At 44.8% G+C, this 278,911-nt stretch overlaps 6 protein-coding genes and 1 long non-coding RNA gene across 30 annotated transcripts in view; 5 read left to right on the top strand and 2 right to left on the bottom strand.

Annotated features, from left to right (window-relative positions):
- Window positions 1-10,500: 10,500 nt before the first annotated feature.
- On the bottom strand, window positions 10,501-75,252 carry RALGAPB (Ral GTPase activating protein non-catalytic subunit beta). Of its 5 annotated transcripts, none has more exons than XM_036395910.1 (31): window positions 75,146-75,252; window positions 68,393-68,605; window positions 67,526-67,728; window positions 63,358-63,521; window positions 62,545-62,731; window positions 58,048-58,179; window positions 56,711-56,889; window positions 54,264-54,412; window positions 53,939-54,155; window positions 49,007-49,042; window positions 47,056-47,257; window positions 45,499-45,666; window positions 44,629-44,743; window positions 44,248-44,395; window positions 41,673-41,737; window positions 41,378-41,510; window positions 39,281-39,414; window positions 37,203-37,385; window positions 35,038-35,189; window positions 31,879-32,066; window positions 29,611-29,717; window positions 27,871-28,023; window positions 27,054-27,263; window positions 25,925-26,083; window positions 23,807-23,972; window positions 20,903-21,025; window positions 20,062-20,198; window positions 19,169-19,277; window positions 16,689-16,767; window positions 16,131-16,279; window positions 10,501-14,516 (listed from the first exon to the last, which is right to left on the bottom strand). In XM_036395910.1, the coding sequence occupies exons 2-31, from the start codon at window positions 68,573-68,575 to the stop codon at window positions 14,323-14,325; spliced, it is 4,524 nt and encodes a 1,507-aa protein (XP_036251803.1). In that variant the 5' UTR covers window positions 68,576-68,605; window positions 75,146-75,252; the 3' UTR covers window positions 10,501-14,322. The 5 variants fall into 5 exon arrangements, with proteins under 5 accessions (XP_036251803.1, XP_036251804.1, XP_036251805.1 ...); XM_036395911.1 differs by having other exon boundaries at window positions 39,281-39,402; XM_036395912.1 differs by lacking the exon at window positions 49,007-49,042.
- A 2,430-nt stretch (window positions 75,253-77,682) lies between these two features.
- LOC118694747 (uncharacterized) lies at window positions 77,683-80,840 on the top strand. Its single transcript, XR_004981463.2, has 2 exons — window positions 77,683-77,789; window positions 80,027-80,840. It is a non-coding gene; the product is annotated as an uncharacterized LOC118694747 (long non-coding RNA).
- Window positions 80,841-98,453: 17,613 nt separating this feature from the next.
- On the top strand, window positions 98,454-157,124 carry NDRG3 (NDRG family member 3). Of its 4 annotated transcripts, none has more exons than XM_036395963.2 (16): window positions 98,454-98,541; window positions 124,910-125,014; window positions 130,513-130,548; window positions 144,695-144,800; window positions 145,487-145,607; window positions 146,094-146,156; window positions 146,481-146,541; window positions 148,119-148,205; window positions 148,738-148,794; window positions 149,984-150,087; window positions 150,478-150,543; window positions 151,018-151,069; window positions 152,379-152,426; window positions 153,071-153,248; window positions 155,045-155,083; window positions 155,584-157,124. In XM_036395963.2, the coding sequence occupies exons 2-16, from the start codon at window positions 124,958-124,960 to the stop codon at window positions 155,760-155,762; spliced, it is 1,254 nt and encodes a 417-aa protein (XP_036251856.1). In that variant the 5' UTR covers window positions 98,454-98,541; window positions 124,910-124,957; the 3' UTR covers window positions 155,763-157,124. The 4 variants fall into 4 exon arrangements, with proteins under 4 accessions (XP_036251856.1, XP_036251858.1, XP_036251857.1 ...); XM_036395965.2 differs by lacking the exon at window positions 98,454-98,541 and having other exon boundaries at window positions 149,987-150,087; window positions 153,071-153,106; window positions 153,197-153,248; XM_036395964.2 differs by lacking the exon at window positions 98,454-98,541 and having other exon boundaries at window positions 153,071-153,106; window positions 153,197-153,248.
- A 566-nt stretch (window positions 157,125-157,690) lies between these two features.
- SLA2 (Src like adaptor 2) lies at window positions 157,691-158,873 on the top strand. Its single transcript, XM_054516682.1, is given in 5 exon segments — window positions 157,691-157,702; window positions 157,788-157,989; window positions 158,160-158,286; window positions 158,381-158,414; window positions 158,417-158,873. Coding segments are annotated over 5 exon segments (492 nt in total). The 3' UTR covers window positions 158,534-158,873.
- A 5,002-nt stretch (window positions 158,874-163,875) lies between these two features.
- PHF20 (PHD finger protein 20) lies at window positions 163,876-235,522 on the bottom strand. Of its 17 annotated transcripts, none has more exons than XM_036395917.1 (23): window positions 235,420-235,522; window positions 231,900-231,961; window positions 226,593-226,641; window positions 225,912-226,116; window positions 224,903-225,031; window positions 220,534-220,648; window positions 214,783-214,954; window positions 214,491-214,575; window positions 213,708-213,787; window positions 209,920-210,304; window positions 209,424-209,531; window positions 208,194-208,370; window positions 207,220-207,399; window positions 200,069-200,347; window positions 191,544-191,723; window positions 187,834-187,932; window positions 185,889-186,050; window positions 183,420-183,616; window positions 177,482-177,581; window positions 172,912-173,107; window positions 170,099-170,498; window positions 168,073-168,256; window positions 163,876-166,529 (listed from the first exon to the last, which is right to left on the bottom strand). In XM_036395917.1, exons 6-23 carry the CDS (start codon window positions 220,614-220,616, stop codon window positions 166,387-166,389), a joined length of 3,210 nt encoding a protein of 1,069 aa, XP_036251810.1. In that variant the 5' UTR covers window positions 220,617-220,648; window positions 224,903-225,031; window positions 225,912-226,116; window positions 226,593-226,641; window positions 231,900-231,961; window positions 235,420-235,522; the 3' UTR covers window positions 163,876-166,386. The 17 variants fall into 17 exon arrangements, with proteins under 17 accessions (XP_036251810.1, XP_036251811.1, XP_036251815.1 ...); XM_036395918.1 differs by having other exon boundaries at window positions 231,913-231,961; XM_036395922.2 differs by lacking the exon at window positions 235,420-235,522 and adding an exon at window positions 234,851-234,930 and having other exon boundaries at window positions 231,913-231,961.
- A 3,143-nt stretch (window positions 235,523-238,665) lies between these two features.
- On the top strand, window positions 238,666-242,752 carry FSIP2 (fibrous sheath interacting protein 2). The gene is made up of 4 exons (XM_036395855.1): window positions 238,666-238,810; window positions 239,574-239,735; window positions 240,518-240,853; window positions 242,654-242,752. The coding sequence occupies exons 1-4, from the start codon at window positions 238,715-238,717 to the stop codon at window positions 242,750-242,752; spliced, it is 693 nt and encodes a 230-aa protein (XP_036251748.1). The 5' UTR covers window positions 238,666-238,714.
- A 29,976-nt stretch (window positions 242,753-272,728) lies between these two features.
- Window positions 272,729-278,911, top strand: part of LOC118694670 (centrosome-associated protein CEP250-like) — a 12,773-nt gene continuing 6,590 nt past the window's right edge. Inside the window, exons 1-5 of the mRNA XM_036395854.1 lie at window positions 272,729-272,743; window positions 273,873-274,105; window positions 274,567-274,720; window positions 275,256-275,446; window positions 276,773-276,965. Of these exons, the coding sequence (XP_036251747.1) occupies window positions 272,729-272,743; window positions 273,873-274,105; window positions 274,567-274,720; window positions 275,256-275,446; window positions 276,773-276,965 (786 nt within the window). The remainder of the gene's footprint in view (window positions 272,744-273,872; window positions 274,106-274,566; window positions 274,721-275,255; window positions 275,447-276,772; window positions 276,966-278,911) is intronic.

The following is a 278,911-nucleotide window of genomic DNA, read 5'->3' as shown; positions in this document are numbered from 1 at the left end:
AAGAAAAATTTCAGGCACATATTTTTAGGGCAAAAATGTGGGTTTCCCACAGGACCGGTCAGGCAGGTGGGAAGGAATAGGGGCATGAGGAGCAGCCATTTCCAGCAAGTTTCAGCAAGAACAAACTTCAGTGGAATAGGAGGGAGGGTCTTGAAGTGTGAATGTGCTTTGGGAAGTCTCCGGTACCCTTTCAGGCTGAGAGACCATGAAGGATGACCCCAGCCTCAGCCCAGGGTTGTAGCACATGCAGGAGAACACCATGCAGCACTGTGAGGGAGGTGACTCTTGGCATTGTCCCCAGCTGTCACCCTGCCCCACCACTTGCCAAAGGTGCCCCCATCTTCCCTGTCCCCCTAATCCCAGGTGACCCTGGCTCCTGTGGCTGTGCAGGAGGGAGTGGCATGCTCTGAATCGATATTAGCTTGTCAGTTGCTGCTCCCCCACCCCCAAACACTGGTGGCTTTTACAGCCACTGCCTGGCTGGGGCTCTCGTGGCCCTGGAAGTCGGTGCGCTGGGGCACCTCAGCAAGCAAAGAGCAGCCCCTTGGGACATCCACTGTGCCCAGGGCAGCCTGGCATCAGCCACCCCCCAACAGCCCCGCTGTCCCCTCCCCATCCCCACCCTGCTGGCTCTGCTCTTGCTCCCCTTTCATGGCAGTCAGTCATCAACCATAAATGTTGCTTTGTATCCCAATGGCCAACAACTGCTTAGGGGGGGAATTAATACTTAATTAGACAAAATTATAAAGAAATTTATTTTCAGAGTGATAGCACATCTGTCCTGATGTGAATTCCTCCTCACTGGGGTATTATTCTCCCAGGAAAAGGGAGCTGCTTCAGTGCTGGGTTTATGCTGGCACCAAGACACAGCTCAGCAGAGTTTTGTTGCAACAAATTTCTGCAGAATGAAGACTGGTCTGTGGGTTGCAAACAGCCATTCTGGGTGGTCCCATATCCCCAGTGTCCCCAGCCTTGCAAGAAACCTGCATAAGATGGATGTGCATGATGGCTCTGGACCAAATAATTAAACTCATCCCCAGGGTAACCCAGCCTGGAATTATTTTAGAATTATCAGGAACAGCAGCACCAGTCACACTAGTGGTGGATGTGAGATTTAAGGCAGAAGAACTCTGGTATTTTTAAGGGAAAACAGCTCCTGGCAGAATATGCTGACCTCCCAGAAAACCAACCGTGTCCTGGGCTTCTTTCCCAGCAGCATAGGCAGCAGGTTGGGGCTGGGGGCGGGGATTCTCCCTCTCTGTCCCACTCAGGGGAGACCCCACCTGCAGAGCTGCCTCCAGCTTTGGAGCCCCCAACACAGGGAGCACACGGAGCTGCTGGAGTGAGTCCTGTTGGAAGTTAGGATTTTTCCTTTCTCTCAGGGAATTTTCTCCCATATGTTGCCTAAGAGATGATAATAACCAGCTACTAAAGAGAGACTAAAGAAGTGGCCAAGATGGGGGAAGGGGTGAAGCTGGCTGCAGCCACTTCACCGGGGGCTTTTCACTTGGGAAGGGCAGAGATACTGCGACATTTTTGGCTGGTTAGGGGCTGGGCTTAGCTCCTCACTCGCTCTCTCTCGTTCTTGGGATCCAAAGGGAACAGTTGGGTAGCTGCTACCACAGGGAGAATTTGCTGCCACCACAGAGTCCAGCCCGGCACTGCTTCTTCCGTACCGTGGATGAACATCTGCTTGTAAGAGCAGCCGGTGAACTGGGACCTTATTAACTCCCAATCTGACTGGAAAGGACTCTCACAATCTACTCGAGTGCCTCAGGGGAAAAACCTGGGCTCCAAACCCTTCCCCCTTCCTGGAAGGAGCGTCTCCCCGGCTGTGTGTGGCAGCTGCCTGCAGAAGCTCAGCTGCCACTGCCCAGCCCCGCTGCTTTTTGCCGCTGCCTCCTGAAGCTGCCTCGGGCTTTTTCACCACAGTCTAACCCCATGTCTGCCCGAACTCCGCGGCTCCTGCTAAGGCTGCAGAATTTTCTCTTACATTTTATTTGTCACCCTGGGTGTGCCCACCTCTGCCGTTCCAGCTGCTTCCAAGGTTCCTGCTGCAGTCCATTTCACCAGCCAGAGGTGCAGCAGGACCGGCCGTCCCTGAGGGTTCCAAAGGCAGCCCCTTCTGCATCCCTTCCACCCTCGCCCACCATTGCCGTGCACAGAGAGGCGGCCGAGCTCGCGCCACAGCGCCCCCTGCAGCCCCGGGGGAGTCATTGCCCTGCCCTGCCCGGCCGGGAGCCAGCAGCGCCCCTGCTGGCTGTGCCCGGAACTGCACCGCAGGGGAAGGTGCCTGCAGCCGGGACAAGGCCGGCCCTGGGGCTCTGCGTCTGCTCGTCGGTGCTGCCGGGCTTGGTGTTGGCTTGCCTTGTTATACACACACACGCTAGTAAGGAACTGCTATTCCTTTTCTGGTATCTTTGCCTGAAAGTTCCGTCGTTTCAAAGTTATAATAATTCAGAGGGAAGGGGGTCATATTCTGCATTCCAAGAGAGGTTCCCGCCTTCTTTGGCAGACACCTGTCCTTCAAACCAGGACCGTCCAGATAAGAACACAAAGATGCTCCAAGGGCTGGAGTCCCTCTATTCTGGAGCCAGACTGGGAGAGCTGGGGATGTCCATCTGCAGATGAGGAGGCTCTGGGGAGACCTTATAGCCCCTTCCAGTGCCTAGAGGGTCTCCAAAAGAGCTGGAGAGGAACTTGGGACAAGGGCCTGGAATGCCAGGACAAGGAGGAATGGCTTCCCACTGCCAGAGCCTGGGTTAGATGGGATACTGAGAAGAACTTCCTTGTGGGGGTGGGCAGGCCCTGGCACAGGTTGCCCAGAGAAGCTGTGGCTGCTATCCCTGGATCTCTGGAAGTGTCCAAGACCAGGCTGGATGGGACTTGGAGCAGCCTGGGACAGTGGAAGGTGTCCCTGCCCAGGGGACGGGGCCTGTACTAAATAACCTTGACATGTCCCTTCCTACCAAAATCAGTCTGTGATTCTGTGTTTCCATGTTTATGTGCATGGGTAGGGCTGAATAGGGCTGTGCAGGGCTGGGCTGTGTCCTCCCTGTCCCTTCTGATGCATGAAGCCAAAAAGACTGAAAGCCATCTTGTGCTGTCTGGGACCTGCAGCCCTGTGTTCCTGAAAGCCACTTTCAAACTGTGATTTGAAGAGAAAACTGCTCCACATCCTTGATTTCCCCCTCCCAGCTTTCCCCTGTGTTTTTTTGCGTTTTTGTTTGTTTGTTTGTTTTCGTTGGGTTGGTTTTTTGGGGTTTTTTTTGGTGTTTTTTTTGTTTGGTTGGTTTTTTGGGTTTTTGTTTTGTTTTGTTTTGTTTTTTAACTTCCCTTGTCATTTTTCCTGCTTATTCTTTTTTCTTTTTGAGCCAGGGAGGTTCCCCTTGCAGGGGACCAGGCAGGGTCCATTTCCATAAAGGCAATGCAGTCATTAGGGGGTCCTGGTTAAGCTGGAGGTGTGTGAGGGGCTGTAGGACTGGGCTGACCCTGTTTGGACACGCTCAGCCCCAGTGAGGGAACTCTGGGTCTAGGACAGGCCAGGAGCTTGTTATGACCCATCTCTAAGGCAGGGTAAATTCTTGTAATAAATCCCTTGGAGTGAATTGGAGTGAAATAACACTGAATGACCAGTCTATATAAGAGGCAGATTTGTTTTTAAAAAATTAATTGTAGCAGAAAGGCAGTAGATGGCTGGTTTTGGTTTTCCTATAAAAGTATAAAAATAACACGAAGAAAATATATGAGCAAAAGAAAGAAAAGGAAAAGACAAGAGTAGATAGATGGTGGAGAGGACACATACCACCGCCTGTGGATCCAGTGAGGAGACTTGATCACTGCAATTCCAATGTCTATGGTCAGAGTAATGGTCACTGAACCATTGGGAGTGGAGGCTGTGAAACAAAAAGTCAGGTTATATTCATCCAAGCTGGCATGGGAATGCCTATATCCTTCTCCAGGGAGGGGATCCTTTATGCCTGATGTAACAGGATGGGGCACAGGCAGCTTTCTGCGGGAGAGTTCCTGAAAAGAGTCCGGGGCTACCTGGGGATCCTTGGTGGTATCGCTCCCCCTCTGTTCATCTTGGCCACTCCTTGACTGCACTTCTGCACTTGTGCTATGTTGTGTGGTCACCATGGACCTGAACAGGAAAATTGGCTCCAAGCTTCTTCCCAGCCTCTGTAGGCCCCTCTTTCCAGGCATGTCCTGTTCCAACTTGCTGGTCATCAGTGGTTTGAGGCATAACAATGCATGGACTCCACTGTCCAAGCTTCTACAAAGCTGGAGAAGTGCCCAATGCTCATCCCAGCCACCATCCTACTCCATTCCCAGCTGCTGCCACCAAAAAATGAGGAGCTTTCCTTGGTATGGAATTGTCGGGGCTTTCTTAAACGTGTCCACGGTGAACAGGCTCCAGAGATACTATTTTGGCTGCCCCAGGCAGTGCCACAGGATGCAGACAGGCAGCATGGGTCTCTGCCAGCTGCAGGAGGCAAAGGGTGGAACTCTGGGAACTCTTCCCAGAAAGAGGTTCCCAAAGCCCATGGGAGGTTCCAACAGGACAGTTTTCAGGCTGTGCATGGAAACAAAGGGAGTGGTGGGTGAGAACCAAGGCTGGAGCTGTGGTGGGGGCAGTAGGGGCTGCTGTGCCTTGTGCCCACTGGGCTTGGCACTTGCTGGATACACTGTGGGGCTTCTCAGGACACAGCTGGTGCTGGGTCTGCCAACATCTCCCTCTTCCTTGGTCACATCTGTCCCCAGAAATGCTGCACAAGGGACTGAGTAGCTGCCAGGGGCAATGTCGTCACCAGCGGCTTCTCCCGCTGTCAAACTATCACAGACCAGCACTGTCTTCAACAGCTGCTGGGCCTCCAGGGCAGGTGCCAGGCTTCAGTGGAACTTCAGGGGGCCTCAGAGACTCAGGATTATGGGGTGATGAGGTCCTTTGAGGCTCAGGAGGTGCTTAATTCCAGTTCTTGCCCAAAGCAAGGTCACCAATGCAGTTTGGAGTGGGCTGCACATCTCCCAGGATGGAGCCTGTGCAACTGCAGGAGTGCCCTCAAGGAGATAAATCTTGGGCCTCGAGGTTTTGGAGTAGCTCTGCTGCGAGGAGGGGGCTCCGTGGGCTCCGTGGTTCCTGTGCTCCGGGCAGGCAGCTGTGTCGGGGCTGGGCTGCTCCCTCTGCCCCGCCACGCGCCGCTGCTCCATCCCCGGGGGGCTCCAGGCTGTGCCCGCGCTGCCGGGAGCTCCAGCCCGGAACGTGGCAGCCGTGCCCGGTGAGCGGATCCCGCTGCATCCCAGCCCTGCTCCGTCCCGCTGCCCCCAGGGCTCCAAATGTCCTGAGCCCTGCTGCGCCGTGGTGTCCCGCGGTGCGGGCTCCGTGCTCGCCGTCCCTCCGGTGCCCGCGGGCAGGGCCGGGGCCGGGCCGGGACTCCGGGGCTGCTCAGCCGGGGAGGAGCGGGCAGCGCCGGCACGGCCGGGCCGGGCCCTCTGCTGGGGCCCCTCTGCCCAGTGACCACCGTGGCACCTGCAGTGCTGCTACACGGAGACAGGGATGACACAGACTCGGAGATCCACGTGACAACAGCGTTTGCTGATCCATGTAAAAACAGTGTTTAACGCTCAGACCCTCTTTATATAGAGAATTTGGATTTCCCTGGCTAAGACAAGTGACGGGTTGGAATCTTGTCTCCACCCAGCTCCTTTGATAGCTCCCCATTCTGGATTGAATATGATCGGCTGAGGTCCCTGCTTGGGTTTGAATCCAACCTGTCCCTGCCTCAACTGAGGACTTGTTTTACTTCTAGGCTGGTTGAGTTTGGAGGTCTGATATGACCAAATTTCTTTGGCAGCTACAGGCTAGCTGCAACTGTGACACAGTGCCGCCTTCACTCCATCTCCAGCAGGAATCTCATCCACACCAGTGTGCCAGAAGAGTCTCTATGGCCAGTCCTCCTCCCTGTTTGTACCTCTGGGGTATTACAGGGCCATGAAAAGCCAGCTGCCTGGAGAGTGGTCCCTCCTTACACCCCAAATTCCCCACTGGAATAAATACAGGTGGTATTTATGAGCAAAAGGCTGGAGGGAGCAAAATCATCCTCTGCCCATTGTGCCAGTACCAGGGAAGTGACCTGGGTGCCAGAGCCAAGCTCTGAACATACCAAACCCCCAACATCCACTGTCCAGGAGCCAGTGGGAAGTTGGGAAGAAGCTCCAGGAGCTCTTGACAGGCATGTGAATGTGGCCTGGGCTCCCCAAATGCAGCAGCTCCTGCCTGTGGCCAACACATAGATCAGCACAACTTGCAGCCCTCAGGGAGCGATGGGGGGCTCTCAGCATCCTCCCTGCCTACCTGGCTCTCAGAGCAGGACATCTCTGATGGAAGAAGTGGGAGGTTCCAGGGCTCCCTCTGCACCAGTGCTGCTGTCCCAGAGCCCCTGTGGCCCCATGGCCAGTGTCTGACAGGAAGAGTTTCTGCACAGCACCACAAATGGTGCCCACCCAACCGCTCCTGGACTCTCACAAGGTGCCAGGAGCAGCTCCACATGCTCTGGATGGCTGGAGCAGAGCTTGGGATCACAGGACACATCCTGAACAAGAAGACCCCCAGGGAAGAGGAGTCTGGGGAGCAGCACCCCTACATCACACTATCCCCTACCTGAGCCCCACAGCCTTCAGCAGGAGTCCTTGGTGCTGGCTCTCCCACCATCCCTGACCCCCTCCCACTTGCCTCTGATGGCTGCTATTAAAATAAATTGACAAAATAAACCTAATTTGCACTGTAACTCTGTTTTCCCAACCTGAAAGGCAGCGAGCGTCCTGTAGTCGATCAGCAGCAAGTCCCTACAGGCTCCTGCTGCTGGGTAAGACAGAGCCGTCACTGCACTAATGAGTGAATTAGCTAATGAAAACAGTATTTAAAATAATCACAATATTTCTTTATTTGCATGTAAAGATGACATAATAAAAGATAATTAGCAGCATGTGAAACAGTTCTACTACTCAATTTTCTCAGTTTAGCTAATTAATTATCTTAGTAAAATGCATCATTATGGCTAATTTTAGAAAATCCAGCAGCTGCAAGGTCAGAGTGGGAACAATTTCAATTTGTAATTGGAAGAAACATTAAAGTGAGTCAGATAATCTTTTATTAGATAATAATAATAATAATAATGAATCACACAGGCACGTATATTAAGTACTTTAAGAGACAGAAAATGCACTGAATCATTTAATAATGTCATCAAATGGGCTTTGTTAGGGGCTGCTGTGGGAGCATGAGGGAACTGGGCCCTCAGCCCTGCCTGGAGGAACACATATTGCCCAGTGCTGGCTTGGGGATGCCTCTGTCAGGATGGGGCTGGAGCACCATGGAGGGTCTGTCCTGGGCCCCCCTGGCTCTCTCTGCTCTCAGCTTGTGCCAGCAGCACCCCAGGGCCTGGGCAGGGGGGTCCCAGCCAGGGGAATCCCAGCAGACCACCCTCCCTCTGGACTGGATGGGAGGGCTGGGCAGGGACCCCCAGGGCTCACCAGAGTCTGCAGGATGGTTGGGGGAGGCTGTGGGACCCTGGGATGGCAGAAGGGCACATTCTGGCAGGGGGCACATTCAGGCACAAGGGCACATTCCCACCGGCTCCTGGTGGGAATTCCCCAGGGATGTGGGCTGTGGGTACATGGCAAGGGTGGCCTGTGGTGGGGAATTCAAACACCAGCTGGGGACAGGGCTGAGGCACAATGCAAGGGAGCCCAGGACCACTGTGGCACTGACCACCAGCCCCACATGCTGGCCCCACACCTCCAACCCTCCTGGGACATCCCTGCTCTGCCTGGGCTCTGCCAGAGAAGAGTCTTTTCCACCCAAAAGCAGCCTGTTCCCCCCCCTTCCCCTTTCCCCAGGGTGGCAAAGGTGAGGATGTCAATGGCCATGGATCTTCCTGTCCCACCAGGACCAGCTCTGGAGACAGTCAGCAATGGGTAGACTGGCCCATCTCTGCCTTTCCAGTAACACCTTTGTAAGGATCCCTGGTGTGAGCCCAGAGCTGCAGTGTCACCCCATCCTGTCACACTCTGCTGGGGTGCCAGGCCCAGCTGGGCCCTATGTGTAGGGTGGGTGCTTTTGGTAGAGCAGAAATATAATAAATCTATTGTTCATTAACGTTAATTATAATCTACAAAAATACATATAATAAAGAAGAAAATCGCATGGCTCTTGGAGGAAGGAGAAAACAGGTTTAAACCTCACTGCACCCAGGTGAACCTCCACCCAACTCCCATGGCTGCTGTGCCCTGGATGCTGCCCACAGCTTCCAGAGGGCATAAGGGGGATCCCCAAAGCAGCATGAAAAGGCTTAAGCCAGGGCTGAGGCCCCTGGGATGCTCCTGGTTGCCACAGCAACATGCTGCCTTCCTCCATGATGCTGGGATGTTGTCATGGAGATGACCTGACCCACACCCGGCTGCCCTGGGGTACACAGTCAGTGTGGGCATCAGGCAGCCCAGTGTCACCAGGGACATCCCAGCAGCACAGATGTGGGCCAGGGACACTGGGGGCACTGGCATGATCCAGGGACATCAGCACCTGCCTGGCCTGGACACACCCTGCACTCATCACTGCAGCAAGTGTGCTGGGGATGCCAGCAGCCATAGCTCATCCCAGTTCCACCTTCAGCCACTTACCTGACACGTCGTGACAGACATTTGTTCACTGCAAGCAGCCAAATGTTTTCTCAGTTTAAAGCAGTAACTAAATTACATTTCACCCTGGAAAATTATCTGTACTGCAATTTGGCTTCATTTATGGTGAAAACCAGCTGTGCTACAGCGAGGACAGGCATCTTGGGTGTTGGTGTGCCATGCTTCTGCTTCCTCCGGAAGTTTATAGGAACAGCTGATGAAAATAGAGGACACTGCGGAGGAGTCATCTCCTCTACACTCCCATGGCAAACCTGCCACCAGCTTCTCTGCTTGACATGGGGTGCTGCCAGCTGATGTGTGCCCCACAGAGCAGCTCCCCTTCATTAACAAATTAGAAGTTAAATCTCATTTCTGGCTAGGGCAGAGGGTACAGCCAGGGCTGCTTCACACTGCAGCCACTCCTGCCTCATCGCAGGATTTATTATTCCTGTTCTTGCAGCAATCACTTGGTGGTGCCAGGTCACTCCACTCACATGGAATGGAGCACCTGAGGGGCATGAGGAACCTTTCACAGAAACCAAGGAGCTGCTTCTGGCTGGGCCCTCCTGCCCTGAGGACCTGGAGGCCACTGGAGTTGCCTTTGAGTTCCTGGGCTCAGAGAGGAAGGTTGTTCCCTACTGTGCACCTACACAGGCCCCATCTGCCTAACACCACCTGCTCCAAAACCTAGCTGATGGGAGACCCACTTCCAATCCAAACCCTTCGGTGAGATTTCTAACCTCCCAAAACAGTTAGGAGTATCAATCCCTCCCCAGTAGGAAAGAAAGCATTAGGCTCCAAACCAGCCCCAGAATGCCCTTCCTGTGCCTGGCCCTGCAATTTGGGACTGCAGAGGAAGATACTCAACTGTTTATCACTCACGTTTGTGATTCTTCAGAGATCACTGTGGGACCTGCCTTAACCTTCTATCCTGGTTTAGGGCAAATTTGGGAGAGTACCTCCAAAGGGTTCTCTCTGAACCCATCACACCTTCCCTGAAGTATTGTGGTGAGGAGCTTGGGTGGACGGCACCAGCTGAAGTTACTGAAGATGAAGCCAACAGGAAAACAAATGTTCATATATCCCAGCTTGAGGTTTATGGACAGTCACTTCAGTGTTTTTGTTCTAGTCCTCAGGTTGGGCAGCTTGGGCAAAGCACCAGAGCTGCTGCAAAGGTGAAATCCCAGGGAGGATTTCCCAGCACAGGGCCCCTGCCAGAGAAACAGCCCCTGCACTGCAGCAGCAAAGACCAACACACTTAAGTCCTGCAGCCCTGACCCACACTGGGAACTCATCCCCTCCTTAAGGAGCTCAGAGATGGTCCATGGGGATCTGGCTGGATGGCACCAGCAAACCCTCTCTCTAATCCACCCAGTTCCCCAGGGCTCGCTGGGTGCATCACCCTCGTGGGACACAGGCCCCAGCGCTGCACAGCTCCTCTCCAAATCCAAAGCTGAGGAGTTCTCTCCTTTCTCCCCTCTCTGCCCAGACAGCAGAACCCTCACCCTCACAGGACTCTGCACCTGAAGCACACGGCTCCTCCCTGTCCAGGTGGGTGTCCACACTAAGATGGGAAGCAGCACATGGAGTGACTGGAGAACACTGGCAGGAGCATCAGGCTCCCTTCAAAAGCCACTTTAATGTGTTCACTCCCCAGACTATTGAAATGCAACATGATTTTCTTACCAATGAGCCTCACTGTTCCCAGAGCTACTGAGGTGTGTAGAACTGCACACGCTCTATCTCCTGTTGTCCTGGGAAACATCTCCATTGGAGAATTTCAACCAAGGTTTTGGAAAATACTAAAAATTGACCAGTGCAAAGTTACTAGATAAGAATCTTTAAAATTTATTGGACTAATTGTGTTACATTCAATATTTGATGTGTTTCTTCTGGACAAAGAATTGGCATAAATACAAACAAGCCTTTGTGTGCCTTCCCTAAACAAATAAGAGATAAGGTACTAGAGACAACGGAACATAGTTCACATCTTCATATTTACATTTTACCTTTACTTTACAACTTAGCGCCAGGAATATTTACAGAAAAATACAGTAAGAACAGAACGTTCATGTCTTGGCAACATATAGGAATTCATACAAATTGTCTATGATTGAAGCACATGATATCTGGCATTCTCACTTCTAATTGCTCCTGCTAAATCCATGGGGAAAAGGGCTGTGTTTGCCTTCAAAGGTATCACTCAATTACACAATCAGGAAAATGTATCAAATTTGTCTGTGAGGCTGAAATTTAGTTTTCTCCTCTTCCTGGGCATGCAGAACCTTGTGAAAAGAAACACTGTGACCTACGGAGCATCCAGCAGGTATGGCCTGGGGCAGCCAGGGCTGCTCCTCCCTCCAGCCTTGCACACTGCTACCCAGAGATGCACCAATTTCCACAGGCACTGTCCTCCCCCTCTCCTGCTTGCTGTAAGGTTCTAATGCCTTCCTAGAAGTACCTTTAAAAGAATGGCTTTTCTTTAAAAGTCTCTATTAAGGTACTAAAATGTAAATTCAACACTGTCTTTAACAATGTGACAGTGGTCACTTCCTGCTCTGTTTAAACAGAATTATGGACTCAAACTGAAAGGCTGGATGAAAAGCACCCCCAGGTTAATTACTGTGGAACACTTGCAGGTCGAGGGGTGGGGGGTGGTGTCAGCCCTCATCCCCTCTGATGGACAGGGATGCTGACCCAAGCCACTCAAGCATCAAGTCAGGAATTCTACGCAGCAGTTTGTGATATAAAAAAAAAAAAAAATCTCAATTCTTGGATAACTCTTGCAAGTCATCATGGAAATAAACCTCATTTGCTCTGACCCTTCACAGGAAAAGCTCTCAAGACAGTACCCTGGACCAGCTAAAGCCATTGGAATTTGGTCAGACTTTTGAGAGGGGATGGATATAATTCCCAGACTGGTGGGGTGCATTTTGTCTCAGTTATGAAGCCTGAGACCTCCACACATCCTGGGGAAGGAGTAACAGTCCCTGCAGGCACCCCTGCACTGGCACAGTCTGCCCAGGGTGCCCACTGCTGTGACCAGCACCCAAACCATGAGGGCTGGCAGCACAGTTTTGCATCACATTTTTATACTGAACTGTGATTTTCCTGAAGGCTCAACTTTCCAGAGAGCCAATCCCACCACGTACAGCCATGTCACACCACCTGTAACCCGCTCACCAGCTGGCTCTACAACTCAACTGATACATGAGACATCCATCCCCTGGCACTGGGAGTGGCCACAATGTGCCCAAGTTCCCTTCTTTCCAGACTCCTGCCAAGTCATATGGCTCTCACAGCTGTTACTGCTCCCATGGGTGTCTTTAGGTGAACATGGAAATAGACCCAAGACAACCCTTCAGCCAAGCACAGGTCTTTTTAAAGAAAGTAAATCTTCAGGCAGTCTACTTGACTATCCCTATCAGAAACCACTCAGGGTTTGCCCCAAGGCCCATCTGCATTTGTGACTGCTCCCGACTACCTGGCAGCTGCGCTGCATCTGCCAGGGCTGTAACACTCAGCCATGGTAGGTGGGGTTGCTTTTACACTATCAGTGTGCAGACACAGGGGTTGCTCAGGATGTTTATTGGTTACACATGCACTGCTCATGCCTTTTAAACCAGTGGGCTCAAGTGTGTTTGGCCATTAATTAGCTCTCATAGATACATACACAGTGTGGGTAAATTTAGCGTCCGTGCATTCAATTGCTCCTGGCAAGAGTTTGGCAGAGGAATGAGGCTGTCCAAGTTCCCTGCACAGCTTGGCCAACACGCCCAAACACTGACCTGGAGCTCCTTCTGCCACGTGCCACCTGGGCAGCACACAGGTATGGGCCAGCTAGCACACATCCTGATACAGGGGTTTTCTTTGGGTGGTTTCATTTTTTCACTTTTTTTCATCTGGATCAAATTCCAGAGCTCCTGAATTGAGAAGACAGTGCACTTGTTCCTTGCAACAAGCACACATCACCTTGGCTGACCACCTCAAAGTCCTTTCACATGTATTTTTAGGGGCCTGTTTCCATGAACTCTTTGTGAAAAACCACAAGGAAAGCCAGGAGTGAGGTCTGTCCTTGGCAGATAAGCTGTAATGAAACAATTAAGACTGCTTCAGGTCAGAACTGTTGCAAAAAGTAGATCTGAAATACCAAAATTTAATGCCTGACAAGTATTACTGCAATGCATAGCACTGTTATTAAAACCACTTTGAAAATAATGTGAAGAGCTCCCCAAATTCCTGCTCACTCATCCTCTTCCATTACCTGGTGCTGGAAGCATCAGGATCCTGCTGCTGTCATGCTGCACTTCCCCAGGAGTGTCAGCCACAATGCACTGCAGCAACACCAGCTGGGATGTGCCAGGATCCAGAGGTGCTCCCAGGGCTGCCTGCACCCACCACACCCCTGAGATCCCAACCATCGCTGTAAACATCTTTTCCCAGCACATCCTTTGAGTCCTGAACACATCAATGCCACAGGCTGAAAACTCCTGACCTAGGTGGAAGGGAAGCAACGCTGCCGAACATGAGAACATACTGGAGATTCAAAACAATGTGAATTTTAACTCCAAAGGGGCTTTCATGGCATTGGAATTAATAGGGAAAAGATGAATTCGTGAATTTTCTTTTTGAGTTGTTTAGTCTGTTTAACAGGAGCTTCTCAAAAGTGTTGTAGAAGCTGCAAAAACTGCTCATGCTATAAATAACAGGGAGGAGGCAGCCCCAAAATCTCAGATTTCAACCGAATGGAAGGAAGGCAAGTGATGTTTATGCTTTTTATGGAAATAGTGAGGAGGTGATACAGATACTTGAAAATAAATTAAGTAGTTGCATTAAAAAGGAATTGAAAAATAAAAATCAAGCTACTGAAATTAAATGTGACATTTTGCAACAGACCTGAAAGTCATAACCTCGCTTTTATAGAATCAAAAGCTCTATCGAATAATAACTCTTTTTGGAAAGTCAGTTAATTTCAGGTGATGGTGGTTGTCTCGTATGCAGATGGACTCACTTGGAGCCCTGGTGGGAGTGGCCACATACAGCATCTGGGCTTTGGCTTTCAGGGCCTGCTTCTTCCAAGCCATCTTCCTCCTCTGGCTTCTGGTACACAGATGGGTTACACTCAGTGAAGGATCTTCTGTGGAGCACTGAAGGGGGACTCAAAATGTCTTTGAAGTTCTTACAGGGGAAGTTAATGCTCTGGAACAGACTCCTCCTCCAAGGAAAGATCCTGCTCTCTTGCCCTTGGACACGTGGGTGTAGCAAGGCATCTAATGGCAGGTTGGTTTGTATTCTTATGTCCATCCTCATATGCAGAGATGGCTTTACTTTGATTGTTTTCCCCTCAGAGCAAGACACCTACAGTTCCTAATTAGTTGGGAAAGGATGACTGGGTGAAGAGATTATTTTGCTAGCATCCAGGAAGACTAGAATTCAGTAATCTTCTGAGGGTAGGTGAATCAATTCAATATCCCAACTGCAATGTTTCGGATTCATTTCTCATTCCTCCCACGTGGTATCTGCTGACTTGTGCTAGAACATGATTTCCTGAATTCCGGAGGGCTGAGAAAATTTGTGTTGCTATTTAACTGTTTTCATTCGTGTAGCCACCAACCTCTTATCTAATTGTCCTGGAAGGATAATGACCTAGGGGTTGCAGTTCTTGAGCCCAACCTCCTGGAAAAGTGAGGTATAAAACTCTGGCTCCAGCTGCCTGTTCCGGTATTTATTGACAATATCTGCTATTTTCTGTTTTCGGCGGACGTGGGGGGGGTTGTATGAGTCACTTTCCAGCCTCTTTCTCCGACAAATATTTATTACTGTCTGTCTCACTAGAAAACCTGAAAAAGAAACAACATTTGAATCAAGTTTAAATTCAGTCCTGCATGCCTCTTCTGGCCTCCCAGGCAAAGACAATTTTGGGTTCTGTCCCATCTAAAGCCAGGGAAGATGTTCAGCACCACCAAGTCAAGAACTTAACTCCATGAACAAATGATAACAGACAGCCATGGTCCCCAGGCTTCTAATGACCTTCACAGTAAAGAAGGAAGAAAGGGACTCACTCAGTGGTACCCTTAACTAACCAGAGGAGAAGGAGCAGTATCCTCAGCTTTGCCAAGAGCCAAGCAGCTGCCTGGAAGAAGCACCCTCGGGACAAGAGCACAAACCCAGGGCAGCCAATACAAGAGTCACAGTACCACAGCCCCAGCTACGCTGCACATCTGGACCTTAGGTGGGCCCTGAGGTCATACCAGGTAATTCCAGGGGAGCCCTGAGAATGAAAAAAGTACCTGTCAGTACCTTTTTCCAGTAGGAATTGCAGAGCCTTCCCCTTGGAAAGGAGATGAGGAAAGACCTGATGGGTTGTGGCTGCAAACAAGTTTCTCTTCCCCCCACTGCCTTGTCACTTTTGTCACCCCTCTGTAACTCACACTGCTGGATGCAGATGGAGGAGGAGGCAGGGAATCAAAGTAGTAGCACTCAAAAGCTGGCAGCTAGCTTTATCTTATTTTATTCTGAAAGGAAATTTCTATGCTTCTAAGGAAGCAAGTATCCCTTATCCCCCTTGCTGTTTCACAAGCTCCTTCTTAAAGACAGAAACATGTAGAGGACCTCACTGCACTCAAACTACACCTGCTGAACTTAGAGATGAGAAAAATTTCATTATATTAACAGTCCTGATGCAGCAGAAAAACAAGCCCAACTCTAGGAAAACATACCTGATAGTTTTTCAGTAAAAGCCACTGTCTTCAGCTGAATTCATAAATGCTATTTAAGGGGCCAGGTCTGGCTTCAATTTGCCAATCACTGAATTAAGCATACCAGCCCCAGAATCTGAAAGTCACCTCCAACAGCAGGTATGTACAGGTATCCTAATGTTCATTACTTCATTTTACTCTGTCCTGTGTACTGCTCTCGCTGGGTGGAACTTCCAGTTACTGAAGCTAAATAGCACCAATACCAGGACAGGTCCATGAATCTATCCAGGAACAGAGGAAAAGGCAGAGGGCACACATGGAACCTGTTAACACACACCTGCATGGCATTTTTACTGAACACAAGAAAATCCTCAATTCTGTGGTTTTAATCCCTGTCTGGCTTCTAAACCAGAAGGAACACACAGCATGCCAGCAAAGTAACAAATTCCATAGCACCCTCTAGTGCACCTTGGTTCTCTGTGCTAAATAGCAGGGTCACATTTTGGATGTCTCCTATTTAAACAGGTCTGTTCCTACTTCCAACACTCTTTCCTGCTATTCTGGCAGCCAAGTGCTGCCCACCTGCTCCCTCTGCTGTTGCTGCTCCCACTGCCGCTGCAAAAAGCATGGCTTTCATTTGTTCAGCAATGCCTAACACTTTTTCCAAAGAAAGATTCCAGACCACGTACTTTGCAGATATATCATTATTATTAAAAAAGCCAAAAACATGAACATTCCTAAAACCCTTTAGCTTACCAAGAGCTCTCCTACTGACTATCATTCCATCCACCAGCGGGATAACCATGTTGAATTTCCCAGTTGCTCCTTGTAGTTTTATCCTGAATAAGCCAGTATTTAGAGGATGGATGAAGATCACAGGAACTTCCTTCTCAGGAATGGTAGATCTTAAGGGAAAAACACAATTGTTGAATCAGTTTTAAAGCACTGTTTCAATTAATGACTCCTTTAAGTGTTAAAAGAAAGTTTTAAAATGCCTCATGGCTAAGGCAGCAGGATCCTGGGGCATGTTCTGAACCCTCAGAAGGGCTCTGTCAGCTCTGCCATGCCTATGATCTCTGTCCCCACAGGACTGGAGAGCCCTGCAGTCAGGGTACAGTGTGTATGCAGCATTAACCACTTCACAAGGGAGCTAGTCAGCAGGGAGGCTCATCACAGACTCAGATAATACTGCACATTTTCTATTCTTTAATTTATATTTTATCTGCAGTGATATGAAGAAGTCTTTCACTTTTTCAACCAAAAACCAGTCCACTGAGAAACCAGTAAAAATAATGAAAATAAGAATGGCCTTACCTCAGGGAAGTGCTACTATTGGCTGTGGTTTCCACACCAGTGCTAGTCTCAGATACCAGATCAGGGAGGGGGAAGTTTTCTGTAAGAACAGGATGCACCAAATAAAGTTTATCTAATACAGTTTTGGATGATTTTTTTTTTTTTTTTTTTGTGTACAAGGAAAAATTATTTATCATCAGTCAAAACCATGCAGTCCTCAAGCATTTATACCACTAGTGTTCTTTGCACAGCTAGCATCTTTGGCTTCCAGTTCCAGCATTCATGGAGGGGACACACACCTCAGCCATCTGCACTCAAGAGATGAGGTCCCGAACCTCAAATTCTCTCAACCCAAAGGTAAAAATCTCTAGAGGAACCATGAAAGCAGGAAGGAGATGAGCTACTTCAACCACAAAAAGATCTTTCCAATTATTGTTCTCTGCATCTTCACCCATTCACAAGTGATCAGCCTCCAGAATACCGCAAGGAGCATTGAACAATGCCAACCACTCACACCTACGGTTCCCTTGAGCCCTGATCCCACAAACATGATAGACTTCCTCAAATCCAAGCTCTGTGGATCTCTACCATAATCTACAACTCTGCTGCCATGCAATTGGTAACAAAGACTGGATGATGAACATGAATGAGAAAAAAGTAAGAACTTGAGTCCCTTAAGGGGATTTGGCACTTCCCAACACCTTGTTCAGGGCTTAAGAGATGTTGAGAGTTACTCACAAAAGTACAGTTCAGGCAGCAGGAGAGTGCTTCCAGCAGAAGGAGCCTAAGGCCCAAATCCAGATGAGGCCACAAAGTGTTGTGTGCACTTAGCTGGGATGCTAAGTGCACACAACAGCTGGAGCAAGCAGAGGGAGATCATGGCAAGCCATGGACACACTCTGAGATGGAGCAAGAGGGAGGGCGGGCAGTGGGACCCAGGGTGATAACCTTGACTACAAAGTGACAGCTTTTCAGTGTCCAGACTCCAAGATGTACCAGAAGCATAAGGCGAAAGCCAAGAGCATAAGGAGCATATGGCAGAGCCTCTGGGCTAGGAGTCATTTCCAAGAGCTGCCCTCCCCTCCATCCAACTGCCAGGCTTACTGAGGCTCACAAACTCATTTCTTCAGCTTCAGGCCCAGAACTCTGGGAGATTCCTATGGCTGCTGAAAGAAACAGTCAAGCAGTTGCGCCTGTGTAGCACAGCTGGTGCCCCAGCAGTGAAGGGGGTCAACTGCCACCCAAGAAGGAAGTGGGTCAGGGACACCAGCTTGGAACACACTCTGGGCCAATGTCTGGACAAAGAAATGATGATGCAGAACTAGCTGTTTGCTTCCTGATCTCAGTAAGGCTCTGAGGGACATGCTACGGACAAGGTGGTCTTCCTGAGAATTTCCATCTACACTTAACAGGAAGCTTCCTATTGATTGCTGCTCCCATACCCTTAGTCTGGAAGGAGCTAAGGCCTTAATTAAGGTCCACCCTTACTGCCAGACTGGGAACCAGGATTAGAAATCAAAGACAGAATAAAACAGCAGTTCCTGGCCAGTCTTGCAGACACTGGTGGGCTAGGCCAGTGCACAGAGACTCTCACATAACACTGAGGCCAGGCCATGGCTTAGAACAAGTACACAAGAAACTCCTGGGGACAAAGAATTCCTCAACGCTGCTCACCATGGCCATGCCATGGCTGTAACAGGATAAGCAAAGCTGGGTCTCTCCCAGAGCAGCAGTAACGTAAGGCAGAGAGGAAACATCAAACTAAGAAAATTGCAAAAGGAGCCAGAGCTTGCCTGAGCAACACAGCAGAAAGGGAGCATGGAGCAGGCACCCTGAGTGCAGAACAAACAAGTCCTCCCCTGACGAGAATATGGAGTTCCAAAGGTGCAATCACACCAAGGAGGATGATGATCCCTCCAGCACAGAAGCAGCAGGTGTCAGAAGCCATTTTTTAAAGGAAGAAAACGAGATCCACCCATAGGAGACAACAGCCAAGGAGGACTCAAAAGCAGAGGAACACACCTGCCTTGGGTGCTGAGCTTAAGAAGGTTCATTCCAGCATTTAACAAGTACTGCAGTGCTAAAGGAAACTTCAGACCTCCACATGCCACTGACTCAGATACACCCTTATGGATCACAATTCAAATACTAAAGAACTGATTCAGAATCTTAGTGTTGTTATAGACATTAATAAGGACTTATTTTGATTGTGAGGGTGGTGAGGGCCTGGCATAGGTTGCCCAGAGAAGCTGTGGCTGCCCCATCCCTGGAAGGGTTCAGGATGGATGGAGCTTGGAGCAACCTGGTTTAGTGGAAGGTGTCCCTGCACATGGAAGGGGGTTGGGACTAGATGAGCTTTAAGGTCCCCTCCAATTCAAACCAGTCTGTGGTTCCATGATCTAGCATTTTATTTAATTAAAAAAAAAAAAAAGGTTTTTCCTCTTTTTCCTCTGGTTCCTGCCCTGTTGTTACTTTAGTGAACAGTCAGAAGCTGTACATACCTATATCATCATAACGTTCCACCCAGACCACATACACTTTGGTTTCAGGTCCCATTGGTGGAATGGTTCGGCCCTGAGGCATCCTCTTGGATCTAGAAGTTGGACTGAGCTGTTTCGAACATAAGGGAAGAGTAGCATTTGCAAACATCATGAATCCAATAATGCAGCTAACAAGTATTTCCCAGCTGCTCCTCAGTCATTCATATCTCAGCCAGGTACAACCTCTGCCAGCTATTGAGCAGGGGCAGCTCTGCTGGAACTACTCACTGCAATCTGGGTCACCAAGCTACTAGTATTCAGTATAAACTAATATATATATATAATCAACCTTGAATCAGTTAGACGTTTTTCTTAATGTTCTTGAAGACCTTAAATGAATAACTAAATACACATTTGGAAGTGAATTCTAAACAAGTAATCAGCAGTAATAAGTCTTTCACTTACAGATACAACAGATCATGGTTTTCTGCTTGTTAGTGTAGAAAAGCAACTTCTAGTACTTCAGACACAACTGACACTGTAACTGGGTAGGTAAGAAAAGTATTCATATCTATCCATCCCCAATTTCCAAGCACGGATGCAAGGATGAATTACTCTGTAAATACTGCATATGCTCTTCCCTGCATTTCAAGATTTCAAGATTTCAGGATGCACAGTATTACCACTTAGCATGTCTAAGTGTTATATTTAAGTAATGTAATCTTGCTATCTGCTACTGTAGAGGCAGGACCAAAGCAGATATCAAAGATTAATGACAAGAAACAAGTAGCTCTACACACCAGGAAACCAAATCGTAGACGATCAAAAATTCTGAGCATTGCCAAGCATGCTTCTTGAAAGAAAAAAAAAAAAAAAGAAAAGAGCACCATTTTTTAATGCAAGTTTTGCCTTACCCGCTGGGAGGGATTAAGATTGTCTGTATGATTGGGGAAGAGTTCAAGTGTCAGAGGCTGCTGCTTCAATATTCCTGGCAGCAGATCCATGTTGGAGTCACTTTCTTGGTCAGAAACACTGCTTTCCAGTGAATCAGCTGTAAGTCAGAAGAAAAAAAAAGATGGGTTTTGTCTATTCTTCCACCAAAAAAATTAAGCTGCCATCATATATAAGGTTTTGATACTAAAAAATGTAAGGCTTTTGCAACTAGACATGCATAAATGTATGTTCAAGTCAATATAGTCCTCATAAGCAGGAAGATAAGTTAGGAGATAACTGTCTGTTATTCCAGAAACAGACTGCCAATAAAGCACTCCCTATGGGCTTACACACATCCCAGCAATTTCCTATAGAATAGTCTCCTATGGCTACACCATATTTTATTCCAGGCAACTTTTAGCATGCCAAGAATGCCATGAAAGCTGCTGCTTTTCTACTTAGCAGTGGTACAAACACTCCTGTATGTGCTGCAGGAGCACATCACTGACAGGAAAGGAAAAAAAAAATAGGCATCAGCAGTTAATGGCGAACCACATGTCCAACCTAAAGCACCCAGGCAACAACAAAACTGCTGTGCATGCCTGGACATCTACTAAGGTTCAGAGAAAGGTACAGAGCAGATGCCACATCTGGAAGGAGTTTAAGGATTAGAATGCTGTAATTTAAACGTCCACACCTTTCTGACAAGGATCTTGCTAAACATGCTACTTAATTGATTTAGGTTTTGCTTCTGAAAGAGTTTTCAAACAAAAAAACCTGTTGGTTTCATTTTTGTATAGAGCATGTACAGACAGATCTTACTCAGGGATTCCACTGGTGATGGGACAACAAAGGCGATTTCTGTCAGGGCATCTGCATAATACAGCACCTTCTTCTGCCCATTGAAGATACTTGCCCCAACATCTTCTGAGATAATTAGATCATCTGAAATGGACAGAAAAGGAAAGTTCAGCCAGAAGGAAACTCTACTTCTTAACACTCTGCATCAGAAATGACCTTGAAATACAAGGTGCAATCAATGAGAAGAAATCATGCAAATCTCATTTTAAAATGAAAGGAGTCAAATCTCATGGCTAACAACCTTTCTCAGATAAATATTTTTACTATCTTGAAGGAAAAGGCATTTTGGGTTGGGAATGGCTTCATTTTGAACACATTTCCAAGGTACTGGATTCTTTATTTCCTAGTACTCTAGTAAGCACATCTGCCACAAGAATACATCTACTACCTATTTCTGAGTGTTCCGTCCAGCAACATCATGCACTTAGTCATTCAATTTCCAAAGGATTCTTAACATTTATCACTTCAGTCTGATACTATTCTAGAATTCCAAGCCAGTTTCTACAGGCTCTCCTCAGTCTTTTCTCTGTCAAGCAGAGTTAGAAAATGATCTGTTACCAATCAATGCAAGAAAGGTCCTCATTTTCAGTCCCCATTGATTCCCTCACCACAACTGTCCAATACAGGCCGTCAGAGCAGAGAAATAACTTCCCTCTCCCCTTTTCCTTCCCCATGTCCCCTCCAGAAAGACTAGCAAGGACTTTAAAATGAATTGTTTCTCTGATCCAGTTTACAGAAGGGTTCCTGGGATAGCTGTCTCAGCAAAGCCACTGGAGCAGTGAAATTCAGCATACTGACAGAGAAGTGGCCAGAGACTCCAAGCCATTCTTCAGCATGAGGAAAAGATTCCCACATCTCCAGTGCACAGGCTCCCAAGGAGCAGCACCACAACTTGAACCATCTCTTTAGGAATTTCTTTGGTTTTGGGGGTGTTGCAGGGAAACATTCCCATGAAATTATTTTAACCACATCTCACCAGAAGCTATTTTAGACTCACAGGATCATTGAGGTTGGAGATCATTGAGTCCAACTGCTAGCTCAGCACTGCCCAACTCACCACTAACCCATGTCCCCAAGTCCCACATCTGCACAGCTTTTAAATCCCTCCAGGGATGGTGACTCCACCACTATCCTGGGCAGCCTGTGCTAATGCCTGACTACCCCTTCCATAAAGAAATTGTCCCTAACAGCCAATTTAAACCTGCACTGAGGCTATTTCCTCTCATTGTGTCATTCATTACCTGGGATACTGACCCTGACCTGGCTACAGTGCTTTTCACAGAGGTGTAGAAAGCAAGAAGGTCTCTCCTGAGCTTCCTTTTCTCCAGGCTGAGCCCTCCCAGCTCCCTCAGCTGCTTCTCATTGGACCCGTGCTGCAGCCCATCTGCCAGCAGAACCAGATTAGAAGTAACCTGCCCTTCCTCCCTTCCATTTCTGAATGCATTTTCTGTTTCCTTCTTCCCTGAGCTGGTTGAATTAATTCAGTTATTTAGTGGTCTGTGTTTTCATTCAAATGGCTGAAAAAATTCGAGCTGAAAAGTCCACATCAAACCAGGTCTCTTGCTAATTCAGGGACCTGCCTTCTGCAGTTGTTCTGACACAGGGAGGTCATAGGGCTCTGCCTCTGAGAAAGTACAGCCTGACCCTGTCCTTAAAGCAAAATTAAATCCAGACCTGGCCATTCTATAATCCATCCTGACTTGCTCAGAAAAAGCAATGCCTCTGTACTCTAAGCTCTCCTGAACACTTCCAGCCTTCTGTGGTTTGTACTTTTATTCCATAACTTAAGGGAGAAGCCTCCAGCTGGCTGCAGATACAGGTGAAGGGCACTCCTAAGACACAGTGAATGGACAGCAGAGCAAGTGCTACTTAAGCACTTGCAGCTGTAATTGTGTCACACCTGATGCCAATATCAGGTCAAGGATGGTGAACAAGCTGCACCAGCCTTGCCACTGGCTTTGGGTGGCCAACCTGAGGCTGTGGCTCTGGAGATCAACCAGAACAGGTCTGGGCCTTGGAGCAGTGACACTGAAACCAGCACAGATACTACCAATTCCCAGAGGATCTGACCAAGTTGTCCAAGGGAGAAGCTTCCCCAACCCCCAATTTCCCATCCTGGGATAGCAGCTCACATTCCTAAGGATCATTTTGGGTGACAGAATGGGGAGAGGGTGGTGTATGTCAAGCTCAGGGTAGGAGCTGCTCTAGTGGAAAAAAGCAGAGCAAATGAAGCAAAACAGAGAGCCATGAGGGGGTTCCAACACCTCCAGGACCTATAAACAGCAGCTTGAGTCAATATTTCATTTTAATCTACTTAGAGAACACTAAAAAAAAAAAAAATTAAAAAAAAAAATCACACTGTATTTCAAGCCTATTTGCCAATACACAGAACAATCTGCAACAGATTTCACCTGAATACTGGTTTGGAATAATAGATTAAAGACTCTTCAAATCTTAAAAAATATAGCCCAGAGGTATTTTTTTTGCTGAGGCTACTTCCTCCCATACTTCCTCCCAACAACATACAGACATTAGTTTTGCTGACTCTGACTTGAAGCTTCATTTAATATTTACATGTTTCTTTCTAGCAAACATCATTAATCAAAAAAACCAACCAAACAAAAACCTCCAAAACAAAAACCTCAAAATCAAAGAAAAACAAAAAACAAAACAAAAAACAACAACAACAACAACAAAAACCAACAAAAAAACAAACAAAAAACCAAAAAAACCCCACCAAAAAGACACCAACCACCAAAAAAAAAAAGTGCCAGTGTTCAGATAGGTACACAGGAGCAAAAAAATTGTCTTATAAAGGAGCCTAAACATTTTAATTTACTACAAAGGACATTTACTGTGTCTTACCTTGTTCATGTCCCTCTTCATCACTGCAGCTGTTGATTGACCAGCTTGTTGAGACATGACCAGTCCACCCAGGGTGCTTCCCAACATCAACAGACCAGCCAAGAGACAGCAAGAACTCCAGGAAGTGAGGCTGAACAATTCTGGAAGACTCCATGTTCTTCAGGATCTGAAACCACCAGCAGCACCATGTTAGGACAGAAGCAGGAAACAAGTCTCTTCCTCCCCAGCTTTTTAATTAATTTTTTGTCACCAACTTGGTTTGGCCCAAATATAGCTACAGAACAAGCCTGGAACCCCAGACTTTCTACATGGACATTATTCCCTGCTCCTCAGCATCCCCTTTCCCTGCTTGGCCTTGTCCTATTCAATCAACTTGGCTTTCTGCCAGCATTTTCAAAGCCTGTAAACCAGTGAATGAAATGGCTGGAAATGGTAATTTTGAGACTCAAGCACCCATCAGAAAAAACACTGAGTACTCAGTGCAGAACCTGCATTTGCACCAAAGGTAACACAAGAGTTTTCTAGACAGTTTTCACTATTAGATCAAGTTAAAATTTGAGGAGGTATTTTCCTCACTACTCACCTGTACATGACACAGAGTGCTTTAAAGGGCAGGTATCACAGCACATTGAAGTATGAAACAGATTTTCCAAAACAATTTTCAGTAGCATTGAGTGTGCACTTTAATCAAACATCACAGTGTACTTTAATCCAAAGATCACACTTAAACTTTAATTCTACTTCTGACAGAGATCTGGGATGTTTCCACATGTTAAGGCAATTTTTATCTCATTATGACCAAGTGAGAGTTGAGCTCTTCACCAAACAGCACACAAGGACACATGTGATTTGGATACCAGAACCACTGGGGTTGGTGGAACAAACAATCTATTAATTCTTTCCAGGCCATGCAGGAATTTGTTTTGTGGCAGAGGCATCAATTATTTTGGCTTGTGCAGGGGCAGAACACTGGGACACAGGCTCCAACAAAGCAGAAATTGCAGGGATGGCTGCTGAAAGGAAAGCTTTCAGGCTGGAGGCTTTGTGTAGCCATATAGTCCTGACACTCCATCTTCATGCCTCATACAGTGTTCAGCAGTGACTAGACACACTGCATTGAGCTATTATTAATCCTCATTACTGAGCACATTGAAACCATAGCCATGCTTCAGAAAGAGTCAGGGTAAGTGTGGGCTGGAAGACATAAGAGCTCCATAAGAGCATATAAACATTATGCTAGTTGAGCAAGTGCATGTCTCAACTCAAAGGCACACCTAGCATATCTTGTTTCATAGCTCACTTTGCAGATGAAAAGATTCTGCACTGGCTACTCTGAATGACAATTTGAACACTCACAGACAGACGATCCTGGTTTCAAAAATTGTCCCCCACATCAAAGTAGAAGGTGCTGCAGTGCTCTGCCAACTGTGCATTCACAGTGACACAAGGAGTTGGCACAATGATTTATTACGGAAGCCACGCTTCTACTCTTTACTACAAGAGTTATGAATGGAATGAGAAGGTACTAGAGAAACATCCTTTCCTAATGAGCCCATTAACCCTCTTAGCATGTTTCTAGGTCACAAAGAAATCCTAATTTAGAATTGCACACATTAACCTTATTAACCTAATCGCCTTTGAATCTAAATATTATAGCATAAAGACTTACAATACAATAATATTTCCTTACTTGCAGAAAGTTTTTCATTCCTTTAATATGTGTTTAGCATTAGAATGAAACCAAACTACCTTGACATTGCTCATTGCTGGAACAAACTGCAACCCTCCCTGCAAGCTGAGCCAACAAAGCTGAAATGCCTTTCTGATCTGAATCTTTGAACTCTACAAATAAGGACAATAAGGACAGAACAGATAATAAAAATACTATTAATATTATAATATATCTCTTATCTATATTTTAAAATACAGTAATTTGTTACAATAATCCTAAGTGTGAGCAACATACTTCAATCTACAGATTAAGGGAGTATGCAGGGACTTGTAGCTCGCACTGGTTCTGACACTCCACTCTAATCACCAGCACTGATGCTTTACTCACTTGGAAACTACTAGAAACAAGACAATATAGGCTAGTTGGCACTCTACACTTTCACTTACCTCCTGGCTAGTTTTCTGGCCTGCCTTCATGTAGAAAATGAAAACAGTATCAAAAGGACGACAAGGTAACAAATCCAAGTAGCCAAGGTCATCAAAAAACCCAGGAAGAGCAGAGTCAAGTGCAATCAGGTGAGGAGGTAGACGACTGTTAGTGGGTTCCTGCCCAACAGACAGAGTTCAACAACTTAAAAACCCATCTACTAATTGAAAGGTCTTTATGGCTTCAATGGCAATCCATTAAAATACAAAAAGACAGCTTCCCTTCTCTAAGAGCAAAATTATACAGGGACTTCTGATGCAATATAATCTTATCACTGTAAATGAGTAACGGCAAGCGTAACAGGTTGACAATTCGTTGCATTCCACTCTCATTAAATAAAAGTGGCACTTTGCCAGTGAGAGACATAATATTTTGCTCAAGAAGAGCACACAACAAAAACAGCAGATGCTTTCAGAATATCACAGCTATGCACACAGTTGCATGTGCAGTTTCAGATTAACATGTGCAGTTTCAGATTAACCAGTGATATGTAATATACTGAGCACTTTCAGACATCATTTTTGCAAACGCTCTTTAGTCTCCTCCTCCTGACAGCTTTCTGGAAGGAAAAGCAACAAATACAAGGGAGACTCCATAGGTAAGAGGCAGAATTTCAAATTAAGAATATGGATCACCTCTAAAAATAATTATTTTAATTTTAAAAATAAACCTCTACATCTACTATGTTCCAAGTGTTTATGTATGATTAAACCACCTCAGCACAACCACCTCTGAAGCAAAACTTCTATGGCAGTTATATTTCAGAGAGCCTTCAAGGACCATCCCAAAACCTAACTCAAGTTGTGGAATGATTTTAAGTGTGAACATCTGAGTGTGATGGCTTATGCACCCACTAAAAACAAAGATACAGACACCTATTCAGAGCATTATCAGCTTGAGGCCCAGCCTTTCACAACCTTGCTCTGAATCCTGGAATACTGGATTCTACCACTTGATTTGATTACATTGCAGCTGAACAGTAGTTGGAAGTACATAGATCTTCCACTAACAAAACTTATTTCTCCTTTTGTCAAGCCAGACCACATGGAAAATGGAGGAACTGCACAACACCAAGAGGTATCAGATCACCTTCAATGCCTCTAACGAGAGGAACCCGAAGTGAGAGAGGAACAGACGTGCTGTCTGGAACTCCTGTGCTGGCGGCGGGGGCTTACACTCCGTGATAGGATCAGGAAAGCTCTTCTTCCGCCACTCCTCTTCACTTCTCTGATCTATGGAAGTCTCAAAGACAATCTGCTGAGCCATGCCATTCCTCAGCTTCTCATGGCGCTCTTCAAGCTGGAAAACATTGCACGAACTGCTGTTGTCACCAAAATTACAAATATCCACTAAGAAAACAATTCCATCACTTAGGAAAGTTCTACAGCAGCAGTCCACCATCAGAATGGTTACTAAAACACTTTCAAAAAGACCTTGCAACATTGCAAAGTGAGCACCTTAACACCTGTTGGCACAGGAGAGCTCTGTGAATATCCAGTATCAGCTATGGCTTCTCCTATTCAAGAGGACAGAAACTAAAACAAATTAGATCCTGTGAAACTTTAAAACATGAGACATGCACTCTTTTCTTCCCTCAGAAAGGTCTCAAAAAAGACCCTTCAATTTCCCCAGAAGAAGCAACAAATGCAAGTCATTGTTTCCTACAATACCAGATATTAGGATCAGTAATAAAACATGTTGAGCAATGTCTCCCAAATAACACAACCAAAGCACTGGCATCTTCTTGAGAAGTGCATAGATTTAACTAATTTTCAAAGGTTATTATTCCATTAATAAGAAATTGGATAAGCCAAAGAGTAAAACTATTTACACTAAGACGTAAGTGCACAACTCATGAACAGACCAAAACCCCAAGAACAAAATCAAGTCAGAGATAGTTACTTACTTCCTGATTCACAATTTCATGTAAATCTGGAATGCTCAAGTCAGCTTTCACAAATGGAATCTTGTCCACTTCTTCAGGAAAAGGGCGTTGTTTCACACTATGTTTCAACCCAACATCATTTTTAGGAGCTGGTCTAGGTTCTGGTACAAATGTCTGACAAAAAAAGGTTGTTTTTACATTCAAGGTATTGCATCAATAGACAATATCGTAACAGATGAAAAACATTTTCCCTGCCCACCAAAACTACAATAATCTATTAGTGAGCAGCATTATTAAAAAATATTAAATACTTTAAACTAATAGACTTGTATTGAAAATGTGACTGTAAATTTTAAAAAGACACAACTGTCCATTTTGAAATCTATGAACCCTGCTAAGCATCTAGCCTGTAAAGAGTTGCAAACCCCCCCCCCCCCAAAAAAAGTAAGTTTACATAGCAACATCTTTTTTTCAGCCCATTCTAACTGTATTCAGAGAAAGCTGGCCAGTATTTGAGAAGCTCCATTTGAACCCTCCTGACTGTGATGATCACAACAAGCCAAGGCCTCACAGCAATGCCGTGGGTCAGGAGATGCACTGCCAGAATAGCAAAGGACTTGCATCATGGATCATGATGCAATTTTGACATTGCTACTACATCACGTTCTATACTGTCATTATGTAATTCCAAACTTCAAGTTACCAAAGAATGCAACAAATTATCTAGGTGCAGGTTTAGAGGTGCATCAGCTCCAAGCAAGCAAGACTTTATGGCATCTTCAGTGCTGTTTTCTAAGTTCACTACTGATTACATTTCAAAAGGCCAAAAACATTAACAATTATGTTATAGAATGTCTTCAAGATGGAAAAGTTCCCTTAAAACTGGTGAGGAGGTCAGCAGTCAGATCATGGCTTGCCCTTTAGTGAAGCAGGTAGCACACCGGGACTGAGATTATTTAGCCAAGGGTCTCAGCTCCAGAGACAGCAGAGCTCCAAACACATCCTGGATGGTCTTCCCAAAGGCTGCTTTACAGAGACCACATTCATCTAAATGTGAACATGCCAGCTGAGACTGACAAGTCTTCATTTCAGCTACATTAGTGACTTTCTTTTACGGAGGGTCATGAGAAGACTTGAAAGATTTGGAGAAGTTCACAGACAGAAATTCTCATGACAAGAGTACATGCTCCATTAGACAACTGCAGTAAGAAATTTTACTGTAAAATAAGACTGAGGTATTTTTCCTCCACCATTCCTCTCCAGAGCTGTTCCAGAGTTCCTCTAGATAATTTTTTTCACAGCAGGTTCACAGCCATCTTTGCGACATCTGGCCTTGTAGCTTGAAGACCTGTTCTCTCTGCAGCACCGCATTCTACACCTCCCAAACTTCACTCTCTCTGCTGCATGGGCTTTCTTTGTCTGACACCTGAAAACTAGCCCAGCCTACACACTAAAAACACTGTACCTTATCCCATCACTTCAGAAGATGCTTTCAGGAAAAAAAAAAGAAAAAAAAAGAGAACTCTCCCTCCCTTTAAGCAAGTCTGCAAGTCGAGAAAGCAACAGCACTTTCACAGTCTGTAGTTAATATTAATCACAAGTGGTAAAGAGTCACCAGAGATGTGGCACATTACCTACAGCTAAAGGCCCCGTGGCTCAGCCTTAATGCATAATCACCAGCTCTGGGGGGCTGTCTCACATTAGTGGAATTTCTGTTGAACATCTCTAATTAAAGATTTCTTTATGGGCTTTGATAGAGACCTTTTGATTTGCTTTAGCTCCTCTTGGTAAAAGACAGAGTTGCTGGGCCCACGCAAATCTTCCAGATGTCCCACGGATCAAAACCGTGACAGAGGGGAAAGAGTCATCTGCAAAGCACATGGGTAAAGAGAATAAGACATCATCATATACTGCAAACAGTTCACTGTGTAATCATTCAAGAAGACGAAAACGCAGGCATGACAGTAGAGGTTTTTCTTTCATAGTTAACTCCCTCCCTGACCCTGAAGAAAACTCCTGGTGAGAATCAGGCAAATCTTTCTGCAGCAGCTAGTGCCACTCTACTATGTCAGTTCAATACTTGCCAGCTCAGTTTCATCATTAAAAGCAACTTTCATCCAAATTCATGCAGATCACAATTTCTCCAAATATCTCCAAAAAAACCAAAGAAGATTGTCTAGTCACTGCCTGTTTAGGTGAGACAATGACCATATGGAGGCACCATTTCCATGATGCTTCCATGACCTTCTGCAAAAGTTCCTCACAAATAGCAGCAGTAAGGAGAGTGGAAGGACAAAAGATAATGGTCAAACAAAGACTCGGAAGATTCTGACTCCACATCACGGAGAATTTTTCCCCACAAGGAATAGGGACACAGAGAAGCTGTCCTCTCAGGTTTGCAAGACCCACTTGGGCAACACCAGATTGTGTTATCCTGGTCCAAATCCAGTCTTGGCCTTGACTACAGCAGGAGGTCAGAGACTACAGAGTCCTGAGGTGCCTTTCTACTGGCACAATGGTGGTTTTAACATTGCAGGGATTTCAGTCTTCCTTCAAGATTTAAAAGTCTACCAATATTAGTCACCTTGGATGAGATCATCATACTTCATATCATAAGCTTTTCTTCTTAAAGGTATTTGCACTTATCTTTTGTGCACATAAACGACACACTGGCACTATCAGGTAATTAGCAGAATTCTATTCCTTCCCCAGTATTCCCTGGGAAGTTGAGGGTGCAGCACAGCCTATGCACACCCTGTACATAAGCACACAAACACAGAGAGAACCCAAACCAGCTCCTCAGTCACTCACTTCTGTGATCTGCCTCAGAACTGGCCTGATGTACTTGTGCATTATTGCAATTAATCTTGCAATTCAAAGGGGATTTGTAAGCAAGTTATACACAGCAAGAAAAGATAATCTAACTTTTGATTCCAACAGCTTTGCAGGATTCCACAGTAACACATTTAGCAAAGACAGCGTGAGGATGAGAATTGCTTAGCAAGCTCTAATCCACTCCAGTCAGAAACACACTTGCTCCAACACAGACTGGGGGTGGACATGTGGCAACGGCTCCCAGCATTGACACTTCCTGCAAGATCTATTCAGTGATTCTCAACATGGTCAGAGCACTCTGGACAGCAACTCAACTTCTCAGCACTAGTTCATGCAGTTCTGTGCAATATCTGCTTTCAAGATTAGTTTTTAGGCTCCATCCCATCTACAGATGAGGAAAATGTATTGGGGACAGTACATCAGCTCTAACGTAAGTTAGTCTTTAACTGAGGTAACATGTTAAAGAATTTTCATCTGTTCTATTAGGCAACACCATGACACGTGAAGACTTACAGGGGATTAGTTATTCTGCTCAAAGCATCATTTAATACCAGATTTTTGTAATAGAAGTTCTTGATGGTCAAAGTCTATGAGGCTGAAATGAGTTAGGCTCAGCTGTGAAAGGCAACACCCTGTGACAAATCTCCTTTACAAGAGGTGTCATTGACAGAACAGGATCAGACACAGGAGTTTTAACAGCTCCTAAGCAACTTAAACCACCTGAGCTGAAAGCATCCACAAAAATATGCAGTAATAGGAGGTCTAAAGCAAGCAGCAAGGAGACATGGTGCAAGCATAAAGGAGACATACGAACCATATGTTAAGCACTTTTCTCTATCAAGTTTCCTATACTCCTTAGATTTTTATTCTTGTACGAACAAGGGTGTTTCAAAGCATAATGCTATTACTTCACCCATTATTTCAAGGGTAGTCAGCAGCAAGAATGTGATCTAACTCGTTGAAAGACTTGGACAACTGCATAAACAATTTGGGTAGGATTGTGCACGTTTGATTGTCACTGGCAATAAAGTTATTCCCAGCACTTCATCCCAGAGCAACACTCTGCTCTGTGTGCCCACCCACAGACAGGAAAGCCCCTGAAATGTGAGAGAGACACTTAAAGTACCTTTGTTTTGCAGCTCTGTACAGAAAGTTTTAGCCTGAGAAAGAAGGAAATGGGAAATCTGAACTTACTCTGTTCATTTCCTAGAGGCTGCTCCAACATGGCCAGGATGACACTGTTGTCCAAAACAAAGTAACGGAAGCTGTGCTTGTTTATGGTAGGGAGACGGGAATATTTAATTAACGTGGTTTCATTCACCAAGCTGCAAGGAGAAGCAGGACCACTGGGAGAAGGAAATGCTCCAAGTAACTGCATAATGCTGCAAGTGAGAAAAAAGTTGAGAGTTATGTTAGATTAAGTGAACTGTTCCACCCAAGCACAAACTTTCACTCAGATTCTTCATCTGTATCTTGACCTAGCAGTTACATTATCAGGGCACATTTGCCCTCAGCCATCAGGTAGTTTTAAGATAACCAGCACCTTCAGAAAAACATGCATGAAAACCTACAAAGAAGGGTACTCTGCCTACAGAATGAGCTTCTTTATAACCTGGTTATAAAGCTATTAAGACATTCTTTAAAGGATGAAAATCTGTACCCTTCCATAGCTTTATGTTCATTTTTAAAACATTATTTCTCCAACCATCCATACTTTAGCCCTTTCATATCAACAAGTAGGACAGACACTGCAGTGCACTAGTTAAAATTGCCTTTGCTTTCTTCAAGTCCAGATTACAGTACCTTAAAACCCTTTAAGAGGTTGGCACCCTAAAAGGTCCAGGATCACACAAGCTCAACTATCACAGATTGTAATCTTCCCTAGAAGAAAGCCTCCAGGTGGGGTCCAACAGTGCCCACCTCCTTGGAGCCACAGCCTTAGGAGGCCCCTAGAAGCATCATTTTAAATCATTTGAAGTTGTACAGGGTCTCACTAACACTATTAGAAATTGAAAATTTCTATGGCAGGAACCAGTAATGAGAGTTGTCCAGTGTCGGACTGAAGTTCACACAATCTAAGTCAGGACTTTACCACCCTTAACACCAACACCCAGAGCAAAAGTAACTCTATTGATTGCCCTCCCCACGCACTTTTCCACTTTACTGTGTGTCATGGTTTGACACTGGCACAATGCCTGTGCCCCCATGAAAATACATTCTCCCTGGTGTCTGCTGTGAGATGTGACCAGGAATAAGCAAAGCAGGCCCCCACTTAGAAATAAAGAAAAGAAAAACTTTATTAACTAAACTACAACTCTAAGTAACAAGAAACACACAGGGAAAATGAAAACTTTCCAAAAACATTTCCTCTTCCCCCCACCAAATTTCCAATACATCCATCCCCCAAAATCACCAACTCTCAGTCCATCACCACCCTTTAGGCAATCAATTCTCAGTGCACCAGAGGAGAGGAGTCCTTGTGCCATAGGCTTCCCCTGGAAACACCATTGAAACTTCATGTATTTCCTGTCACTCGTGGCACCGCCCGGAGAACATCTGCCATCATGACCTCTTCCTTCCATGTCCAGTGATCTCACCACTGCACATGGACCAGAGCTGCTTCTAGGGTCATCCTTTTAAGGATGCTTTGTCCCGTTCCAAAAAGAGCACAATCTCACCTTTGGGACACCTGTCCCCCCAAGATTTCACCCCCTGGGGCCGAGGGGCATCAACACTGAACCCTCTCGGCTCTGAGCCATTGCCTCCCCCTGGATGCAGTCTCTGTGTCACAAGGAACATGGTTCTGTCCATGGCTATAATAAGAAGAGTCCAGCTAAGGCCACTCCATCATCTCTTCCCACCTAAGATTCTTCTCTACCCTCCCGACATCTTTCACTTGCCCAGACCTTCACACTTGCACATCTCCTTCTTCAATTTCATCTCTATCTCTCTTCTAGGAAAGGTTAGCGTTCTGTAAAGTTTTCATTGTCCAAAAAAAGGGTCAAAAGCTTGGGCTCTACCTGCCAAGAGCTCCCACAGTGGCCCTTCTACGCTGGCCGGGCTGTGCTGCCAGCACATGCTATCAAATTTCAAGGTGGCACAGGCTCTCTCTCTCTGTCTCCTGGGGGAGGGGAGGTGGGGGGTGCTGCCCGATGCCTCTTGGTGCTCTCTCACTCTCTTCCACTCTTCCATCCTGGGGGCCAGGCCTACCTCCTACCTCACCCGGCCAGCCAGCAAGCAGCTGGGATGGGGGAGGCCTGACCTGCTTCCCTCCAAGTAACTCGAGAGATCTTACCCCAGGAGTGCTCTGCTTTTTAACACCTGTGTTCTCAAGGCATATCCATGTCCCCAGTGGCCACTCCAGGTGCCAATATTAAAATCTGAACACCTATTGGCCTGACCACTTCATATCCCAGAAAACTTACGTCCTCTCAAACCACAACACTGTGAAAACAGTTTCATCTCTCTAAATTAAAATAAATACTTTCAAGCAACAATATGGATTTTATGGATAGTAAATGGACAATATGGATAGTAAAATACATCACGGTATTTAATGAGCAGTTACTTTTTCTTGGAAATTACACAGTTGTTTTTACTAACAGTAATGTTTATAACAGTTGGATTCTTAAGCAGAGCAAAAAAGAAACCAGCTATTGCCTTTTGCAAAACATATTTATCCTCCCCATTATCAATCTGTCCTGTCTGCCACTGTGCTGTTCAGCTCATAACACAGTGCTTTCCAACTTCCCTGGAGCAAATCCCAATTTTCCTCTCTGTGCTTCCCTTCCCCAACCCACACATTATCTGTTACTGCATTTCCAGAAGAACCTCTCAAATTTATTAATCAAGCCCAATGCTGTGGGCAAGAAGCCATCCGATCCTGCTCCAGCATCCGTGTGCTGCATGTGCCATTCCCTGCTGTCACAGTGTCTACCAGTTTCCTCACCAGAGTGGGGACAGCATATGCTGTCAGGCTGAGAAGAAGAGGAAATGGGAAGACAGGATCACTGGGGTAAGTGAAAGAGAGAAGGAATTGCTGTCTGCAGAGAGGCCTGGCCAGGAACAGAACACCACGGCTGGAGGAGGTTCTGGGTTTTGCTGTACAAGGAAGAGAGGAGGCAGGAGGGGAAAACAGTGATCAGAGGGATCTGTTTTCTGTAAACACCTGCAAAGGGAGGGGGAGAGAGCTAAGGCAGAGCACAGCCCTGCCCAAAGGGCAAAGATAGGGAACTTCTGCCTAATTTCTTAAACACTTTTGTTACATCAGGGACCACCAGCTGCAAACTCCCTGTTAAACACTCTCCGACAAGGCAATACTGAACATTAAAGGTGCTCTGACAAATTACATACCATGTCAGTGTAGCTTCAGCAGCATCCTTCACTCGCATGGATGCAGGGTTTGGCTCCTTATCTCCTTTGTACTTGACTTCCTGTTCACTGTTTTTGGATTTACTCCCTGAAATGCCCAGCTCCACAATCTCCAGTACCTCTTTTAAACAATCCTAAAACACAAGAACCACACTGAAGCAGAAGCACTTGGATAAATCTATCCAAAACCTCAGGGAAACAGTGCTATATCATTACATAAAAAAACACTGCTTGTAATATGAGTTCTTTATTTAAAGGCAGAGGATTACTCCTACACTGTTAAAATAAGATCACGTTTGCTATAGAACTGGTATTTTTTCCTCTTTATAGATGTGTACTTATATTATCTATTTATATTCTAATGGCAAAAAATTCTCTGAATGGATAAATACACACAATGTATTTCATTGCATGAGGACTATTACGAATGCAACAGAAAAATGTAAACACACTTTAAGAGATAATACATATATTTCTAAGACACTCTGCAGAAGTTTTAAGTACTAAGCACATTAAGAATGAACTCATCTGGAAAGCTGCAAGATATCCTTTTCCAAATTTTTCAATTGCCAACATCATTAGTAAAAATACATTAGTATTTCATTAGTAAAATACATCACGGTATTTAATTCACCAAGAGAAAAATAAGAACATTCTAAAAGCACATTCTAAAAGCTTCAACAAATCTATTAGAGGAGAAGCCAACACTCAGCAGACCTACAGATATGACACACCAGTGCTGTGCAGAACAAAATCACCCGCTGAAAATATTCAGATTGCTACAACAAAGGTTTGGGTATCATGGCTTGAGCTACAGAATAATAAATAAGTGATTAAAACTGAACACAATTGGTCAGGTTGTACCACCAGAAACCAGACAGGTTTCTGTGTCTTGGGCTTTGTCCTTCCTTATATTCGTTGTTGATACAGAATAAAAGGTGAAGAGAAAAATCAAAGTTCTCTAACAGAGTAAAATTAACCAGCATTGAGCTGAAAAGACTGGCCACAAAGAATTGCAGCAGGAGTTTACAGACTAGCAACATAGCATGTGAAATTTAAAGCAACTGTCACAGCAGGCACCTGGGAAGCTGCACTTTTAATACTTGCAAATGTAGGGAAAGGTTATCATCTGACTATCATGACTCAGGAATGAGCTACTCAGTGTTCAGTATATAATGCACACAGTATGTAACACTATCTCCTTATAGTGGTAATTGAAATAAAAAAAGACCATAATGAAATGGAATAAAGCATTATGCAACTGACTAAACACAACCTATACCCCATACAGGGAACCTATCCTATCACAGTCACCTGCTGCCATGCCAGTACTCCAAAGCACATGCAGAAAGCATCTTTCAATGAAGTATTGCTTGTGTGTTTTCAATCTTCTTTTTTAAAAATATATATATATTTTTATATGTTACAGAATAAACAAAATATAAAGATATGTAATGCTCTATCTAAAAAGATAACAAAATATTACATAATACATATATATCTACTATCCATAAAAACACAGAAAGACCTCTAAGTTGGCTCTGAAAGAGACTAACAACGAAAATGTGCATTCAATTTTTTTTCATTTTTTATTAAGCAGCAGGGCAGAAGGCAATTGAAAACACGTCTCTCATTTCCTGCTCTTCTCAAGCTTCCCAAGTAAATTCCACCTTATATTGAGATATGCTTTGCTCAGTTTCCAGAAAATTGGTGAAACAAACTCTGATTATCAAAATATTAGCATCCAAGGAATTCCGTTAAGCCTAGAAAATGCTTTAGTCAGGTAAGAGCTGAGATATGAGGAGAGTCATGGCTACCTGCAGCAGGTAGCTATGGGATACCCCATTCATTTCTATATTTCTCTTTTGGTTTTCTCCAGGTTTCTTTTCTCTCTTTTTCCAGTTTCACAAAGCAAGAAGAAAGACTGAGACATTCCTATAACTATAAAGGTAATTTTAAAGCCAAAAACTGTATCAGCAAATAAAGATCAGGAATTAAAGTTCGGAAGTATTTTGCACAGAAACTATTTTTGAAATTCTTAAGAAAGCTAAGCAAACCACACTATTTTAAAGTATTGAGAACAGACAGGTTGGGCACAAAAGGCATTTCAGATGCAGCACTCAAATCTGTCCATGGGAGACTCTGACCTTCTCATCCAGCATGTCGGGGTGCTCCGTGAGCCAGACGCAGAGGCACTGGAAAGCCGCCACGATCATGGAGTGCAGGTCGCGCGAGTGCAGCGGGGCCGGGCGGCTGCACTGGTACACGATGTAGCTGCACACGGAGCTGATGGCGCGCTTGCGATCCGTGGGATCCACCGCCACCTTCACCTGCGGCGGCAAGGGCAGGAGCGTGAGAGTTCCTCCACAAATATCTCAGAGACAAAAACAGTTCTTGAAAACATTTCTAAATGCAGTTTCAAGAAACAGCAATAAACTGAGCTTTTTTTTTTTGATTACAGCTTAAAATTGCAGGGAAAATTATTTAACAGTGATGGATATTGAAACTAAAAGTAAGGAAATGCTGCACTGAGGTGTGACCACATTGCATAGCTTGGTTTCAAAGAGCAGGAGTGGTACCTGCTCTTGGTTTGGTAAGAAACCAAATGTGTGCTGAATTTGCTTGGTAAGAAACAAAATGTAAGCTGAATTTGCAGTATTGAATTTTTTTTTCCCCACAAATGCCTCTTCTTCAGCTCTAGCAACCCATTCCGTATCTCCAAGAAGCCACTCACTGCTAACTCTCCCTTCCACAGGGCTTCATTCTGCTAAAGTAACTTTCCCCTAGATATATTCCCAGGACTTTCAGTACATATTCCCAGGAACTTTCACCATTCGTAACAGGAACAAAAAAGCCATCCCTGGACAAGCAGACTGATAAAAACCTCATAACCTCTTCCCCAAAACTCACTGCAAACACCTCTCTCTGCTTCTTTCCCAGCTCAGGGCTGCAGAGAGCAAGGCTCCAGATGAGAAGGTCAGGAAACAGCACAATGAGCCATGAGGACCTGAACTGTAAGGCTAAAGAACTTTCTCTCTTATTCATGGCTTGTGACTCAGCACAGGAACAGATGGATTTTTCTACTCTGTAGCATCTGACCATGCTTATCCAAGCAAGAAGGTGGATGGACTTGCTAGTGCCAGCACTGAAGCCTGGCAGCTGTATACCACAAATGGGAGTGACAATTCAGTGCCCCAGGATTTAGCTAGGACATCCTTCAGAAGCTCATGATCTACAGCAGAGTCCCCTCGAGGTAAGCTTATGAAAGGCAGGTTTGTGAACCAACACTCCTGCAGGAAACATTTTGATTTTTGACTTTTCTAAGCCCCACTAATAGCTGCTGAACAGACACAAGACAGGGGAACAGCCCCTACCTGAGAAAGGCTTTGAGACCTGTCACCTCCAAAGACACATGCAGAACAAGTCCCCACAGTAGTTCAGTAGGAGGAAGTGATCTATTTTTTCCCACTTTGTTGTAAAGGGGAAATGTATTCCAGGGCAAGAATTACTTCAGTTGCATGAGAATTATACATAGACTACAGTATTTAACATTAACCTGGGAATACATTTGAAAAGATAATATATTTCCACATTCCCATAATCCTGGAAGAAAAAAAACCAAGACGACCCTGGCTTAACCACACAAGCTGCAGAAAGCCCTGGTTCTGTATGGTGCTCTATAAGATCCAATAATACACATTAATTCATTTCAGAACACTTTCAAATACATTCTTCAGCTCATGCTACTGCAGCAGTGAATAAACACCCAGTCCAATATGGCTCAGTGCTGACTTAATGCTCTAAAAACTGCCTGAGACACACATTAAAAGAGATCTGTTGAGTTCCTGAGGGATTATGACAGGAAATGCTGAATTGTCACACCAGGTTATAATGGCTGCTCTAAGTACACTTCCTATTAGCAATAGACTACATTTTATCCAGCTCTAAAAACTATTTCCAAGATGAGAGGGAAGAGGAAAAATGGAACAACACAAGTTTCAGCTAAAAAGCATTCCCAGGCCACATGTCCTTTGAACCACAGTGTGTTTATACTGGGAGAAAATTACCTGCAACGGCAGTACTGTTTCCTTTTAATTTCCAAACAGAAGAGTTGCTAACAAACTCAGCCACAGAATCTGTTTTGTGCCATGACTTTCACCCAAGGCAGCAGGACCACAACCACCCTATGAGAAGGGGCCAGAGCACACCAAGCTGCATGTCTCACCTTTGCCAGTCCAGAGAGCAGCTCCAGGGCAGCCAGAGAGATACTCATGTCCTGCCTCCACTGGGAGTTGAGCCTTTGGGTTACCAGGTGAATGCTGCGGATCAGCAATCCAGCAGCTGTATCTGTATGAAGAGCTAGGATATAACCCCAAAACCACACACCACAGGGAGGGAAAATAACTAAGCATTAGTGACAAAAAGCAAAGCACAGGCACAAGGCAAAGCAGACACAATACAGACATAAAATAAACCCTAACCATCTTGAAACTGGTTGATGCCTTTTGCACAGGCTAACTTCCTCACATATTCTCCAGGCATTATACAAAGCCATTCAGACCAGCTAGCTAAATTTAAATTTTTTAAAGACATTTTGAATAATCCCAGAGCTCTGCTGCTTTTCAGCAGCAGAACAGCCAGCTTCAGGCTTTGCTATTGTACTTAAATTGTCTGTCATGTTATGTCTTTTAGTCTCTGGAAAATACATGCTTTGGTAATGTATATTAAACATCAGTAGTTGTACTGAGGAAGTAAGGAGAACATGTATTTCAGATATCTGTGTCAGAAGTTAACCATTCTATCCACACCTAATGTTTATCAAAAGCTGCACTAGTTCAATAGACACAGATAATGAAAGAATTAGTGCTAGAGAAACAATTCTTTTTAACCTTCTGTTTTCTTGAACTTTTAACTGAAAATTAAAAATGGAAAACGTTTTAAGTATCAGTTGCTCTCATTTCAAAATGCTATGAAACATTAATACTATCCGTATTTGTTAAAACTGAAGTATGGAAATTAATGTCAGAAATAAAAAAATGGTCAATGACTAGTTATAAAGAGACATGAGATCTATGACAGATAATGCATATGCTTCCCAAAATTTAAATTATCTTATTTAACACTCAAGAACTATGTCCAACGTCATAGCAGGAGCAGATTCAAGAGTTTACTATGGCTAAACAGTAACAACAGACCATCATGTTTTCAGTTTTCTCTTGTTTGAAGCATCTAGTGGAAACACTAATTTTTTTCATAAGCTCATAACAACCTTCGGGGCACAGGAAATTTTAAAAATCCAATAAAATGAATACACTACAAAAATATATTTCAAGTTATGTCATGGTATGAGACTGTAATTCCAATATTTAGAAGATTTTTAAAATCTTACAAATGGGTATTTTTACAAGCACTCATCAATGAAAACCCACATAAAATAAACAAACAATTCAAATGGTGTGCAGAAAACTAGCACTTTGATAATTTCAAACAAGCAAATCCTTGGGAAAAGGGAAAGCACCAACATGTTTACATCAATCCCTACAATATCCTGAAGCCTTTCCTGATAATCTCCTTCCTCTGGCTATTTACCGAACTAGATAAAAAAACCACCACCAAACATTTTTGGTTGGTGATGATAGAACTGTCACTTTAGGCTACATATTATAATAAAGGTGATTTGTTCTCACATTTAATTGGCCAACATTAAACTCAAGACTAAAGGAGCAAATGAAATTTCAGGATCTTGACAGTCAGCCAGCTTACCACACACAGATTTAGAACATGGATTTTACTACAAAGAGTCAAAAATGGACAGTACAAGACATAGCAAACTAAAGTTAATTACTAAATTCTATTGTTACAGTGTATGACATATCACAAGCCTCCTGCTTACTTGGTCTATAAAGGTCAGAGTTCCTGGAATATTCTTAAAATGTGGTTTAAGAAAAGGTGCTGCAGAGGTCAGGTGAGTATTTGGAATGCTACGAAAACTAATGAAGTGATTAATTCAAACTTGATGTACATATATCTTATTCTTGTTGACAGAATTTAGGTATCCTGAAAACCTAAGTTAAAGTTTGCAAACACCTTTTTCATAAGTTTTTACATTCTGATTTTGAAAATGTTTATAGAGTCCTTCAGTAGGATTAAAACAACCACTGGAAGGGCACATGTGAATGCAGACTTGCAGCACACAGCTGGGCTATCCCCCTGGCTCCAAACACCTGGGCACATTAATCCTTTAGCCAGAGCTGCTACAGAAAAACCCAGAAAACACCAAGCTGGTATACCGTGCCAGGATTTTCCAAAGAGCTCTCCTTACCATAATCCCTCAGGAGGGCCTGTGCTGGCCGCTCACTGTCAGGTGTTGTGGGCTCTGTGCTGCCACCGCTTGCAGTGCTAATGCCACTGTTCGTGCGACTGTGGCTTTTGAAGAGGTTGTTTTCACCACCATTCTGCAGAATGAAAGGCAGTTTAGAGAGATGAGAAAATTCCTGAGTTCCCCATGTTCTCACATGCAAAAGACCAAACCTCAAGATGCTACCTGAGCCCCTTCCAGTAACAAGTGAGGAATGCATTCTTTCTGAAGAACTAACTTCATAAACAAAAATACTCACTGTTTCCATCTGACAGCCAATGGCTTCTAGCAGTGCTGAATCCTGAACAATATTTAACATTGCACCTGCAGAATCAGATAGAAGAAGGTAACTATGGACTACAGAAGAATGCATTACTAAAAGTCACCAAGCAGCACAGAAGGTCTAACGTAGAGGTTTGCAGTCCTGTCTTATAAAATCTCTTATTAAAACACAGGACTTGCTTTGAGCTCAGCCATTTGAAGCAGATGAAATTTGAGACAGAGAGTAGTTTCAGCTATGTTAAAAATGCCTTGAACAGAATCTAAAAAAGACTGAGAGGGGATCTCGTCATTACACATCAATATCTCAAGGTGGGTGTCCAGAGGATAGTGCCAGACTCTGTTTAGTGGTACCCAGCAACAGGACAAGGAGTAATGCACAAACTAAAATACAAGAAGTTCTATCTCGACATGAGGAAAATGTTCCATCCATGGAGGGTGGCAAAGCACTGGAAGAGGCTGCCCAGGGAGGTCATGGAGTCTCCCTCTCTGAGGACATTCAAAACCCACCCAGACAGGTTCTTGTGTCACCCACTCCTGCTGACTCTGCCTTGGCAGAAAGTTAGACTGAATGATATCCAGAGCTCTCCTCCAGCCCCAACTGTTCTGTGATAGGTCCGTCAAATTCCTCAGTTTGGAAGGATTTTGGCTTCACAGAAGGGCTGGAGTGGTTCCTTGTCTCACATCAGACTGTGCTCATTTAAAAACTCAGGTTACCTGCTTGGAAGCATCACCTCCAGATAATGAGGGAAGCAATAAGGACATGGACCTGAAACTGGCTGACACTGGCACATTTGGTGGCTTCAGTTTAAATTTTCTGCCTCCTTCCCTTGTCTCATCCATCAATGAACATTTAGGAAAACACAACTTACTCTATGAAGGGAAATGACAGGACAAGGGGGAATGTTTTCACATAGAGAGGGCAAGGTGAAGTGGGATGGTGGCAAGAAATTCTTTCCTGTGTGGGTGGGAAGGCCCTGACACAGGCTGCCCAGAGAAGCTGTGGCTGCCCCATCCCTGGAATGGTCCAAGGCCAGGCTGAACAGGGCTTGGAGCAACCTGGGCTAGTGGAAGGTGTCCCTTCCCAGGGAATGGGCATGGAATGCATGGTGGAACGACATGAGCTTTAAGGATTTTTTCCCAACCCAAATCACTCTGTGATTCTATGAAATGCACCACTTGCTGCCAAACATTTATTGGCAGATGGAAACAAACCCTGCTTTTTTGAGAAGCTGGTGGCACATGTGAGAATTTCTGGCTAAAGTGGAGATTCATGAATCCCCTCCAGCTAAATCCAGCAGGAAATAACTTCACATATGGAAAAAGGAGCTTAAGAGGAGGATTACAGGGCAGGTGAACTGGCAGGGACTAGCATGGGAATAATAATTCCCAGGAGAAAAGCCATTCCACGTAGAGCAGCTATCCAGCCGGCTGCAGACCAACTCAGTGTGGAGGGGCATAGGACCACAGGGGTGGGATTTAACAAAGCATCACCCTGAGGTGTCAGACATAGTAGTGGAGGTGGGACAACCTCAGGGGCACCAATGCTCTGAGAGTCTCACTTGGCAACCACAGATATTCTCACCCCTTCACAAGCACTGGGTGCAAATTATTCTTTCAAATTATTCTCCTCTAGTCTTCTGCAAGAAAAGAAACTGCTTAAACTATTGCAAGATAACCTTCCAAAAGTCTTTGCAGACTTGGATTTGTTTCCTTTCCTTTAGCTATGCATCATTTTCTTGCTCTCCCCTGTTAAGCAGGTAAACTATCCGCCTCCCAGAACAAGGCAGACACTCCTCTCACACCACAAGACTGTTGCCTTTTCAAACAGACAAAAGGAAAGTTGTAAGGACAAGAACACCATCATGTTGAAAAAACCACTTCTAAAAAGAGAAGAATAAGGGGGGACAAGTAAGAATAATAGGCATGTACATTTGTACTTATCTGAAAACATACTTAACTTGACAGATTATGCACTATCCAAGTTTTCATCTTCTGCTTCCTTTCTGAGTATTCAGCATAACGTTAATCCACTCACTACTTTGAAGAACAGTGTGCTAAACTGTGCATAGTGCAGCTCCACACTCTATTCCAAAACTTTTGGATTTTGTCTGAGGATTTACACATCACTAAAAAAATGTCATCTGTATTTTGCCAATGCTGGATGACCAGTCACCAATACGTCAATATGTTTCTTAGGCTTAACCATGCCAAAACCAAAGATTTTCTCTGAAATCCATTAATCAGGAATCCTTCCTAAAATTATGACTTTTTACCTACTTGCATTTCCAGTTATGACTGACTTTCTGCACTAGAATGTGATTCACTCTTGCTTCTACTTTTCAAGTACTACTCCACATAAAAAGGGAAAGATTAACAAAAATGAGAGGCTTTTTAAGATGTTTTCATAGTATGAGGGAGATTACACATATGACAACCTGCCAGGAATTTAAACCTTCTTCTTGCAAAGCATCACTAATAACCCATATTATCCCAGGACAGATTAAGACAGACATTTCTATAATACAGTTAATAAATTAAAAAGCTGAAATAACCTAGTATCATTTGAGTGTTGTTGGGATCAGTTTCCGTTTGCAAAGCTCCTATAAGGATATTCACAAGCCTCAGCTTCAAGGACAGGAATGTTACTGGTTTATCATATGCTGAGCTTTCATCATTGCTGAATTTCCCTTCCAGGACAACCTGAAGAAAAAATATACTTATTTCAGTATCAATTAAAGATCATGTCAGCAGGGTTTCAAAAGCCAATGTTCACAGCACACATTGCTACTGACAAAATGTAATATGGTCTTACCGTTTCACGTTCAGTGGAAGACTTCCAGTGCTAAAGAAAACACTCAATACAACCCACAACCCATTCAAATCCCACTCCCAGGGAAAGAAAATGGAACACAAAACAGTGATAAATGTCCTACCTCAGACTTTATTGTTCCAAAATGATGAGGGAGAGGCAACAGAGACAGCAAGATGTTAATAGAAGCTCTTCTTAGCTCTGTGGGGTTTACATAGATTTTAAACTTTGAGAGTTCCCTGCAAATCAAAGCATCAGACAGTTAACCAACTTTTCACAAGAATCTGGAGCCGAATGCAACTAAGTTAATATCAAATATACACCCACCCAATGGTCTTAAGTAATTTGCAGTATGCAATGTAGCTGTTTCTTTCTAAGACCTATCCAAAAGATGCCGCAGGTCAGATTTAAGCCCAGGAGATAAAGAATGCTTTTTGTCTAAATGCCTAACATCAAAATGAAACATGGTACCAAGACATAACACATACATTGAAGAAGACATGCAGAGACTACTATTAAGTGCCTAACTTAGCAAAACATTCAGAAATCTATAAAGCTCTGATAAGAACCTACTCCAACTTCAGCAGTCTAAATTATCAACTTTTCCATTTAATGATGCATAAGATTACTTACTTATTGAGTACATTGCAACAACAGCCACTAATGAATATCTTGTGAAAGTTTACTTTAAAATCAATAGGCTTTCAATATATTTTTGACATATTTCAATATATTTTCCTATTCTTAAAGGCACTGCTTTGCATCAAAGAATATGCAGCTAACAACTCATATATTTAATTTAAAATAAGTACTGTTATTGCATTAAAGAAAACTGAACATTTGAGCTCACACAGTGCTACTATTATTACCATTGAATACACACACACTGTGGGCCCTACATCGCAGAATTCCTTTGGTGAAATTATGCAGGAATGACAAAAGACAAATACCTCTCAACATCTCTGATAATGTTTATATGGAAATGGCAATTTACCTGTCAGGTAAAATAGTCTCCAGAGCCGAAATGAAGTAGGGAACCACAACATCAATGCCTTTCAGGTCACAGCAGAACAGAGGAGGGGAGTTTAGAATAACACTGGCAAGAACCGGGTGGCAAACGAAATCTGCTATCTGCAAACCCTGAATTAAAAGCATGTAAAATCTGACAAAGAAAGATAAGATTTAATTATTTGCACATAAAATCATCAGAATCCCACATGATTCTGCAGCCACTATTTGATCTTGTCTATATAAAACAGAGTAAGTTTCAAAAACAGACCTAGGAAACGCTCATATAAATCTTCCCTATGTTACTTAAGCACAGGCAAGCACCCCTGACCAGCTTAATAAACCCTCACAAATGACAGGTACTTCATATGAAAAGCTAATGCAGCACAGTTTTACTGAAATCTTTGACTTGTTGCAACACCCAGACTGGGAGCTGTGTAAGCACAACCAGCTGGTTACTAAGAGTGGATCACCTGCTCTCCACTACTCCCTTCCCATGTAATGGTGGGAGCAAGACCTTGATTTTAGCTCCCCAATACAAGAAAAATACTGTGAAACCTTGGGGGAGGCAGTGGACAGAACAATGGACAGAATGTCAGGACAAGACACACTGATCAGCAATTTGGAAAACAAGACTAATCTTAACCATCACAACCACTTCAAATGAAAAAGCAAGGACAGAAACCCAGCTACCCAGTTAGCTTCTTTTGCGGGTTCTTGTTAGAGAACATGTATGCCCTCTTAATTGTTTCAAAGGTCTTGCAGACATAGAGGAATCCCACTGACTGGCCAAGAGAAATATGAACTATCTATACAAAAAATACTACAACATCCAAGAAATAAAATTGTTCAGTCTTCTGGGAAGTTTTAATGCCATCTGGGCCAAATGTACTTGAAGAGTTTGAGAGAATCATTATTTAAAACTGATTCTCTGCCTCTAGCATTTGCTATTTTACATAACAAAAAATTGTGAAAAAGCTATACTATTACAGGCAATACTGCTTCATTTTCTCAGAAATAAAACTGAACACAGAGGTAGTTCAAACACAACTGTTTCAAATAATGGGATATCACTGTATTTCAATACTCAGAGGGTGAAAAAAAAAGCAACTACAAAAAACCAAACCCAGTGATGTGGTATTTGACAACACAAGAACCTTTACGGTCTAATAAAGTGTACAAAGTCTTATGCCCGCACACTTATTTTTTCCATCTGAACAATAATCAGTGACAAACTCAACAAAAATAAAAATACAGGAGTCAAGAAAGTGCCAAAGAAAATGTTCCTTCCAGCTTGAAACACTTTAAGGTACTGTCCTTCAACTGAAACTTGAAGAAAACCCAGTGAAAAGCAGCATCATGAAAATGTGAGAAGAAAACAGTGCTGGGCTTAGCCAGGAATCCCACCTCCAGCCTCTGTAAGCCAGCTAGATGTTTTTAAACTGGCAACACAAGATTCAGACAGCAAGTGAATGCTATTCACTGGGAATTAGTCTGCATCATAAAGTTACACCAATAAAGGAACTGGAAGATAGGTTAGTACCGGGATAGGTAAGCTGGTAATATTTCCTCCCCAGTCTTCTTGCTACAAAATATCCTACACAGTGTCCCGCATGCCTCTGCCCTTCCTGCTTCATAGTTGTCTGGGAATTCACTTGCATCAAACATGGGGTTGGAAGCCATAGTGTCAGTGGACATTTGGGATCCTTTCCGGCGGAACTCCACACTAGCCTGCGTTGCTATAGCTGGGAAGAGAAAAAACAGCGTTTCACTGTGCATGATAATGTACAGAATAGGCTCATGGGATCCTGGACACAAAGATCAAGTCCAATTTAGTAGTTAATATGAAGCTATTAGTTCACTGCATTTGAGCCAGTGCCTCTGTTTAGGAAATATTTGTGGGTGTACCTAGCTTGTTTACTTCATAAGGATGACAACAACTGACCTTCATATCCTAGAGACTGTCTCAACTTTTTGCTGGGAGGAGAGCACTTATATCCAATACTAGTTTCCTATCCTCTCTCAAAGGGCAAGGATCTGCCTCACGTGGTTCTGGTCCCCACAAAAATGAAATGCCACCTTCCCTTGCTCTCTTAAAAAACAAAAAAAAAATTTCAGTGGTGCCATTACTATTAACCTCCAAGGAAGTGCCTCACTTCCAGCCGGCCAACTCATCGCATGCTGCCCTGAATACCTAGCAGCTTTCATCCAGTTTTGTGGTACAAACATACTTATTAAAAAATAATCAAAAAATTTTAACGCACCGTATGACAAAGAGAAGGTTGTGAAATCCCATTCTCCTAATTTGGTCCCTCTTCTCACATGATCACTAAAACTGTCAAATAAATAAGAGAGCCTCCACAGAGCAGCTACCATGGGCTGGGCCATCTCCTGCTCCCTTATCCTACAAGAAGCTCTATGACCCTCTCAGAGGGTCCTGACCTGGTTCTGCCCAGCTCTGTGCTCCCTCCCTGCAGGCCAGTTCTGCCAGTCCACATCACTCCAATCCATGTCTTTCTGGAGAGATTTCTGGTCTGCCTTTCACACATCAGCATTGTGTGGATACAAGACTACTTGCTCTGTTGCCTACATCCTGTCTTCCAGGATAGCTACCAAAACAAAATATATACTACACTCAATGTGATTTTTTTTTTCAATTGTTTTTCCTCTTCCTTGGACAGTTTTGCTCTAGGATTACTAACATACATCTTAAAGAGTGTGTTCTTGTTTTTAGCTAAGACTAGATGGTTTTCCAAAACTTTTATAAACTACAAAAGCAAACAGCAGACAACGTGTATTCCTGACATAATTACACCTATGTGTTTCTACCAGCAAAAGAGAACTTCTCCTGTCTCAGCTCTGGGACACTGGGGAACAGCAGGTTCACAGTCAGCTTTGCAAACAAAGGCATGTTAACACTTTAGCGGTTGGAATACCGATAATTTACAGATAGGGTGCTTTTTTGTTTTGTTTTAAAGGAAATGTCTTAATGACAAGTGCCTACTCCTAATTTTTTGTTCTCAAATTTATCATTTAACCTACGTTTACCTCATAAATTTTCATTGGCGTTAAGTAGAAAATAAGTACAAATCTTTATGCATCTTCCCATGAGCCGTTTTTTGTCCTAAATAAGCTATCCAGCAATATACTGTAGTTGGAAAAAAACACTACATGCACGATGCATACAAATCAAACACTAGGTCTGTAAAATAAGCTTGAAGTAAAAAAAACATGGTTAGTGCAAAGTCCTGAAATTCATGACATGATCACAGACTAAAGTACAGAAAAGATGGGTCTGATTCAGGCAGATTAATTTGCTTTTGCCAACAATCCTCCCCATTCAAAAACACACACAAAAAAAATTACTTGTCTTTTTCAAGTAAAAGTGCAAAAGCTACAAGAGACAATGAGAATGAATTTACAAATAAAATATGGGATTATGGAAAAAGAAAAGCATGACCGCAATTAAGGAAAAGCTACTGGTTCCTACTTACAAGATTTATAAGAAAGAAGAATTTGGATAAAAGATGCTGCAAGATAATAGAAATAAAATGGAAACAAATCAAAGGACAGCAGTAGTTATAAAATACTTTTAAGATGGTGAAATTGTAATATAAGTTAAGAAGCTTTTAGCTTTCTAAAAAATAGATTAAAAGCTTTATGATACAGCAAGCTTGTTAAACACATAGGAAATTGGCATACAGGTCCAAAATTATGGTTTTGAAAGTATCATGCAAAACAATGAACAAAAAGTTACAAAATACTACTAAAATTTAGAGCCGTTCATATCAACATACACCAGTTCTTTAACAGAAGGTATTAACCCTTCTCAGCTCACAGACTTGTCCCCATGCTGCAGTGCACTCCGAGCATACACCAGGCTATCCTAAGGCTCCTCTGAAATAGAGTATGTCTCTCAGAGGGAAAATTACTTACCTGCAATCTCCTCACAGCAGCACTCCTCCTTCCAAACCAGGAGCTCTCAACACTAGTACAACTCCTATTTCCCTAAGCCAAGTTGCTAACAACCTGAATACCTGAGCATGCCTCCCCTGACCACCAGCTTCATTAACAATCTTCCAAAGCAGAAACAAAAGGTAAACACTCCCAGAAACATTAACATCTCAAACAACGCCCAGAGAGAGTAAGAACTCCAGCAGCCAGGTACTACCCACCATCTGGGGAGAGCTACTTATTTGAACAGGTAGGGTCAGACCTATAACCAAGCCCCTCAGCAGCACTATGATCCCAGACAGGTCTGCTTAGAATTTTCTTCTAGAGCCCCAGAAACATTCTGTGGGACATTAATGACAGTAGGGCCAGAAGAGGTGAGGGTAATGATGCACCCCAAGGCTCTACAACTGCAAACAGCCCCAGGGCAACACCAGCAAGCCCTGAGGTGTGTCCTTCAGCTGCTCTAAAGTGCAGAGCTGACATCCTTTAGGTACAAGGATTGAGAATGAGCCCATCAGATGGGAAGATTCAGTTGCTGAAATGCTGGCACAAAGCGCTGGTGAGCCTCTCCCCACTCTCAGAGACTGAGGACAGTAGGTAGCAGTAGCATGCACCGTACAGTCAAGCTTGTCTGAAACACATCCTGCCACTGAACCTGCCCTGGCACAGATACGCACACCAAGCTGTCATTCTTGGGTTAAACTCATAGAGGCCCTGTAGCCAATTTCTTATGAAGGTGTTATTTATCATAGGGATCTATTTATCCCACACTATCAGCTACATAAATGCCACGCACCCATCTAATTTTAACAACTACACCAGCAGGACCCAGCTGCTTTCAAACCACCTAGGCATCTTTCAACCAGCCATTTTTACTCTCTCACCACAACACAGTGATGTTTATCAGCTGCCCACCAAAAAGCTTCACCATTAAAGTCTGTGTGCAGAAACTAAAACCTGATAAGGACACTCAAGACCCAAAAGCATCATGCCAATCATGGCAACACCATTGCTCTGCTTCAGAATCCAAACAATGACACAGGACTACCTTGAAGGACAGGGCTCAAAGAGCAAAGAGGACAACTGCTTTCCAGGTGATAAGCTCCACCAGCAGCAAACTGTATACAGATGACTTCCAGCTAATCTTGAGAGAGAACAATTCTCTCTTCCCAAAGACAGATAAAATCAGAACAATCACAAATGTGGAATACCTACAGTTTTCCAATCAAGAGTTGGTACAAGGCGTTCACCCATGAGATGACAAAAAACTGAAAATCCATGGAGCAGCAGTTAACCTGACAGAATCAGGAGAGGTGAGGCTGAAGGGGCCTCTGGAGATAGTCAGCTCTCCCCCACAAAGCAGGGCCAAGTACAGGAAGTTCAGTTACCCTTCTACACATCTAGACAGTTTTTTATCTCAAGACTTACAAAAAGCTTGACATTTTTTCCACCCATCATTTTTCATTATTTCCTTTCTGGAGGTTAAAGAGTTCCAGTGGGAAAATGTGAGATCCTGGGACAAGGGAAAAAGGAAGGGTAGAGGGGTAGTCATTCGCATCAGTCTTGATCAAGTACGCTTTATTTCCAAGAGCTCATCAAAAAGGTGTGCAGTAAGATGGGACAAGAACAATGTGTGTCAGTACGATTTGTTTAAAAGAACCAAACTAAATTCTGAACTAGAGCTTGAGACCACAGCTCATCCACAGGGCCCCTGGAAGGCACTGCACTGAGCTCATTAATCTCTCTGGTAATCACATCACAGGGATTCTCACTGAGACTGTGCCACACGACGGAAGAGGAGAGAGAAACACACACTAAAAAATGCAGTGTTCCAGAAGTGCCCCAAGGCACAGAGGTCTCTAAAGGACCAAGGAGCAAGTTGTATACTTTTGCAAAACAGTTCTCAGTCCTCCAGCCAGTAATGTAACAAAGAAGCCATATCAGTCAGCCAAAAGAGAAAGAATTCTTAACTGCATGGCATTGAAACAAAGTAAATATTAGAAGGGTTTAAAGCTGCTGAGTTCTTACATAGCTGCAGTTCCAGACTTAAAGAAAAATAGTGTGTGTGGGCCAGTGGAAGACAATACTACATGGCAAAGCTGATTTTAAGTGCAGACAATTCCCAATCAAAACATTTGAAGCGCCCATAAAAATAACAGTGCTTCTTGAAGCTAATGCTAAGAATATCAACAGCAGTGTCAGACATGGTAAAAATATTCCAGGTAGTAGTGGAATAGCCAAACTGTAGCTGTAAAGCATCAGATTTATTCTGGACATCTTTCCTAAGAATGGGGACTGTGGCAGATAACTGTCCCTTCTCTACTGGCCCTCCTCCTCCAAGCTGCATCTACATTGGGCAGCAGGAGGATGGGCACAATGTGCAGATCTGATTGTTACTGATGAGTCCCACTTCTGCGATGGGGGGGGCCTTAATACAGACCTCTCCTGGCCCACCTCATCAGCCAGCATAGCACCTCTTGCCTCATGCTCTTCAGGGAGGAAAAGATTTCACTTGGAGGCATCAGGCATCACAGGTCAGATTCCCAGAATAAAAAGTTTATGATGCGGATTTAAATCTTTTTCAAAAGACACTGATGCTTCAAGCAGAGACTCCAGGGGCCTGGCCCTTTACACATCTTACTCATTCTCCCACCTTAAGCAGAGGCTGAGCAAAATAATAAATCAGGCAATCAGAGTTTGGGGCCTCTCTACAGAGTTTCAGAAATAGGGGTCCACACTCAGTTCTCTCTCCTTCAGCCAGCTCATCTTGACACCACCGTGACCAGTGATCTTACCAGGCGGTAACAACACCCTGCAAGGGACGCAGACACTTCACTAAATTCCTGTAAGTTAATTCTGTCTTCCAAATTGCTAAAAAAGCGGAACATGACACAGCTAGGTTCCTAGGAGTCCACCAACATCATTGTGTCAGAACCACTGCTGCTAATACACAGCAGATCATGTGATGTGCAAAGACTGGTCTCACTACAGACAGCTTGGAAGAGCACAGAGGATGAACAGAATTAACTCCATTCCAAACAGCTGTCTCCAGTTTTCAGAAAGCCAGTAAATATCCCTGTAAGACTAATAACACAACAACTTTCTGATTGCTTTTAGGTGATTTAAGACATTGCATATATGAACAGAAGGCCTTGTAACCCCTTCAAGGAAATTAAGCCTTTGGATTACGGACAACTGTGTACTTCTGCCAGCATAACAACATTTCTGTTTAAAGCTGACACTTTTGCATAAGCACCATCTAAGCCGACATCCTTCCTTTACAGGTTAAGCATTTCATTAAAATCGCTCAAAAAACAGGTTATGTCAAATTTTAAATGATCTAATCAATCTGAAAAGCACTAAATGCAGTAATACATTAAATGCATCTGTAACTGAACACACCCTCAAAGGATGCCTTGCTCCCTCCTAAGCTCAGCTGTTTCCCCAGTCATGAATCATAGGCCTTTTACAGAGAGATTCTGAACTCCTATCACAGACACCCACAAAGAACACTTTCAAAAAATTATGTGCTACATACCTAAAAACACCTTTAGAAGATCCCAAATCCTAAGCGTTCACACAGGAATTTGACACAATAAACAAGGAAGATCACCAGTTTAACTGCTGCTGTCAAGTCACACTATACATCCAACTTGCTATAACAAATGGTTTTCTCCTCTTTTGTTTAGACCAGTGAGTTCCTGACAGATTAATTAACAGATCTCTCAGAAAAGTTAGCAGACATTCAAAATACACAAGGAACAGGAAAACTGCAGGGAGTGAGAAAGATTATTCTTTTCTGAATATTATCACCAAAAGTAAGATAAGAGCTAAAAAGCCTCTCTGAGCAGAGGACTAATTCTGATATGATATCTCAAAACATCTAACCTCTGCAGCTGAGCAAAGCACAGGAGACAAAATAAGTTTGGCAGTTAAGGGTTGAAGACAACGAAGATATGAAGTCATTAAGGGAAGCACACAGCAATCATAACTGATAGGCAGCAAGTTCACTAGCTATTTTAAGGACTTCTGTTTCCATAACACTCTACAAAACCAAGAAGTACCACTTTGTGCACTATGTGGAGCCATGTCGGACAATTTTTCAAATATTAAAGAGTTGATATAAAGAATTTTTATTAATCATAGATAATCAAGCAGATTTAAAACTAAGAAGTGGACTCCTACCATATTATTTCCTTTGCTCAACAGCATTTTCCCCAATATCATAATTGGAAGTGCCATGCTTGTTAGAGCAAAGGAGTATTTCATAGTAAAAAGTGGACTTTTTTTAAACTTTGAAATCTCCAAACAGCTGCTTAGCTAATAGCAGATGCTGGCTCAGCTCAAGGGATTAATTACAACAGAGCACTTCAGATTTTACTTTTTTTGGATTATGCATGTGTTAATCTTGAAGGTAGGAAATATCAAGAAAACAAGGAAAAAAGTGTACATATATTTTTTGTAATATTTACCAGTCATGCTGCTGTCTCTGTTTATTCCATTATGAAGTTTACAGTGAACAAATGCTGCATCAAACAACCATGATCCAAAGAGGTTCAAGATGCTGTTAACCTTTGGCCTGCGAGGAGCTGGCAGTGGCCGAGGCTCAGAGCTTGTCTGGTTTGGGCTAGAGAGTGGAGAAGTAGAAGAGGGTTGGTGCTGCACTTTTGAAGCATGTGCAGTAGTTACCTGTTTGAACAGAAGAACAGATTAGCTCCTAGAATCAAGGAAATTAGTTCTGCTAACTGAAGAAATAATCCAAAGGGTCAGCTACTCCAACAGAGTATGAAATCTTACAGTGCTGGTTTTCATGGTCACTTTGTTCACAGTCACTGCCCGATGCCGCCGGTTGTGGGGTGGAGTGGTGTTGGTAGCAGTGCTCTGGGGCATGCTCAGCCTGTTCACTGGCGTGGGTGGTGCGCTGTCTGACCGGGGTCGGGAAATGCCTGCAAGGCCAGGAATAAAGCAGGCTTTCAGCAAGAATTCCATGGGCTCACAGAGAGCAGGCCTTTAGTAGGCATAGGAGCCTTTGGTCAATAGCCATGTCTCCCATGTTCCCCAAAACGGCAGTAGCAACAAAAACACCTCTCCCTATTTTACTAATAGCAGAAATAAATGCATAAGCAAATGGAAACAGTAATTACATCAGATAAGCAATTGATTAAAAAACACCAATGGACTCCACACCTTAAGGTTGTGGGAAATGGCAGATGGGAAGAATCAGACTAGAAGCAGGCAGAGGGAAAGGAGCAAGGTTCATTTGCCAAAGACAATTTCACAGCTCACTTCTGCCAAAATTCAGGTGCCTCTCACCTTTGCCTTTCTTTCCCAATCATAACTCCCACACCCTTCTAAGACGTCTGGCCCTTAAAGCCACCTTCGCTCACTAAATTAAGATGAAACCCATCCACCACACTGCTTTCTGCTCGGTGTGAGCTGGATTGGCTGCTGAACAGTGAAATACAAAGGCAGTACACAAGACAGAGTAAGAAAGCACAGCAAACTATAATTTTTCTGGCAGCAGCAGGACATGAGACCAGTTTTTAATCCAGCTTCAGGGAAATTCATGGTGTACAGAGCTCTTCCCCATCATAATCAGAAGCAACTCAACATCTGCAAAACTTGAAGTGACAAACACCATTTTTGCCCATTTTAATGAATTCCAACAACCTTGTGCCCCGTTTGAAAAATGAAGTGGGGAACCACAGTGTGCTTGGGAATTTGACACAGCTATTTTTCGACCCTGTTAATTAAAGCACCCAAGTACTTTTCATAACACGTTACAGAACAATTTGCTCCTGCAAAATCATCAGTGTTACAGCCCAGGCAGAGTATGCACTATGAAACCTATTGTTTTGGTACATTTGGCTGGAAAAGAGGACGTACTATTTTGCCAAACACATCATGTAGGTACCAGGGAGAGCAAGATAAAACCCAATGTTTTAGCACTTGTGACAGAATGTAATGAGCTCTCCCATCAGCCTTCACTGAAGATCTTTCTGCAGCTCTCAAGTCTGCCTGAGCACACTCTCCCAATCCATACCTACAGCCTGAATTAAATTTTTTTAAAGAAATCTCCTGTGCTCCAATGCATTGTAGTCTCCATCTCTGCACTCCAGATAGGCTATTATCACTCTGGGTGCTTCATCTTGCTACAAGATCTTCAGAAGTCTTAAGTGTCTGATTCATAAAACCACAGAATAGTTTGGGTACAAAGACCCTCCATTCCATCCCCAGGCACAGGCAGGGACACCTCCACTAGACCACGTTCTTCTGAGTCCAGTCCAGCCTGACCTTGGACACTTCCAGGAATCCAGGGGCAGCCACAGCTCCTCTGGGCAACCTGTGCAAGGGCCTTATGAACCCTCATAGGGAAGAATTTCTTCCCAACATCCAGTCTAAACCTGCGCTCTGTGCCCCTAGAGCCTGCTCTTCTCCAAGCTGACGGTCTCGTTCCACCAGCAGGTTTTTTATTATACCGTTTATATATCTGCTCTAGTCTCCTGCAATCTCTCATCAGCTCAAACTTATGGCAGATGACATTTGTTTGCACACATTTAAGCAGAAAAGCAGGGGGAAAAAGCAGCTCTTCCAAGTTTACAATAGCATGTATTCCCTGAAGAACTTTCAGTAAGTCTGAAGCATACTAAGTATAATGCTTTAAATTTCAGGTACTCCATACTGTTACTTAAAACTGACCAGCTAGAGCTACTCAGTTACCAGCAGACACAAAGAAATACATCTTTTCTACTCAGCAGTAGTAGTAAGCCACTAACCGTAAACTAAGGGGAACTTTTAAAGATCTGAAGATGACAGTCCCAATTCAACACCTTATAAAACAGGCACACAGCAGTTGCCACAAAGATTAGAAACTGCCTATCAGTGGTGAGTGCTCAAGCAAGTGTAAGTGCTAGAGCATAGCACTTGCACTGCTGATTAGATGGAAAGAGAAAAGAAGCCTTGTTTGGGAAAGAGATCCCTGGTTTTGTTTTATTTTATATTTCTGATTTATTTGTTTTGCATTTGAAACTAAGGCTATCTACAACTTCATGCATTCAAATGTTACTGTTGTGCATAGAGATTTTTTTAGAGGTGATCTCAAGTCTCCTCCTCATCAATTCCAGGATATACTTGCAAAAGATTAATTGTTATTCATGTATTTACAGAGAAAACAGATTTAAAGATAGTAAACTAATTATTAAATTAATATTTCTAGATATCCATGGGCAAGACAAAAGCATTACCTAGGAATGCATCCACTAAACAGCTGATTCCACGCATGGCACGAAAGAATATTTGAGGCAGATGTTTAAGGCAGGGGTACTGATTCAGTTCTTGAGTCATCCCACTCACATTCAGAAACTGCTCCTGAAATCTGGGGGTAGAGCTAATAATGGCTGGGTTACTCAAATCCACAGGATTACTGGACAGAAAAAGAGCAAAATATATGTTAGTCGGTTTAAGAACAGCTGTTAAGATTTAAAAACACTTGAAGATGCAGTAGTATAAGGCATTCGAGTAACACCACAAACCAGCATCCAATATCAATACATTTTAGCCTCTCATCACAGGAAGGCAATTTTCTCTTCCTGGGTTGGCAGTATATAGCTGTCTTAATGTCAAACATTATCCAAACATATTGAACAATTATAGTAAAATAAAACAAACCAGACCACACACTTGCTAGACTAATTATTGCAGAAATAATAATTACTTATGATGTCTTTTGAGCCCAGTGAAGAGTTGCTTATATTGTTAAAGTTATTCTAGAAAGGTAAGCAATTAAATACTGTCAAACATACTGACAAGATACTGACAAGAAGGGAAGTAAATTGTAAAAGTTTGAGCAATTTTTCCTGACTGACTCAAAATCCTGAAACAGCAAATTTGTAAATGCCAAATTTGAAGAGTACAGTACTTGTGACATTTGTACTACAAATGAAGAAAGAGAATTTTTTAGTTAGTTAAGAAGTAAATTTCAAACAGCCTAATGTTTATCTAGCTTTAACTATTAAAAGTATTTAGTATCAATTTTTTAATATTCTGTCCATTGAGAGCATTAATGTAATGCCACGTCCAAAAGTCTTTAAAACAAAACACAGCATTTGGTTCAGTTGTGCATTTAAAATTAACATGCATGGTAAAATTAAGTGTATAGATTTCTTCATAAAAATAAATATATAAACACTTATTTTAAAAATAAATTGTAAATTAAATTTAACCTGGAGAATAAATGAAAGTTGTAAGCATCTCCCGGATCTATTGTTCAGCTTTTCCTGTTTGTTACCTCAGAGAAACAAAATTCTATTGAACTCTTGTTTTTCAGATCCTCCAAAATGCCAAATAGCTAAAATAGATTTTAATTAACTGAACCAGTTTACATTTTGAAAGAGTCAGAATTCAAACCTGAACACCACTCACAGCCTGCCCTGAGCTGCTTCATGGGCACTGTCACAAGTCTCTCGTTTAATTCTATTTAGGTGCTTAATCTTGGCAATCTCCAGAGAAATGTTTCATTTATCATGCAAACGTATAGAGTTGATTCAAGAACAGGAACAGTGGATGGCTGTAATTACAATACCTCAGCATATGTAAAAAGCGAAACCATGTTTGTGCAACGCACTCATTATCCATTTCAAGAGGAATCAGACCAGCATCTTCATCGGGAATTTTGAATGGAGGAAATGAAGGTCCATATGTAAAACGCAGCAACCTAGAAAGCAAGTCAGACAGACCTGGCTCAAAAATTGAGCATTGCCTTTGCACCCCAAAGGTATCAGCAGCCCACAGGTGAGTCCACAGGCAACAAAGCAACACTCCAAGTTTTCCTAGAGATCCCATTTTATACAATCTCTCAGCCTTGGATAGTGTGCACCTGGAGCCTGCCTAAAGCTCCAGCTAAACCCAAAAGCTATTAAGGGACAAGACCCCTCAGCAGCTCTCCCATCTCTTAGCCAGAGGGGTCACCAGTTATCACAGCCACATGTACATCTGACAGGACGCTACATGTGAAGGAAGAAGGGATTTTTTTTTTTAAAGAAGGAATCGAAGCCCTTATCCTCACAGCTCTTTAGCTCAAGCTTTCAATGACACCAGCAAGTCATATTAGGTTGCAGCTCTAAATTCCAGCTCACGACTGATGACCTACACTGTACCTCAGCACCCTGAGCAGTACTCACTGTTGGCCTACAAGCAGCACAGGACTTGCAAGCCACAGTTTAGTGAGTTCTTCAAAACAGATGACACCACATCTGCCAGAGGCTAGGATCTACAGACCAGCAAAGAGCAAACCAGTGATCCAGTGCCACAAGGACAATGCTTAGAAGTGCTGTAACTACCTGAAGAATCACCAGTGACCTTCACTGAGCTCCTGCTGTCTAATCTGACCCCTGCTTCAAACCCAGCTTCATGAAATTACAGTTCAATTTCCCTGATAAACATAACCTTGATGTTTTCTAAAGGAATGGAAGAGATCTGCACTGCACCTTCTTAATATCACAGCATTCCCAGAAATCAGTTTGTCTTTCCCTAAGCTAACTTCCTTGCAATAGTCAGGAAATGTCCCACTCATCCTTACTTATAAAGCCATAGTGTTTTCTAAAGTCATTACAACTAGAAGAAGAGAAGGAGAAAATTAGTTATGACTGACCCCTAAACCAAGAGTCAAACAGGCTGAATTTCCATCTGCCACTTCTCCCAGCAGTGGGTACTACAGTAACCTGCAGCCAATTAAAACAAGTGTCTGAAATCAGAGCCTATTTACAGTACCTAACCTGGACAGAAAAGCAAAAGAGCTTTAGGACACGAGGCCTTCTCCAGATGCAAGGATGATGAGGAATCCATTCAGTGCCAGAGCTGGTGGTGCAGCTGCAGTGACAGCTGCAGACTGAACTCCCTGAAGGGAGGCTGGGAAATGCCAGCCCTGTGCATAACAAAGGGCACTGGATCTGTGGCCCAGCCAGGTGCTCAGACAATGCAAGAGCTGAGGACTAGGGAGGAAGAGCCAAATCTTGCACAAGCTTGGACTCTGAGGGGATAAAAGCCCAGGAGTCCTTTGCTGAGCTGCTCCTTGGAGGCACCAGCTCAAGCTGTTTCATTGTTACTGTGCAGGAAATAAAGGGCTTTATGGAACAAGACATCCGAGACTCCCATGGGAAACCTGGGGTTGAACTGGTGAGAAAGCTGGTCTGCCTGTGAGAGTGGGGAGTGCAGGGAGTCAAGCAGGGCACGCCTCAACTCACTGGAGCTGCTGCTGCTGCAAAGGGGCTTCAGTCCCAGCAGTTAAAGTCACTGGTGGTGGAAGAGTGACTGCCAGAGAGCCTTGGGAATGGGTCAGACTGGGAAGTTCCCTTAAAACCAGAAATTCACAGATCTATACCGGCAGGAAATGCTCTCCAGCCCTGTGTCCACCTATATTTAGTGCCCAGAGGCACGACCTCATGGTATGGTTTTGCTGAGGAATTACCTGGCTCTAAAAGACCCAAAAGAGCCTGGCCCAATCCCATGCACCGTCACGCCCCACACCCACTGACTGGCAACACAGTGCACTGCTTCATTTCTCCCTATGACTGTAAGAAACCAGTTTTTCAAAGAGCATGATCAAATCTTTAATGACATATGGAACATTTTCAAGAATGATTGAAGACAGAAATAAATTTTAAGCCACACATCCAAGACAGTTAAAATATATTGAAAGCAATCTAGATGGGGTAAAGGTAGTATCTATTAGCATGGCAATACAATTGAGACTCCAGTTTCATCATGCTAAAAATCATAGCTAAGGACACAAATTAACACTGCTTATGTGTACATATTTCCAAATATAATTTTCCATATGGTTTTAATTCGAAACATTTACTCTCAGCTTATTGCTAATAACCTGATTCACAGAACTGTTTACTAAAACATTTTAACTGTTTGAAGCTGGAGCTTCATTGAAATATTAAAAATTCAGCTAAAAATACCACTGAACTTAAAGGTAGCCTCAGAAGAGCCTAAGCTTCCACGTATCAGGCATAAACCAACATTACTGAACACAAACTAAAACATTCCAGAAACCCTGCATACTCCTGTGCACCAACAGAACCAAGACTGTTAGTCAACAGTGGGAGAGGAAGTGTAGGCACAGTGTATGGTGCAGAACATCAACACATGTTTTGAGACAGAGCTGTTCTTTTCAGATCACTGAATCATAAAGTATTTTCCGTTATGTAATGCTACATCTAACAAGCTAAAAATAGCTGAAGAAATAACGTGGGAAATACACAGAACTCATATTGCAGCTTTATTTCCCAGGGGTTTAACAAATAGCTGCATAACCTGGAAAAATCTATCCACACTTCACATTTTGACAGGTAATTCAAAGGAAAAGTTTTCAAAGTTGTAATAAAACCTTGCAGAAAAAGACACTATTGAATATTTCACACTGCAGCAATTTTAACACATCTTTGAACTTTCACAGAAATAAGTTACTGATATTTCAGGAGAGCTGGAAGGAGACCCAGATGACTCTCTCCCAAGCAATTAATTCAGTTCTTTCCTCCAAGAGTCTGAGATTCATCCCACAAAGACTTCACACCAAAAAGACCTCAATATTAAGGGTACTGAAACTCTCCTCACTGTTCAGAACCTTCTATTACAGCCAAAACTCTCCTGCAACCCCCAGATGTGAGTGTTCCTTTGGTCAGTTTGCAGGTGACACTGATGTGGGCAGGAGCTGACCTACTGAAGGACAGGAAGGATCTCTAGAGGGATTTGGGCAGGCTGGATCAAGGGGCTGAAGCAACTCCATAAGGTTCAACAAGGCAAAGTGACAGGCCCTTGGGTCTCAACAACCCCAAAGCTACAGGTTTAGGGCAGAATGGCTGCAAAATGCCCAGCAGGAAAGGCCCTGGTTCAGCTGCTGTCAGCCAGTACCCCAAGAGCCTGATGTGCCCAGGTGGGCAAGGGGCCAATGACACCTGGCCTGTACCAGCCATGGGGTGGCAGCAGGACCAGGGCAGTGACTGTCACCTGAGCTGGGCACCAGTGAGGCACCTCCAATCCTGGGGACAGTTTTGGGCCCCTCATGGCAAGAAAGGCATTGAGGGACTGGAGCATATCTGGAGAAGGGAACAGGGCTGGGGAAAGGGCTGGAGCACCAGGAGCAGCTGAGAGAGCTGGGAGGGCTCAGCCTGGAGAAAAGGAGACTCAGAGGGGACCTTCTCATTCTCTACATCTACATGAAAGGAGACCAGAGCCACCAGAGGGTTGGCCTCTTCTCCCAGGTAACAAGGGACAGGACATAGGGAAATGGCCTCAAGTTGTGCCAGGGGAAGTTCAGATGGGATGGAAAAGGTTTGTCAGGCACTGGCACAGGTAACCCAGGGCAGTGGTGCAATCACCAAAGGGTTTTAAAAGATCTGTGGATGTAGCAATTCGGAACACGGGTTAGCGGTGGGCTTCGCAGTGCTGGGGGCATGGTTGGATTTGATGATCTTAGAGGTCTTTTCCAACTTAAACAATTCTATTGTATATGATCCTCACTGTTCCCATACCCAGCAAGACTCAGGACAGCTCTTCTCCCCCACTCTCTAGAGCAGAGAGCCTGTGGTCTGCCTCTGGCCCATCACATCCTCACTGCCAGGGAACAAGTGCCAGGCAGCTGTAACACAGTTTCAGCTCCACAGGGTCCAAGCAGAGTCCAAGAGTCACCTCAAACCCAGCAGCATGAGCACTAACAAGCACCTAATAATTTTGATGGTGACACACACACATAATGCTATACTAATATTCTTGAGTCACTCCTCAGGAGATATGATGAAGAGTCACAATCATGAAGACTAATACACACACACACACCATAAAGTGCCAAATATCACAGAAGTGCTATGCGTGCACAAAACCAGAGAATCCAACTCAGATCTCCCCTTGCAGAACAAAGGAATACCCACACAATCCAAGGATACAGCAAGATCTCTCACTTTGTATTGCTTATTCACTTTTGGATTGCTGCACATTCCACAAATAAGCAACTCCAAAATACATATAACCATGATTATCCCCATAAATGCATTTATTTCTATAGGATTTCTCCTACCTGGAAGTAAGGGCACAAATGACCTTGCTCCACTGCTCAACTACTGCAGGATGATGTCGCCAGTTAGCCACCATCTCTTTGGCAGTTTTCCAGTAAGGAGGTGTTGGAAAGCACCGTGTACAAGCGAGTAACCATACCTCAAACAGCACGCCAATTAATTTTTCAGCCAGATTCTCAGCAATGCCACCTTGCAACAGAAACCAAGCACATCTTCAGTTAGTGTTCCATCTAAATAACTTCAAATATCTCCCCAAAGAGGTTTTGGGTAAAGTGCATAAAGATTAAGCCCTTTTTTCCATAACTTTTAAGAATGATCCTTGATTGCTTCCTACAGCCAATTAGCCTTTTTGCAAGACCACGTACAATAGATAAAGCCCAGCCACATGTGTGTAATAAGGGACAGAAGGAATCCACCAATCTTAGGCAGTCTTCTATTGCACTGTGTCTATACTGAAGTCTTTTTTTTAAATAACTAACACTATTTTTTTGCACTAGGCAGGCTGAACAGCAAAACAAAGGAGTTTTCACTGAAACAAACAGGAAACAACAGTGTCTTAAACTGTTCATACCAAACTGTTCATGTATAAAGTTACTGTCTTGCAAAACTACTTTCAGGAAAACTCAGCTCCAAATCATTCAGTCTTTTCTGGCAATGCTTTATTTTGGAGTAATGGGGCAGAATTAGGAGTGAGCTATTGTGCTTTGGTAGCTCCTAAGAGCTTTTAATAGGTTCCCCCATCCTGCTCACAGCTGAATGTGAAGAAGAGACAGAAGTTTTTTAATAATTGAACCAAATGAAAGATGAACATGAACCTTGCACAGTTGGAGCTGCTAGAAGAGTGTCATTGATCTGAAGAAGAAATAATAACAAAACCTCCCAGGTTTCTCTTGCCATAATTGTTGACTCATGCGCCAGCTTCTGGACAGCTTTCAAAACCTGCAAGCACAGTCTGATCTGACTGGATCCCGGGTCTGGCCTGCAAGAGAAGAAAACAATGCTTGAGAAATAGAACTATTAAGTGATGTATTCAGTAACATGAACTTTCAGCTTGTTCAACTTACAAAAGGAAACAAGTATTATTGAGTGAGACCCAAGAACATAAGCCAATATGCTTCTGTGCACCCCAACTCTGTCTCTAGGCATCCTAACTCTGCCTTAATGAGCACAAGATGCACCGTAACGCTCTTTTCCACGTGAGACTCAATACATAGAGCAAGCACAATCCATCATCTCATATTTATCTTGGGTCAAACAATGACAATCTAGTTGCAACATCATGAATTATTACATACATAACTCTGAAGTGGCAAATTAGGAGAACATATTGTTAGCAAAATAATTTAAATTCTTCCTAGTTCTCCTCTTGTTTCCAAATCAACTCTTATCACTTCTACCTTTAGTCTGATGTTCCTACTTAATGATCCCCTTCTACATCTTCTTCTGTAAGCAGTTAGAAGTAAGGAAGGAAGAAAGGAAACAGTTTCATATTTCCTAGGTTTTTCCTGTAGTAATAATCAGATCCACACTGCACTACTGAATCACTCAATACAAAGTTGCTCAGAAGCAGCACAAAGCAGCATCATCTCGTCCCATCAGTTAGTCTGGACAATGCAGAACAGGCACAAAACAGTAATGTGACACATTCTGGACAGTATCTGAGGACATTGGTAAAAAACCTTAGGAAGCCCAAATTTTAAAGGGTGAAAGAGGAGATTAGAAATTAGAGCGTGCAGTAAGGCATATTTCCACCTGTACATCATTTCATGATCCCTCCTACCACCACTGAAGAGATGACAAAAAAACCCCATACATGTATTATCTTCCACTGGACTAGTAAGTAGTATTATCAGATTCCTTCCAAACATTTTCAATGTGGTATAACCCACAAGTCATATTGCATAGCAAGCACCTCAAGAATGTGCTGGTCCACTAAATACTATCAACTTTTATCTTGATAGCATAATGTTGTATTACAGTATTGGAAAAAAAGATTACAGAGACAAGATAATGCATAGTTGCACATTACTAGCCACAGCTGAGGACCTCAGTGAGTTGCTTGATGCTAGTGCTAGATCATAACCCAGAGTGTCTGTAGAATAACAAACTTTGGGATAAGTGAACCCTGCCTTTCTTACAGCACTATTTTTGCCTGAGCAACAACAGAGAAGATTGCTTCAGTTGAAAGGTATCCTTAATCAATATAGGCTTGAAGCTTCTAAGGCTGCTTCAAGACTTGTTTCCCTAATCATTTAGAGAAACTGCAAAAAAACAGGGCTTATATGCAAGCTAACGGGATACTTCTGTGCTGATCTTGTAAAGGCAACTCGAACATTCCTGTCCATCTATGACTTCCTCTTGTTTACAAAGTTGACCCAGTGGCAATCTGTGCTTGCACTATTTCCAGACTTCTGGATTTCTACAGACTGTGGCCTTTTGGCCATACTCCTTCAGAAATACTGTTGCCATGACTTCATATGAGAAGCATATGAAGTTATTACAAAAAAAAGTACTTTGGCAGTCACATGTTCCACGATCTCTCAAGCAATTCCAGACATTTCTGTTGCAGAGGACCTGGATATCTGTACCTCACTCTCCTGGAGAGGCACTAGAGGGGGAGAGAGTTCTCCTATTCCCTTCCAAAAGTGTTTGTGGCACAGAAACTTTATCTGACAGCAGTAACAACCACTACTGGTTAAGTCATCTTCAAGACCTCTTGGATATTCTAGGGTTGCCAGAAATTGAAAGCCTGGGGGGTTGCCTGGTGATTATTCAAATACGTCAACAAAGTGTTTGCTTCTTCAGAGTGGACAGAAGGCCAGTGCAGGAGGGAAGGAGGCAAACACCCTCTCTCCTGTCACTGCAGCAGATAGAGGAAAGCTAACTTGGCTCACCCAGCCTTCAGTTTTCTTTTTCAGCACCACACAATTTCAAGGACTGTGCATGTCAACATTTGATTCAGCTGAGCACTCAGACTAGAATAATCTATATGCACCTGCTCTGTATGGGTGCACACAAGCTCCTGAGGTGCCATTTACACTTCAGGCTGCTGCTGTGTTTCGCACCTCACCTATACGTCACCATCTGAGTCTGATGCCTCTACAACTCTGGGCCACCACTTTAAAGGCAGCCAAACCAACAGCTACATCGTTTCCAGAGAACCAGAATGAGGAAGGAAGCTATTTTATTTCACAACCTTCCATAGGACAGAGGCTTATAAAAAAGACTTAATATCTTCAACACAAGAACAGATTTTTCCAGGAGACAGTTCGATATAGGTTGCTGTAACACCTCCTAGGTAAGTATTCTACATGAATCCATCATCATCAGCAACCTGCATCAATTGGGTAAACCCAGAAATCATTCTCCTCTTCCCCACCACAGACAGCTAGGTCTGAATCTTTGCTTTTATTCAAGGCAGGTGTGCACAACTTAGTTCTGTATTCCATTTGCAGTATAGAAATTTCTCCTGTTGCTGGAGTGAATTCTGAACATAGCACCCTGGAGGGCAAAACTTAAAAAGAGAGTAGGGACTTGAATGTCCAGTGTTGACAGCAACAGCCATGAAAAATCAGTGTTTCAGATACATCTCAGAGGCTCTTGAAAGAAAAACGTACAGAACAGCTATACTACAGTATAGCTAATGATTTTTCCGCCCTCCCTGTCTCTAGGTATTAACTATTTCATTCAACAACTATCACATGTAGTCTATCAGCCTACATCAAGGTCCAACAATAATTTTGGGACAGAAGGATAAAGTGGAAGCTTGTGCCAACAGCATGCAAGAAACTGTACTACTGAGCTGCCTGCTACTAGGGTCCTGGTGTGAGAGCAAGCAAGGCATCACAGAAACAACTATTTAATGGACTAGTGAAGAATTTCTTCTCTGCTGTGCCAAGGCAATAAAGGATCCCAGACAGTAGACTGTATTCTGCACTAATTAAAGCTTAGAGACAACCTCCTGCCACAGTCTAATCCAGAAGCTTGCACCCCTCAGACTTGTGTCATTGCCTTGACCGTGCTTTAATGGGAATTAAAATGCATTTTCACTGCAAGTTAAGAGCAACAGCAGCTAAGAGTAGGTGGTAGACTTCAAAGCAATCAATAAACAGCAGAGAACTCTGAATTTGCACAAATTACTATTCAAAGTCCTTTATAAACAAAGCCTTTAGTAAAGTGACCCAAGTGCAGCTGAGCACTTTGAAGGCCACCTGCAGTGACACATACTTAATACTGATAAAAGCAGATGATCTGATATTTAGGGGCATATACTTAACATTGATCTGAAGTTAAGTACCTTTTCAGGGGATGCTATTCTTTAATCTTACTTATCCAGTATGTATGTCCAACAGCAGCAGGTAAACTTGCCATAAACTATGAATAAGGTAATGATGTTTGCGCACTCTGACAACGTAGCTGTGTACAAGACCTAGAAACATGTCTATCTCAACATCATCATCATCCAAGGATGTCAGGCAGCAAGCACTCCACCACCAGGTTCTTTCCAAACTACTAGTGAAGGACAGTCAGCATAACCATGCACATTTGACAGGCAGTAAGATGCAGGCACAGAGCAGTCACTTACTACAAAATCCTTCAGTAAATCACAAATGTAGTCAAATCTTGACTAACAAGGGTAGGGACTGTCATGATGTTCTCTTAGTTTACCTCAGTTTTACACAATGAAAAGCACATGGTAACACAGTGATGCGCTTCTGCTTTTCCCCTTACCCTCCAGGCATCCAATAGAGATAAATCTTGAACCTCTTGGAACAGTAAACATTAAAGTATATGAACTATATGTCATTCTAACCACAGCAGCAAAAACTCAATTTGCTACTGCAAAATTACAAAACATTTGGAGGAACACTTTCCTCCTAAGTTTGCAGCACTAGCAGTCTTATTTGACTCAAGAGCCTCCACACCTCATGAGTCCTCTGACAGGTTACCTGCTGACTACAGCTTGGAATCCCTAACACTCACCTTGGTACAAAGAGATTTTGGAGATGTTTGAGAATGCTTTGAACATAAAGGTTTGGTTCCTTAATAACAGGTAAAGGAATAGAGTCCTTAGGTAACACAAGAGCCATAATCCAATCTGTATACACATCCACACAGTATTTCACAGTATCGCCGTCCAAAGGGAGGGTCAGACCATAACAAACCACCTCCATAGTCCATTTTACCTAACAAACATAAAGCAAAAGTTATTAAAAATAAATATTGGTAAGTAAGTTCTGGTCAGAGCACATTAGTTCTAACTCAAAAAAAAAAAAAAGCAACAGTAGTTATGTTGTATGGGCAATTCTGTTTAACATATCCTGCAAGAAAACACCAAACCATTAACTCATATATCATGATATTATGAATATGAATAAATGGCAAAACACTCTCTAAATTCTGAATCTCTTAAATCTAAACTATAGAGAGCTCTTCAGAACACACAAAATCTGTTAGTGAAAGATTTTCAAATTCTAACAAATACTTGTACTATACAAAGACTTTTTTTTGAAGTCACATACTGTTGCTTCAAAACTGAAGGTAAGCAGAAAGGCTTTGTGTTAAATGCTAAATTCTTTGGGTTTGTTTTGATGGTTTTTTTTGTTGGTTTTCTTTAGCCTGAATTTTGTGGTATAGTAGCTCAGGCAAAGTTACTATTAAGTCATGAAGTACAATGTTGCTATGATCTAGCTGCTAATAAAAACCCTATGGAGATCACTAAACTAAAAATGTAACACACTTCATAAAACTTGGGACAATAAAGAGAGAAAGATAAAAGAGGCCGTAAAAATCTATTAAACTGTCACTCCAGCATAAAGGAAACTATCATCTCCAAGCAAAGGCACTTACTTCTTTGTCTGTTTTTAGTAAACTCTCACTTCCAACAGATGATGTAATTAAAGCTTGTCCAAGAGGACGCACCACTGCATTTGCCACTTCTCTCCCCACATTCTCAGGATAGCTGTGAAGTACACTGGTATTCCCCTGATCATTTTGAATGACAAGATGCAAGGATCTCCACTCTGAGTACATAGTGCCTCTATGCTACAATCCAAACAACACCTGGGGGGGCAAGGAAGAAAAAGAGACAATTAGTTTAAACATCTATGACACGAGTTAGCAAAACTGAGGCTGTGTATCACAATCCAGACCCTTGTAAATTCTAGATGCACATATACATTTCATACATTTCACAATCCAGAAAAGATTCCAAGAGTTGTCCTTCAACCTTAGTATGTTTTTTACACAGACGAGCTTTAACATAGGTTGATTACAGAGATTACAGCAAGTTTCAGTTCAGGACTAAATATCTATTTTAGATACTTAAACCTGTGAAGTGACTTCACCTCACACTTCTGCTTACACCATCTTTGCAGGAAAGCTGCTTCCATTTACACAACATCTTCAGGTGAGTAGAAAACACATTCTGCTCATGAAGCAATGGCTGCAATTCACCCTGTTCCTTTTTCACCTCAACAGCAGTTAAAAAGAGACCCCAGGAAACTTCCAGGAAAACCTTAGTCATCTGAGAAGACAAAAATTCAGCCTCTTTCATATTCATAAGGTATTTCTACAGCAGGTACTACTCAAAACTGGTAGCTGAAAGATGCAATTCAGTGATAATGAAGAGTGCCCTTTATTTGCAGCGAGTTCAGGACTGGCTGAGCCTTAGTGCATCACTAGCTTAAACCCAGCATCACTTTACAGTTTCATTACAGCACATACAGGTTCCAAATCTATGGCGTTGGGGTGCATTTCAAATCCTTGTAAAGTCAATACACAGAGAGAGTCTCTCCATAAAAATCTACATTTGTCCCACAGATTCCAGGCAGAAAAGCCACTAGGAAATTTCCCAGGCAGCACTCTCAGAACTAGACAGCTCTCCTTTCAGTAACAATCCCAGCACAACTGCAGTTACATATATCCCCTCACTGCCATTTGAGATCAGGAGGCCAAGCTGACCGTGAACTAACCAGATTTTTGCAGTGATAGGAAATTGGGATGGGTATTTTGGCCTTGTTGTGAAACCTCAACCAAGAGAGGCAATTAGAAGCAGAAGTTCAGCTGTGCTCCCACAGTCCATCTCCAGTCAGCAGCACTCTTGTGTCCTGAGCAGTGGCTCATGCTGCACCAGCAGCACAACCAATACCTCTGTGCTGTACAGGGCAGGGCTGGGAGCCAGGCCAGAACCCCCTGCCCTGGGAATGGGTGCAGCAAGGCAGCACCAGTCATGGGACTGCACTGGGCAGCTCAGAGACACCCACCACACACAGCCAACTTTGATCCACACATCAAACACATCCAGAGATCTGATCTAACTCAGATGAGAAACATCTGTGCCAACACAGCTGTTTTGTGAGGAGAGCAGTGAGGACCCAGGGCCAGAGGGGTGGCAGGAACATCCCTCTGACAGCAGAGTGCTTTGTACAGGCTCACAACAACGTTAAACTGCTGCTCAAGCAGGTGGTACCACAGCAGCCTGTGAGAGCCACCAGAACTGCGACTGCACCATCTCCTTTTCCTCCTCTCCCACCAGAACTGACAGCCTTTTATCCATTATCTGAGCCAGGTGACCACATGAACAAGGAAAACAGGGTTGGCACAGGAGAAAAGCAAGGAGTGTTCAAGAGACACAGCTCAGAGCAGCTCAAGCTGTCATGGATGGCACTCCAAGATCCGTATGCCAACTACACTTACCTGGCACAATTTGGAAGCCAGTTAGTTATACGGGGAATATTTTGAACACCTCCCTTAGACATTCATTGGCCCAAAACCAAACAAGAAACCAGGCCTGGAAATACACATTCCTAGGGAAAAACCTATTTAAACAATCTGCCTACTTAGCTGACTCCCCAGATGTTTATACCCAAAACCTATGCAAAAAGCCTGATGATTCCCTTCAAGGGAGACAGAAAAGTAAGGCAGCAAGATCTTGTCTTCCAAACTACATCCTTCGGGGTTTGAGACAGCAATCGTGTGCTTATCTGCTAGTGAGTTAACCAGAGCAGCAGCAGCCTGCAGGATGTCCAATCCCTACATCCTTCAGGTACCTTCCCTCCTCTGGGGACTGAAGCAGGGGGAGTGCTCACGTCACTGTGGTCAAAACCCTTAGGCTTAGAGAAAAATGGCAATTTCAAGACACAGAAAAGTCACGCACACACACACAAATCCCCCCAAAATCAAACCAAACCAAAAACCCAAACAAAATACCCTCAAAAATGAAACACCAAACAAAACCTAAAAAATCCCAATCCTCAGTGATGGCTTTGATCACTGCTTAGCTCCACTATCTAGGTTTCCATACTGGTATCTTTTCCTTTCATATCCTATAGCTACAGACATGCTTCATCTTCCCCCTTCTCTTCTACCTGACCAGCATCTTAGTCTCCAGTGTGTGTTTGAAGTCAAAGCAGAAGGGACAGAAGTGAGATATAATCCACTTTCCAAGACTTCCCCCTCCTTTCTCATCCCCACAGCACTTTGCCTCTATTGCCAGAGCAGAGGCCCTACCCCCTATCCCACAAGGGAAGAGGGGAAGCACTCCCCATTCCTCTTCTGGGACATAAGTTCATTAGAAGCATGTAACCCAGTAACAGTATTTGAGGAACATTGGTTTAAATAAGCTGATTTGAACTGATAAAACATCATCTCCTTTCCATGCCCGCCCTCCAGCTGGCAGTGAACAGCTCATGGCAGGAGCTTCTCAGTGTGTGATAAGCACAGCACATTCACTGTGGCCGCCCTCATCCCAGAGCAGGGTGCCCAGGTGTGTGGAACTGCTGTACAATACAAGCAAATGGCAGGCAATGCCTATGTGGGAGCTTTCTCATCTAGAAGAATCCTGCTGCAGTTTAGAAAACCTTAATTGCACTAAGGCAGGGGAACGTGAGAACACAATCACCCATCCTCATGCAGCTCTCTGCCACAATGAAACAAAGACGCAAAGCTCTTCTGGGTGACCCTTCCACACTTCTGAGGAGTAGCACTTTTAACAGATACAGGATATATACAATATGCCATGCTGAAGAGATTTAGCAACAGGACAACCAAAACTTCTCATACCACACACTCCCAGCCTGCTGCCTTACATTCTTACATAAACTTAATCATCAGCCTGTATCTTGTTAATATTTGAGACTTCCTTTCATCTTGCTGTAAAAGAAACCTGTTCATTTTAGCAATACACAGGAATACTGAAAGAAGTAATTGATTCAGATGCAAAATCCTCATGAGGGAGATTTATCAGGGTATCGATCTATCCACCCCCCTATATTTAGCAGTTAAAAGTTTTTATTTGGAAGGACTAGAAGTTACTTTTTATTAAAGACTCCAGTTCAACTGCCACTTGAATTGGAAATGGCTGCAATCTCTTAGGATTGGACTATCTCTAAATCAGTCTAGTATGCAGCTTCTCCTAACTGGACAGGAATTAAAAAAGGCTGGAAAGTCTCCACACAATGATATCCAAAACAATGTTCCTGACAGATTCCACACACTGACAGACAGTTTCCTAACTTTCCTCAAAAAGCACCTACTGCTGTGCAGCAGCAGGACTCCCTCCCAAGACGCTGTATTTATCAGTAACTACTGAAACACCAACAGCAAACTGAAGACCAAGAAAGCAACTGTCACATCACACCTGATTTTGACTTCCGTTTTTGCAATACTTCTGTATTTCAGAAGCACCCTCACTTGCCCAGCTAACTTCGCACAAGTTTCATGAAGCTGAATATTGACATTTCACATACACATATGTCTTATTGGGGTTCAAATCACTAAGGACTCTCAGAAAGCTGATTAAGAGAAGGGATGAGTAGAATAATAAATAAACCCCTGTTGTTCATCAAGCAGTTTCACACACTCTTGTATGCTCTATGTTCCTGAGACTGTATGTTCCTGGAGACCGCACTAAATAAAATATCCTCACACTCTCACAGACAAACCTGGAAAGAAATCACCAGCATTAAAACTAGCAAAAGCAATGAGACATTATGAAACTGAGCACTAATTCCAATATTCCCTAATGTGGTAAATAATCTGGATTTCAACGTATTTCCAATTTGTTTCATCTTAGGAACTTCAGTTGTTATTACCATATAAACCACAGAAACTGGATGTCTCAGCATTGAGGATCCAAGATCCTCAGTTCTCAAACACTGCAGAAGCCAGTGAGCACAAAAGAATAACAAGTCCATAAAACTCAAACAATAAAGTTCTATTTCCAGTTTCCGAAGACCTAATATGAACAGCTACAGCCAAAATATTTAAACTCCTGGATCACTACAGTTAGACAGCAACAACTAAACAGAGCCACATTCTGCAGTTACTGTGGAGGAATGTGCAGAAGGTCCAAGCCTGAAGTTGAGGTGTTCGGAGCACGTGCAGGGAGAGGTCAGGGAATAACTACTCAGGTACAGAGCAATTCCTCAGAAAATGTGCACTAAGGGAGGGCAGTGCTGGGGGCAAACATGAACATTTGGTCGTGTTCAGCAGCTTCAGATGTAAAATGAAGTATTTTCCTACGATGCAAAAGAACTTCAAGCACAAAGACAAGCTGTCCCATAAGTGGACCCTTCTTGGCTTTTACTAGAACCAAAAAAGCAGAGCAGACAAAATGGACAGTAGGACAAGAGATGCAAAGAACATCAGCAGAGATATGCTCAAGGAAGGCTGAAGGCCTAATTGAGCCTAAACCAGAGAAGCAGCCAAAAAAAAAGTCTACATCAAAGTTCTGGAATATCAGATATGCTTTATAAGTATTCCCTGGAAAAAAAGAAAGTCCTCTCATTTAGCATGACCTCTGCTACCTAACAGTACTAACATTTGCTCTTCAAAGGAAACAATTCTTGCCGGAAAGCCATCCTGCCACAACCCACCTTCCCCCAAAGCACAAACCAGACATTTATGAGCAATTTTTCTCAGTTGCGTGACATTCTAAACATGAACAGCTGCTATATGCCCACTTGTCCCACTGCCCTCCAAGTTTATGTTGGAGAAGGCGAGTTACATCTAGCTGAGACTAACTGCACCTCTGGTATTAAGCCTACCAGGCCTGAGGAAGCACAGCCCTCCTGGTAGCTCACCTCTGGAGCCACCTAATATGTTAGCTCCGCCTAAGGCATGCACTGTGTGTAAAGAACAGCAGCCAGAGCAGAGAGCAGGAAAAAATAAAAATTGCAAGAACCAAATAGAAGACCTATCTGAGAGAAAGACCAGCAGAAAATTAGTATTTTAAGTATTTTGTTCAAGAAATTTAAAAATATGCACATCAGGGTTACTATCAATTTTTTCTAAAAGTCTATATTCAATGCAAGAAGAGAAAAGTCAAACAAAAAACCAAACTCCTGTCATCCTTTCCCAAGCCATTCAGCCACAGCAGTACCAAGGGTCAGAGAAGAGAATCCCAGCTGCCCTTGCCCCGAGAAGACAAATTTGTCAGATTTTATTGCATTACTATAGCAGAAATTAATACATGAATGTGCCAAAGGGAAGACTGGGTCTCAAAGGATCCCACAGGATTCCGGCCTCACTATCTCCAGCACTCCCAGTTCATGGACCCCATTGCCTCTAGTTCCTGGGAACACTGCTGGACACAGCCTGGCCAAAGCAGGAGGCAGGGCACTTGCTATAGAGAAGGCCACTGCCTACAAGTTGCATACTGTAACATGTGAAGATGAGCAGAGCCATAGGAAAGCAAAAACAGTTTTGTATGTTTTGGATATTATTCTGCTTTCAAGCATCATTACTCAAACATCAGTACTACTCTGCTTCTCACTATCACTCTCATTTTTAACACTAGATTTGAGAAAATTATCTTCCAGGCCACTCACCTGACAGTTTAGTAAGTTTTCAAACCCCTCATTTATGCGAAAAACTATTTAATGAACTTGACCACAAAACAGTGCACCCGACTGAACAAAATTTTTACTCAACAGTTTCCTTTACATTGACACTTATTCGTCGGTCCGGTTTCTCGTGAAGTCTCCAAACTGTTCAAGCAGGAAGGACTCTCTTGCAGGCACGGCCCCCTTACTCCGGGGAGAAGCCTCGCTCGCTGCTGAGTACACCAAATAAATAGGATCTACTATCAACTGGGCACGGAGACCAAAACGAGACAGGGAAAAGCAGAATCCTGACAGACCCCGGGAGGCCTGAGCCGGGCATGCTCGGCACCAGCGGGCTGTTGGTCGGACTCTGCGGGGAAACAGCGACACAAACTTTTTCCTCCCTCAGGTCCAGCTCCCGCTCGCAGGATCCACACGGGAGGAACGGTGCGGGTACCACCTCACGCTCCTCCCACGGACCCGAAACGCGATTCGACTCCCGGGCCGGGGCAGGGGCCGAGAGGGGCCCTGGGCCGCGGGGGGTCATCGAGAGTCGCTCCCGCCCGCCCTGCGGTGGCTCCGCGGCACCAACCAGGCGCGAGGCGCTGGGGGAGCCCCGGGGACAGGCTCGCCCATCGCCCGCCCCGCTCGGGCCCCGCCGCAGCAGCGCAGAGGTCAGCGCGGTGGAGGCTCCGGGCGGCGCCCGCGCTACAGGCCCTGCGGGCGGCGAAGCGGGCCGAGCCCGACAGCGCCGTGGCGGGAAGCCTGGCCGTCTTACCTGCGCCGAGAGCCCGGCAGACATGTCGGGGAGCGCCACTCCCTCAGGCCGCCGGCGCCACGGGGCCGCGGCCACACGGGACCGGGAGCGCCGCTCGCTGCGCTCGGCCCGCACCCGCTTCCGGCAGCGCCACAAAGCGCACGGCGGGATGGTGCCCTGCGCATGCGCGAGCTCACTACAACACGATTCCCCGCCCCTGCACGCTACTCCAGTGCCGGCGGCACCGAATAAGTCGCAGGGACAGGCTGTGCGCATGCGTAGAGCGGCCGCCGCCGTGCCTGGCGCCGCCGTGATGCTCTCACTCTTAAAGAGGCCGCGCACACCGGCCCCGCCCATACCCCGCGCTGTCCGCGGATCCCGGAGCTCCGCCATCTCACCGTTCCCCGGGCGCTGCACCCAGGCCTGGGGAGGGCCTGTGCAGCGCACCGGAACTGAGCACCCCCGGGCCCTCGGGTGGAAGGAGTTTTTGCTGGGCCGCTCGAGCTCCAGCGACCGGCAGCCGCCGGTGCCGTTCCGCTAGCCTGGCTCCGGCTTCTCTTCCACTGCCACCGCGGGCTCTGCTGGTGTCCGGCCCGGCCTTGCCCTGCCCTCAGGCCCCGCTACTGCTGCGCCCCGGCAGCCGCAGCTCAGCCTGGCTGTGGCTGGGAAGGGACAGTGACAGCACCAGCTCTGTTTCCCCAGGCCGTGTCTCGCTCTTCCCGCGATCTTTATTCCCATTCCACGTTGATTTGCTACTCCCCTGGCCCATAGTATTGACTAGTTTGCGGGTGCTGCTAGTACTTAGCTACAGCGACATAGGTTACCTGAGTTCAAACACTCTGGGCAGCATGTGAGAGGGGGATTCTGCCCCTCTGCCCACTCAGGTGAGACCCCATCTGCAGAGCTGCCTCCAGCCCTGGGGATCCAACATCAGAAGGATGTGGAGCTGTTGGAGCAAGTCCAGAAGTCGCCATGGAGATAGTGCCAGGGCTGGAGTCCTTCTGCTCTGGAGCCAGGCTGGGAGAGCTGAGGGTGCTCACCTGGGGGAGAGGAGGTTCCAGGGAGACCTTGGAGCCCGTTCCAGTGCCTAAAGAGACTGCAGGAAAGCTGTGGAGGGACTTTGGGGTGAGGGATGGAGAGACAGGACAAGGTGGAATGGCTTCCCACTGCCAAAGGGCAGGGTTAGAATAGGTTTCTTAAGTATTTCTTTAGTATTTCTTTACTGTGAGGGTAGTAAAACAATTTTCCCAGAGAAGCTTTGGCAGCCCGCCTGTGGAAATAACCAAGACCAAATTGGACAGGGCTTGGAGCAATCTTGTCTAGTGGAAGGTATCCCTGTTTATTGCAGGGGGCTTGGAATAGATGTCTTTTAAAAAGTCCAACTACTTTCTGATTCTGTGAAACACAGCCAGTGGAGAAAGCAGCACAGGGCACTCTGCAGGGAGCAGTGCCTTGCTCCGCAGCCCAGCGCTGTTTAGGGATGGTTCGAGGGCCTGGTGTCCTGAGAGCCCCTGGCAATGGGCCCCTTTACCTCACTCCCTGCTGCAGCTGGGAGTGGCACCATCTGCCTGCCTGTATCACCCCTGTGTTCACCTCTCTGCAGTGTTCTCTGCTTTCTGCAAGCAGTCCAGCAGGTGATAAAGTTAGCCCAGTCTCACAGATTCCTTATGGGCTGTTCCACAGGGGCCAGGTTTCCAGGTCCTTTCTTCAGCACTTGCCTGCACTGTTTCTTGTTCAGTGCAGCGCTAAGATGTTAACCTAAACAAACAGGAGCCTGCAAAGTGATTTTTAACCTCTTATATTGCCATCCATTGAAGGAACATCAGATGTCACAGTGCAAACTGTATTCCTGTTCCCCTTCCTGGCAGGAAGACTTCTAGTCTGCACATTCTCTGCATGGAGGCTGCTGAAAGCAAGAGATGTGAGTTTCATAATAAAGATTTGCTCAGTGCTTTTAATGTAAATCTTTTCCTCCTCTTTGTTCTGTCCGCAAGGGCAGAGCAGGGCCTTGCAGGACACATCCCTTCACAATACCATTAATCTTTGGTCCCTAATTAAAAAAAAAGAGAGATCTGGGTTAGTCAGGCTGCTGGGGGTGATAGAATGCAGCACAGATGGAGAGGACTGAGTGGAAAGGGCATTTGTGTCTTAGTTTGAAAGGACAGGTGTCTGCCAAGGAAGGCAGGGAACCTCCCTTGGAATGCAGAATATGACCCCCCTTCCCTCTGAATTATTATAACTTTGAAACGATGGAACTTTCAGGCAAAGATACGAGAAAAGGAATAGCAGTTCCTTACTAGCGTGTGTGTGTATAACAAGGCAAGCCAACACCAAGCCCGGCAGCACCGACGAGCAGACGCAGAGCCCCAGGGCCGGCCTGGTCCCGGCTGCAGGCACCTTCCCCTGCAGGTGCAGTTCCGGGCACAGCCAGCAGGGGCGCTGCTGGCTCCCAGCCGGGCAGGGCAGGGCGATGATTCCCCCGGGGCTGCAGGGGGCGCTGTGGCGCGAGCTCGGCCGCCTCTCTGCGCACGGCAATGGCGGGCGAGGGTGGAAGGGATGGAGAAGGGGCTGCCTTTGGAACCCTCAGGGACGGCCGGTCCTGCTGCACTTTTGGCTGGGGAAATGGATTACAGCAGGAACCTTGGAAGCAGCTGGAATGGCAGAGGTGAGCTGATCCTGTTGTAATAAATGAGATGTAACAGAAATTCTGCAGCATGAGCAGGGGCCGCGGAGCATCCCAGCAGGCAGGGGTATGGGTAGCGAAAACTGGGAGCAGCGGCAGAAAGCAGCCTGGCTCCTGAACACGGCTGGGAGACCCTCCCTCTGAGAGGGAAGGGGTTCGGGGTCCCAGGGCTTCCCCTGAGGCACCAGAACAGATGGTGAAGGTCCTTTTTTAGTGAGGTAGGGTGTTAACAAGGTCCCAGTGCAACGGCCACTCCCACAGGCAGAGCTTCACTCATGGTAGGACAAGACAGCAGGAGACGGAGCCTCTCAGGGGTGGCAAATTCTCCCTACAGCAACTACAGCCTTGTCTCCCCTCTGATGCCGAGAGAGCCAGAGAGAGCCAGGAGCTATGCCCAGCCCCTTCCCCCTACCCAAATCTCCTGGTGTCTCTGCCCCCCCTAGAGAGACCCCTCAGCTAAGAGAGTAGCCAGCCCTACCCTTCCCCTGAACAGCGGCAACTTCTTTTTTCGCTCTTAAGTACCAGTCAGTTTTGTCTCCTAGCAACATATGGGAAAAAATTCCCTGAGAGAAAGCAAACAAAAGGAGCAATCCTAACCTCCAACAATTTGTTACACATGAGAGTCTCAGAGCCAACAGGCACATGTGCAGAGGTGAAACTGCAAAGCTGGCTCATGGACCCCCGTTCCCCAAATCACAGTCTGCTTGCTGTGCCCATCTTCCTCTCGGCCCCTTACCTGCTAGATCAGAGGAGCAAAAACTCCTTCCAATCTCGTACATTTTGCTTGACAGTGGCAGAGCAAGAGAAGTTGAAGTTCACCTGTAGCAGCCCATGGAGAGCCACCTTTCCCTGTGTGTTCACTATGTGTGACTTCAAAACCACTGAAGTCAGACATAGTGATCACACAAGGAAAGGTGGCTCCCGTGGTCCCCTGCACAGTGGCCTCAGGGCTGCCAGCTGTGGTTGTGCTGCCTCCCAGCTCTCTGCAGTTCACCCGGTGTGGATTCTCCGTGAAAGGAATGAGAAGAAGGTGTTATTACAAAAAACCTGTGTGCCTGATGGTAATAAGGCTAGATACAAAGAGGTGAAAGAAGCAGTGGGGAGAGCCATAAATAACATGGAAATTCCACTATTTGACACAGACTATTACTCACCCAAGACTGTGCTACATCTATGGATTTAGAGAGAAAGAACAGAGAAACGGGGAAAAAGAAAAACGGGGGGGGGGGTACATTAGAAGGGAGTATTAAGCATTTTGGGAAGTCTGTACCTCTCAAGTACAGCAGCCACAGGGGAAAGAGAGAAGGGAAATGCGGCCGGGAAATTAGGATAAAAAGGAGGCTGCGTCCTCTAACAATTTTGAGAGACCTCATGGGGAATGCCCCATGGCCACTGCCTTTATTCGCATACTGTGAAAGGACTCCTCTGTCTCCTTTTTGGGCATAAACCTCTGGTGTTTGTAGATTCATTTTTCTGATATCCTTGTGAAAAATGCCAATCACTTGTTTTTAAAATTTTAAAAGTTTTAAATAGTAATAAAATGGTTATAAAGATAGTAATAATATTATAGTAATAAAAATTTGGACAAGTAGGATTAGGACAATACAAGACAATAAAAACAAAGAGTTATGGACAATCAGGTACCTTTTTCTGGGCAAAATAAGCCCGAAAAAGGACCCCCGTTAACAGAGGATTAACCCTTAAAAGCAATAGCCTGTTGCATATTCATACATTTCATACATGATGCATAAATTCCATTCAAACAAAGGATTCTGTCTGGTCAGTGTCAACTTCTTCCTCTGAATCCTAACGGCATCTTCATGGCTGAGCAAGACGGGAAGAAGTTGGTTTCTTCTGATAAGGGAGCAATAAATTCTTTTCCTCCGAAACATTTGGGTGTCCTGTGGCTGCTATCTCAGTGCGAGTACCTCATTCCTCTCTTTAAAAAAAGTATCTTACATAGCATAGTTTCTATTTTAGCATTATGCTATAACCTAAAACTATATTTAACACACTACTTAAGAAAATGAATACAGCATAACTTTCTAACATAAGGCATATAATATTCATTTTAATATTTGCAAAAAGCCAATCATAAAATATGCATTCTTCACATCCATGCATTATCACAAGGTTCACGTACCTTACAATTGTCATGTAACCTTTATTTATGTATAAAAAAGCTGAGATTACTGTCTCTTTTTTCCCTGTTCACTCAGGGCTCTCTCTTCAAACCAAGCTGCAGCAGAACTTTTCACGGAGCAAAATGGAAGATCCCCATTCCCAGCAACCACATGGATCCTGATGTGAGAAACAACTATTACTTTTAAAATTTCAAAGGTTTATTAAACCTTAACAAAAATACAGAGACAGTACATTATAAATGAATAATGTGATGGTTGGCTCTCACAATTAAGAGATGGATATTATGTGTATGTTGTAGTATATGGTAGAGATAATTCATGCTATTTATGTATAAAATATTGTAAAATCCAAGCTATGTCTTTTGACCACCCCAGCCGGAGCAGAGTCTTATTTTTATTCAATTAGTTCCCGGACAACATTAAGATAATATCAAGTCTGTTAACGTATGAATGGAAACTTCCTGGGCCATGATCACTGACTTCCCTGGAATGTCCGGGCCACTCAAGAGTGATCTGCAACTCGAAGATTGCATCTACTACCAGCGCCACCGTTTACATGTGAATGCTGACTTCTCCGGAGTGCTCTGACATCATCTAGACACCTGGAACCAGACTTTTGTCTAACCCTGCCCATGTATGGCCCCAGTTCTGCATGTGAAGGGACACAAAGGAACATTGGTCATTTCTGCCCCAGGCAGAATAAACTGTATATAAGCTCGATGCGAGAAGCAGTCAGGGTGAACCAAAGGGGAGACTGACATTTTGGCGGTCAGATCCAGGTTCACCCAGCACAGATCCCGGGGCTGATGCTGCCTTGGCTGTGGTGGTTTTTTCTCAAAATTCTGTTTCGCTGACAATCTAATAAATCATTGTGAAATTTTCTTATAAATTTGGCTCCCTGATTTGATAATTTATAACAATTTGGTAGACCCCGACATGATGATACTGGGGTTCAGGGACCCCCTTTCCCACCCGGGGGGCGCCCTGCTGATTTCAGCAGCCCAAGCGGGATTGGATTCCGAAAAACCCAATCAAATTCACAAAGAGCCACAACCGGAGCCGTGAGCCGTAACCGGAGTCGTGAGCTGCAACCAGAGCCACAGCCAAGGGGGATAAAAGGGCCCAATTCTCAGCAAGCTCGGAATGATCTAGAGTGACCTCCAAGACCGAGTTTTTTTTCACTCGGAAAAATTGACATGCACAAAGAAATCCACACAGGAAAAGGAACCGTAAGTATTGTATGGTTGAGTGAAGCGTGATCAGACATGTGTGTGAGACGTGACTTCGTCACGAAGTGAGAGCAGACCCCACGATCGCAGTTCCACCATCCCACGAGGGACATGATTGATCAAGGGGGAAGTGCAAGACTTTTGCAAACACACGAGACCCGGGGCTCAGAGAGGGAGTCTAGGGGAAAAACTGGTCACGGTTGGGATCAGGAGGGGGGAAGAGGCGAGCCTGGAAAATTCCAGGAACCCATCTGCCTTATGAAACTGGAGGAAACAGGTAAAAATCAGCCCAAAAAGTCGGCAGAGCGGTTCGCTGTTCAACTGAGGCAGGCTGGTGGCTTTTCGCGAGCTGGGAGGCCTGACATCAGAAAGAAAGATGGGACCTGCGACGGGTGTCCCGGTGAAACAAGAAAAGGTAAGAAAAATTGTAAAGCTTCTTGAGAAAATGGGGTTGGGAAAGAGCAGACTCCAGAGAAAAGCTCAGGAAAAACCCTCCCAAGTCCCTGGAAGAATTGTACCAGAAATCCCCAGAGATAGTTCCCTGGGATGCATGCTGGAACACTGGGACGAAAACCCGCGGAGGGTGGGGAAGTCCAAGGAGAAAATTATCCATTTTTGTATGGAAAAATGGAGAGGGAGATTGGAAAACACGTGGTCTGGCCGATATTCGGCACGTTTGAAACCTGGACTTGTGAGTCTTTGTTTGACCACGTGGCTGGTTGCAGCCCACGGGATCCTGAGGACATCAAGTACGCTGACATGTGGAGGCATGCTTGTTCGGGTCTATACCCGGTACGAGCTCTCCAGCACGTGGCAAAAGCTGGAAAGGAATGGGAACCATTGGAAAATCTTCCACCCCCTTACCTTGTGGCCCGTGCAGCAGCCCAATCCCCTGCAGGCACAAGCAGCACCAGGAATGCCTCTCGAAGCAGGGGCTCTGCAAGCCCAGGTGACCGCACTGCCACCACCACCAGAGCAGGCGGCGGCATCCGCTTTCCCACATGGCCACGCAGCAGCGGCGCAGCCGTGCCTGCAGGTGTCTCTGAAAATCGAGGAAAGAAAGGTAGACGTCTCTAGGGACATTTCTCCCCTGGCACGTCTGTTGCAGTGTGATGCCATTTCCTGCTTCAGCTATCCCAGTAGTTTCCCAGGTGTGGCAATACTTTCTTCCTTCCCCTCCCCCTTGCCTCCTTGCTAAGTGCTGTCAGTCAATCTTTATCATTCCAGCAGGGGCGTCCTGTGATTGGCAAAAGTTCAAAAGATGCCCCTCAGCCCTGGGGTCATTAGGTTAGCCAAGTGTCACTTGTCCCCTGAGACCTCGCCCCTCCCACCTGGTTGGTGCCATACCTGTCCCTTACCTCCCCCTGCCTTCGAGCTTAAAAGACACGGAGACCATGTGGTCGGGATTCCGTGGAGTTGTTACCAAGATTCAGACATATGTGACTTTGGAATAAACTCTGGATTAAACCCTCTGCAGGATCTGTCTCCTTTTCCTCTTCACCTAGCCTGGAGCCTTTCCATCAGAGGTAAATTGAGTTTCTACCATGCCTGGACTTGTTCCAAGTGCCTAACTGCAACTTCCAGCCAACCAAAGGTGTCTCTGAGGTGAAATACCACAGCTGCCGCCTTTGGTCCAGCAGCAAGGGTCAGACAGGCCCAGGCACGTTCCACCTGGTAATATTGGGATTTTATTCCAATACCGCTGGGTTAGTAGGTGCCAAGAGCTGCTGTACCGGGTCCCCGCTGGCCATCACCCACACAGGTTCCCGCCTAAGGCCTCCGAGACCCTGCACAGCCGAGCCTGTCTCTGACCTTCAGCAGCGCCGCCGCTGCACCTCTGGGCCGGTGAGCGTTGGGAGTTATTGTGCCATGTCCCAGCTTGCTGCTACCCACATGGCCTCCTGCCACAGCTTCTGAGACCCTGCTGCTCACACAAGCACAGTCAAACACCCCCTAAATTCAATAACCCTCAACCTGGCACTCCCAGGTGTTCTTGAGCCCCCCAAATCCAGTGACCCTCAGCCTGGCACCTCCAGGTATTCTTGAGTCTTGAGCCCCCCAAAATCCGGGGACCCTCAACCTGGTGTCCCCAGGTGTTCTTGAGCCCCTCTGTATCTGGTAACTCTCTCAAGTCTCACATGCACTCTAAGCATACTCTTGGACTCTCACACACACATGCAAATACTCACAATTTTCATCTGCAGTTTTTTCCCCGGGGAATTTTTTCTCCCCCCTCTTCTTTTTCATTATTTAGTCCTCTGCTGTCCCTGGGGTGTTGACCTGCAATCGCCCCAATGGTCCCAGGAAAACTCATTTGAGCTGCTGAACTTGTATCAGAGCACATTTCTCTTTCAAAATCTCCTAGGGCCACTGAGACGAGGTTTTCTCCCGGACGACTCCCCAAAATCATCTGGGAGAAAATATCAATCCACAAACATCAGAGGTTTATGTCCAAAAAGGAGACAGACGAGACTTTTTTACTTTATTCAAATAAAGAGAGAGGCCATGGGGCATTCACCTGGGGTTTCTCAGCTTTTGGAGGACGCAGACTCCTTTTTATCCCAACTTCCCAGCCGCATTTCCCTTCTCTCTTTCCCCTGTGGCTGAGTTACTTGGAAGGTACAGACTTCCCGGAATGCCTCATACCGAAGATTTTCCTCTAATGTACACCCCCCCTTTTTCATTTTAAATTCTTATGTAATTTAGGGTTTTTCCCCATTGCTTCTTTCATCTTTCATTATTCAATTTCATTTATCAGTAAACCTACAGTTTGTTTGTAAAGGCAAATATATTTTTCTGTTCATCAATCAGTGGAATCCTTCCCGTTGTTTCTTTTATCTCTCAATGCTAGTTTTATCTACCAGCAGACCCACAGATTGATTGTAAAGACAAATCTGTCATTTGTCTCAATGAGAAACAATGCTCATTTTTTAAATTTTAAAGGTTTATTAAACCTTAACAAAAATACAGCAGAAGACTGAATAAGGAAAAATTACAGTGCTGGGAGCATGGAGCTAAACCGCCACGTGCTTGCCTAAAAAATGGATGTTCCGCCTTTTATATTGTTAGCCCCTCCCAAAGTCTTGTCTGTTGACTCCTTCCTCACCTTCCAGTGGTGGAGATCACTTTCTTACGTCTTGATATGAGGTCAGGTGTCACCATAGTACCATAGTAACAAGCTGACCCTCTCCAAATGTCCCAACTACTGAGGCCATCCTGTGACAACAATACAAGGGGGAGGAGAAAGAGGACTGTGGGAGGACATATTACAGTAACATAACTATACATCTACAATACTTCTCTTAACATATGCGTAATATTCACCCCTCAGTTGTGAGAGCCAACCAACGCATTACTCATCTATAACACTGACACGACACTGCTGGGCATCGAGGGGCTGGGCCCATGCAAGCACTGCCCCAAAGGATGAAGGCCTTGTATCCTGATGGCATTAGGGCATATTCTGTATTCCTGCAGTCCTGTACTCCGTGGATCTGATTGGCAAACCATTGAATCCACATGGTGCAGTAATTGCAGTCATCCTTTCACCCTCTTAGCCAGAGTCAGGGACTCTCTGCTCCTGGTCAGTGTATTCAGTGTTGGATTCCTGTGGTTTCAAACCCCAAGTCCCCTCACCAAGGTCTGGAGAAGTGGTCTCAGCCCTTCTTCTGCATCTGTAATGATGAAGTTATCAGCATGATACATACATTCAGGAGCATCAACCAGTTCCAGTGCAGCCTGAATAAGTCCATGACAAATGGTAAAGCTGTGCTTCTACCCCTAGGACAGTCAATTCCAGATGTGTTGGATACCCCTTCACATAACCGCAAACTGTGGCTTTCTCTCTGCTGCCACAAGGACTGAGATAGACAGAGGGGCAATATCAATTGTGGCATCCCATTGGGCTGCTTGGACTCTAGTTGGTACTGGAGCTCCAGCACATCTGGGACAGCAACACTTGGTAGTGTTGCGACTGTCAAGGTGATGAGAGCCCACTTCTATCTCCCCACTCCATCAAATTTTAACAGTGGCCATATGCAGTGGTTAAAGAGTGAGTGGGTTCTGCTGATCACTCCTTGCCTCTCCAGCTGACAGCTCATTGCTGGGAACCAGGGAGTGTCAGACAGTGGGTTATTGCCACCATCAGCAGCTGCTGCTCTTCAGCCTCACAGCAACCCCACAACAGAGGCATTCTCCAAGAGGCCAGGCAAGAGAGACAGCTGCTTAATTTTCTCTGTACCAACAGCAGCAACACCAAAGACCCAGCAGTAGCCATCAGCAGTAGCCACAGCTCTCTTAATAGAGAGCAAGCAGGCACAACTTCCCAAGGATATTTCCTGGGAATCACAGTGAGGAACCTCAGAGAAAGAAAAAACAATTCTTATCTCATTTGCTGCTCCTGTTGTTTTGCGCATGTGGAATGTGTTGGAAGATTATTTACCTGAATTAATTTGGTAATTGGATTCTGCTGAGGATTGTTTTGTTTCCTTGGCCAATCACAAAAAGCTGTGTCCTGACTCTTGGGCAGAGAGTCATGAGTTTTCTTTAGTATTCTTCAGTAGTTAGTAGTAAGTATGATATAGTATAGTATGTATCTCTTTAATATAGTTGTAATGTAATATAATATAGTTTTAATAAAGTGAGTGTTCAACATTCCAAAGACTTGGACTCGGATGCCAGTCATTCCCAGACATTGGGGTTGCCTGATTTTACTATGCAGTACCCCCTTGGGTCCTCGAATTACCATCCCTTGACATAGCCTGTGCCAAGGATACACAGGCCTTTCGACTGGTTTTAGCACTTGTGTCCTATTAAGTTCACTTCAGCCTCCAATACAGACAACAGTTGGGCTTCACTGGCTTGTTTCCTTTAGCTTTTATTGCTGAGCTTGACTCCATTTGGCCAGTCAGGGTCAGCAGTACTGGCTGTGTCCCCTCCCAGCTGCCTGCTTACCTGCAGTCTTCCAGCACCTGGTAGGGAAGATCCATCCCTGCAGAAATTTTGGTACATGGGTCAGGAGTGATGTATTTCATCTTGGAACAACAAGGAGACACCCACATCCCTCATGTTCCCCAGGGTTTGCAATGTGTAAAATAATTTCTTTGCCTCACGCAGAACCTATGTGGAGCTTACCCAGGTTTCACCACAGCTTTTGTTTGCTGAGTAGTAAGTATTAGCCCATGTGAAGTTCTGGCCTCTGGCCCCTCCAAAGGTCCTCCATGGCTGCTGGACCACAAGACAACTGTGTGGTGGGGTTTGCACACCACTGAGCTGTGGGGCACAGAACTCGGAGGGGAGCCTGATGGCTCACAGGGCCATAACCTCAGGCTGCACTGAGCAGGAAAGGGGGCTTGGTAATAGTTCTGTGCATACCAAGAGCCTTTGGTGTAGGATGATAATGAGGCACAAGAATATATTTAGGCACAGGTGAACCTCTGAACTGATAGCTCTACATTTCTTTTATGTGGACCACACATTTTATAACACAACCACCAGGCATGTTGGGATCTAGTCTATGTGAATTTTTTCCTTTCCCAGGTGAAAGCAAAAATATACTGAGATTCCAGATGCACAGAAATAGGCCAAAGGCTTCACACAACTCAATTGCTGTAAACCACTTGGCACTAGCCAAAGCAACGTGGTTATCATTGTTGAAGGATCAGGAACTACTGGCTGTGGTACAGTCACCCATTCATTCATTGCTCACAAGTCCTGGACAAGTCTATAAACTATTTTTCCATCCAAGAGTAGACTACGGTTTTTACAGGCAAGGTTGGAATATTACAGGGATACTTATGGGGTATTGAAGGAAAAGACCACATGTGTTGGGAGAAAAGAGGCCAGGGAATTAGAAAATTGGGGTTGGTATTGGGTGGCAGTTCCCTTTGCCCACAGCTGTACCCACCAGAGCTTAAAACTGCTCATAGTTACCACTTTGCAGTAGTAACCTGTGCGAGCTGTTTTCCCATCCTGTGACTCAAGAGGATTTCATGGTGTGCTGGGAAACTGTCTTGGGGTGATTTTATAATGCTGCTTTATTTCCTAACTACCTGCTTTTATGCCCAGAAAAAGACTGCTGTAGCTTTCCCATGGAGCTGGTGGGTTGGGCGGGGAGCCTTGGGCTCCTGTGGGCCCTGTTCCAGCTCTCTCTGGTGTAGCTGGGGACTACAATGATTGTTACTTCGTTGCCCTTTTTTGGCTTTTTTTCCTGGATTAATTTTCACCAATTTAGGCAAGAAGCTTCTGGGGTTTTTTGTTTGTTTTATTTCCCTTCCCCGGCCTGGAGGATTTTCCCTGGTAAATCTTTTCAGCAGCTTTTTTTGTTGTTTTTGTCTTGTTTTTTGGGTTTTCGATTTTGGTTTTTTGTGGTTTTGTTGTTGTTGTTTGTTTGTTTTGTTTGGGTTCTTGTTTTGTTTTGGTTTGATTTTGGTTTAGTTTGGGGTGTGGTTTTTTTGTTTGTTTTTTTTTCTCCAGCCCGGGGAGCCTGCAGGGCAGCTCTGGCCTCTCGGAAAGACTGAGCCAGAAAAAGAAGGGACATTAAACTCCACCAACTTTGCCTGCTGCGAGGAGAATACTCACTCCAGAAACCCAACAGGTTCTCAGCTGCTGTGAGCTCTGTTCTCCTCCCCTCACAAGGACAGGCAGCCACGCAGCGGCGAGGTGAGGGTAGTGTTATGTTTGCCAATTATCCCATCATAAAAAAAACCCAAAAATATTTGAGATAGCAGCAATTTTAATTGAATAGTTTAGAAAATATATATTGATAATATAATTTGATTAAAAACAAGGGATAATTTGGTTCCAATTATAGCGCATAAGCAAAAGATAACCGTGGGGTAGGGAGTGCAGGGCTCTTGGACCCTTGCCACCTCACGTACGAGCTTGCCAAGTGAAGATTCCCCCCTTGTATGCCATGTGTCAATGTCATCTCCTCCCATTTTCGATTCATCACACTTCTACCTCCGCCCTCATCACCATCTTTACCGCGCATGCTCCACCACTCGGTTTGGTGGTCGCACAAGTCTTTGGGGGTCATCATTGATGAAGGCCTCTACTCTTCCTCTTTGTCCTTTAATTCACCTTTGGGTTACACATGCGTACCAAGCCAGTGCAATGTAACCCAAAACTAACATATTACTGCATTTAAGCATCAAAGCAATAAATCTCTTACAGCTGGCATTTTCCTGGGACCCAACCAGATTTTCCCTTCTTTCTGTTAATTTTTAGTAACTGTTATCTCTTGCTTTTTCCTCCTGTCCTTGAACATCTGCAGGGAGGGAGGGTGGAGCCCCTCCTTTCTCTTTATTTTTTTGGCATTACAACTTTTAACTGTTTTATTATTTCCAAATATTAATTACTGTATCAGTATTGATTACTGTTTCAATTTTATCAGCACGAATCATACCTATTTACCACAGCGGGGTGTAAGGTTCCATTTCCTTTTTTTCCTGTGCTTTTTGGGTATCTTGCTTTGTTAATAAAGAGTTTTCTTTTTTTTTTCACTTTCATCCCCTGGTATCCATTTCTCTCATTGGCAGAAGAAAAGGGAATTATTAAAGCCCTCTCTCTTTAGAGAAAAACACTAATTTTAGAGCATTTTTCTCCTAGAATTTGTCTCCAAACACAAGCCTGACTGACAAGGTAGAAGGCAGCAGTGCTCAGCCAACTCTATTCATCCAGGGTTGGAACTACAGCTTTAAAAAAAAAAAAAGAACAACATCAGAGGGAAGACCATTAGCATTCAAAGGAGCAAAGGAAAAGATTTGTTTTGTTGTAAGGCCTTTTTGCAATCTAGAGAGTGTCACTCATTCACTAATCATATTATTAACACTGCTCTACTAGTTACACTCTCTGACAAGTCCTGTTGTGGTTTACACTGCTGGCAGCAGCATCTGGGACAAAATATTGCATAAACCAAATGGAGAATGGGGAACTAAAAAGAAGTTTCCAACTTTCTCTGGAAAGCTCCTTTAAAAATTCAGGGTTCATTTTCAAATCTCATTTGAGATGCTTTGGTCAGGAGTCACTGGTTTCTCCCTGGTGTGAGAAATGACTGCGCACTTTACATTTTAAAAGGTTTATTAAACCTTAACAAATATAACAAAGGACTGAATAAGGAAACACGGCAGTGCACTGGGAGCATGTGACTGCCTGCCATGTGCTCACCCACAAAATGGCTGCTCTGCTTTTTATACCCCTGGGGGGTTGCCCCAGGCAATCCTGGCCCCTCCCAAAGTTTGTCAATTAACTATTCTTCACCGTCCATTGGTGGAAACTAATTTCTTACAACTTGATTGGGGGTCAGGTGTTGTCATGCCACGCCACCCTAGCAACAAGCCTCCCCTATTCACAAATGCCCCAAGCAAGCGGCATGTGTACTTGCCCTCCCTCTGCACCCTGATGACCTAGGCTGATCAGGGGCAACAATACAGAGGAGGAAAAGGGGACTATGGGGAGAACAGAGGACATCCAAAAAACAGATCACAATAACATAAGCATACATCAATAAAACTTCTCCTAACATACACACAGTATTCATCGCCTAACTGCGAGAGCCAATCATCATATTACTCATCTATAACACTGGCCAGTGACTCAGTACTGACAGCTGCAGGTAAGGGGACATCACTCCATGCCCCACCTCTGCCCACTCACAATTCTCCCGAGCAGCACATTGGGCACCGCAGGATGCCACTACCCATTGCTTTTGTGGAGCAGGCAGTGGGAACAGCTGCCAGGGAGCAGCAGCCTGGGATGGTGGAGGGGACAGGACTCTGTGCCAGGCACTCTGCTGTCTCCTGGTACCCAGATGGAGCCCTGCCCTCACTTACTGGGGACCTCCAGTCTCTCTGCTTCAACACTGAAGCACTTCCCCCTCTATAAAATCATCATGATTCATCACTATTTCTACCAGATTTTTTTTCCATCTTTCTATCAATCACATTCTCTGGAATAGCTTCCATATGTTTGCCTGATAGAGATGGTAAAATCAGTGATTCCTCAAATCCCTTTTGAAAAGTGGAATGGCATTTGCCATGTCCCTGTCCCCTCCTGTCAAGGGCATTTTATCTTGTGGTTGCATAAGCAGGTAGATGACTAATGGTTGTTTAGTCTACAACACAGGAGTATGATCTAGTGCAAGCTATTTCTTCTTATGAGCAATTTGTCTCAAGATTTCTTCTACTTACTTCAGTTTGAAACAGATTTTATGGCTGACTCATTCCACATAAAGAAAAATCTCAGCCAGTGAATTGCCTGAAGCTGTTTTGGAGTAAACAGCATTGCAAAGGCTTCATCTGTCTTCTTGAAAACCTTACAGATTTTTTCCAGTCGTGAACCTCAGTGCTGTTGGATAATTAGCAGACAGAGATGGAGTTTATCTTGACTTGGCGCCTCAGAGAAATTTTTCATCACATCCTTGTCCAGCTGCTCATCCTGGGGTGTGGCTCTCCCCCTGCCCACATTTGGCACCCAGCTGGGCAGAGGGCTGGGAGTTTCATCCCAACCTTCCTACCCAGAAAGACACCACTGCTCACAACTGCCTGCTTCAGAGCCTGCTCTGAGCCCTGTGAGAAACAGGATGTTTCCTGCCCAGCTGCATCAGGGACAAAATTTGTGACACAGGTCTGCTGTAGAGAAGCAAGTGCTCAGGTGTGACTGAGCTTCAGAAAATTGTATCTAAAGTAGATTTATTTTTAGTAAGCATTTAATCAGTTTTTTTATTACACTGTACCATGCATAGAAGAGGATGTCTTCTATCAATAATGTTTTAATTCACTAATTATTTTACAAACATGGAGCATATTTCCAATCCGAAGCTCCAGCCCAAACTACTCAGTTTCCAGGACTATGCACTGAGTTAATTCTATATCCATTTACATCAGTTTGATATGTATTTTACATATAACATATATAAGTCATATATCATTAACATATCATAGATAACATATGTATAATCTTAGCCATTCATTTACAGACATACACCTTTATATGTATATCTTTAATCTGGATGTTTTGGCTGCTTCCTCAACCTGCTCTTCTGAACCTGACAATACCACAAGTGTCTTATGAAGATTTTCTTCCCCTTTACTGTAACCCTGGTGGCATTGTCCCACTTAGAGATTTTTCAGAAAAAGAGATGTGAAAAAATGTATTCCATCAGTCACATTCCCACATTTTCCATTGCTTCCACTGCACATCTCTAACATGGAGATGTACTTTCAGGCATGCTGAGCTTTCACTGCTTTATTTTCCATTAATACTTACAAAGGAGTGAACACAAAAAGGAACCACTAAACAAGTAAACACTTACTGATGGAAAGGCGTGGATTTGTAACGGAAAAAAGGAATCTGATGTCTACTTTCTAGGCTGAAAGACAGGGAGCTACTCCTATTTTCACACACAGAGCCAGTGTTCCCAGCTGCTGTGTCTGGAGCAGGGTCTAGCTCAGGCAGAAATGGAGTTTTGCTGAAAAGAAGCAGAAGTATCTTTTGTGTTTGGCTGCTGGACAGGTTGTATGGTTCCTTCAAAGATGGTCTGTGTCAACAAACCAGCCAGCCTACACAGAGTTCTCTGCCTTGAGAGCACTGAGCAGTCAGCCTCAGCCTGGCCCTATTTACACCATGAGCTGCACTGCCCCTCGAGTGTCCTCAGTAAATGGTCAACATGACAGACGTGCAGTGATGGTGTGGAAGGTGTTTTCAACATGCCAATGAAACAAGAAGAGTGCTCCTCTAAACTCTTCTGCTTTCATGAAAGACTCAGAAAGTCACAAGTGAACCATGGGCTGTGATACAAAGCAATGAGGTTAGTGGAGAGCAGCATTGCCCCGTGCTCTCAGCATTACAGTCTCTGTTTTATGGGGAGAAGCAGCCTTTTGTAGTAGTTCTTTGAGCAGCTGGTACGAGCCAAGGCACAGCATTCAGGGAGCTTTCTGGATATGAGCTCCATATCCTGGCTGGGACTGAAAGTGAGGAGTCATCACCTGTGTAGCCTGGAGAGATGCTGGACAGATGGAGCCAGCAGGAGAAATCCGTCCTGGCAAAGCAGAGCTGCAGGCAGCCCCTGCAGGAGTACAGGCTCCAGCCAGGAGCTGCCAGGCAAACTTTGCTCTCTGCATGAAACTGGAAAGGCATGGAAAATTAATCTTACTGGCCCAGTAGATCTGAACAAACCTTGTGAGGCCTGGGGATGCAGGGATGGCATAGCTATGCTTGTACCCCACTCTTCCCACGACTACTTCAACAGAAGGCAGAGGCGTCTTGTCAGAATCAGCCCCAGGTTCTTCACTGCCTGTCACCTGATCCCTATTGACCCTTCCTGGTGCCCAGTGGAAACAAGGCATCCATCAACTGGGAAAGCCCTCAACAATCAGTCTCCTGTGGGAAAATCAATGGAATAGGCCCCCTTCACCGTGCAATGAAGAAGCATATACATGGCATGCTTCTTTCTGTGCTGTCACAAGAACTGTCAGAGAGGAAAAGGTGAGATTTTAAACTCCTTGCAGAATCAGACCAATCCCAACAGCCTTCCAGCTCTGTTAGATGCTTTGATGGGGACTCAGTTTTGTCAAAGTTGTATCTCTGGCAGATATTCCCTCCTCAGAAAGGGCTGAAGGCAAATATGCAGAGATGTTCCAACATCTCTGATTGCAACAAAAACCAATAGTGTTTTGGAAAATCTGACTTGGATTAGTTAGAAGAGAGGCTGGCAGAGACAGACTGAATTCTAGCTGTTATTTTCCAAATCCAACTTTCCTCTGAATGCAAACACTCCATTTAGCTGCACTAAATGTGCACACTGTGCAAGTGATGGGTAAGAGTTATGTTGGCTTAAGACAGTTTTATCTCTTTGTAGTGAACAGTTAATTTTTCTATAAATCTTGAAAGATAATTAATTGAATTAAAATACATTACAATATTGTTTCAATACTGTCTTAGTATTTTTAACTACAGACCTGAATGGAGGGAGTAGTTGCCTCATTACTACTGATCTCCTACATCAACTCACATAAACTGTAGATTTTGAAATGAAAGAATATTCAGCCAAAGCTTTGTGAGGGATTTAGGCTGACACAAGAACTTTTACAGCTATATCTTGCTTGTTCAGAAATGAACAGAAACCTGTGCTCTCCTGATGTTGATAAGGGCAGTAGAACAGAACAGCATTTACTCTTATCAAGGACAGTGGAACACAACAGCACAGCTTTGGAGAAACAAATAAAGGATGTAAATCAGGCAAACAGAAGTCAAGCAGGTAACAAATTGCAAGAAGGATGCCAGCTCAGCTCTGCAAGGCTGACAAAACAGAAGTTAGGCAAAACAACAACATTGCATTTACTCAAAAGCAGGGGTTGAGGAATAGTCACCTAAAATGGACACCAGAATTTGAAGACTGTTATAAATGATCAGCCAGAAATCCAAATTAATAAATGTGAAAGATTTTATCTCCACAACCAAAATAGGGTCCTCAAAAACCACAGTCAAGGAGACAGTGTCGAGCCCAGGATCGAGCCCAGGATCAGTGGTGGGTGAACCTGGATCTGACCTCTATCACAGGGGATATCCCTCTGTTCATGAATGCCGCTTCCAGCGGGGCTGTTTTATTCATTTTTTTATGCCTCAGGCAGAGGTGCCCCTATTTCTTTTGTAACCTCACATATGTATGACAGTTTCTTTCACTGTGCAGGGCTGGACAATCGCTGTTTCCTGAGTAGTGGCAGGCACTGATGTGTCAGGGAAGTTGCATATTCAGATGTAAGTTCCTTGGCAGATGGTTATCTTGATTGATGGTATCTACCAAGCAATGATCACCCTTGGGTGTTCCCTGGTGGCTCCAGAGGAAGCCCATCTCTGTGCTAGCCACGTTCTTTCATTGGTAAACGAAGCATTGTTCTCCTGCTGCCTCCAGGAGTTTCAAAATTCCATAGTTATCTGTCTCTGGGCTGCTTGTGGTCAGAGACTTGGATTTTACAATTTTTATAGTATACATTCTCCCCTAAGCATGAATTATTTTATAACATATATTACAAAGACGGACCCCAAAGAACCATGTAAGGACTTCTGGTAAGATGTGTGGCTATGTAAAATAAAGCCAAGGAAGCAGGGATAGCTAATGAATATGTAATCAGTGTGCATGATAAAATCCCTGTTCACCCAACACTCATCCCACTGGAATGGAGGAAGGATGCCCCTGAGAGACCAGCATGTTACAATAAAGAATGTCTTCTTCTAATACTCAAAACTGTGTTACAAAGTTTCTATCCGGCCAATTTCAGTATCAGTGCAAAGTCAACTGGCCCATCCAGGGCCTCGACAGCTCCATCCTCTTGGAGCCTTGGCCCAGAGCCACACTGAGCACACTTGGCTCGACTGAACAACTCCAAAAGCACTGAGGAACCCCAGCCCTGACGGCCTGTACAGCCAAAGAGCCATCTGCTTCCCAGCCCCCACCTATGCCCGCATGGTGGTTATTGCTACATTGGATGTTCAACATCTCAGTGTATAATTTTGCATGACATTGCCAGCAGCACCACTTTTCTTCAGTGTCTTCCAGGAAAAAAATAGAAACAAACAATTTCTGGGAGAACTGCAGGAAAAAACCCCACAGGTCAGTCAAAAACACATGGGGAGGAGGTGGTGTTAGGGCAAATGCTGCTGCCTTTTGGGGGGTCCTGGACTGCTGTTCTGCAGCACAGGCACAGATGAGATAATAATGGAATTATCACAGAATCACTAAGATTTGAAAAGCCCTCTGACACCATCAAGTCCGGTTGTTAACTCAGCACTGTCTGGGCCACCACTGAACCACATCCCTCTGTCGAGGAATCCATTCAGTGCCAGAGCTGGTGGTGCAGCTGCAGTGACAGCTGCAGATTGAACTCCCTGAAGGGAGGCTGGGAAATGCCAGCCCTGTGCATTACAAAGGGCACTGGATTTGTGGCCCAGCCAGGTGCTCAGACAATGCAAGAGCTGAGGACTAGGGAGAAAGAGCTAAGACTTGCACAAGCTTGGACTGTGAGGGGAATAAAAGCCCAGGAGTCCTTTGTTGGGCTGCTCCTTGGAGGCACCAGATTGTTATAAATGATCAATCAAAAGCTAATGTAATATATGGTAGGGATAATTCATGCTATTAATGTATGGTATAAAATATTGTGAAATCCAAACCATGTCTTTTGATCACCCCAGCCAGGAGCAGCTGTCTTATTTAGATTCAACTAGTTCCGGGGGACACAAGTTAAGATAACGATCTACGCCTTAACGTAACAATAGAAGCTTCCAGGGTGATAATCACCAGTTTCTTGAGTTGTCCAGAGCCAACCAAGAGCTATTATCGCCTTGCCTATTGCGTCTATCAAGATAGTCAGCTGCACCAACCTGATACATCTGAATATATGGCTCCTCCTAAGCGATCGGCTCCTCCTAAGCGGATCGACGCCGATGGCACACCTGGACTCAGCCTTTGTCCACCTCTGCACATGGAAAGCAACAGTGATGCATGTGAAGAGACACAAAGGAAATTCGGTCATCTTTGCCTCGGGCAGAATAAACTGTACAAAACTTCACTGCGCAAAGCCGTGAGCATGAACGGGGGAGACTCTGACACTTGGGAGGTCAGATCCAGGTTCACCCGGCACCGATCCTGGGCTTGATGCTGTGTCTTTGGCTGTGGTGGTTTCGAAGACCGAACTTCGGTCTCACCGACAAATTAATAAATCTTTGCTAAATTTTTGATAATTTCGGCTCACGATTTGATCATTTATAACACTAATTTATCAAAAAATGAGAAAATATTTATTTATCTTTTTCCACAATCAAAATACGGTCTTCAAAACCACCACAGCCAAAGAGACAGCGTCGAGCCTGGGTGTGGCGCTGGGTGAACCTGGATCCGGCCTCTATCACATTGGACCCTCCCCCGTTCACGAGAGCCACTTCTAGTGGGGATGTTTTATACAGTTTAATATGCCCGAGGCGAAGGACTACAAGTTTCTTTTGTAACTCCGCATATTCATAGTTGGTTCTTTCACTGTGCAGAGCTGGACAATCGCCATTTCCTGGTTGATAGCCAGCGTTGATCGAATCCCCGGCAATGTTATTCACAGGGCAATGATCGCTCTTAGGCATCTTCCTGATCACTCTTAAGCATCTTCCGATGGCTCGGCATGGCGGTGATCATTGCGCTGGGTGCGTCTATTCATAAGCTAAATGCCGATAGTTATCCTTCTGCCTTCATGAATTTTGGAATTTGAATAGACGTCTGCCTCTCAGGCTGCTTGTGGTCAGAGACTCATTTGGATTTTACAATCTTTATAAAATACATTCTTTTATAGCATTAATTATTTCTCAACATATATTACAAGCTCAAGCTGTTTCACTGTTACTGTGCAGGAAATAAAGGGCTTTATGGAACGAGACATCCGAGACTCCCATGGGAAACCTGGGGTTGAACTGGTGAGAAAGCTGGTCTGCCTGTGAGAGTGGGGAGTGCAGGGAGTCAAGCAGGGCACGCCTCAACTCACTGGAGCTGCTGCTGCTGCAAAGGGGCTTCAGTCCCAGCAGTTAAAGCCACTGGTGGTGGAAGAGTGACTGCCAGAGAGTCTTTGGAATGGGACAGACTGGGAAGTTTCCTTAACACCCAGCTGCCCCATCCACATATTTTTTGAACACTTCCAGGAGTGGTAACTCCCACACTGCCCTGGGCAGCCTGTTCCAATGCCTGACTACCATTTTAGTGAAGAAGTTTTCCCTGATATCCAATCTAGTCGTTCCTTGGTAGAAACTTGAGGCCATTTCCTCTTATCCTGTCACTTGTTGCCAGAGAAAACAGCCTGGCTCCATCCCCCTGTCAGGGAGTTGCAGAGTCTCACCTGAGCCTCCTTTTCTCCAGGCTGACCCCCTCCAGCTCCCTCAGCCACTCCTCATGATCTTGTGCTGCAAACCCTTTTCCAGCTGTGTTGCCCTTCTCTGGATAAACTCCAGCACCTAATCCATGCGGACAACATCAAGGACTGTAGGGACCAGCCACACTAGAGAGCCTAAAAGCAGCTTCCTGGGTGAGAGAGCCAGGGCAATGATTTACAGTCGTGTGGCAGGAAATTCCCCTCTTTCTACCTCTGTTCAAACTAGCTCATCTAGTTTACATAATCCCTAAAAATGTAAACAGCAGTATTGATATTTCTGCTAATAGTGCCTGCACAAGTCCACACTTACCTCCTCTTCCTTCCTCTCTAGCTCTTGGTAACCCAGGCAAGTTCAAAGGTATTACAAAGAGCTGGAATTATGCTTGGTATTGTGCAAGAAGGGGCAGACATTACTTGTCATGGTACTATTTAATGGCTTTTTTGTTTCTATATGAAACAAAAATTAAATATATGTAATTAAAAATTGTCGAATTAGAATAAGGTTGGTGGGGTGTAATACACATTGTAGGGGTCTGCCCAAGGGACAAGCTACTTAAAGCCAAGGTCCCTTCAGAGCCAAGCTGACAAGGCACAGCTGGAGACAGGCACCTTCCTGTAAGTGAGGCAGGGAGGAGGGCACTGGGCTGAGCGGGAATGAGATCTCCCAAGCGTGGGGTGGGGCTCCCAGGTGAGGCTGGCCAGGGCCATTCAGGCCTCCCTGGGTACGCTCAGCTCCACCACGGGGCCATTTCAGCCAGGCTGGCTTGTACCCAGTGATCACTTAGTGCACACTTCTGAAGAGGGATCTCAAAGAAAATCCCGGTCCTCGTAGGGAGGCACAGTCAATACAGCTGGTGTGGTCTGCCTGAACTGCTGTTTGCTCCAAGACCTGTTCAAGGGCAAAGACCACAGGATGGCACCAGAAACCAGGGCACAGGCTAGGTTTGGGAAATACCTCGATCCTAAATGTTTAGGGTAAAGCCCTACCGAGGGTAAGGCGAGAGGCCTTGGGAATGCCACACTACTCCGGGAAGGGAGTGCTTCCACTTGGAGACGTTCCTAGAAAAGGGGAAAGGCAGGAGGAGGTGGAGGATAGCACGCGGTCTCCGCGGAGCGCTGCCAGACAGGTACGGCTGCGGCCCTTGAGCGGGGATGGAGGGACAGCCGTGCTCACAGGAGGTCACCCTATCGAGCCACGGCAGCACCGGCGCGGTCCCAAGCCCAAGCGGCACAGCTCCGCCCGCGCTGCCCTCACGGCCGGGGCGGGGCCCGGCGGGCGCGCGCGGCGAGGCGGCGCCATCTGCCGGCGGGAGGGGGAAGCTGCGAGAGGCGCCGCCCGAGGGCGGTGGGAGGCGGCGCCATGTTGTTTGTAGTCCCGACCCCGCGCAGGGGCGGCTTTCGCGCAGGCGCAGAGAGCTCCGTGCCGCGGCGGGCGGAGTGCGGAGGTGCCGCGGTCCAGGTGAGTCCCAGGCCGGCCCCGCCGGGATCCCCCCCGCACCCGCGGGACCCCGCGGAACCGCTGCGGCTCCGAGACGCGCGGCTGCCCCTGGGCAGTAGGTGCCACGCGGCAACGGCGGGCGGGCCGGAGTCAATAGCAGCCGCGCCCGTGGGCGCTGTGTGTCCCGTCGGGTGATTTCGCCGCGAGGGGGGTCGGTGCCGCCGCCGTCACCCGCCGAGACGCGCCGCTGAGGGGGGGCTCAGCGCAGCCCGGCTCCGCTGTGAGGCGCCGGCCGAGGGACCCGCTCCCCCCGCAGGAGTGGGAAATGATCCTCGTCACACCGGGCTGCGCTGGGAGTGGGGGAAACGCCTCGGAAGTGCCCGAGGTTATTGCGGAGATGATTTTTTCATGTAAATAACGGACGGGAGTGCGTCGGGCGTTCTGCTTTCTTTCAATTTATAGCTTTTCTGTACGGTATTCAGATCTCAGAATTCTCATTTGTTTTATTTAGTTCGGACAACGCAAACTGGGTGTTTATGTTTAATTCGGTCCAGCCTTGTAGGGATATGAATGGGAAAGGAATAGCTTTTGAAGATTTTCGTTGGCTTGATACATTAGGTCTCTTTTTTCTGTTTAATGAATATTTTGTATTTAGTGTAAGTCACAAGGAGTAATTAAATACGTTGCCTCGAAATCAGAGGCTTCTGCTACCTTGAAGACAATCATTCTAAAGGGCACTACAGAAGATGGGGTATTACAAAACAAGCGAGGCTGTGAGCCCTGTCCCGCTGCCCGGCGGCTCGTGGCGCTGCCTCGGGGTGTTGTATTGCCGAGTGAGAGCCTGGGGTCTGCACCTTCTTTGGTGGCTCGCAAGGGGGTCGGAGCCGGTGTGCGGTAGTGTCATGATAAAGTACAGTCACAGCATGAATTGCTGTGAGGTTGTGACTTGGTCACACGCGTGTTTGCTCCAGAGAACAGGAGCTGTCTGGTAAGGATCAGGGGGTTGTGTGTGGGAAATGCAGAAGAGTTTTTGTGTTTGAATACTGAGGTGATGAGAAGATGGGGGTTACAAGTGGAGAGGAATGGAATACAAGTATGTAAGGCTGGGTTGGACAGGGCTTGGAGCAGACTGGTCTAGTGGAAGATGTCCCTGCCCGTGTCAGGTGGGTTGGTATTGGGTGAGCTTTAAGGTCCCTCCCAAACCAGGCCATTCTATGAAGAATCTGGTTCTGCTTTGTGTGTCAGGCATGCTTGTGAGTCTCCCATGTTCAGAGGACTTGGAGGTTCATTGCTTTAGCTTCTGCTTTGCCTTGTCTGTAGAAACATTTGTCTTCCAAATGATGGAGCCTGGCAAACCAGGTGCAGCAGCAGCAGAGCATCAGTCTGTGGGAAAAAGCAGAAAGGTGATGTAGAGTGAGGGAGCTCAATTTAAAATTAACATGAAAATTTTCTAGCACAATAATTTCCTTGGGCTAGGCGAGCAGACCTTACCAGATGTCTCGCTTAGTGAACTGGGGTGGAGTCCTGAAGAAGCAAAGTGATCAGTAGGATTCATCTGGATTATTGGCCACTGGACTGGGAATTGTTGAGGGGGCTCAAGATGGGCAATGACTGTTCCAATTTCAATTATTTTTTTGGAATTTTGAGCCCTGTGTGGCACACAAAGCACCATGTCTTAGGGCAGCAGCTTCATGTGCCTTATATTTGCCTTGTATCAAGATGTTTGCAAAGGTAGAAGCTGGAAATATTACACAATGAAAATTAAACAATATTATACAATTAAAATTATACAACTGCTCGAAGCAGCATTATTGAAGCCTGTAACTATATTCCTAGCTACTCATTCTCCATCTGAGGTTAAAAATTAATTGAAATTAATAAAGGTGTTTGATTTGGATTTTTCTAATCTCACCTTCAGAAACCCTCCAGTGCTCCCATTTGCAGCTCTTATTTCACATTGGTCATACACAGTCCTCAGTGTTTTCCACTGGAAAGTGTAAGTGTAGTGGTACCTTTAGATTTTGGAAGTTTTATTACATACAACATGTACTATGATTCCTTAAAGATATGCTAGAAAATATTTTTAGAGATACTTCTGAGACTTCTTTTTTAAGCATTCTTCTATTGTATGCTCAAGGTAAGCATTACAGCAAAGTAGTAACATATAGGTATTTCAGTAAGAAGCACAAAAAATATAATTGTAGTATAGTTTAAGGATGAAAATAAAAACAAAAAAGAAAGCAATTCAGCTTTAAATTTTGGGGGGAGGATTGCTTTTATGTGTAAGAAGAGACTAGGGGTTTTAATTTTTAATTACTTCATTTTCATTCTCACAAACAGTATCTTGGTTTCCTCCTGAAAAATGGCGAAGCCAAACCCTCAGTTCTGTTTCCATAGGCAGTGCTGACAACATAACCCTCCCTGAGCAGCGCTTATCTTGTACTCATTGTGTCAGCTGTGTCTTGGATAAAAGTAAATATGTCTGTGCTGCCCGTGTTGGGCACTGTGTAGGGCTGGCTCAGGCTATTTAAGTCTGTGAATATGATGGCCTGGTTTAACCTGTGATGGTTCCAGGAGCCTGAGGAGCGGTTTGGTAGCTTCCTTGTGTAATGTTGAAGACGGTGGTCCTGTTAGGTGTCTCACTACTCCTCAGTGGTTTCATGTTTATGCAAATGTGGTTTGGGAGGAATAATAAAATCCTGTATTGCTTTTCTCTGGGAATTCTCAGTGTCCTGGCCAGTCCGGTCCGTTACTAAGCAGAGCAGTTGTGATTTGGTCCTGCTGTGGAAAGGGTTGGGTGACTGTGCCTACTACTGTGCAAAGCAGAATTGATGAGAGACTTAAATAACCTCACTTGGTTTTCAGTTCTGCTCTTGTAAATTCTGAATTATAAATGGAATTTGCTGGATTTTTAATGACCTTATTGATGACTCACCATTTTCTATCTGGTCATGTCCCATTGTATTCTGTGACTGGTATAGCACCATTTATTATGGTAATCCAATGAGTGCTGTGAGAAGCATGGAAGGAATAGCTCTGTTTTCATTTGGCTATTGTCCTTTCCAGACTTGGATGCATTTCTCTATTTACAATGGGCCTAGTTCCCCAAAGGGGTTTTCCTTATTTATGTAATATAAAACTAGGAGAGGTTATAAATGTAGTGTTTAATTTTAAAGTACCCTTTACTATTTGGTCATATATAAACCACTCTCTTTGTAGTTAGCAGATGGACTAAAGATGTGTAGCTGCACTATTTTTTCCGTCCACAAGAGCTGGAATTGTGGCTTTTACCTGTGAGTTTGAACAGAGAAAGTAGGCAATCAGTTGCTTCCTTTTCACCTCTGCTTTGGTGATGAAGCTGTGTGTTACATCTTAAACTGATCAAAAGACTGGCTTCCATGCCAAAGGGGTGGTCACATATTCTTGCTCTCTCTTGTACCACCTTCAGCATTTACTGGAGGTTTTCCTGATGCAGTTCAGTTTGCTGAATACTCAGAGTACTAATCCAGCCCCTCTGTGTCCTCATCTCCCCAGAAGATCAGCTTTTGCCAGGTAAGAAAGCTGAGTGAGTTCAAAAAGGTCTGAGGAGTACCAGAGACATAATTGATTTTTGTCATGTAAGAACACTGTTCTTTTCTAACAGTGACCAAAAAGAGAAGATCATAAGATCAGGATGTGTAATATAAACCTTTGCCTGATGGTCCTCCTGTCTCTTGTCATTTGTAGGATATCAAGAGGTAGATGTTGTTTGCTTTTATTTTGCTCATGATAAATGCATTTTTCTTCTGTGAACTAGCCCTTGTCTCCCATCCATTTAAATGTAAGGCACTGCCACATCCCAGGGGAGATTTTCCAGAGCACAGAATCGCCTTGTAGGTGCTGACTACCTCTGTTTTGTTTTGAATTTGACGGTTGCTGGCTTAATTTCCTATCTCTTAGCTGTTATATTGTTTGGACACAGTAAATAATTGATCTCAATTTACCTTCTCCATTCAGTTGATGATTTCTGTTGTATTTCACTGCAGCAATCTCTGTTTCCAGGCAGAAGAACCCTAGCCTGATTGATTATTTCTCATTTGTATTTTCAAATCTTGTTTCCTTTTAAAAAATATTTTCCTTTCCGTTATGTTCCCTTGAAAGGAAGGAGCAGGCACTGCATCCAGGATTTAAGATGTAGCCATTCTATATTTTTCATATGGTAGTTTCATTACTAATAATTTTCTAACGTTATTTTTTCGTGCGTTGAATTTCTTTGAACTCATGCTTTACTCAATCTGTTGTGACTCCAGCAAGATTTTCTGAATGTTAATGGTCGGTTTGGAGCACACTACTCTATATGTGAAATAAGGACAACTTATCTTCAGACTGGAACTTTATTTGTGCTGAACTTAATCTGTTGTTTTATTTCTCCATTATTACTCTCAGAGGGTTTTTCTGCAGATCTTCAGCCAGCCTTTCTCTTTGTTCTCAGAATAGCTTGTATCCTCAGGAGACTTTCACTACTCCTTGCCCCTTTTTCCGGACTTTAGGAATACAGGGTATAGTAGAGTGCTGCAAAAGGCTCCTTGCAGTCTCTCTCCCTGGGAAAATTGACCACTTATGCCCACCCTCTGTGGTCTGCGTTCAGCTGCGTGTTAGTGCAGGCAGGGGCTTTCCCACTCGTCCGGATGCTGACTGTGCGGCAGCTCCGCCTGCTGTGAGCGCTGCCCAGGGAGAGGCTCTGCGCATCCTGTGCCCCTCTGGCGCTCCTGCTGCCCCACAGTGAGCCTCGTCTGCAAACAGCTTGGGCTGAAAATGAGCCCAACAAATTACAAATTAATGCTGATTTAGTAGTGTTGTACTGGCAGGATACACATGTGGGGGTTTAATTAGAATCAGTTCAGTCAGGTCAGTGCATATCTGTGCTTGCTGCTGCTGATTGAAACTGCAACCTTATGGGCTGAACTGCAGTCTAGTGTCTGTGCATACGCTTCCTATTTCAAATGGTCGCATTTGATGCTGTAGTTAGATTAACACAGCTTGGTGTATGAATTACACCTAGGTCCTAATTCAGTTGATTTTGTGACTGTGTCTTTGATGGTTTCTCTGTGCTGAGGCAGATAAACAGTCTGACCCTGGGTTAACCTCTGGAATTCCTTAAACAAAGACAGTGATTAAGGAAGGGGTTTAGTGCATTATGTAAATTAATAAGGATCTAGTAATACTTTTTATCCTATATATGGACTTTATTGTAATTTATTTATAAGCATCATAAATACTTAAAAAATACAACTGGAAATTCACAAATTTTGCTGCTGATACCCTTATAGTGTGTTCTAGAATTATTTGGCGTCTGTGTACATTTAAGTTTTATAAATACAAAGGACATAGATCTTTATTGAAATTTCTGTTCTCTCTAAACTGATTTTTCAGATCTGTTCTTGAAAATTTGCCTCGATTCTCCAGTACTGTTGTCACATGTAGTAGTTTTCTGCTGAGGGGTTTTTTGGTCTGTTTTTGTGTGGAAACTGAAGTTAGGTGCTTGTGTTTTTAACAGTTTCTTTTGGCTATGGTAGTTTTGGCTACTACTTAGCCAGTAAAATCTGGGGATGGGGGAATGGTTTCAGGATGTGAAGGTTATTTCTACCTTTGCATAGGTAGAAAGAAAAACTTGATTTGTGTAAGTGTGTAGTTTTATGACTCAGACTGGAAAAGGAGAGCTTGTGTCCAGATGGCAGATGTGACTTGGGGAGTGGTTTAAGTCTGCTTTTCTGTTCTGCCAGCTCACATGCTGCGTGGTTTGTCTCTGCCTTGGTGGAGAACTAATACAACAGCACTGGGAGTGTTGGGCAAGGACCGGCTGCTCAGTTGACAAAGAAGTGGTTTTAATCATTGTATAAGAGCTCTACATTTGCTATTTTGCTTATGCAGTTCATTCTGATATGGTTTTCCAGAAAGAAATGGCCCTTGTTACAAATTAAACTTCTTTTTTCCTTTAGTTTGGATGAAAAGGTTATCAAATACATATCATATGGCCTTCAGGAAAGGCAGGGAAGATTTTTTTTCTCATTTTACAATGCATTTGGGCTTGATCCATTGGCTGACCTAAAGAAAGGCACAGAGTTTAGTGAAAATCTTCATGTGGATTAGCTCAACCACAGAATAAAACTATTCTTTCCTAACATGTTTTAAGTAATTAATTGGAAGCATTCATTATTGGGCAAAAAAAAAAATCAGCGAGAAATTTTTTTTTTTTATTACTTCTAGCAGTAGGTGGATGGAACACTCACCAGGTGTTTCTGCCAATTCATGTTTATTAAACAGTCTGTGAGGTCACCAGTCAGTGAGTGGCCTCTCTGCTCCATCCCCACACAGGTGAGCATGGTCACACTGCTGTGAGGTCAAGTGCCTGTGGGGGTCTGCTTTGGAGTCGAGAGCAGAACTGAGGGACTGCCAGGCTGCTGGTTCACAGTGAGGACATTACTTATAGAGGAGGGATATTATTCAGCATTTTAAAATGTGCAATGCCTATATCATGCAACCACTGTAGCTGCTGCTGTGGTGTTGTAAGAAACACAAGGAAGGAGATGTTGCTTAGAAAATTGTCCATCAGGATGTTTCCTTGGTGAGTCCTTGGTTGCCTGTGTTAGCCTGTGGTGCTGGGCTGTAGCCTGGGTTGTCTCCCTGGCTGTAATGTGACTTGGTAGTGTCGGGCACCACGCTAATTCGTGCTGCTCTGCTGTAGAACTGAATTATTGTAACTGAAGAGTTGGCATAGTCTAGGGCTCTCAACTGACATTTTTCAGTTACTAACCTGTCATTGCCAAGATTTCAGCACAAATGTCTAAATTGCAAAAGGACTGGACTTTTCCAGCAGAGTGAATACAAAAGCACGGGGGGGGGCTGTAGCTTTGTAGAAAAAGAGCTAATGGAGTAGTTCAGGTCATCTTTGCTTAAGTGTAATTTTGTTTTTTCCCACTGCCACACTGAAGAAAAAGCAAGGCCTCCACCACAGAGAGGAGCAGCGCTATGGGCTGTGTGCTGTAGAGATCCAGGTGTACCCCAGCCTGGGAATGCTGCCATATGTGGTGGGGGTCTTGACATAAGAGAGTAAAGGTTTAACTTTTTTTTTTTTTGCCACACTGAGCAGAACCATTGCCCAGATATTCAATACCTTTTGGACACTTAATTTCTGTATTTGTAACCGCTTTAAATAGACTTGGAGTTCATGGCTATCCTGCCCCTGGACTCAGTCGTGGGGTTGACCACATGAGGCAGGAGCCAGAGACAAGTTGCCTGTGATTTCAAGGGATCACAAAGTTTTTCTAAGCTTCTACTAAAATGCCCCAAACAACTCAAAGTATTTCCAGCTGCCAGCCAAGCTTCAGGAAAAGCACCTCCACGTGTGGGCGAGCTCTGTTGCTCTCCAAATGCTTTTTTCCTGATCTCTTCAGCAGCAGTTCAAATCTTAAAAATATGAGCATTTCTCCTGTTTCCAACATGCAAAAGAGTTATTTATGTGGAATTGCAAAGTGTGATGCTTGCAGTTGGAGAAGCTTTTGAAAAAACTTAAGGCCAGATTTTTGTTTTTTGTTCTCCTGGTGTTTGAATATGTGCTTGTCTGGATGTATTCCATGTGGTCAGAGGATCTGTGACCAGACTCTTCGGTCACAGTAATTGCTGACTGATTTTTTGTGGCTGTGCTCCAAGGGAAGGAGCCATCTCAGGTCTGTGATGGTTACTCAGAGGTGTTACTTGCTTTAAAAGTAGTTGACTGTACTGCAGCACTCCCTGTCACTCAGCCAGTGTTCCAGTTCTCACCCAGGACCTGCAAGGAAGTTAAAAACCTTTGCTGATCTGATTTCCTTGGGGTCTATCCTGGTTTTTCTGAAATTCTGTGGTGGCGTTCTGGGAAGCATAGAGTTAGAGGTTCAGGGATAAAAAATGCTGTCATACTTGCTTCCCACCACCCCCTTCCCCCCACCCAAATCTTGCTTTCTGATATATCTATACTTTGGGTGGAAAATGGAAGATTTTTTTATGATTTAGTGTTTTAGTTATTGGACTGAATGATCTTAAAAGATCTTTTCCAGTCTTAAGGACATGCCACCTTTCTGATCCCTCTCTGGCCTGAGATAGTCATACCAAAGTAGTAACAGAGACTTCTTGTGCCTTCCTTAACCACATGTTTTTTACTGGCTTTGTTTGTTTGGTTTCCTGTTGATGTTGACTATGTCGTCATTAATTCTTTCTAAATGCATAGGAATGTTGGCAACAGTTTCTGAATTTTAGGTAGCCTGACAGGCCTGTATCCAGGTATTTGAGCAGTTCTTGAAATCTGGGAAACAACAGTGTCAACACCAGGGCTGCCTGGTCACTTCAGAAGTACTTCAGAAGCTTCAAAAGAATAATGAACCCATCAAGGCCTTTGGATAGTGATTGAGCTTACACTGTGAGAAATGGCTTTTGATGTGACATTTGGTAGTAGTCGTCTAAATGAAGTGTTTGCAAGGGGAATTCTAGGCCACTATAACTATATATATGCTGCACTCACACCAGTATAAAAATGGCTTTAAAACTATTTGCAGAGCTTACCAGTTGGTTTCTCAGGAGAGGGAGTCTGGTGCCTGTTCCACGTGAATGCATTCCATTTCTGGCAGTGATTTTAGGTGTTAGATAATTACATTTCCTTACTGAACATTGTTTAAGAAGTCTGCCATTTTGCCTTTATTGTATTTATTTATTTTATTTTTAACTGTGATATCCTGAAGGAAGCAGAATTTCTGTAGGAATTCCAGCATCAGCAGTGAAGAGCAGATGAGAATGTGCAGTGCTGGGAGGCAGCGCAGAAGCAGCTTTTGGGAAGGGACAGTGAGCTCAGTGCTTGTGCCACTTGGTGCTGAGCTTCAGGAAATGTCCTCAAGAACTGGTTTGATCTGGGGAGAAAAAACTTTCTTCTTCTTTTTTCCTTGTTTAAAAACATGTTTTTGAGGTTGTGAAACAAGCCCAAGACAGCCTTCAAATGCCAGCTTTGGAAATTGTGCTGCATAGGATTTCTCAGACAGATGGAGGAGACATTCACTGAGCATTTTATTATCTTTTTTTGTCAGTAGTAGAAGAGTAATGCATGTTTTTCCTTGGGCCTTATAAGAGATAACTGCTTTTTCCCCTCTTGACTTCAATTGTTTTATTTTTCTTTAATAAAGACAGGAGTTTCTTAACAATAAAAGTAATAAAACAGACAGAGAAGCCTGTGCTCCCTTTAAAAAAAGGAAGAAATAAGAAATAGGATAAAGTCCTTTGTATGGCATAGTAAACTTTGAAGAAATTCACAGCAGAATAGAAATATGAATTTTAAACTGTGTATAAATGCAGGAGAAATACTGTCAGTACTTAATTTTCATAAAATAAGAACTGTTTAGGCACGTATTACTCAGCCATTTAGGGAGGTTTCCAGAATATGAATCTCTCTGCTTTCTCTCATTGGTAGATAGTAGTTCTTGGGGAAAAAAATTTGGAATGGCTTAAAACACGTTGCACCAGAAAGCTTAATTTGTTATGTGATCACTAATTCTCTGAACTGCAAAGTGTTGTAATACAGATATCTTGCTTTCCAATACTTTTATTCACTGATGTGATATATTAATGTTTTCTCAGATCTCTAGTCTTCAGCTGTTCTGGGCTATATGGATTGATTATAAACATGGCACTTATGCTGCTGTTATTATCCTCAATGAACTGCTTATGCAGAAGCCATCATCAATCACCTTGTTGGCCCAAAACTTACTTAAGCAAATATAGTCTTTGTATTGTCAAAACATTCAGTAAGGAAAAGCTCACAGAGTTTAAATCCTGATCTTTAAATATTTCATTTAGTGAAGTCTGAAGTAATTTTAGCCTATCCTTAATCACTGGACTCAAATTTTCTTTTGTGTTTTTAAGGAAACACCAAGGTTTTTGAGCAGCAGTGATTCCAGGGTCTGGGACCTCAGCTTTCAAGACTGGCACTTACCTTTCCATCCATCAAGGGACTTGTTCCATGCCCTTGGTCTCTGCTTTCCTGCAGCAGGGTTCAATAATCTGTGTGGATCAGAGGTACAGGGAAAGCCAGGTTGTGGGAAGCAGGGGTGTCGTCCTCCTAGCGTCTTCTGATGCCTCTGAACTCCTGGGTGCAGTTGCAGTAGGAGGGGGATTTCTTTCTCTTGTCTGGCCAAGCAGACAAGGCCTGCAGTGGTTTCTGAGCAACTATGAGAAAGTTCCATCCTTATTTTACTGGCATGCCTGTATACTGCTAATTTTTAACAATTGCATCTTAACAAGGACATCTACTGCTTCTTCCTCTGAGCACCTGCATTAACAGATCACCTCAATCTGGTAAGAAGTTTGGTGGAGCGGTGCTGTGCTGTTTCTCTCCTGCAGTGGCTTGATGAAGAGCCATGACTTTTATTACTGCTGATTGCATAGTAGAAGGTAGAAAACAGCTTTCAGTCAGTGATGGTGAGGGTTCTGTTTTCCTCCAAGCTGTCTGCAGAGGCATTGCAGGAGAAGTAGCTTCGGAGCTTTTACCTCTTTCTTGGTTTCTTCCCTGATTACGTCTTAATTTGGAGGAAAATCAAAACATTTAATCTCTAACTGAGGTGAATGTTTAACAGGAGTGTATCACGTGCCACTGTATTGAGCTTCAGTGGAAATTGTTGGTCCCTTCATTCAGTGCAAAGTTATTTCACACTGACTCAAAAGATCCCAAGAGAAACAAGACTACTTAATCCCAATGTGTGGTTTGGTAAAGGAATTGCGGAAAAAAACCCATTTGTATTCCTGTGCCAAACAGGAGGTTCAGATAGATCGAAGGAACTGATCTCTGACTTCACTGTATTGAGTAATATTGACATAAGAAGCATTGCCTGAAGGGTCCAAGAAGACCAAGAGTACAGCCTAGAAAGAGATCATGATGAACTTACTCAACTAAACCAGATCAAGCCATTATTTTGAAAAGAAATGAATGCCTGAGCCTGTGATGATTCCCTCTGCACCCTTCATTTCATCAAAGCTCTTGGACAAGGAGAGGAGAGGGTAGGATTTCTCTGCAGTAGATGGATACTTTTTCTCTTTGCAGCTCCTAACATAGCTCATACATGAATGGAGCAAAGGTACACAAAGGGCTAATTAAAAAAAAAAAAAGTTGTAGTCAACTTGAGGTCAAGAGAGAAGTATATGAGCATTCGATTTAAAATTATGTAGTAAAATATTTTTAATGAAATTCCCAACTCTAGGAGTGATGGGGGAAGCAGAGTATTGTGTCAAAGGTTGCATATACATTTATGAAGGTTTGTGGCAGCATTAACGCACACTTCCAAAGAGAAACTGATAGATCTCCCTGAGGAAGTCCTATAAAGCAGTAAAATCATATGAATAATCAACACTGGAGCCCATTATCAGCATAATGAGCAAACTCTTGAGTATAAGAGAACTAGAAAAGAGAGAGAGAGGTGATGAGAGATCAAAGGCATGGAATTAGAAGAGAGAAGGAGACGTTAAACGGTTTGGGACTTTGCTCCTTGGAAGGAAGCCACTGGGAGGACAAAGGGAAGTAGTGAAGCTTTATGAAAGGGTGACTGGTGCAGGAGGTGAGTGAAGAATAATTGGCATTTCTGAGACCATGAAGACTATTGGGACATCCAATGAAAATATAGCTATAAATCAGACAGATGGAAGATCTGTTTTATACAGTGTTTTCACAATATTAACCATTGCCAGAGAATGATATGGAAGACAAAAGCACAGAGAAGTAAAAGTTAGAAAAAGAAACTGAAGGCAAGTGACATTTATTTGTATCAATAAACATACATTATCATAGTTACCTCTGAGGAAACATGAAAAAAATCCTGTGGCACTAAGTGATAAAGCAGCATTTTAAATTCAGCAGTGACGTAATGTGGCTAGACAACAGCCCCCACTGTATGTGTACAGTGATGAGCTCTGAATTGGTTTTCCAGTCAGAGGCATAACTGGAGTTTATAATAGGCAGCTCTATCAAAATATTATCTCATTGTTTAGAAAAGCAAATTGAAGGTTAGATGCTTGTGGAAAAATAATAGTGATCAAACTAGGAAACAGTGTGTAAGCTCACAATGCAGCTGTGTTGTGAGTGCTGCATGAGTTCTAGTCCCATCGCTCTCAAAGACCCAGTGAAACTGGTAGAGATTCTGAAAAGGCTGATGTGAATGATCAAAGGTGTGCAGTGAATTCCTTGTAAAGAATAATAAATAGATCAAAGCTCTTCACTTTCAAAAAGATGTCTTTGAAGAGGTATGATGGAAGTACAGTTTTAGCAGCATGGCATGTATGTGAACCCATTATTCACTGTCTCTTTTGATAAAAAATTTTAGACCACCAAATGGAAATAGTGGGTTGCAGGCTCAAAACAAAGTGAGATATTTCTAAAGTGGGAGCAGGACTTCCTCCTTTCTCTTTGGCATCAAGTCTTTAATCTGTTGGAACAATTTCCTGGATTTAAGCTGATTTATTCTGCAGTTAACACTTCATTAGAACGCTGTTCATGGGGCTTTGTAAGATTAGCTTTAGAGCTCTGTGCACAAGAGAAATCCTTTCAAATGGTGGAGTAGGTATATGCAGCCTGGCAGGCTAAAACAGCCCCTCTGATCAATTTTCATTGGGAAAATTAGTACAACTTCTCAACAAAATATTATAGTAGAAATACCTAGTAAAGTCAAATACAGTTCCTGCAGCTCAGGACATACAGCCTCACCTTGTGTGTGGTGTTTTCAGGTTGTGGTTGGAGTATTAAAACGTCTGTGACAGCAAGACCTAATACACCCTCTTTGTCTCGTCATTAGCTGGGATGGTGGCACTTTCTTACACTGTGGTCCGTAGTTCCAGCTGCCTCTACTACAAAAATAATACGACATTAAAATACCAACCAGTTGCAATAGTGTTGTTTTTGTATTGCTCCACAGGAGTTAGAAAAGCAGGTGTTTTTGGGTTCATGGAAACTGGATATGACTTCAGTGTACAGGTACTATTTATTTGCAGTTTGTCACCTATGCTTTGTTATGTTTGCATATTTATTGGCAGAATTAATTTCTTGCAGTTTTAGGCTGATGTAGCACCTTGCTAAGCACTTCTTTACTGAATTGTAAAGACAGACTTCACTAACTTAAACTCATAAACTACTCAAGTGAACTGTGCTTTTGACTTGTGTTTAATATCTGCTCCTGACCTGCAGAAGGGCATCTAGTCACAGAAGCATGTCATTATTTTCAGTTCATTAAATAAAAGCTATAATCTGTAAATCCTTGAGATATTTGGAGTTTGAAAGAGTAGGGAGTGGAGTGGTGCAGTCTGCTGGTATTGCTGAGCTAGCCCCTCATGGTCGCTTGTGTTAGCATATGGTCTCAGGAACCTTGTGTCTCCCTGGGGACACCTTGCTCCTGAGCAGGGCATGGCTGTGCCCAAGACTGAATCTGACTCTTGAGGTGCTGAGGAAATGTTCAGTGGTAAGGTGAGTTACTATCATTTTACTTTTAAAGTGTTATTGTGATCCAGAGTAATTGAATTACTGAGGTTTCACAGATAACTAAATGTCCTGTGCTCTGTGGGTGCTTTCAGACCTCTCCACTAGTCAGCTAAAGCTCATTAGCTGAAATTGCTGTGGACAAGGCTCAAAAGAGTACCCACGCTTTGGTTCCCTCATGGTGGCTTAAACAAATATGATACTCTTTACAATTGGGTTTGGCACCTGATTGTACCACAACTCACCTGACTAATACTGTCTTTCTTACGGTATGATTGGTGCGATTGCCCTTCTTCAGAACATTTTAAATATTTTCTGAGGATTTTTTTAGCTACCCCAACTATAACACTGCAATACTGGACATGGGGTATGTAATAATACAGCTGCCATTTTCCAAAAGGATATGGCAATGAAGCTTGGAAAGGGAGGAAAAAAGAGTAATGTTGGAGTGAATAACTTTCATTTTATGTCTAAGATGCCTGCATCAGCTTAAATTCTGCTTAAAGGTTAATATGGGAGAAATGTGCAAGTAATGTTATGGAAAGGAAATACTACACCAAGTAAAAGTATTTGATAATTTTTCTCCAGATGAGTGTTGGCAAGCCACCCTGTCTGTAGAGAGGGTTTTGTCAGGCTTTTTTAGGGTTGAGGCTGGTGTTCTTATCCTTGTTGTTTGCCAAGGGCATTGGAAAGTTCCTTCTCTGGACAGCATGTGTGGTCAGTGGGACTTGTGACTGCTCAGAGCTGTTCAAATGGTCTGTCAGAGTTAGTTTTTGATAAAATCTTCAGAATGTGCTACTTTATATTGTATATTTTGGGGGATTTTTGTAATAGTGGGGTGAAAGAGTATTCTGTAATAATAGGTCAAGCTCTTGATAATTTTTGTGTCTCAAGGAAGAAGTCTTAATATTTCATGGGTGAGGCTGCCTTACTGTTTTACTGCAGCACAAAGTGTGAGAATAAATAACTTCTGTATTCACAAGGAACAGCAGTGTTTCAGTGCACTGGGGGAAGAAGCTTCTGCAGGACTCAGGAGAGACAGACACTGCCTGAAGTACAGATGGATGTACAAGCAAAGGGGAATTATTGTCAGGTGCTCTTCTTTTGCTGTATCCTAGACATTTGCTCTTGAACTGAATCAGACTGATGATGCAATACTCAGATCTTGCACAGTTCTTCACATGTTCTTTTTCTGGAAAGTATTGAACATTTTTCAGAGTTGGCAATCAATTTAATATTAAGCCTGTTATTTTGATATATTAACATCTGCCCTGAAAAACTTACCAGGAAATTAATTTCTGCTCCAACTATGCCTTTAATGTGAAGTATCTGAGTTGACTCCTTATTCATTATAAAACAGTTTTAGAAAGGGAATTTTTAAATTCTTCTGATGTGTTCATTTTCATTTCTCTTTTTATTCTGACCTGTGATATTTTCAGGTTAAAAATCTCATTGATTATACCACTTGCAGCAAAGGAAATTCCTGTTGGATAAAAGGAAGCTACTTTTGCAATTAGAATGGTATGTAATGCTAGAATCTACATCCTTAGAGATTTTTAACTCTGTAAGGCCCTGAAAACAACTGGATCCAGCTTTGAAATGACTCTTGCTTGGAGAGTAATCGCTCCTCCAGAAATCTCTTCCAGCTTCTATGGTTCTGCAATTGCATCCAGGTCCCATAAACAGAAACCGTGCCCATGTTCCTGCTGTGCTGTCCTTACCTGCAAAAGAGACTGTGATTAGGCTTCTGAGAAACTTCCTCTTAATTCTTAATTGAGGAACTAGTTTTAGACTTGGGTGTAGTCAGCTTTTTCCTTCATTGTTGCTTTGGTGTGGTGCATCCTCATCTCACGCTGATTTCTAGGGAATTAAATCAGGAATTGATCTGCTGTAATCAACTCTTTCTAAACGCGGAGGGGTTAAGCATTAAACCCATGTGATGGTCCACCTTTATTCAGGACTAGAGTACTAATAAACTAAATAAATTGTATTGAGATCTTCAGTTAGTTTTGAAAGAAGTAAAATCTTCAGAGGGTCTGTTTACAATGACTGCACATCCTAGTTCTCAATTGCCCTTGGGGTAATGGATTTCCATCATAAGATATGTGATGTGAAACTGTCTTAAGCTTGTGAATATTTTCTATATTCCAAATGTACCTAACTGAATTTCACTTAGTAGGAACTACCTTAACTTGCACTGTTAAAGCAAACTCTGAGTTGATCTAACCCATGGAATTTGGTGTGGAGAAGTTTGGGTGAGGAAAAAAGAAGTTACTGCTTTTACCTGGTAGATATTGCAAGCAAAAGCTATACAGATTCAGCTTACCTTTCTAAAAACTGCTCTTTTTTTGGTATAAGTTGTTTACCCAGTTCAGTTCACACAGTAGATAGCTTTGGTTTCTCATTTTGATCACTGAGATTTTAACAGGAATTGGTGTGGGGGTGAATGAGGAAAGGGAGGGAAAGAAGGATGGAGAAAAAGGGAAACAGAAGTTCTGTTAGCATTTTAGGAAGGCAAGGGCTTGGATCTTAGAAGTATAGGAGGATGTGCCTGCTGTACTTTTGCAGATCTCAGGCAGTAATGACCAGAGCTTTTGCAGGAACAGTTTAACTCACAAGCAGCCAGAACCAAGAACATCCACTGGAAATCTAGAGAGCAAATTGGGTTTGAGTGAACGTGCAACCTGGTGAGTAGGTGAGTTTCCTCCTTAGGCCTATCTGACAGAATTTGGGAAGGCATGTTTGGTACAGAGTGCCACCTGCCTTTGGCTTCCAGCTGCTTGCAGAAAAGCATTCCTTATTTTATGAAAAACATCACTTGCAGTTTTATAACTGACTTCAACCACAAGTCATTCTTATGAGTGATGTTTGACTTAAGTAGCTGGTGTTTTCTGTCCTATGTCTCTATCGTATTTATGCATGTGTTTGCAAAATGCCCCTGTAATTTGTAAGGGAGGATGCTTACAGTGGCTGAAAGAAAATGTGGTCCATTGCTGCATCACAGAATCACAAACTGCTTTAGGTTGGAAGGGACCTCAAACTCATTTCAACCCCTTGCCATGGGCAGGGGCACCCTGCACTAGACCAGGTTGCTCAAAGCCCCATCTAGACTGGCATTAAGCACTTCAAGGGGTGTTTCTACCCTCTGTGAAATAAGACATTATTACCTGGTTTATCAAAAGGCTTCTATCCATTTCAGAAACTTATAACATAAATGTCCATGCTGATGTGTACTCAGGTATTCATTTTTAGCCCTAGTTACTTGTATCCACAGACCACCATAAAGACTCTAATGAGTTTGTGAATATATTTCCCTACCCTTTTGTATGTGATCCTCAGCTTAGACTGCAGGATTTGAAGGCAGTTCCAGAGGTCACTCACTACCTGTCTGGTCCTCATTACATGAGTTGGTTCTAATGTTTATGTGGCTGTCTGATAGGCTGTTTCAGCTCACTAAGCAAGCAGAAAGCTAGCCTGGCAAAAAGTCTGCATTACACTTGCTCATGTTGCAGTCAAGCATGCCAGACCCCAAGGCAGGGTTTGGGTCGTGGCTGCAAGGGGATGGAGCAAAGGAGAGAGCTTAAGGGTCTGGGTTTTCTTTCAGAAGCTGTGAGGTGAAACTCTAGTTCCTCTATATGTCCTGAAATAATACCTTACAACAAGGTGACTCAATTTAGCAAAATTAGAGTTCTGTCCTATGTTCTGTATACACTCTATCCAGATGGATTAGATTTATCATACATACCTTGAAGCTAAGTGCAGGCCCCTGCAAATCATCCGGCAGTGTCCTGAGCATGTACGTTATCTGCTCTCTGCTGCGGGGGAGAGCTAATGCTGCCTAGACATATGCTTTCTTACAATCCAACCTCAAATTGAAATGCCTGATAGATTTAGAAAAAAAAGATGGCACACAAGGAGCCTTTTCATCAGTCAGTTCACTGATCCAGGTGAAAGGTAGCCCTGGAAAAAACACATGAGAGAGAGAATAAAGAGATCTGATTTGCCATGTTACAGCATAATCATCAGCCTGGTGCAAGGGAAGGAGAAGTAGGAAGTTCTATCTGGTGTAGGGAGGACAGGAGCATCCCTTTTGGCAGAAACTCACCCTTGTTCTAAATGAGTAATGAAATGACCTCCTGAATTGGTCTGTCCTGTAACCATTACTGTTTTTAACTGTGCTAAGTGAAGTTGCCTCTCCTGGCCAGCTGCCTCAGGAGGGACATGCAATTCAGCCTGACATAAACAAGGATGTTTTCTGTTTGGAAGCAAATTCACAGACTGGAAATTCCAGAAGGGACTGCTGAGTGGCAGTCATAATGAATCTGAAGTAATGGCACTGATACTTGAGAAGAGGTTGTCCTTCAATGACACAGGATAGGCCAAAAAGGAAAGAGCTTGTTCTGAGAAGCTCAAGGAGCGGTACTACATGCATAGGAGGATTATTTTATTAATGAAGAAGAAGGGATAAAAAGCATGTAATAAAAATCTTACTTTAGTAATTTATTTTTCATACAACATGGTCTTAAAATTTGTGTTGCTCCTGTGAATGCCCCTTTTGCAAGCAGCCTGCAGCTAGAGCAGATTAAGATAGTGAAACTGCATCCCAAGACTTATGTCTGTCTTCTATGTTTTTCGATATTCTGATTAACCATCAATATTTCATATTGAACAATACGTATTTGCTGTGATAAAACTTATGGACTCTGCCATGACCACCATAGTGGATAACTTGAAATTGGAGCTGTTGAAGTGTTTGATCAGCTTTTGCCTGCAAGTATACTACTTTCTGATGGCCCAAATTTTTTTTTTCAAGTTTGAGTGAAGAAGAAAAGCTGCAAAGACACAAGTGATTTAGATGTATCTACATGCACAGCACAGTGAAAGGCTGTGAAGAAGCATTTGTGTCTTCTTAGCTGCTGAGGAGCAGAATTATTTGTTCTTCCTGAACTTTGCATGTGTCTGTGATGATTTTTAAGTTTGGTTTATCCAGACTGCACATATATTTGTGTGTGTATGTATATATATGTATATACCCTGTTCATGCCAAGGGATCACCTTCACCAGTGAATACATTACTGTGTTGGCTTTAGGTTGTACAGTTTATATATTTGAGTGAACACAACACAAGTTTAAATAAAAGTCACTCTACAAATTTTCTTGTGCATTTGATTTCAATATTTTTCTTCTGTCCCAGTAGCACCCCTCACAAATGAACTAAAAAATATCAATCTAAATTGCATTAGAAAATATGAAAACTGAGGGCTAAATAATTCTTTGTTTAGCTATACAATAACTTAAATACTGGTTCCTCACAGACAGCAAGAAGGCTCAGTTTGGTGGAATGGCTATATTATGGAATGGTTTGTGTTGAAAGGGCCCTTTAAGTCCACCTTCCACTAGACCAAGTTGTTCCAAGCCCCATCTAACCTGGCCTTGAGTCACTGCAATTTAATGTTTAGTAACCGGTGAAAATGCAACTTTTTCAGTAAGATAAATGAAATGCAAAATCAGCATTAAATTTCAGTAAATTGAAATGTGATATTTAATGATAAAAATCGTTATTCAAATCTAATTTAAACAGATTTCCAGTCCACCTTGCTCTGGAATGCTTTACTTTGCTCAATGCAATATGTATTCACATTTGATTAGTTTTTTTTTACTTAAAGTGTGAAAACACAGTCGATTAGTAGGAAGCATGGCTGAAATGAAGCAGAAACAAGCTTGAAAATAAAACTGCAGAGGAAATGAAGGATCTGGTGGAAAGCAGTCAGATTTCATCCTAAGCTGCTTAAAAGCACGTTCCTGCTGAAGACAGCATTTTCCCCACTTGCCATGGGTGGGTGTGTGCTGGGGAGCAATTGAGTTCAGCTACACATAGTGAGTGCTGGAGGGTGGGGACACAGGACAGGGAGGAGATGGTAGGAGCAGAAAGTGCTGTGGGTGCCTCGATGGTGACACTGCTGATTGTTTTGATTTGGGCAAACATCTAGCCAAAACCCTCAGGGGCCCTCACCGGTGCCTGGGTGGGACATCCTGAACTACAGGGCTGATGGAAGTAGTTAACCCAGAAGATGAGAAGCATCTTGGAAGAGATCCCTTTGAACACGTCCTTCACCATGAAACTGCCAAGAAGATCTCTGTGGTTTAGTCTGAGCTCTGTGGGCTCTGACACTGCCTAACACTGGTGTTGCTTTAGTGTGATGCCACTGGGCAGCAATGGACATAGAACATCATGTGAGTAATGTGACTTGTCACAGCTATAGCTGGTTTGAAGCTGAACAGATAAATTTGGCCATAACAGAAACCCAAGTTGGCTAGCCTAGTTTGTTATAGAGGTAAACAAGTTCCCGGGTAAGGCAATGATAGGTTGGATTGGAACTCCAGCTCAGGACCCCAGCCAATCCCATTCAGTCCTGAATGCAGACAGGTCGTTGGCCAGTGAGATCTTGACCAATCAGGTGTTCAACTGCAGGAATTTTGAGCTCCCTGTGAAAGGGCACGTCCATCCACAAACGTTGGCTGTTGTCTTGTGACCCTTGGTGCGCTCAGTCGTGTGCCTGTCTCCGACACTGCAACCCTAACATAATAATGAATGGTGGTAACAGTCACAGCTTATTTCATTTGCAAAACCATTTAAAAGGGATACCATGATCAGAAGAGACTTTTTCAAAGACAATAATTTACACAATTTTCATCACAGAAATTTCTCATTCCAGTTTATATCCTGGGTGTCTCCACTCTAAAACTTCTTGGACTGTCCTGTATAGGGGAGCTAAGCATAGTTCTGTGTTTTCAGGGACACTGATCCAGATAATGTAAACCACTTTAAAGACTTTAATAGCATTCTTGCTTAATCAGCCCTATAGTCAATGCCTGTTAGTTCAGGCATCCAGCAGGAACAGTGTCCTTCTTGCTGAGCCCAGTTACACCCATAACAGTATGATATTGCTTTTAATTAAAATTGGATTCATCCAGAATTAATGGAAAGCTAGGCACAGACCTTTTTCTTACAAAACCATTGTTAAATGTAGGTCTTGTTTAAACATCTTAGAAACTTATATGCACCAGCTGACATTTCTGTCCTCGGTGTAGCTCAGATTCCAGGGATGTAAAATCATGGCTTAGGAAGCTGCTGTTCCTTTGCTCAAGTGCAGTGATGCCTTAAAGAGCTAGGAATAAAAACACTTTTGAGACAATATTATTATAGGAGGTAATATACAGGCTGGTCTTCATTGGGGGCCTCCAGGGGCAGATATGGAAAAATGCCAACCCCCACATAGGGTGAATACAGCTTTGTAATTTTAGCAAATTAGTATAATTGACAAGAATCCCCAATTAGAAGCAGAAGTGATGAGGTAACTCCTCCTTTTCTGATTTCTCCCCCTTCTTAGATAAGAACTAAGCTCTGTTTATGAAAATGTGTCTCGATGAGCTGGTTTCAACCTTGGCTCCCTGAGAGTCTAACCTTGGGCCTCCAGGGCTTGGAGCCTCAGGTACGTGTTTGTCTTTCTGCCTGTCAGGGTAGGGAAGAGTAGTGGAGTTAGCTAGGAACTATATAACTATGCAACAATAATCTACAGAGCTATGAATATATATGAAGGAAATATAAAAGCAAAAATAATTTTGGCAACAGCAGAACCTGGGACTGCACTGGTGAAGCAGAACACAATTTCTTTCTGTAGGCACGCAGTTTATCTTGGAGGTGGAGCACCATGTGGCACGGTTCCAAAAACACATGAGCTGGAATGCAAAGTGAGCAACCTTGGAAAATACTTAGAAACTGAATTCGGGCCCTTTGCCTGTTTCTCTGGAACTTTACCATGTCAGCCAGCATTTTAGTATAGAAAAGAGTCGCCTGTGCAGGTTTTGGGAAGCACATTGCTGTCCAGAGGCTTGCACAGGGCAGAGGAACAACAGAACAGGAATGCCCAAGGGTCTCAAGGCCCATACATGAAAATTAGCTAAGATCTATATGCCAAGACTGTGGTTTGCCCGGCCAGGCTGAGGAGCCCTGCCAGGCAGCTGATTTTCCCCTCTATGGGAGAGTAACACAGGAGGCACAGGAAGTGGGAATCCCCTTATAAAGAAAGGGAGAAGTTGCAGTGATGAGCTACACAGCAAAATGGCTCAAGAAATAAATGCCTGAGCAGTAAGCCTGCAGATCATGGATAGTGTACTTTGGTTCTGGCATGGATTGTAAATTGTGGATTTATTTCCATCTTCATTTGCATACCTAGGAGCAACACTTCTGCTTTCCATCTTTTAAGACGTAGCTGGCTTGTCAGGGAGTGGTTCTCTTGAACCTTACCCGGATTGTCATGGCTGTGAGTCCCAAGAGAGGAGCTTCTTCAGCTTGCCTCGCTTGTCTGCCAAATGAGGGAGCATATGCTTAGGTACATTTAATGCCATGTTTTGTAGCATAGCTTGACAACTGATGGGTGTAATTTTGCCTCAGTGTGGTTAATATACAAAGTAAGAGTGTAAGTGCCTATGGAGGTGACACATTATAAGCTATAGTCAAATTGAGGTGAAAACCCAAGAATTTTTAGCCTCTGAATGCAAGGTTTGGTTGCACTGAGTTCCTAAATAGTGTGGAGAGATTGTACCTCCCTAAGAAAACAGATTTGAATTCAAGATGCAGCTCTGCAGCTCTTGCAGCTCCTAACCCTGCAGGAAGCAGTTGTGCCAGAGCTTAAATGACCAGAAAGCAGAGCCTCAGAACCTACAGATATTGCACCTCACACTCAGTGGGTGCAGGCCTGTAGTACTCATGGTCTTGACTACTGAACTTAACTCCAGTTTCTTTCTTTGTATATTGAAATGATGTAAATTGAGAGCAGCCTTGTCTTTGAGTAAACATGCAAACATATATTTAAGATCTTATTTATAGGTAGATGGTCTCTTTCTGGGGTTCGCCTGCCTTATTTTTTTGTAGCCTTCTGTCTTCTACCCTGATTCTAGTCTCTGTGCCTAATAATTCACCACATCTTTCCTGGATTCTTGTCTTACTGGTTTTCAAGGAACAAAGAATCTACTTCAGCCTTTAAGAACCCTTTGGAAAGGGATAGATAGTTTCAGTTGGGGGATTTGAGTGTATTTATAGTAAGATATAAATAGAGGCAAGAGGAATACTTGCAAAGCAGGTGGTACTGGGCCATCTATAGAAAAAAATGTATCATTTATACATGGATTGTTTCAGGCAAACCTTTTGCTTTGCCTGTGGCCTGACTTCTACAAGAATCTTTTCAGTGTTATGAATATTTATGCTGGTTTGTTGTGGTATTTTAAACTTGCGTTCAGCTTATGAAATGACATGTTTGTCTCTTTAAATAACAGGAGGAATGGAGGGAGTAAATTGGCTCCTGGGCAGACAAGTCTGCAGAGCTTTTACAAGGAGTCTTAGCATGGTTGGAAGGGAGGATAGCCCAGCTCACCAACACCCCATCCTTTCCTTTGCTTCTGCACTCGGAGATGTGCTCTACAAAGGTCTCTCCACTACAAAGCATCCTCTTTTGAAAGTTTTTTAGGCCTTTTTTGCTCAAATGTGCCCATTTGCCATGTTTCAAACCAAAACACATGCTATGTTGACATAGCAGAGTGCTCAGGTGAAGTTGTGGCAAATAGTCATATAGAGCTAGTAGATTTTATGCTGTAATGACGAATTACCCAGATTTAATCTAGGGCAATCACACTGAGCTTGCTAAGATCTTGGGAAAAGAAAAGTATGTGCATCTGCCAATGGAATACCCTCTGACCAAATTAAAATGAAGTCCTGAGGCTGTGTCAGCCATTTTCTGGAGAGCTCACCAGTGAGTGGATTGGGAAAAGCTGGTTCAGCAAGCTAAAAAAGCTGCTTGCAAGGAGTGATGGTGACCCCCTATGTCTTTTCCTTCAAAAAGCCTTGAAAAAACTGTACAAGCTAGGTGAATAGATATAGACTCTAAATTTTTAGGAAAAAAATCCACTCTCTGAGGCTGTGCAGGTTTAATCTCTCTGTGTGATTTTGCTCTCATTAGAGCAGTTGTCAGTAACTTCCTGGCTCACCTCAGTATTTGGGCCCCAATGGAGGGACCCTTCATAGTTCTTACTTCTGGGTGAGAATGTGCTATGAGCTGAGAAGCTTCCCAGGCTGACTGTGCTGCAGACTCTCTGCAAAGCAAGTCTCTTACTCTTCTGCAAACTTCCCTACAGAGGTTTTCACAGCTATTTGAACCCAGCTATTGTTAAGAAAGGTGTCTCTTCTGTCTCAAGGAAGTTTCACATAAATCTCAGCATCTAAATTAGCAGTCCTTTTTTGTTGCTGTCCAGCTTGTTTTAAGGAAGGGGCAGCACATATTGCATATTATGGCTTACAGCAGCTTGCCCTAGAGAATCCCTTTCCCTTGAGACAGCATTTAGAGCAATAGTAGACTAGGAAGATAAGGATCAGATTAATTTCAGAGTTGTTTCAATATTGCTTATTGTGTGCACTATAGTTGTATCTAGAGACCATCTATTAAATCAAAGTTCATGAGATAAATGCATTTGATAATCCTTGCTTTGAACCCCTACTAGATTTTTATTCTTCTCATATAATAAATGATCAACAATGTTGTGCATGGGTGCAAAATGTGTGTCTCTCCTGCTCTAGACTTTGCACACTTCATGGATGTGCTTGTATTGACAGCCAACAGCATACCTGGGCAGATTTGTGTAGGATGCATCTCAGGCCTCTCTGGGACTTTGTATAGCTCAGGGGAAAATAGAAGAGATATCTGCAAGGCTATAGCAAAAGTTTCTTTGAGCAATCTAATGCAGAGCAATTGGTGGTCTGAGATGTTCTTTGGTCAGCCACGGCTCAGTAGAGAGGAGTTATTATATTGGTGTCTTCCTTCTCTTTAGACTCTGGTTTAGGGAAAAATGCAAGGTGTGAACTCAAGGTTCAGGAAAACTCCCACGTATATAAAAACCCACAGAAAAAGGTGGCTGGTGTGTGCGCAGTTTTTTTGTTCCTTTGGGTAGAGTGGACAACTTCTTTGTCTCTTGGGGGACCCCAAGAATAAGTATGACCTTCTTGCCTGCCACCAGTAGATGTCTTTTCAAAGGAGCATAAGAGAAGGGATATGCTCTCCCACTAATGAGATGAAGGTGGTCATTCTAGTACTGGGTCATCTGACTGCACCTTATCTGCAGATAAGCTTTGTGATGCTTGTTTGAAATTCCTTTTGTGTCTGTAACCTCATGTGATGCTGTTCTGGAGAGAACCTGGTAGATGTTGAGCTCTTGATCAGTCCCAGTATATATGGAAGTTGTAATTCCTTAGTAGATTTTTTTTTTTTATTCCATTATATCTCAGCAGTATGACAGTAAAGAGCTTTCCTCTGGGGCTTACAGTGCACTACATAATGGCTCTTACCCCTCTTCTGAATAAAAATTCATTGTGGAGTAAGGGGGCTGTTGCCTGTAAATTAACTGATTTTTTGAAACTCTCACAACTGGTATGTTTTACAGCAAAAGAAGTCTGAAAAAGAAAAATAATTGAGTTTCCCAAAGCTAAAAGAGATGTTCCTATGGCTGATTTTCAGAAGGAAAGGCATTTTGGTTTTATTTGTTTTGTGATAGACTGGCTTCAGCCCCCCACCCCACCCTGTGTTAGTTCTGGCACAAAGGGTGCAGCTTTGCAGCATTTGGGGTGAGGGGGACCCCTTCTCCCCAGCACAAGTTTGTGTTGAATTAAAGTGGGTGGCGAACACAAGTGTTCTTTTCCCACTCTTTTTCTTCTGTGGTTAGTAGCCGGTAATGTCTTAGACAAAGAATTTGATTTGTGACAGTATTCAGACGTATTTTCATGGCACACTCAGCTGATGCCCAGGAAGTCCACCACATGCTTACTTCTGTTCCATCAAATGAAGTTGGTGACTTTGTTTATTTCATCTGCAATAATAGGTACAATTTTCCTGAACAACCAGGTAGTCTGCACCACCAGGCATGGTCATCTCTTGCCAAAGCCCTTTTCATGTTGCTTGCAGGTGCTTGCACTAAAAATTCTTCTGTCTAGAAACACAGCTAGAGTGTCTAGAGTAAAAATTAAATGCATTGTAAACTTAGCCATATTATTCATCCATCTTCATTGCTGTATTTATAATACTCAAAGATTTCTCCTCTGGCTCCGTGGTAACAGCAATTTCCCACAGACATATGGCAGCTTCTTATACTGTTGATTACATTTTTTTCTTTCCTTTGCTGACTCTGCACTATCTGATAGAGTGATGGTTTGGGCTGCCAAGCTAACAGTGTTGTCTCCACATGTTTCACTGGACCAGCACTATCTAGGGCGGTTTTTATATCTCACCTTGTATGGCAAGGGCTGCCCTGAGTTCTGGACTCTCTTATGCTCTGCCAGCAAGGAGCGTGGATCTCTACACCTCTGTCTCCTCTGTGTGGATGTGGTTTTGGCTGTGTGTCTCAGGAATACAGCACAGCCTTGCCTTTGCTGGCAGGATGCTGGGGTTTGGGTATGTAGGGCATGGCAGGGGAAGTCAGTATTACCACATACTAAACAGTTTTTCATTCTGCTGATCAGGTAATTTCCAGTTCATTTCCAGACAAGCTATGGCTGAAATACCAGCAATGCATGGAAGTAGATGCAGTTTCTCACTTGAATGGCCTGAGCTTTCAGGGCAGCTTTCTGTGGGCAGGGCAAGGAGTAACCAGACTGACACAGTGAGAGCAGCACAGGGTTTGCCTTCTGCATTTTACAGGTGCTTTGTGTTGCATCAAGAACCAGCTTCTTGCAGGCTTAATTTGAAGCACAGACAAGTCTAATGAAAAATCTCTCAGCATTCTTTGATTAGCATATCTTGTAATGCTGTTTCTAACAATATGCCTTTGTTTCAGAATCCCTATTTGCTGCTTTGAGGATTAATTGGCTCTACTTCCAGCACAATGGATGAACTGCAGGATGTTCAGCTGACAGAGATCAAGCCACTCCTGAATGACAAGGTAATGCTGGCTGCTGCTTTGTCCTCACAGGTGTACTCAGGATAACTTTGTGTCTGGCAAGGAGCCCTAGCTGCCAGAATCTGTCCACAGATTGAAGTACCTTAAGTACTGAAACCCAGTAAATTCTTCCCCCCTCTGGTAATCTACCACCACCCACTCTTCCAAAGTCTCCGGGAAAGACAGACCACAACAATTCAGGTAATTTTGGAGTCCTGGCCAAACAGTACATCGTGCCTGTACTGAGGATTTGCAAAGGCTGGACAGCAATTGGAAAGGTGATCCCATTCCTAACCTGGTGTAGCTGTAGAACCCCTAGTAAGTTTCTCCTTGTTAGAGAAGTGCTGTATTGTATCCTGGTTTTTGTTTGGTTGGTTTTGGGTTGTTGTTGTTTCGTTTTGTTGTTTGGTTTGGTTTTTTTACTTTTTTTTGTTGAAAATATTCTGTCTTAAATGATCCTTTAGTGTTTTGACCCCTAATAAAAAAGCCCTGTCTCCCTGGATTTAGTAGTGGAGAGCAATTTCCTTTTAATATCTGCAGACCCCAGTTAGAACAGTCCAGATTTATGCAATACTGAGACTTTGGAAAATCACTGTATTGCAGTAGCTGTTTAAGTCCTTCACTCTGTGGGCTGGGGAAGAGCTATCTGGGCTCAGTGGATTCTGCCTCAAACTGTTGTTGAGAGTGCCTAAGTTCACTACAGGGAAGATCTAGCATCTTGCATCTGCAAACTGTGATCATGAGCAATGTGGTTTGATCACTTTCCATAGCTCGCAGCCAAGTCTAATGATGTGGGAATGAGTTCCTAAGGCTTTGCTGTTTGATGGCTGATGAGCAGGACCTGGCTTGTGCTGCCAAAGGGCTGTCTGTGGTGCTTTGTCCACTCACTGTGTGCCTGCAGAAGACTGCACTGTCCCCCACAAAATGGGTGAAATCTCTGGAAATCTGCTATGTTTTAATCTGTACTGATTAGTTTTCGCTCATTTCTTTAGTGTTCTAACATATCTGTTTGTAGTATCCGTGAAATCTAAAAACTCAGCTGAAATCTGCAGTCCAGCTGCCTGATCTGACAGACTAGTGCTGACTACTGGGCTTCCACCATTAAAAAAAAAAATGTTTCCTGGAAGGATGAGTCTTGAAAGTACAAAATCAGTGTAGATCAGCAAATAAAAATATGGAATACAGGCTTTGAGGGCAGTTTGTAATTTCAAAACAAGAGAGAAACATTTACAGAAGACAAACTTCCTAAAGGCAGTGGCCCAGATCTTGCTCATGATTCTCCTGGGATTTTCTGTATTTGAACTGGGTAGATCGCCCTTGCTTCAGTCAGCTGACCTAAGTCAGAGATGTTGAGGTATGCCAAATCAAAGTGGTTTTCCCTTTATAAGTTTCCAGTCTTTGTCTCAAGTATTGCCTGGACAGCCCCATCCAGTTCTTACTGTGGTGTCCATTGTGGTTCAAATGCGGAGTTCTCACCCAAACAGAACACCAAGTGGTGTTAACCAGGGTGCAGAAGGGCACACACAGAATGATTACTTCTTTGCTTAACTCAGTGTTGAAGTTACAGGAAATATTTAATATCTCAGTAGGGAGTAATATGAAGGGTAGCTCCAGAACCATCCTCAGTACTGCATGGGAAGAGAAATATGCTGTGGCTCTCCTTTTCACACTTTTACAAAATGAGGGCCTCAGGGAGCAGCCACCTTCAAGGTCTGGCCCTTATTAGAGCTTTCAAGCTTGAGAAAAAATGTGTATTTTTTAGATATAGTTTATGGAGCATGAGGGTGTGGTGCAATAACCTGCTGTTCTGTGCAACATATCAGAGTCCAAAATCTATTGAGCTGGCGGTTCACTAAGGTTTTTACTGACAACCCACTTTAGATATAGGAGTTTGAGCCAGCATGGATTAATGGCCAGAAATAGTACAGTAACACTCTTAAGGTGCTAATGAGTGAGTGCTCATGAACTCCTCAGACACAAAGGCTACTGTACACAGAGAAGGAGCTCTGGAGTCTCAGACTCTTAAACCAGTGGAATTACCAATGGAAGTGGAAATTGGTTGTATCTTGTTCACTGGTCTGAACTATAGGTAATGCCACTGTGGATCACTGAGTCCTGGCTTTTTTCTGCCTCAAATCAGCAAAAAGTTATGAACTTGACTTTTGAAGAATATAAACACTATTTTGTTTGCATGTAACTTGGTGTTAGTTATTGTGTAACTCATATCAAGTGCAGGAAAGTAAAATACATTATGTTTGTTCACCTCGTTCAGGCTCACTAAAATGCAGCGACTTTTTACTGGGGAAGCAAAGGAACTTCAAATGTTCCCATTTTGTTGAAAGAGAGAGAAAAAGAGAGTATTGCTTGATCAGAAAAACTATACCAGTGACACTTTGTTATTCTGGCACCTTTGACTCCTATTAATTCAGCCTCAGTGAAAAGTTATCGAAACGTCAGAGCCAGATTCAGGAAATGAAATGGGCAGCCCTTAGGCTGGATTAAGTCAGCCAAGGCAGCGCTGTGCTTTGAGGTGCAGCCATCTCGTGTTTAGAGGCCTGAAAAACTTGCCTTAAAGTTTCTCAAATTAAGACAATGAATAAATGGTTTAAAGTCAGATTTTCAGTGTGTTAAAATCAAGTATGTGAGAGTCAGGGCACATCAGCTTCTTTTGCCTCATGGTATGCCTTGACAACAAGCAGCCCAATTCAGAGCCTCATTCCTTGCTTTGTGTCATTTCCTTCCCACTCGCTTGGGGAATCTCAGACTTTTCTAAGTACAAATGCAGATCACCTTCTTTTTTACTTAGCATGCACCATCCAAATCCTGTGCCATATACAGACATTTCTCGTTTCTCCATAAAGAAATGGGTGACTGAACTGACCTGCTTCATGAGCTGGTGATGGTGTCAGAAATCTCAATTAATTTCAGGGTCTCAAACTGAAATAAGAGGAGACTGCTTTTTATTTTCTTTTCCCCAGTACTCAGGATTTAGTGGTTTTTGCTATGTCCTGCTCAAAACATGGCCAGAGTTCCATACTTAACACACAGGAGGAAAGAGGGGAATGGATTCTTAAAACAGATTTGCAGATATTTCAAATGTCTCAAAGTGTAGAATATAGGTAGCAACCCTTGTTCTTATTTACAAGACAAGGCTCTGCAGCAAGGAAAACACTGCCATGTGTTTACACATGGGGAGGAATGAGGGTGCTCAGCCAGAAGAAATTTTTGGAGTGTTTCTGTTGTCCATATGTGATCCTATTAATTTTAGTACTAAGGTGCTCTGTTGATTTGGCACAGCCTGGTTTTTGATAGTGAGGGAGGGCCACAGGAGTAGTTTCTGTGAGAAGCTGCTAGAAGCTTCCACCATGTCCAACAGAGCCAATCTCTGATGGCTCTGAAGATGGACATGCTGTTGGCCCAATTAGAGAGGCTGGTAATGCCTCTGTGATGACACAGTTAAGCAGAAAAATTGATACACGCATGTGCGCAGTTTTCTCCAGGGGTGGTGAGGTGCCACGGCTGCTGCCGTCCTGGCGCAGCGCATGGCAAGCCTCTGCCGCCTGGCCAACCCCAGCCAGCCGTGTCGTGGGAAGAAGGGCAGGGGCAGTGGCAGCAGCCTCTCCTTCCCAGGCCCCGCAGGAAGAGAGGGGTTAAATAGCGCGGGGCTGTGGTGGCCGTCACTGCCTGCTTGGTGGTGGTGGGGCCGCGTGGCCAGTAGCAGAAACATGGTAAGAGACTCTCTGGCACAGAACCTAGATGAGATTGATCTCTCGGAGCTGCGGGATCCTGTAGGAATCTTTGAATTAGCAGAACTCGTTACCAAAAGCACCTATGAGCAGCAGTTTTACTTCCAGTCAGAGAAGAGGAAGACATGAGCACATGTGAGGGAGAACAACAGGGCAACACCAAGGTCAGTGGAAAAAGAGGGGGAAGAGGTGCTCCAAGTGTCAAAACTGAGATTCCTCTGCAGGCCATGATGAGCACCAAGGTGAAGCAGCTGTGCCCCTGCAGCCCATGAGGTCCATGGGCGATGCAGAGATCCACTCACAGCCCATTGGAGAAGTGCTCCTGCCAGAGTGGGTGGATGCCAAAGAAAGCTGTGATCCAGTGGGAGACCCAAATGGAGAGAGAGCCCCTGCCTCCAGAGACAGAGCCTTTGCTTCCAAACTAGAGCAGCCCATCCTTAGAGGACTGAACCCCGTGGATGAGTGATCCACACCGCATCAGTATTGGGAAGACAGTTTGCCTGTGGGAGTGACGCATGTCACGGCAGTTTTGGGCAGACTGCTGCTCATGAGATTAGAGCCACGCTGGAGAAGTTCATGGAGAGCAGTCTCCCATGGGAGAGGCCCCATGGCATAGCAAAGAAAAGACTCCTCTTCCTGAGCAAACGAGTGGCGAACTGACCAAAACCCCCATGCCCTGTCTCCTTGCACTGTTGGTGGGAAGGAGGAAGGGGTTGGGGGAAAAACGATGTTTTAAAGGCTTCTTTTATGTCTCATTATCCTCCTCTGACTCTGTTAATAATAAATTTCCTTTACACCTTTAAATTTGAACCTGTTTTGCCCTTAGAGTGTTTTCTCCCGTCCTCATGAGTTGAGACTCATGAGCCCTTTGGTAATTTTTTTCCCCTCTCCTCTGCCCAGATGAGAACAAGAGAGGGTGAATGAATGGCTTTCATGGGTACCTGGCATTTGGCCAGTATAAGTCATAATGGGTGCTATGCCTAAAACACACCCCTAAGCTGGGATGCCATCTCAAGTGGTTTGCTCAGCCTTCTGCTGATAGCTGTCAGTGATGTAACATACTGTGTGGTTAGAGACAGTGTTTCACAAAGCACATAAGCACATGGACAGGTTCCTGCAGATCTTCTAACCTGCAGGATGCCAAGTGGGTGCTGTACTGACTGTGTTCACCTGCATGCAAGGGGTCACCCTTGGGGAAGAGTCAGTGATGAACTACTGCGTGCAGTTCCCATGGACTTGGATTTCAGGAGCTTGCAGGTCCCTGTGTCTGTCATGGAACAATCCTATACCTGCAGCAATGGCTGCACAGAAGCTGACTGCATGGCTTGTTTTCCTGCACTCAGTACGTGAGATCCCAGGAGTAGTTCCTTTAGGAGTTTTGCATCCAAATTGTTAATGGACACAAGGAATAGACAAAACCCAGTCCCATATGCAGCCCAGCTGTGGCCAGTGTCCTTCCTATGTGCATCTGTCCCTGCTTGAACACTCTCAGCTATGCACACAGGTACTCACTTCCCTTGGCTGGTAGCCTCCCTATAGCCCTAGGACCTTGTTGTATAGGAATGGGCAGATCTTGCATGGAGTTTGCTTGTACAGATCTTGCATTTCACTGCTTACCTGACTGCAGCCAGTCTTAACTGTGCTATAACAGAGTTCTCTATGGGAAGCTTTCATGCTGTTATTGGGGGTGTTCTGGAGCATTGTGCTGATCTCCTTTTTTCTTTTTTTTTCTTTTTTCCTGTTTTTCATTAACAGAATGCAGCTCGCAACTTCCAGGACTTCGACTGTCAGGTAAGATCTTGTGTAGGAGACAGGATCAGTTGGTAACTCCCCATAGCTCAGCAGTAATGTTGCGAGAGTTGATTTTAATTTTAGCTCCTGTTAAGGTTTGTTCAATAAGAACTGGAATATATCCAGTGACGGAAATTGCCCTTCACCCTTTCATGCCAAGCAGCATGAAGGTTCTGAGTTCTGAGGTGCTGACTGCTATGCCAAGGCTGCACAACACCTTGCAGGATGGCTGGTCTCCTGAATAACAGTTTATTGGAAAACTGCAGTGTGCTGAAGAACTGCAGTTCTTTCACATCCCATCTGGTTCACTGGCTGGGAAAGGAGGAGCTTGCATGCTCTACCTACATGTCTTGAGAGGAGAGGGAAGTGAGAGAGCTGTCCCAGGTACAGCACACTGCTTTGCTGGGCCTGTTTTGACACAGCCATGGTTGTTTACCAGGAGTTTATTGATGGTACAGAGGTGAGCACAATGGCTCTGCTTGCCAAAGGAATAATCCTTTTGTAGAAGTGATTGCTCCACCAGCATCTAAAACAGAGGACATGCTCTGTGATAGGCAGAACAGATCACTGAGATTCTCTGGGGCATTCTGTGGAGCACAGGCTCATTTCCCATACCAGATTATCCTGCTGCCTTCTCACTGAGCACGTGGGTATGGTTCTAGTGGCTATTGTTTCTCTCTAGCAGTTGGAGGCTGCTGTGTCTGTAGTCCTCTGCTCAGCACAGGGCAGGTCATACAGCACTGCGGTAGCACACTAGGGGCTGGCAACATCATGATAAATTTACTAGAAGTCTGTTGATGTAGGCGGTTCCAGGAAACCATTTGCAAGCCTATGCACAGCAGGAATGTAGTAAATACAGTCCTATGAAGGTAGTCCATATTTTTTCCTTCTCTGGAAAGCAGCAATAGTGTTAAGCAATGATTTTTCTTTTGAAATAAAGTTAGATAATTGGTTTAAAACACTTTCCTGTGCTGTCATGTCTCCATCTATCTGTATCTTCTCTTGCCTTTAGAGGTAAAGTTTGCTCCCGTGTCAGATGGGTAATGGGTAAAAACAGGTGCAATGCCTTTCAGTAAGTGTAAACAGCAGAGGCACTTCCTACTGTGGTCTATGTGCCAGGATTGGGAAGAATATGAATATATTGTGTATTGGCCTCTGCTGCCAGTTCTCTACTGACCCACCAAAGCTCTGGGTGTGCCCACACCTTGCCTGGCTGTGAGCAGCATGGCTTGAGGGAGCCAGAGCAGAGTGGGAAGGTGGGAAAGAGGCCCTGGCACAGAGCTGTGTGTAGCTGCTGCCTTTTGGCTCTACACTTTCCCTCAACAAGGAAAGCCTCTTTGCACTTTTCTTTAAACAGAGCCCCAGATCTGAAGCTGGGCAAACCCCACAGAAACCTGGCACTGCAGTCACCAACCTGCCCACTCAGCATGTCCCAGAGCTGTGGCTGTCCTCTCCAGGGCTGAGCTTTGGGAAAACCTGAATGGTCTGCAGCCAGGGAGTGGTACTCTGGGGAGTGCTAGGCCAGGAATGACAGGATTGTTGATTCTGTGCTTTACTGTAGATCACCAGTGAGCTGGTGGTCATGGCAACAGTGGGGCAGGAGGCAAGATGTTCTTTCTGGGAAACCATATAATTAATGTAGAATACTTTTTTTTTTTTTTTTTTTTTTAGCAAGATGTTAACACGGTGTCTCTCATGACTGTAAATATTGTCCCAGCCTCACTTTCCTCCAGCATCTCTCCCTGCAAGGTGTAGTTTCAGGGCACACCTGGCTTGACATTCCCCCCACATCATAGCTGGAAAGTACTGCAAAGGCTGGTTTAAGTCTCTGAAATCTGCCAGAGAGGATGGATGCTGTATTGGATCCTTGGGTTTTCTGTCTCAGTTGCTAGTACCAGGAACTGTGCTTTACACATAGAGACTGAGCTTGTGTCCTGTGAAAAATTACTGCTGCTTTTTAATTTAGCAAAGCACATCTGGCTTCCACATCCAGGCCTCTGTGAACCTTGTGTGGCTTTACCAGTGTCAGGGGAATTTGAAGTGAAGAAGGTTACCAGGGCTTTCAGAGGAAGGGACATCCTCTTGTGCCCCACCCACTTAGGCTGGGGCAGTGTTTTAATTTGTCCTGAGTTTCACAGGGAGGAAGAGCCTTGGGGAGGATTTCAGTTTGACAAAAAGAGGCACAAACTGGCCACAGACTGATGAAAGCTGATAACTGGAAGATGATTTCCAGTTACAGTGCAGTGAAGCTCTCAATCAGCTTCCAATAGCAGCAACATCTGCAAGGGCCCTGGTGAGTTTTAAGGTAAAATTTAAAGAATTTGTGAGATAGATTTTATTATCTTATACAGTGTAGTGTTTGCAATATGAGACCATGGCATCAGTGATGTGAGATCTGCATTTCAGACCTTTTTATTTTTCTAATAGTTGAAAAAAAGCTGTTTTAAATGGAGTTAAAGCTGTAGTTTTGACTGGGGCTGACCACATCCTGAGCTGTGCTTGCAGGGCTGCAGACAGTGCAGTGAGGGAAAGGGGTGGTGAGGGAAAGGTGAGCCTCTGTCAGCACTGTTGATAACCCTGTCAGCAGTGCAGATCCAACGTATTCCCTGTTGGAACACATCCTGTTTTATTTGTCTGTACTACTCTGTGCCCTTGGCCTTGAGGTCATTTGCTGTAACTCTATGCTAGAATTTCACAGAGTGTGCTGAGTTGGAAGGGACCCACAAGAATCATTGAGTCCAACTCTTAAGTGAATGGCCCATATTGAACCCACCACCTCTGGTGTTATTAGCACCATGCTCTTAACCAACTGAACTAACCTCAGGGTCCCAGCTCCTTCCAGGACTGACTGATGTTCCTGCCCTAGCTTCTCCTTGGATACAGCCAGAGTAACAGCCACCCTCAGTGTTAGTTGTGTGGTGCTTTTAGACCTCCCTCTGTCTGAAATCTGGAATTTCAAAATATTCTCTGCAGCTGGGCCATGCTTCTGAATGTGTTTAGTTTAATCCCATCTCAGGAACATGTCATTAGCACTGTCACTGACTCTAGGAGGCGTGTAGGATCAGGCACACAGGTTCCCCACACTGTTTTCTGTATATTTGACATGTGTTACTTTTCAATGGAACATGTATATTTAAGGTTTGTAAGATCTTTCCTTTGGTGAAAAGGGGTAATGCCATTGTGAATTTCTATTAATTTCCCTGTATGTTTGGTTTTATTTTTGAGTAACTTTCCAGGATCAGATCAGAGCAAAGTCAACAGCACAAGTTTCTTCTTCTTCCTACTTCTGAAGTTTGTTATTCTAGGGTGAATGTGTGTGAGTAAGCTTTTAACTTTTCTGGTACAGCTGACTTCCAGATACAGCTGTCCTGGTTTTCTTAAACTGTTCATATGCAAGCAACAAAAGCTAACCCTGATACATAACGGATTGCCTGGGTGTCAGTAAACAACCCCACATAATCTGGTAGCTGCAGTGAGATGAAGTGGAGAGCTGGCACAGGGGCTTAGCAGTCTTTATCAATATGAATTTAGGTTATTCTCAGAACTAAAAAGCATTAACCTAAATCTGAGTCCTACATTTTACTTGAAAGCAGTATGAACCGTAATGAAGTCTAGGCTTGGCTTTTCCCAATGTCATGGGCAGATGGTCAAATAAATGGTCTGGAATGCTGATGAACAGATGGTATGGTGATCTGTTAATTAATCTGCACTGTTAATAGAGCTGTGCCTGTGCTTTTATTATTATCTGCAGACCCTCTGCAGCTTTCAGAAGTAGATGTTCTGTCTCAGCCTACATCTCTCTCTTCTTTTCCAGATTATTTGCTTTAAATAGAAATGAAGGAATATGCTGTTATATTTGCAAAACTATCCAATTAAACCTGTGTTATGTTTCAGTCTGAAATAAGCTGGCATTTGATCTGATTAGTTGATTTGATCATTTGAGCTGCCTCTACTGCTTCCCACCAACAGGAAGACAGAGAAGTGTTTGGCTTTTCAGCACACACCATGCAAAAGGGGGCTTGGAGTGTGGAGGTGGTCTGGGATTTGGCTGAGTATTTGCAGAAAGCTCTCGAGGAGGAGGTGTGAATAAGTAAGTCCAGGACATGCAGGGTTCATCTGAAACAGAAAGGACAAGGCATGCATAAACCCTTGGAGGAAAGAAATTGTCTGGCATAAAAATGTGCTGTCTTGCTGGCATTAATGGAAGTTGTGGAGTTACTCAGTTGCTTGTGCCCAGAGTAAAACACGGCACAGTGTTTGCAGAGTTAATGTCAGACCTTGATAAGGAATTTTTTGCCACTTACTTTTACTGAAAGTGTCATTTTTCAATAAGCACATGTTTGTACTGATTCAGTTTTGGAGAAGTTCTTTTGCAAGTATGTGAACTTAAAAGTAGTTTGAAGCTTTTTGAATCTGCATTTTTAAAAGTTTGCTTATCCTTTCATTATGTCTTCACTTTATTTTTACTTGCTCTGCTGTCAAAAAGGGTATGTGCTGCTGAGAGATTATTGACATATTCCACTGTGTGCATTTCCTGATGTTGGAGAGGTTGAATTGAAACTGTCCTCATTTTTTGAAACTGTGTTCATTTTTCATTTAAGACATCTTGTGAATGCTACCCTGTGGCATTGATTACAAGATGTTTTAAGGCATCTTCTGTTTACTGTGCTGAGATAAAATAGACTGTTAGCACTTTTGAAGAAGGGTTTGGTTTCTTTGTGTGAATAATGGGGGCTGTTCTCATCCCTATTGAAACATTTTGTCTGGGATATTGAGGGCCATTTTCCTCTGATTTGTACAACGAGTTCTTTTGATAAAAGTTCTAAAGTGAAATTAATTAGAACACATAAGATGTTTTGATCTAGAAAGCAAGTCTATTTAATACCTGCTAGATTAATGCTGCTCCTAATCTTATTAAAACTAGCATCACCACTAAAGTACTGGTTTTGACTTCTGACATCACAGCAAAAAACACTGTATAGATAACAATTACTAAAATAGAATTTTATTTTGGCCTCCTTTTTTTGCATAATTTATGTTTCTTGGGAAACTTTTCCTGTGATTCCTCCCATCTGGTTTTCTATCTAAAACCTCACTTTTTTTGTAAAACTGCTGTGTTGAGTTCTGAAAAGTTTTAACTAGCTGGACTTGGACTGAAACATGACTCTTACTTCTAAATGAATGTGCACAGTCCTTCCCTGGGGTTTACATAAACATTAGTTTTGCTTTCTGTATTCTGTGACAACAGTGTGCCAAAGGGGTGATTATGCATTTGTAATATTTGAAGTTCATGTACTTTTTATGTTCTTGTGAGTAAGTTTTTAGAGCAAAGCAAATAAATGTGCTTTATGTTGAGCCATTTTCATCCATTATGCAACATCCATTAATGGTATTTCACAGCAATTAATGAGTAACTGTACTACCAGGTTTAATTCAATGCAGTTCTAGTTCCCAGGGATGTGGAAAAGTTGGAGACACAGAACACAGCCCCACATTCTCTTCTTCAAGAGATTTTAAGATGTTCACTGTCTTGAGCAAGGTACTGAAATACAGACTGGAACATCATATTAGTAGGAGGACTGTCCTTGGCTAGAAACATGGCCCTTGGCTTACCTTCCAGGTTCCTTGAGGAGTTAAGGTGGTCTGGGGTCTAGCAGTCACACAAACTATTTCAGGCTCACCTGTGTATTACCACATTCAGATCTCCGTTGTGCAGGCTTCAGGTTTACAAAGGCTGTATGTCTGCAGGTGGTGGCTTCTTTAGTCCATTGCCCAGGGGATGGGAGAGAGCCAGAGGTTCTCTGTTCTGTTTGCAGCCCAGGGGGAAGGCTGCAATCTCACACTCTGCTGTCTCGAAACAGCAGTGCAGAGTGCCCCCCTGCCAGCCCTGCACAGAGCAGAGCTCAGCTGCCATGGTTTAATTCACCCTGAACTATTACAGATCTAGGCAGGTCCAGTTTCCTGCCTTAGGTGGGGACGGGGGCGATCTACTCTCAGAGCAGGAGTAAGAAGCACCATGTATTCCTCAGTCTGTGCTGGGTGCCTTGCTTATGACACTGGATACTTGACTGGAGTGCAAGAAAGTTGTGGTTTTAACTGCTTCTTGTAACACATGGGCAGGGCAGGAGATGGAGAAGTGCATCTTTCTACATCTCAGACATGTTGTCATTAATTGCTTACTGGTCTCAGCATTGCATGGTTGTAGGGGTTCGTGATTTCTACTTTGGGAGCACAAACCCAACCTGTCAGCCATGCTTGAGTTGTAGCTCACTTGACTGAGTTCCTTTGACTGCAAAGCCAATGTCTGTTCTCTGGCAGGATCTGTGTTTGGAAGTGACTTGCCAGTTCTTGCTGGCTGACACTGAGCATTAGCAAGGGTCAGTGAGGGAGTGGGTCCATCCTTCACCATCACCTGCCTTTGGAACAGGTGCTTGCAACTCTGTCTCCTGATGCTTTTGAGTTTGTGTAAGCAGATTGAATGTCTCATTCTTCTGCTGCTCTCAGTTCTCACTCAGAATTTCTCTGATTTAACACTTAATCCAATTACACAGAGTACCAGAAACTATTGCTCTCCTGCATAGATCATATTGTGTTTTCTATTAATAAATTTCTGCTCTGTTTGGAAGTGACCAATTTACTTCAAGATGTTGTTTTAAATCTGATTTTGATTTGCTTCCCATGCAGCCATCTCCTTCAACTCCACAATTTCTAAAATAATTTTGCACTGAGAAGGAGATGGGAAGCACTTAGCTGCCAGCTGCCTTAAGGTTGGCAGTATTATAATGGGAAGAGTTACCAGGTGGTGATGTTTTACAGTCTTACAATATTTTTTTCTTATCTTACAGTCATAGTTTATGGTATTGTTTTAGTAATGTGTAAAAATTTGAGGGCAGCTCTTGCCGAGAGCAGGACAACGGAGTCTCTGCTTTAGTCTTTCCGTAGTTAGTGGCTGGGATAGGCTGCTCCAGGAGCATAATGTGGTTGGTTTTCACTTTTGCCAGGACTGGCAAAGATGATGTAAAGTAAATAGCTGTAGCCACAGTCGGTGAAAATGGGAGAGCCTGCCCTGAGTAATCTGCATCTCTTCCACCTTACAGCAAAGCAGCAGAGGCAGTTCTCTTTGCCTTAGGTGAACCAGGAACTGAATATCCTTAAGTTGAAAGATTTTTGGGGATGTTTCTAGCCCTATGCTACTACAGACATTCAGCAAGCTTGGGCAGAGTACAAGCAACAGATGCCTTGCTGCTCTGTGTTCTCCTGTGTTTTCATGTTAGAAAAAAATTTTTGAAGGGATTTCACAATGTGTTCGTTATTGTCAATCTCCAAATCAAATAAAATCCCAAATTTTTAAGGAACTAATTTTGAACTTTGAGAGCTTTACATTGGGAGTAAAACTCATCTGGTAATGCCAAAAAAGAAGCTTAATAAATTAGTCATGAAAAGCACTGGTAATATGAATTCTAGTCATTAATCATTCCCACTGTGAAACAAATGGTTTCTTCAACCTTTAATAACCTTTAAAACTTAAGTACTGGATCACACTGTGACATGGGTTTGTGGGAGCATAGCTGGAATTTGGACTGCTACCTCTGCTTCCTGTGAGTTTCTGGAGCTCAAGGCATTGAGAACCTCTGGAGCTGCTGTTGGATGCCTCACTCCTTCACTCAGAATGTTTTTTCTCAATATGGGAATTTTTTGGTGGTGTTAAGGAAACTTCCCTGTCCAATCCTCCCAGAGCTACTCTGGCTGTCACTTGCACCACCTGAACTGGGACCAAGCCCCTGGCAGCTCACATCCCACACTCAGTCACAGCAGGTTTCTTACTGCTTCTACCCCAGGTTTTCCATAGCAGAGTCACAGATGTCCAGATCCCTAAGATAATTTAATCATGGTGCAAAAGCTAAATAGCAAAGCAACAAAGAGCTCGAGCTGGTGCCTCCAAAAAGGGACCCCAAACAAAGGATCCCCTGGGGTTTTATCCCTTCACAGCACAGGGAAGGTCTGAGGGTCCTCAGCTGCTTCAGTGTCTCTGAGTCTGGGTCCCCTCTCTGGGCCTCAGGTCCTTGGCCCCTTTTCTGCAAAGGTTCTTCAGTTTATGGCCTCTTGCTGTGAGCTTAGGCTCCTGCCCCTCCAGAGCTCAACCAGTAGTTCCACTGCAGCTGCAACTGAAGCTACTGGCACTGAATGGATTCTTTAACAGGTGGAACCTGTCAGTGGCACTGTCATTGTTTCCCTCTCTGGCCAAAGGCAGAGGGTGGCAGTCAGAAATGGTTCCTACATTTGAACCTTTTTACCATGTGTCTACTTCTTTCCATAATCAGTCCCGCAGTAGATTTAGGCTTTGTCAGTCATAGTTGGGTGTGGGTTTTCCTCTTCAGTTTGAGAAACATTCAGAAATGTTAAGGGCAAATGGAATAATGTCCTGGCCTTATCTGACCTGCAAATGCCCAGCAAGGAATGCCTTCCAGCAGTTCTTGTCTGAGTGTGATCTCAGATATTTTAAAGTTTCTCTTGGGTTGTGTTTTATCACTTTCCTGTATCTGAGCCACTATGGTTCACACACACTTCTGAAGTGCAAGGCTCTTTGATCAAGAGCAGAGATTCTCAGGAGCTGGCACTATAGAGATTATAGCAAAACTCACAGGACAGTGAACCCAACTGTGCACTCCCGCCTACAGATTTCTGTAAGACCATCAGCTCACTGGACATGGGGCAGGGCAGATGGACAGGAGAAGGACTCTTTCCAGTGGCACTTCATCATGAAGTCAGCCAATCAAAGTTGCATCTGTTACACGGTGACAACACTGCATTTTAGCCACAAACTTCTGTGGAGCAGCAGGTTAAGGAGCTTCAGAGCGTGAGAAACCATCATTGACATGATTCTGAGGGCAGAGAAATGTATTCTGTGCCTTCCAAGAGCTGCTCTGCGATGGGAACCATAATGTATTCCAGATCAACATCCTTGGGGACAAGGAAAAAACTAACCAGCAAACCACAGAAAACTTCACTAGTTTTGCACTCAAAGTTCAGAACAAAGCCTGCACAGAAATAGAGAAGATTGTTGAACATAAACTGAGCAGAGAGCAAATGCCCACTATCCATTGCAGCAGAGACAAGGAATGGTGCCAGAAAGCCAGCATGTCTAACAGAAGGGCAGGGAGGTTATTGTAAACAAAGCATTTTTTAAAAAGCTAGAGAAAATGGAAGAGGTTGTAAACTCTAACTGGTTAAATATATGAACAGAGAGGGGTTTGAGAGATGATTTGCAAAGGGGAAAAACACAACTTTCCTGCTTCAGATCTGTCAAAATGGAACCTGGAAGAGAGGCTTACAGCTAATCATAGCAGAAAAACTAAACATAATTTTTTTCTGCATGCAGGCTTGGCACAGAACAACTCGCAGAGAGCACTGTGCTGGAATGCTTTGTGGAGAGTCAGCACAGATCCTGCCTTAACCCACAGTGCCTGCTGCAGAGGCTCTACAAAAATAATATTTATGCATTTGTAGCAGGTTGCCAGAACTGGAAGTATCAACCCAGGAGTTTTAAATAAGTTTAAAGATTAAATAGTTAAGGTGTTAAGTGAGAGGTTATGCTCCTCTGTTGAATCTGCCATGGTGCCCAATGATTCATCTGCCAGACATTTTATAAGACAGATCAGAATTCAGAGGAATTCTGGAAATACACTGACCAACTATACCAGACAGACTGATACAATTAGCAGAGTATAGTGGATCAATGACACTGATAAATATTGGGAAAGGGTAATGTAAGTTTTTAAATGGAAGAAGTCCTGCTCTGCAGAGCTGTTGGAATTCTTCATATCAATCAGTAGTGATATAAAGATAATTCAGTCAATGCAGCCTACTTGGATTTCCAAGAGACAGGACCAAAAAGAGTCTTAAGACATATCTCTTAAGGGACTTAGGAGACCATGCAGTCAGAAGAGAATCCATCACTGATGGATGAAATACTTACTAAAAAAACCCAGCATTTGTCTTCACAGTCGAGATCACTTGAGGAGCACTCTGGAGGTCTGTACTGGGACCTGTGCTGCTTAAATATACTCCCTAGAGGTATGGAAAAAGTGATGGAAGGTGCAGTGACAAAACTTATCTGCCTTTGGGTAAACAAAATGTGCTGCACATTGAGTCGAACCTTCCTAGAGTGGAAAATGAAAGCATGGGCTCAGAGCAGATGATAACCCGGAGGCGTAAGACCTTAACATTGCAGGGGATGAGTGACAATGTCAGCACAGGGCTTGTGGCTTTCAGCAAAGCAAATCAATCCTTTTTCATCAGGAACAGAGAACAAAGCAACTCCATTGTGCTGCTCTGTGCATCCACAACATGTGCCTGCATGCATTTGGCAACCTTGCTGAGCCCCTTGGCTCAGCAAGGACAGAGCTCCCTGGGGCAGTTTTGGAGGACCAGCAGTATGGTCAGGGTCAGCTGCGGTACTGGGGCGGGCTGGATAGTCGCAAGCATATCAGCCCAGAAAGGAGCATGTGAGGGTCACGAGCTGTTAGGGTATTGCTTCTGGGGAGTATGGAAATGCGGTCAGTTGCTCCCCAGCTTCCAAACCAAAGGCAAGGAGATTTCATGCAAAATCAGCAGATACGAGATGGGGAATTATGTGATTCTTTACCCCACACATTAATAAGGTTCAGCTGCTCTGGTCACAGGGGGAGAGCGGTACCAAAAGCACGAGTGTTGGGCAGTTGCAGCCCTATCCTCAGAAAGTTGAAGACCACGCCTCCAGTTAAGGAAGTCTTACTGGACCTACAGATTGCTGGAAGCTGGAAAAGTAACAAGATGGGAAACTGTTACAAGATGCAAGTGTTTGAGAACTTGTATCACTTTATCCTTTTCCCCTAGCACAGGCTCCTGAAGTCATCCCAGCAGGCTACAGCTGCAGCTGGTCTCCATGCCTTCTGTTCTTCCTTCATCATTGCTCTTCTCATTCCCGACCTCCAGGCACTGCTGGTGTTTGAAGCTATGAATCCCAGGTGCTCTGGGTGGATCAATGGCAGCTGCCTGCCCAGCCTCAGCAGCAAGTGTGGCACTGGCAGTGCCTGCGGCTGCTGAGGGCCGGCTCTGGGAGCCACACTGCCTCTGCTACCCACCTCCTGTTTGCAGCAGGTGGGCTGCAGCTGCTGTTTATTTTTATCTACCGTACAAATAAAGGCAAAAGATAAAAATATCTTTTTTCACAAGAAAAACTTCTGATAAAGTTTTCAATCCCTAAGTGAAAATTAAATTCTATTCAGCTCTTCAAAACACAACCTGTGGATCATGAGCTTCTCTTGCATTCATCTCCCTTATTTTAAAGACTGCAGGTTTGCAAAAGTCTGGCTGTCTCCTGGCCACGTGTTTTCCACTTGCCTTCTCATATCACTGCTTCCCTGCACTAGACCAGATAAGCATTCAGATGTTAGCTGGAATTGAGCACCTGCAAAGTAACAAACCTTGAATCTCTTTTCAAACTACACTGATATAGTGTGAGCAGAGAGCAGAAAGAAACCAAGTGTGCCAGAGTCTGGAAGTGTCTGTTACTTTCCAACACAACACTTCTACACAAGCAGATGGCAAATACCAGGAGTAAACATGCCAGAACTGTGTTTTGGAACTGGGCAGCAGTTAGGCAGCTGTGAAGGGTGTCTACAAGAAGGACACGAGGAAAGTATGTTTGTCACGGGCAGAGGGTGCAGCCTGCAAAGTTCCTGTTCTCTCACTGAGTGCTCTGGTACCCACTGTAAGTGAGTTATTCTGCTCCACATTTGAGCGAGTAATAGGCCAGTAATAATGTAACTAAATAATAACTTTTGGGGGGCAGTTCAAGGTAGCAGTTGTATAAGTGTAGAGACTGCGTTGTTATCTAAACCATAATACCTAAGCTTCAGTTTAAGCTCCCATCTCATGCTGTCCTGTGGCTTTGATACATAGGAGAGCTGTTGTGGAGACAAACAGGTGATGGGGAGTCATGCGTACGCTAATTGTGTGTCATCTGAAAATGATTTTGTCCTTTGCAATCAGAGATTGAGATAAAAGCCCTAAAACTCCAGGGAAAGTTTCAAAGAAAATAAAGTTTGCTGTAAAAACTGACATTGAATCACTCTCAGGGAAACTGGGGGTAAAACTCAGTAAGTTCAAATGTAACTACAGAAAAGACTGTATTGCAGACATATTTCAATATCATCAGCTCTTTTGTTGCTTTCTTTGCTTTTCTCATTATTTTCTCAGTATAGTGTTTGTGCTTCTGTTTGATAGTTGAGCTTTTGCTGCTGCCTATAGAACCTCCGTCATCTCCTGCAGGTCTCCTCCCTTCATGAGCTGTGAATCAGTTTAATTGATCTTGTGATCAGGGCAAGGCCATTCCTTCTGCCACCCGATGCACTTCCTTTGGGCTCTGAACCAGAACCAGTATTTGCCAGACCACTCTATGAGCTTCTTAACTCACTGACCTGGCAGTAGTCTAACAAAGCAAGATTAATTAAAAAAAAAAAAAAAGGTAACTGGATAGCTGCTTATGGAAGAGCCTAGCAAGTGCCAAAGCTGGCAGAGAGACCTGCTCTTAGTGGAAGTCCTTAGTCCAGCCCTCAGGGGTGTAAGGAAGTGCAGGTTAGGGTTGCAGGTTCCGGCCACTTGGGCACTTGCTGCACTCTCCATTGAGTTCGCTGTATTTCGCCCTTCCAGCCACCTGCACTGCCAGTTGCCTTCTCCAAAAGTGGCCACTTTATTTAAAGGACTCATTAACACTTGTAGGCTTGGAGAGCACTAAACTGGAGTCCAGTGCTGTGGCTGCACAGCACATCCTTCAGAAGTACAGGACAGAGCTTTGTCCAGCTCAGCAGAGCACTCCTGAGAGCTGAGACATGGGCAAGGGGCAGAGCCTGGAGGTTTGCTGGAGGCTGAGGAAGCAGGGACTGCATCCTGGGCTGCTTTGTGCAGCCTTGCTGTGAGGACAGGAATTCCTGCCACGTGGACACATGCTCACTTTGCACACACAGACGAGTCCTTTCCTACCCCTAATCTCCTAAGGAAAAGGGAGCCAGGTGAGCCTCAGATAAGGTAATGTCGTCTGCAGATGGGTCTCTGCTGCTTTGTAGATAAGTACTCCAGCTTCTGTACATGCGCAATGCAACAGCTGCATGCAGGCAAAACCAAGCCCCATTCTGAGGACAAGGACAGACAGGGGTGTCTTGTTATCCTTCAAACACAAGTTTCGAGAAGGTTTCAGGCTACCTCATGTGATTTGGCTGGGCCAGTGTCCTCCTGTTGCCACAATCCTGGAGCAAGGGGAAGAGACAGGCTTTGGAGTCCTTGAAAAGACACACAGCTGGGTGAAGGAAGGTCTTGCACTGCAAGAACTAAATCACTCTGCCCCACAACCAGCTCTCAAGAGTGCCCAGAAAGTGGGTGAGGTGGATTTCTGATGTGCTGCAAGGCAGGTACTCTCACCAGTCCTGTATTTGATTTAATGACTTTCAGGTTGTTCAAAATTACTGTTAAAAAAAAAAATTCATATACTTTATGTAAACTAGTAAAACATATTTCTGAGGTTGTAATGTCCCATCTTCAAGCTGAACCATGTGGCTTTTTCCTAAGCAGGCATTTTCTTAATATCAAGAAAATAATTGGTGCTTTTTATAGTTACTGTAAGAGCATGCCTCTCCATTGATTTCTGTAGATAAGAGAAGGGATCTACAAGTGATATTGTGTATCCAGCTTTCCTGACATCTCCACAGCTTTTCCAAAGTCCATAGATATCCCAGAGATCTTGATCATGAGAAGATGCAGCCTCTGACCATTTGCATGTCTGTACAAAAGCAAGCTGCTTTGGCCAGTGGTTGAACACAGAGATTGGACACAGAGGTTTGACAGGATTGTGAATTGGCCAGGTTGGGTGTATCTTGGATCTACTGTCCACCTGATACAGTGGACAGTATCCCTGCATGTGGACAGGAGGTGGAATGAGATGGTGTTTAAGGTCCCTTCCAACCCTAACCATTCTGTGATTTCAAGAGCTGTACTGTGGGTAGGAGAGCAGTGTTAACATGGGAATGAGGTCCTTGCTGCTGGCCCTCAGTTAGGGTTCCCTGTGAAGGCAGCACATGTAACACTGGGGCTCCTTCTTCTCTCTCTGCAGGAACATGACATTGAGACAGCTTTCGGAGTGGTTCATGTCACCATGCGGGGCACACCCAAGGGGAACAGACCTGTCATCCTCACATACCATGACATTGGCCTCAACCGTAAGCCCTTGCATTGCCAGGACCCTGAAAAAGTGATTATTCGTGGTATTTGCTTTTGAGCATGGGGAGTAGCAGGCCTGGTATGGAGCTGAGATGAGGTCATTCCAAGGTGAAAAGATAAAGGTCTGCAGGAGAGAGAGCACATGGCTCTGTCCATTCTAACTGCCCTTGAAAGGTAGGGCCAAGGTGGAAAGATGGAAATAGGTCCACCCAACACACAGTAGTGCTCTAGCTGACTTGCTGCACTGTGTGAGAGGGCATCCATTCCATGGGTTCTGGGCAGGTGAACAAGTCTCTTCTACATGGCTGCAGCAGTAGTGTAATGTTCTGGTGGTGGGCGCAGTTGGTCTTTTGACATCTCCCCACACAAAATGTACTATTACCTTCACACAGGTACTTCTCTGTGAGTGCTTTAAGTACCCAGGTGCTGTGAGGCCCTGCTTTCCGGGGCATTGTAGGCTGACTGTTGTTTGTCTGCCTGCCCTCCAGTCATGGTAATTCCATTGCTGAGACTCACTGCTGCATCGCAGTTTTGTGCAGAGGCACAGCACGTACACCATTCAGCACCCACTGCCCTATGGTCTCAGTGGGGGCTTGAGCTCCTGCAGGTGTGTGTTGTGGTGTTTGGAGGGTGGCTTGCAATAAAACTTAAAGAAGGGTCTAATTTCTTCTTGTTGTTGTTTCAGACAAATCCTGTTTTAATGCATTCTTTAACTTTGAAGACATGCAAGAGATCACCCATCATTTTGCTGTGTGCCATGTGGATGCACCAGGCCAACAGGAAGGAGCCCCCCCATTCCCATCTGGGTAAGAGCTCTGCAGTCACCCATGTTGTTCAGTCTGGACTGAGGTAGCACGCAGTTTAAGCCAGCTGGGACTGCCAGGCTGAGTGTAGTGGTAAGCAGATGCCAACATCAGAGGAAATGGCAAGATGAGGAAGCTTCCCAAGGGTCATTCAGAGAACTCTCCAATTACTAAGACATGGGTAAAGACCTCACTAGGGCTAAGTCTGGTACCACCTTCCTGACTTGAACATGAACCCAGCACACTGCAGTCGAGCTGGCATTTCATCTGTCCATCTTGCCACAGAAGTATGACTGCCCAAAGGACCACAGCTCTGTGTTAGTCTTGCTCTGAGGGATGGGATCCACACAGTCAGCTGAAACATACAGTATTGTTGCACATTAATAACCTGTGCATGTCTGCCAGATGTTCTTTGTCCCTCCTACCTTGAGTGGAACTGGAAGGTAACCTCTGTCAGGCTGTATTTGGAGGTGCTCCCTTGCTTTTCAGGTACCAGTATCCCAGTATGGATGAACTGGCTGAAATGTTACCTGCTGTTCTGACACATCTAAAGTAAGTCTCTGAAGGGAAATGGGGTGAGGCAGCTAGATACCTCTATTCCAGCACCTACTTCCGTCTCTGCTTGCCATGACTGATATGCTCACTGAGGTGTCCCAAGAGGCACAAGTATCTACTAACCAGTGGGACCCTCTCTAGTTTTATGCTGGGGACAACATCTGCTACATGAAGCAATTTATGGCTGCTGCATCATTGCTGCATTGTTTTGAAAACAAACCATAAGTGCATAGCTGGATACAGAGGGGAAAGGCTTTGCCTCTAGGGATGCTTCAGCTGAGCTAACTTAGTTGTGCTGACTGTGAAATGCCTGTATTTCAGCCTGAAAAGCTTCATTGGGATTGGCCTAGGCGCTGGTGCTTATGTCCTCAGCAGGTGTGCAGTAAGTATCTCTTCACTGCTTGTCACTCATGTGAGCTGTGGTCATCGTTGTGGGGCATGGGCAAAGTAACATTCAGTAATTACAGTAGGGCTGCAGGGAGCCATGGGAGAGCTACCTCCATCCAGATGGTTGTGTTGGAGCAGTCACGGTTACTCTGAAGCTGTGCCAGGCATGGAAACATTGTAATGTGATGCCTTTGAGTCAGCAGAGCCCATCCTGAGTGCTAGTAAGAGTCAGTCTTGAATCTTCACAGAGACTGGCTGCACTACTGTGTGCTGTGTCCACTGTTTGTGGCACCAAAGAATGGATGTGGTGATGTACTCCAAACTAGTGTTGATGTGGAATGTGCTTTGTCACTAAAAGGAAGCAGATTTTGCTCCACCCTTACACAAGAGAGCTGCTTCTATTTCAGTACCCACTTATACATTTCTCTCTAGTGTAGTGTTCATGTGAAATCAGTGGATATTGTTTAGTACGATACAGGAATTTATCAGGAATTCACCTGAGTCTTTCAGAGTTACTGCTAAAAAATCCCTGGAAATCTGACATTTTCAGTAAAATTTACTTCAGGTTGTTGTGTGAGAGAGTTGCCAGTTGTTTAGGCCACTATAATTTCTTCAAGCCATTGTGCTGGGCAGCTGCCCCTCCTTACACAAAGTTCTCTGTTTCCCATTCCCTACAGTCAGGATTGAGCTGGGGCAGTGTGAGGCATTGGTGTTTCACTGTTCCTTCTGTATCTTGGATAGTTTTCAGCCTTGCTAAAGAGGAATTTGTGCAAATCAGCCTTAGTCCTCAACGAAGTGCCACAAGTGTGCCCTTGACACACTCCCTGGGCTGTGGGCAGTTTCCTGCTGAGGACAGAGATGTTTCCTTCTCCTTCACATCAGTGCAGCAGAACAGGAGAGCTGCCTTGGAGTGACCCCAGAACTCAACAGAGGCTGGTTGCCTCTGATTTCTGAGTTTGTATTTGCAAGCAGTTCTCATAAGTGCTTCTTACCTGTGCAGCCCAGGTACAGCCCGAGGCAAACTGGAGGGTTTTGGGTTGCTGGATGGAGCAGGGGAAGGAGTGTCTGCAGGGCGGGGGGGGCAGCAGGGGTGCTGCCTGGGGAGAGGGTGCCCCTGTAGCTCAAGCTTTCTCTACTGCAGGGGCTTGGGGGGGCTCAGCACTAACTCCCCTGCTGTTTGCCCCATTTCCACTGGGAAAACTGCCTCTTCCTTGAGGAGAATGAGGTGCTCTCCAGGCACAGTAGTTTGTCGAGGTTCTTCACAGAGGTGCTGGATTGGAGCAAAGAAGGTTGCTGATCCTTGTAACACACAGGGCCTGAGCAGGACCTGCAGCTGTGCCAGGCACACAGGTCACCAGAAGGCACTGCTGAGTCTATAGGTGCTGTGGAGCACCTCAGTGCCACAAATGAGTCAGGTCTGGTCTTGCTGGGAGCCACTGGCTACCCAGCACAGAGGAGCTCCCTAGTATGTCTTGCACCTTTTGCAAGAAGCTTTCCAGCTGCTGCACCAGCTGTTGACCACTGCGTGGACTGAATCATCCTTCTGAGTGTGCCTCTGCTCTCTCCCCACAGCTCAGCCACCCTGACCTGGTGGAGGGACTTGTTCTTATTAATGTTGATCCATGTGCAAAGGGGTGGATTGACTGGGCAGCATCTAAGGTGAGATTCTGCTTTCCCACACATGTGCTCTCCACAGCACCTAATGAACAATGTGTAGAGTAAAAACAAAAGGACACAATACAGGATATGTTCCATTTCTGGGGAAAACTGTACAATTTCATTTCTTGTCCCTGCTGCATTCTAAGTCTGGATATAGTATGGTCTCTGCCAGAGGAGTATGGTTGGGTGTGATCATGTGAATGAGAAATGCAGATTAACTGCTTGGATCACTCAGCTTTCCTCTGATTCTTCTGCTTGCAGGCTTCATTTGATTGATATTGAATGAATCTCTTAATTATTCTCTTATTCTGGTGCCTTAAAGTTATTTAAGGTTTCAGGTTTTTTGGAGAGCTGGGTTGTGTATACAGTTTCTTTGAAGCTTTGCATGTCCATCCCAAGCTTCAGACATTTGCTTCTTATATAATATGAATAGTTTCTTCATTGTTTCCTTTACTCTGAGTAGCTGTTTTGCAATGTGTGATGAAACTGCATTTTCCTGTTACTCTCCTCCTCATTCATGGTCACTCTTCAGTTTTCAGGCTGGACAACCAACATAGTGGATATTGTCTTGGCACATCATTTTGGCCATGTAAGTACCCAGCAGATGCTAATGTTGCCTGTGCAACTGTGCATGGAGCTATAACTTCTGTATGTGTCTGCTCCCAAATAGTTCTGGTCCATTAGACAAGGGTTGCCACAGGTAGTACCATTTTCTCTGTGAGTCAAGCTCACATTTGGGTTGGCATGCTGGGGGGCATACACATCCTCACTCTTGCCCTCACTGTCTCCAGGCCATGCACTGGTGATAGAACTCCTTTGTGGTGCCTGGGACACTGTCCACAGAAACAAGTGGCAGCCAGTTCTCTGTAGCCAGCATGGAAGCCTTTGGACTGTGGGTAGAGCACAGGCCAGCTGGGAGCTGGCAGTGGGATCTTGTATCTGTCCAGATGTTGAACTGCTGCATTCTGCTCTTCATCTTACCCTTCAGTTTCAGCAGAGGCAAACCAGCCCCTCCTGAAAACTTTGAATACAGCAATGCCTTCTGTTTGGGATTAGCTGTCTCTCAACCAGCAAGCTAACTGGGCAATGACAGGGATAGTGCCTTGTGCACACTGTATATGCCACACAGCAGATCAGTCCCTGACCTGGAGTCTTCTTGCAACAACACATCGGCACTGAAAGGAATGCTTCCTTCTCCAGCACCACTTCCTCCTGTGCACATCCTGCTCTCTTCCCACTGTCAAGGCCCTTCATTGTATATAGTGCTTCCTCACATTCCCTGTTCTCTCTGGTTCTCTCAGAATGTAGTTTCTTCCTAGAACTGGCTGCTGGAATTGAACTTTCCCCTGGTCACAGTCTTACAGCTTAAGTATTTTTTTACTTTATTACGTTTATTAGTATTATTACGTACTTTGCTTCTTAAACATAAAGCGTAAATGGAAGACCTGCCAAACACAGAGTGATTTGTATCTGTGTAAGCATTACTGAGGTTTGGGAGTTAACTAATCCCATCTCAGGATACTTGTACTCTGGCAGCAGCTTGTGCACTGTCAGTTGTAAAGTGTAGTCACATTACCAAAGCATGGCATGTACCAGCACATCACATGAACACCTCATGTCTCTGGGATCCTTATGCAGTGTGGAGTTGCTGCCCTCTGTGTCACTGTTCACAGAGAATGACGTGTGTGGACGCGCTTTAATGCTTTGGCATTTTTATGACTTGCTTCTTTACTTGTGGAAAGTGTTTCCTGTTCTTCAGTTCTTCTACTTTTGTACAGGAGGAACTGCAGGCAAATCTAGATTTGATCCAAACATACAGGCTTCATATTGCGCAGGACATTAACCAAGATAACCTTCAGCTGTTCCTCACCTCATACAACAGGTATCGGATACCTTTTTGCCTGACAAACAGCTCCCATAGCTTCCCCATAGCTCAGTAAATTTGCTGCCATATATATTATCCTACTGGGTATTGTATCAGGGGAACCTTTGTCCTAAGCCTAGTTTTCAGCTGTTACCTTGAGCCAAACCTAGCCCTTGTGTCTGCCCACAGGCACTGTCATACCTCAGTAGCTCATCTCTGGGCACACAGCAATGCCATGAGAGGATGAATCCTGTTGTCTGGGGATGACTGCTGGGACTCCTGATCAGGGCATGATGCACAGAGTTGCCTGGGTGCTGGAGCCAGCACTCATGGTTGGATTTTGTGTGCCCTCATGATAATCAGTTTCCTCAGCAGATTAATGAAGAATTGTTCTGTTTTGTCTTTCAGTCGTAAAGATCTAGAAATTGAGAGACCAGTTGTTGGTGTCAATGAAATGACTGCAAAAACACTCAAGTAAGTTGTCTGAATCAGCCTATCTCAATTGCTGACTCTGCAGTCTCTTCAGCAGAAAAGATGGTGTTGCTTCTCAGCAAGAACTGCACCAAGCTCAAGCACTGGGAAGACTGTCCAAGACAGTTCCAGGCTGTCGTACAGGACTGTCAGCTGCAATGGGGCAGAGGTGTCTGGAAGTCCTCTCATTAAGAACACATTGAATTTCTCCAGAAGGCAGGGTCAGAGGCACATGTGTGCAACAACAGTGCCAGTTGGTGTGCATGGAGAGGACAGTCTGGGTGCATCTGCAAGCCCTGGACAATTTTTTGGTACAACAGAATGCCAAGGTGATGGCAGGCAAGGATTTTGCTGAGCCTTTTTTTTTTTTTTTTTTTTGCTGAGCCTTTCATGAGGGTGTTGATTCACAAAGCTCAACCTTCTCAGAAACCCCTTTGATGCACTTGGAGTAACATCTCTGTTTTGGCTTTTGACCAGGTGCCCTGCCTTGCTTGTTGTTGGTGACAACTCACCTGCTGTGGAAGCAGTGGTATGTATCCATGAACTCTTTCCTCTTGTGACATTAGCCCCACAAGTCACTTAGCAACCCTGCAGTGCTTTCACCTTGCTCAGAATTACAGACAGTGGCTCTTTGTCCCAAGCTCTTTTTCAGTCCTCCAGCTACTCATGGGAGAGCCAAGGCTCAGGGGCCCTGAATGGCTCTCAGGGCAACTCCAAGGTGAGGATGGCAGAATCTGAATGAGCACCCTGCTCAACAGGTGATGCAAAGGACCCTGCTTGGGATCATGCATCCTTCCCTGAGCTCTGCCAGGCTGCTGCCTGCAGTTTGGTTCCAGTCTTGAATTGCTGTTGTTTTGCTGTTACTCTGGGGCTACCTGGGGATTAAAAATAACTGAGTGTGACTCCAGTTCTTTTGGTAGAGCTCTCTTGGAGTAGTGCATCACCAGGAAGGCAGCACCTAGGAGCTCTGTCCTCTGCAGACACCCATAACCCACTTCCCTCCCAGCACAGCTGGGGCATGGCACAGGGTAGTGTGGTTGTGATGGATGTTGCTCCTCCCTGTCAGCCAGGGATTGTGGGGAGACCAGAAAGTTGTGAACAAAAGCAGCAGTCTAAAACTGTGGAAGAGTATAGGAGTCTCCTGAAGCAGTAAATTGAACCCAGGAGCCATGCATGGAGAACATTTTCTGGCCATGGCCTGTTGCCTTGGTCTATTTGATCTGGAAGTCTGAAATTAAGTCTGCAAGTTTTGACTTTTCTAGGATACTATCCTTGAAGATTCCCATTGCTTACTGGCCACAGTACAGTACAGGATAGGGTCTTCTGCATATTAGTGTGCCTGTCTGGCTGCCCAGGTTCCCTGCCCAGAATAACCTCCCCTAATGTGGTTGCTTTTCCTATAGTCTCTGCCTGTTCTCTTTTTGCAGCAGTCTTAACAGAGAAGACGTGGTCGTGACCTCCTTGTCTGGCCAGGGGACTAAGTGACCTCCCTTATGCTGCATTGCACAGAAGTCTCCTTCCCTCCCAGTCTTGCTGTCAGAGCACAGAAGGTGCTCCAGGGTTTTATAGTGCATCCCCAAACGAGGGGATGATTTCAGTTGAAGTCAGGACCTGTCATCACAAGGTCCCTTAGATGGAACTCCTGTCTTTCTTCCCTGGATCTTTTATTCATTGTTCACTTCTTACATGATCTCTGCTTTCTTACTTGCTCCTTCCTGGCTCCAGAGAAGCGACCATTGCTGAAGACAGCCACTGCTTCTGGTGCAGCTACTCCACATTTTACATCTGAGTTTTCACATTTTCTGTGTGACACCATGTCCCTCTCTCCTTTTTTCTAGGTTGAATGCAATTCCCGTCTTGACCCAACCAAAACTACGCTTCTGAAGGCAAGTGCCACTCCAGAATCATTCTGGCCAGCATAAAGACACTATTTTTGCTCAGATCCACTTAGGTTTTTGCTTTCCATACATTTGGCTTTGAGAAGTTTTTGGACAGTCATTCAGAGCTGTGCTCTCTCCTCCATGGAGCCAGGGCTTGAGAGGGAAGAGTTTGTCAGGGAGTCCCCCAATCCCTGCTTTATGGCCACCTTCAACTGGCCAGGAAGACCCGTGAGAGTTAGCAGAGATGCCCTGCCTCCACCCTGCTCTCTGCAGCAACAACATCCTTTTTCCCAGCTTTGTACTGGTCCTTTCCACCCTCACCTGAGGCCCCGCAATGTGCCTGACAGTGGCTGTATGGGAGTGCAAAGGGACAGGGTTGGGCAGAGTGGCCAGGGCAGAGGTGGCTGGGAAGGTGCTGGGCCTCTGGAGTGTGGCCTGAGATCACTTGGTGACATGGCCTTCAAGGTGCAGGGTTCCCTCAGCAGCAGATCCCTGAAGGTGTATCACCTTGGCCTTGCTCTGGTTGTAGAGGTGAGGTGGTGGAAACTGCAGTGTGGTGCTCTCAGCCTGGTGGGTGGGTGGTGCTGGCTTGGTTTGGGGTTGTCCTCCTGGGCAGGACAGCTCAACCTGCCTTTTGTTTCCTGCTGCAGATGGCCGACTGCGGGGGCTTGCCTCAGGTGGTTCAGGTGAGACACACCTTGGCTCTCCCATGGCATTTGAGGGCAGAAGAGCCCTTTGTTCTGCTTGCACTAAAGCCACTCTCTCTGTTTCCACAGCCTGGCAAGCTGACTGAAGCCTTCAAGTACTTTGTGCAGGGAATGGGCTACAGTAAGTGGCAAAGACAATTTTGTGGTTTGGGGCAGGGTTGTCATGAAGGGAACTCAAGCTTTCTGGTCCATCTGAACCCACTGGCATCTGTGTTCCTACCCCTGAGCTAGTGTGGTTGCCAGGAGATCCATCCATGCTGGAAAATCAGCTAGTGTGCTGACATGCCTTAGCAAGCCAGTATTGTTCCCTGACGTGTTGGTGACTCCTTTCTGGTTGCTGGTGTTGGTAAAACCTTTTAAGTCTGTCTTTGTGCCAATCCAGAAAAATGTGTTCCCAAGAACAGCAAATCTGTGCATACCTTCTCCAAAGGGGAAGGAGGTAGCAGTGCAGCCCCATGACTAGTCCGGGTATGAGAGCTCCCCCATTTCTCCTCAGATGTTCCTGTTTCTCTCAGACTCACCAGGGTTAAGCAATACTCCACAATAAATCCCTCTAATGGCAGAACAGGTTTCTGGGTGACTTCTGAGGCACCCAGGGAGCCCAGAGAGAGCTGTGCTTTGCACCAGTGCATGTCCTGCCCTGTAGCTTCCTCACCATGCTTGGAGGCAGAAGATATTGTCACCTGAGTGTGTCAGACTAACAGCTGCTCAGCTCCCTGCCCTTGGTGTTCCTGAGGAATCAGAGGAGAAGGGCTTCTTTACTTCTTTATCTCCAAGAAAGGCTTTACTACTCAGGAACATCAGGAGAAGGGCTTCTCAGTGCACTACAGCAGCTCTTTCTCGCCTACTGGGGTCAGGAGTTCCCTTTTGTGGATGACAAGCCTTCAAAAGCTGGAGTTAGGGAAGGAGTTGGTTTATGTGACTGGCTGACCACTGAGCATGGCCACCCTAAGAGCTGGGACACTTGCAGGGGTCTCCTCACAGCTTTGCCAGAGATCATAGTCAGGCTTAGCAGAACCTGTCCTTTTCCTGAAGGCTCTGCAGGTAACACACACATGTAGGACAGTCATGTTCTCTAATGTTGGCCAAAGGAACCTGATCCTGCAGAGGAAGATGCTGTGTGAGGAGGGTCCCCTCAGCCTCACTGAGAGTGTTTCAATGTTCATGTCTGTTGTATTCCTGGAGTTAGTAAAGATAGCAACTGCTGTTTTCAGAGCAAGGGGGAGCAGCACTTCAGCAGCACTTTGGTGGGGATCAGCTCTCTTGTCAATAGGACATGCAGCACTGGAGAAGGACAGGCCAATTTTCTCCTTGCAGAATTAGTAGCTGGTCCCAGAATATTTTTCCCAGCTTTCATGGGCAAGACTGTGGGACACTGGAGTGTGGTCAGTTCTCTTGGGGAGAACAAGGTAGAAGCAAAACACAGCTCGGCACTGCTAGAAATAGAGAAACCAGTTCTCCAACAGCTGTTCCTGTGCCTTCTGTACATGAGCTGAAGCAGCTGGATGTACTTCTGCTGACTCTGCAGGTGGAAGGTAACAGCCTTGAAGGAGACTTGCAGCAGGAATCTCTCATCCCAAAGACATGAATTTCTGTCCCATATCTGGAGTTACACAGTATACCCTGGGGAAACCATATTTCTGTTGAGCAGGTGTGGGGTGTGCCAGTGGGGAGTTGCTGTCACCAGGTACAGTGTGATTTTCAGCTTTAGGGTTTTTAGGTGAGCTTGGCATCTCCCTGAGATGCTTATTAGCAGCTGTTCTTACAAATCCTGGGAGCTTTCAGTGCAGTGTACAAGCTGGGAATGGAAGGAAAGGTAGCTGGGGGTCCCAGGAGTAGTGCAGCCACTAGTCACACACCGCAACTAATGGGTTCTTTCCTGTATTCATCCCTTTCCTTGTCTCATGTTGTTTCCAGTCCCTTATGTGCAGCTCAGCCACCTAAGCACTGAGTCAGGTACCTCCAACCGTGCATCCACCTCGGCCCTGGTCTGTGTGCTGAGTGGAATTGTTCTCCGGGTGCTTTGCTCTGTCTCAGCATGTCCTGCTGTGGGTGGGCTGATCATTGTACCATGCGTGCTATGGGTTTCCACCTTTCATTTGTATTTTGTTGATTGTTGCATGACTTCAGCTCTGTGGTTTTCTAGAGTGATGAGACTAACTTTCAAAAGGTCATCCATGCCACAGCTGCCTTGGTTTGCACAGACACTGGCCGTGGCTGCACTTGCAGAGGATCAGTTACACTGCTGGCATTTTCTCACCTTGGACCTTTTGAAATTGGGCCTTAAACATCTTGCTTTAGACATGCAGAGACTTAATTTTGGCAGTGAAGAGTGAGTTTACTTCTGAAGGGTACAGCTCTTTCTGTGCTTACCCAGTGACACATACCTGAGTGACTGTGTCTTGGCTCCAGGAGCTGCCTCCTTGTCTGAGTCCCACGTTTGTTCTCTCTTGCAGTGCCAGCAGCCAGCATGACCCGGTTGATGCGTTCCCGTAGCCACTCCTCCTCCAGCGTGGGCTCTGGTGAGAGCAGCCGCAGCCGGTCTCATGCCAGCACCCATGGGGAAGGGAGTGCTGGAACCCCAGAAGGAATCGACCTCCAGGCTGCACCTCAAACCATGGAAGTATCCTGTTAGGCAGGAGCCCCTCTTCTGGATTCAGACAGCTCCACTCACCCCACTGAACCCACTCAGAATTTAGCATTTCATCCGACATGGCATTAACTGTTCTCTCTAACCTGTGCATGCCCATCCAAGCAGCCACCTCCTTGGTAGTCTGTATGTGACATTACTTTGATCTTTTCTGTATCCCCTTGGCATCAGAGTCTCTTTAAAACTCATTGACATTCCACAGTCTTAGTAAATCCCATTACTGTACATGCTGATGCCATCTCCTGTCTGTGCTGTGTATCAATCCAGATGACAGCCGCTGTCTCCCCTCTTCATTTAAATATAATTTCTGTGGCTTTGTGAGGTTTAGAATTGCTTTCTAGTTGTGCTTCTGCTAAAGGGCCCTTGTGATGCAGTTGGTATGTCATTGGTGGGACGTGAGAAGGTAAGACCATGAGGATGTGGCACTCCAGGCACTGGAGCAGGCAATGCCGTGTGGAGCTGTACCTGGGACACAGAACCCATTGGAAGATCTCTCTGTCCCCACGGCTGTTTCACATGCCATGCTGCCTGAGACTAACAAATGGTCAGGAATACTGTTTTGGTCTTACCTGTGTATGTGTGTTAAGAAGGAGCAGAGTGATTTCTTACCTGAGCCTCTTGAAAAAACAAAGCAATTAACTAGTAAACTACACTAACAAGGTGCACTATTAACCCAGTACAAGGGATTAAACTCCAGCAGCCCTGGCTCTAGACCATTTCTGCAACCCTCTGCAGACCCAGCAGAAGGGCAGGATGCAGTGACACATGGTTGCTGTTCTCCCCTGGCACGGGTGAATATTTAATATTGAGCAGGTTGTGAAATGGGAAGCAGTGCCTCTTGCCAGGTGGAGATCCCAGAATCTCCTGCACTGCCATCTCTGTGTCCCACTGCCCCGGCAGGATCTGCACAGGGTGCAGTTATATGGGGGCAGGAAACACCAAGTGAGTATGGCAGCCAGAAGTCACACATTCCTGTGAGTCGTGTCAGAAGGGTGAGCAGTGAACACCACTGTGCAGATAGCAGTTATTGTCTTTGTGGAATTCACAGCTGTGCTACCTTTTTACACCTGGCTGGGTCACCAAGGATGCCTGCTACAAAGGATGCCTGCTGCCAAGGTCTGGTGTTAATGGGAAAAAAGGGATGAGTGGTCAGGCTGCTGCAAGTCTCAATTGATAAGCAAAACCTTTCCTCACTGCTGAGCAGCCCTGACCCAATGGGAGCCAACTCCTCCTAGGGTCATGCTCATGTTCTGCTCCATTTCAGGTAGGGAATGGGACTGTGAGGCTCTGCCTGAGGGGGACTTTGTACCGGTTATTGAATAAAGCTATAACTGAGTTTCATTGTTACACTATGTACTCTTGGTGTTTCTCTTGGCACGAGCTGCACCCCTGGGGGTTTGGCAGCTTGAGTGTCTCCTGCTGTGTACAGCAAACTCATCCCCAGGGCAGGGGGAGGACTGGGCACCTCTGCACCTCTGCAGAATAATGTGGTTGGCGGCCCTGTGGCCCCTGGCAGAAGGCTGTCCAAGGGCATTGGAGAGCTGGCCTCTGCCAAAATGCAACTAGAAACATCCAGAATGGAAACAACAACAGGTTTGCAGCAGCACAGGCTACAGGGCTGCTTCCAGCTGTTCCTGCTCCCCAGTCTGTGCTGAGCCCCGTGGGGCCTCAAAAGAGCAAACCACGATCAGGTTCCTGCAGCTTTGGGTTACTCGTAGGAGTGACAAGACTCAGCCCACAAAAAGAAACAGAGCCCCATCACACCCTGTGAGGAGATTCTGCCAGGTGCCACTGTGCAGGTGGCTGGTGGCACCAACACCACCTGATGTCCCAGCCATTCCCTATTGTCTACAGTGTTCTGAAGGTGCTCATGGCATGGGGCTGGCACAGAGGTGCTTGCAGCCACAAGGCCCATGGGGAGAAAGGTGATGGCTGCCACTTCTGTAGGATGGTTGAATCCCTGTAGTATGTGAGAGTTAAAGAGTGCATCAGGCAGCGGGGGCTGAGCAGGACAGGGTCCTGGGACAGCCCAGCCAAGTGCCCTTTGCCCTGTGCCTGCCAGGCTGCTATTCCCTGTCGGTGCCGTGGGGCAAGTGCTCTGCCTGGGCCATAGTGACTCGCTATCACATCCACCAGCTGGATAATGGGTGGCTCTACATCTCATCCTGGCTCACCTTCCCCAGCCTGCACAACTTGGTGGACCACTACTCTGGTAATGCCCCACCACCCCCCCCCAGCACCCTGAGCAGTGTGTGGGGAGATGCCCCCATGCCCTGAAAGGAGGGAGGGGGAAAAAGTGGCAGCTGGTCCCTCCCCTGCCCAGGTGTGCCCAGCCTGGGGGGCAGGGCTGTACCCTGTTGATGCTGTTGGCTCCCTGCCCAGAGTTCAGCTAGGGGCTCTGCTGCCCTGTCTGCGAGCCCTGCCCCATGGAAGGGCCAAGAGCGGCCCCAGCCCTCACAGCACTCAATGTCCTCAGGAAGCCATCACTCCACTGGAACAAGACTGAGAGGTGAGGGTAGCTGGGACAGGGGCCGGGCCTCCCCCCACCTGACCCTCAAGGGGCTGTGGGCTGCCTGCGGACTGCCCTTTCTATTCTCAAGCAGCTCCCTCCTGTTCTTGGAGACCACATCCCCACCAGAGAGGAGTCTCCCATCAGCCACGGCCTGAGGGAAGCCATCAGCTCTTACCTGATTCTCTCAGAGACTGACACCCCCAAGCCAGAACCCACAGGAAAGGTGGTTGTTATAGATGAGTAATGTAATAGTTAGGTCTCACAGTTAAGAGACAGATCCTATGTGAATGTATAGTGATGTTACTATAATATGTCCTCCCATAGGACATATTTTCCCCTCTTTCCCCTCCCCCTTGTAATAGCCTCGGTAGTGAGGGCATTTGGGAGGGCTTGTTACCAAGCAGCACAACATGACAACACCTGGCCTCCAGTCAAGATGTAAGAAAGTAATCTTCACCAATGGACAGCAGAGATGGACTTGACTGACAAAACTTTGGGAGGAGCTAAGGATATAAAAGGCAGAGCATTCATTTTGTAGATGAGCTAGTTATGGAGACTCCCGACACTGAAATCTTTCCTGATGCAGTACTTTGTTGTAATTTTTGTTAAGGTTTAATAAACCTTTTGAAATTTTTAAAGTGAGGATCGTTTCTCACATAGTGAAGGAGAGCTGAGGACAGGGTCCCCACTTGGCCACAGCTCTGTGGTGGACACCCATGCCCCAGCTCAGCCTTCTCCTACTTTCAGCCAGAGTCTCTTGTTCGTGCTGGGGCCCATTGACCAGAATGTGGGACAGCCAAGACCAATGCAGAGCCAGGCAGGCAGCGATGCTGAAGGAGGCAGCTGCCTGAGGGCCTGTCTTTCCTTCACAGGACACTTTGGGACAGGATGCATGAGCACCAACAGGATGCATGAACCTCAACCAGCACCCAAGGGGGAAGGAGGTAGAGGCTGCACAGAGAAGGAGCCCTGCATGCCCTACAGGCTGCAATGGGGCCCCTGGCATCTGTATTCCCACAGCAGCAGACAGAGGATAGAAATGTTCAATAAACCAAATCCTGTCCCAGGTGGAGGAACAGCCCAAGCCTATCGGACCTTCCAAGTTTAAGCACAACAGTTTTAGGGGCATGGGTGTCTGTGCAGGCCTGTAGGCAGCAGCTGTGGACCACCAGAGTGCTTTCACCCCCATAACTCACCACTCTGCTTGGTGGGACCAGCAGCCAGGGGGAAACCAGCCCCTGACTGTGCCCTATTTTTTAGACCTTTTAACACATAGATTGTAAATTCCATAAAACAGGATCCTGCTGGACATGCAGCAATAACCATCTGTTATAAATTAAAAGGCACCTTTAAAGTTCACAGCTGAGGTGAACTTTATTGTGACTTGCCCATGGGGCCAATTTCACTGCCACAGCCTGAGGTGATTTGCTCCTCCCATAGCCCTTGGCCCCAGCTGGAGTGAGCAGGCAGCCACGGGCGGTGCTGGTCCTCAGACAACTCTCTTCAGGCAAATTCATGAGCCCAATAGGTTTAAATGTGTAATTTAACATGAACAACTGCTGTTCTAGGAACAACGGGGAAAGAAATGGGTCCGTGCCAGGAATAGATTATTCAAAGAAGTAGAATGCAAATACTCAGGTAGAGCCCCGATCCCAGCTACACTGCAGGGCTGAGGGGCCTGAACGCAGCAGAAAGGCCTCAGAGCAGCCACACTTACGAGCCTCTGCTTTCAACAGGCTCTTATTAGCAAAGCTGGAGCTTCCTCTGTGGCTAGAGGTGGTGCAAAAGCAATTTTGCTGCTTGGCACAGTCCCTCTCTTCCTTCCCTCTCTGCACCTTTAGGCCAGTGCAGCAAGACCTGCCCCTTAACCCAAAAGCTGCAGGTGTCCTGCTTGGACACCCCTTCCTCATTTTCCTGTCTGATGAGCTCAATCTTGAAACCTACCATAATTTTCTTGTTTTCTTCTCCACCCAGAGCTTAACAGACCTGCTCAGCCCCAGCCTCCAGCCCAGGTGGCCTCAGCACAGAACAGGCTGGGGTTTGTCCCAGACTTGGTCCTGCTGTTGTCACGCTTGGGGATCCAAGGTAACTCAGAGGAGTTTCGCATGGTTTATATTTGCTATTGACACATGTTGTGTGAACCAATGTGGCTCTTGGGTTCCTCCCTCCATCACCAATCTGCACCCAGGTTGTTGGATGCATTTACACAAAAGACCACAGTCAAGAGCCTGGTGCTCTGCCATTTGTAACCTGGAGCCAGGTAAAATGGGACAGATGTGGTTGTAAAGGCTTTTCAAATCCTTCTCCATTGCCAGCAGCCGCTGAGCCCTCCAACTTTCCTATCCTGAAAATCTCCTTGCCCTGGGCACGTGCCACTCATGCTGGGAAATGTCTTTCCAGGGCACTGCAAGGCCCATTCCCTGCCTGTTAGGGCTGAATGCTGCAGCCTCTGAACACCACGGGCACGAAGCAGATTTTAACAGACAGCTGAAGCACAGAGTGGGTCCAACAGCTCCCAAGAGCAGCAGTGCTCCGCCAGCCAGAGGAGAGCAGAGCAAGAATGCTGACCATGGGGCTACCCTCCCAGGCAGTGCAGGACAGGGACACTGAAGGCTCTGAAGTGACAGAACAAGCTCCAGCAAGACCACAAGTGCTAGGGCAGGGGAGGGCCCACCAGCTATCCCAGCCACTCCAGCGTGGGCAGCTGTGAAGACACAGCAGGTCTTCCCCAGTGGTGTTCCAAGTGCCCAGGATCCTCACAGGGTTCAGGCTACCTTGCAATTGTGACTCGTGGCCACTTAAGCCAGATCAGTCACACTGTGGGCGGCACAGACCTCCCCAAGAGCTGTGTCACCACTCCCTCTGGAGTGACAAGTGTTAAAAACTTGTCCCAGGAGATGGGAGTAACCCAGATTCTTGTTAATAGATCCCTTGGGGTGGATTAGAGTGAAACAATACTGAAATGCTCAATGTGTATAAATACATGTACACAGGGTTTATTTTTGAACAATTTGGCTGCAAAGGAAAGCAAGGATGTAGCTGTTTTGATTATTATCTATAGTAATATAACAATATGAAAGCATTGCAAAGTTGTCATTCTAACTGCAGGAATAGAAGAAACTCTCAAGTACCGTCTTTCAAGTGTTAGAGAATCAGGCACTACTTTATTCCAGACAGGATGTGCAGTAGAAATCATTCCAGCTCACCTAGTTCTTTGCTAGACTTTTCACATATTTATACATTTAAAACCCAAATAAATTCTCATTCATTGGGTTCTACATTATACAAATCTCAGCACTTGATCTCCTATTGGATCTCTTCACCTTTGATGCTAATTTAGTCCTCATTCTTTGGTTCTCTAATCAATCTTTTTCCAGATCAGATGACTCCAGCCTAACGAGGGCATATTTGTTAATGTCTGTTTATCTTCTCTGTATCTTCTTGCTACTCCCAACCTGTAGATGTTGATTTTTGTTGATGTGAAGCCTGTCAGGCCTCACTGAGTGAAATTCAAACCCTCAGTGAGTAGAGTCTTTTGGAGAGAGACTTCAATTCCACACCGCCCCAAACCCTCCCTTCCCCCTTTGGCAAAGGCAAACAAACACATGACTAAAGTTACTTCGAAAATTGTAAAAGTTACATCATTTCCAACAACATAAAACTACAAAAATATCACCCAAGGATATGTATAAAGGGAAAGAGAAAAAGGGAGGGAGGGAGGGAGGGAGGGATGAAAAGGTGAAAATCTCACCACCCAGTCGGCCTTTGATGAGTCTTGATAGTTGGAGCTTAGCATCTTTCCCTGCAGCAGCATTTGCTGGGATCAAAGGGATTTCGAGGAGCTGCAAAGTAGGCAAAGTGTCTTCATCAGCTCAGAGCCTCTGTGCAAAGGACATGGCTGTGCCTAGAGCCCGGCCTCAGAGCAGCATCCACCCAACCCTCAACCCAAGGGCACAGAAACCACCTGTTGAGGAGCTGGTCCTTCCCTGATGTCCTTTGTCATGTCTGTATCAAGCTCCATGACTTACTCACCAAGTCACCAGTCTGGAAGCCCTGAAGGTACTCACAGCATCCACTCCCAAGCCCATGCAGCCCCTCAGAATTGGGTATGGAGCACTGCAACACTCCGTGGCCCCTTCAGCCTCTCCTTTCAAACACCCCAACAGCACACAAGCACCACCAGCAGGAAAACTCCGCAGCAGGACAGGATGAATCCCAGTTTTGCTGGTTTGTTCTCAGTGTTTTCTGTCTGCTTCTATGTTGTAAAAGGAAAAAAAAGTGGTATTTACTGTTGAACTGTTTCAACAGGACGTTGTTTGGGGTTACTCACAGCAGGTATTACCCAGACGAGACAGCTAAAAAACTGTATACAGTTTTTTACCTTCACAAGAACTGCTGTGCAACCAGAAGGGTTAGCACAAAGCTGTGAAACAGTGCTGAACAACTGCAATGGCCTGAAGTGCACCAGAACCCCACTGGGAAATCAGCGCAAGGACCTCCCACAGGTGGATAGAACAGCAGGCAGCAACAGCACGGATGGTGCACTGGCCATCATAATGGGCATGAACATGACCCATGGGCTGGACAATGGTCAACAGATGATGTTTTGGTCAAATAACAGCGAGAATATGGCAACTCTACCCACATGAAGTCCCACTGTTGACTGAGAGCTGCCTCCTTCTCTGAGTTTGCATCTACAGAAACCTTCCAATCACACAGGTAAATCAATCAGAGGGCACATCAAAACATGACAAGCTACAGCACACATCCCATTGAATTATTTCAAATCCAGACCACAACTTCAAACCCGATTTTGACATTTAAATGATCATCAAAGACCTGCATCATGACACAGTGCAGTGAGACACAGTGAGATCTGCTGTCAGTGGCTTCGGTCTCTCCAGGCTTCACACACCAGGCTCCAGCAGTGATGCACCCTCCAGCCTTAAAATCCAGTTTCACAAGAATCCTTTAATTTTTTTTTTTTTGAGAATGAAGTTAGAAAGCAAAATTTGGTATGACAAGGGAATACATCTGCTTTGCTCCCACTGGGGAAACTGAGAGGGAAGAGATGGAAGCTGAAGGTACATCAATGCCTGCCCCTGCCTTCAGGCACCCTGGGCTTCTCCAGCCCTCCCCAGTTTCCTTCCTCCTCTTCCTATGCATTTTCTCTATATGGATTGTTCAACTGCATCCAGAGCTCCTTGCTTCATACCATCGCTAATGCTGTGTTTCCTCTGAGCTGCTGCGGCTGCCCCTGACAGGCTGCTCTTCCAAACAGAACAAAAATTAGGGTCAGATCACACATACTAGGTACTAATATATTATATATATTGGTACTAATATACTACATATATTAGGATTTGGGAACAAAATGTATGAGCTCCTCATTAAACAATATCCAATACACTATTAAGGATATTTATATAACATAGTTCTGGAAAACAGTAATCTCCAGACTTTAGCAACAGTAAAGAGATATATATACCTGACAAACTACAGTACTTGCATTTCAAAGCAATGCGAAGGAAAAAATTTCAAAATTATTTGAGTTATCATTAATTGAAACAAAGACTTTACTAAGAATTTAAACAACAAAAACCTATTTTTTATTTATTTCAAACACCAAGATACAGAAGTCTTCAAGTTTTGCAAATATTGCTCCAAAACAAAATTCTATGTACAGCCCCTTGGTTCTAATAGTGCATCAACAAACACGTGTGTACCCACAGTGCAATGTTTGCTCATTCACCAAGGCTCCACGTTGCATTCACTTACCAGTGATTTAAAGAAACCAAAAAGTGACCTGTCAGTCTGAACAGCTGGTCCAGACTAAAAATAACAATGAGGAAACTTGCAAAAAAAGGGACAGAAATAAATCCAGGCAGAGCACAATGAAGAATCTTCCCTGAATACGAGAAATACTACTCTATTTTAAATAAATATTTTCAGTCTTTATCTGCAAGGGCTTCCCCAGCACTACTGAAGTCTCCAGGGTCTGCAACTTGATCTACCCATGGGAAATGCTTTTTCTTCCAAACCTCCAATACTGCCCTGAGCAAAAATAAACTGACAAGTAAAAATACACAATGAGCACACAAAAGCCATTGCTTGAGAAGAAAATCCCCCTTTGGAGCAAGAAGCCAGCTCAGGGACTGAGTGCTTGAATGCCCTCAGACTGGGAGCACAACCAAGCTGTTCCCACACGGCGTGTCCTGCTTTACAGGCTGTAAGCAGGGAACGCCTTTTCTGGTCTACTGCACCTGAAAATCACCGCCTGCCTGGGAGGCTCCTCTGATGCTCTTCTGAGCTACATGAGCTCAGGTACCTGACAGGAACGAGCCAAGGTATAAGCACTGGTCTCAGCTTCAGAGAGCCAAGTGATCCTTAAAATACAATGTAAGCTTTATTCCAATTGTGTTACAGAAAAGAAAGTTTGTTTTTCTGCTGTATGTACGTTGTATTCACTATATACCAACACAGTACTATAAAACTGTGAGACAAATCATTGCCTGAACTGAATCTGGGCATAAAAGTCTTAGTTACTACCTAGAGCAGCCTAATTACTTTGTTTTCTGAAGGAAATAAAATATTCACCATGTAGAGACTGTAGCTCCTACAATAATACCGGATATTTCAAGTTTTCATTATTCTTTGCAGAATAAAAACATTACAGATATATATTCCAAATTAGTAATTTGTACAGGTATGGGCCTTTCCATTACAACTCTGTTTGAATGTTACCCTTTGGTAGTACCACTGCATACAATAAAATAAGGGTAACAAATCCAGCTTTTTAAGGACACCCTCTCACTGCAAAACCAGCTCACTGTGTTCCATAGGGAACTGAACTCAGCAATGTCTGCGAAGGAAAACTGAAGTTACAGCCATTATTTCAGGAGCGGTGATCTGCAGCTGAAAGACTCTGAACCTCTCAAATGCTCACAACGTTCCAAAGGTTCTGTATAACTTGACTGAACATCAGCAGCCTTATCACATACATGACAAAGTAAATATAAACTGAAAATTAAAACTTAAGGTATAAAAAGGGACTTTGTGAACACAGAGTATTTAAGATAATAACCCACTCACTGTCTGCAAGGACAGCACCTCATGCATAGATCTCGAGGCTTTATTTACACAAAAACTGATTCCCAAAACCACACATTCATAGCAAGTCTTTACAATGAACACATCCAGAGTATTGGAAAAAAAAAAAAAAATCTAGATTTCCAAATATAACCGGAATGGCAATTATTAACAAATGGGTAGAAAATATATCACATCCACGACAGACCATGCTGCAGTCTGAACTCAGAGCGTGGCTCCAGTCCTTTCCTGGCTGCATTCCATACTACTGCAACGAGGGGATCCCCCAGCAACTGCTGCAGGAGGCACAGGATGGCCGGATTGAAGAGCTCAAGAATACACACAAACACCACCTTCATGGGCAGTACCAGGTCATGTGACAGTGAGAGGATAAATACGGAAAACAAGTGCAATCCACCTGTGACCTCCTGCTACATTATTTACTGTAACAGAAGTGTGGGTCAGGCCACTGTTACTTGAAAACCTCCACATAACACTTATAGTCGAGAGCTGGACATTCATACTTACTAAGTCTGAAACTGTTATAACATCTCCTAATGATTAAATACTGAGTGCTAGTATGCATAAACCAGAAGAAATAAAACATGACATGAGTCACTTAAACTACACAAAGTTATTTACAACCCCTGTCAACCAAACTTTTTTGGCTCTTAGAACTCTGTTTTTCAGTGGCACAATTTTTAGTCAATTTAATGATGAAGTCTACCATTTTGATGAACAACTTGTAGGGAGTGAAAATTTTAGTCTAACTTATCAACCAACAGGCAACAGGAGACAAGAGTATGACCTCTTCCACAGCATTATAATTGTCTAATAGACCTGAAATAACCTTTTTGCTCTTCTTTGAACAATACTTCTTCACAAGTGTCTGAAGTCAATCTGCATCCCATGCAAGCATCATGCTAGTTTAATTTACAGATTCAGATGTGCTCCCATCAGATAGATACTGCAGCTTTGCAGGCAGTCCCAGCCCAGAGCTCTCCAGGCTCACGTGGAGCAGCACAGTGCGATCTGCTGCACTTTGCCCAAGTCCGTTATCAGCTGCTTTATGCAATGTTTGAGCTGGGGCAGTCGAGCCAGTGGTTCTGGGGGTTGCAGCTCTCCTGTGTAATCCAGCCAACTCTCCAGAACTGCAAAGAAAACAAAATCCATCACTACTGCAGTTCTCAGCAAACAGCTCATCTGAAGTCACAAAACAAGAATTCCTTAAATATTTTGTAAATCTCGAGAAGGCAGTGGGCAATATTTTTAACAGTTATTTGAGAATCACAGAACTGAACACCTCACACCAATCTCTGCAAGTAACTTTTGATACATTACCAAATAATTCATATGGGGATGGAGGTAGAAGCTGCTGCTCCTAAGAAAAAGCAGGAAAGGAAAACTCTGGACCAGACATTGTGAAACCTCATGCTAAACTTCTTCTGATCTGTATCAATTTCAGGCAAAGAAACTGTGGTACAGGGAGTTTACACCATCAAAAATGGGACTATCAGAACAAAAGAGATTTGTCATTAATACAGAACACAACTGACCAAGACAGAACTGGGTAACACAAAATGGGGATGAAGATCAAAAGTGCAAAGCAGCAGATTGCTCCATAAAGAAAATAAACTTCTCCTTTAAAAAGCTTCTCTGTGGGAAACAAGAACCCCCCCCAGCAGAAGACAAGTCAAGTGACAATGTAACATGCTCACAAGGAAGGTGGTCAGGTTAGACTATGATGAGTTCTGGGGATGTTGATAGGACTGCAGATGGAGATGAAACCTCGAAGACAGAATAAATACCTCTACCAAGAGCAGCCTTGCCACCAACCAGATCAACAGGTAAACTTCACCTATGGCAGCACCTGCTGCAGAACCAGCAGCATCACTCGTTACTGACACATCCCACCTTGGAGTAAGAAAGTTCCTGCTCAAAGCAGCAACACATTGCACAGACCTCTGCTCAGCAGCAGGTACAAGAAGTCCAACTTTTTGGAACCAGAGCTTTTTAGGCAGCACAGCCCTGACTGATCTTCTTTACCTGACATAGCCCCTTAGCTGTCCAACTTTTCAGTACCTTACTTACAAAGACAGGGCTCTTACTTGGGCAGAAGTTGGATTCCCCTGCAAGTAAAGCTACTGTTATAACCACTACACAACCAATGGTCAGACTTAACAATGTAAAGAAGAACTATCCCGAATCATTCAATGCAACACATTGAATTGAACAAAGGATTTATAAGTTTTCCATTACTATGAAAATCTTAAAATATATTTAGATGAAGAATTTGGAAGAGACAAGAAAGGACAAGAGCCTTGTGCACTGAAGAGGCTACTCAGAACGGGCTAACATAGCCAGCAAGTCCCCGAAGAACAGAGAAATGCAGACACACAGAAGAGTTTTGGAAAATGACAAAAAACTAAACCCAAAAAGACACAAAGATGTTCCAGTACAACATCTGATGCAACTATTTAGAGATGACCTAACTAGAACTTCTGTGAAATTCTGGTCTTTATTTTAAAATCCACCCCCCACATCAGCAGCCTTTCTATTTTCTATTTAGAAAATGTGATAATGGAACATTAATCTCTTTGTAGGTCTGAAGAAGTAAAATTCTGGTTAATATGTTTTGAACAGGTAGGTCAGTTAAAAAAAATTGTTTTTTTAAACTAGAATAACACTACTTACCATCTAGCTCCTTCTCAATGAAATCCATTCTGTGTATGACTTCATCTTGCAAAGATTCCACATGAGCTAAAAGATTGAGCTGCCACTGCAGCTGTGAGTTCACTACTCCTTCTTTGTCTTTTTCCAGCAATTTCATTTCAATAGCTTCCTCTGGAGAGACTTTCTTAGAGACAGACTCTCTCACCTAGCAGAAATACACACATTAAATATTTGTTACAGTGAAAGAGAATTGGGGAGCCAAACTGCTTGAGTCCTCCCAGTCCTCTATAATTGCCGAACTCATCATAGGCCAGTGAGTGATAGAGACACAGACCATAAACAGACACTAACCTGGTTTGGGCAAGAAGATCTCAATATAAACATATTTTTATGGGTATTTTGCTAAAAACTACTTGTACTTTACAAACATCTGGTTTTCTGAAGATAACATACACAGGTGTAGTTATCTCCCTGCCACTGTTCATCTGGAAGATCCTGCACTTAATCTGTGCATCTCAGAGAATGCTGAAGCTGTTCCTAGAACCTGACAATACAATACAATACACCTTACAATAATCAATTAAACCAACTAAAGAGCAAACAATTCAGGACTGAAAAGGGATTTTTCCTTAAGGAATCTAATCAAAATTCTACTAAAACTTTTGCTCAACCATCTCCAAACAAGCATTACCACTCCTTACAAAACTTGACTACAACATCAGCAGTGCTCATTCTACTCCCCTACTTTTCTCATCCTTCTGCTGAAATATGATCCTTTAGAAAAAAGGCTTTTTAAGATTGAAGAACTAAAATATTTCCCTTTCTAGGAAACAAAACACAGTCTCAACAGACTGACAGAGAAGTTAAAAGTAGCAAATTACAACTTACATATGGATGAAATAAGAGCTATCCTAAGCTTTAATCTAAAAAAAGGGAGCTCAGTATTTAATGGAATCATAAAATTGCACTGTAGTTGGAAGAGGTTCCAAAAGAAGTTCCAAAACCTTCCACTACCTCAACTTGCTCCAAGCCCCATCCAACCTGGCGTTGGACACTTCCAGGAATCCAGGGGCCACAGCTTCTCTGGACAACTTGTGCCAGGGGCTCACCACCCTCACAGGGAAAAATTTCTTCCTAATATCCCATCTAAAATCTAAACTCCTTCATCTTAAGGCCATTCCCTCTTGTGTTGTCCCTCCATCCCTTGTCCCAAGTCCAGTTCTCCAGGAGCCCTTTAGGCACTGGAAGAGGCTCTCAGGTCTCCTGGATCCTTCTCTAGGTGAACACCCACAGCTCCCCTCGCCTGGCTCCAGAGCAGAGGGGCTTCACTCATTTCCCAGAGGGTTTTCAATATTTCTCATCCCACATTTCATAGGAATTGGTACTAATAGAAGCAAAATTTTTGCACTGGAGAGCAGAAAGGCCTCTACTAGGCTGACAGAGATGACAATGAGAACCAAGCATTGAAAAGCTAAACCTGAAGGGCTACAGTAGGAAGAAGATACAGGACTATTCCATGGTGATCAGTCTTAAAAAAAAAAAAAACAAACAAAACAAAAAAAACAACAAAAAAACCAGTTCAGGCTGATACCTTTTTTTTTTTTCAATCTTGAAATGCTGCCTGAAGAACCCAAAATTAATTTAGCTATTAGAAAGAACATGGAAACAAGATGGACGTAGTTAGAAGCTAGCCTATGAGTGTATTTGGTAATACCATACATGCTTGGCCTGTTCTCTCTCTGCTAGTGTTTATGTTTCATTTAAAAGTACACAAAAGTAAGCAGCCATGAGCTACCAGTGGATCATAATACATGGTCCACGCTCTTCAAACAACTTGAGGTCCAGAAGTCAACCTAGAGTTTCAAATTATAATATAAAATGAAGGAGTTGATCATATTTATCATTTTAGTTGTTACTGGCAACTTATTTAAAAGTCTAACAAAAAAATAAACACAAACAGACCAAAAAGTATTTAAAAGGCTGAAGTTTGCAGGTTGTGAGGAAAACACATGCTCTTTGCTAGAGAAGGCTATTTTAATAAAAATACCTTAGAGTAATTGTGTTTAGATTCATTTTCCATCTTGCATATTTCTTGGTCCAGATTCCAGCCAAACCTCTCTGAGAAGGTATCATCCCCATTTTCCCTTATTCTGTTTACTCCATCATCCATGGCTGAACCTCTTGTTTCCACAACCAGCCTCTGCTCTATGGCAGGGTAGTAGGCCCGAGGCTTCTGGTAACAGTGTTCACTCGTAATGTAAGATTCCTCCACAGAAGGAATTGTTGAGGGTTTCTCAACTGTCCCATTCCAAGTTCTATAACTTGCTGTCTCCTCTTTGCAACAGTTTTCCTCAAAGTGAATGATGTGTTTTGTATGGATTTTTTCATCCACCGTGATGTGCTTCCATGGATGACACCAAAGCTTTAAGTCAGGGTGTTCTTTATTTCTGTTCAAACATAAAAAAGTAAACCATCCAATTTAAATGCCAAAGTGACTAAGCAAACTATCCTCTTGCATAAAGAAGTTAAGTAAGAATAATTAAGGAGAAAAAAAAAAGCGCCAAGGTTTGGATTAAGAAAAAACTTGAAGAATAAGCTGCAAATATACACATACGACTTCTCACCAATGCTGGCCCTTCATGGAACATTTTGCTTCAATATTTGCAATTTATTAGCAGCAGAAATTAATTTTAACAGGGATATTTTTAGTAAAGGTATGGTACACCAACATTGCAACTGTAGTGGTATCCCAGAGTGGCCAGAGTTCCCTTCATCTCTTCTTAGAAAAATTCTTATTTTAATTGTCTTCAAATTGACTAATACATTATTTATTTCAGCAGAAGGGACAACTATAGGTATCAGATTATTAGAGATATAACAAACAAAAGATTCTGAGTGAGCATTGTAACCCATGTTCTTCCTTGTGTAAAGCATCAAAACAGCAGTAAAAGGAGAGCAAAGCACAATACTCTGCTATATTCAAAGGGCTGGCAGCTCATCCGCCACAGGCTGCAGGAACACAGCAGAGCAAATCCTGGCTCTAAAGCCCCTGCTGCATTGGGCTGCAAAGACAGGGGGGGCTGCCCTCAAGCCTCCCTCTCTGCTTCCTTGCAAAGGTGGACAGACTTATTCTATTCAGCTGATCCAGCTTTTCTAGCTGTTCAACAAACCACTGAACAAAACATGACCAGCTGACTTTGGTATTAACTGCTTTCTAATCCATCCTGCAGCAGCTCAGGTTTCTTCAGTGTCTCTCAGAGGAAACCAAAGTGAGTACAGCTGCCAAGGATGTGCTCAGACTATTTCATAGAAGCATCTTTGACTTCAGTGATGGCACAGCAAGGATAGAGCTCCCTGGTGAACCATCCTGAAGGCATGCCTGGAAAAGTGAAAGCCAGGTGTTCATTTACCAAAGCTTTCTGCTCGAGCTCCACTCATCTGCTACACCTAAAGAAACTGTATTTTGCTCAGAACAGAGCAAGGGATAATTTTACAAAAGACATAAAACTTTTCTGAAAAATGATGCACCAGTTACCAAAGGATGAAAATTCAAATGCTAATACTTGAATAACCTTTTAACTCCTGCCTGCTGAAGGCTCACCCTCCCATGGCACTGCTGGGGTCACCTTGTGTCCTTTGCCACTTCCCTGAAACACTGAGAACCCTCTCTGAAACACTGAGCAATTCCTAATAATTTCAGGCACCTATGAAATCATCTTCTCTCTATTGCTGATCTGCATCAACAATATAATAATTATTCAAATTCAGCAATTATTCAAATCCCTTCTAATTTATATCATGATAAAGAAAACAGCAGCTGAAACTTTTAACCAGATGATCCAAACAGGACTGCACCAGGCCATCATACTGACTCCAGCACGGGAGAGAAAAAGAACAAAACCTGCAGCAACCATCACATATACACCCAGTGCTCCTTACCTCAGTACTCTGTAAATCTTGCCTGAAACTCAAATGTTGCTCTTTAAAAAAGGCCCAAGGAGTAGCCTTAAAGTATTTGTTTCAGTCTCCAAAAGGAAAGAGATTACTTACAGATCTAAATAAAAGGATCCCATAATGGAAAAGCAAATCCCTATGTTAAAATGGCTCCCCTCTTGCTTTAAGCATTATTCCATGTCAGTGGGCCTCCTGCATTACCACAGATTTAGGGGAAGGGTCTAAAAAATGCCAAAATCACTTTGTTTGCCAAACAGTTGCTGCCGTGCAAATTATCAACTAATAAATTACAATTATGGAATTCAATAAATGTAAAACTCCTAGATTTGAGTTAATTTTTTTTTCAGTCATCAGAACCCAAGGTTGACTTTAAATAGGAAAATACACAAAAAAGTTGAACTGATAGAAAAAAATCTTTTATGTAAATAATTGTTATTTTCTGTAGATATAGCTGAAATAACCTTTCAGAAATGAAGTACTGCAGGTTGCTGAGAGTGCGACCACTCTCCCACTGCACCAAAACAAGATTCTGTACCAAATAAAAAGATCTGATTCCTCTTGGAGAAGCTATGACCAGATTTCCTGGAATGGAGAAAGCAAGTGCTGCAAAAATGGCGCCATGGGTTATAAGTCTATCCTGTTCTTACTTAAAATCCATTTGGGTGATTTAGGAAAAACTGTCATTAGTTTTATTAGTTTAACCCTTTCTATACACATTGTCCATTTACACTCATCCCACTTAAACAGTTTTCAAATAGCCAAGTCCTTTCCCAAGATCACTTCAGCAATTCAAACTATGTTTTAAATCCACACAGCCCAAACGCAAGCCTGAATTTCTGGTGATTTTTACACTTGCAGTCTAATTCCTGACGAGAACATGCCGGCGGATACTTAAATGCTGCTTACTGTAATATGCTCATCTTCAGCTGCAGCCCGTGCAGGACTTCGATCACTCGCTGTACATCACCAAGCAGCTGGTGAGTGGCCACTATCTTCTTGGCATTCTGGTGGGAGTAATTTTCTTCCAAAAACGCTAAGCCATGCATGTGACCATTACTTAACCACTCCTTTTCATACCAGTACTTTAAGCTGGACCTCTGACCTGAAGTGACAGTAATGAGTGAGTTAAAATGAAATGTTGACATTGGTGGTAGTAATTCTGATTATCTCTAGGTACTGCAACAGCTTATTTGTTCTTATCAACAGAACCTGTAAAAGCAGACCAATGAAGAAATTAAGAACTTGTAAAGTAGGAAGCCAAAAACCCCTGCCCAACTGTAAACACATTCTGACACCAACTTCCACCAGAGGACATCCACAACAGACAGTTACAGATGAGGTTGAGAAAGGTGTATTTTTAGCAGAGTATCACACTGTCTAGTCTAAGCATGGTTATGACAGAAGTTACAGTCTGACTGCAGCTCTCTGCAGACAGTAAAATGCAGAAAAAGACAATCAGCTTCCCAGTGATCTTGTTTTTAACATCAACATGTACTAGGTTGTGCAAAAATAGATTTTGAAGGAATCAAGGCTAAGGTTCTGACAGAAACCTTGCCTAAGTAAAGCTATTAATAATGATAGTTCTATCTTAAGAGATATCAATATTATCTCTTGATATTGAATATCAGCAACAGCTGAAATGAAACAGTGCTGAATGTGAAAGATGTATCAATAGAAGTAACTTAAACTGCTAAACAAATGGTATTACAAGGAAAGGTGCTTACTAAATTGCAAACATATACAAAAACCCTTCACATTAAATACCTAACAAAAGCTCCCCCACATCCTGTACAAATGTACATTTACTACAGATATTCTCAGTGGACAGCTCAGCTACCAGAGAAACAACCACATCAGTCACTGCCTACGTACAGCTCAGGCAGCAAGCCCACAAAACCAGAGATAAAACTGGAACACAGACTGGGAACCATAATTGCAAAAAGGTCTCCAATATAAGCAGGTTACAATTGACTAGAGGAGAAGCTAAAAAAAAAAGAAAAAGGGAGTTACTAGGCAGCAGAGTGAGACTGAGGCTAGCACTACATAGAATGGGTATTAGTTAGCATCAGAAATCATGACAGGGTAAAAACGAATTTTGAAAGATGTATCAGCTCAACCTTCCAGGCAGATACACTGTATCAAGCAGGAAGGCAAGCAGAATTTTTTGTATGGTCAGAACCACATTGGAGACACTCCTGGCCACCTGCATTGGCCCTCCCTCATTAATTTCTGCATTAGAGAAGCTGATATCTGAGACAAAGTACAGTTCAGTCCACAAGAGTAAAACAGTGACTTTGAGAACTTCATGGTTACCTGAACAACTGAGGTGATGTGCACCCTGAGATAAAAAGAGCTCCCTTTTGAAGTATATAACCTGAAGAGGAGACACCAGACTATGCCCACAAGCAATTGTGCTACATAATCATCTTGATCATGTTTAAGCAAGGGTAAATGTTAACAAATCTCTTAAAAATCCTAACCGATTCAAAAAGATCTGAGTAAAACAGCAGTTAGTACAGTTTTTAGACAAAATTACACTAAATTTGCTTTTTACTTCTAATAGAATGAATGGTGCTGTTACAAGTCCCAGCAGTATAGACTGGGGAAAGCTCCTAAGTAAGAGTCTGCTGAATCGCCATGCTCAGTTTTAAAAACCACTTCTTTGTAGATTCATACAGCCTATCAGCTCACTTCAAGCCAAAAACAGTCACTGAAAAGCCATCTTTGCAGTCAAAAAGTTGGACATGTTTTCCTTTTTCACAACAGCAGTAAAATTAAGACAGAGCTAAAAGGTAAAAATTAAGTCCCCTCCAATGTAAACTTCAGAATCTTGAAATTAATAGTTAATAATGAATTCAACAAATGAAGCTGTAATCACCTTCTGCACAGAAACACTCATTCAAGTGTGATGACACAACTTCAGTTTGCAAGTGTATTTTAGTCCCTTTAAAACTACCTTCAACTGGCATAAAGCAAAATATCTTTAATAGAAGCAAGATATTCTAAAGAAACCTTAAATATATTGCTGTCTCTGTAGTAAGTTTAAAATTTAGGTGTAGCATGTCTTCATTGCTGAGAGTACAATAGCAGTAAACATACTACACAAATCTATGAGTTTAAGTACAAAAGAGTTGGTAGCTTTCAACAGCCAAAAAAACCTTGGATCACAATCCTAATATGCATATAAACCAAAAAAGTCTTTTAATCAGGTGAAAAGAGATCCATTTTCTTGCCATTTATAACCATGGCCTCAAGTCCAAACCTGATCCTTTTCACTTTCAGCAAGTCTTGGTAATAAATACAGTAGAAAGTCAGAAAATATTTGCTTAATGTAATTTTACCTGCTGTGGTGGATGGACTAAGATGTGAGAAATGGATTTGTAAAGGATTCTCAAAACCTGACTGAAAGCTCACAGGGTCTTGTACATCTGTATGCAAACTCTGAGATAAGGTGTGCTGACTTAGGAAGGCCATGGAATAGAGATGACATTGTTGAGAGAGAGATTGAACTAGAAACAAGTTTCAAACGATGGCTTGTAAAAAGACCTGATATTTTTGAGAATTAGAACTGTGAAAGATGCACTGTAGGAAGACCACATGGGGTAAAGTAATAGGTGATTGGTGTTAGAAGTATGAGTACCATTGTATGGCAAACGCTAATAGGCTGAAAAACATTTATAAGATATTGTAACCAGGAAATAGAGTGGCTTCTGATGGAATGGCATTGAGTTTTACAGCTCATATGCCTCACCCTTCTACAAGACTGATAATGGAATAAAATCTTTAAATTGCCTCTCAGTTGCCCCATCTCTGTAGAGCTGGGATTTTCCAACACTAAGACATTTCAAAATATCTGCTAAGGAGGAGAGAACATATTGCTTAATCAACTCTGACTGTGTTACCTCAGGTAAATACCAATATATAGGTTATTGCAGGTGTGCTGGTTTTGCACAGTCTGGTTTTGGTGGTGGGGGGAGGGGGGCAGGCTCGGTGGCCACAGAGGTGGCTTCTGTGAGAAGCTGCTGGAAGCTTCCACCATGTCTGGCAGAGCCAATCCCTGGTGGCTCTGAAGATGGACATGTTGCCAGCCAAAGCTGGCCTAATTTGAGAGGTTGGTAATGCCTCTGTGATAACAGATTTAAGAAGAAAATCAAAACCAAGGTGCAGTTTTTTCTTTCAGTCCCAGAAGAGGAAGAGGTGAGAACATGTGAGGGACATAACATGGTGACACCAAGGTCAGTGGAGAAGGAGGGGGAGGAGGTGCTCCAGGTGCCAGAGCCAAGGTTCCTCTGCAGGCTGTGGTGAGGACCACGGTGAAGCAGCTGTGCCCCTGCAGCCCACGCGGATTCCCAGGGGATGCAGAGATGCAGCCGCAGCCCATGGGGGGAGATGCTCACACTCGAGCCGGTGGATGCCTGGAGGAGGCTGTGATCCAGTGGGAGACCCGGTGGAGAGAGAGGGCCCTTGCTTCCAGGCTGGAGCAGCCTGTCCTTGGAGGACTGCACCCCATGGATGAGTGATCCACGCTGCAGCAGTTTTGGGAGGACTGTGTGCCCGTGGGAGGGGCTCACATTGCAGCAGTTTTGGGCAGACTGCTGCTCCTGAGACTGGTAAGCCACGCTGGAGAAGTTCACAGAGAACTGTCTCCTGTGGGAGGGACCCCACGGTGTCACATGGGAGCAACTTCTCTCCCGGAGCAGTAGAAGAAAACCTTGAGTGATGAACTGACCAAACCCCCACATGTTGTTTCCCTGCACTGTTGGTGGGAAGGAGGGAGGGGTTGGGGGAAGAAAAGGTGTTTTTAAAGGCTCATTTTATTTCTCATTATCCTCCTCTGATTCTGTTGGTAATAAACTCACTTTTTATCTCTAAGTGAAGCCTGTTTTGCCCTTGGAGTGTTTTCTCCTGGTCTCAACTCCTGTACTCTTTGTTAAATTTTTCTCTCTTCTGCCCAGCTGAAGCAAGAGCGGGTGAGCAAGTGGCTTCTGTGGGTGGCTGCCATTGGGCCAGCATCACACCAGAACAGCAGGTAATGCAGTCAATGACAAGAGCCACTGCTGAGGAGAGGCAGAAGCCTTCTGCTGACTTATTTAAAAGAATGCATCAGCCTAATTTGTTGGGGGAGAGCTGCAGCCACATCCCCTAAGATGTACCCATGGAGAGTCTTTGCTTGAGCTTCCTGTTTTCTACACTCATTTGCCATAGTCAGACAGTACAATCCTTCTTATAGCAAGTATGTGCCAGATGGTCACCACAGTGAAAACAGTCTTTTCCATTCCTGTCCTTTTGTAATTTCATAATATTGACTCATGGACATTTGCATAAATCAAATTTTCTGAAACTGAAACTTACCTACAGTGACAGATACAGGTGGGGGGGAAAAATAGCATAGTTTTCAGAGAGACAGATTAGATATAGATGAACTAGTAGATTTACTACATATATAAAAAGGGTCTGAAATCTTAAATTTCTGTACCTGGAGGATCTTGGCAAATATAGCAGGTATATTTCTCAGGTATATTATCTTCCAGTAAGCCCATACAGACTCCATGCTGCCAGCACAGACACTCTTCACACTGTTCAAAGTCAAGAAGTGCACATTAATAGAAATGAAGGCAAGAGGAGCTCAATACCATTATGTCATTAAGAAACACAGGATCTACATATTGTAAGACAAAAAGGTCTGTTAATATACACACCCCACCTTCCACTTACAAACAAATACATTACAGAAACAGACTATAATAAAATGTGAGCCCTCCACATTTTTCATGTGTGTTTCTGGAGAACAACAATTAAAAAGTACAAGCAGAGATTCTGAAAGGTACAAAAATACTCCCTTTGGAAATGAAAATCATTCATGAGATGCATGTGCACATAACCAGATAGCTAACAGAGCAATCAAGCTCTGAATTCAAAAGCCTTCCCCTTGAGAGGAATGACAGGTTTGTCTTTACAAACAAAACTGTGGGTCTGCTGGTAGATAAAACTAGCACTGAGAGATAAAAGAAACAACGGGAAGGATTCCACTGATTGATGAATGGAAGAAGATACTTGCCTTTACAAACAAACTGTAGGTTTACTGATAAATGAAATTGGATATTTAAAGATGAAAGACACAATGGGGAAACCCCTAAATTCCATAAAAACTAAAAATTATAAAGGAGGGGCTATACATTAGAGGGCAATCTTTGGCATCAGGTGTTCCGGGAAGTCTCTACCTCTCAAGTACCTCAGCCACAGGGGAAAGAGAGAGGGGAAATGCGGCCAGAAAACTGGGATAAAAAGGCCAGTGTCAAAAAATCGTCCTCCAAAAATTTGAGGGACTCCAGGGGAATGCACCATGGCCTCTCCCTTTATTCAAATAAAGTAAAAGGACTCCTCTGTCTCCTTTTTGGACATAAACCTCTGATGTTTGTGGATTAATTTTCCTGACACCCTCAAACAGTAATCCACATTTAGTTATCAAATCCCAGAGATATTTATGTCACAGAGGAGTGTTATAAATAAAAAATCTGCCATTTTTTGGGGGGGAAAAAAAGGGTTGCAGAACCAGTTAAACCAGTTGCTGCCAAGGTGAAGTTCTAGCTGTTTGTTATTGTAATTCTCGTTAATTGCTCCTTTTGTATTGGTATGGCCCTACCTAAGGCTAAGTTGTCCTTCTCCCCAGATGGTGATAGGAGGGGACATCAGGGCAGGAGGGGCATCAGAGAGAATGCAAAATAGGCTCGAGACCAGCATGCCATGGGAAGCAACTCCACCAAACTTACCGAAAAGACCCCAAAACCAATGAGCCAATACAGAATTAGGAGATTAGAGTGATGTCTGAACGTGAGGAACAAAGTACCGAACCTGCAAAGATGTTGCCCCTCGGCCTGAGCAAAGACCTCAGCTGGAACCAAGACCCGAACCTGGAAAACTTAAAAGTTGAGTAACAGGGGGCTACGGCCGCTGCTCCCGTGAGGCCGGGACCCCCAGCTCTGCCCCTAGTGGACAAAGCTGCACATTGCTCCTCCTCCCCGTCACCCTGGGAGCGACGACCGCGGACCCGTCGAGCCTCCCAACCTTGAGCTGATTACTTTTAATAAAGGCATTAAAAGGAGAAAAAGTCTCCTGCCCTGTTTAATTCAGGAGTAGGCATTATTATGCCTTAATGATTCTTGTACCTGCAACATTTTATCCACTTCAAAGGTAGCTCTACTAACACAAACCTACAGTGCAGACCAGTTGCACCAGCTTTAGGAGCATCCAACATCTTTACAAGGCAGGACAATCATACTGGCAACGACTGAATATAATTTGGATCTCTTTAGCACAGTTACACTATTTAAAATGCAGTCACTGTTCTTAAAGCCACGCTGTTCTAGAGCAGGGAAAAAACTATTCACTTTTTGTTTGTAATTTTCTCCCCATCAGTATTTTAATGAGACAAAATTGTGATTGTAGACTACAGACCACTGAAACATGGAACAAACCCCCACATAAGAATATTAAGTCTATTTTGATTGGAAACTGTGATGTCAGTTAAAAGTTACTATTTTCCCAAGCAGTGAGACAAGAGATTATATACCCTTTATTTCTCAGAGCATAAAGCAAAAACAGAAATGTTGTCAATGTTGAGGACTGCAGTATGAGCTAAACCAAACCCTAACAGCAACTGCAAGGAATCTCACATTGCTCTTCATTGACCTACAAAGATGCAAACTTGCTAAACATTTCATCTGCGCTCAACATCACTTTAATTAATGCTCTTATCTCCTGCCCTTCCTCAAGCTAGGAGGGACAGAAAAGGACAAGCAGACTTTGAATACTTCACTGCATTAAATGAGCAGTCTAGGTGTGGAGGAGATGGGAGCTCCGGGATTGGAGAATGTAAAAAGGTTAGAGAAAAACAGGTTTCTGAAGGATGGAACCAACAGTATTTTGCCTTCCAAAATGGGTAAATAGCCCTAATGCAGTTGGGAGATGTTTTCAAAAACAGGCAGACATAATCCTCCTTTCACAAATTAGAGCCAGAAAAAGTTGTTCTAAAACAAAGAAAACAGATTAAGAGAAACAGACTGTGCTAAAAATAAGAAGGGAGCTCCTGGATCTAGTTACACCTGCATCCTACGGATCATGCCATATTGTACAGAGAGCTGCACTCAGTGTTTTTCCAGGCAATTTTGCCCAGAACTCTAGTTAAGCATCTGTCCTACGTTGCAAGTGCGGTTGTAACCAAACTATGCAGTCTACTCCCATCTACATTATTCTTGATGAACTGTTAATGATGGGTCGTTTGCAAGAGCTGCCCAGTGCACACCAGCCGGCAGGCTGCAAGTGTTAGATAAAGAGGCCAACCACCCCCAAACCAGGTACATCAGGGTAGTTTTTCTTGTCTTCACAAAGTGACTTAACTGTGGTTAACTACATCCAGCCTAAGGGGGGTCATCTCTGCCACTGGGCCTTAATGCCCCAATGGGCAGCTATAAGGACCTAGGCCATCAAGGATCCCCAAAACATCCTATGACTCATAGGATTACATCATTCCATTGTGAAATTTCCCGCCCTGGGGAGGTATTGAGCATCCTGCCCATATCTGACCATAAATAATCTGGGTGCTTTAGGAATTTAGGACACCATGACTACTGGACAGATCCAGAGGAGGACCTGAACTTCCACAGGAGGACTAGACCTCCCAGAGGACCATTGCTCTCAACTTCAACCATCATTTTTGCAGGACTCCTGTCACTATTTGATAGGACTGAGACCACCACCCTGACCAACAGAACAGCAGGCTGTAATCTGACTTTAAACCAGTTTTTGTGTTTTGTTGCATTTACTGTAATCTTCCTAATGACATTGTAACTCTGACCTGAAATCTCTCACGGTTTTTCTGTGGGGTTCATTTCTCCTGCTGGTTTACTTTCAAACCAGGACAAACATCCCAACTTTAAATTTCACTCAACTGATATTTAAATATTCACCCCTTCAGGGTACATGTGCATTCTTTAATTTGCAGGTTCTACTGCACACTGTGGCTGCTAGGCTACAGGTTACTGCTCTGGCACATGCTGGGAAACTACTCCCTGCTCAGGTGGTAATAGGGAGTTTCAAAGCATGCCAAGCAGAAGATTTAGAAGAGAAAAAACATACAGCATTGTGCAAAAAATATTTAAATTGAAATTCAAGTCACAAAATAAATAAACAAACCCAAAAGATGTGTATTTAAAGCAGCTTTTCACCTTCCAGAACAAAAATATCTCAAGTCTGTTTACATCCATCACCTCTGAGGCAATCAAATCCAGCCCCAGAATTTTCTGCATCATGCACAAATTCACCAGTGTTTCGATATAAAAACTAAAAAGATGAGGCAACAACAGTCTGTCCGGATTACTTTGGGCCTCACCACAAAATCAGGAGTGCTGTGCCTCCAGAAGGAGCACAGGGCAATGCTACACTGCTGCTTTACACCAGCTCCATAAATGAAGACTAGTAACCTCTCCCTGCAGAGTTACAGAGACTGGAACAAACAGCACTAACCAACAATACACTATTTTTCTGTACTTCTTTTTCCAGATTTAATTTCTACTAACTGAAGCAGATACTTCTAAAAATGCAAATCTAGATTTCTGCATCCCAGTGCAATGAACGACATCCTTAATGCACAAATTGCTCAAGACAATTAATTTAAGGCAAGTACAGGTCAAAGAAAACTTTTTATAAAATCTTTTGAATGTGGGGGCAAATTATTAGTTTAAATACCTAAAGGAACTTCCATTTTAACTGTGTATGAGTTTTATTAAACTTTAATGTTCCCCGGTCTTTCATGGACAAGGTGCTGATGTGTTTAAAATTAACATTTTCCTGCATTATTTCTATATTTGGCACATTCATGGCAATGAAACCAGCAGAAAGAGAACGCTTAGCATTCTCCCTCTTGTAAGAGAGGAGGGGATACATGTATATTGGGAGCAATGAACCTCCAGCCCAATCCATGAAGAAACTGCCCTGGCTCCTCATTCCGCTATCAAGATGGGTACGCAGCAAACCCAAGCAGGTATCCCGGGTGCCAGCATATTTCCTATTACCCCAATCCCCACCAAGAATGCAGATACTCACAATACTGCTTATCTGCATCTCTCTTCCAGAGACCAATTCTTTCACAAATCAATTCAAATGTTTAAAAGTTTGCAATATGCTACAAAAGCCCGCCCAAACTAGTTCAACCTAGCAAGGCAATCTTAGAAGCAGCCCACGAAACTCTAAAGGAAAGGCATCCATAGGCTGCATCCAGAGCCAGCTGACAGCTCCCTACATTCTGCAATCCTAACCTAGTATTGAACTTACTTCTGCCAGTTATACTCCCAGGCTATTTCTTTGTGATTTTCTGTAAGCCATCTCCTCAGAGGGTATCTACCCCCCTTTAGTCACCACTGTCGGACTCCTTTTTCTTCGTGTACAGTCTGGTGCTATTTACTTACACTTGACCACTGCCCATCACTCCACCCTTCCTTACTAATTCATAAGTTAGTTTTTGCCCTGCATTGTTTTAGTGTTGGATCCTGACAAAGTTGTGTGAAGTTGTGTGAAGTCAACTCGCCACTAAGAGAAAAAGCATCATACCTTCCACAGCAAGGCTCCATGAAACAGCATGGAAACTCAAAGAAAATGAATTAGAGCAAAAAATTATGAAAAAATTTAATTGATTTTTTGACTTCACCTCTTGAAATTCATAGGAGCTGGGTGGGATGGTGAAAGCAGCTATTTAGGGACATGATTTTCTGATAATTTACAAACATCTTGAAGTAAATAGGTAAGTAACTTCCAAGGAGGTTTTTATCAACAGTTTTAAGCAGGAGAGACAATAGAAGCCTCTCCAAGTTTTCAGTGAAGCTGATTTAAAAAGAGCAGATACATGTGGAATGGACAGATGACCTTAGGCAGGTTAGGAACTCTGAATTTGCAGACTACTGCAGAACGGACAAATGACAAATGCAGTTCTGCTTTAAAGCAAAACTCTCAATTTTTTTTCTTTTTTTTTTTTTTTTTTTTCCCCAGCCTGTCTGGAGAAAGCTCATGACAATGTTCTGAACAGGCTCTAAATTAGAGGGAGCCCAAAAAAAAAATCACTGATTTCGAATATGCTTTCTCAGAATCAAGAAAGTCTTCTAGGTTTAGAAAAATTCCCAAATGACAAACCAACCATTTTTGACTTGGAGTGAATGTTCCCTCTTTCTTTCAATTAAAAATCCTAAACTGCACTATGAAGCAGAAGTTAACTATCGTAGCAGTCACCTTTACAGATTACCTCAAAAAATGTTATGCTTTTGGAAGACAACAATAGTTTATTATTTCAGGTACAAAACAAAAGTTTCTCTACTGACACCTTCCACTGCATTCACTAAAATGTGCATTTACCGTCCATTTCATACCTGAATCATGAAGTCATTTTCTTCTCTTACTTCGCAAACACACCGAACAATCTCAAAATCACTCTCTTCAACTTCTTCATCAGGGTTGGTGGTTACATCAACATCCTGACTGCAGTCATCGTCACTCCAAGGCAAGCTATCCATAGATGACTCACTCAGGGTGTCATCCTCTGTACAAGAAGTATTTACATAAAATCCTGAGTAATTATAAAAAAAGTCCCTCAAAATCTCATCCCAAGTATGCAAATATACATTCCAAAAAGCATGAGTTCACAGTGCAATTTAAGGAATACCACAATTTTAACTGTTTATTGAAGGTTACTACATAATGAAGTTTTATAGTCTCATTAATGGCTCTCTCAAAATATCCATCTTAACAGCTTTTGTCATTAAAACTGTACTGTCAGCATACACCATCTCAAACCAAGGCATGAAGTCTCTTCAGACGAAACTATAAACAACAAAACCAGGCTTGTACATTCAAATAGGACTCATGCTAGCTGCTGCAATTGGTGACAGAATTGTGACTTGGCACTTCTAGTGCAGAGCTCTCAAAAAGAGGCAAGAGGGCTCTGTTTTATGAACCATTCAATCTCACGAAGTGATGTTTTCATGACAGAAATACTGGGTCCAACACAGAATTTAATCCTGCTTCAGAAATTATTATTTTCATTTAATCTTCTGTTTAGGATGCATTTATAAACTCACAGACAGTGTACTGCACAATGTATTCTTCCAGAATGCACCCACGCTACTTAGCTGAAGCTTTAGTGCATCCTAGATTGAATAAAACTGCCAAGAAAATTTTAACTGAATAGCATGCTGAATTGAGAATCTTACCTCAATAATATTAAATCAATGTCTGCATCTTCCTTGGGGATAGAATGGGAGGGTCAGAGGAAGGAGATGAGGTATTTTAATTATTTGAAAATAATTTAATGAGTTAGAGGGAAATGGAAGGTAAAAATTTTAGTCTTAAGTACAATGGTGGGGTCTCACCTACAGTGAGTATAAACTACTTTCATCATTTAGCTCATAGAAGGCAAAGCCAGAACTACTAGTCTGTGGCATAAACTGTATCTTTTGGGGAATCATCTGTTGTCAAAGGGTGAGAGCCCAACACAATGGTTTATTTCCATGTTTAAAAGTTCTATTCCACCTCTGAACTAGGACACTCTTTCCTAAAGTACCGTGGAAGTGACAGGATGGGCACACTGCACTTCCACATTACACAGAAGTTTCACTTTCGTTTACACCTTGATCTTGTTTACCTTGATCATGTTTACCTTTACACCAGATCTTGTTTAGCTAGGCACAAGTACTGCAGATGCAAAAAGCAACAGAACAATTTTAAAAGGATGAAATAAAATAATTTCTGGTATTTTTCACCACTTTCACTATCTATCAACTGATCAAAAGAAGTTTGAGCAACTGATGGCGAAGCTACTAAACTGTATGTCCTACGGTTGATATACTCCAGAAACACAACTGCTCAGATTGCAAAACGTGTTTCAAGACATTACCACTATCTGCACTTCAGTAGTTTTTAATGCTTCCTGTTTCACCTCTAAAGGGGAATTTAACTGAAGATAAAATTTACTTTTGTCTAATAACAAAGCAAGTTATGCAAACACCACCAACAACAAAAAACTAACAACAAAAAAACCAAAAACCTCCCAACAAAAACAAACAAAAACACCCAAAACAAGCTCAAACAGTTCTCAACAGTGTATCTGTATGAAAAAAAATTTAACGTTCTTGTATAGAATCAAGCTGTCATATATTTTCTATTTCTTTCAAATCTGTGACTTTTAAGAAGAGAAAAATCAACGTTTATCTTTTTTATTGTACCAGTTTGTATCAGTAAGTAGTAACATGGAGCAAGACATTGAGAATTATGAAAGCTGGTACACAGCAGCCAGATTTTTATGGGTTGTGTGTATGAAGTACTATGAAGAAGACATCAATAAACAGTACTCAAGAGCTTCTCATATGAAGCTCAGAAAGTCATTATAAGCATATTCATTCTGTATCAATACAACTACACATCACAACACCCAATGGTCTCTTGAACACAGCAAGCTCGCAAAGCACCCATTTTTAACTCTGAAGGAGTTCTTACATTGTAGAAACTTTTGGAAATATGAAAATTATTAAGTTGTAACATCGTTATTTTAGGAGTTAATAAGGCACTGGAAAAAAACCCCGCAAAATGAGTTTGATTTCTGAGATAAGGGCAACAGTCTTGAAGTGTATATGAAAGTCAAGCCAAAGTAAAAAGCAGCAACATCAAGCGCAGGCAAACAAACTGGGTCCAGTCTTGTCAAGCAGGGGGAAAGAAATACACACAGCCCTGAGTAAAAATAGCCAAATTTATAAAATAAGAACCAGTTTACAAATATGTTAGTGCTGCTCACATATTTACTGATAATGAAAGAACTAGAAAGCCATAGAGGAGAGTCATCTCACCATTTGCTTTTGATCTTCCCTTATGCTGTCCAGAATCAGTGCAGTGAAGCAAGGTGCTTGGGTGAGCAAATGATTTATTTGAAGAATTAGATTTTGTGACAACTGATTTTTCAGGTGAAAGCTCTTGTGAGACATCTGTGTTCTCCGCAGTGCCTGAATACCCTGTAAAATTGTAGTAAATCATTAAAAATCTATGGTCAAAAAAAGTTGACAGAAGAAACAGCACCATGCATGCCCATAGCAGAAATGTGTAACTCACTGAGCCAGTTCCCAGTATGCTGGAGCTCTGGGACTGTGTGATGCTGCTGCAAGATGTGCAAGCTTTCCAGGGGCAAGAAGGTATTTTCTGAACCAGACAATTTTATACCGCTCAGTCGCTGTTTACTGCTGTCAGAAGTGACAAAGGTCTAAGTGACCAGCCTTTCCAGGCCAACTATTCTTCAGACTGAGTAGGTGTACAAATACCTTTGCTTTACAGGCACTTTCACACAAGCACCACTAGCTGGAGACCTCCCCCTCACATCCGACTCTTACTCACATGAGGTTATACACATTCCCTAATCTCACAGACTTCAAAGTGGATAGAAAGCACTTGTTTTCCTAGTCTATCTATGGAACAGAATGCACAGGTGGACAAGCCCAGATTAAGAGTGTGTGAAGAAAACACCTTGAATAGTTCCCCTGTGAGGCCTACATTGGATATAAATCAAAGCTGGCTGAAGTTACAAGTAACACTCTCCAGTTACCTGGAAAAAATCTTCACAGTTCCGGACTGAATTACCATAAGGTCACCATAAAAAAAAGGCATGCAACATCTTAAAACTCAATGACAGACTGAGAGGTGGCTTGTGGGGACTTGGTGCATAAATCTACAAATTATACTTTGTACTTTATCATTATACTTGTGAGCACCATACAATCAGAAATTCATTAAAATTATTTGTTGCAGTACAATTCTAAGTGACTTGGCCTATGGTTCTTCCAATACACTCTCTTGATAGCTTGCCCTATTCATGGCAGCAATCAGAGAATTTTCTACCTCAGAAACTCCTCCTCAGGGAGATCTAGTTTCACAAATGATGCCTAGCAGATTGAAGTATACTGCATCCCCATCAATGACAGAGGATGTTGTTGATCACACTTGATCCTTAAACATTTCAAACAAATTTTCCAGAATCGGCTGTGTTTTCAGTAGCGAAGAGTCCATTACCTCTAACACCTGGGCCTCTGCCTCAAGTTCAAAGCTTGAAGTGGCCCCAGGAAAGCATTCCCAAGCCTCCACAGATGAAACCAAGAATGCACGTTGCTACTACAGCCATTTTAATGTAGTGCAACAGCATGAGACATGAAAGAGGGACACAGCTGGAGTTTAGACTTTAAATTGGGCTTTTACTAAATCTCTACAGAAAAAAGATTAATTTCTTTAAGAAAGAAATTAAGGCTGTGATGGGTTTAATTGGGCTCATTATTACAGCCCACTCCCCCTCAAAGTGGAAGTGTAAGAAACAAAAAGGTTAACAGCAGAAGAAAAGGACTCAGACTTTGCAAACTCCAGCATTCATAAAGCAGTCCCAGAACTAACGTAACTGAGAACAGGCCTGTACACAGGGCATCTGCACTCTCTTAACTGGGCAAAGCTTGCATAGAAGCACACTTACTAAGGAAAAGCCTGACTTATACACTGACATTCATTTAGGAGTGATATTTATTCTGTGCCATTACAAGCACTACTACAAGCCACCATCCAGCATTACTGAGGAAGCTTAACCAGGAAATAGATTATCTTGTCAATCACAATTTAAAATCAATTATTTAATAAAATAAAAGCTAAGTGAAGAAAAAGGCTGAAATGCAATGCCTGATCTTAAGTGATCTAAAGTGATTTTCTGGAGGTAATAAAACAAAAGAATGAAGCCAGTTTCATCTACAGGAAAATGAACTTTACCAGGTTTAGATCTCTTTTTCTTTTTTTTCTTTTTCTTTGACTTGGATCTTTCATAGTCTTTGGATTTTTTTTCTTTGCTCTTCTCATGTCCTTTAACAGCTGAAATTAAAAAAAATTCCAAATTAGTTTAAATAGATATATACATTTATTCTACTTCATAATGTTCTTAAAAGTGTCCCATTCTTTTGGACAATCAAGGCCAGTTCCCTGAAAAAAACAAAACAAAACAATAAACCCAAGAAGAAAACTTACTTTTAAGAATTCCCCAGCTCTCAATTGGAATAATCTATTTTAGGTCCTAATTTGACTGTCCCATAACAAAATATAAGCATCCTGTAGGAGAAATGAAATGTACAGCAGCGCCCACTTATTATTTACATGCTTCAGAGATCATAAAAATACTGAGGGATTTGTTATGTCCAGTTTCTACATTATTATGACTGGACATTTCACTAGCATTGTAACACAAAACCCTGACCTTCAGTTCAGTTCCCCAAGCAAATATTTTATTTATATTGAAAATGGAGTAAATGGTTCAGCTGGCTTTAACTATTCTCTCAACATCCGTTCTCCATTCTATTTTTATGGGATTAAAAACACTCCATAATTATGAATGACTGACAGCTGTCAATTAAGTCTATCCTCAAAGCATGCTTCCAGACCATGCACAATTCAGTATAAGACTATTGAAGGGCATGTTCACAAATCCCTGCTTTCCAGACCCCAGTGTTTGGTTACATCCTATCTTTCAGATTTAGGTCCCAGCACACAATTTCTAGATACTTATGCAGTTCCTTATGTAAATTATCCTGACTCAGAGATGTAATCAATGCCTATTATGGAAGGATCTCTTGTATCTCAAAATGGCTCTGCTCTCAGAGTGCTTGGCTGATTAGCCACTCACCATCCCATTCAGAAACCTATTTCAATGTCAGATGACAGAGATCTGAATAAGCACTTGAAGACAGTGTATACTGTAAGAAATCTTCACTTGCACAAACCATTTGAGAACCCTAGATTGTCTGTAACCATTTATAAAGTAAACCAGCAATACCAGCATATTATGTCACCCCCTTTCACACACATCAACAGTAAAGTCCCCAATTTATTGGCTGAGTATTTATGGCACGAACAGTTCACTGAGAAACTGCAAATGGCAGTCACATTTAATCTGCTCAGGTAAGCATGCAGGACAAGCTTAATAGCTTGTCCTCAGGAGTCTCTTTAGCTCTGCATGTCCCCATCCTGTTGAGTCCTCAAAGATTTCCTGCTACTTTGCTATTTCTGTGCCCCTCTTAGCAAATGAGGTTAGCAAAGGCACCTCAGTGTGCTCACCCACATGGCCACACCAGGCACCTGGGCTTCAAAGGCAGCAGAACTGGCAGCACAAAAGTCACCTTATTCCACCTCTTGGTGTTGAGGGAAATTAAAAAAACCAAAACAAAGAACAGGAAAAGAAAAGGTGCATATTCAAGTGTCAAACACAGTGCTTCCAACTTCCTTCTTACTTTCATCTGTTCTCATCTCTTGTACTTCCAATGGTCAGGATCCTCTTGGTACCATTCCCTCTCTTTGCTCACAGGGATGCAAGAAAGTTCTACCATTTTATTCTTCCAGAAGGGAAGAGAGAATAACTGAGCTCAACAGAGGGAGGAAAATTTTCCTTATTTTCATTTGAAAATTCAAATTCACATGATCAGATTACTGGATTTGTTTGAAGATATCCAAGGGCACATGGGGAGCTTCCTCAACCACTATCAAAATATCCAAGATAAACATGAAAGAAACTGTCACTTTATCCACCTTGTCCCCGTAAGCTTCCCCGTGTGTCTTAAAATCTGAAAAAAATCTTAATATTTGCAAACTTCTTTGTGAAGCTATCTTATGAAATGCACAGCAGTTAATGCATGTTTCCATGAAAAAAAATTCTTCAAAGAACAAGTATTCAAGTATTATACTAGAATCTTCCAAAATCAGGAACTAAACAATCTCGTTGTTTAAAGCTGTTTCTTCTAAGTGCTCTGAAGTGTAATGAATTTTCACTGACATAAGACCAGATAGAGAGACTTATCTAGGTTATGAGCATCCTCACAGATTCACATAATCAAACAGAAAGATAAACTGAGAAACATAATCCTAGAAATTAAGCACAAAACAACTACATTTTTTAATGGTTTGGGGTTTTTTTGAAAAGACAAAGGATTTCAACTTCCTTGAATGGCACAGACTCATAAGAACTGGGATGAGTGCTCACCATCCTCTATCACATCACCACTGTGAAAGTTCATTATAATCTCTAAATGCCACACTTGCACATAGGACACATCCCAGTGAGTGAGGAACAGGGAGGAGATACTGATGGGCCTCATTCAGACCTTCCTACAAGGAAGGGCAGTGAGGGATGCACAAGAATAAACAAGATGCTAAGTACTGTCTGTCTGCTATGATCAACAGAACAACATAGACACAGGCAGCTATGGAGGTGATCTCCAGGAGACAGAGCATCTGTCATAGATACAGCAGCCTAACCTCAGATTTTGTTTGTGTTTTCCTCATCACTGTGACTCAAGTTCTTTCTTACTGAAAGAAATCTAGAAGGATGTTGGGAATTATTTATATTTTGTATGTATATAAATAATATATTATTATTAATATGTATTGTTTCTATGAACGTATGTGTGTGTATACATACATCCCCCCATCCTGTCTGGCTGTTACCCACCGATACTACAGCAGATTTCAGTATAAACAGAGTTTACAGGATACCACTGAACAGTCAAAGTCGTGAAGTTCTTCAGAGATGTCTAGTAGCAATTGCTGACTACAAGAAGTGGTCAAGTACTATTGACAATAATCCCCTACAAAACATATCACCCTAGGTCATCGTGCCTCATGTCCACTCCCATCCGCCTCCTTTAAGTTTAGGTATCTCAGTAGGTACAAGATTACTTAAAATATTTAATGATTTGGGCAGCCAGGAGTTTAACAGAATTAAGACCTACAACCTTTTAATGACCTTTAATACTTTAATACTTTTTGCATCCTATAAATATTACCAACTGACTGCGCAGAATAAACCCCAGTGCAGAGAGCATGAAAACTTACAAAATTACATTGAAAAAACACTGCTTACATTTTATGCCATACATTTATACAAAATTGCTCTCACTAAACGAAGGTGTGAGAAACAACTGCTCACTCAAAAAAATTTAAAGGGTTTATTAAACCTTAATAAAAATACAACAAAGACTAGGTAAGGAAAAGCAGGCCTGGGAACTGCCCTGCCGGTTGCCCACCACATGGTTGGCTCATCTTCAAGGTGGATGTTTCCTCTTTTATATCTCTAGCCTCTCCTAGAGCCTTGTCAGTCAACTCCTTCCTTACTATCCAGTGGTGGAAGTCACTTTCTTACATTCTGACTGGAGGTCAGGTGCTGCCATAGTAACAAGCCAACCTTCCCAAATCCCTGGATTACCAAGACTATCCACTGATAACACATACTGGGGGGAGCAAATTGCAGTCACATAACTATACATTTTTAAAACTTCTTTTACCATATATATAATGTTTACCCCTTAATTGTGAGAACCAACCATTTACTCATCTATAAAAAAAGGTATACAGAATATTATCAGTTCCTTACAATGTTTAAAACTTTCTCAAGACTTTCCTTTCCATGTTAACTTCCCATGTTAAACCAAAAGCCGTACCATGTTGAACTCTTTCTCTTTCCCGAGGTCTCCGCAGTGCTCTTGCTATGTGGTTCCTGGTTTGGTCTCTAATAGAATGTCGGTGACTATTTAGTGCACTTACAGGTGTTGAAGTTCTTCTCTTTTCTACTTTTTCATCTCTATATGGGGTACTCCTGAGGGTTATGTGTAGAGGAGCATCTACAAACAGAACAAAGACCAAGTCCAAGCTTTAAATACTTTCCAAAGTCAGTCTATTTCAGCAGCAGCAGCTCTGACAGACCATGTGGACTGTTTCTGATCAGACATTGCTCAACTCAGTCCTAGCCCTAAAACGCTAAAAACTCCAATGTTTTTGCTGGATTTGCTGATGAGCTTTTCTTTCAAAAATAAACAGGGGATGTCCACGCATTCCCAAATCTCTATTCTTCAGAAAAACTGTGACTTTTTTTTTTTTTTTTTGAGAAAAGATGAAAAGAGAAACAGTTCAGTTCAGTTCAGCAGAGACACAGGCTGGGTCATTTTTATTAGCTCCTCCAAGAGAAAAAGTGCCCATTTGGTTCAATTAGAGGAACCACAGCCAGTTCTCCTAAGAGTGCTTTGCAACATACACAGAAGTGGCATAAAGCAGCTCTGCACATATAAGGAAGAACAGTGTTTAAATACGTACCTCTGAAACAACAGTGTTTCAATCAAGAGTGAGATGCAAGAATTCAGAATCCCTACCTAAAATTCATAAAAATCTTAAGATGCAGACATGGCCTCATATGAGATTACAATTTTATTTACATTAAGTCAAACTGTTTCATCCTCCTAACTGCAAGTAGCAACTCCTCCTGAAAAGACTCCTGGACACAGAAAAAGAGCAGTGAAGGTGATAAAAGCTAAAGCTGCATGGCAGATAGGACAGCGGACTGAACAAGACCAGTTGCCATTTAGTTTTGGAGTATTACATCAAGTATCCTGGTCAATGAGACCCAGTAGCCAAGGTGACAGGATGCTGACATTTATCAAAAATATCCAGTTCTATCATCATATGCATCTCAAAAGTTCAGAGGATAAGAAAGGCAACTTGTTTCTCATCTGAAGATTAACATGCCATACTTAGACACCTTTAATAAAACAATTCTGAGCAGAACTTGAGAGTCACTGAAAAGGGAAAGAGTCCCAGAGGGCACACTTAGGAGAAAAAACTAGATCAAGCACCCTGCCCTGATCAACATTTCAAGCTGAAGAAATAACAAGGCACATTAAAAGATGTCATTGTTAGAGCTTTCAGAATCACATGGATCTCTTCAAGTAAAAGAAACTCCAAGATGCAGAAATCTGATGACATTTTCCCTGGTCCTCTCTCTCTAGGAAGTTGGAAGTGAAAGGGGAAAAAAAAATTCCAAACAAAAAAAAGAAAAGCCACTTGTAACTACTTCCACAATCAAACTTATCTTCTAGTCAACTGCCCTAGTGATCTACAGCAGCCACAAAAGACAGAAATTAAACCAAAACCCAATTACCACACAAGACCCTCTAAAAGATGCCTTTTGTCCAGACAGGCAATTTTTTTGGTAATTTTTTGTTTGGTTGGGCTTTTTGGCGCTGTCTTTATTTACTTGTTTGTTTTTAATTCAAGTCTATATTTACTTCCTGCTCCTCTGAGGACTCCCATGACTAGGGAGTCAAGATATCATCAGTTCAGATGACAAAAACAAAGGAAGAAAAGTTTCAGATGAAAACTTTTTCTATGGTACACAGTAGCTGAGAAATAAGATTCAGGTACTACATAGTCTCTTTGGGAACACCAGTACCCTAATAAAGTTTATGAAATGCAAATGGTGTATTTCAGTACAGGGTGAAAAGTCACACAAACAATATTTTCTGCAGCTTTCCTAACTGTCTACTCTGCAATAATTTTCCAAAATATTTACAGAACACCACATCAGTGAAACTCAAAATTACAATACAAAAATCCATACACACCTTACAGCATTCATTCAGGCCTCCTAACTTTCCCTTCTCCCAACAGCTCAACTCAATCTCATGAATTAACATTTTAGAACACCACAGCCACCTTGATCCTAGCAGTCTGCAACAGCACAAGGCCTCTTAGCTTCCTGTGGGCTGACACAGATGCACACAGGATCTTGGTGGAGCAAAATTGTATTTCATGTCCACTGGGGTTTTGTAGCTTTGTGAGATTTAATTTCAAGGAGATTTTTGCCAAGAATACATCCTGTCTTTTATGACACACAGGTTAATCTATTTCTGTAAAATTTCTCAGCAAGCTGTAACACTGTCCTGGTGGAGGGGTCATGGTACTCTATCATACACTGGATGCTTTTCTTTTTTTTTTCCCCCAGTAACAGACACAAAGACGCTATGTTTTGAAACATCTTTGTTCCATTGAAAAGAAAGTTTAGAGGGTCTACAAGATCTTTGAGCACTCTGAATACATTTTAGAAGTTGTGAATAAATTTGAGATGATGAGATTAAAAACCTGGAAATTTATCCTAAACCTTCGAGATAGCAAATATTAAAACTGATGCAATGGAGATGCAAGCTTACAAGCCTTCCACACTAAAGTGTTCTTTTTCCTCTTCATTTGGTAGTATAACTCAGGTCAGTTTATAAAATCATTCCCTAAAGAACAAAGAACAATTATTCATAACAAACACAACTAAGACCTTATATTTAGGCATGTGGCTTTAAAACTTGCACATTTCTCACATTTTGATTTTCTGCATTAGTACCACCTGCAGAGTTGTGCCACCTGTTTCCATCCTCTGGTCTCCCCAAGCCAACCTTAACCCTCCAGAAGGTTTCCTACTCCTCTGCCTCCACCCAGTCACAGAGCATTGGGTTGTGAGGCTGCAGTGACAGCAGGACCACACTCATAGAGATTCCTATGAGGAGTACACAGGGGATCCCTAAGTGTTTCCTAAAGCTGCTTGTGCAGGCCCCATGAAGACACATACAACACCTGTGTCCCACCTCAGGGAAACCACAAAAGGCACAAAAAGCCTCCTGAGACCCTGGACAATGTCACTTTCATTGTCATTGAACAGTAATGTTGTGATTAAACATCAGAGCAGATTAATTTCCAGCTCAGATGACAAAGAATACCACTAACAGGAACAGGAGGTATGTTCACAAGATACTGGAGATGAACAAGATTGCTGATTAACTGCCTCCAGCCTTCTTCCATGGATTTCCTTCAGGTCTCTCTCTCCTAAGCCTGGAAGAAGTATCCTCTGTGTACCAAGAGCTGACCCAGAAGCTGTGAAGGATCTTAGAAACACATACAAACCTGAAATATGAAATTACCTCAAGCATGCAGAAACCACACAGACAGAGCTTTAGAAAACTTACTACTAAACACATTGAGGTTCAGTGACAGACAAGGCAGTAGCTTTCTGTCCCCTGGAACCCTGATGTAGGACCCCAGGTAAGATAACTCAGCATTCACAGGAAGCAGAGACTGCATTCCCAACTACGTGAATCAGACAAAGGTACCATCCACAGCTGTGAGATCATTTGCTGGGAACTTCCAGTGGTATTTTCAAGAACTGAAAGACCATGTTTCATCTTGACTTACAGCTACTCCCCAGAAACCAAATGCAGTACTGTCTTGATAAGCCAAATATAACCAGCAACTCTGCAAACACAGAGGCTGTTTATGCAGATCTTCCCTGGCTCCAAGGAAAAAGCCCACATTTGTGTATCACCATGCACACCCACTGCCTAGCAAAGAGGCATCAGTCAGCCAGAATCAAGAGGATACAGGAAAATTTCCCAAAGGATAAATCTTACAACCACTACACAACAGGCCAGTGTTTTGCCTGTTAACAGCTGTTAGAGACAATCAGATGCCCGAGATATTCTAAGATGTCAAAAACAAGTTTGCCAACTCCACCCACACACAATTCAGCTCTCATCAGTAACACAAGTAAGAACAAAATACTTATTTTTTTTACTCATGTAAAGAATTCATGGATGGAGTAGTTTATACTAACAGGACATACTGTAATTAACTCTGAGTATGCAGAATTTTCTAAAAATGAGGTTATGTGAAAAAATTTAAATCTACTGACAAAACGTTTTTTCCTTCTTTAAGTGATTTATATGGACTCCACAGTAAGGACAGATTTTTTACAGTAGGCAAACTAAAAATTGCAGGTCTCTTCCTTTAGTTTCTTCCTCATGGCAAGGAACACAGGAGAGCCAAGAGCAGCAGCGACTTGCCAGACTGAGGCTACTGTACTACACCCACACTCCAAATCAAAGCTTAATACTGCACAGTGCTTTTGAAGTTCCAAAACTGACTTTGGCTCCATTATTACCAAAACTCCTGAGAGGGCCTAAACTGTGTCCTAGGAGTCAATGGGTATCAACTCATGAAATCGCTGTCAGTCCAATTGTGCTGACACCAGTACTGAGGAGCTATTAAGAGCACACAAATCACCTCAGATGGCACTTCCATTACCAACTCCCCTACTTGTTCATGAGGTTTATGTCTCCTGAGAAATCTTCAGCATCCAGCAAGTACAGAGCTTCACCATAGTATGACATGGGGACACATCAGCTATGCAAGCACTCAAGTCTTGACTGTTGGATTTCAGAACATATGTTCAGCCCAAAGGCATTAACTATATGTTAACAAATCTCCAAATGGACAGATTTCACTAAAAAAATGAAAGTCACCAATACAGGAAAAACTCCAAGTCAAGATGTCAAAATTGTGACTTGCAGGTAACAAAGAAAGAAATGAAACAATTCTATGCCTCATGCCCTTGGAGTGGTCTAGGTCAAGAAACAACAATTTTTATTAAGAAAAATCTTTTGCAAGCACTTGATACAAAATAACATGGATGGAGAGACAGACATATCTGAAAGAGACAACTGGTACCTTCAGAGAAAATTGTTGACAGTGTCTGCAGGACACAAGTCACAGTATGGGATGATGTACTTTAACAGTAAACTAAGGGGTTCTGCAGCAAAAGAGAAGGGACCACAAAGAAAGAAACCTGTCTTAAGGTTAATGTATATGGGCACAGAATCCAGTTTTACTTAAGAGTTGGACTTGATGATCCTTGTGGGTCCCTTCCAACTAATTCCAAGAATTCTGTAATTAAAAAAATGGAGTACAGATGCACAGAACAATCAATAAGCAGCTGACAAATTGTCACAGATACTGTACCACATTTAATTTCCAAGCAATTATTCTGATAGAGCATCTCTACTTGAGCTAGCACAAAATCTAAGCAACTCTTTCATCTAAGACCAACACTGAAGTTATCTGCAGCCCAGACTCAAAAAGCCTCTTTTAGGCTTAAAAACCCACACATATTTTCTACAGACCTCAATTCTCCTAACAGAGGCCTGCAGATGGCTCTGCAATGCGCCTGAGGTACAATGCAGCCTGAGAGCTGAGGGCAGGTATACCTGCATCTCCTCTAGCCCAGAGGGACATAACATCAACTGCCTTCTTCTATGTAAGGACAATTCTTTCCTGAAGACCAAAGCAGCAACAACTCAAGGAGGTAAGTATTGTAACATGCACTTGGGGGAGGAGCTGTTTCATCATAATGATCTCATACAACTTTCTGATAAATTTAAGAAAGGTATTGCCTGAACATATCCAGTAGCCATGAAATCCTAGTCATTCTGTTTAGGCATATTCTGTAAGGCATACGTAAAATACAAGCTGCAGGCAATAACAGTACCTTCCTCTCTGTTCAGAGCAGCTACAGAATTTAGAGACCTATCGGTCCATTTTGCTACTGCAAAGGCAAGATCCTTCTTTGGAAAGAGGGGGAGACAGTTCAAATCAGTCCCACACTAACCTTTCCAGCTCACTCAAGCTTTGATTCCAGTGTCAAGTAACACAACTTACATACTGGAAATTTTAATTTTGGAATCTTCACTCCAGTGCAAAGCAACTATATGTGAATTGTTCTTTCCCAAATTTAACAACACGGTCACTGAAGACCACTTACATCCATCTTCTTTCTATGTGTTAACATTTTAATTTTAAGCACTGTGAAGAAAAGGTTTTGCAACTGTTCTCAATTTTACACGTTCTCCTACAACTTTAGAAGTAGTAAGTATTTTCACTTTAAATCCAGCACCAGATGAGCCCCACCATTTATTTTATGTGTAGCATAAAGAGTAAGGAGTTCTAGAGGTCTAAAATAAAACTTGTGAGACAAGTGTAACAAAGCTCCTAAAGCAAGAGCATCTTAAATTTTATAGAATAACAAAAATCATGATTGCTGAAATTTTTATCTGTTAGAAATTGCCACCTTTTTTTAAGCACTAAAATCGACCTAATATAGTGAAGTACAAGAAAAGCACATTTGTACCAAAAGGTAAAATGATATTATTTTTAAACAGGAGATTTTTTGCTCACGAAAGGATAGTAAATATGAAAATATACCCACCACATACCAGACTGAATTATGGATTCAAAAGCTTTCACTCTAAGCAGTACCTCCTGAAAAGCCTTTTGAAAAGGTGGCATAAGTGCTCAGTAGACAGAAGGTCTTGCCTAGAAGACAGGCTTTCTATACATGCCATTAAGACAGACAAACAGAACTTCTAATACTTCAAAGTAAGAGCTCATGAATCTCATGAACTCTGCTTTCAACTGTGTAGCACCATCAAACAAAAATTAGAGTCATAAAGAACACACTGAGTTAGAAAACAATGGCACTTAGTATCAGACATATAACTAATATATAATGACATTGTCTTTCCTCATCAAGAAAAAATGTACTATAGTTCCACAACAGCAGGCTTCAACTGTGAAGGTGACTTGAGAACTTTACAGCCTACCTGCCCCCCCCATCACCTTGATGAAATGTTCAACTGCTGTGAGCACACCCCAGGCACTCTATGCAGAGAGCTGCTATGGAGTACATCATGGAAATGATCCAGGTGAAAAGTATCCATCCACAAATGGGGAATTAAGAAGGGTGGAGGCTTAAAAAAAGCAAATACAGTTACACCTCAGCTCCACAAGGAATTACTTGCAAGTGATGATGGTGCATCTGACTGTATGCACTAGGAGGAAAGGATAAATGGAAGGGTCAAGATCTTGAATCACTAGTCAGTGCATTCAAGACAATCACAATGAAACAACTTCTCAGATCAAAAAGAATTACACAGTTCAAGAGAGCCAAACAGAAGTCTGGTTATTGAAAAATCCATGACATGCACAAAGCCTGTTTTGATCAATTTGCAGCTGTCAGCAGCCAGTCTTCACACCATGCTTATCTCAGGTATGTTTCTCCAGGCAACACTTGGGTTCAATTAAGCTGCATACAGAGTACAATACATACAAATCATTACATCCTAATGCATTCCTACCTAATTCAAGATTATGCCTTTGCATTATTTAAAGATACAGAAATATTTGGGGTTCATATGTAGTTACAGTATGTAAAGTCACACTTATCTTGTTAGGAACAAGCAGTAGCACCTCAAATGAAAACTCATTTTCTAGACTCTTAAGAAAAGCAGCCACGAAGCAAAGCAAGGCAGGATATATCCTGCTATAGTGAGCTGGAGTTCTGTGAGCAACTTGTAATACTTTGTAGTTCTTAAACAACGTATTAACAAAAGATCAACGGCAAAGACAAAAGACGTTAGGGAATTCAGCAAGGAGAAAGATGGATTTTATAAAAAAGGCTCAATGAGAAGAAAGAAGACATGACTAGTTCTACGGACTTGAAGTACACAGCAACATCAGTCCACAAGCGCCAAGTCTGGACAGGTTATCAACAACCACTGCAGTTCACAACAGACCTAGACTGCCACTCTGGTGTCATGCCAGGCAGAGTGCTTCAGAGAATGAGGGTGAAGCAGAAATGAATGTGATTTTGCAGACTGCAAAGCAGTTAAAACTTTTTTTTTTTTTGGCTAACCAGTAAGTTTTTATCCCTTTCCACTGACAATCTGTTGTGTGAAGATCTTTTTCAAGCACAGCTGAAACAACTGCACTTGTAAATACTACGATTTTTCATGACATAGAACAGCAAATACTGCAGAAACTCATACTGGATTTCCAGCTGGGTATGTGCTTGAAGGCAGTAAAGTACAGGTAAGTAAAGTCAAGAGTCTAAAGATAAGGAAGAAATAGGAGAGAACTGGAGGTACCCAAACTGTTCCCTAATACAGAAAAGGACGGAGGTCTCCAACCAATACTATTTATAAGCCAGGAGAAAAATAAAAATCAAGTCAGAAACTCAGGATAATGGGGTTTTTAAAAGGGAACAGAGGTTTAATATGCAAGTGAGCTGCTACAGAAAAATAAGAGAAGCTGCACAGTGGGATCTTTATCAGAAAATGATCTTGAATTCTAGAAGAAACATCTTCATATCTTTCTACAACATGATGTGCACACATATTATGCTTCTTCTCCACACAGAAACATGCTAAGACACAGCCCTGAAAGAGACTCCTTCAGCCCAAAAGAAAATAGATTTCTGGTATTTTCTGTCTGTCCTGACTGCTGCTGTTTAAAAAAAGAAAGAGATCAATACCATACTTACACAGTGAACCAGCTGTGGTCCGTCCTCTTTTTGACCTTTCTTGATTAGCTTTTTCAGAAGCCAAAGAAGCTCTGGTTTGAATATTTCTTTTTACAGGGTTCTGCTGTGATTCTGCAGCCTTTTCCACTCCATGAAAGTATTTCATGTGATAATGCAATAACTTGGCTTTGCGGAAGGATTTTGAACAGTCCAAGAACTTGCATCTAAACTTGTGATCTTGGTCAACAGTTGCAGCTTTTTTTGATGCAAGAAAATCTGTTCTCCTACAAGGTTTTGTTACTGTAAGAACAAAACAGATAAATTGCCCCATGCATATGCTATATTTACCGAATTGTTTCCTAAACTTCAACAGCAAAAAGAAGCATGCATTCACACACATTAGCTATGAAATGCTATAACTAAAATGTTAATGCCTTATCTGCCTTTAAGATTAGTAACTTTAAAGGGAAAACTCTATCCTACACTGCTCATAAATCTGGTTGTCATGACACCACTGTTTTTATGAATAAGTTAAAATATTTTCTTTCCCTGAGTCCTTGCCCAACAGCTGATCTCACTGTATAGTGCTCCTGAAGATAAAAGACTGAATCACACAGAGATTACATCCTTATGTCCGAACACTAAAGATTATTTGTTCACAACTATTCACATCTCTGGTGAAAGCAAGAAAACAGTTCTGCTTCTCTGCTTACAATTATTTTGCTACCTGCTTTCTGGGTGCATAGTTTTGCCACCAAAGCCTGGTTATTTCCAAAGACAATAGAAGCAATGTATTAGAACATTTCAAAAGTAAAACTGAAATTTATTTATATTTTTAAGTAGCAATGAAACACAAAATTGCTTGCATCTTTTACAAAATGTTCCCTATGAGCTATACTTACTTAGTTTCTCAAAAAAGTAAGGAAAGTGTAAAGATTCAACACTGCTCTGCAACCCAGGGCTGTATCTATCATGAATTTCAGGAACTTTTAGTTCATATTTTTTCTAAGAAACATACAAAATAAACATTTTGAACTAAATCAGATTACTGTCACCAGTATCTGTACTCAATACAACACAAGAGGTAAAAATTAGGAAACAGATCTAAATAGATCTATGCAATTATCCATCACTAATGCACATACAGCATCCAAAAATCCCTCTCCAGCTAGAAGACAATGGAAAGGAGGTATCATTTTAAAAAAATCCCAGCTTCCAAATACAATTTTTCAATTTGTTTTGCCAGTACTAAAGTTTTATTTCCATCTTTACAAGAGTTTTTGACTTTCAGGATTAAGAAAGCAGTATTTAACTGCAAGACCCAAACCTAGCAACCATGACTAAAACTGAAGGGATGCAGCACACGAGTGAAAATTAAGACACTGTATTAGAAGTAGCTGTAAGCAGGAGACAAAAGTACCCAGAAACATTATGAACAAGAATAAGATTTTCTGTAAGTGCAGTAAGGCTTTGAACAGAAGGAGTGTTAAAGGCAGTGTCAACATGATCCTGGAGTAAAAACACAGTACAGCTTGTTTCCAAGTTTTTAGCATGCAGTAACAAAAATGGTGTTACTGAGCAGCAGACTTAAATGTTGTCACAGTGCAGAGAAGCATCCGAAACATCTATATTCTGAGGCACATCCAGCCTTTAAGTACTGTGTACAAACAAATCTTTAACATGGAGAAAACACAAGTAGTTGTACCCTAATGCACAGGGAAAGATTAAGTCATATGCAACACCAAGCTGGTTAAAAGAAAGAATATGCAATGAAATTGGAGAACGAAATAGTACAAAGAAAGACGCTAGTTTTGGGTGTTTCACAGTGGTAATGACCAGAAGGAAGACACTTTGGCATAGCCACATTAAGAACATGCTGACAGGAACATCAATAAGACTGCAGCAAAGCCAGACTCACACTTGCAGAATGATGAAGCTTGCCAATACCAAAATCAAAATATACTGCAGACCATCAAAAGCTGCATTCAGGAAGAATGAAAAAGTATTTCAGGAAGGCTCAGTGCAATGGCCTGTGGGTTTAGTGAAAGCAAACATAGAAAGTTTCTCTTGACTCTAAAGGAAAAAAACCCAGCATTTGGGACTACAGATGCTGAGAACTTGTTACTACTTAATTACCAGCATGAAGCTGTTAGGTCCAAAGACCTAACAAAAAAACATTACAAAGATGACAAGGGAAACTATTACACCATCACACAACTGTCAGGATGAGGCCCCGCATCCAAGCTTGGAGCACTTCCCCTCCACTGAGCTGGACAAATTCTGGAGAAGATACAGGGAATGGCTTCTAACTGATCGGCTACAAGTTAAAAAAGGAAAGGACTGCATTAGCTAAAGTTAGAAATAGGGATAACAAAGATATGGGGCAAAGGGAAAGGAAGCAGACAAAAAACTTACTGCAATGTGCAAAAGGAATGTATTCAGAGTAATAAAAATACAGATGATCCCACAAAATTTGAAACAAAGCTTCAGTCATTCCCATCACTACATTTTCCTTCTTTACAAGTAGCACAATAGAACTCCCTGTCACCCAGGCACAGCAGGAAACTGACAACCAACTCTGCCACCCAGGGTAGCCTCTGGAGAGTCCTTGCTCCAGACTCTCTGAAAATAACATCCTACACCAACACCTAAAGAGGCAGCTACCATCCCTACACACAATTTTTGTTCACAACATATGACACTAAAATTGGTTTCTAGAGAAACAAGTTTGGTGTATTGTCTTCAGATTTTCAGGCAACTGCCTTTACAGAGGAGCTTGGTGGGTATTTTCTATGAGTACAGAGGAAAATGAATGGTAAATTGACACCTGCTATTTCTCCCATGATTATAATCAAAATTCAAACTCTTCACCTGCTTTTCAGTCAGCCATTACAACATTAAGCACAGACACTCATGGTCAAACATCACTGTGTCCTTTAAACTTCACTTCAGAGCAAAACATTCCTTCAGTGCTCCCATCAGCAACCATTCTCACTTTTCACTGGGCTGAATTATCCAAGGGTCAAGCTATGACCATGTTCAGCAGTAAGTTCACTGTAAAATGCACAGTGTGAAGTTTCCAAGTTCACCAGAGGTGTTTTTACACCATTACCAATTCTCTCTTTGACATGACTCCTGCTGGGACAGGAATATTTGGCAGCAGCATCGTACCTTGACTGAAGGTCTGCCATCCTGTGGCATCTCCTGCAACACCCTGGTAAACAATCCAAGAAGCCAGCAGTGCACAGAACTCTTCCCATTTTCCCCCACTTAAAGATGGCTTTACTGCAGTTTCGAGCCATTAGACTTCCACACACAACTGCTGGCTAAAATGAGGAGACCTTCACTTTCTATTTCCTGGTCTCCAAAGAAATACTAAGTGAAGATCAAATTATTTCTTCACTTGCTGTTTAACACATTGAAACTCTCTAAAACTCATATTCTTTGGCACATTGTCTTCATGATAGGTCATGGTAACAAACGTGCTTGACCTGACAGTTTTCACACTGTGCGTTGGACCACTTCACACCACTGGGCAGTGTCCTCACTAATTACTTATTTCATTCAACTTATTTCGTCTGAAATCTTGTGCTGTTTTTCCTGAGCTCACCAAGTGTTTCATCATTTCAGCTCTCAAATTACATTTCTTCCTTTATTTTCAAAAACCCTCACAATATCTCAGTTGTGAAACAAAAACCATCTTGCTTAATTGCTATTCTCAAGTTAATTTAGGTAAGGACAGCATCCAAGAATTTCCAGTGCATCCAGAATCCACAGAAGCAGATGCCTGGTGTAAGAAATACATAACAGCATCAATAATCACTGATCATTACATATTTATAAACTTATGGGGTTTTGAGCTGTAACATTACCTGGCATTGCAAGAACTACTCAAGACAGTATTTCTTATGGCATTCCACTCACCAGTTTCTCCCTGTGCCAGAAATAAATTGGTACCAATAAAAGCAGCCTGTACTGGGTAGTAAAGTACATAAGACTTGCAGTGCACCACTCACACCTCAACTTACCTTTGGGGGGGGCCAGGTGGGGGGGATGTGAAGGCTTTACCTGTACTTTGACCTGTAACTGAAACACTGCGATCAGACTGAGGTGCCCCACCCTAGGGAGCTTTAGGTGAGCAAGGCACGATGCAGTTACCTACCATATCTTGTTAGGCTCAAAAACACAACTTTCACACTACCGTGAAGGGATTAAAGCCTACTGAGGTGAGCTGCAGGAGAAATAGCAGCTCTTTCAAACTGATGAAAAGGGCTTATGCTTCTCCTTAACTGAAACCCAAAGCTAACAGAACAAAATCAGAAAAGCGGGTGTAAGTATAAGGCAAATAGAATCCCTGATGCATGTCTATGCAAATAAATAAGTAATTTCAAGAGTGCTAGCAAATACAACTACAAACAGGGTAGTGCATGTGTGCAAAGCAAAGGCAGCTCACTTTCAAATTTAAAGAAATTTTTAAGAGTAAACTCATACAAACAGCTATGAAATGCTTGTTTTGATGTATGCAGACCTTTAACTGGCTACAAAAATTTGCCAACTGACTGTCACATATTTTTTGGAAAGACAGCTTGATTTAGCTAAATTCTGATCACTTCTGTCCCTTGTCATCAGAGGTGCCAAAAGCCAGAAGAACGGGATTCTAATCTTTCAGTACATGTAATTATTCAGAATTTTGGTAAAGCTTTTTAAAAAGGAACTTTATTTTTGACAAACAGTGCTATATTGCCCTTTCAGAACATGCTACATTTTAAAACATCTCAGTCACAGGAAGACTCCAGACTGTGTTTGCTGTTATAAATGTCTGCAACCACTATTAATCTTGAATCATCTACCAACCAGAGACTAGAAAAACATCCTTTAAAAGGAATGCTTATGTCCTTAAAAATTCCTGATATTCAAATGCTATAAAAATAACATTCTTCCTAAGGATCATGCAACATAAAACTTGTACTACTAGAATGTACTACTCAACAATGCCAAAATGACACTAACAAATCACATTGAGGGAAAACACAGGTTTTACAGTATTCTCCTACAGGAAGATAATTCATTCTCACTAAGTGACTAGATTTGAAGTCTACAGACAAATAATAATGGTAATACTGGGTTACAATACTGCCTTTGTTCTACATATGCAAAGCTACCAATAACTAACTTCCATGCTGTACTTCATGGGAATCTCACATGCAACAGACACCCTTCTTCTCCCACACAGACCACCTACACACCAACAATGTACTTTGCCCCCTGCCCAAGACCCAAATCTCTTTCAAACACATGGCAGACTAATGAACATAACTGACACACGGTTATTCTATCTGGAGCCTATCTGTTCCCTTGATAATCAGCCATAAATTATTTAATTCAGCTCCCAGTCTCCAACATCAGCTATTTTTAGGACCACATGCCTGGGCTCTGCAACACATCTACGCCTCCATAAGAGGAGAAGCCATTGGAGATTTTCAGAGGTATTTTCAGATCCCACCTAGAGGTGCCTGTCATTGTCATGCTGCTACACATGCACCACCAACAGGTAAAATACCAAGCCCTGCTGTTCCCCTATCAAGCAACTCATCAGCACTGGTGTGTACCAGTACAATCCCACAACCAAGACAGAGCACAGAGAAGGAAACACAGATCCACTTTTAACTACAAAGGATTTATCTGTGATAGAATATATGAATTTTCTAAAACTGCTTGTTAATAACATTTTTAATGTTGGTTAAGTATGGAAATGTAGATTTTTGCAGTTGGATTTCAGGTGACAGTATTTCCTCCAAGACCCTGCATAGTTTTTATCACCAATCCTTTACAATCAAAACACTTGCTTGCCACATCTGGATGTCCACCAAGGTGCATGTCTGATTTCTAATGTTAAATGAAACAATTTTCAATTAAATAAAATCCAGACTCAGAAGTGTGTATTTTTACATAAAAAACAGTGTTGTACTTCAGGTCAGAATGCAATGTGAATAAATATTCCCAAATTAACTATAATCTAGCTTGCTCAAGTCCTGACAAAAGAGCCAGGAACAAGAGTGCACAAACCCTATCAGAGCCTTTGGGCAGGTGTTAGCCAAGCCCTGCTCCCACAGTTTTGCTGCTTGTATCCATTGAAGCAAGCTCAGGCCACATCCCACACATTCCATTAATGTGAATGACACTACACACAAAAATACTAAACATTCCATTGGAATTCTCCCGAGCTTAAACCCAAATTACAAATGCTCAGCAACAGCTGAAGGAGACCAGCATCAAAAGAGCTTGTATTTCTAAATAGTGTAAATGCATACATTTTCATTTACACATCCAACCGAAGTGAAGAGGTCAGTTCCTTCCAGCACTGAGGGTACCCATTAGTGGAAAGGGAGAGGACATGTGACTTGAACAGTTACACCCAAGTGAGTGAGAGAAGATAAGTGCAAACAAGAGGTAAATTTAAAATAACCAACAAACAACACACAGTTTACTCCAGCAATGCTGAGAAACCGTAAATCTCTCCAAGTGCTCTGTTACACTTAAATTTAAACTTGTTAAATAGAGCATAAACTAGAAAATATGTACTTCAAGTTTCCCCAGTTAGCTGTAGATCCAAAGATGAAAGTTATGAGAAATAATCACAAGACAGCACCATGTTTTGACAGTCTACTATCTGCACAGGAAATTTTAATTTGAAAAGGCAAGGTAAGAACACTCCTCAGCTAAAGAAAATAGAGTAAATATATTAAGACAGTTCAAACCGAAATGTTTGAACTATTTCATAAATTTGTACTAAAGTCTCCAAGTCTAAACAAAAGGATATAAAAATGCACAATCAGGATTTCTAAACAGCAGAAACAGTAATATTACCACATACTTGCAGCACATTAAGGAGAAAAGAACCTGACCTTTTATGGTGTTAAGTTCAATTTAATCCAGAATTCCAAACACTGAAAACAAGAAGCTTTCAAAAATGACAAAGTCATTTAAAAATTACAATTTCCACTTTTAAGATTGCTGTCCAACTTGAAAGCACTGAGTCCACAAGGAATAAAAATATGCATTTTTTAACCAAAGTTAACATTGCAAAAATGCACAGTTTTAACACCTGCACAAGTACAAAACACCTGGTGTCGGCTACCTTAAGAAATGCATCAACATTAAGTATGAAAAACCTGAACCTGTAGCAGCAGAAGGTTCTTGAGTTCTGACAGGAACAGAGGAAGACTCGGTGTCTTCAGCTTTTTCTTCCTGCAAACTGGCATGTGTACTGAGTGCTGTGCTATGCAATGTGTCTCCAGGTGATCTTTCTTCACCAAAACTTTGGTCAGATTCAACAGGAATTTCTAACTGGACTAGAATGAGAAAAAAATTTCCCCTGAGTAAAATGCATACAAAAGCATACTTCAGAACATTGGGGGGGGGGGGGGGGGGGAAGAGGGGGAATCCTCATCACATTATAAAATACCCATCCATGCTTGCTATGACTGCTTGGTCACACAAAATTTTTGCGACACAACTAACTTGTAGTACCCCTCTGAACTTACAGGCTGCTTAGAAACACACAAGCTAACTGTTTCTAGCCCAGAATAGGATGGATCTCGTTCCACTACAAGAGCTCCCTCAAAAGGGAAAGGCAGTGAAGCACAGGGCAGAAAAGGGAGTGTTATCTTAACCTTGCTTAAGCATAAAAGCAGCCCATTTGATGCTTTTAGTGTTCAACAATAGGATTAATCTGTAAGAACTGTAAGAGTTCAGTACTAGGGCTGTTACTTCTACAATCTGAAAGCGTTAAAACTTTGAAATTACCTCATTTTCACAATCAGAACCTGCATTCCCTACAAAAGAAAACTAACCAATCAAAAAAAACTATTTCCTTGGAAAGTTTTAGCCTATGAAGCTCTCCTTTGCTGGAAAAGCTCCCATCACCCGAGGGAAATGCTGAGGTTACTGACAGAAAGGGAATCAAAAGCAATCAGAGCAGCAGATCAATAGAAACTTACCATGAGTTTTCTCTGCCCTGCTGATGCAAACAGGTTTTAATGGCAGATATGGAGCCTGCAGGTTAAGCAACTGAAAATATAGAGTTTGCAACAACTACATGACCACCTCGTCACAAAAATCTGAGGTACACTGTGAAGGCACTTACCCTTCTCAGATTCATTTTGGTTAGGTACTGCATCTTTCCAAGTCTGAATTTCCGTGGAAGTTGTGACAAGATCTGTATTTAAAATCTCATGGCTAATACTGGATGAGAGTCTTGAAGATCGCCTCCTGATCTGGTCTCTCTCAGCATTATCTGAAGGGCTCTTAAGTTTTTCCTGAGCTGGAACAGTTGTATTTAATAGTACCATGCAGTTACAGGAGTACAAACAGATCACAAGCAAACTTTCAAGTTCTTCCCTCCCCACGACTCCCTTCAAAGTGTGTTTTTTAAGGATTAAGGCTAACACCAAAAGCTAAAAAGCCTGGAAAATTAGGCCTCTGTAAAAGCTACAATAAGCTACAAATAAGCATAAAAATACAGCAAAAGCTCTCAAGTTTTTTTCTTCTAGTAACAGATTTGAAGCATGAATACAGATCAGTATCTTACTAGTTTCTTACTGAGAAAAAAAAATTCCACTGAGTAAATGCACACAGAAGCATACTGCAGAGCAGTGGGGGTGTGTTCATCACCTTATAGTGTAGCTGGTCTAAACAAACTGTTCCATGGACGTAAATAATACCAGGAGTTAGATGAGACAATTCAGACACATCAAAAGCCATGACTGAGCTGGATAACCTACACTTACTGAAGTTTAAGACTGTGGTATTAAGGAAAGAGTTTTCTTTAGATCTTCATCTCCTTGGCCATGACACTATTACAGAGAATATAATCTTCCTTCCTCATCAACACACTCAAGCTCTTCAGCCTCCACACAAAGCACACAATGATAAAGTAGAAGCTATTCAACTGCAGTGGCATGAATGTTTACATAGTATTATTAAAGTGCTCTTGCTTTAATCCTTCATCTAGTAACTGAAGAGTTTCTACAACTTCTAAGGCTTCTATAGCCTTCTGTATATTGGAGACAATATAATCACTGCCACCCATACACCTATGAACTTTTGCATCAAGGCTCACAACTTATTCCTCCTTTATCCAAAACCAACTTCCAAGATTTAGGGGGGGAATTCCAGCATGATGATGCCACATATGAATGGCAAATTTATTAAAAACAGGTGCTGCACTTCAGTCATTGCATCTATCACATTTCGAGATTAATACCAGAGCTGTTTTATCCCTCCCCCACCCATTAAGCCTGAAGAACTTTTATATTTATACACACACACACACACACATACACACAGTGTGAGAGCTGAATATCAAAAAACTCACACAATGTTTTTTCAATTCTGGGACGCTTCAATGGAACATCACATCCTTTAGGTATTTTCCGACGTCTTAACTCCAAAGTTATGGGCTGCAGTGTCTGAGAACTTGGCTCTACATATTTACATAACAGAAGAAAAATTGATTGAATACAAAGCTGTGAAACACTTTAACACAAATTCCCAAGCCTCACAATCTAAAACACAGCACTTGCATATATACAGCTTCATATGGCCTTCTAAAACCCATATAGTAGTATTTAACCCTGTGACAGGTATGCTTTATATTACGTGATGGTTACTTGCCTAAATCCAATCTCTGACCAAACCACCAAGGCTCCAAATTTCAGCATGTTCCTGACTGTCCTGAACGAAGATGAACTTAAAGTTTTTTAAGAGTTTCTAGAGATTTAGGCTGTGAAAGAGCAAGACACTGCTTATTCCTTTAAGTAAGTTTAAAAGTGTTCTGGTACATGCCTAAACATTTAAGCTTGGCTACATACCCGTGGGAGGTGTTATTGGTGGTCTGCCACGCTTTCGCTTAGTTTCTTTCGCATTTTCCTGTGGACTCTTTACCTTGTCATTCTCAGGCTTCTTCTCAACTTGTGTATCTACTGAATATTCCATATCATTCTCTGATATATTCTCTTTATCTTCTTTTCCATTCTTAGATATATTCTTTTCTGAGATCTTGCCTTTTTCCGAGATGACTACAAATTTTCCCTCTTTATCGGGTTGTTTAACTCGTTTCTCAGTCTTTAATGTCTTTTCATCTTCGTCTTTCTTTGCATTACCTGTTGCTTTCCTCTGCTCTTTAAACTTCTGGTTTTCAGGAGATGATGGAATTTCATTACCTCTTTCCTTAGGCTTAGCATCACCCACAATATTCTAGAATAAAGAGAATGACAGGAAAATCAACTCACTCTAGTCTAAAAGCCACCCCTCCCCTTTGTATTTAGCAGACCTGCATCTTTGTCCAGTTTTTCAAGTGATAAAAGTACACACTCTATTGCAACCCACAGATTAAAACTTAGAGGCACCTGAACTGGTGAAGGACCAGTGCAATGTGAACAGGACAGGGCAAGAAAACCATTCTTCACCACACAATGGCAGAAGACTTTTGCTGTTCCTTTGCTCCCAGAAGTAGGCTGGGCCCTACTAGCTTGTGCAGTACTACATAAAACCTACTTGGGACACTGCAGAAACAGTGGGAGTTAGGAGCAGAGAAAACAGCAGACAGGTCAATCACTTGGATGTGCAAACTCTCTTCCTTTCACAGAAGAGTCTCATTCAAAACAGACACACAGTTTGCTTGCACTAATCATTGCTGCTACTATTGCTAAGGGTACTCCATGTCCTCCCCCTTTTGTGATCAGGCTTTACACCACTGGGAAGAGGCAGGGAGGATGGTACATGCTGATTATGTTTTTTTCCCCTTCCAGTGATCCTGCTACAGGCTGTCCTAGATGAACAGAAATCTTCTACCTTTGCACACGGATTAATAATTTATATTGGTCATGTATCAACACTGCTTTTAGTTGAACTAACTTCTCTCTTCCTGTAGCCTAATTGAAGCACTAAAGAGCAACCATGCTCTTCCCAGACACAATTCTATAGGGCCCAACAATCTTGAACTTTGACCCAGGATCAGAGGACCGGAAAGACTAAATACCTCAACACCTTCTTGGGGAAATGAAGTGGAACACGTGATTCAAGCCATATGAAATTCTGAGAATCCACTTAAGACTGACTATTTCCTCGTACTGCACTACATCTTGCCTTATCCCACTCCAGCATTCCTGTCTATCTGTGGCTTACATGAAGTGATACCTTTTAAGGTATTTTCAGACTGTAACCTTAAGAAATAATACTGCTGCATTAAAATGGTGAACATGCAATCTGTTCCATCCTCTATAATATTATTTCAACTATACTTGGTACAGATGTGATTTTAAAGAATGTCACTGTTTAAAAGCGTGAAATGAAATTTCTGTATATTCCATGAAAACAGACAGGTAAATGGGAAGGAAGTCTTTCACACGTCTGAGCATTCCTTTTTCCAGACATGCTAGAAGCTTGTATTCTGTAAATTCCTTACAGGAGAAGCTTCAGGGGAGCAGCAACTCAAACAACAGGGAAAAACAAACAAACAAAACAAAAAACCCACCCAAACAAACAAATGAACACCTACCACCTCAAAAAACAACCTTCAGGCAACTACATTTCAACACCTCCCATGCTTACAAAACCATCTGATTTGAATCAAATACGTGGTACTGGAACACTCCTAAGCCATCCTAGTCAAAATATTCTCAAGAAACTGAATCATGAATACAGTATGTCTGAATTACCTCTTGGTGTTCCTGAACTCTTAAAAGTTGTGTGTCCTTGCAAAGGCACATTGTTACAGTTACAGGTCATTAGAATTTTACCACCACTGTTCAACATAGCCAGTTACATACTCTACACAGGGACAGATTAATACTGTAAAAAATCTGCTTATGTTGCTCCCTTCAGGAATTGTATGGTTGGGAGCACTTTTTTTTTCCCTCAACAAGTACTAAGATTTGAGCCATGTCTGCCTTCATGACTACACTCTTTCCTCTTGAAGAACAGGCACAAAGACACCTCCTCTCCACTTCCAACATGCTGCTACATTACTGCTGTACCTGTTTTTTCTGATTCTTGAGCACTCTGGTAGCTCAAGTTTGTTTTTTTTTTTCAAACTTTACTTCTGGTTGTATAAGTAGAGCTCACTAGGAAATTCTCACTTTATGCTTTTTTATGCTAAAGGACAGAAAAAATGTTCTAGCATAATTAAAGAGATTCTCTTGGGCTGAGAGAAATCTTCGACAAAGGATAAAAGGAGAAAACAGAAAGAACCAACTAAAAACCCCTTTTCATCTCCTTTCAGAACTTTCCAAAGCTATGCAGTATCATGAAACTTCCTAAAAGAGAGACAAAATATTTTTGTTTACTTATGCAGAGTATTTCTTCAGATTGTTCAACTCCATTTATTTAACGCTAAATATCATAAAAACATTTCTCATGGAAATGAAGATTCTGCAGTAGTTCACTTGTGAGTATTAGTCAACTTTCCACCATACACAACAATAACCATTTAAAAGCTATCAAGGGCACTTTTGGCAAACGTGAAACAGTGTTCCAATCCAGCCTGGCAGATACAGAAATCTGGAGGACTGCCATACCTCTCCACAACAGCGACAAATATAAATTGTACCAATGACATTCATTACTGGAATCTGTGTTTAAGACTTGTACTGGGGGGACAGATTCAATTTCTTTGCTCAAACTTAAAGTTTCAGAAAACTAAAGGCAGAGAGTATGACCAAAAACCCTACATACTACAGTTACCACACAGAAATGCGTGACAAGAGATCAGACTTAAAACCCTGTCTGTAATGAAAATTATTATGAGGCATTTATTTCAGAAGTTTTAACCAAGTTACTCACGACCAGAACTTGATCAGCCTTTCCTACATGCCTGTATATGAAAATCAAAGTACAGAGCAGCACTTCTTCCTCCTCACCATCAGCAGGAGAATTTCATTTTTTAAAATGTAATGGCTCACTACTACTTTCTATCATGAGGTAAAGGTTGAACCCACTGTGCTGAGCAAGTGAAGGGTTGGTAAAACAGCCAAACCACACAAAAGAAACAAGAATAGTTAAAAAAAGCTGACCTTCTCAAAGCTGTGAGGTGAAATACTAATAGCCATGCTCCTTAAGTGCCTCACAAATATTAAGCAGTTACTTTGGAAAAGAACAGTTTCTGTCCACTCCATAGCTGTCACTCCTTTATTTTTAAATATATATGTGTGTATAAATGTATACATATTAATATATATATATATATTTAAAGTAATTGCAAACAGGTAAAACCAATCCCAGTGTGATTCAAAACCTTACCAATAACTTTAGTATGTACATTCTGAATTTTCTAATGACTTTTAGAAATCTGTTTTACTTATATACCTATGACTTCTTTAGTTCAAAAGGTGCATTTAAAGAACCCGAGAGCTTTGCAAATCACAGCACAAAGATTCACATTTCATTTTAAGAGATTCCCATTAATGAAAGAGAAATGAAGTCCCCTTTTCCCTTTCCTGAGATATTCATCACCCTTTTTCATTTTAAGGGACCTTATTTCAGACATAGTGTATTTTATCAGTAAAGATTTTTCATTAATTTCACATTATATAATTCACCAAATCCAGCCACCTGAACTGCTCATTTAAGAATACACTAGCTGCACAAGCACCATACTTACCTGATCTTTGGAAAAAGCTTTGACATGAATGTTTTTGACTGTCTGAACTACACCATCATAAAATTTCACAGTGTAGGTACCTAAAATATGAAAACAAAGTGTAAGAGTTCAAAGATCAGCAGGTATTTAACACAGCACCAGCTAATAGCTCCAACACTCCAGCTGCACAATCAGCCCTAGATGAAAGCTGCTTTACCTGTGTTGTCAGAATCCTCAACACAGAGCTCTTATCACAGGCCAGGGAGACACAGCAAAGTGATCCAAAACAATTCTGGTCAAAATAAAGGTGCGTGTCTCATCTTAGAATTGCTCCCCAGATGCACCTTACTCACAAAACCCCAAAATATTTTTGGTGGATAATTGCAATATATAATCACACAGTTCTTTTCTCCTTGATCTTACAACACAGACAATCTAAAGCAAGCCCAGAACTAAAACAAATCATTCACAGTTCCCCCTCCCATTCTGATTTTTAAGGGGATTTTGCAGCTCTGACAACAGGTTTTATTGCAGTTTATAGGCAATAAAAACAAATTTAAGAAACAACTTTTCTCACATATATACTTAAAGCAAGTACTGACTGGATAGCCCAGCAGAAAGCTTTTTTCTCGTAAACAAGGTAAGAGGTTAAAAAAGTTAATGACAGACTAAAACACATCTAAAACACAAAATTGCATTTTCAAAGCTGTTTTCCATCTGCTGTAGTATCTTCTCCCCCAAATGAGTTTCCAGCACAATTAGAAATACATAACTACTAAGTGTGACAAAACCAGGAATCCTTACCATCTTTGTTAACAGAAGTAACTTTGGCTGGATAGAAGCGACAGTCAGACCAACATGCCAATACCCGATCATTGATATGAAATCCCTACAAAACAGTAGTTAAAAGTGTCTTTATCTGAGAATTACTGAAACATACAACTTTATTAAAACATTTCAATTACTAGTTTTCCAATGTTTAGAGGAAATCAAAATTTACACAGAAGGTAACACAGCAACAGTGAAGCATTTTAAAGGTCATCATTCATACAAACGGACACTAAACCATTACAAATATTCTCAAATTTCCACTTACTGCACAACCTTCTTCCTCATGCAATCCTTCTTTTCTTAACTGTATTTTCTCTAGGGGGCGCAAATAAGGACTGTCCCAACAAAACCATTCATCATATCTATGGTTCCAGCGCTTGAAATGGATAAGTACTTTGCCCTCTTCATAATCAATTTCTTCAATGTGTGCTGGATACCTAGTCAAAGGTAGATTTGAAATATTTTAATTATGAGTAAGGTAAGTTGTCTCAGACACTTTATACAAATTAACCTCAGTTTAGCTCCTCCAATCGTTTTAATTTGATGTACCACTTCTATAAACAATAAAGATGCTACATAATGACAGAGCTAAGTACATAAGAAAACCCAAAACTGAACACAAAATGCAAACATTAGCTGCAGCAAGAGAAGACAACTAAGGAGTTCTTACTCTGGGTGTGGAAAAAAAATTTAACTACAGATTCAGAAGTCAGAAAGATCTTCCCTACATCTAGACATATCACATTTTACAAAATCAATAGCTTCAGTTCACTCTTATCAAGACTAACACTTGGGTGCCAATACACTCACTTCTCTAAGATACCCATCACCAGGCATCATAAACCAATATAACACCAAAATTCCTGCAGGCACTAAACGTAAGTTAAGTTTTAGAATCTCAAAGTTAAATTTCATCTGCAAAATCCTGGGATTTTTAAATATAAACTTCTTAGTACATTAGTAGTAGGGGAATCTGAGATGAGTCAAATTCAAATGTTTCTGATCAGGAAGACCTTGCAAACTCTGTATTTCTTTAAATTGCATTGGTAATTTGTAACTTCAGTACAGATTTCAGAATCACATCTATTTCACTATTGCAACTGAAGGAAACATTCCAAGTACAAAGCTTTCCCTTCCACAATAGTAACATCAGGAGAAAATTTCCATTTGTTGGTGTTTTCAGTATTCTGGAAGAAAGACAAGGCCTCAGTGAATTCTTGAACAAAGGGCTGAAGACAAAACTCAAATCCACAAGTATTCTTTATCTGGTAAACCACACTTGAAAGATAGAACAAGCAGTAGAAAGAAGTGGCATGTCAAAAAGATCAAGCATGATACCAACAGTAAAGCCTAGACATGTATGAATTAAGACACAAATGCAACCCAGGCTACTGTTCTACAACCCTATACAAAGAGAAAGCAAATCTACGTACAACTGAAATCCTCCAGCAGATCTAAGTCATGTCCAGTCATGACTTCACAAAGAGCTATGAATAGGCCACACTAGAGACTTACATTGCAACTACAGACTAAGGATACTTGCTGCTACACATGTCAAGCTTTGCCATTAGTTCATCCCCATGTATTACCAAAATGCATGCAGCAAAGGCTGTGGAGAACAGGAATTCCAATGGGAGACATTTATGGCAGGGACATCTGTAACTGGCTACCAACTTCTTGTAAAAAAAAAAAACTTTCTTCCTGTTACAGTCAATATACTTTGTATTTATGTAACTCAAGTACTATCCTCCACAAGCTCTTGAGGGGGCAGTAGTTACAGTCACAACCTAAACATTATTTTTGGATATCACTAAGTACAGATAATGACAAAAATCAGCCTCCCATTCTCTACAATCTGAGAGCAGCAAAACCAGGTAAGAAATCCCATATCCTCTCAACAAAAGAGCAGCCAGAAGGGTGCTCTTGCCATTGCCATTAGGAATGCAGTATGCCTAGGACTCGTTTAGACTTTTCAATGATGAAGAGGAAGCTAATAAAAAGGGCAGAGTGCTGACTCAGTACGAAGCTAATAATCCTGTCCAAACAGATAGCCACCTCTAGGAAGCACAGTCCACTTTCTACCACTGAGATGAGACAAGCCCAAGTTACAAGAGCCAGCTAATTCAACGACGCAAGACTGCTCTCTGCTTCACATCCAGCAAAAGAAGGAACTTTCTCCACCACAACTGTCATCCCAGAATCATATATCAGTACCATCTGCACCTATCCCACTTCACTAATGGGAGTTAAGATCATTAAGAAAAGAGTATCTGACAATGAAACCAAATTTCAGTCTACCTGAGTGTGGCTGAGCTAGAGCTTTCAGTTCTTGGAGAACATGCTGCAAAGCCTCAACATCTTCTCTTTCTGAAGCAATAAACATTAGTTAACATACACTCAGCGCTCTTGACTGAAGCAGTAAACCTATTACAAGCTCTGCTAGACCTACCCATGAACTCTGACAGACCTTGACACCAGGACACTACTTTCCTTTCAGATGAGAGCACTGGCAGCCACTAAACAAAACAGAAAGGGTCACAGAAAGGTTCATAGGTTCTCAACAGCCCTGAGCACTACGGACTGACAGGCCAAGCTTCCTTCCTCCCACACCTTTTGTAGAACTGAGCAAGCGCACCACATCAGGAGGCACAAGTGCTCACAGACCTATAAAGAGTAACAGAACATTACCCATACACTTCCTCCAAAGAACATACATAGGGGAGGGGTAACTTCAAAGAACTTCAGACTTGTTTGTTAAAAAAAAATACTATGAGAGGATACACTAAGTGAAAGGCCAATAGCTGAAGCCTAGATAAGGCCCCAGAGAACAACTAAGATATGTCCAGGGTGGCCCAACACATCCTCCCCCAAACCACAACTGGAAGTATTCAGCTGACTCAATGGATATTCAAGACAGCTAAACGGATCCTGGGTAAGAAAACCCCAAATGGTACTGATTTAAGTATTTATCTGAAACACTGTGAAATTGGAGACAACATCTTGCAACATACAGGAGGGGCAAAACTATCCTCTTCTGGGAAGAGGTAAATATCTGGAAATTCCCTGGACTAGGTCTGTTTCCCTTCTCTTTTCCTACATACCAAACTCCCTTGAAACTAGGAAGGGACAAGCTTAGTGCAGTCAAAGCAATGCAGAGAGGAAAGGAAGCATTCAGGAGAACCAGCACCATGAACGACAACAGTTACAGTGGTTCATCTTTTTAGTACTTAGAGACCAATTCCTGACAGCATGAACAAACTGAACTCATGGGACTGACAATCTGAATCTTAACAGGGTAGCACCATACTCAATATTACTCAAGAGCTCTAACCATAATCAAAAGCCCCTTCACATCCATTTTACTCAGACAATACACAGAAAAACTTGGATATATCATTATAACAAAGTAACAAAAGGTAACATCATTTGCCTATTGCAGGCATCCAGTGCAGTCATCCTCTTTTCAGTAAGAGAGGCTGTAGCTAGACACCACTCAATCACTTTAAATGATTCAATGCAAAAGGTTTCAAAAAGTCAATTCAGCTGCAACAGTGTGCCCATGTCCATGGCTACAGCATCCCCAGACTGCCCTACTGCAGCAGTCTCTCTCCATCCTCTGAACTCCAGCACTATGAGACCTCTCAGCATCCACAGAGGCTCTCTCCCTATAGCAACCTGAGGCCAACAGACAAATCTTTCATGACAGTTTTGATGCATCAATCCAAGCCCTAAGAACCTAAAGTGAAACACCAAAAGTTCTCACTGTGCTCCCTGGAGTTCAAAGTATAGGACGTGACAGACAACTGCACTAGGAATTGCAGTGCACTGCCAATATGCTATGATTCCTAATACAACAAAGCAACCTCTGGAATGCGCAGTAAAGATGCAAAATTCACTTTGCACTTTGAGAAGGAGCAGGCTCCACACTGACTACTCTGCTGGCATAAAGTGTTTTTTCTTCATTAGGGTTGACAACACATCCAAACACCCTGGAAGTCCTTAACTAGCAATTTGGAGCACAAGCCATTGACATGAAAGAGAGGTATATGGCACTCTGACATGAAATATTTTCCAAAGCATCACTACCAATAGACTGGTAATAGTGGGCGATGAATTGACTGATGTATTTGGTACTGAGAACAGAAATCAAAGCCAGCACTTTAACTAAACAGGAAACTTGTGACTATGTTTTAGCACCAATACAGCAACAAAAGTACACACAAGAAAAGTCTGGACCTCCAAAGGGAAGAGCAAGTGTCAGCAAACAGAAAATCTTGTGCCCCTAGAGGAGTGCACAGTAACCACATCACAGAGTGGTCCTGGGGCAGATGCACAGGGGCAGATGTAAGCAGCAGAGAAAAAAACCAGTCTGCTGACCTCTATAAATCCACACCCACTGACAATTTTGCTAAGCCCCCAGCTCTTAAAAATTTTGATTGAGAAACCCTAAAAATGCAAATGTACACAATCCAGAGTTCAAAGCTTAGCAAGGAAACAAAAGATTTCAGAACTGGAGAGTTCATAACTAAGTTGTGAGACCGGAGTTGCAAAGCATTGTGTGTAGGATAGGTAATTTAAGATCAAGTGTTTCCAAAAAAACCAAAGAACATGGAACAAATAGCACACCCAAAATTCAAATTTAAGCCAAGGGATATGCAGCAAGTAAAGCAGGTTGTTGAATTCCCCCACACAAAGTCTTCCCGTGCAAGAGTTACGTACACTCAAACACTGTAGTTGAGCAAACATCAGAAGGATAAGAGTCATGGACACAAGTTATCAGCCTTACTGAAACAGCAGCTACACCAAACTGCATCTTTAAAAAGCCTACATTACTGACAGGCTAAGAGATCTTATTTTTGTAAGCCTAACTGATTTTTTTTGCTGTACTAACAAAACTCAAGAATATAAAGAATGGAGGTATGTTCAGATCTTTGCTTACCTACACAAGTCTTGGATACACAGCTAAGCCAAATTAATGTGTGAATAGGATTTAATGTTCATATTTTACGTTCTTTATGGAAAGAGCTATGTTTTCTCATTTTCACAACTCCAACGCCCTTGTACTGGAGAGAACATGCTCTGCATGCAACCAAGACCTTTTGGAATAAATCCCCTGTGTCTAAGGCAGTGCACCATCCTCCTGAGATGCCCAAATAGTTTTCAATACTGACTTTGCACACTTCACCTGTTGGGCAGGTTCCAGAGCTTTAAGTACAATCATATCTAACCCACAGAGACCTCGTAATAAAAATCAGCTACAGATGACTTCTGGAAAGAGAAGTTATCTAAACGAGCTAACAAAACCAAATTAATTCCCGTATTTAAGAAGGCTTTGGCAATTTTCATTTTATCTCTCATTCACTGAGAATTATTAAATGCTAAGTTTTGAGCTGACTACCTGAAATGTATAGAGTCAGAAAATTCAAAGTTAGCCTAAGTAATTTGTAGGCTCTTTTTCATCATCCTAATGCAGTGGTTCATGAAGAAAAATGTTCTTCCTCACAGCTGAGAGCTGCAAGACAGGCACCAGACCAGACTTGTTAGCATGGAACATGTTTCTCCACACAATTCTTTAATTCTAAAGCTGACCACCATCATATGAGCACAGGCCTAACAAACTCAATCAGATTTTAGAGCCTATGAATTCACAACAGCACCAGGAAAGGAAGCAGCAAGGATATTCTGTACTGCAAAGAATTTATTCTTCCGTAATATCTGCTCTGCAATATTAAGTATAGCACAGAACTTAAAGGGTGAATTCAGGAGAATGAGAGCCTGAAGTCCAACTAGATTTAGGAGCAGTCCTATTCCCAGACACAACACCAATACACTTCTGGAGGGCCAGCACAACATACCAGCATCTATTGCCCATCTCAATCACTGGTATATAAACTTCTATAAATTAACTACTTTCCTACAAACCAATGACTATGACTCTAAATATTGAACCAATACAAAATGTTATAGATAGTAAAGACTTAAAATTAATATAAGATGAATGGTTTTAAAAATATACCAGTTTTTTAATCTGTCACGGGCTTCCAACTGGGCTCCCACCTCAAAGTTGATCCCTCTTCTATTCGGAGGATGTTTTGTCATTTTGTAATATCAACACTGCTGATTTTATTCCCCTGAAAAATGCAATTAAATATCAATCACTAATCAAGACATACACAAAATAAGCTTATGCACTATAATTCCCAGAAGCCAGATGTTAAGGAACTGTGTAATTTTGGTTTGCAGAAAGTAAGGGGGCAATTATCTTTTAAACAAGGGTTCCCAAGTGACAGTCTGCAGAAGGATTCCAAAAGTATGTTCAAAATGGCAGCTACTGGACCATGAAAGAGTGAAGCTCAGCCTCTGTCCATTGGTCTAAGTTCCAGGTCAATTAAGAACCACACAACCCAGGGTTTATTCACAAATGAGACGGAAGTTTCGTAATATTTTCTGTCCCCCTCTCCATTTTGATGAAAACAAGGAATCCAATAAACAGGAAGTGGGCAAAACAAACACAATGACAATCTTTCAGCAGCTACCACATTAGTGAAACTCTGGAACACTATGTCACCTCATCACTAGAAGTTCAATAAAGTTCAAAGACATTAGAAATACGTAGTTTTTTAAACCAAATTTTAGAAGACTCTCTATACTCCTTGCATATTTGCATTGTTTTTGTCCAACTTCTCCACTGCTTTAACCAGAATATAAAAAAAGTCCTCATTAATATTTGTTTCCAACAGATAATATAAAAGTTTAAGAAATCTTGCTCTAGTAGTTTATCTCAAGGTACATATAGTGTAAAAGTCTGATCAACAGCTATTTTTCCTGATTTTTGTCAGTTGTTTCCAGTAATTTTAAGATACAAATTATGATCCATTCCTGTAGTCTTCAAGTGCACAAGATCCAAAAACACAATTAAGTCTTACTCAATATCACTGTCCTTAGAGTAAGGTTGTATCTTGAACATTCAACTAGAGGTGGACAAAATTGATTTGAGTTAAAATAAAAAACCTAGTCTTACACTACATGAAGAAGGAGACATGCACAGCAATAAGCACTAGTATTTTTGTTCACATAAGGCATAAATAGCAATGGTGTCAACTAAGCTGCATCTACAAAAATATTAACATCCTGAAGAAGTCCTCTAATTTCAAGTGTGGTTCAGAAATCAAAGATCCTTAGGAATATCGTTTACAACAGGGAAAAGCTACTCCTTCACCACACTTTTAGGCCAGGCCATTTGCCAAGGGCTGACCACAGAGACAGCCCAACCGTTCCATTCAATCACCACACTGCAAAAACACTTCTCTACCAAAAGTTCATCTGCTGCCTTCCTCTAAAACAGTGCTTTTAGACTGATCCTCACCTTTATTAAAGCATCCTGCAAGGGTATAGGGGGAAAAATACTATTGCCTGTAAGTCTGATTCACAGCAAAAGACAAAGTATTCTAGCCACCTAGGAACTGAAAAAAATTAATTTCCTAGAGTAATATCTGATATCGGACTGAGCTCTCACAGTATCACACTGGATCTGAATCAGCCCAGTCTTCTAATGGTTGGGGCAGGAGTCCACTACTTTTAATTGGGAAAGGAAATTAAGAAAAACTTAAGATGGATGGGGTTTTACAGTTTATGTTGCATCAGAAGGTAGAATTTGATAAAAGGAAAAAAGGCAGCAAGTGCAAAGCTATACTTTAAGAGGTTTATCCACTGACACCTCAAATAGCCACTATTTTCTTTGCAGATTTACATTATTAAAATATCCCTTTCTCACTCTAGCAAGGGAATTTCATGCCTCCAAACACTGAGCAGACATACATTTTGCTTAACACTTGAAGAAATGATATCTGCAAGGTGATTCTTTCCCTAGTACGCTTATTTTTCCTCTTCTCTAAGGAGGGACGTGCAAAGCCAACTCAGAGGCACTCTCAGTGCATTATTTCAGCTTCCCACAGTGGTTCTCCTCAGTAAGAGCTGCCATCTGGATGAAAGGGATTCAATCTCAGCTCACCTCCATGGGGCTGGAGAGGAACATACACATCTGCTGACTTCAGTAACAGGATCACACACATTAGGGCTTCCATAAACACATTCATTTTGGCGCAGAAGGTCTTACTATGGTTTCATTCAAATATTTTAAAAATATGAGTATCACAGCTAATAGGAAACGTGAAGAAAACAGCCAGAGCTATTTAATCAGTTAGAGAGGCAGCACATTCCATGAAAATCTGAACGCATCTAGTCATAGTCAGCTAACACCAACATTAGTATAAGCACACACATACTGCACTTCACTAACTCAGCTAAGTTTGTTAGAAGGCAGTAGGTCACAAAATCGAAAGAGAGAAAAAATTTTGTGATCAAAAAAATCTCATATCATTGGCCCCTCCTCCCCAAGTCTTCATTTCTCTCTGCTCCGAAGTTACAAAACTTGGGCTGCTTTGGTTTCTCTCACACATCCTACCACTGGCTTGCACTGTGGTCCTGCTCCTCAGACCATGAAAGCAGGCTGGCTTTTCCATTTACAGCCAATTTCAGGAATGGTCTCCTCAAGCAGAGATGTATACTTGGCAGAACATTACATGAGATAAATTACTCAGTAGAGGGTCTCAACCATTTTACCCCAAAATATACAGCCTTAGAGTGAGACTGAAACCATGAGACACAACTTTTACTGAGAACCATGACATGGCTCTGCACAAACTAGGCCAAGAGGCAGCGCCAAAATATGCTTCACCAGCATGATCATGACCATACTGATAACTTCATTTCTCAGAAAGCAAGCACTGAACACAGGGGCTTGCCTGCTTTGAGGTTTTATGCTTCTGCCCCTGTCCTCTCAGCAAATATTGCTTAAAAACCTTGAACTACATTAAAACAGCTTGTCAACAAACAACCCCAGACTGATGAGACATTCATAGCTACAACTTGGAAATAAGAATATTTTGCCAGAATATCTCTCCTAAAATTTTCTTCACCAGAAAATAATGTCTTACTTCTCTATGAAGATCAGATCTGTTTCAGTACCAAGTATTTCAGGATTTAGATAAGTCACTACTTCCAAAACAAAATGTTTATAAATCTGTATTATTGAAATACATGTTATTTAAAAGACACAGTCTTTTCTTCTCCATCAAAGTCATCATAAGATAATATAACTTTTAAAGATATTCAACTAATCAGACAGATATCAGTGACAAAGGCACACTTATCTCAGGGCAATGCAGAGGAAAATACATTAATATTGATCCCTTCAGGGATCAGAGTTTTTGACTCCTAAAACAGGCTTTCTGCTCTGCTAACAGTGCATGTCCTGTACACCTTCAACTGTAGCTGTTCTTACTCTCTCCAGAGACCCAAACCTGGCATATCACCAAGTTCTAACAGAAGTGGGCTTCTCTGGCAACTGAAAATCTGCTTCATATTATCAGACAGAGCAAACCCAAGCAGTTATGCCAAACTTTCACTAATAACAGCCTCTCCTCCTATTTCCTCTGTGGAAACTGCAAAATCACTGCAGCCTTTTCCAAACCACACCTACCCTGGCAAAACTATTTTCCAAATCCCCGTGGAGTGATTAAACCATTCCTTTACAAAGCGTCACACCAAAACTCTTTCCTTAAAATCAGCCCCACTTTCAAACTTAATTCTGTCTCAGTGCTGCTTCATAAGCAGTTCAGAAGAAATGCAACTCACTTCTACAACTCAGCCTATTTCCTTCATTCTTTTGTGCATCCATGCCAAACCCAAGGATTTCCCTCCGTCTGCCATAAGGATACAATAAAGAAAAAAAGAGGAACACCATGAAAAAAACCCACAGGTCTCTGACCTGATAAAGAAGCACAATCAACTTTGACAGTCTGCATAAATATAATCCTACTTTGCACTGAGAATTTCTATTTTATTCTGGATGGGAAGCTTGCTGTCCCAGCTCCTAGGAAGCACTCAGTACCTTGGTGGCAATTCTTCAGGACTACAGGGTAAGACAGGTAATAAAAAGCACTGGCAAAACCAGGAAGTAAAAGCAATTACCCAGAGACTGTCTTGTATTCCCTGGAGATGCAGCACAGATATTGCTGACCTGGGGTACTGCAGGCAACACTGCCACTCCTAGACAAGCAACACAAGCCTGTTTTGTTTCCTTCTAGGACAAAGTTGACTCCACAAAGCCTAAGGCTAAGTCTGACTCTGCCATCCTCTCCAGCACCACTGCTCCAAATCTGCTTGCACATCTATGTATGGAACTGCCAAGGACTAAGTCCATTCACATTTTGTACATCAGATTTTTCTTACTCGCCAATGTAGTTCGTTTTGACCTTTTATCATCTGCACCCATGACACCAGCCTCACGTCTCCATCAGTGGCAAAAATGATGAAAGCCTCACCCAGTTCACCCCCTACAATATGCACGCCCCCATCAGGAATGGTCAGTCCAGAGAAGTTCATGGTCCCCACCACAATCGGAACAACTTGCAAGTGGATGACCATAGCCATGCTGTGCTGAAACCACACACCTGCAGATGAGAAAAGGTATGATATCAGACTGCAAACAGTATTTACAGACACCATTTATACTATACAATCCTCATGGCATCTTATGAAGACTAAGTGGAAGTCTCACAAGCACCACTTAAAAACTGTATTGGTACTGGTAAGCTGATTACAATAGACTTTTATTGCCTGCAGACAAAGCACCCTCTGCCTGGCAAGTTTTGACTACAGCAGCAGTGCTACCATGCCTTACTGTGTTTTGCCCTACACATAAAAACAGATAAAAAACTCCTGTACCTGCTAAACACGTTAACCCAAGAACAGCCTCTGTTCATCCAAGGATGTCTGCTCCTGCCTCAGGATGGTTTTGTGTATCATTTCACAGGTAGGTTACTGTTTTTGGATGTGACCATAAATTTCAGATTATGTCCCTCACAGCAGTGTTTCAAACCACAATGCTTAGATCTTCAGGCAAGTTTTTGGGTTTGGGGCTTTTTTAAGTAACAGGAACAAGAAAGATTTAAACTAGACAGGAAGACCTGACACTGCAACAAATTTCAAGGAATACTGCATCACCCCCCTTCTTCTATCCAAAAGACACATTTCAAATAAGACACAGGACTATATGCAGTTCTTATTTGCACAATGTAACATCCTCAACTACATATTCACCAGCACTTACTTGGTTTAAAAGCTTCCCAGATTCAATTAACAACTACACAGGTGAACTCTGAGACACGCAAAACAGAAACTGGTTTGAACTCATACTTATCATCTCTGTCACAAGAATGCTGAATGGCTTATTCCTCACCACTGACATTCCCTCAAACCATAAGACTTGAGTACTTGATTTCAGTCTCCTACTTTTTCTCTAGTTTATACAAGTAGATTAGGAGAACTGACCAGTAAAAATCTACAGTTGCTCTTCTCCTCAGGCAGAACCATGACCATCCCAAAGTACTCGGTGACAAAACTGAAAAGGTGTTACATGAATGACCCTCTGAACAAGATCCTCACTTCCTGAGATTACAGAGCCTGGAGAACGTCATTTTCATCCCCTCAGCAACATCTCATGTAACTGTGCTGTCAGTTTCAACTGGTGCTGAGACTGGGATAGACCAACATGGAAGCAGAAATTAGGAATATAAGCAATTTAACAGAAAAAAAATATATAATGAAATCTATTTGAATTACCAAGTGCAATTAAAGAAATAAATAGTCATTACTGAAAACAATTATTTTCAGTCATTTGATCATGTCCTATGTTCTGGTTTCTTTTCCTGTAAACACTAAAGATAAAAAACAAGCACCTAAGCACTGAACAAACAGGAAGAAATTGGAAAAAGGTTTAAGTCACATAAAATAAATTAAGTTTTTCCTAAATAAAGCAATATTAATGAAAACCTACTTTAATGAGGCTGTTTATTTTCAGTTTAAGGAAAAAATGGCAGCCTTTAAGAATACAAGAATTCAATGCAGATAAGTCTTGCAGAAGCTCTGTGATAGTATTTAAGTAAAACCTGAATTTTAAAGCAAAATTCAAAAGCTTCAGGAAATTAAAAAAGGATCTATGCTTATACTCACCAAGAAACTTGTTTATGTTGCTGCAAACATTCCAACCAGTGCTGTGTACCTACAGGAAAGGAAAAACAAAAACATGTGAATTCTGAGACTAAAAGTAGTTCAGAGTTCAAAAAAATATTCTCCCTACAGTCAACAGTAGCTGCATAATAGAATAACACCTCTAGAACAAAAATTTAATCTGAAAATATTTCAGTACAGGTCAGCAGGCTGCCGTGATCCAAATTAGAGTGACTCTTAAAAGACCTTGACACAAAGACATTCTCTCTGCATATCTACATCATATTTCTCCACCATTTATTTATCTGTTGTCAACTAAAAGTCACCAGTAACTTTATGATTACTCCTATTTTAGTGCAACAGGTACTGCAGTATTAACTAACTACATACTAAGCATGCAGTCCGCTCCTGTCAGTGAAGACATACTCAATTGGATAATCTACATTCACCACATGGCAGAAGGAGCTGTGTTTTGCTAATACAAGAACAAACTACAAGAGTTTCTCAGAATTGCTTCTTCATCCACAAATCCAATTCTTGTCAATACATGTAGGCTTCCTCACACTGCAGAAGTAGGAAAGACAGCCATTTGAATTGTTCCCAGAAGCCCAATTTAGGCTGCAGATTTGGCACTGTAATGACACTGCTCCCAATTTCTACCTGAACTGAAGCTGCATAGAACCTATTGTGGTTTAGGAACAGTACTCTTCCATCAAGTGTTCCCACTGAAAGGAGAATCAGAGGCACAAAAGTATAAAGATCATTGGTTGAGATAAGAACAGTTTACTGAAAACAGCAATGAGATAAGAAAATGAACTGTAAAAGTAATGGTATTAAGAAGTGTACAAGAGAGGCAAGCAATACACACGTGAATGCTCAGTGCAGAGCCTGACTTAATCTGACCACACCCAAACCACCCCAACCTGGAAGGGATCCCTTTCCCCGGTCCCCAGAAAATGATGTGAGGTGGCGCAGAATTTCATTCAGTACAGGTCAGCAGGCTGCTGTAATCCAAACTAGAGAGATGCTTAAGAGACCCTTAAGCACAAACACACAGACACCCCTCTGCATATCCACATCAGATTCTAGCCACACCCTCTTCTGGCTATTAGGACATTATCCATCCCTTAGTCTGTACCACATACATCATGTCCAAATGCTACCTGTTTCCAACTATACACATACACACACACACACACACATAAATATATATACACACAGACATAGGTATCTACAAAAGCACGGGTATCATTTCCATCATTAATGGCTGTCCCTCCAAGACGTCTGTTGAGTTCATTTAGTCCAAGACTGTGGATTCCATCCATCATAGAGGTCTTCTAGGGCAAGAGGGTTGGTGGCAAACTGCATCAGGAATTCACGACTGGTATATCTGGAGCAGTCTATACACCTTTGTCAATTGCAGTTATGGCACACAGTGGCACTATTATTCACCAACCAATATTATACAATTCAACATTACAGACTCTTCTCACCCAAAAATCAAATCCCTTTGAGGTACGCATCATGTTCCCTTGTCCCTCTGCATTACCCACAAAGAGCACCCAGGTCCTTGAGCAAAACCAATCCGCCAGATGTGCTTGCCTCTGTTTGAGGTAGGACTAACCCAAACTGTCTTCCCTAATATATTCCTCATAACCTATCCCTCATGGGGACCATACCCCATTCTACAGAATGTGGAGGTTTTGATTGTGAAGGGCCAGCTTGACTGGTGTAGCCTCAAGTGTTAACTAACCAGGTGGCTTTTGCTCTGTGTAGACGTCAAGGTCTGATGGTTCCCCACCCATTACTTTCAATATGGTTGTTAACAGTCCATTATGCTGTTCAATTTTTCCAGAGACTGGTGCATGTTAAGAAATACGATACACCCACTCAACCCCATAGTATCTGGCTCAGATGTCTATGAGGCTGTTGTCTGACTCAATTCTTTCTGGAGTGCCATGCCGACAGAGGATTTGTTTTTCAAGGGCCAGATGGTGTTCTGGGCAGTGCTGTGTGGCATGGGGTAGGTCCACCCATCCAGTGGTGCCTTCCGCCACCATCAGCATGTAACATTTGCCTTGGTGGGTCTGCAGGAGTGTGATGTAATTAATCTGCCAGGCCTCCCCATATTTATATTTTGACCATTCCCCCCCATACCACAGTGGTTTTACCCACTTGCCCAGCTTGACTGCAGTACACATTTCACAGTCATGGATAACCTGGAGATGGTATTCATGGTTAAGTCCACCCCACAGTCATGAGTCCAATGTTGCATCTCTTTCCAGATGACACAAGGTGTCACGGGCCGCCCACCAAGCCAGAAATAATTCACCTGAGGCAATTTGACCTTGGCAGCCTGATCCACCTGTTCATTGTTGCAATACTCTTCAGTAGCCCAACTCTTGGGTATGTGTGCATCTCCACAACATACTCTTACAGTCAATTTCTCTACCCAGGCAGCCACACTTCAGCAGCCCAGATGGGTTTCCCTCTGCACTGCCAACTGGTCTTTTTTCACTGGTCCAGCCCCCTCCCCCCAGCATTTGCCACCATCTACAAACCAATGCAGAGGTAGGATATTGGCCATTTCTCTCATTCAGCGATATTTGAGGACAGCTAGATGGCTTTCAGCTCTGCAAGGACCACCTTGTCCTTCAATAGCTTCTGCAACTCACTGTGTAAGACTCCAAATGGCAGCTTTCCATCTCCAATTTGTCCCTATGGTATGACAGGAAGCAGCAGTGAAGAGAGCATCACTTTTCATTTTCTGGTAGCTGATTATATGGTGGAGTCTCCTTAGCATGGGGCACCTTTTCCTCCTCCTCTTCTGATGGTACGGATATTTTTGCCTTCGTGCCACTGTGATTATTTCCAAGATCCCTGGGTGACTGGGGTTTCCTATTTGAGCTCACTGCATGGTCAGAGCCATTCACTTATTCCACGTGATGTCAGTGACATGATGTTTAGAAGGGAATTTCCCTTGGACATCCAGTCCAGCACTGTCAGTCTGAATACCAGAAAGCGCTGTGCTTCAGTGTCAATCACTTCTGAGGCAGTGCCAACCCCTTCATAACCTGTCAACATCTCTTCTTCAGTTGGGGTGTAACAGGCCTCAGATCCTCTTTATCAGCAAATCCAGAACCTCAGGGGTTGTCTTCCAAGTCTCCATGGGCACTTTTTGTCAGAGACTCCAGGAAGGACCACGCTTCCCAGCTGCAACGTAGAGCACATTTTTCACATCTTATCCTGTCCTGAGTAGCCCAAAGGCTGCTGCACAATCTTCTGTTGAGTTTGTCCAAAACTTGTTGTTATTTAGAATCCCACCTAAAATTGTTGCTCTCCCGTGTCACATGACAGAGAGGGCTTACAATCTTGACTATCTTATGGAATATGCATCCTGCAAAAACCCATAGTTCCTAAGAAAGTCTGTGTTTCCTTTTTGCTGTCTGGACACACTACTTTGATGAGCACATCCACTGGACTCTCGTAACATCCATCCTGCCATTTTACTCCGAGGAACTGAATTTTCTGGGCAAGTCCTTGATCGTGGCAAAAACAGCCTTAGGGAGGATTTGGATTATTTTCTCCCCTTTTCTCAAAAGCCTCTTCTGCAGTGTTGCCCCCATACAATGATGTCATCATTGTACTACAAGTGTTCTGGAACCCTGGAACCTCACCCTTTTCCAGTGCAGCCTACATCAGTCCATGGCAAATGGTAAGACTGTGCTTCCACCTCTGGGGTAGCCGCTTCTAGGTGTACTGGATGCCACTCCAGGTAAAAACTAACAGTGGCCTGCACTCTGCTGCTAAAGGAATAGAGAAAAACACACTGGCAATCTCAATGGTGGCACCACTTTGCTGCCCTGGACTTCGGGTCATACTGAAGTTCCAGCACGTCTGGCACAGTAGCACTCTGTGATGGTGCGTTCAGGCCAAAATACTTCACTGTCAGTGTCCACTCTCCATTGTACCCATGCACTGGCCAATTAGGGCTACAGGACATTTCCTCTCCAACTTGCTTGAGTCTTTCAAGTCTGTCCAGAGTCTTGGACAGTTCACAGCCACCGGTCAGTCAGGAGGAAAAAAGATGATCTCAAATTGCCTGAATCAGGTAGTCACCCGGAGCACTTCTTGTCCTCCTTCTTTCATTGACATCAATATCAATGCACTGGAGTATGACAATGGCACACTCCATCCAAATTTCTGCCACATGGATTGTTGTGAAAAACTAGAGAAAATTATTACTGGTTCAAATCAACTGAAAGGGAGGGGGCAGTTCTGCGGAAAGTGGGAGGTGCACTGCTCCATTCCACAACCCCATCTCCAGGAACCTCTAGTCCAGCCCAGAATGATTGTCAGGCACTGTCACACTGAAAGGAATGCCCCACACCCCATGCCTGCAGCCTCAATCTAGCTCCAAAGATAACCAGAAGTCCCACCTGGGAAGCATAGCCACAGGAGACCAGAGCAGGTAAAACCCACTGCTTTAAGATGCATGTGGTAACTTTCCTATCATCCTTGGAGTTTATGATAGCTGAGACTGCACTTGGATCAAAGATGGTAGCTGTATCTTGGTTTTCTCTCTTTTTCACTCCTAACTCCCCCTTCTTGGAATATGGGTAATATAAGGTTGGATGGGTGGAATCTGCTAAATGAAATGCTTTATTCCAATTGACTGTTTTGTTTTAAATTTTGCTAAATTCCTGCTCTGCTAAAGTTTACCATTTAGATTTGGTTTTTTACCCTCCCGAGAATGTTGCAGCATTTCTCTTGTGTGCCCACCTCAGGGAATGGTAGTATCTTCTTTAAAGAAACATGCCAAGTGAGTCCAGAGGCTCAACATTTATGTACTCTGGACCTCATCTGGATTTATAGGGGATTGCTCATTATTTGAATCCCTATAGATTATCCCCAGCACAGCTGATTCTCTTGGGTAGCGGATACCTTTCTCTACAGTGGTCCACCTTCTTGCACTATTACATCATCCTTGAGAGAGTACCTTTCCCTCACACTTGACAGGAGTTGCCTCCAGAGACTAAATGTTTGTCCTCTTCCTGATCTCCCAGTCAATGCCTGCATCACAGGACAGGGATCCCAGTTACCTGGCTAAATTACCACCCAGCACCACACCCATCAGCTGCGATATCCCAGCTCAGAGGTTGCTCTGGGTGTTCCAGCAGCACAGTATACACTTACAGCAGGCTGCTCAACCTAAGATTTTATCACCAAGCATCAACATGAATTTTAGCTATCAGATGAAAAAATTATGACCGAAAATGGAAGGAGCAAATCAGAAAGCACAAAAATTACCTGGTTACAGTACCTGAAGCAGTAACTGGACTTGGGACTTTTGACTCCTAGAAGAAATCTACCTGTAAAAATATCCATTAAAAAAAAGTCTGAAAAACATTTTTCACAGATAATTTGCAGCACCTGCAACACTGGCTAATGAAAATCCCAGAGGTCACTGCTTCCACCCAGTCAGTATACAGTGTCCTGACTCCTAGACACAGCATTGTTTCATTGCTTCTTGCCTTGACAGAACCAAATCCACCCTACCTGCTGATAAAGAAGAGGATATTTTCAAGACATCCAAATAAAGGAAAATTTTCCAAGTTATATTGCCATAAGTACTGATAAAAAATTATCCTTATTTAAGGTAATTAATTAAGTAGACAGATCATCTGTGCACATGTCACCCTGTAAGAAGGATACAACTTGCCTATTTGTTTTAAAAGAAAAGAAAGGGGTGCATTTCAAGGCTGCTTGCAGACTTGTCTCCCAGCTGAGAGATGAAAGGACATCAGGAAAACAAAAAAACTAAGTGCCTATTTCTGCAAGCCTGGTAACAGCAACAAAAGACAGCTGCAGCGTAGGGAAATGACTGATACAAATACACGGGGTCTTGGAACATAAAAAGCCATTAGCAAACTACAGTATAGGGAAGAAGCAATTCCAGCCTGGTGTACTCACAACCTCTGCTATGCCAACACATGCTTTTAAAACTAACTAAAATTCTAACTCCAACCCTACCCATAGCACTCTGCATCCCTGATGCACAGGTCTAGGCTAAGGATGCTCAGCTCTGCATCTGGAGCACAGAGGTGTTGAACATATTTTCCTTACTCAACGACTCTGTGGAACTAGAGGATATTTTCCAATTCCTTGGGAAAGAAGTGCTGATTTTAAGCAGCAGAAATGTGAGTCAATTCTGAAACTAGTATTTTAACATTAGCAACCAGATCAGAAAAGCTCTTTGATGCTAACTTCATATTAAAAAATCCAAAACAAACAAAAACAATCAAGCCCACAAAACAACAAAAAACAACAATCAAGCCCACAAAACAAAACCCCCGCACAATAAGCAACAGTGCTTCCTCTCTTTTCATTAATACAGGCAACCAAGCTGAAGACATGTTTTCCTTTCTAATCAATTTCTGTTTAATCAATCCTAAGAACTCCATTTCAGGTAGATTTATGAAAAAATAAGGCAGACCATAGCTGCCTACACTTAAATAAGGCTGGTTGAAAATCCTCAAGCCCAGTAAAAAGACACAGAAGCATGTCAACAAACTAACATGCCTCCAAAAGGAGTGTTTATATTCCAATATTATTATCTGCAGCTAGTCACCATAGACACAGTATACACCCATGCATTCATCATCATTTAAGCCTGGTGTTTGCAGTCACAAAAATATTGGAATGCCAGTAGTTCTGAAAGGTCTTTAGAAATACACAGGCCATATGGCTATTGGTATTTGGACAGCAAGGACAAACCAAGAGTTCCAAACCACCATTGTTCACCTGAAGAAAGTATTTTCCTGCAGGAAGTACAAGCAGTCAAAACAAACCTGTAGGCAAGCAAGGAACAGAAGTACAAAGTATGAAGACAAGGAATTAATTTAAGCAAAAAAGAAAGGATAACTTACTCAAACATACAATGAACTCATTAGCACTTCACAACACTTCTCAGTATGATGCACCAGTCCAAAGGACTGCTCTTTTTAAGATTTTAAAAAACCCCACTGTAACCATGCAACTAGACAACCATCAAGAGTACAGTTTAAATACTGACAACAACCACTTGTAGGGCTGAGCAATAAATCCTTCCCCTGTCCCCTGCACATTCTTTAGCTCAGCTCACAATGCAAGTGTTCACACGTGCACAGGACATCAGTCACACAGGCAAGAGAGCTAGTGTCAGCCTGTCAGCTGACAAATTACAGCTACAGACAACACCTATCTTCTGCAGATGCGGTAATAAATAATATGTGCAGTTAGAGAGAATTTATCATCCCCTACTATTAAATTAGGGGTTGTGCTCTCCTTTCCTGGCCAAGAGGGAGAATTTAAGTCATTATCGTTGCCTAGGTCATGCAGGAACTACAGGAGCAAAAGCAAGAGCTACAGAGAGCTTTGCCAATTAAAGGTAAGAATAAATTACATGCTTCTTACATTTCAGTCAAGGCAGTATCGTTATGAACAATTAATACTCTAGCCTCATTCCCAACTTGACCTTAAAATTACAGACAGACAGATTTTACTCTCAGCCCGCTCAAGTAAAATTTTATTTCCATTGAGGAGACATCCACGAAGTTATCAGCAAGAGCGTAAACTAGCGAACTCTTCCACAAGCTGACTTAGGATGCATTCAAATAACATGCATTCATCTAAGTCACCTCCCTTTATTACTATGAAAGTTTAGAAGTCACAAAAATTAAAACAGAGAATTATGATATGACTGATCTTTACTTAAGCCTTCTTGCTTGACATTTTTTTTCAAAACTGGTTCTGCAAAAGGATTCATAACACATTATAGAAAATTAAATGAACCCAGGTCAAAAGCATTAGTTACAGAGATGCTCCATTACTAAGTGCTGTACAGATACTTACAAAAGGTTATTTCAAGTCACTACCATTGCTTTAACATTTTGTTTAATTCCCTACTGCATACAACACAATAAAATTCTGTAGCCTAGTGACATTTATTTTACTTAACTTGGACTCATCAATTTTCAGATATCTCTCCTGGTTTATTTTTAAGTATTTAGGCTAGAAACAACAGCCAGGGACCACAGAAACATCTCTGGTACCCAGATTTTAATTCAGTAAAGGAGATAAAACGGTTTCCCGAAACTGTACCTGTTTAGATTAACTAAACCCTGGAATGGCTACAGATTACCAACTGCTCTAGAATTAATGGGACAGGAAAGGAACGGAAGCCTCCCCTTGCCGCGCTGAACATCTGGAAGGGCAAGTACCTGCTCAGCGCGGGTTCCCCACTCCCGGGTCCGGGTGACGTACACCGCCGAGCGGCCCCGGAATTCAGAGCCGCCGGGCCCTGACTTCCCGCTCCCCGCCGCACCCGGCCCGCCGGGCGCCGCTCCGGACCCGTCAAATCCCCGCCTCGGGCTCCGGCACAGCCCCCGCCATACGGTCCGTGCCCCGGCTCGGGCCCCGGCGCCGCCGCAAGGTCACTCGGCCGCCCCCGCCGGATGGGCCCGCGGCGCCTGCGTTCGGCCCGCACAGACTCACCTGCCCGCGCAGCTCCGCGGGCCGGCGTGCGCGGGCGGCGACAGGGAGTCAGGGACGGGGGAGCGGCCGGGGCCGGCCCGAGCCGCGGGCCTCAGCGCGCCGGGCTGCGGCGAGGCGGGAGCGGCCCCGCTCGGCGCCCCGGGGCCGCAGGCGGGAGGCGCCGCCCGGCCCGGCCCTTTGTGCGCGGGGACGCGCCCGCCCGGCCTCCCTCCCCGCGTCTCCCCGCCGCGCCGCGGGCTCGCAGCGCCGGATCGGGCAGGCAGCCCGGCCTGCCCGGGCGCCGCCGCGCTCTTACCGAGGGATCTGTACGGGAAAAAGGGTTAGAACGGAGCCACCTCCACCGGGCCCGCGGCGCGCCGAGCCCCGCGCACCGACCGCAGCAGCACAAAATGGCCGCCGCGATGCGCCGCCGCTGGGGGGGGGGGGGGGGGGGGGCGCGGAAGACCCGCCCACTCCGGCCGGAGGGAGCGCGCAGAGGGCGGGGCCGGGCATGGAGCCGAGCGGGGCGGGGCCCGGCGGTGCTGCCGGGGCGGGAGGGGCCCGGCGAGGGCTCGGCCCGCAGCGGGGCGCAGTCGCAGTGCTCTGCCGGGAGCGTGAGCGCTGAGGTGGCACGGCGGTGAAATACCGGGGAGAGTTGGCGGCCTGCTCCCTTGAGCCTTCCTTGAGGCGGATGTCGGGATGCGGGCGCTCCTGCGCACACCCGCCCGTGGCTGTCGCAGCTGGCTCGGCTCGGTGCCCTCACTGCTGCCCCATGTGCCGGGAAGCGAGTGGGCCTGAGTAGTGCCCCTCCGAGGGGATCGTCACTGCTCCTCAGCCGTGCTCACCCTCTGGTACAGTCAGAAGACTGTGGGTTCAGTTGTAGATAACAGAGTTGTTCAGGGGCAAATTAATTTCATTTTCTTTTTTTTGGTAGTTTTATGCTGGGTTAAAGCCCAAACCAGATTGACATAGAAGAGCAAAAATCTGTGTAGGCTGGAATTGGGTGGATAAATTCTCCCTGGTTCGGGTGGGTTTCCTGGGATAATCCTTGAAATTCTGCTCAGAGGCCACAGACCAGCAGAGGGTTGCCGCCTGTCAGGTTTTGTGACTGAAAGAGTAACTGCTGTGGCTGAGGTGTTCACATAGCACCGGGTGCTTTTGGGCTTCAGAGGAAGACACAACATGGTTCAAGGGCTTTTCCCTTCTGTCTTCCTCCTCCTCCAGCTGCAGGAACTGCTGTTGCTACACAAATCTGGCTGCTTCTTTGACATCAGCCTCAGCCCAGTTCCACAAGCATCACAGGACCCAGGGAGCACAAAGCATGGTTTAAAGCAGAGTGTCCCCATCACTGTACAGCAGTAGGTGCTAGTGCTTTTCTGACAGAGCCTGTGAACTGTGTGTGCTGGGAATCTGTGGAAGCAGAGTGGCTTGCTAAAAGTATTGCAACAGGGAGGAAAAAAAAAGGTTGAAAATACAGTTTTCAGATTTGCATTTTAACCTGAATATTTCAGAAGTGGTCTTAACATTGCAGGTGTCTAGAAGAGAAAAAAAAAATTGCAGAAAGAATTAAAATAGAAAGGAAAATAACCCTGAAGTTTTGAGATAAATAGAAAATTATTTTATTTTACCAAAACATCAGCATAGTGTTTGTGTAATGGGTTTTTTGACAGCACTGTATTTCATTCTGGAGTTTCATCACTTAAAAAAACCTACAGACTCATAGAACACCTGCCCTGAGAACCATTTCCTTCCCCTCCAAAATAGGTCTTCCGAGATCCCACTGGGCTCCTTTGCTTTGCTGTTCCACTGAGAGCACATGGCTATTGGTAGTTCAGGGATGTGTCTGTGCCAATTTGTGCAATTCTCCTTTTTCACTGTCTAGGGGTCCAGCTTCTCTGATGTTAGTGTCCATGGTTAAAATGATCATGAGTGCTCAGACATTTGCCAAACTTGCCTGCTGTGGCTGGCCATGGAGCGGCAGCCCTTCCCAGGCAACAGGAACTCCTCCACAGACCTGGCTGGTCTCTGCCTGCTCTGATGCAGGTTGCAGACAGATCGTGATTGGATCAGTTGGATAAATTTGGGTCCAGAGCTTCCCCTCACACAGAGGAAAGTAGTAAATGTGGACAAACTAAGCTTTGTGGCCCAGGAAGGAGCCCAAACGGGTGAGAACAGAGGCAGACAGCACTACTTTCCTCTGTCCCCTTTGTTCATCAGACCCGGCCAGGACTTGAGGCAGAGATCTCCTAGCTCCCACCCTTGCTGAGCTGCTGCAGTTTTGCACTGTGAACTTCAGTGGATTTCTCTGCAGGGATGTCATCATGCTGGGAACATCACAGTCCATGCCAGTTGAATGTGCTATGGGGCTCACGGCCCCGGGGCTGAGCAGGACCTGGGGCACAGGGAAGCTGGGGCACAGCCGATGCTGCTCCTCCCCTGGCCAAGATGGAGAAGAGCTGCAGCTGGAGCGTGTGCCAGAAAGGGCTTTGGGAGCCCAGGAACACCGTCCCTGAGCTGAGCCCCTCGCTGTTTCCCAAGAGCCCCGTGGTGATCAATCACTGCACCTCCAACAGATTGCTCTGCCTGTCTCTTGCCTCTGTGCAAAGAGCGAGGCTGGCGGGGCTCTGCAGTGTAAAAGCTGCCCCAAGGAACCAGACAGGCTGGAGGAACGGGCACCAGAGATCTCACCAAATCCAGCCAAGAAGGGGCAGGAAGTGAGAGCAAACAAGGACGGCAGAAACCAGGGCAGGGGAGACTGGGAAGGTGGCGGGAAGGTGGCAGAAAGGTGTCTGGGCTGAATGGGAGCCTGACGAAAGAGGAGGAGAGGGCTCTCCCTCAGCCTCTATTTCTCTACTGTTTCTTGAGATGTGAACCAGGAATTAGATGTTTCCAGGGATGGGCCAAATATCCAGTTTACTGCAATTCCCCCAGTTGTGGCTGCTTGGCCATGACAGGGAAGAAGCCCTAAAAAGGGAAAGAGGGGAAAAGCAGAACCCAAACTGCACACCTTTGGTGTGGCAATTTCTCCCATCCCTTCCTGTTCATGAGGAAGCTTTGCCACACAGAACGACAGGACAGAGGAGGATGGAAGGGGCCTGTGGACAGCAGCTCTCACAGCTGGGTCACACGAAGGGGGTGGCCCACAGGGCTGTCCAAAGGAGCCTCCGGCGCACCAGCCTCCCCCCAGGCTTGGTGGGCAGCTTCCATGTGACACAATGTCAGCATGGTGATGTGACAATGCGGGGATGTGACATCACCATGATGGAACAATGCCCCTGGCTATATTTAGCTAGGAGACAGCTGCTGTGTCTCTGGAGTAAGAGTAAGAGTGGGATCACAACACCATGAGAGGTCTCGGCAAGAGCTGTGGAGCACCGTCCCACTGCTGGTGTCCTGCCGAAGGCAGAGGCACTGCTGAGTGCACTGGGAATCAGGGGAGAGGGGACCACTGGGCCAATATAGAGGGCTCTGCTGGGGAGCCTGGGACATGGGGTGATGCTCTAGGGCTTCAGGACTGCCATGCAGGAGGCTTGTTGGGCAACACCTGAGTGTCTGTGTCTTCCTATCTCAGCCCCAGAAGACCACACCTGGGAGAAGGAGATACCAGGAAAATGGACCCTGAACTGCTGAACCTTCCACTTGCAGTCAAGATCCCTGTGGCACCTGGATCCAAGCCTGTCTTCTGCAGGGGAAAACTGGGTGAAAAGGTAAAGGAAATAGAAAGGGGTAGAAAAATCTCTTTCACAGAGTCCCCATCATGCAAAGATTTTCTTGAGGCCACCTGCTCTACAGCAGGAGCTGCAGCCCTTCAACTGGACAGGACTGGGCAAGGGAAACTCCAGGCTCCCTGGAATACAGAGGAGAAAGCACTTGTCCATCTTTGCACTGGTTTCTGGCACTGTGCATGTGTGTGGCCGGGCCCCTGCCTTCAGCAGACAGCTGTGTGTGTCTGGGTGCCAAGGCAGCTCATTCCTCCAGCTCATCCCACAATGTCGGGCCAGGCCCTGGGGCACTTGTGAGTGAGATTCCAACCTTCTGCTTGCCTTCTTGGAACCTTTGGAATAACTTGGGCTTCCCTGCCTTGGGTATACACACACTGTTGTCCTCCAGTTTGCACTGCAGCTTCCCAAGATAGAGATTTTCTGGAGGTGGAGGTAGCCAACACAGCCCTTGGGCCTGCCTAACCCAAGGAGACTGGTTTCATCCACTCTCCACTGGCTGCATTTGAGCCTTTGAAGGTTAATTTGCAGATGGGTCTGCAGTTCTTCCTGGTGGCCTAAGATACCTATTTGCTGGTGGAGTTGCTGTGTCTTTTCTCCCTTAACCCATCACAGCCCAGCCCTGTAGTCTGTCTGTGCAGGTCTCTGTGCGTACAGAAGGATGGAGAAGACCTTTACCTTTTCACAGGTACCATGTGGTACCTCTTCGCTCCACTCTCCTGCCTCCTTCATACTCTGGAAACTCTTACAGCTCCACCGGCCGTTTCCTTATTTCACTCTGGATGATCCCTACTGCCACCACCTCAGCCCAGCATACAACTGCCTGCATGACCCTGTCCTTCAGGACTACCACAAGCGCAAGGACGTGCTGCATTTGCTGAAGAAACAGGGCTTTGTCACCAGAGAAAACAAGGTAGGTTTGGACATCAGGCTGATCAAGAGCAGCCCTCTTCAAGCAGGGCTCCCACAGCCCTTGCTGCAGCTGCTGCTGCCAGAGGACAGGGCTGTGCGTTGGTGTCCCTGGGAGCAGAAGCAGCGCCAACATCCCCCTGGCAAGCCCCAGTCCTGCCCTTCTCAGCCTGCCCCACGCTGCCTGTTCAGCCCTGGCTGGGGGCACAGCAGTGACCCCAACACCAGGGTATGGGGGGAGGGCTTGGGGGCAGCTCCTCTCCCACTGGGCTCAGGCTGTTGTGGGGAAGGCCGACTGCATGGCTTGACAGTTTTTGGGGCATTCTGCCCTTGTCCCTCCATAGGTGATTTGCACTGTGAAGGAGTTCAACGAGTACAGGCAGTACCTGACCAGGATCAAGCTACAGTCAGAGCAGATCTTGGGGCAGCAAGAAGTAGGCAAAGCGTTGTGTTCAGGGGCATGGGACTGTGCAGGGCAGTGCTGCTGGGCCGGGCGCTGTGGCGGGGAAAGGACTCCACGGCTGGGAGCTGAGCCAGCACAGGGCACTGAGCTGGGCACGGGCAGCAGGGCCACGTGCAGGCACACACTGTGCTGAGGGAAGCCCTTCTCCCCTGTCCTCATGGCCTGGCTGAAGCAGAGGTCCAGCCTGGGCCCTTAGGAATCCTCAGCATGCAGGGGCCGAGCAACATGACCCACAACCTGATGTCACTTTTCAGGAAGGTGTCACTTTTTTTTTTTCACTTTTCACTTTTTTTTCCCTTCTGCCATCCTGGGCCCAATTAAAGCATGGCCCCAGCCTGCCAAGAATCACCAACACTTCCTGTCAGGGGAAGCTGCAGCCTCAAAAGCCTTCCAGCCTACCCAAGAGCCAAAAATCAGGGGGATGCAGAAAAGGGAGAGCAGCTCTGAACAAGGGCCAAACTTACCCCAGAGCTGAGCTGGGCCAGAAGGATACCAGCACTGCTGCTGATTCCCAGAGGAAGCCAGATGGCACTGACAATGGCCTCTTGAATGCTGTGTTTAAGCAACTAACTGCAGCAGAAGCCAAGAAGCTTGAAGAGCTGGTTGAGACTGTGGTGTACAGAGTGTTGGAGAGGTTGAAGATTCCTAGGGATCAGCATGTCAGCTTTTTACAGAGGGTTGCCCGGGGAATCAGAGGAAGACTTTTAGGCTGCATGAGAGCAGAACTTTTGAATACTTCTCTAGATCACCATCAGAAAATGGAAGTGATGGCGAAAGAGCTTGTAGCAACAGTGTTGGAGATCTTGGGGGACCGTCTGGCATCCAGCACATCCAAAGCTGCTGAGGCAGGGGTTGCAGCCAAGTGGGAGGACCTGCCTCTTGCTGGAAGAGCCACCCAAGCAGACAAATCCAAGGACACTGCAGACAGAGTACTTTCAAAGACCTCCCTTGACACACTCACCAGAGAAGTTGTTGAGAGTGTTCACTATACCTTGGAATCCTCTGTAACTTCTCAGTTTGAACAAGACACTGGCTGTGAGTACACTGAAATCCTGGAGCTTCCTGGGGGAAATGTTTCCAACAGACAAGTGCAGTCATCCCAAACATGTCCAAGGCAGGGCATGGAAGCTGGACAAGGATTTCCCAGAGCATCTGAACAGCAGAGCCTGAAAGCAATGTGGCCTGCCCCTGCCGGGTGTGCCAAAACCATGGAGCCTGAAGATTGTGCAATGGTGAAGGAGAACTTGGAAAGAAAAAGGAGCCTAAAGTCAACAGCCTTAGCCAACACTTTGGATATAAGGACCATGTCAAATCGGATTGCTGACTCAGTATTAGAGCGGATTAGTCAACCTGGGCCTGCACCATCCCTCAACAAGAACTTTCAAGGGCCTGTTGCAAACCCACCCACATCCCAAGGTGGAATAGAGAGCTGTGCCACTGAGGACACTCTCTCTACCGTGGACCCATCGCCTTCCCAACAGCCCATCCCTCCAGCCCAGGCCAGAGCACAGCACAAAGCAGAGCGCCCAAAGCTCATCTGATGCAAGTGAGGTGTGTGACTGGAGAGCTGAAGAGCCCTCAGACAACAAACACAGACCACATCCTTGTGGTAGCAATAAAGTTTATTCCCAAGGCCTTGTGTGTGCTTTCTTTAGCTAGACCATACTGTCTCTGGGCATTTTCCCTAGTGTAACCTGTCCTATCTTCCATTCTTCAGCCTCTATCATGCTGAGACCAAATTTTATAGGGAATTTGAGGTAGGGAGGCAAGAAGTAGCCAGTATTTTTGTCTTGTTTAGCAAGCTTCGCTGTTGAGCAAGTGGAAGGATCAGTTTGGATCTTCTCTGCTTTCTCTGCAAAGGAGTTCAGGTGTCACCTGAAAATCCTTTCTTTATGCTCAGCATGAGCAGAGTTGTGCACTCCACACGACTCACTGTCAGAGAGCAGCAGGAGCTGTCATAGGACAGCTGACCAGGAACTGAGCTGGGAGGGCACTGCCCTATCCAGCACAGGACAGGCCAGTGGCAAATGGGAGCAAAGCAGGGACAGTGACCAGATGAACACTGGAAAATCCTACAGCGATGAGGCAGGTCAGGGGAGGAGATCCTGGCTTGGACCAGATTTCCACCATCACAGAAATGGCTGACCCGGCTCAGGCAAGGGCCTGAGGTCCAAGGGCAAAGGTCAGCATTTAGGCAACATTCCTGAGAAACAGGGAGGAAGTTCCCAGTGAGGTGTCCTTCAGCTACTTCCCCTCAAGGGCCTGGCTGTAGTGGTGCTATTGGGAAACCGGCCCCGAGCTTAGCAGCTCTGCTTCCCTACATTCCAGCCGAGACAATCACACTTGTGGCAGGGCAATGGACCCAAGGAGCAGCCCCAGAGAGTAGTCACGAAGGCCTCTGTGCCTGGCTGAAGCAATTCCCTGCCTGAGACCCTCCACTCCTCCCTGTCTGGCCTCAGTTCAGGGCTGGCTGGATTGCTTTTGACATCCCACAGGAGTGTGCTCGGCGGCACAAACAGGAGCCCAAGGCTCACGAGAGCTTTGCTGGCTTTACATGACAGAAAAATGACCCTCACATCGTGGCTTTTTTTTTTTTTTTTCCTTGAGACTCTTCCTTATTGTGTCCACGGAATGTAAAACCATCTGAAAAGTTTCAACTGCCTGCATTTACCTGGTCTCCTCCAGCTGCCTGGCAAGGTCTTGTTGGAGCCCCTCGCTGGCTGCCAGTCGGCCCTCAAGGTCAGCCTTCTGGGCCAGCAGCTCCTCCTCTCGCCACACCTGGGCCACTTCATGTCCTTGGTCAGAGGATTCCTGGCTCAGCTGCTCCAGACACCAGCTCGATGACTCTTCCTCCTGGGAAACCTGCAAGTGGGACAAGGTACAGCTGGAGCCCTTCCTCGGGAGCCCTGTGCAGAGCCAGCCAGTGCCACCTCACAGGCAGCCAGAGGACAAGGAGCACCTGTGCTCTGGCCTCAAAGTTTCACAGCATCTGCCCCATGCAGCTCTGATAGCCTGGCCTGCCAAAAGCCTCTGGCACTGTTCCCTTGGAAGTGCTGTGGCAGGCCCTGCTGCCTTGCCTGGGACCAGACAGCTCCTTCCCAACAAACATCCCTACTCCAAACTCTGTGTTGCCTCTCACAACCACTGCATCTTCCACAACCGCCAATACAATTTACTCTATGCACCAGGAGTACAGTTGCTTTTTCGCCATTGGTCCAAAATTCAGCTGGCTTTAGTCCATCACTCTGCTCATGTCCTCTAGTATTTCCCACACTAAACCCAAACCCCCCGGGGTTGGAGCCCTTTGCATGGGCACAGGAGAAGCAGCTCCCCATGCCCAGCTTTTGGCCTGGAGCTGGTTTGAACAGCAAGCTCCAGAGCTGGATCAGTCATTCTGGGTGTGCCAGGAATCAATCTGGCAGTCAATGGCCTCTGGCTGGAGCCAGGCAGACACACAAGGCTCTTTACCCAAGCAGGCCTGCACTGACAGGGATAGAGACCCACCTCTTCATGGGAAACCTCATTGGAATAATTCAGGGACACTGGAATAGAATGAAAGTCAATGACAGTGCCTGCCTGGATACAAGTCTTTCTCTTCAGCATGTCCAAATCATTCTTCAGAGACGCTTTGGAAAGTTCACTCTTGCTCAGTGCAGCACTCAGTACCTGAGTGCTGTCCCTCAATTTCTTCAAAGCAGCAGCCCCATGCTCCAAATCTTCCTGCACGCCTGCCCTCTCCACTTCCAATTCTTGAGTATTTTCCTTATGATTTCTCATCTCAGGTGCATGCATTTCATTCTCCTTTTCCAGATTTCTCATCTGCTGCTGGTACAATTCCCATTCATGCTGCCAAAACAGGGAGAAAAAGGCTCCCTGATTCCCTCCCTCACTTTGCTTTTCATACCAGATCTGCACTCCTGCTGCAGGGGCTTTCCAGCTTCCCTTCTGCCCTTGCCTGACCTCCTGCAGCTCCACTCCAGGCCTCCTTTGGGGAGGAGCTGCCAGAACTGCAGCCAGGATTTCAAGTGCCCGCTAAGCAGGATTCAGGCAGTGCCACGAGGATGTGCTCTCCATCAGGGAGGAAGGGAAGAGCAAACAGCCGCAGCCTTTCATTCCCTGGGGCTGGGCTGACAGCAGTGCTTTTCCACCTCTCCTGTGTAGAGTTCCCATGGCTCCATGCCCCAGAGCCCCACTGCCCTCTCTGGCAGCAGCAATGGCCAGATCAGTCTGTCATTCTCTGCTGCCACTCAGGACCAGTTCTCCCCTTGCAGGCACACGTCCTGCTGGGGATCAGACCTTGGCTTTCCTCTCCTCTCTCCCCACTGGCTGCTCTCCCATGGCCAAGGCCAAACACCTTTCTATTAACAGCAAACTTGGGACTCTCCCCTTCATTCCAGATCCAGATAGTTAGAAATCTGAACATGGGTTTGGACACCAGGAATTCCCCAAACCATGCAATGTCAGTAGGGACACTGAGGACATTGAGAACTAAAGGTTCAAGGGCACAGAAGCCCAGCATGGAGGAAAATCAGCAGCCTCAGCATTAACTGGCTTTGCCATGACTACAACATCTTCTCCTCCTTATTCAGATGAATGCAATTACAAAAGTTAAACTGGGAAAAGGTGCTCTTTAGAACTATGAACACAAGGTCCAAACATAGCTAGGAAATGGCCCTTTGTGGCATCAGCCAATCTCACCAGCACATCCTTCCTTTCCTTCTCCAGCTTTTCCAATTTCCTCTTCAGAGATGCCACCTCCTGTCGAAGAGCCACAGCCTCTTCCTGCCTTTCAGTGGCCTCTTTCTCCAGGGCGATTTGGTGAGAGATGTGCTTGGCTTCTGCCTGCAACCACTCTGCAGCAGGGAAGGGGAAAGGAAAGGGAAAATGGGAAGGGGAAAAGCAAAGCAAAGGCAAACTGATGTGCATCCTGCAGAGACAACAGCACTGTCTTCTCTACCTGCCTGTGGTTGCCAGGCCCTAAGCCCACAAAGGCTCCAAAGCTGACAGAAATGAAGGAAACTTCCAGGCAGAGAAAAAGGCAGGAATGAAAGGGGCAAGGGTTCAGAGGGATAGGAAAGTGTGTTTGTTCTTGGCCTTGTGCAGAGTGAGCAAGCCAAGAGAGACAAAGCACAGGGGATGCCTGTACAGCCCTGCTCCAGAGAGGCCAATAGCCTGGAGGCTCTGGCAGGGCCTGGAGTTTGGGGGGAATGGAGCTGAGGCATCCAGCTACAGCTCCTTAGCACAGACACGGCACCTGAGAGGCACCAGCTGTGCACGGGATCAGCCCTAGCACAGCCAGATGGCACTGCCAGCCACAGCATCTTTCTCAAGACAGGCTTTCACTGGCACTCGGATGGAGAAATCTCCTGCTGGCTGTTTTTCCCTCTCTGCCATTTCAGGCCAGTGCCCTTTTCCTCTGCATGGCATCAGAGATCCCCGCTGGTGAGACAAGATGGGGCAGTGGCTGGGAGAGGAGAAGCTGTACCTTGCTCATATTCCTCCATCTGTTTCTGCAGCTCCTCATTGTGGGCTCTGAAATTGTCCCTCTGAGCCTGTGTCTTCCTCAGCTCCAGCACCACGGCCTTACACTGTGTGGCCATGGCCTCTGCTCTTTCCTCAGAGCTCTGGAGCCTCACACGCAGCTCAGACACCTCCGTTTCCAGCAGCTGCTTCTCTTGACTTGCCTGGTGATCTCTCTTCTCTATCTCTGCCAGCAGCGTGGCCTGCACCTGGAAGATGGATGCACACAGCCTCAGGGACAGGGCTGCTCCTGAGGCAGCAGAGGGGGCAGGAGGGAGAGAAAAAAAGGAGAAATTATTTCAGGCAAAATCATGCCCAAAACCAGAAGGCACAGAAGCAAGGATTGCAATGGAGGCAAATGGAGAGAAAACAGGGAAAGGGAGGCAATGGGCATCCTTGGGCTGCAGCTCTGAACAGCGGCTGAACTGGCTGTGCTGGAAGTGCCCTGCCCAGCCTGCCACAGCCACCTCTGTGTCCCCACATTGCTCAGTGCCTGGCACAGGCACCGACTCTGTCTGGGACAACACTGCCAACAGAGGGACAGAGAAGCTCCAGAGGAGTCTGCTGCTGCTTCTCCTCCCACATTTCCTGCTGGGACCCGGGAGTGGATGGGGGAAAACTTCTGCAGCAGACACCAGATCCAGCCTCAGCCTCAGGGTGCAGCAGCAGCCCTGGGCAGAACACGGCAGCTGTGGATGCTGCTGGCAGGGGAAAGAGGCTGGGGCCTCCAAGGCAAAGGTGCTGTTGTGTGTCCCTGGAGAAGAGGATGCCACTGCACAGCTTACATGTGTGTTGAGCTCCTGCACTTCTCTTCTCTGTTGAGTACAGAGCTGCTCTGCCTGCTTAAGAGCAGAAAATAACCCAGACACACGATTTTTCAGTGCCAGGTTCTGTTCTTGCAGCGTCCTGAGGCACTGGTTCTTCTCCTCCAGAGATAGGATCAGCCTAGAAGGAAAGTATGCAACTCATTGCTACACGGTATCACATTTTAGCAACTCTTAGGACTTGCACCAGCTCAGGGAAAAACTGCCCTGCCTAATGAGGTTTGTCTCAACAACTTGGCTGTTTGTTCCCCCTGCAGTCCCAGCCCAGCATGTGCCTACTCTGCTTTTGTCTCAGAAAGAACAGTGAGCTCCTGCCTCCATGCCATACCTTCTTTAGGAGATGGGAATGTGAATACAAACCTAACAAAGTCTTGCAATGAAGACATTAGGGGAGAGGAACAATTTTCTTCTGACTAACCAGGCTCCAAAGCAGGGAGGTTTGGTCAGCATGGAAGAGACATTTCCTTTCCCCATCTTACACATCCAGGTAGGAGGAGCAGCACCCTAGAGCCAGGGAATCTCTGGCAAGTTCCCAAAGATTTACCAGCACCCATCCTACTTTCAGCTGGAGAAACAAAGGCCAAAGGGGCAACTGAGACTTGGAGCCCAATCTCATGGAAGGCGCAGAAGGCTCCAGGCAAGCAGGAGTGCCCTGCCTGTCCTTTGTCTTCCTCTTGGAGGAAGAATCCTGTGGCACTGAAGCCTGGCAGAACTTGATCGGCTGCAGGAGCCCCCATAGCTTTGTCCTGTTTCTTGCATTCTTTGCACAGTCAGAAATGCCTGTGACTGTGCAGGGTGGCAGGGACCCTGCTTGACCCCCTGCAGGCAGCGGGGGACATTTGATGAGGAACCATGCAACAGAGACATTCTTGTTTCTGGGGTGCCTCCAAGGCCAAGCTGGCCTAGAGCAGCAATCAGGGCCTTAAGATGGTTCTGCCCAGAAAAAGCATCAGATGCCAGGCTGATCCAGACCCCAAAGGCTTCAAGTTACAGGCCCCAAGGTGGAGCTGATGGATGTATGCAGCTCCTTACAGTGCATCTTGGGCAGTGTCAACACACCCACCTAACAACACAATAACCCCTAGAGGGAAAGGGCTGCCCCCAAAGCCTTTGTCTTCAGAAAACTCTATCTGAAGGCTTAAAAGAAAAGAAAATGAAAGAGAACCTCCAGAAAATGAGACATGTCTGCACGGACAGTTCAGAATCTGCCACTTAGGGAATGCTGCCAGAGCCCCTGGCAGGTGCAATGATGACAAAGAGGGAATCCATTCACCACATTGCAGAGTCCCACAGGCTTTCATTTACCTGGCTTTTTCCCTCTCTAGGGCATTGACGGAAGCCAGCAATTCTGAATTTTGCTCTGCCATTTCTTCACATTGAATCCATTCCCTGTCCAAGTACTCCAGATGAACTTGCAGCTCCTTTTTCTGATGTTGTGCCTCCTCCAGCATCTTCTGGATCTGCTCAATCTCCAACAGCTTCTGCCTGGACTCTTCCTGTGTCTCCCTCCCCTCTTGCTGGGCTCTCTGTGCAGTCCTTTCCTGGCACTCTCGGGAGGCTGCCAGCTGAGATGTCCACTCTGCCACCTCCAGTCAAACAGAACAAAGCAGTCAGAGGCTACAGCCACAGCTGCTCACACTCAGCCACAGCACAGGCTGTGAGCAAAGTTAAAGGACAACTTTCCACTCCTCCCTGTCCTGAGAGCACCAGATGCACAAAGGACATGGACAACTAGTTTCAGTCTCTAAGTGGCCCACCAGCAAGGGCACCTGAGAAAGCACCTGCCAAAGCAAGGCTAGCAAGAAGAGGCCAGCAGGAATCCATGCTGCTGCTTGCTGGCCAGCAGCACAGAGGACTAGCCCAGCTGTCCAGAGCAGCAGCTGACATTCAGCAGAGCACTGAGTGGCCTTCAGAGCAGCTGCCATGGAGTCCCCAGAGCACGAGACAGCCCCAGGGCTCACCCCAGCAGCTGCTGCTCTGCCATGGAAAAGCAAGAAGGCCACAGACCCCTCGCTGCATGACTGCAGTGCCACTGCTCTTTCAGTCACCTGCTTTTCTAGAGCCTCCCTCTGCTCAAGGAGGAGATTCCTTTCCTCTTTGAGGCCTTGTAGCTCTTCCTCGTGCCTCCTCTGCGCTGCCTGGGCTTCTCTGCGAGCTCCCTGCAGCTCATCTTGCAGCTCTGCCTCCACACGCTTCCAGGTCATCTCCAGCTGAGCCTTCTGCTGCTGAGCAGCAAACAGCCTGGATTGCAGGCTCTCCTTTGCTGACCTACAAGTTGCAAATATGGACAGACATGAGTTGCTTGCTCCAGACACCCACAGCCAGTTCTTCCAGGACAACGTGGCTCAAGATCCCCACGCCTGAGGATGGAAAATGGCTCAGCTGGAAACTCGTCCAGAGAAGGCACATCTGGGCCATTTCCAGAGCAGAGCAGGGCCTCTGAGGGACTGCCCAGGCCTTCCTTATGGCCTGCCATAGCACAGACAGCCCAGCCCAACTTGGCCTCAACAGCCAAACCTTCACTTGCTGCTCCTGACCTATGACTCTGGGTACCTGTGCCCAAACAGGCTGGAGCAACAAGCAAAAGCCCAGCCCCTGCTCACAGCCCTTCTCTCATCAGCACTTCCAAGCTGCTCCTCAGGGAGACAGAACAGACTCTTGTCCTGGCTGACTCCAGACTTTTTAATGCTCTTGATAATGGACATCAAGGTACATCATCTTCCAGACACCCGCTATTTAACGAGGCTTCAGAACTACTTTGCAGATACAGTAAAATCTCATGGTCATGGCAGCACTTGTAAATAATCAGAACAGCCTTTTGTCCAAATTGCAACTACCTGAATGCAGAGACTGCAGTTTCAACTCTTGCAAGGTCAAGTAGTAGACTTGCTGCCTTTATTTGAGTGTTGCTGAACAAGCAGGCAGTAGCCCAAGGGACTTGTCCTTCCTTGCACAGTGAGAAGGACCATCCAAAGGAACCTTGGCAGGTTTGGCAGCTGGGTGCCCATCAACAATCAGCAAGAATGCCCAGAGGCTGTTGAGAATTCCAGAGAGCTTTCCCTGCTGCTCTCTAACCAGCTCTACATCCTGTCCCACACTTCTCAAGGGTGTGCTTGGAAGCAGAAATGCCTCAAGATTGTCAGCAGGACCCTCTGGCTTCACCCTGAATGGCAGCGTGCTACTCCCAACGTGCCAAGGTAAGAGCCTGGAATGCTGAAGATGAAGCCTCCTGGTCTGAAGGTCAGGATCATGTCAAGCGACTCGGAAAGGAACGAGGGATGTTCAATGCCCAGAACGAGGAACCAAACCCAAGAGAAACTTGAGGTTTCAATCAGCATCTGCATGGTTCAACTACTCCTCAGTTCAGGGCTGGCTGGATTGCTTTTGACATCCCACAGGAGTGTGCTCGGTAGCACAAACAGGAGCCCAAGGCTCATGAGAGCTTTGCTGGCTTTACATGACAGAAAAATGACCCTCACATGGTGGCTTTTTTTTTTTTTTCTTGAGACTCTTCCATATTGTGTCCATGGAATGTAAAAACATCTGAAAAGTTTCAACTCCCTGCCTTTACCTGGTCTCCTCCAGCTGCCTGGCAAGGTCTTGTCGGAGCCACTCGGTGGCTGCCAGTCGGCCCTCAAGGTCAGCCTTCTGGGCCAGCAGCTCCTCCTCTCGCCACGCCTGGGCCACTTCATGTCCTTGGCCAGAGGATTCCTGGCTCAGCTGCTCCAGACACCAGCTCGATGACTCTTGCTCCTGGGAAACCTGCAAGTGGGACAAGGTACAGCTGGAGCCCTTCCTCGGGAGCCCTGTGCAGAGCCAGCCAGTGCCACCTCACAGGCAGCCAGAGGACAAGGAGCACCTGTGCTCTGGCCTCAAAGTTTCACAGCATCTGCCCCATGCAGCTCTGATAGCCTGGCCTGCCAAAAGCCTCTGGCACTGTTCCCTTGGAAGTGCTGTGGCAGGCCCTGCTGCCTTGCCTGGGACCAGACAGCTCCTTCCCAACAAACATCCCTTCTCCAAACTCTGTGTTGTCTGTCGCTGACAAGGCGGTCATGACATAAAGCAGAGACTACAAGCAGTCTCAGTTGGCAACACTTTATTATTGAACATGACTGACTTTTATACACTTTCTAATTTTTTATGCTTCTTCTCTCTTTACTATTGACTACAATAAATCAACAAAATACAATTGCTGATAAGTTATAGTGACTTAACTAACTTTCTAAAAATGCTTCGTCTAGCTGCAAAGTTCTTTTATCTTTCTTCTCTGGGTCTCCTTGGTTACAGCCTTGGAGAGAGCTCGTTATCAGCTTCTTCTTACTTCTCAGCTTCTTCTCGCTCCTTTAGCTAACAAGCCTACTGTTAGCCCCTTCCACAGTTGTCTCTCAAAACCACTGCACCTTCCACAACTGCCACTTGGCTAACAAAATTGCTATCTGGATCTCTTTCAATGCTGGACATTTTCAGGAAGGTTGGGGAAAACAAATTTGCTTGCTGAATCAAGGGAAAACATACAGGATTTCTCCTTTCAAAAACAAAACCCACATCAAAGTGTCACCTCCTCACATATTCCAAGCAACTCTCTGCAACAAGAGGATGCTTGGCAGGGAAATGGCTCTTGTGCTGAGCAGACATTTAGTGACTGATGCATGTCTGGCTGATGTGGCCAAAGCAAAACCTCTGCTGTGCATTTGCCAAACCTACCACATTGCCCAGACCTGACACTGTCTGACAGAGACCCTCTGAAACACAGCCTTCTCTTGCAGCTATCCTGTAACACCCAATCCAAACCTCCCCTGACACAGCTTGGGGCTGTTTCCTCTTCTCCTGTCCCTTGTTCCCTGGGAGCAGAGCCTGACCCTCACCTGGCTGCAGCTTCCTGTCACAGGGACTTGGAGAGAGCAAGAAGGTGCCCCCTGAGCCTTCTTTTCTCCAGGCTGAGCCCCCCCAGCTCCCTCAGGCACTCCCAGTCACACCTGTGCTCCAGACCCTTCCCCAGCTCTGTTCCCTCTTTTAGAGGCTCTGTGGCTGCCCAAAGCAACACATTTTGCACAAGCATGCCACACTTTGCCGATGAACATGCATATCCCTGGCTAAGAAATGCGTGTGCCCTCTTGAGCCAGGTGTGCACAGTGCTGTGCCTGTCCTCCAGTGCCAGAAAGAGCATCTGGCTGATCTGGCTGCCACAGGTGCTGCCTAGCAATAAGGTGTTCAGAGCCCTGCTACCATCATCCCTCCCTTGCTCCAGCACATCCCTCTGAAGCTGCAATTCCTCCAAAGTCTGCCTCTTTACTTCCAGCTGCCTCTGCAAGGATGGCCCTTCTCCCTTGAGTGCAGCCAAGTCCTCCACTGTACAAGAAGGGGCAAGACGAGTTTTCATGGGAAAACCAGTCTCATTTCCAAAACTAACCTCCATCCAGTCCTGCTGCTCTGCCTCTTCTGCCTGGGCTGATGCTTCCTTCCGCTCTGGAGCTCTAGAGGAATGTCCCTGGTGAGAAAGCCCTCGAGCTCCCTGCAAGTGCACAGGGAAGAGCACACTCAGACTGCATGGCTGCCCCCAGGCAGTTGCCTCTAAGTGCTTCCCAGCCTGTCCCAGAGCACAGCACTTCCAGCTGAGCTCCTTCTCCCTTCCTTGGCAATATTTTCAGTGCACGAGTTTGACAGCAGCACAAACCAACATGCTGCAAGGTGTCTGATCACTTCTAAGAACACCAGAAGGGGAGCTGCCCAGAGCCCAATCCAACCTGGCCATGAACACTCCCAGGGATCCAGGGGCAGCCACAGCTTCTCTGGGCAACCTGTGCCAGGGCCTCAGCACCCTCAGAGGGCAGAATTCCCTCCCAATATCCCATCCATCCTTGCCATGTCTGGCTGGGAAGCCTTGTCCTGTCCGTGCAGTTCCCTTGCTTAAGTCCCTCTCCAGCTCTCTTGCAGCCCTTTCATGCATTGGAAGGGACTCTAAGGTCACCCTGGAACAGGGTCAACAGGGTCAGGACAACCCCAACTCTTGCATCCTTTTCCCTTGGCACAGGTGCTCCAGCCCTTGCAGCATCTTCCTATCATCCTTGTGACCTCCTCTAGGCCACTGGGGATGATTTTGGAGATGTCAGGGAGAAACTCATTCTTGACTCTGGGTAGCACCGAGTCTGCACTCTAATTTGGGTGAGGGGAAGGCAATGAAAAGCTGCTCCCTTGTTTGTGCCCACGGCCTCCAGTGGGACAAGGAGAGTGGAGGAGATGTGGCTGCACTCTGGGATAGCCAGGAGCCCCCCATTCCCTCCCAGGCCTGTCCCCAGGGCAAGCACCACAGCTGCTGCCAGCTCTGGAACAGCCAACTGTTAATCCCTTGCAAATCCCAAAGGGAACTGTTCCCCGAGGCACAGCCCAGGCCCACCCAGGTCCCTGCTGGGCTTGGCACAAGGAGAGCAGCGGCTTTGTCACTCACCCTCCGGGTCTCCATCCGCCCCTCGCACGAAGAGACAGATAATATCAGTGACCAAAGGCCCTTGGTCTTTGCAGGGTTGAAACCCCAGTGACCAAAGGCCCTTGGTCTTTGCAGGGTCGAAACCCCAATATCCAAAGACCCTTGGCCTTTGTAGGGTCCAAACCCCAGTGACCAAAGGCCCTTGGCCTTTGTAGGGTCTGAAACTCAATATCCAAAGGCCCTTGGCCTTCGCAGGGTCTACACCCAGATATACAAAGGCCCTTGGCCTTTGCAGGGTGTAAACACCAATATCCAAAGGCCCTTGGCCTTTGAAGGGTGTAAACACCAATTTCCAAAGGTTCTTGGCCTTTGCAGGGTCAATAGCACACAATCAAAGTGCCGTTGGCCTTTGCAAGGTCCAAGCCCCAAAGTTCACGAGCTGTTGACAGCTCCAGGGTCCAAACCCCAATAGCCAGGAGCTGTTGATTGTTGCCAGGATCCAACCCCCAGCATTCCATGGCCTTTGTGACACTTGCCAGGGTCATACCCCCAATGTTCCACGGCCTTTGTGATGGCTGCCAGGGCCCAAAGCCCAGCATTCCAGGGGCTGTTGGAGAGGCCCTCCCTGGCTCTCCCCCCATCCCTGCTCCCTGCTGGTCCTGGCACTGGCCCTGCTTCCCTTGGGTCCCCAGAGCCCTCCTGGGCAGCTGGGCAGGGACCTGGCTCAGAAGTCAGTTTTAAGGCTCAGCATTCTCAAGACCTGCAGGGCTCTTTAAGGATGTACTTCATTCCTGAGTCACAGGAATTCTTCTGTCTTCCCTGACAAAGGGGACGTGTAATGAAAAGCCTAAAAAGATTCTTGGTGTTACAAATATTCATGGAAAGAAAAGTTTTGCCTTTAGAACAGACACATGAGGAGGAAAAATGCTGTTTCAGGGGCTTTTCAAAATTCTACAGAGAAATGCCAAGAGCTGCAGTGTTTAAGGCTCACAAAATAGATTAAGAATTCTGAGACAGCCATGAGTGCATTTTTTTCTCTGCTCTCTGTTTGGCAATGTATGACAAGGTCTTGTAGGCAGAAGAAAAGTCTTGCTGCTTCCATCAAAGATTCCTCACTAGGAACAACCTTCAAGAACCAAATGGGTCTGCTTGCAGAAGCTTTGGCAGCTACTTTTTGCCCTCCTCTTTGACAGTGTTCATCTGTGTCCTAGGGAGGATTTTTGTGCCCCTGTTGACAGGAATTGGCTTCTGAGCAGGGCACAAATCCTGCGTGGAAGAGAAGAACTGCAGCTGCCTTCTGTAAGGCCTGTCTCTCCAGAGACACACGGCCCAAGGATGTCACTGCCAAGTTAAGGTTAAGAGAGTGATACAGCTTCAAGTCTCTGCTTCCACAAGAGCAGCTTTGGGCTCCTTGCACAGCTGCAAAGGAGCAGCACAGCTCCTGGTGAAGGTCTGACAGCTCCTGCCTGGTCCTTGCACAGCTCTCAGTGGAGTTCTGCCGCTGCTGTCGGTCTCGGGCCAGCTGTGACTGCAGCAGGGACACCTGAAAGAGGCACAAGGCCCGGCTCAGACAAGCCCACACTGGCAGGAGCACCTGCAGCCCCACGGTACCGGCTCTCGGGGCAGACACAGCCTCCAACTCCAGCCCTCATCAACACTCTGCCCTTGGGCAAGGGCAAAGGAACAGGCTCCCAGACACAACAGAGCTCAGAGCATCAACAAGTCCACTTCAGGCTGCAAAACCCTTCCCACGTACATCCCTCAGCCACCACAGGTCTATTACAGACACTTCCAATGGGATTTAGGAACCCAGCTCTGATTTCCAGAGCACACATTTGGGCCACTGACCCCTTTCTCCACAGGCTGTGCCTCAGCATGAGGGCTGCTGCTCCTCTGAGCTCCTGGAGGACTCTTCTACTTGAGCTGCTGGACCAGCAGCCCAGGCATGAGGGGAATGTGGTGCTTGGGGTTTTTTGGTGCTTTCTTGAGGCAATTGAGCACCCCAAGCCTCATTTGACATGTCCCCATTTTTTACCTAGTTGTTAATTATGGCTTTAATCGATTTATATTTATTCATATTTCTTATGCTTCTACTCAATTTTACTTAATTTTGAGGGATTCTTAAAGGGGCTTTAGGGGTTTTTTTGGTTTTGCCACGTTTTAGTGCACAGTCTGCCTTTTGAACACTCCATTGCTTAAGTGCAACTAAAATATAGCCCTAAATATTTCATTCTTCTTCTAATTTATTCCATTTTGGTCAGTTTTGTGTAAATTTCGAGGAGGGTTTGAGGCTTTTGGGGGTCATTTTGTGGAGCCTGAGGGGAGTTGGGCTGGGGCAGGCACTGCTCACGCCCCGCCCCTGTCCCGCCCAGCCAATCGCTGAGGGCACTTTTCCCCGCCCGCGCTTTCGGCGGGAGCCGCGGCCCGGCGTCGATGCCTGAGGGGGGTTCGGCTGAGGCGGGAACTTCTCCCCGCCCTCCCCTCGCCGATCCCTCCCGGCCCTGCCCTGCCTCGCTGCCCGTGGGCCCTTGTGCCCCTGAGCTTGCCCCAGCTGCCCCAGGAGCCTGGGCTGCTTTGTCGTGGTTCATTCTCCCCCTCCCCAGGTAGTGGAGCTCCAGCGCCCCCCACCCCCCGGAGCGGAACATTCGCGTCACTAGAGGGTCGTGTCCACAAAGGAGACATAGGAGTTCTGGAAAAGTGCCTTGATAGGAACAAAGGGAGAGAGTCCATCAGGCGTGTGCCCAACGGGGTCTCTCTCAATCCCTTTGGATCAAGTAGCTTTCTTTGCTCCTTTCCCGGCTGCATTTTCTCCTCATTCCCTTTCCCCCTTGGCTGATGTGAAAAATGGGTATTTTATGATTGGCTTTTTACAAATATTAAAATGAATATTATATTTAGTTATGTTAGAAAGTGATGCTGTATTAATTTTCTTAAGTAGTGTGTTAAATATAGTTTTGGGTTATAACATAATGTTAAAATGGAAACTATGCTATGTAAGTTTTTTTTTAAAGAGAGGACTCACAGCAGATAGCAGCTACAGGACACCAAAATCTTTCAGAGAAAAAGAATTTATTGCTCTCTCATCAAGTTCTTCCCAAGTCACTCAGCCCTGAAGATGCCGCTAGGATTAAGAGGAAGAAGTTGACACTGACCAGACAGAATCCTTTATTTGAATGGAATTTATGCATCATGTATGAGGTGTATGAATATACAACAGGCTATTTCTTTCAAGGGTTATTCTTCTGTTAACGTGTGTCCTTTTTCGGGCTTATTTTGCCCAGAAAGAGGTACTCAGACTGTCCATAACTCTTTGTTTTTATTGTCTTGTATGTCGTAATCCCAATTGTTCAAATTTTAATTACTTGAATTATATTGCTATTTTAATAACAATTTTATTACTATTAAACTTTTAAAATTTTAAAAAACATGATTGGCGTTTTTCATTGCTGAGCTACTTGGGAGGCTCTTGGGACTTCCCGATCCGCCTATGCATGTCCCCCTTATTATGTGCCCTCTGTAAGACATACAAGCCATGATCATTGCAATCAGCTGAATCCATTAATATATTTTAGAAAGCTTTACTAATTGACATGGACTTCTTCTCGGGGAAGAAGAATAAAGACTTAATTGGATTTTGAATATTAACTTTATGAGAAATTATGCTCACTTTTAAAATTTCAGAGGTTTATTAAACCTTAACAAAATTACAACAAAAGACTGTGTAAAATGACTACATCATATTTGGCTTTCGCATTTATGTATTAGCTGTTGCATGTTGTCAGTGATTATAAGTATTTAGAAACAGTACCAATTGTAACTCTTTTTATCTGCTTGTGAATATAATATAAACTATCAGCTTAAGTATGCACTGTATTGCTCATAGAAATAGTAGTGTAATGAATATAATATCTATGTATCGCTTATGGAGTATTGTCCTATAGAAAAGGCTTCTGTGTAACTAAGAACAGTGTAGGGCCATTCACTGACCGACCTGTCCAAGTGGTAAGATAACTGTGACACAAACCAGAGCACCTGAGGACAAATAGAGATTACCATGCTAAATTTAAGGAGGACATACTAAATGCTTATCAGGGGTTGTAAAACAGCAGGATGGAGACACAAGAAAAAAAAAATATTGACCTGATACCCAGGATGTCATGCAGATAAGCCGGAGTGAGAAGAAATCAAACAAAGGAGTTCCCAAAACATCAGAAAGTCCAAAGGAATGTTTGAATATGTACAAAACACCTGAATATGCATGTATCTCAGTGATGTAACTGTATAAAGATAACACTGTCTGTATATACCAGTGTGTTCTTTGGCTGATGGCCAGTAGCACCCCAGCACTGGATTTTTGTCTCCTGTTTTATCCCTTATTAAACTTTACAAAAAATTCTTTAGCCTCAACTCTGTTTCTCACAAGACTGAATAAGGAAAAATTGCAGAGCTGGGAGCATGGAACCAAACTGCCATGTGCTCATCTACAAATATTTCTGTTCCTGGGGGTTGCGTCAGCCAGTCCTGGCCCCTCCTCTCTGGGGAGGTTTTGGGGGTCTGGGGAAGGTGACACAGGAGTTTGGGGGGGTTCTGATTTTAGCTTTAAGTTGACTCTGGGTGGAGAAGTTGTTATAGATGGGTAGCACGATGAATTGGCTTTCACAACTAAGAGATGAAAATTGTATATACATTAAAAGATATGTATTAATGTTATCACAGTCTTGTTGTTTAGACATCCTAGAACTAGAAGCAACTCTGTTTCTAATGCTTCCTTCTTCCTTCCTTCCCCAAACCTTGCTGCACTGGTGGATGAGTGACTCTATGTGTTTGGAGGTGGGGAGGGGGCTCGGGGGGTCCTGGGTGAATCCTAGGGGGATTTGGGGCAACTACAAGACCAGGGCACATGGGGAGTTTGGGGGAGTCAGGGAAAATTCAGAATGGGGGCAAGATAGTGGCGTCTGGGAGGCTGGGGTTGGCAGCTCTAAAGATTTGAGGTCAGGAGGAGCCCTGAGGAGAGTTCTAGGGGGGGTTTAGGGAAAGTTTTGGGGTTCTACAGGACAGAGGGGGGCTAGGGGGTTGGAGGTGCTGGAGGAATTTGGGGAGGGGTGGTTGTGTGGTTTCCAGGGGCTGGGAGACAACTGGGTCTGCTTGTTTGGAGATGGGGAGGAGCTTCAGGGAGTTTGAGGGGAGGTCTGGGGAACTTTGAGGGGGGCTAAATGGGCTGGGTGACCTTCAGGGGATCTGGAGGGCTGGAGGAAATTTGGAATAGGGGAGATATGGGAGGCCTGGGGTGGCTGGTGGACGACTTGCTCTGTATCTTTGGAGGTGGGGAGGGGGCTGGGGAGGCTGATTTTGGGGCCCCTCCTGATTTTTGGGGGGAGACCACAGAGCTGAGGCCATTTTCTCCTTTCCTCTGGGTGGGGGCTTCAGGGGGCCCAGCTTCTTAGGGTGCAGGGTCCCTTCCTGATTTTGGGGACCCCAAAATTAAGGGGTTGCACATCTGTGAACGTTTTCTCCTCAGAGATGTTCCAGTTCCTGCTGTGAAGAGGGGTGTGTGAGAGCCTGTCCGAATTTTCCCTCATCTGCCTCACGATCGTCATTTGAGGACCACTGAAGAGAAGACCCCTCCTGTCTAGAATCTCTGGCTCTGAAGGAGAAAGTCACATGCCAACAAGGCCCTGAGATCTGAGAGCATTGCTAAGTTATTGTTTTCACAGGTGTTGTTTGCTGTATGCTACACTGAGCCCAATGAGAAGAAGGGGGCACTGTGCCCTTTTTGCAACAATAGCCTTGGAAGCTGTCCCACCTCTCAGCCTGGCTGGAGTGCTCCTGAGTTCTGGGTGGTCATTCACAGAAGACCCTCACCTGTTTTACAACCACCGTGACTGACAGACTGAGATGTAAGAAGCCTCTCCATCAAGGACTGAGACATGAAACCCCCATGTGAAAAGGCCCCTCTCCTCCTTCCATGGACTGGGACTGAAACCCCTAAACCAGGGAGGTGTGTGGGGGAGGCAAGCTGACCAAACCGAGATGTTTGCCTGCAGGTTGTGACCACTGGACCAAGAAAACAATGGCTCTCGTTTACTGTTGAGAACATGGACTACGTGTTACATCTATTCCTTATTGTATCTGTTCCCCCTCCTCCCTCACAATTTTCAAGAGAATTATCATAATAAAAACCTCTGAGTTACCTAGAGATTTTGAGATCTCCCCGACGTAACAAGCGAATCCTCAACTGGACTGGACCAAAGGACTTCGTCTCTACGTTTGGTAGCTATACCCCCCTCTTTCTCTCTCTTTTCTCTCTTTCTCTATTTTTTTCTCTCCCTTAATCTCTCTCTATCGCATTTTGCTGTGGTCATTAGATAAAGGTGTATTTGTTTTGATTATTACTGCAAATCCCCTGTGCTGTGTCGGTTTTTTGCACCCTGAGATCAGTCCATGAAACATCACGAAACCCGTCCGTGAGGACGGATCGTGACAGGGCCCTTGGGAGTGGTTGGGGCTTGGGGGAGGGGGAAGCCCCCTGCCCACCGCAGCTACTCCATGGTCTTCCACCCCCCTCCCACACCCTCGTCCTGTGTGGGTGGCACTCCACTGCTGGGGGGGATCTGGGGAGGATCCTGGGGCTCTGGGGGGGTGATATGGGGAACACTGGCTCTCCACCATCAGGTACAAGTCATCCTGGGGCAGTCCTGGGGCAGGGCCAGGCAAATCTGGGACTATCTGGAGGGGGCTGAGGGGGTTCTTCAGGGGTCTAGTAGGGGAAATAAGGGGAGATATGGGGGGAATATGAGGGGATACAGGAAGCTAGGGGGTCACAAGGGATATGGGTGGGGATATGGGTGGGGATATGGGTGGAGAAACTGGGGGGGATACAGGGGGTACTGGCTCCTGGGGTGTCATGGAAGGGAGATATGGGATATGACAGGCACAGGGAGCTGAGGACTCCTTGGGGGGTTTCAGGCAGTCCTGGAGGGGCTGGGAAGAGATATATGAGAGGCATATGGGTAGTACAGAGTCCTGGGTGGGAGATATAGGAGGGTAGATGGTCCTTGGAGGGTCCTGGGTGGCTCTGGGAGGTCCTGGGGGTTTCGGGGCGGATTGTGGGAGGAGATTGGGCAGGGACATATGGAGGGAAAATGCTTGGATGCAGTTTGGCCTGGTTTGGAGGAAGCACAAGCAAGGCCTTAGGAGTAAACTCTTTATTGATGGAACAAGGGTGTGAAGTTTGCTGTCTAGAGGCCCTTCAGCTCTCCTGCCACACGCCTCACTCGCCTCAGACAAATTTTAGGTGCACTGATCTGCACTGTGCTCTGGCCTGGGCAGGGGGCTTTGGACCCTCCGGAGGGATGGGCTGTTGGGAAAACTGTGGATCCACAGAGGGGAGGCTGTCCTCAGCAGCACAGCTCTCCTCTCCGCCTTGGGATGTGGCTGGGCTTGGGACAGGTCATTGGAAATTGTGTCTGCAGGTTGGTACAGGCCTATGCTGAACAACCCGCCCTAATACAGAGTGAACGATCCCATCTGCCATGGTCCTTATGTCCAAAGTGTTGCCTGAAATTGCTGGATTCCTTTCTCTCACCAAGCTCTCATTCACCATTGCAGGATTCTCAGGCTCCATGGTTTTGGCATATCCAGTCCCTTTTGCATGAAGCTGTGGTCCTAAGGCAGGCAGCTTTACTCCTGCGCTTGCTTTCTGGCTCTGTTCTTCGGATGATCCAGGAAATCCTGGCTGCATCTGTCTGTTGGAGACCTTACCCTTGGGAAGCTTCAGGATTTCGATGTACTCACAGCTGGAGTCTTCTCCAAACTGAAAAGCTATCATGGATTTCAAGAGGCTATGAACATTCTTAACAACTTGGATGGTGAGATCATCAAGGCAAGCATGTATACGTTCTCTGCATGTTTCAGCTTCCTTGCATGTGTCTGCTTGGGCGGCTCCTCCATCAACAGGCTGCTCCTTCTGCCTGGCTGCCCTCCCTGGCTCAGAAGCTTTGGTCTCCACACGGTCCCCCAAGATCTCCAACACCGTCGCTACAAGTTCCTTGGCCACTATTTCCAGTTCTTGACAGTGGTCTAGAGGTGTCTCTGCAGGCTCTGTTCTCACGGAGCTGCCAAAACCACTTCCTCTGATCCCCTGAGCGGCGTTCCTTAAAAAGCTGACACGCTGGTCCCCAGGAACCTTCAGCCTTGCAAACACTTTGTACACAACAGTCTTAACAAGCTCTTGGAGCTTCTGCACTTCTGCTGCGGTCAGCTGCTCAAAGACAGCTTTAAAGAGGCTGTCAGCAGTGTTGTCTGGCTTCTGCTGGGAGTCAGCAGCTCTGCTGGCATCTTCCTGACCCAGCTTAGCTGTGGAGCTGGTATGGCCCTCATCCAAAGGCATTTTCATTCTTCTGAATCTCCCTGATTTCAGGGAGGTGTCCTTGCTTTTCTGTGGAGGTGGGCAAGAAGGTTTCGGAGGCTGCAGCTGCCACTCTGCCCAGCTGGAAGTGTCAGTGGTTCTCGGCAGTTTGGAGCCATCCTTTAATGTGGCCAAAAGTGGCAGAAACCCTTCCTGAAAGGTGACACCAGCTTGTGGGTCATGGTGTCTGGACAAGCACTCAGCCCCTGCGTGCTGAGGATTCCCGCAGGCCCAGGCCGGAACTCTGCTTCAGCCAGGCCACGAGGGCCATGAGGGCAGGGGAGAAGGGCTTCCCTCAGCACAGTGTGTGCCTGCACGTGGCCCTGCTGCCCGTGCCCAGCTCAGTGCCCTGTGCTGGCTCAGCTCCCAGCCCTGGAGTCCTTTCCCCGCCACAGCGCCCGGCCCAGCAGCACCGCCCTGCACAGTCCCATGCCCCTGAACACAACGCTTTGCCTACTTCTTGCTGCCCCAAGATCTGCTCTGACTGCACTTTGGTCCTGGTCAGGTACTGCCTGTACTCGTTGAACTCCTTCACAGTGCAAATCACCTATGGAGGGACAAGGGCAGAATGCCCCAAAAACTGTCAAGCCATGCAGTCGGCCTTCCCCACAACAGCCTGAGTCCAGTGGGAGAGGAGCTGCCCCCAAGCCCTCCCCCCATACCCTGGTGTTGGGGTCACTGCTGTGCCCCCAGCCAGGGCTGAACAGGCAGCGTGGGGCAGGCTGAGAAGGGCAGGACTGGGGCTTGCCAGGGAGATGTTGGCGCTGCTTCTGCTCCCAGGGACACCAACGCACAGCCCTGTCCTCTGGCAGCAGCAGCTGCAGCAAGGGCTGTGGGAGCCCTGCTTGAAGAGGGCTGCTCTTGATCAGCCTGATGTCCAAACCTACCTTGTTTTCTCTGGTGACACAGCCCTGTTTCTTCAGCATCCGCAGGATGTCCTTGCGCTTGTGGTAGTCCTGAAGGTGGGGGTCATGCAGGCAGTTGTATTGCAGGTTCAGGTGGTGCATGTAGGGGTCGTCCAGATTGAAAGAAGGACATTGCCAGTGAAGCTCTAAGAGACATTTCCCAGAGTATGAAGGAGGCAGGAGAGCAGCAAAGGGGTGCCATGCGGTACTTGTGAGAAGAGCAAGGTACTTTGAAGACCAACACTCTTCTCTGTCCTTCTGAAGACACAGAGACCCTCACAGAAAGGCTGCAGGGCTGTGCTGGACCAGGCTGGGCTGTGATGGGATGGGCTGAGGGACAGAAGACAAACCCTAGCAGCAAATAGACACCTTAGGCCATCAGGAGGAACTGCTGACCCACCCACAACTGAAAAGGTCAGGCCGAGTGCTTCAAATGCAGCCAGTGGAGAGTGGATGAAACCAGTCTCCTCGGGTTAGGCAGGCTCAAGGGCTGTGTCGGCTGCCTCTGCCTTGGCCCCTGACAAGTCTCTGCCTTGGGAAGGCACAGTGCAAGCTGGAGGAGGAGGAGGAGGAGGAGGAGGAGGAGGAGGAGGAGGAGGAGGAGGAGGAGGAGGACAGTGTGTGCATTCCCCAACCAGGAAAACCCAAGCTCTTCAGAATAAGCAGGAGAAGGTGGAAGTGTCCCTCAAAGGTGCACCAGAGCCTGACTCGACATGGCAGGATCAGCTGGAGGGACTCATTGCCCTGGCACCAGGACAAACACAGGTGCCTACTGCAGGCCTGCAGGCAGGGGCCCAGCCACATACATGCACAGTGCCAGAAACCAGTGAGGAGACTGACAAGTGCTTCTTCTCTGTGTTCCAGGGAACCTGGAGCTTCCCTCTTCTGCCCAGCCCTGCCTGACTGTAGGGCTGCAGCCCTTGCCGTAGAGGAGGTGGCCACAAGAACTCTGTGCATGATGGGGACCCCATGAAAGAGGAGAGCTTTTCTGCACTCTTTTACTTCCTTTACCTTTTCCCCCAGCTTTTCCCTGCAGAAGACAGACTTGGACTTGGGCTTCACATAGATCTTGACTCCAAGTGGGAGGTCCAGCAGGTCAGGATCCATCAGCCTGGTGGCTCAGTCTCCCAGGTGTGGAGTTCTGGGGCTGAGCTGGGAAGACACAGACACTTGGGCAGTAGCTCAATAAGCCTCCTGCACAGCAGGTGCAAGAGAAGGAGCTGAGAGTCTTGAGGATCCCTGGAGCAGACCCCCAAGCCCCAGGCCTCCCAGCTAAGCTCTCTCTCTCAGCCCACTGCTCTCCTCCCCGTAATTGCCAGTGCACTCAGCAGTGCCTCTGCCTTTTGGCAGGACACCAGCAGTGAGATGGAGCTCCACAGCTCCTTCCAAGAGCTCTCGTGGTGCTGCAATCCCACGCTGACTCCTCGTGCTCCAGAGGTTTCCCAGCGATGGGGCATTGTTCCATCATGGTGATGTCACATCCCCGCATTGTCACATCACCGTGCTGACATTGTGTCACATGGAAGCTGCCCACCAAGCCTGGGGGGAGGGGGGGGCACCTGGAGGCTCCTTTGGACAGCCCTGTGGGCCACCCCCTTCGTGTGACCCAGCTGTGGGAGCTCCTGTCCACAGGCCCCTTCCCCCCTCCCCTGTTGTGTCATTCTGTCAGGCAGAGCCTCCTCACAAACAGGAAGGAACGGGAGGAATTGCCTCTCCAAAGATGCCCAGTTTGGGGGCTGCTTTCCCCTTTTTAGACCTTCTTCCTTGTCATGGCCAAGCAGCCACAACTGGGGAAATTGCAGCACACGGCATATTTGGCCCATCCCTGGCAACATGAGATTCCTTGGTCATGTTTTGAGAAACAGAAGAGAAACATGGGCTGAGGGACAGCCCTCTTCCCCCCCTTTCCTCAGGATCCCCTTCAGCCCAGACATCTCTCTGCCGCCTTCCCGATCTCCCCTGCCCTGGCTTCTGCTGCTCCTGTCTGCTCTTGTTATGAATGTTTTGATCAAATAGTCAGATAATATAAAAGGGTTAGCTAGGATTATAAGTAGACAATTGTGAAATATGAGGTATAGAAATATCAGGAGTCATGCTTACCAGTAACACTGCTTGGAAACCACTATCCTTCCCATCTTGATTTTAATATTAAGGATTCCCGTCAGTAGACCTCAGGAGAGATGACCAATGATTGTTTTAGAATAAGAATATTGAGGAAGTTATTAACTATTAGAACCAATGTAAAGGTTAAATTTAAGAGAGGGCATAGTATGCGTAATATGTAAAAGAACACACGTAATGATGATTCAGCAGAAAAAGTATATAAAATGGATGGGTTTTGTTGCTTCAGTGGGACACATTTCCAGAGGAGTTATCCCTGTGTTCCCAGCACCTGAATAAAGAAGTGTCTGCTTATTCACATCAAATTGGTATTGGATAAGTTTCTTTTTTCCTGTTTGGTGACACTCTCACTTCCTACCCCTTCTTGGCTGGATTTGGTGAGATCTCTGGTGCCCGTTCCTCCAGCCTGTCTGGTTCCTTGGGGCAGCTTTTACACTGCAGAGCCCCGCCAGCCTCGCTCTTTGCACAGAGGCAAGAGACAGGCAGAGCAATCTGTTGGAGGTGCAGTGATTGATCACCACGGGGCTCTTGGGAAACAGCGAGGGGCTCAGCTCAGGGACAGTGTTCCTGGGCTCCCAAAGCCCTTTCTGGCACACGCTCCAGCTGCAGCTCTTCTCCATCTTGGCCAGGGGAGGAGCAGCATCGGCTGTGCCCCAGCTTCCCTGTGCCCCGGGACCTGCTCAGCCCCGGGGCCGTGAGCCCCCGGCGCGTTCACAGCACCCGCACCTGGGGCAGGGCTCAGGCAGCTCCGGCAGCTCCAGCGTGCGGTCCTGGAGGCCGAGCAGGAGGCCCTGTGTGCAGTTCAGTGCTGTGTGCAGTGCAGGTGCTGAGGAATACACCTGGTGCAGGTAGCTCAGGGTGCAGCTGCACTGCCAGCTCCAGCCTGAGCTCTGGCTGGCAGGAGCTCGAGGGAAGAGCCCATGACCTGCTGACCCTTGGCAGGACAAAGAGCCCGAGGACCTGTGGCACGGCCAGGTCAGCGGCCACTCAGAGACAGGGCAGATGCCAAGCCCTGGGAGGAAGAGCTGAGACTTTGCTGTGCTCAGACTGTCAAGGCATAACAGCCCAGGGGTTCAAAGTCCCTCCCTGGAGGCACCGGCTCGAGCTGTTTCTGTGTTCTTGCACCGCAAATGAATTGTTTTGTGGAATGAGACACGTGAGACTCTGGTGTCGGAAACCTGGTCTGACTGTGTGAGAGTGGGGCGAGTGCGGGGAGTCAGTGGGGGCCCCCCCTTCAGCTCACCTGAGCCACCCACTGCAAAGGGGATTTGGGTCCCCGCAGGAACAGTCTGGTAGTGGGAGTGTGACTGCCAGAGTGCCTTGGGGATGCTCAGACAGGGAAGTTTCCTTAACAACAGGGCTGCCTGAGAGCTGGAGCAGAGTCCAGGCCATGCTCTGCCTGTAAGAAACCGGGCAAGGTGCAGCAGGGCGCCCTGGTGTGGCAGGGCATCTCCCCTGCCACAAGAGCTTATCTATTGCTTGTTCTTGCTAATTGGTGGCATAACTCTCTAAAGACCGCTTGTCTGGTCAGGTTCCATGGAAGTGACACTTGTAGCTGACAGTAAACCTCTTGCTGTGGAAGCAAGATGTGGAAAGATAAGATGCAATTTGTGACTGGCAAACTGTTTTCCAAACTATGAAAGCTACATCAAACTTTCACATGGCAGAAGTTTTCTGCACATTCCCTGGAAATGTGTGGGGGGTCTCTACCCAGAGATGGGATGCCACCTTGCAGTTACTCCTTTGAGGGTTGAGTGAAAGGACTCTGTGAACACCATCATCAATTTGGTGGTAAATTACATTGAGTCATAATCTATACTATTTCTTTGCTAGTATAATATAGGTACCTGTCTGGTTTGAAAAGAGAGGTGTCTGTTAAGGAAGGCAGGAGCCTTCCTGAAACGGAAAATGCAAACCCCCTCCCTCCAAATTATTATAATTTCAAAATTAAGGGGCTCTCAGGAAAGATATGGGAGTAGGAATAACAGTTCTTTTTTAGGGGAAAAAATTAAAAGAACATATAAAAATAAAAACGCAGTAATACAAACACTTGCCTTGGTGGGCTTGAGGCAGCGTGATGTAGTCAATCTGCCAGGCCTCGCCATATTCTGTTTGAACCATGGCCCCCATACCAGAGGGGCTGCACCCGCTTAGCTTGCTTGATGGCAGCTCACATCTCACAATCATGGATAACCCAGGAGATGCTGCCCATGGTTACATCCAGCCCTGGCTCTCGTGCCCACTTAGAGGTGGCATCTCAGCCCCGATGGCGTCAGGCACCATGGGCCCATCGAGCTGGGAACAACTGTCCCTTGTGTTGCCAATCCAAACCTATCTGTAACAGCTCGATTTTTGCAGCCTCATGCACCTCTTCATTCTTTCAGTGCTCCTCATTAGCTCAACTCTGGGGCACGTGGGCACCCACATGACAGACTTTCACAGGGAGCTTCTCTACCCGCCTGGCAATGTCTTGCCATTCGTCTGCAGCCCAGATTGCTTTTCCCCTATGCTGCCAATTGGCCTTTTTCCACCTTTCCAGCCAGGAAAGGCCTCCACAGAGCATTGTCTGGCATCCATGAGTCAGTGTAGAGAGACAGTGCTGGCCTCTTCTCTCCCTCAGCAATGTCCAGGGCCAAATGGAAGGCTTTGAGTTCAGCAAGTTGGCTCCATCCACCCTCTCCTTCAGTAGCTTCTGCAACCTGTCCCGTGGGGCTCCATTCAGCCGCTTTGCACTTTCAGTTTGTCCTTCCAATGCAACAGGAACTGTCAGTGAAAAGAGCACAGCATGTTTCACCTTGCGGCGGTTGGTTCTAAGGTGGAGCTTCCTCAGCACATGACACCTGTTCCTGCCCCTCTTCTTCCAGTAGATCAAAGCTGTCACCTTCAGGCCAATTCATAATTATCTCCAAGACCCAACAGCAGTTTGTGTATCCAATACTGGAGTGCTGTGTGATGAGGGCAACCCATTTGCACCTGTGCCATGTGTTGCTGTACCTGCACAGCCCACAGGAGTCCCTGTGGCAGGCGGCCATGAGGTTCATCTATGAGCCACGAGCCTGGGCTTCCCCTACCCCAACCTACGCCACCCTGCCCCACCTGGCTCTGCCCCGCCCTACCCAACCCAACCCCTCCCTGCTGCACCCAGCTCCACCCAACCCTGGCCTGCCACACCAAACCCCACTCCTCCCTTCCCTACCCCACCTTGTCCCACCCCATCCCAGCCCCACTCAGGCCCATCCCAGGCCTGCCCTACCATGCCCCACTCTGCCTCTCCCAGCTGTACCCTGCCCTGTCAAACCCTGTCCCAACCTGCCCTGCTCCGCCCTGCTCCGCCCAAGCCTGTTCCTCCTCACCCCGCCGCAGCTCGGCCCCAGCCCCGGCTGCTGCCCCGGCAGCGCCATCCGTGCCCGGCGCCGTGGAGCCCCGCCTGGCCTCGGCACTGCTGCCGCCCTCTGGCAGCCGTGCCCTTGGGCGGCAGCGTGCGGCAAGGGCCCGGCCCGAGGCCTGCCGGGGCCAGGAGGCCGTGTGGCCACAGGGCTGGCAGCGAGCGCCGCTGGGCTGGCAGGGAGCTGTGCCGCTGGCGCCCTGACAGGCTCTGTGTTCTCAGGGATGGCCGGGCGGCACCTCAGGGGCCACAAGCGACAGCTCCGCCACATCTGTCAGGGTCAGTGAGGCCAGCGGGCTGCCAGCCCCGGCTGCTGGGGGCAGCTGCAATCCCTGTCCCGCTGCCCAGGGCTCTGCTCCCTGTGTGCAGCAGGGCTGCCGTGGCCACAGCACACGCTCCCATTTCAGGCCCAGGTGGGGCAATAGTGTCCACTAGCTTCGGGCTCATCCCCTTGCTCCCTGCTCCCTCCTGGCCATGGCCAGAGCCGGCTGGCATGGCCCTGCCTCGGGGGTCTCCTCGGCTCCCCAAAGATCCGGGATCTGACCGTGCCTCTGTTCCTCTCTCTCACAGCCCTTGAAGACAAGGCAGAGGACATCAGCCCTGCCACCAGAAGCCTGGCTCTCGAAACAGCCTTTGTCCTCTGGGCTGTGGAGAGAGCTCCGGGCTCCATCTTGCAGAAGCTGCAAGATCAACTTCGCAGGGCCCGCAAGAAACGGTCTTGTTTCTGGGGCCACATCTGGCTGTGCTGCTGGAGCTCTGAGGAGAGCTGATTTGAGAGGCTCTCTGTCTGCTGGGGCCTTCTGAGCCGGGGGGATTTTTCTTTTCATTAAGATTGTTTTATTCCTTCCTTTTCATTGTTCTTTAGGATATAAATATAGAATGTGTTCTAATACCCAGACTCCCAGTAGCACTCTTTGGTGCCCAGGGTCCACAGGGCACAGGGGAAGAGGGGAAAAGGGGTCCTTGTGCCAAGCGAGCAGCCCTGGTGTGTGGAGTGGGGAAGGAGAAATGGCCAGAAGCCCCTTGGCCTTGGGTGGTTCTGCTGAAGCCTTTGTGCTGGGACAGAGCAGCCGGGCAGGGGCCAGAGCTGCAGGGATGCCTGCTGGACTGGTGCCTGGAGATGGCCACAAGCCCTCCTGCCCAGCCAGGAAGGGCCATGTGTGTCCTCCTGCCCGTGTCTTGCTGGCTGCATTGCTGAGGCCTCTAAGGTGCCTCTCGATGTGGCTCCTCTGGAGCTCCCTCGGGCCTGCGCCACTGCCGGGCAGCTTGGCGGGGCTGGGGGAGACCCTGAGGGGTCGATGGGGTGGTGGGAGGCCGTGAAGGGATGAGGTGCTGCGGAGGCCCTGATGGGACAAGGAGCTGGGAAGGCACGAGGGCCCTGTGGGAGGGAGTGGCTGGCAGGAGACTCCAAAGGGACAGGAGGCCCCTGAGGGGCCGGGCTGCTGGGAAGCCCTGAGGAATTGGGTGTCAGCCTTGTTCCTGACAGCCGGGCGCTTCCCCAGAGAGGCTCCCACGCCTGGGGCAGAAGCCCTGGCGGCTGGGCCTCAGCAGGAGGGTGGGGACCTCCCGAGGTGCCCAGACTGGCCTGACTGGGGACAAGGAGGGCAAGGGGGCCCTGCCGGGGCACGGTCACTGCTTGCTGCCAGGGCAGTGGGCAGAGCAGGGCTGGCGGCCAGCCTGGACCCCCGCAGCTGCCCAGGCCATGGTGCTGAGGATGAGGCCCTGCTGACACAGAGCTCTGGGCCCACAGCGCTTCTGCCTCTGTGGCCAGGGCGGCGATGTCTCCTCAAGCAGGGCTGCTGAGTCGCTGCTGCCAAAGCGGCTCTGGACGCCACAGAAACAGCACCAGAGCGCGCACAGGAACATCAGCACCCCCAACGCCGGCACCTGCTCCAGGAGGCGTCTGCACCAGCTGCCATTCCAAAGGGGCCATACTCTGGGCGCTATTGTGTGTGATTTAGCAAAAGGCTTCAGCGCACTCGGCCACAATGGCTTTCTCTTGGCTTGCCAGCCTCACGGCGATGCTTGGCAGCTGCCGCTGCAGCCTGTGCCCCTGACTGACTACAGTGACTGTGCTTGAGGGCAGACTCGCCTTCCACTGGAAGGCGTCCCAAGGCAGCGGCATTGATGCCATCATGAGAGGGAAATGAGGCTGCACAGAAGCTGCCGTCCCTCTCCTTTTTGCAGGCACCTTAAAAACACCCACATGAACTTCTAGAGCAAATCCTGGACTGGTCTGGAACAAAGGAAGCAGCAGCAGGCGCTGAAGAAAGGCAGGCACTTGTGGCCAACATTGAGGTCTGAAGGGAAAAACTTTGGTGTCTGCTGAGGACATGGCTCGCTTCACAAGCTCAGGCTTTGCTGCTGGAAGATCCTGCTTTGCTCTTGCTGGAGCCCGTTCCCTACCAATGCAGGGGCTTCCATCGTTCCCGGATCAAGTCTGGTGGACCTGTGGGCAACAAGTCTGTCCCGTGTGCATCTGAGAGCAGAAAAGAGCAGGACATGGCTGCTTCCAGCACTTGTCTTGGCCGCTCCTTCAGGGGGCTGGCAGCATCATCCAAGACACAGAACAGCTTCTCCTCCCAGAGTTATCCCTATCCTCTGCACTTCCCCAGGTGTCTGTCTTGATGTTCACTGGGCACCTCCATGTTTGTGGCCGTCCTTTGCCATGCTCAGCAGGCAGCCAGTTGTGTTTGCACGTGAGCTGCCATAGGAAGACACACAGTAAGTGGAGCGTTGAATAGCAGAGGCTGGGCCAATTCTTTCTCTTTCCGAGTGCAAGAAAGACAGAAAAGCACAAGGAAACATGACAGTGTTTTGGTGGAGTCTCTTTCTCCTGTGAAATTCTGTAGCTACTGGTCTTTCTGTGCTACTGCTAATCTCTTCCTTGAAAAGATCATTCCAGGATGGAGCAACATCATCTGACATGTACCAAGTGTTGCCACCAGTTGCTCCAGATGCTCCTACCAAGAGCCCCTGTAGGATGGAGCCCAGGCCCCCGTGCACAAAGTCGGCTTTGGCTGCCCTCTGGTAGAGAAGCCCTCTGGAGGCACAGGTCCCTGGGGCAGGAGATGGGCACCAGCGCTGCCAGGGGCTTGGGGGACTCTGCTTTGGCGGGGACTCTGCCACACCTGCTGATATCAGGGCTCCCTGGGCCCCAGGGCTAAGAGCAGCATTTGTGCCCTGGCACACACGCTCCTTGTCTCTGTCACACGGTCAAACTTATCACCAGTGTCACTGAGACCTGTTCAGACGATGTCTTTGCCTTTCAGAGTCACTTTGCATTGGCATGTGGGGCACTGATATGTAATACATTGTTTCCAAAATTATTGCTGGACCCCTATGGAACCAAACCCCCACCCCTCTGTTCACCTATCAGGGGTGCAGATATGGGTGCTGTTGGGGAAAGTATTGTTATAAAACATATTATATTATTGGCATTTGCAACTATTAAGATGGATTCTATATGTATATTAGAGTAACTTTGCTATAAAAATATAGGAGTTTTTCTGTTCTTAACTAAACCTTGACACAGTAGAGAAATAGGTGATATAGGATGCTTGTGTTAAACTGCCTGCTTGGTTGGGATCACATTCAATGAACATATGATGGAGACCCCTGCTGCTGACATGCCAATTATCAGCACCCTCTGTCTATAGAAAAATGGACCAAAGGCCAAACAGGAGGTGATAATGGGGGGGGACTAAAACCACAGCCATGAAATGCACATGCTCTGAAAAGGTGGATCTGTGGAGGAGCCATGCTAAACAATTCTTGGAACATGTAAACTAGTTTGGGGAAAAGTTTAAATATGCATGATTGGTTATGACTATGCAGTAGACTGATGCAATAGAAAGGGTATGTAAAGGACATCTCTGAAATAGCAGGTGTGCTCTGGGCTGAATGCAAAGCATCTGGATGAAAAAACTAGGCTATATTCTCTTTGTCTCTTATTGTCCTTTATTCAACTTTTAAATTTTTACTGGAGACTGAACCTCATTTTTCACAGTGGGGATGTGTAAAATGGGGCTTGGGGTGCTCAAATGCCTCCAGAAAGCACCAAAAAAACCCAAGCACCACACTCCCCTCGTGCCTGGGCTGGCGGTCCAGCAGCTCAAGTAGAAGAGTCCTCCAGGAGCTCAGGGAAGCAGTAGCCCTCGTGCTGAGGCACAGCCTGTGGAGAAAGGGGTCAGTGGCCCAAATGTGTGCTCTGGAAATCAGAGCTGGGTTCCTAAATCCCATTGGAAGTGTCTGTAATAGACCTGTGGTGGCTGAGGGATGCATGTGGGAAGGGTTTGGCAGCCTGGAAGTGGACTTGTTGACGATCTGAGCTCTGTTGTGTCTGGGAGCCTGTTCCTTTGCCCTTGCCCAAGGGCAGAGTGTTGGTGAGGGCTGGAGTTGGAGGCTGTGTCTGCCCCGAGAGCCGGTACCGTGGGGCTGTGGGTGCTCCTGCCAGCGTGGGCTTGTCTGAGCCGGGCCTTGTGCCTCTTTCAGGAGCTTGGATGGGAGTTGAGCCAGGGAGGGCCTCGCCAACAGCCCCTGGAATGCTGGGCTTTGGGCCCTGGCAGCCATCACAAAGGCCGTGGAACGTTGGGGGTATGACCCTGGCAAGTGTCACAAAGGCCATGGAATGCTGGGGGTTGGATCCTGGCAACAATCAACAGCTCCTGGCTATTGGGGTTTGGACCCTGGAGCTGTCAACAGCTCATGAACTTTGGAGCTTGGACCTTGCAAAGGCCAACGGCACTTTGATTGTGTGCTATTGACCCTGCAAAGGCCAAGAACCTTTGAATATTGGTGTTTACACCCTGCAAAGGCCAAGGGCCTTTGGATATTGGTGTTTACACCCTGCAAAGGCCAAGGGCCTTTGGATATCTGGGTGTAGACCCTGCAAAGGCCAAGGGCCTTTGGTCGCTGCTGTTTCCTCACTGCTGGTGCCAAGGGGCAGATGGAGACCCGGAGGGTGAGTGACAAAGCCGCTGCTCTCCTTGTGCCAAGCCCAGCAGGGACCTGGGTGGGCCTGGGCTGTGCCTCGGGGAACAGTTCCCTTTGGGATTTGCAAGGGATTAACAGTTGGCTGTTCCAGAGCTGGCAGCAGCTGTGGTGCTTGCCCTGGGGACAGGCCTGGGAGGGAATGGGGGGCTCCTGGCTATCCCAGAGCGCAGCCACATCTCCTCCACTGTCCTTGTCCCACTGGAGGCCGTGGGCACAAACAAGGGAGCAGCTTTGCTTTGCCTTCCCCTCACCCAAATTACAGCGCAGCCTCAGCGCTTCCCAGAGTCAAGAATGAGTTTCTCCCTGACATCTCCAAAATCATCCCCAGTAGCCCAGAGGAGGTCACAAGGATGATAGGAAGATGCTGCAAGGGCTGGAGCACCTGTGCCAAGGGAAAAGGATGCAAGAGCTGGGGTTGTCCTGACCCTGTTGACCCTGTTCCAGGGTGACCTTAGAGTCCCTTCCAATGCATGAAAGGGCTGCAAGAGAGCTGGAGAGGGACTTAAGCAAGGGAACTGCAGGGACAGGACAAGGCTTCCCAGCCAGACATGGCAAGGATGGATGGGATATTGGGAGGGAATTCTGCCCTCTGAGGGTGCTGAGGCCCTGGCACAGGTTGCCCAGAGAAGCTGTGGCTGCCCCTGGATCCCTGGGAGTGTTCATGGCCAGGTTGGATTGGGCTCTGGGCAGCTCCCCTTCTGGTGTTCTTAGAAGTGATCAGACACCTTGCAGCATGTTGGTTTGTGCTGCTGTCAAACTTCTGGACTGAAAATATTGCCAAGAAGGGGAGGAGGAGCTCAGCTGGAAGTGCTGTGCTCTGGGACAGGCTGGGAAGCACTTAGAGGCAACTGCCTGAGGGGCAGCCATGCAGTCTGAGTGTGCTCTTCCCTGTGCACTTGCAGGGAGCTCGAGGGCTTTCTCACCAGGGACGTTCCTCCAGAGCCCCTCAGGTGAGTAAACTGTGCTGAACTGGCTGGCCTTTTGAAACTGGTTCTCCATGAATGGACACTGGTTCTTGTGGGATCAGAAGAGGCATCTCAGTGCTACTTTGGAACAGGAACAGAATACCTGACTAACAGCTGGATGTGGCCTTTCAGGTGCTGGTAGACGGCGGTGACAGCATGGCCAATTCCATCATCTGCACCAACAATCCTGGGAACATCCTCTCAACTCTGACATCCACTGACGAACAGCATCCCTTTGAATTGGCTCGGGAAGCTACAGAGAATTGTGAGCGCATGTGGCAACAGTTTGATCAAGTAGAGGAGAGAACCCAGAGGATCAGAAGCCAATACCAGCTCATAGACTCTCTGTTAGCAGAAATCAGAAGGTGAGCATTTCCTCCTCCTCCTCCTCCTGCTGCATTCCAGAGGCAATCTGCTTCCAGGTCTGGGAGGTCAGAGGTGTCCTGGGTGAAGAAATCACCTGCCTACCATGTGTAGGCCTCAGTGTGGCTCTCGAGCATTGTCCTGTCTGGGTTTTTCATGCTCTACTGGGACTCCCAAGGCTGTCTGCGAGATGCAGAGACATGTTGGAATAGAATATTCCTTCTTCTCGTCGTGCTGCTTCCTTGAATTCTGTTCTTTGCGTGCCCCTGCCCAGCAAATGCTTGTCACTGAAGGAAGGCAAAATCCTGCCTTCCTTTCCCTTTGCCTCTGCAGGATTTCCTTGGGAGGGAAAGAGCAAGGTCTTCCTTAGCCCACTGCCCCCAGCTCCATCCTGGAGTGCTGAAAATGGCATTGCTGACTCTACAGGCCTCTTGCTTCTTCTGACTGGGCCTTGTCTCCGCAGTGACTGTGCAAAGTTTGAGAAGTCCAAGGAAATGCTGCTGCAATGCACTGGAATCCCGGAGACAGCAGCCTATTGTCTGCAGCAGCAGAACACCAAGCAGCAGAAGGAAGCGTCAGCCCAGGCAGAAGAGGCAGAGCAGCAGGACTGGATGGAGGTTGGTTTTGGAAATGAGATGGTTTTCCCTTGAAAACTCATCTTGCCCCTTCTTGTACAGTGGAGGACTTGGCTGCACTCGAGGGAGAAGGGCCATCCTTGCAGAGGCAGCTGGAAGTAAAGAGGCAGACTTTGGAGGAATTGCAGCTTCAGAGGGATGTGCTGGAGCAAGGGAGGGATGATGGTAGCAGGGCTCTGAACACCTTATTGCTAGGCAGCACCTGTGGCAGCCAGATCAGCCAGATGCTCTTTCTGGCACTGGAGGACAGGCACAGCACTGTGCACACCTGGCTCAAGAGGGCACACGCATTTCTGAGCCAGGGATTTGCATGTTCATCAGCAAAGTGTGGCATGCTTGTGCAAAATGTGTTGCTTTGGGCAGCCACAGAGCCTCTAAAAGAGGGAACGGAGCTGGGGAAACTTTGAGGCCAGAGCACAGGTGCTCCTTGTCCTCTGGCTGCCTGTGAGGTGGCACTGGCTGGCTCTGCACAGGGCTCCCGAGGAAGGGCTCCAGCTGTACCTTGTCCCACTTGCAGGTTTCCCAGGAGCAAGAGTCATCGAGCTGGTGTCTGGAGCAGCTGAGCCAGGAATCCTCTGGCCAAGGACATGAAGTGGCCCAGGCGTGGCGAGAGGAGGAGCTGCTGGCCCAGAAGGCTGACCTTGAGGGCCGACTGGCAGCCACCGAGTGGCTCCGACAAGACCTTGCCAGGCAGCTGGAGGAGACCAGGTAAAGGCAGGGAGTTGAAACTTTTCAGATGTTTTTACATTCCATGGACACAATATGGAAGAGTCTCAAGAAAAAAAAAAAAAGCCACCATGTGAGGGTCATTTTTCTGTCATGTAAAGCCAGCAAAGCTCTCATGAGCCTTGGGCCCTGTTTGTGCTACCGAGCACACTCCTGTGGGATGTCAAAAGCAATCCAGCCAGCCCTGAACTGAGGAGTAGTTGAACCATGCAGATGCTGATTGAAACCTCAAGTTTCTCTTGGGTTTGGTTCCTCGTTCTGGGCATTGAACATCCCTCGTTCCTTTCCGAGTCACTTGACATGATCCTGACCTTCAGACCAGGAGGCTTCATCTTCAGCATTCCAGGCTCTTACCTTGGCACGTTGGGAGTAGCACGCTGCCATTCAGGGTGAAGCCAGAGGGTCCTGCTTACCATCTTGAGGCATTTCTGCTTCCAAGCAGACTCTCAAGAAGTGTGGGACAGGACCTAGAGCTGGTTAGAGAGCAGCAGGGAAAGCTCTCTGGAATTCTCAACAGCCTCTGGGCATTCATGCTGATTGTTGATGGGCACCCAGCTGCCAAACCTGCCAAGGTTCCTTTGGATGGTCCTTCTCACTGTGCAAGGAAGGACAAGTCCCTTGGGCTACTCCTGCTTGTTCAGCAACACTCAAATAAAGGCAGCAAGTCTACTCCTGGACCTTGCAAGAGTTGAAACTGCAGTCTCTGCATTCAGGTAGTTGCAATTTGGACAAAAGGCTGTTCTGATTATTTACAAGTGCTGCCATGACCATGAGATTTTACTGTATCTGCAAAGTAGTTCTGAAGCCTCGTTAAATAGCGGGTGTCTGGAAGATGATGTACCTTGATGTCCATTATCAAGAGCATTAAAAAGTCTGGAGTCAGCCAGGACAAGAGTCTGTTCTGTCTCCCTGAGGAGCAGCTTGGAAGTGCTGATGAGAGAAGGGCTGTGAGCAGGGGCTGGGCTTTTGCTTGTTGCTGTAGCCTGTTTGGGCACAGGTACCCAGAGTCATAGGTCAGAAGCAGCAAGTGAAGATTTGGCTGTTGAGGCCAAGTTGGGCTGGGCTGTCTGTGCTATGGCAGGCCATAAGGAAGGCCTGGGCAGTCCCTCAGAGGCCCTGCTCTGCTCTGGAAATGGCCCAGATGTGCCTTTTCTGGACGAGTTTCCAGCTGAGCCATTTTCCCTCCTCAGGCGTGGGGATCTTGAGCCACGTGGTCCTGGAATACCCGGCTGTGGGTGTCTGGAGCAAGCAACTCATGTCTGTCCATATTTGCAACTTGTAGTCAGCAAAGGAGAGCCTGCAATCCAGGCTGTTTGCTGCTCAGCAGCAGAAGGCTCAGCTGGAGATGACCTGGAAGCGTGTGGAGGCAGAGCTGCAAGATGAGCTGCAGGGAGCTCGCAGAGAAGCCCAGGCAGCACAGAGGAGGCACGAGGAAGAGCTACAAGGCCTCAAAGAGGAAAGGAATCTCCTCCTTGAGCAGAGGGAGGCTCTAGAAAAGCAGGTGAGTGAAAGAGCAGTGGCACTGCAGTCATGCAGCGAGGGGTCTGTGGCCTTCTTGCTTTTCCATGGCAGAGCAGCAGCTGCTGGGTGAGCCCTGGGGCTGTCTCGTGCTCTGGGGACTCCATGGCAGCTGCTCTGAAGGCCACTCAGTGCTCTGCTGAATGTCAGCTGCTGCTCTGGACAGCTGGGCTAGTCCTCTGTGCTGCTGGCCAGCAAGCAGCAGCATGGATTCCTGCTGCCTCTTCTTGCTAGCCTTGCTTTGGCAGGTGCTTTCTCAGGTGCCCTTGCTGGTGGGCCACTTAGAGACTCAAACAAGTTGTCCATGTCCTTTGTGCATCTGGTGCTCTCAGGACAGGAGGAGTGGAAAGTTGTCCTTTACCTTTGCTCACAGCCTGTGCTGTGGCTGAGTGTGAGAAGCTGTGGCTGTAGCCTCTGACTGCTTTGTTCTGTTTGACTGGAGGTGGCAGAGTTGACATCTCAGCTGGCAGCCTCCCGAGAGTGCCAGGAAAGGACTGCGCAGAGAGCCCAGCAAGAGGGATGGAGGCCCAGGAAGAGTCCAGACAGAAACTGTTGGAGATTGAGCAGATCCAGAAGATGCTGGAGGAGGCAAAACATCAGAACAAGGAGCTGCAAGTGCATCTGGACTATCTGGAGAGGGAATGGATTCAACGTGAAGAAATGGCTCAGCCAAATTCAGAATTGCAGGCTTCCGTCAATGCCCTAGAGAGGGAAAAGGCCAGGTAAATGAAAGCCTGTGGGACTCTGCATTGTGGTGAATGGATTCCCTCTTTGCCATTATTGCACCTGCCAGGGGCTCTGGCAGCAGTTCCTAAGTGGCAGATTCTGAACTGTCCGTGCAGACAGATCTCATTGTCTGGATCTTGAGTTTCATTTTCTTTTCTTTTAAGCCTTCAGAGAGAGTTTTTCTGAAGATAAAGGCTTGGGGTAGCCCTTTCCCTCTAGGGGTCATTGTGCTGTTAGGTGGGTGTGTTGACACTGCCCAAGATGCACTGTAAGGAGCTGCATACATCCATCATCTCCACCTTGGGGCCTGTAACTTGAAGCCTTGGGGTCTGGATCAGCCTGGCATCTGATGCTTTTTCTGGGCAGAACCATCTTAAGGCCCTGATTGCTGCTCTAGGCCAGCTGGCCTTGGAGGCAGCCCAGAAACCAGAATGTCTCTGTTGCATGGTTCCTCATCAAATGTCCCCCGCTGCCTGCAGGGGTCAAGCAGGTCCCTGCCACCCTGCAAAGTCACAGGCATTTCTGACTGTGCAAAGAATGCAAGAAACAGGACAATTTATGGGTTGCTCCTGCAGCCGATCAAGTCCTACCAGCTTCAGTGCCACAGGATTCTTCCTCCAAGAAGAAGACAAAGCAAAGGCAGGGCACTCCTGCTTGCCTGGAGCCTTCTGCATCTTCCATCAGATTGGCTCCAAGTCTCAGTTGCCCCTTTGGCCTTTGTTTCTCCAGCTGAAAGTAGGATGGGTGCTGGTAAATCTTAGGGAACTTGCCATAGTTCCCTGGCTCTAGGGTGCTGCTCCTCCTACCTGGATGTGTAAGATGGGGAAAGGAAATGTCTCTTCCATGCTGACCAAACCTCCCTGCTTTGGAGCCTTATAGTCAGAGGAAAATTGTTCCTCTCCCCCTAATGTCTTCATTGCAAGACTTTGTTAGGTTGTATTCACATTCCCATCTCCTAAAGAAGGTAGGGCATGGAGGCAGGAACTCGCTGTTCTTTCTGAGACAAAAGCAAGTAGGCACATGCTGGGCTTGGCTGGACTGCAGGGGAACAAGCAGCCAATTTGTTGAGACAGAACTTCATCAGCCAGAGCAGATTTTTTTCCCTGAGGTGGTGCAAGTCCTGAGACATGATAAAATGTGATATCATTTAGTAATGAGTTTCTTGCTTCCCTTCTAGACTGATTCTGTCTCTGGAGGAAAAAA

Source organism: Molothrus ater, chromosome 17 (assembly GCF_012460135.2).
Source record: "Molothrus ater isolate BHLD 08-10-18 breed brown headed cowbird chromosome 17, BPBGC_Mater_1.1, whole genome shotgun sequence".
Classification (NCBI taxonomy): Eukaryota; Metazoa; Chordata; class Aves; order Passeriformes; family Icteridae; genus Molothrus; species Molothrus ater.
Note: the sequence above shows the minus strand (reverse complement) of the source record. Positions and strands in the feature narration are given on the sequence as shown.

Coding starts and splice junctions, on each gene's coding strand:
- PHF20 (XM_036395917.1), bottom strand. CDS start 220,616: ATGACAAAACATCCTCCGAATAGAAGAGGGATCAACTTTGAGGTGGGA. Junction 200,348..207,219: donor TTCTGCTGCTACAGGTTCAG/GTTTTTCATACT, acceptor TTGTTCTTACAG/TAACAAAACCTTGTAGGAGA. Junction 170,499..172,911: donor CTGAAGATGAGCATATTACA/GTAAGCAGCATT, acceptor ATGTTTGAACAG/AAATAAAGAACACCCTGACT.
- RALGAPB (XM_036395910.1), bottom strand. CDS start 68,575: ATGTACTCAGAGTGGAGATCCTTGCATCTTGTCATTCAAAATGATCAG. Junction 54,156..54,263: donor TGACCATGAAAACCAGCACT/GTAAGATTTCAT, acceptor CTGTTCAAACAG/GTAACTACTGCACATGCTTC. Junction 27,264..27,870: donor ATGAAATTGTGAATCAGGAA/GTAAGTAACTAT, acceptor AATGTTTTCCAG/CTTGAAGAGCGCCATGAGAA.
- NDRG3 (XM_036395963.2), top strand. CDS start 124,958: ATGGATGAACTGCAGGATGTTCAGCTGACAGAGATCAAGCCACTCCTG. Junction 148,206..148,737: donor TTGACTGGGCAGCATCTAAG/GTGAGATTCTGC, acceptor GTCACTCTTCAG/TTTTCAGGCTGGACAACCAA. Junction 150,088..150,477: donor TTCCTCACCTCATACAACAG/GTATCGGATACC, acceptor TTTGTCTTTCAG/TCGTAAAGATCTAGAAATTG.
- FSIP2 (XM_036395855.1), top strand. CDS start 238,715: ATGGACCCTGAACTGCTGAACCTTCCACTTGCAGTCAAGATCCCTGTG. Junction 238,811..239,573: donor GGGGAAAACTGGGTGAAAAG/GTAAAGGAAATA, acceptor AAACTCTTACAG/CTCCACCGGCCGTTTCCTTA. Junction 240,854..242,653: donor AGATTCCTAGGGATCAGCAT/GTCAGCTTTTTA, acceptor GTCTGGCCTCAG/TTCAGGGCTGGCTGGATTGC.